Consider the following 278,926-nt stretch of genomic DNA (forward strand, 5'->3'; position numbering starts at 1 on the left):
CACTGAGTTTACTTGTTCCAGGTCTGAGTTCTAATCATAGATGTCCCTGTTAATTTTCTATCTTGTTGATCCGTCGAATATTAACGATGTGGTGTCAAAGTCTCCCGCTATTATTGTGCGGGAGTCCAAGTCTCTTTATAAGTCATTAAGAACTTGTCTTATGTATCTGGGTGCTCCTATATTGGGTGCATATACATTTATGATCATTGACTCCTGTTGTTGCATTGATTCTTTTACCATTATGTAATGTCCTTCTTTGTTTCTTTTAGTCTTTGTTACTATTAAAGTCTGTTTTGTCAGAGACAAAACTTACAACTCCTGTGTTTGTTTTGTTTTGTTTTGTTTTGCTCTCCATTTGATTGGTGAGTCTTCCACCAACCCTTTGTTTTGAGTGTTTGTGTGTCCTTACTTATGAGATGGATCTGCATACAGCCTACCAATGGGTTTTGACCTTTTATTCCATTTTCCTTTCTGTGTCTTTGATTGGGGCATTTAATCTACCTAAATTTAGGATTAATATTGATATTTGTGAGTTTAATATTGTCATTTAATGCTAGCTGGCTATTTTGCCCACTAGTTGATATAGATTCTTCATTTTTATGGAGATACTCTTTACCTTTTGGTAAGTTTTTGGGATGACTGATACTGATTGTTCCTTTCTGTGTATAGTGCTTCTTTCAGAAGCTCTTGTAAAGCAGGCCTGGTGGTGATGAAATCTCTGAGTGCTTGCTTGCTCATGAAAAGTTTTATTTTTCCTTCATTTATGAAGCTTAGTTTGGCTGGATATGAGATTCTGGGTTGAAAATTCTTTTCTTTAAGGCCAGGCACAGTGGCTCACACCTGTAAACCCAGCACTTTAGGAGGCCGAAGCAGGTGGATCACGAGGTCAAGAGATCGAGACCATCCTGGTCAACATGGTAAAACCCCGTCTCTACTAAAAATACAAAAAATTAGCTGGGCATGTTGACGTGTGCCTGTAATCCCAGCTACTCAGGAGGCTGAGGCAGGAGAATTGCCTGAACCCAGGAGGCGGAGGTTGTGGTGAGCAGAGATTGCGCCATTGCACTCCAGCCTGGGAAACGAGAGCGAAACGCTGTCTCCAAAAAAAAAAAAAGGAAAGAAAGAAAATTCTTTTCTTTGAGGATATTGAATATTGACCCCCACTCTCTTCTGGCTTACAGGGTTTCTGCTGAGAGATCTGCTGTGAGTCTGATAGGCTTCCCTTTATGGGTAACCTGACCTTTCTCTCTAGCTGCCCTTAGAATTTTCTCCTTTATTTCAACCCTGGTGATTCTAACTATTATGTGTCTTGGGGTTGCTGTACTTGAGGAATATCTTTGTGGTGTTCTCTGTATTACCTGGAGTTGAGTATTGTCCTGCCTTACTAGGTTAGGAAAGTTTTCCTGAATAATATCCTGAAGAATATTTTCCAACTTGGATTCATTCTCTTCATGGCATTCAGGTACACCCATCAAACGTAATTAGTTCTTTTCACATAGTCCCATATTTCTTGGAGACTTTGCTCATTCCTTTTTACTCTTTCTTCTCTAAACTTGTCTTCCGTTTCATTTCATTAAGCTGGTCTTCGACCTCTGATATCCTTTCTTCTGCTTGATCAATTTGACTGTTAAAACCTGTGCATACTTCACGAAGTTCTCATATTGTATTCTTCAGTTCCATTAATTCACTTATATTCCTCTCCACATTGTCTATTCTTGTTAGGATTTCATCAAACCTTTTTTCAAAGTTCTTGGTTTCTTTGCATTGGGTTAGAACATGTTCTTTTAACTCACAGAAGTTTCTTATCATCCACCTTCTGAAGCCTAATTCTGTTATTGGAACACATTCATTCTCCATCAGGCCTTGTTCCGTTGCTGATGAGGAACTGTGATCCCCTGTAGAGGGAGAGGCGTTCTGATTTTGGGTATTCTCAGCCTTTTTAGACTGGTTTCTTTCCATCATTATAAATTTACCCATCTGTTGTGTTTGTAATTACTGACTTTCTAATTAGGTCTCTGAGTGGACGTCCAGCTTGTTGATTCCCAGCACTGGAATCTGAGCAAGCCACTGCGCCGGCTAAAACAGCGACGTTAAGATTTGTGGTGCTTTTCCGCCCGGGAATCTCCGGTCTGGCTTGAGTCTCTTTTTCAATCAGCTGAATAGGTGACTTTGCTTCCCTGAGCTCCAAACATCAGCCAAAAGGGGACCCAGTCCCGTTTACTCTGCACCAAGAACCGCCACACCAAGGCACCAGCAAAACCGCTGCACCAGCCACTAGAGTCGCACTGGTGACCCGTGGGGCTCCTCCGCTGGGAATCCCCTGGTCCATGAGCAACAAAAATTCGTCTGAAAGTGTGGCATCCTCTCGTTCTCCGCGCTTTCACTGGGAGCTACAGTCCAAGCTGCTAGTGATCAGCCATTTTGGATCCCCACTAATTAAAAAAAAAATTTTTTAGAGAGATGGAGTCTTGCTATGTTGCTCAGACTGGTTTCAAACTTCTAGGCTCGAGCCATCCTCCTACCTCGTCCTCTGAAAGTGCTGGTGTTACAGGCCTGAGCCAAAGTGCCAGCCATGATGAGCTTTGTCTCAGAAACTGCTGGGGCTAAGCACTTTCTTATTGGCATTGCCAAAAAACAAAAACAGAAAAACCAGAGCTCAGAGAGAAGTTGAGACTTGGCTGTAGTTGATGAGGCAGAAACTGAGGACCTAGGGTAACTGGACAAGGCCACAGACAGTTGCTAAGAGCCAGGTTCTGAGTCACCTGAAGTCCTGTCCTGGTCTGCAGTGGTGAGGGCATTCACTCCTGGCATGAGAGTGACTTATGGAACCGTGGAACCTCAGCCAAACATTTCTCCCTCTCTCTCTCTCTTTTTCTTTCTTTCTTTCTTTTCTTTCTTTCTCTCTCTTTCTTTCTTTTCTTTCTTTCTCTCTCTTTCTCTCTTTCTTTCTTTTCTGTCTCTCTTTCTCTCTCTCTTTCTCTTTCTTTCTTTCTTTTTTTTTTTTTTTTAGATGGAGTTTCGTTCTTGTTCCCCAGGCTGGAGTGCAATGGCGCGATCTTGGCTTACCACAACCTCCGCCTCCTGTATTCAGGCAATTCTCCCACCTCAGCCTCCCCACTAGCTGGGATTATAGGCACGCGCCACTGTGCCCAGCTAATTTTTTGTATTTTTAGTAGAGACAGGGTTTCACCATGTTGACCAGGATGGTCTCGATCTCTTGACCTCGTGATCCACCCGCCTTGGCCTCCCAAAGTGCTGGGATTACAGGCTTGAGCCACCGCACCCAGCCTCTTTCTTTCTTTCTTTCTTTCTTTCTTTCTTTACTTTCGACAGAGTCTTGCTCTGTTGCTCAGGATGGAGTGCAGTGGCACAATCTCAGCTCACTGCAACTTCTGCCTCTCAGGTTCACGCAATTCTCCTGCCTCTGCCTCCCAAATAGCTGGGATTACAGGTGTGCACCACCACATCAGGCTAATTTTTGTATTTTTAGTAGAGATGAGGTTTCACCATTTTGGCCAGGCTGGTCTCGAACTCCTGACCTCAAGTGATCTGCCCACCTTGGCCTCCTAAAACGCTGGGACTACAGGCGTGAACCACCAAGCTGGGTCCAAACATTTCTTCTTGACAGAATCCCAAGGTCAATGTCAGCGGTCGGTGCTTCCTTCCTTCCTACTCTATGCTTTTTCTTACTGTTCAACATAGATTCTGGACAAAAGGGGTTCAGAGGACATAGCAATCAGTTACAAATGTCCAATTGTGGATTGAATCCTAGTTCGGACAAATTAAACATAAGAGACATTTCTGGAACAATGGGAATAAATTGATTGTGTACTGAGGTATTGGGTAATATTAAAGAATAGCGATTCATTTTAAGGTGGTATGTTATTTCAGCCATGTTCTTAAATTTTCAGCGCTACAAACAAGTCAACAAAAACAATTTATTTATTTATATTTGGGCCAAAGTCTCACTCTGTCACCCAGGCTGGAGTGCAGTGGCACAATCTCAGCTCACTGCAACCTCTGCCTCCTGGGATCAAGCAATTCTTATGCCTCAGCCTCCTGAGCAGCTGGGTCTGGGACTACAGGCATGTTCCACCACGCCTGGCTAATTTTTATGTTTTTAGTAGAGGCAGGGTTTCTCCATGTCGGCCAGAGTTGTCTTGAACTCCTGACCTCAAGTGATCTGCCCACCTCAGCCTCTCAAAGTGCTTGGATTACAGGCGTAAGCCACTGTGCCTGGCCAAAATATTTATTACTTTATTTATTTATGTTAAGGTGAAAGCAAGTTTATTAAGGAAGTAAAGAAATAAAGAACGGCTACTCCAAGAGCAGAGCAGCCCCCAAAAATGTATTTTTAAGCAACATTTTGAAATTCTAAAAAGTTCATTTATGTTTAATAGAGACAGGGTCTCGCTATGTTGCCCAAACACAACACAGTGACTTGGTCTCAAACTCCTAGCTTAAATGAGCTTCCCACCTAAGACTCCCAAAGTGTTGGGATTATAGGCATAAGCCACTGTGCCCAGGCTCTAAAATGTTCTAAAAGCAAAATTGTTACCAACAGTGATTATTGGTGAGTGAGACAGAGAAGAGGAAATTTTTACTTTCTACTTTACACACAGAGGAAAATACATATATACATATGTATGTGTATATATATATGTGTGTGTGTGTGTATATATGTGTGTGTGTGTGTGTGTATAAAACTCTCTACTCAAGAAACACTCGACAAACCCAGATTAAGAGACGTTCTACAAGACAAAATGACTGACTTTTATACTTCAAAATGATAAGGTCATGGAAGGCTGAGACGAGGACTATTTCAGTTAATGGAGACTAACTTGGCATGACAACACAAGGAACAAGTCTGCATTACATCCTGGCTTGAAAAAAAAGTAAACATTTTTGCTACAAAGGACATCATTGGCAAACTATAAAGTCTGTTGATCAGAAGATAGTATGATATCAATGCCAACTTGGCGAGTTTTGTTACGGTGCTGTAGTTATGCGAGTGAACATCCTCCTTCGTAGGAAAAACATACACTAAAATATTTAAGGGCAAAGGCCATCATGTCTGCAATGTATATTTTGGATACATACAAAATGTATACAAAATACTGCATCTGGGAGATACATGTACTCATGAGTATTATGAGAAAGAGAAAGAGAAAATATGAGAAAAAAATGTGAGGGGGAAAAAGCAACATGATAAAATGTGGTAAAATAGTTACAACTGCGGAATATAAGTAAAGAGTTCTTTCTACTGTTCTTGCAATTTTCTTTCTTTCTTTCTTTTTCTTTGTTTCTTTTTTCTTTCTTTCCTTCCTTCCTTTCTTTCTTGTTCTCTCTCTCTCTCTTTCTTTCTCTTCTCAGACAGGGTCTTACTCTGTCACTCGGGCTGGAGTGCAGTGGCATGATCATAGCTCACTGCAGCCTCAACCTCCCAGGGTCAAGTGATCCTCCTGCCTCAGCCTCCGAAGTGCTAGGATTATTGATAAGAGCCACCACGTCTGGCCTCTTGAAAGTTTCTATAATAAAAAGTTACCCTCCAACATCCCTTCTCTATCTTTTGAAGAGAATCAGAAAGTTGTTTCCTTATCTGCAAAATAGAAATAAAGGCTGGGCATGGTGGCTCATTCCTGTAACCCTAACACTTTGGGAAACAGGCAAGAGGATCGTCTGAGCCCAGGAGTTTGAGACCAGCCTGGGCAATATAGTAAGACCCCCATCTCTACCCCTAACAAGAAATTAAAAATTAGCTGAGCATGGTGGTGTGTGCCTGAGTCCCAGGAACTCTGGAGGCTGCGGTGTGAGGGTTGCTTGAGCGCAGGAGGCAGAGGTTGCAGTGAAACCTGATGGCACCACTGCACACCAACCTGAGCAACAGAGTGAGACCTTGTTTTTTTTTAAAGAAATAAACAACAGTAATCATCTCACGGTCTTACTAAATTAACGTAGCCAAAGGACTTGGCATGTTACAAGATAAATTGAATTGGTCAAGTTTCAAATAGTTGAAAACAGAATCCTTTCTCATTAGTTTAAGTGGAAAGGCCTTTACTGAGAGGACTGAAGAACTCACAGAACTTTCAGGAGGGGCGAAAACCTAGACTCACAAAACAAAGCCACAACAATTAAAAAACTGGCCTGCCAAGAGAGCTGCTACCCCTGGCACAACTAGGAAGTTAAGGACTACGGAAACCACAGCCACAGCTGGTGTCTGACTGTGCCGTCTTTGCCATCATTGGCGCCAGCCAAGAGATGACTCATAGCCTGCCACTCTCTCCAGAATTTTCATTGCAAATTAAAATTTCATGTGAGTTCTTCTAATCAGGGAAGCCTAAAATACCTCTAACCCTTAGCAGCAGAGGATCCTAGGAATGTAGGTTTCAGTTTTCCAGGCTTTGCCATGCAGAGAGCCATGCCAGCAGTGGTTGGAATAAACACGGAGACAGTCGGCATCTGCAACAGTTCACACCTGTAGCTACTCAACCTCTGAGTCTTCTTTCTATACTTAAATTTCTTTTATTTTGGCTGGCTGTTGTGGCTCACACCTAAAATCTCAGCACTTTGGGAGGCCGAGTGCTGAGGGTGGATCACTTGAGATCAGAAGTTTGAGACCAGCCTGGCCAACATGGTCAAACCCCATCTCTACTAAAAATACAAAAAAGTAGCTGGGCATGGTGGCACATGCCTGTAATCCCAGCTATTTGGGAGGGTGAGGCAGGAGAATTGCTGAACCTGGGAGGGGGAGGTTGCGGTGAGTCAAGGTTGCATCACTGCACTCCAGCCTGGGCAACAGAGTGAGACTCTGTCTCAAAAAAGAACATTTTTTTTCTTTTTCTTTCTTTCTTTTTTTTTTTTTAGATGGAGTCTCACTCTTGTCATCCAGGCTGGAGTGCAGTGCTGCGATCTTGGCTCATGGTAACCTCCACCTCCTGGGTTCAAGCAATTCTCCAGCCTCAGCCTCCCAAGTAGCTGGGATTATAGGTGTGCACTAGCTTGCCAAGCTAATTTTTTTATTTTTAGGAGAGAGGGGGTTTCACCATGTTGGTCAGGCTTGTCTGGATCTCCTGATCTCAAGTGATCCACCCACCTCGGCCTCCCAAAGTGCTGGGATTACAGGCATGATCCAATGTGCCTGGTCATATACTTAAATTTCTGAACAGCAAAACACTTGTTTTGCATAAAGTAACTATCTTCTGTATAAACAAAACCTCTCTCATTCTCTTTAAGATAATAAGCCCGAAGTCACAGGAGTTCCTGGGACTCCCCTGGGAGACTTTCAATCCTTCTAGATTAGTCAAATTTTGTCTTTATATCCTGCAACTTGTGGACTAAATTGAAAATTAACAAACCAACACATACAAAATAGTAAGGGAAAAAAGGAAATGGAGGTGGAAAGAGAAAAATTCATGTTTATACATAAAAAATATATAACTAACAGAATTAATAGGTATAGATATTGGCTGAATGCTTAGTGGCCAAGTGTTAATGTTAAAATCGATTCTTTTGCCGGGCGCAGTGGCTCAAGCCTGTAATCCCAGCACTTTGGGAGGCTGAGGCAGGTGGATCACGAAGTCAAGAAGTCGAGACCATCCTGGTGAACATGCTGAATGCACTCCAGCCTGGGCAACGGGAGCGAAACTCCGCCTCAAAAATAAATAAATAAATAAATAAAATAAAAATAAAATCAATTCTTTTTTCTCCCCCCCACTTTTTTTTTTTGAGACAGAGTCTCGCTCTGTCTCCAAGGCTGGAGTGCAATGGTGCAATCTCAGCTTACTGCAACCACGACCTCCCAGGTTCAAGCTATTCTCCTGCCTCAGCTTCCCAAGCAGCTGGGACTGCAAGTGCCCGACACCACACCCAGCTAATTTTTGTATGTTTTTAGTAGAGTTGGGCTTTCACCATGTTGGCTAGGTTGGTCTTGAACTCCTGATCTCAAGTGATCCACCCACCTGGGCCTCCCAAGGTGCTGGGATTACAGGTTTGAGCGCCGTGCTTGGCTAAAATCAATTCTCTGACAAACACAAGATCAAGGCTAAGTATCACTAACATAAAATGAATTTCTGAAATAGAGGAATAAAGCTGGCATTTTATCACAATGTCTCAGTAATTGTCATAAATGTATTATGATAGATTTGGTGGTCTATTTTAAACGTGGATCTAGCAAAGAACCACGTTGGCTGGGCGTGGTGGTTCACACCTGTAATCCCAGCACTTTGGGAGGCCGAGGTGGGTGGATCACGAGGTCAAGAGATCGAGACCATCCTGGTCAACATGGTGAAACCCCGTCTCTACTAAAAATACAAAAAATTAGCCGGGCATGGTGGCGCGTGCCTGTAATCCCAGCTACTCGGGAGGCTGAGGCAGGAGAATTGGCTGAACCCAGGAGGCGGAGGTTGCGGTGAGCCGAGATCGCGCCATTGCACTCCAGCCTGGGTAACAAGAGCGAAACTCCGCCTCAAAAAAAAAAAAAAAAAAAAAAAAAAAGAACCACGTTGTCAGCCCCTGGATCGCATTTGTCGTCACTACACAAACCGTGCCTACGTAATGTCACTAAATCGTCAGGTTCCTATGACGTTGGAAGAGGATGAGACTTTTTTCCTAGCACCGCCAATGGAGTCTTTGGCTGGTGGGGATGTCACCACTGCACTGTTCAGTTTACTTCCACTCTCATCAGAACTGACTCACTACGGACTTACTTTCAACCCCTGGCCTTGAAGATAAGCAGGTCGTGATAATGCGGTTTCATTGAACCGATCTCACAAACAGAAGCTCTGTTGGGGTCAATAAATAAGCATTCCAGATGCTTGCAGCTTCCCGCATCCAGGAGATGCTGTGGTCCCTGTGACGCAGCTGGAACCCGAGCAGCAGAGAGTTTCAGGAGGTTCCCCACTCGGCCGGAGGAATAGCCATAGCGGGGATGCTTCAAATGTTTGTATGAATTATTTGTCATCCTATCCTTTTCCTTCAAAACAAAAATTAGAGGATTATTTTAATACTTTGGATTCTTCCCCCTATTTTGAGAAATAAACTTTTTTAATGAAAAGCCTGCAGCCTGAAAATAAATAAATAAATAAATAAATAATACATACATAAATAGCAGCTCTGTGAACCACTTGAAAGTGCTTCTGCACCTTTTCAGAAGCCGACTTGAGACCGTTGCAGGAATGTTTGCTCTTCTGTTTCTAATATTTTTGTATGCGCATGCAGCTTCACACAATTGCTTTGAGAAAACATTGTCCTTAAACCTTGGGAATAGAAATTTGTTTCAACGAACAGTATAATTCATTGGACTTGTAAGGATAAAATGTGTTTTGAATACTTCATTTTCTCCACCACTTTCTTCTCTTCTTTATGCTTTTTCTGCTCCATTTGATTGTCATGCTCCATGTGACTTTGGAGGTTTTCTTGCTTGTAAAAAATTCTGAGGAGATAGAGTTGATATTGTACTTTAAAATTAAAATTTGGCCTCACAAAATATAAATAAATCTCTGTTAGAACTTTAAAAAATAAACCCATGCGTATAAACCTAATTGAATACAAAAAAATTATGTAAATTGTAAAAGAAACACATTTGCCTCCCATTATGCCTCAGCTCATCACAGGAGAAGAAGATGAGAAAGCAGGAGTAAAGACCATGAGGAGGGTGAGGCAGTGGCCCACACCTGTAATCCCAGCTACTCGGGAGGCTGAGACAAGAGGATCTCGTGAGCCCAGGAATTCCAGGCTGTAGTGAGCTATGATCCCACCACAGCACTCCAGCTTGGGCAGCAGAGCCAGACCATGTCTCTAGGATAAAAAAAAAAGGGCTGGCTGGGCGCAGTGGCTCATGCCTGTAATCCCAGCACTTGGGAGGCCGAGGCAGGTGGATCACTTGAGGTCAGGAATTCGAGACCAGCCTGGACAACATGGTGAAACCCCATCTCTACTAAAAAAAATACAAAAATTAGCTGGGCATGGTGGTGTGTGCCTGTAATCCCAGCTACTCAGGAGGCTGAGGCATGAGCATCACTTGAACCTGGGAGGGAGAGGCCGCAGTGAACTGAGATGGTACCACTGCCTTCAGCCTGAGTGACAAAGCAAGACTCTTTAAAAAAAAAAAAAAAAAGACAGTGAGAAGACAGAGACAAAGCATAAATTATAAGATAAAGTTTCAATGAATTGGACTTCATGAAAATTTAATACTTGCTTTTCAAAAGACACTGTTAAGACAATGAAAATGCAAACTACAGACTGAGAGATAATAGTCACAAAACACACACCTGATAAAGGATTTGTATCTAAAATATACCATGAACTCTTACTACTCAGCAATGCAAGACAAACAATCCAATAAAAAATTGGCAAATTATTTGAACAAGCACTTCACAAGAGATATATGCATGGCAAATAAGCACACACACACACAAAATGTTCAGCATCATTAGTCATTAGGAAAATGCAAATTAAAACCACAATCAAATAGAATTAAACACCCACTAGAATAGCTTGCAGTATACAGACTGATCATACCAAGTGTGGCAAGGCTATAGAGCAACTGAAACTCGTTTACTATGTTGGTAGGAATGTAAAATGAAACAACCACTTTGGAAAAGAGCTTGACAGTTTCTTAGAAGTTATACAAGGCCGGGGGTGGTGGCTCATGCCTGTAATCAGAGCACTTTGGAGGCCAAGGCGGGCAGATCACCAGAGGTCGGGAGTTCAAGACCGGCCTGACCAAAATGGTGAAACCCCGTCTTAAAAAAAAAGAAAAAAAAATTTTTTTAAGTTATACATATATATATATACCCTATGACACAGTCATTCCAATCCTAAGTATGTATTCAAGAGAAATGAATGCATATGTTCACCCAAAGACTTGTGCATAAATGTTATTAGCACTTTATATCTAATATCCCAAGTGTCCCTAACCTGGCGAATGGTTAAATAAATTGTGGTATATCCATATAATGGAACACTACCCAGCAACAGGAAAGAATGGTCTGACTGTGGCAGCTCACACCTGTAATCCTAGACTTTGGGAGGCCGAGGCAGGCAGGCGGCTCAAGTCCAGGAACTGCAGACCATGAGCAACGTGACGAAACCCATCTCTTCAAAAAGGAAAAAATAATTAGTTACTTGAGAGGCTGAGGAGGAGGGAGGATCACCTGAGCCTGGGGAAGTCAAGGCTGCAATGAGCCGTGATTGCACCACTGCACTCCAGCCTGGGGGCAACAGAGGGAGATCCTGACCCCCCCCCAAAAAAAGAATTGTTGTATATGCAACAACATGGATGAATCTCAAAATAGTTATAGTAGTTAAAAGAAGCAAGACAAAAAGAGCACATATTGTGTCACTCCATTCGTGTAAAATTCTAGAAAATACCATTCACGTATAGGGACAGAAGCAGGCCAATTTTGCAGGGTGTTTGGGAGGAAGTATGGCTCACAAAGGAACAAGGGGAATCATTTGAGCCGAATCCAAAATGTTCATTATCTTGATAGTGGCGTTGGTTTTACAAGTGTTTAAATATGCAAAAACAAATTATACAATTTAAATGTGTGCAACGTATTGCACATTACTTATGCCTCAGTAAAGCTGAGCAGTGGCTCCCAACGGTAATACTATCACTTTGGAGGCTGAGGTGGGCAGATCACCTGGGCCAGGAGTCTGAGACCAGCCTGGCCAGTACGGTCCATAGAGACCCTGTCTCTACTAACATGCAAAAGTTAGCCAGACAAGTGGGCATATCCCTGTAGACCCAGGTATTCAGGAGGCAGACGTTGCAGTGGGCTGAAACTATATCACTGCACTCCAGCTTCAGCGACGGATCAAGACTCCGTCTCAAAAAAGAAAAGCGAGGCCGGGCGCGGTGGCTCAAGCCTGTAATCCAGCACTTTGGGAGGCCGAGGCAGGTGGATCACGAGGTCAAGAGATCAAGACCATTCTGGTCAACAGGGTGAAACCCCGTCTCTACTAAAAATGCAAAAAATTAGCTGGACATGGTGGCGCGAGCCTGTAATCCCAGCTACTCGGGAGACTGAGGCAGGAGAATTGCCTGAACCCAGGAGGCGGAGGTTGCGGTGAGCTGAGATCGCGCCATTGCACTCCAGCCTGGGTAACAAGAGCGAAACTCCATCTCAAAAAAAAAGGCGATTGGGTAGTCTGTGTGTGCAAGTTTATTCCAAGTCTCGTTTTATTAAACAGTCTGGGAATATTCCTCTTGGAGAGGAATATTCACTGCTACTTGTACTTTGCCTATCCTGAGTTTATTAATATTTAAACAGTGAGTGTTCCTTTATTTACAAACTGCTTACTCACCAAAGTCATAATTTTACAAATGAGTTGTCTCCAAGCAAACACTAATTGCAAATCGTCAATTAAATTTTTGCAAGTCTAATATCTCAGAGTTCTTTAAATGTAGTAATTACTTTGAAAGCAAGCAAAATATTTATATATTTCAATGATGATAAAACTGATCAGAGGCCAGGCGTGGTGACTCATGCCTGTAATTCCAGAACTTTGGGAGGCCAAAGCAGGCAGATCACCTGAAGTCAGGAATTCAAGACCAGCCTGGCCAATATGGTGAAACCCTGTCTATCCTAAAAATACAAAAATTAGCTGAGTGTGGTGGCGGGCACCTGTAATCCCAGCTAACTCGGGAGGCTGAGGCAGGAGAATTGTTTGAACTCGGGAGGTGGAGGTTGTAGTGAACCGAGATCACACCACTGCACTCCAGCCTGGGCAACAAGAGCAAAACTCCATATCAAAGAAAAAGTAAATAAATAAAAACTGATCAGAATAATCATAATAAACAGATGACTAAGTATTAATACTATGATTTAATTTTTTTTTTCCAGACGAAGTCTCACTCTGTCACCCAGGCTGGAGTGCAGTGGCACCATCTCGGCTCACTACAACCTTCGCCTCCTGGGTTCAAGCGATTCTCCTCTATCAGCCTCCCAAATTAGCTGGGATTTCAGGCATGTGCCACTACACCTGGCTTTTTTTTTTTTTTTGAGACGGAGTTTCACTCTTGTTACCCAGACTGGAGTGCAATGGCATGATCTCGGCCCACCGCAACCTCTGCCTCCTGGGTTCAAGCAATCCTCCTGCCTCAGCCTCCTGAGTAGCTGGGATTACAGGCACGCACCACCACGCCCAGCTAATTTTTTTGTGTTTTTAGTAGAGACAGGGTTTCACCATGTTGACCAGGATGGTCTCGATCTCTTGACCTTGTGATCCACCCGCCTCGGCCTCCCAAAGTGCTGGGATTACAGGCTTGAGCCACCGCACCCGGCCTTAATTTTTTTTATTTTCAATAGAGATGGGGTTTGGCCATGTTGCCCAGGCTGGTCTTGAACTCCAGACTCAAGGGATCTGCCCAGCCTGGCCTCCCAAAGTGCTGGGATTAGGGGTGTAAGCCCCTGTGCCTGGCCTTCATCTATGTTTATTTATCCTTCTCCATATCTACCTCATGCTTTTTAATTTTTATTTCTTCCTAAGGGTCAGTTTTAATTATTCAAGCCAGAGAAGGAGTGTTTCTTTTCTGACAGGCCAGGGTTGTGGATTCGGGTTGAGCACTGACATTTCAGGACTGAGGACAGGATGCCTGAGGGGCCGGGCAGTGGGACTGTCTCAGTCTATCACCCAGCCAGTTAGGTCTTTATTATAGCCTGGTACATCAGGAAATTGACGGTGATTGGCCCTGACCAAAGAGAAAGCGTTTAATTTCTTCAACTCTAGTCTTTGTTCCTCGGAGCATTTGTCCTCAATGCCTTCTCTTCGGCGCATCCGAAACAGCCTATTTTGCAACTGGGACCTGATTTGGTTTGCTAAAATCTTAGTCAAGTTGTTCCACTAAAATGACAACTTTTCTTTTTCATCAACTCTTAAGACTTATAAAAATGACAGTGATGGCCAGTATCAGGAAGCCTGTTCTCTGGGGATCTTCCCTTTTTCCGGGAAGGGAACCTGGGGCTCCTGCCTGGATGTTATACCCAGCTGCTGGCGGGCGAGGAGCCGAGCCATCTCCCTAGCAGGCCACTGCTCCACGTGCAAACCCCTCCCTTTCAGTCTGGATCTTCACTCCTGCCCTCTCAAGAGCCCCGCAGCCCCGATTCAGAGCCTCTCCCCTTTCGATTTTTCTAGAAAATAGATTATACTTCCATACAGGAAGGGAAGGGGCAAAGTTGACTGGCAGGGTGGGTGTTGGAGACAGTGTGCACAGGCAACAGGTTTTTAACAAATTGCCAGTCCAAGATCAGGGTGCCGGCGTGACTGGGGCCTTGGTGAAGGCTCTCTTCCTGGTGCGCAGATAGCTGCCTTCTCACTGTCCCTTCCCTTGCTGGAAAGAGAGAGCGCTCTGGCCTCTTCCTCTTCTGTAAGGACACCAATCCGGTGGAGGTTCCACTGTCAGACCTCGTCTAAAGCTAATTACCTCCCAAAGACCCCATCTTCAAATTCCATTATACTGGGGATTAGGACTTCAACATATGAATGGGAGCAGGGTTGCCAGGGAGAAAAAAAGGTCTGTTCTATTCAAGACAAGCTGAAGGGCTATTCTAGCTTCAGAGCTCACCTGTAGGGTGAGCCGAGTCCCTTGTTGGGCCTGCATTATTTGCCTTTCAGTTCTCCCTCTACTCATCCTGCTTCCTTCTTTTTCCTTCCAGAAGCACTTATCCTAGGACTCCTTAATGAACCTGCTGGAGGCTAAATTCCTGAAAGTCTGTGCCCTAGGGGAACCACACTTAGAACAGTAACTGACAGCTGGTTTGTAATTTATGAGTAGCTTCTGGTATGTTCTATCATCTTTAACCCTCACAAACCACACTGGGAGGCATTAACTACTTTCCTGCTTTTAGGATAAGAAAACTGAGTGTCAAGAGGATATTTGCCCAGGATCATATATAGCTTGTTAGAAAAAAGACTGGGTTGGTTAAAGCCTGTAATCTCAGCTCTTTGGTAGACTGAGGCAGGTGGATCACTTGAGGCCAGGAATTCAAGACCAGTCTGGCCAACATGGTGAAACCCCACTTCTACCAAAAATACAAAACTTAGCTGGGTATGGTGGCACGTGCTTGTAATCCCAGCTACTCAGGAGGCTGAGGCAGGAGAATCACTTAAACCCAGGAGGCGGAAGTTGTGGTCAGCTGAGATTGCCCCACCGCATTCCAGCCTGGGTGACAAAGTGAGACTCTGACTCAAAAAAAAAAAAAAAAAAAAGAAAGAAAGAAAAGGAGAAAAGAAAAGGAAAAAGAAAGCTGGGATTTAATCTTGATCTCCTGACTCTGACAAAACGAAGGAAAGAAACAAACAGGCCCGAGCCATGAGCTGGGTCATAGAATTTGATACGCAGAAGCTGACTACTTACGCCTCTTTCCTGTAACAAGGCTGCTCTGTCATTTCTGAAAGTGTGCATTTAGATGCCAACATGTTCACCAGTTATACTCCAAGGCCAGAAACACTCAAAACATTAAGGAGACCAGCAAAATTTAAAAATGTTGACTGCCCTAATGAGTTTTCAGGTTTTCTCTCTATGAAAATAACAGGCAAGAGCTGCTGTAATTCTCTCCAAGCAATGGGGCACCTAGGACACAGAGATGCCAATAGTCTCCTTAGCAACCATCCAAAATCGAGTTGCTAGAAGATGAAACCCTGATCTATTCATGCAGCAGATCACATGGGGTCAGGTACTGTTTATCTCTCCAGCAGAAAGCACCAGTCACTGAGATTTTAATTGCATCCTTACGATTTCTTTAAGAAAAAGAAAAGAAGAAGTAAACAACAGAAAGGAGAGCAGTTACTAATGAGCACGCAGTGACATAAAATCTTCAGCTGGCTTCTTTAAAGCACGTATTTTATAAAGTGTGCTTCCGAAGCCATTGCTTATACACACACACACACTCACATACACACACACACATACACACACACATACACACACTCACACATACACAGACATACACACATACACACACTCACATACACACACACTCACACATACACAGACATACACACATACACACACACTCACATACACACACACTCACACACATACACAGACACACACATACATACACACACATACACACACAGACATACACACACATACACATACACACACTCACATACACACACTCACACACACATACACACACATACACACATACACACATACACATACACACACATACACACATACACACACTCACATACACATACACAGACATACACACATACACACACAGACATACACACACATACACATACACACACATACACACGCACTCACATACACATACACACACTCACACATACACAGACATACACACACATACACACATACACACATACACACACAGACATACACACACATACACATACACACACTCACACACACATACACAGACATACACACACTCACACACACATACACACTCACATACACATACACAGACACACACACACATAGACACATACACACACATACACATACACACGCACACACATACACACACTCACATACACACATACACACACACACATATACACACACTTTTTAGGGCTTCAGACACTGCCTCTTCTTCATTATAATTCAAAACTCGCAAACCGAGTTCATTAGGCGAATGTTCGGTTCAGGAGGATTTTGCAGTCACATAGCCATTTGACTGTGATGTGTTTGCCTCACCCACATTGCTTTTTAATGAGCTTGCCTCCTAAAAAACCATAATACTGAGCAGTCTTGGTGTCAAACTAGAACTAACAGATATAAATCAATGGCTTCATTAAAACAGCCTTGCTGAAGGAGCAGGTCATGACTGGTCACATAACCAACTGCTGAGCCCTTGACAGTTGTGGGTCTAAATTATATTTTCTTTCGCCTTTCAGAACACTATTTTATTAATTAATTTAACAAATATGTATTGATATGTTTTTGTTATGAATATGGAGGGGGCACTCATTAAGACTTAAAAGTACCAATACACAGTGTTATAATTAATTAACAAAATTTCTCTACCAACAAATAATCTAAACCGTGTCGTTTCATCCCGTTTCCGCAAATATTGAGGACTAGAGACGTTCCTGGCAGAATAGCGCCGTTTCTCATACACAGGAAGAAGGGTCATGCTATTTTCAAGGGTCGATAAAGGAGCAATTGCGTCAGATCAAGGGTCTTGTGTTACAAATCAATTTTTCCTTAAGCTTTTGAAAAGAGTCACTTTGAAAATCTAACAGCCGAAGGGAAAGGAATGACATTTTAAAATAATAGCTGTGGCTTTTCCTTTACTGGCTGCTAAATGGAGGCACCAGGCCGAAGGCCCGAGGTACCTGGCACCACCGGGTGGGAATGGAGTTTAGTCGTCTGGTCCTTCTTTCTTTTTTGCTTTATCTTCCATTTTATTTTTATTCTCCTCCCCATTTTCTTTTGTTCTGCCTAATGGCCTGTTAACGGAACTGAAAAAGGTTTCAGGTCCCAAGGCTGGTTGCCACCACCAGCCAGTTTGGGCTTTATAATGACAGCTGAACCTCCTCCGCCACTTTTTCCAGCATGCCCTGCGGGTTTGTTGTTAGAGAGACAACTGGGAAGACACCTCAGTAGATGCCTGACATGCTGTCAGAATCACGCTGTTTATAAAACACTGTGAAATTTCCCTTGATTTGTGGAGCAATTTTGAAAGTCAAGTCAGGGAACCTTAGACTCCTTATGGAGGGGGTTTGCAGCATGCTGGCAGCAGCGGTGGGCGTTTAATGCATGTGCTGGTTCTCTTACTCCAATTTTAAGTGGGTTTCCGATCCTGAGGGAGTGGTTTTTCCCTTTTTTCTCTGGCACCTGTCCTCTTATGCAAAATTGTGTCATGCTGCAAACTCTCATGAGATCAGGAGATGGGGCGGGGGTGGGGGGTGAAAGGCGGGAAAAAGAATTCTATCAAGGAATCAGATTAAAGATCTGTAACACTTTAGAGCTGGAAGAGGACTGAAAAATTGTCTTGTTCACTGTTCTACCCCAGAGCAATGAATATTCGATCAGTAATTACTGAAGGTGTAAATGAGTGAAGCATCGCTCTTTCCCATTTTGCAGATGGGAAATCTGGAGTCACAAAGATGGAAGATGTATCTAGAGGTTCGCAGGAAACGGGGAGCCAGAATTCTACACCAGGCTTCCCAGACTCTCACGTGCACAGGAATCACCTGGGGATGCTGTTAGAAGGCAAATTCTGCTTCAGTAGGTCAGAGATGGGCCTCTACATTCTACATTTCTTTTTGTTTTGTTTTGTTTTTTTTGAGACAGAGTCCCACTCTTGCCCAGGCTGGAGTGCAGTAGCACGATCTCAGCTCACTGCAACCTTTGCCTCCTGAGTTCAAGCTATTCTTCTGTCTCAGCCTCCCGAGTAGCTGGGATTACAGGCACGCGGCACCGTGCCCAGCTAATTTTTTGTATTTTTAGTAGTGACGGGGTTTCACCTTGTTGACCAGGATGGTCTTGATCTCTTGACTTCGTGATCCACATGCCTCGGCCTCCCAAAGTGCTGGGATTACAGGCTTGAGCCACCACGCCTGGCTCAAATTTCTCATAAGTATTCCCATGTTAATATACACGACTGGCTATACCAGTTGTATATTTTGTTTTACTCATTAAACTTGACACTTTAAACTTGGATTCTGTTGCAATCAGCCCTTGTTGCATCACAAATGAGTATGTGAAGATTGTAAACTAAATGGACTGACTTATCCGGTTGCCAAGGTCATGCAGGATTTTTCATAACCCCTTCGTCGGACTTGCAACAGGGGTGCCCCGTTTACTTGGCCTGCCACTCTCAACCCTTGCAGGAGGGAGAATGTGAGTGAGAAAGTGCAGGACCTGGATTGCTGCTTTGGGTGCTGGCAGGAGCAGGCTTGGTGCGAGCCCTGCAGCAGTGCCCAGGTGGGGGTGCCCGTGACCCCTGAAGCTCCGGAGGACGTGTTACAATGCTCTTTTAGCTCTGCCGTCTGTGGACAGCGGTGTGTGATCAGCTCAGTGAGCCCCTTGCTTCGTCGTGTGGGGGTGGCTGCCCTCTGCCAGCGAGTGTGAAGGGCCAGTGTGACAGCCTTTTTTGGGTACCCACACTCAGTGGGTCCCAAACTCTTGTCTGGTATCCAAGAAGAATGAGGTTGCCTGGACACTCGAAGGATGATGAAGGTGGAGAATTATATTAGGTGATGGGAAATGGCCGTCAGCAGAGAGGGGAGCCAGAGACAGGACAGGCAGGAAATCTTCCCCTGAAATCCAGCTGTCTCCAGCTGTCTCCAGCTGGCTCTTCTTTGTAGTCAAGCTGTCTCTGAAGCCCAGCCATCACTCTGAAGGCAAGTCATCTCTCTCCAGTCAAGCCACTTTTCTCCCTCTACCAACCGAGTCTGGGGTCTTTACAGGCACAGGATAGGGGCATGGGGTGAGCCGTAGTTAGTTTTGGAAAAGGGAACATTCAATCAGTGAAAAGACACTATTCGGAAAGAACCAATTGGAAGAGAGCCGGCAAACGGGGATAGAAGTTGGCACTTTGGAGGTGGGTTTCAGGGTTCTCGGCTCAAAGGTAGGGTTTCGCCAGGGACCCAATTCTGCCTGCCTAGAATTTCTCTGCCTCTATCGAAGGGGTATGGTTAAAAGGAGATTTTTTTTTTTTTTTTGAGATAAAAAAAGAGTCTTGCTCTGTTGCCCAGGCTGGAGTCCAGTGGCATGATCTTAGCTCACTACAACCTCTGCCTCCTGGGTTCAAGAGTTTCTCATGTTCCAGCCACCCAAGTATATGAGATTACAGGCACATGCCACTACACCCAGCTAATTTTTGTATTTTTATTAGAGATGGGGTTTCAGCATATTGGCTAGGCTCGTCCTGAACTCCTGACCTCAAATGATCCACCCACCTCAGCCTCCCAGAGTGCTGGGATTACAGGCATGAGCCACCCCATCCAGTCCTAGACCAAGGACCAAGGTTTTATCATGCAGATGAAGCCTCCCTGTAGCAAGCCTCAGAGTTCTTATCAGAGCTGAAAAGTGACAGACTCTTAATGAATTCTCTCCTAGATCAGGGAAAAGACTTGGAAAGGAAAGACTTGGAAAACAAAAGGGATTTTTTTTTTTTTAACCAAATGTAGATTTTCCCCACACGAGGCAGCTTTGCAGGGTCACTTCAAAATATGTCAAAGAAATACATTTTGGAATAAAATATTTTGATTTCTTTCAGGGCCTGCTATCTGTCAGGTGATGTTACAGGAAAGTTAGGCTGGAATTTGCCCGAATTTCAAAGGGAGGAGAGTAAAATAAGATGTCAGACAACCCCCTTCCAATCATGACATGAACTGGATTTTCAGGTTGACTTTGGAATGCCTTTGGCTGAGGCAGGGGGCAGGCATCAGTGGGCTGAGAGGCACGGGCTTTTATTTTTGGTTTACACAATCATGACAAAAAAAACAGAAGTTGGAGGACCCTGTTGGAGCAGGTTTTCAGTGGGTTCAAGCAAAAGGGAAAGCGTCTGTGCTTGTCCATGTCTCCTCACTCATTCCAGAGGAGTGAACCTTCTGGCTACTATTCTGACCCTCAGCAGCCTAGTTACTCAGGAGGCTGAGGCAGGAGAATTGCTTGAACCCGGGAGGTGGAGGTTGCAGTGAGCCGAGATTGGGCCACTATATTCCAGCCAGGGTGACAAAGCAAGACTCCATCTCAAAAAAAGAGAAAATTTTGGTCTCTACAACCTCATATTTTTTTTTTTTTTTTTTTTGAGAGGGTAGCAGCAAGATCACGGCTCAAGGCAGCCTCAACCTCTTGGGCTCAAGGGATCCTCTTACTTCAGCTTCCCAAGGAGCTAATAATTTTTTTATCTGTAGAGACGAGATCTTGCTTATGTCCAGGCTGGTCTAGAACTTCTGGCTGAAGCAATCCTCTTGCCTCAGCCTTCCAAAATGCTGGGATTACAAGCATGAGCCCCACACCTCGCCCCAGATATTCCTTTCTACTGAGTCCAGGTCTTTAGACAATAACTCTTTCAACCAATTTCCAATCAGAAAATCTTGGAATCCACCCATGACCCAGAATCCCCACTTCTAGTTATCCCACTTTTCTGGAACAAACCAGTGTAGATCTTATATGGATTTGTGGCGGGACTTTTCCTCAGTTCAGCTAAAGACAGGGTTCATTGTCCCATGGCCGTGAACGTTTAGGCTCACAGATGGTTTGAAGGGTGAATAAAACGGTTTTATTGGGTGAAAAGGAAAAAAAGGCGGGAACAGGGACTCTCGGCAAGGCCAGAGTTACTCTAGTGGGCTTCCCACCTTGAGGTCTGAATCCTAGGTGTGTGAAGAGGAGGGGTCAGGCTGGTTGGAGTTTTGCCAGGGGCCCCTCCCACTTGGCTGTCTCATATTGATTGATGTCTATGTCTTCCTAAAATATATAAAACCAAGATGTAGCCCAACCACTTTGGGCACATGTTGTCAGGACCTCTTGAAGCTGTGCACTAGGCATGTCCTTCACCTTGACTGAAACTCATCTCAGATACTTTTTGGTTTACAGTCGATTAGTTAAACTTAGAACTGTTTGTACCCCTGAAACCAGCTAACCACAGAGAACACCCTCTCCTCTTCAGATAACTGAGATTTCCCCGCTTGCAAAACAACCCAAACCATAAAAATCACCCCATCTGTAACTTATTTCCCCACTGAAAAAAAAAATAAATCTAAGGTAAAACCACCTTAAGACACTCTGGAGTGCAATAGCCAGAAAAAGATCATCTCCTTAGAGACACACACACACACACAGAGAGAGAGAGAGAGAGAGAGAGAGCGCACATGAGTGAGCACAAGCTATCCTTACGAGTGAGCACAAGCTATACTTATGACCTAGCTGTGGAAATCCTATAACATCATTTCACCACATTCTATTTCTTTGAAGTGAATCACCAGGGGTCTGGCCCACATCATGAGGGAGTGTCCTAGGCTGCACGTTTTCAAGAAAGGAGTGTCAGATGTATTGGGACACATTTTTAAGCCACGTGATGATCATATCCAGTGGCAGTAGAAAAAGTTGCCCAGGAAGATGGGCAGTAACTCGGGTCCAATAGCAGCTTGTTCTAGCATTCTCTCAGCATAACTAGTATTGTCCTCAGTTTTTTTGCTTGGTGGAATTAAAATAATATGGAGTTCATCTAAATTCAAATAGTACTATAGTAAATACAACATATTTACTCTAGTCTGCCTCCTCACACGAGAAGATATTGGTTACATCTCTCTGGATATACAGAGGATTTTTATCCTAGTATTCGTCTCTCTACCGTTTATCAATCCCACCACCACAAGCAATACAGAAAATCAGGCATGTTAGGTGCACACTTTGGAAAATCATCAGCGACACATGCTTTATGCAAAAAAAAAAATCATAGACAAAAGAGTGAGGGAGAGCTGTTTTCATCACAGAGGGAAGAGATTCTTGGAAGGAAGCCTCATGGAGTTAACCAAAATAATGAATAAGCTGAGTCTAAAGGGTTACAGCAATTATTTCATGTTAAAGACGTTAGGAGAAAACAAATCTACTGAAAACAATTTTGCATTAGAATTCAATTTAAAAGGCTCAATTATAACTCTCATAAGACTAATAATCATTTCTTTGGGTTCTTTGTGGGTATTGAATTTGTGATTTACAAAGAGGATGTTTGATCCCAGGGAAGCAATTAACATTCCTTTCACAAAACAGCATTCATTGCTCAAGGTCTCTGAAATCTAAAGAAATTGTAAAAGATCAATAATCAGTTTTGTTTTTCTTTTTAACGACAGGGTTTCCCATGTTGGTCAGGCTGGTCTTGAACTCCCAACCTCAGGTGATCCGCCCACCTTGGCCTCCAAAGTGCTTGGATTACAGGCATGAACCACCACGTCCAGCCAATAATCAGTTTTAAAATATGATTCACATAACGCTCTCTGGATTCAGGAAATGGGCAAATTCTGATTATTTTATTAATGAGGGGTACATAGGAACAAAAGAGTATAAAATGATAAGAAACTGCTAAGGGCTTTCTCCCTTGCCATGGTTGAATCTGAACCTCAAAGCCAGAAAAATAAATAGCAATGCAGCAGAAATATCACTAACTACTGTCTCGTCTCGGGAGTCAGTCCATCTTGATCAATTCTGTCTTCTAAGTGTAGCTTGAGTTTACTGGTGCTGAGACATTACAGAGATGTGTCCACCTTGGGCAACTAGCCACAGAACAAAGACTTGTGACCCAGGCCAAATCTTCTTCACTTGGTGGCCACCCACAAGGTGTTAACTGCCCACAAAGTTGAACACATATACAGGCAGACGAGTTACCTGGCACTCAGTTCTCCTAGTTTAACAATTTCAGAAGACCATACCTTCTTTTTGGATGCTTCACAGGCAAATGCTGTAGAAATCCATTATATCTAGGAATAAAAGCAAGCAGGAAATCAAGCAACTGTGAATTTCAGGGCTTCAATTTTAATGGGCCATAAAGGCTTTTTCTTCATGGGTGATCAGAAGATGTGGATAAAAATAAGACAAAAAAGACAATGGCTTTGAATTAGCTGGGTGCGGTGGCGCGTGCCTGCAATCCCAGCTACTCAGGGGGCTGAGGCAGGAGAATTGCTGGAACCCGGGAGGCAGAGGTTGCAGTGAGCCTAGGTCGCACCACTGTACTCCAGGCTGGGCAACAGAATGAGATGCCATCTCAAAAGACAATGGCTTTGGGGCGGAGGGGTAAAGAGGCCTGTGAGCATGGGAATCAGTATTGTAGGGGTTGAGTGACGATTTGTTTGGGGTACTCTTCCAGTGCTCAGGGTGCATGTTTTCTCTTTTTCTTTTTTCCCCTTAACATAACATAAGAAAAGATGTATTTTTCAATCCAAGCACTCGTTGACCAACTATTTGATGTTCACAGTATGAAAACTACACACTGCCTTTGTTTAGGTCTGTGCCAGAATCAACTTTTAATACCGTATTTAATAAAGAAATGAGACTGGGCGTGGTGGCTCACGCCTGTAATCCCAGCACTTTGGGAGGCCGAGGCGGGTGGATCACGAGGTCAAGAGATCGAGACCATCCTGGTCAACATGGTGAAACCCCGTCTCTACTAAAAATACAAAAAATTAGCTGGGCATGGTGGCGCGTGTCTGTAATCCCAGCTACTCAGGAGGCTGAGGCAGGAGAATTGCCTGAACCCAGAAGGCGGAGGTTGCGGTGAGCCGAGATCGCACCATTGCACTCCAGCCTGGGTAACAAAAGTGAAACTCCGTCTCAAAAAAAAAAAAAAAAGAGAAAATGATGAGGAAGTTTCTACAAAGAAAAAATGACAGAATTAGAATATCACCATTTCGCAGTCTCGAATGAATTACTGGGTTTAGGTAACAATCATTAATGGCTGCTAACCTCATAGAAAGAAGGAAAACTAGACATTGTATACCTCATGCTAGAAGTGCACAAGACCACTTAAATAGTCTTCCCCTCCACCAAAATCCAACCTGAATCTGATCATACCTTGAAATCTAACTACCACATTTAGAAAATACAAGGGAAAGGTGGGTGTGGTGACTCATGCCTGCAATCCCACCACTTTGGGAGGCCAAGGGGGCTGGATTACTTGAGGTCAGGAGTTCAAGACCAGCCTGGCCAACATGGTGAAACCTCTGTCTCTAATGAAAATATAAATCTTAGCTGGGTCTGGTGGTGTGTGCCTGTAGTCCCAGCCACTTGGTTGTGTCTTTGGGGAAAGGTGAGGTGACAGGACGGAGGAGGGGCAGCTGAGTGGTCTCTGGTCGGTAGCTGAGGCTCTGGACACTGGTGGCTTCAAGGTGCGACTTCTTCCTCAGGTGGACAAAGAGACCAACACCGAGACCCTGGCCCCATCCCCCACAGTGGGGCGACCCAAGGACCGGAGGGTGGGCACCCCGTCCCCAGGGCCATTTCTTCCAGGGAGCACCAACATCCACTCTAAGACCTTCTCCCCGGGACCCCAGAGCCAGGACGTGTGCCAGGTAAGTGAGGGTGCAGCCCCCTTCTCCTCCCCGCAGGGTAGCCGAGAGCCTCACACAGGGCTGGGTGCAAATCCCATTACTCTCAAGGTTTTGAGCGACTTTGGGCATGTTAAACACTTCAGAGCCTCAGTTTACTCAGGTGAAGTTCGCAGGCCTACTTCATAGGATTGTTTTAGATAAGCAATAGGAAAGGCTTTGTAGTTAGGACTCGGTCAGTGTTATTACAATTACAACCAACTCACTTCCTCCTTGTTCACACTCTGGCCTGCCCTCCTACAACCATGTGCTGAGATCAGAGGGGGACCCCTCAATATCCTCCAGACACGCAGGCATTTCTTTCCCACCGCCAGGGCAATTCTGATGCACAGCTTGAGGCACCTACAGAAAGGGTCCTTGAGCCCAACATTCCTTGGCTCCCCGCATTGATATTTATCTAGTATTTTCACCTACCCCTGGATGTGAAGACTATCCTCCTGACAGCTGTATATCTGGGTAGGAAGTCTGATCTATCAAAAAGGAAGCCCCTGGCTTTTGCTCTTAGTGGAAAGTGAACACAACTGCGCATTGGTGCTCAGCGCACGTGGCTTCCCTGGCTTTGAAATCTGAATATTAGTGAGATCCATCTGTTTAATATGGTGTTTTAGGGCTTATTCTTATTTCTGATTTTTATTTGGGCACTCTGATCAAGTATTTCAGTGCTGTTTCCTAACTATAATTTTATTTAATATATAAAATATGATATAAATGTTTTGTTAAATTACATATGCAAATAAATTGGATTTCATTACAGTAATGATTAATTAAATTTTCTCATGCTTTATTTAACACTTTATTCCCACAGCAATACCTAATGAGCTATTAAAGTGACTTACTGAGAGTGAAGGCTTCCCGCAGGCCACAGCAGCCATATGTCACCTTAGACATAAGGCACTGAACAGAAGCAACTCAGCGGAATCGTGTCACCCATCAGGCAAAATACATACAGAGTCTTTTTTTTTTTTTTTTTTTTTTTGAGACGGAGTTTCGCTCTTGTTACCCAGGCTGGAGGGCAATGGCGTGATCTCGGCTCACCGCAACCTCCACCTCCTGGGTTCAGGCAATTCTCCTGCCTCAGCCTCCCAAGTAGCTGGGACTACAGGCACGCGCCACCATGCCCAGATAATTTTTTTGTGTTTTTAGTAGAGACGGGGTTTCACCATGTTGACCAGGATGGTCTTGATCTCTTGACCTCGTGATCCACGCGCCTTGGCCTTCCAAAGTGCTGGGATTACAGGCATGAGTCACCGTGCCCGGCCGACGCAGAGTCTTATCTGATCTCCCAGAAGCAGCGACGCTGTGTGTGTGTTTTGTTTCATTTTCTCGTTCTGAGTGATCACTTGGTAGATGGTCCTGTTCCTATTTTGCTAGACAGCTAAGAATTACAAAGCCTTGTCAATTCAGCCTCCGAAATCTATCTCTGATATGTTTCAAACGGGTCCATTTCTTTCCATCTTCACTACCCCTTTCCTAATTGAAACCACGTCCTTTCCCACCTGGACTAGTAAAATAGTGTCTCAACTAGGCTCTCGTTTTTCATTCTAGTCTCCTCCAATCCATTGTTTCCACAGCAACTACAGGGATCCTTTGAAATTGTAAATGTAACTATTTTATATTCAAGCTTAAATTATCCTTCCAGTTTATATTTGCCTTGAACAAGGTCTGCAAGACCTCTTCAGCCAATGGCACTGCCTCAGTTTCACTACGGCCTGCCCACTGGCATCCTCTCTCTCCCACAAATACCAACACACCAGGGGCTTCCCTCCTCAGGGTTTGCAGATGCTACTTCGTTTTCCTAAAACACTGCTGAAGAAATAAATAATATTAAACCTAAAGGTAACAAAAACATAATACTCATCACTTCCTAATTATTTTTCTGTATTTCATTATTATCCATGCTCTTAAAGCTTGAATGTATCCATCTAGTAAAAATACTATATAATGTATTACAATAGTACGCAGCTTATTCATTTATTTACTATCTTTTTTTTTTTTCGAGACGGAGTTTCACTCTTGTTACCCAGGCTGGAGTGCAATGGCGCGATCTCGGCTCACTGCAACCTCCGCCTCCTGGGTTCAGGCAATTCTCCTGCCTCAGCCTCCGGAGTAGCTGGGATTACAGGCGTGAGCCACCATGCCCAGCTAATTTTTTGTATTTTTAGTAGAGACGGGGTTTCACCATGTTGACCGGGATGGTCTCGATCTCTTGACCTCATGATCCACCCGCCTCGGCCTCCCAAAGTGCTGGGATTACAGGCTTGAGCCACTGCGCCCGGCCAAGTCTGGCTTATTAGGAAAGACTTAGTGGTAACATTTTCTGCCCATATGAACTCTCCTGGAGGTAATACTTTCTCTTGCTAGAAAGTTTGAGTGAGTGTGAACAAAGAAAACCTCTGGCCTGGAGAGACCAGGCCCGTGTGAGACAGCCAACGACAAAATCCTCTCTGTTAAAGTCTAATTTCCTCAGCTCACTTGTCACACCTCGCCTAATGGCTTTGCTGCTTATACTCTCAAAAGCTCCCTGATACAGCTGTGGTGTTCTGAATTAACAAGGCGTGAGGGAATTCTAGCTGTAAGACTTTCTGGTAAACTTTTTCACATGCCTCAGACCTCGGAAACTGGCCCAGTTCTAATGATTAGGAAAATATCGATTAGGAAAACATTGATTAGGAAAATATCGATTAGAATTCTATCGATTAGAACACTATCTTTTAGAACAACGATTCTCAGATTTTGGTGTGCCTAAGAAACACTCTGGGGAGCTTGCTAAAAATGTCAATTTCCAGACTCATCTCCAGAAAGTCTAATTTTGTTTGCCTGGATTGGGGCTCAGGTGTCTGCATTTTAGAACACATTTCCCCCAGGGAATTCTAGTGCAACTTGGACAGGAACCAGAGGGTGAGAACACTCACTTACACTGAAGCATGTTTGGTGGTGGGTGTGGTGTTTGGGGTTCATTCCTGCTGCAGATGGTCTAGAAGACCCATAAAAAAGATTGCAGTTCTGCCTTTTAAGCAGGTTGGGGCCAGGCACAGTGGCTCATGCCTGTAATCCCAGCACTTAGGGAGGCTTAGGTGGGTGATTGCTTGAACCCAGGAGCTCAGGCCGTGTCCTCTTGGGCAACATGGTGAAACCCTGTCTCTACAAAAAAATAGCTGGGTGTGTTGGTGTGCACCTGTAGTCCCAGCCACTTGGAAGACTGAGGTGGGAAGATAGCTGGAGCCCGAAAGGTCGAGGCTGCAGTGAGCTGTAATCACGCCATCGCATACTCCAGCCTGAGTGACAGAGCAAGACTCTGTCAAAAAAAAAACAAAAAACAGTAAAGAAGGTTGGGTGGCCTTGAGGTCTGACCTAAATCTAAGCCCTAGATAAAGGTGGAGTTTCAAGTTGCCCGAAGCACTACTAGACTTTTTGGAAAAATTGCAGCCAGCAGAGTTCTTGGGCCAGAACTGCATTTACGCCTTACAAATTTTGATAATTACTTGACTAATCATCTGAGTGAGTACAACATTTTGGTGTAACCGTTTTTGGGGCACTGTCCTCTGCGTCTTATGCTCTGTGAGCCCCATCCTGGGATATGGTCTCAGATCCTGGATGTTGATATGTTTAATGACATATAGAGCTATATTAAGGAAAAGTATTATCTACTCTGGCACACTGTTACAAGGATTAAATGGGATAATACAGAAAACAACTAGCCGAGCATCTGGCATATAATAGGTGCTTAGGAAGGTGAGGGATCTGCCTGTAACATCTATCGCCCTAAGGGTCTCCTCAGTAAATCTGTGAATCTGGTTCACAGAGGCTGCGCCCTCCTTTTCTCTCACGGTTCTATAAACATCCCTCTTCAAGCTAGAAGGCCTTTGAAAAGGACAGACTGGAGAAGCTTGCTCTTTGTTCAATAGTGTATGAGGAAGAGGTTGCTCAATAAGTTGTTTTATTCTTTCTTCTATATAATCCTTTTTAAATCTCCACTTTTCCTTCTCTCTTTTTTTTTTTTTTTGAGATGGAGTCCCACTCTGTTGCAGACTGGAGTGCAGTGGCTTGGATCTTGGCTCACTGCAACCTCTGCCTCCCAGGTTCAAGCGATTCCCTGCCTCAGCCTCCTGAGTAGCTGGGACTACAGGCACACACCACTACTCCCAGGTAGTTTTCTGTATTTTAGTACAGATGGGGTTTCACCATGTTGGCCAGGATGGTCTCGATCTCCTGACTTCGTGATCCACCCGCCTCGGCTTCCCAAAGTGCTGGGATTACAGGCTTGAGCCACCGCGCCCAGCCTCTTTTCTTCTCTAGCCTTTTCATCAGCCATTTTTCTCTCCCAATCTGTGCACGCGCGCATACACACACACACACACACACACACACACACACACACACCATACATTTTAAAGCCTCCCATGACCCAGAGGCGAAGGCCAAGTTTCCAATCTTTAAAGTCCATTCCTGGGGTGCTCTAGGCTACCTTGCTGCTCTTCTCCCATGGTCTCATATTTCTTTTTGTTGTTGTTGTTGTTATTTGGTCTTTATTTCATAATCATAAACTTAACTCTGCAATCCAGCTAGGCATGGAAGGGAACAAGGAAAACGTGGAACCCAAAGGGAACTGCAGCGCACAGATTCTAGGACACTGCGAGCAAATGGGGTGGAGGGTGCTCTCCTGAGCTACAGAAGGAATGGTCTGGTGGTTCAGGTAAAATACAAGTCAAACTGACTAAAGTTGTCCACAGTCGGCAGTGGTGATCTTCTTGCTGGTCTTGCCATTCCTGGACCCACAGCGCTCCATGGCCTCCACAATATTCATGCCTCTTTCACCTTGCCGGAGACCACATGCTTGCCATCCAATCACTCAGTCTTGACAGTCAGATGAAAAACTGGGAACCGTTTGTGTTGGGTCCAGCATTTGCCATGGATAAGATGCCGGGACCTGTGTGCTTTAGGATGAAGTTGTCATTATCAAATTTCTCCCTGTAGATGGACTTGCCACCAGTGCCATTATGGCGTGTGAAGTCACCACCCTGACACATAAACCCTGGAATAATTCTGTGAAAGCAGGAACGCTTATAACCAAATCCTTTCTCTCCAGGGCTCAGAGCACGAAAGTTTTCTGCTGTCTTTGGAAACTTGTCTGCAAACAGCTCGAAGGAGACATGGCCCAAGGGCTCACGTAGACGGCAATGTGGAAGAACACGGTGGGGTTGACCATGGCTGATACTACAAGGCTCCAGGCGGTGGCGGGGTCTGCAAAGCCTCATATTTCAATTTATTCCTTCTACTTGATTAAAGCTTAGAGCAGTTCCTTTCACCCACTTACCCTTTATATGTTTTAGGCCCTTTCCCAAGTTGTTGCACAAGAAGAAATCTTCATTTTCTACTTAAATTTTTTTTCTTTTTCTTGTTTTTAGAGATGGGGGTCTTGCTATGTTGACCAGGCTGGTCTCGAACTCCTGACCTCGTGATCCACCCGCCTCGGCCTCCCAAAGTGCTTGGAATACAGGCATGAGCCACCACACATGGCCGAAACTTTCATTTTCAACACACTCCCAGTCTCTCCCATCTTTCCTATTAGTTTTGCTAGCTAATTGTAGAGTTCTGACAGCTTTTCCTGGCCCTATGCTGAACATACGTAAAATTTCCTCAATTTTGTTCATGGCTCTGATGTATGACTCAAAAAATTACTTGCCATTCTTAACAATACCTTATTGTTTCTCTTCAGCGAATGTTCTTTCAACCAAAGCCTACTGAAATCTGACGATGTATCAAACACTGTACTAGACATTGTGGAGATAAAATGAATAAAGCACTATTTTTTATTTGTCAATTATACCTCAATAAGGCTCTTTTTGCCTAGGACCAGTTCATAGTCTGGAAAGCAAAGGCAGACATGTAAACATACATATTACAGTGCAGAGTGCTAAGTATCACAGCGTGATGTGAAGAAAAACTAATTTCTTCCGGGGGAGTTGATAAAAGGTGTCACAGGAAGTGACATTTCCGTTGGTCTTGAACTACAAGTAGGAGTTTGGCAACCAGAGGACAGGGGTGGGAATGAGGGTAGGGGTAAAACAGGGCATCTGAGGGAAGGGAATCCAGTGTGCAGAGGCTCTGAAATGACCGAGGAAGATTCTGACGTGTTCAGGAAAGTCTGCTGGGTTTGGTGTGGTTGGGTGGGTGGTGGAGTGATGGGTGGTGGTGGAGGGCCCAGTTGAAGCAGAAGGGTTGAATTTTATTCCAGAGGCAAGAAGAGAAAGAGAACATCGTTTACGCAGGGGAGGAAACGACCAAGTTTGTCTCTTACTTGTTCATTTCTTCACAGACCTCCGGGTTTTGGAGTCTGAGGTGCTCTGCTCGCTTAATCAGAAGAGCTCAGGCAGCCTCCGAGCTGAAACACCGCTTTCTTTTCAGGTCTAGAAACGGCATGTGTTCAGTACCAGGGCTACCCAGTCTGATCCCAGTGCCCACCTGTGCTAATGACGTTGGCCAAGGACGCCCATTTGCTACCCAGATCCTGCCCTTCAAATACTGTCTCTCTCTCTCTCTCCTCTCTCTGGCTAGGACTGGACATGTTCTGACAGCTCTTGTCTCTTTGAACCCCATTTTTTCATTCTGATAATCTTTTTCTTCAGTTATGCTGACCTTGTCTTTAAATACATTGCTAACGTTTTGGCTCATCCCAACCAAGTTTCAATCCCTCTGATAGACATCGCTGACAGCCACGCCCACCCGAGAAATTGCCGACACAGGAAGTTTGTCCGCAACAGGGCGCCGTACTGACGTAGTAATACGCAGGCGCAATCCCAGCTCCCGGCGGCGTGTTCCCCTTTCCGCGGGTTTCCGGTGTCCGGGCCGGTGAGAAACGCCGGCTCTTCACCTCTCAGCGCGGCTTAGCGCTTTGCTCCGGACGTTCGCTCCGCAGCCCTCCGGCTCCTGGGGTCGCTGCTACAGCCCGCGCGCCTCCACCAGCGGCAGACCCATGGCCGAGCGCGGGGAACTCGATCTGACCGGCGCCAAACAGAACACGGGAGTGTGGCTTGTCAAGGTAACGTTCGCTGCGCGCTCCTCCCAACACGAGTATAGTTTAAGTAACTTGAACCCATCCGGCTGCGTGCGCCTCTTAAAGTTCTTTTACGGCTGTCTCGTTAGAGCTTCACGTACTTTGAGAGGCAGGAGGCATTGCTGTATGTTTGCAGATGAGGAAATCCGTTTAGGCGCGCCAGTTACGAGTCTGAATCCACCTGGACTCGTCTCTTCTTCTCACGGCTTTCCTGGAGCCTCGTCCTGATGTCCCCGGTTTGGACGGTGCATTTTATCTAGGACCGAAGAATTCCTTGTGTCTTCTCTTGGTGAAACTGCTTTTAGCCATGAGCCTGTGTGGGGTAGTTGAATGTCTGTTTTCTGTACATTTTTCTCGGCGAGAAAGTAGAACCGGTCCATGCGTACCCTTAAAGTGTTGTGTTAGGTTGATGGTCCTTAATGGAGCTCCGAAAAGAGGCGAGACAGCTCTCAACTCGCAGGAGACGTCATTGGACTGGGATATTCTTTGTTTTTTTTTTTTTTTTTTTTTTTTTTTTTGAGACAGAGTTTCACTCTTGTTACCCAGGCTGGCGTGCAATGGCGCGATCTCGGCTCACCGCAACCTCCGCCTCCTGGGTTCAAACAATTCTCCTGCCTCAGCCTCCTGAGTAGCTGGAATTACAGGCACGCGCCACCGTGCCCAGCTAATTTTTTGTATTTTTAGTAGAGACGGGGTTTCACCATGTTGACCAGGATGGTCTCGATCTCTTGACCTCGTGATCCACCCGCCTCGGCCTCCCAAAGTGCTGGGATTATAGGCGTGAGCCGCCGCGCCCGGCCTGGAATATTCTTTTAGAGCACAATTGGGTCTCGTGAAACTGACCATCAGTAAGTGTTTTACGTAAAGACAGCGATTTTGGTTAGCTCACAGTGGGCACTACTCGTGCTTCACTGTTTCATGTTGGGGAGTGTTGTCTCCTAGGGGAGGCTCATAATACTTAGGCATATTCGACATGTGATCCTGAAACTCATTGAAACTTAAAATGTAGGGACTTTTGGTTTCTTAATGCTTTCGCTTATTTTATCACATGGCTGAGTTCTCGTCAATTATATCTAAGCGGTCTTCCTTGTCGGTCTTCCTAAAAGAGCTCCCTTATGATCATTTGCTAACATGACATATCCATGTTACATTCCTCAAAGCACTTTTCACGGTGTAGAGTGATTTTGTGTTAATATGTGAAAAGTTGGTTACCTTCGTCTTTCCAACACAAAATTGCATTCCGTGAGAACAGGATCTTTGCCTGTTTACCCAGAATAGTGTTTGGCACATGGTAATTATTCAACAAACAGGTGATGAATAAATGCCTGACCTCTCACTCTTCAACCCTTGCCTTAGTCTGTGGCACTCATTTGACTTATTTCAAAGCTCAGTATGACTTAAAAGAATGGATTAAATAGGCCGGGCACGGTGGCTCAAGCCTGTAATCCCAGCAGTTTGGGAGGCCGAGGCGGGTGGATCACGAGGTCAAGAGATCGAGACCATCCTGGTCAACATGGTGAAACCCCGTCTCTACTAAAAAAAAAAATCAAAAAATTAGCTGGGCATGGTAGCGCGTGCCTGTAATCTCAGCTACTCAGGAGGCTGAGGCAGGAGAATTGCCTGAACCTAGGAGGTGGAGGTTGCGGTGAGCCGAGATCGCACCATTGCACTCCAGCCTGGGTAACAAGAGCGAAGCTCCGTCTCAAAAAAAAAAAAGAATGGATTAAATAGGCATTTCTCGCTCCAGCAGCATGTTAATTGGAGGAGAGTCACTAAGGAAGAGATGATCCTTGCAGACTGAAGGAAAAAGCTTGAAAACATAGTGTGACTGGAGATGGTGCCGTTGTCCTAGGAGCATGGTAAATGCTCAATGTTTGCCTTACATGATTTGGATGGGTAGACATGGTGTATACCATGGGGAGTGGAACAGAAATGCAAGACTCAAAATACGTAATCGTGGAAAACATGGCATGTTTTGGCATGTTGTGGAAAACAGACCCTAGAGCAGAAGATCTGTGTAAATAAAGGTTGGGCCCATATACTCAGACTGTCATGTCATGAAGTGGAAATGTTCTAACTTTAGTTTACAAGGAAGTAACAAACTTTTTGGAGGACTTGAGTGAGGTAGCGACGCCAGGTATTCAGAAAAAAAATGTTTGGCAGTGTGCAGTACGAATTAGAGAGGAGGGCAACCAGAGTCACAATTAGAAAATTATCACAGGATTGGGCTGGGCCTGGTGGCTCACGCCTATAATCCCAGCACTTTGGGAGGCTGAGGTGGGCAGATCACGAGGTCAGGAGTTTGAGACCAGCCTGGCCGATATGGTGAAACCTTGTCTCTACTAAAAATACAAAAATTAGCCAGACATAATGGCACATGCCTGTGGTCCTAGCTACTCGGGAGGCTGAGGCAGAAAAATCGCTTGAACCGTGGAGGTGAAGGTTGCAGTGAACCAAGATCGTGCCACTGCACTGTAGCTTGGGCGACAGAGAGATTCTGTCTCAAAAAAAAAAAAAAAAAAATCACAGGATGCTAGGTACATGATAATGAAGCTTAGGAGTTAGGGAAACTTTGAGTAAAATTGTCAGGATTTGCTGACTCACTCAGAAAAAGAACTCGAGCAAAGTAATTATAATGTTTTGATTACTTTTTGTTTGCAGCCTCATTGCTTCTCATACCAATTTGGCATGCAGTATTTCTTCTTTTTCTAATCTTACCTATCAAAGAAGTGAAGAAACATGCAAATGCATCTTTTTAGGGTGTGAAGAGGGTGTGGTAGATCTTGTGCCCAAACAACCTTATCTCTGGAGGATGAGAATTACTAGCAAATACTTTTTTTTTTCCTTTTTAAGACAGGATCTTACTCTGTTTTCCAGGCTGGAATGCAGTGGTGCCATCACAGCTCACTGCAACCTCTGCCTCTGGGCTCAAGCGATCCTTCCACCTCAGCCTCCTGACTACCTGGGCTTACAGGTGCACACCACCACACCTGGCTAATTTTTTTTTGCTATGTTTTGTAGAGACGGGGTTTTGCCATGTTGCTCAGCTAGGCTGGTCTTTTTTTTTTTTGAGACAGAGTCTCACTCTGTCGCCAGGTGCCAGGCTGGAGTGCAGTGGCACAATCTCAGCTCACTGCAACCTCCACCTCCTGCGTTCAAGCAGTTCTCCTGCCTCAGCCTCCTGAGTAGCTGGGACTACAGGCACATGCCACCACATCCAGCTAATTTTTGTATTTTTAGTAGAGACGGGGTTTCACCATGTTGGCCAGGATGGTCTTGATCTCTTGACCTCATGATCTGCCTGCCTCGGCCTCCCAAAGTGCTGGGATTACAGGCATGAGCCACTGAACTTGGCTAGTGAATACCTTTTGTTCTAAAATCTATTCATGTTACCCCTTTACTTGACAACATTTATCTGTGTTCTAAAGTAGTACTAATAGGCAATGGGGTTTGGTATACACACCTGTCAGATAGTTTGAACTTGCTACATTTGCACTGGGGTTAGCATTCAGTGTGATTTCCATGCCTGTATCTTCAGTGTACTTGGATTTTCATTTCTGAATTATAGGAATATATTATATGAAACAGTACATCAAATTGTGTTAGTCTACTTCATTTTCAGCATGTGTGTGATATTAAAGTGTAACTTGAGCCGTGCGTGGTGGCTCATGCCTGCAATCCTAGCACTTTGGGAGGCTGAGGCAGGTGGATCACCTGAGGTCGGGAGTTAGAGACCAGCCTGGCCAACATGGTGAAACCCCATCTCTACTAAAAATACAAAAATTCGCTGGCCATAATTGTGGGCACCTGTAATCTCAGCAACTCGGGAGGATTGTTTGAACCCAGGAGGCAGAGGTTGCAGTGAGCTGAGATTGTGGCATTGAGCTACAGCCTAGGCAACAGAGCAAAAACTGTGTCTCAAAAAATAAAAATAGAAATGAAGTGTAACTCATTGCCTACAAAGTGTATCTTAATTCTCATCTAATCAGAATTTGAATTGAACTACATATTGATTTCAAGTTTTTTCTCTTTACATTAATATTTTCTGTTATAAATAATACTTTGTGCTTTGTGTTCTGATCTTTGTTGCTAAGTAATGTTTCTTCCTAGGATATCTCAAAAGTTTATAGGTCATCTTGTACATATTTAATTATATCACTAGACAGGTATAGAACTCTGAATACAGTAAGGACTTACATACAAGATCTCTGAGAGGTTTGAGCAGGAAAAAAGTTTATGCTTCGCTAGAACTGGGAAGACGTCATAGAGAAGGTGACATTTAAGAAAAGCCTGGGGGGTGGGGAGTTGGGGAGAGATCGCATGGGGAGAAATGCCAGATATAGGTGAAGGGGAGGAAGGCAGCAAATCACACTGCCATGTGTGTACCTATACAACAATCTTGCATGTTCTTCACATGTACCCCAAAACCTAAAATGCAAAAAAAAAAAAAAAAAAAAAAAAAGCCTATCTGGAGCTTGCAGCAAGTCAAGAATGTGCCATTGCACTCCAGCCTGGGCGACAGAGTGACACGCTGTTTCAAAAAAAAAAGGCCGGGCGCGGTGGCTCAAGCCTGTAATCCCAGCACTTTGGGAGGCCGAGGTGGGTGGATCACGAGGTCAAGAGATCTAGACCATCCTGGGCAACACGGTGAAACCCTGTCTCTACTAAACATAGAAAAAATTAGCTGGGCATGGTGGCGCATGCCTGTAATCCCAGCTACTCGGGAGGCTGAGGCAGGAGAATTGCCTGAACCCAGGAGGCGGAGGTTGCGGTGAGCTGAGAACGCGCCATTGCACTCCAGACTGGGTAACGAGCGAAACTCCGTCTTAAAAAAAAAAAAATTGGATGTGACAGTGATCTGGCTGAGACATCCATCATCCCATTGATCACCAGGGTTGATTCGGCTAATCTGACTGACGAGGCAGATGTCCCCTTCCTCCCTCACTGCTCCACAGGTGTCCGTCCCGAAGCTGTGCGCTTGGTCAAAGATGAGCATCCCGGTAGAGGGGACTGGTCTTCAGTCAAGGGTATATGTGTGGCTGCACTCCCCTGCTAGAACCTCTAAACAGGCTTTCAAGAAGAGCCTATGGAAGGCTGAATGCAGTGGCTCATGCCTGTAATCCCAGAACTTTGGGAGGATGAGGCAGGGAAATTGGTTGAACCAAGGAGTTTGAGACCAGTCTGGGCAACATAGCAGAACCGTTATTTACAAAAACAATAAAAAATTAGCTGGGCATGGTGGCACACACTTGTAGTCCCAGCTACTTGGGAGGTTGAGGTGGGAGGATCACTTGAGCCCAGGAGGTTGAGGCTGCTGTAAGCTGAGATCACAGCCCTGTACTCCAGGCTGGATAACAGAGTGAAATCCTATCTGAAAAGAAAAACAAAAACCTTCCTGGCAGACTTGGGATAAGTAGTGTGTTTAGGGAAAAGCAAATATAGTAGGAGATTGTTTACCAAAATAACAAAATATCCAGGACCTGTACTGTTCTGGCCTAATGAAGTGCTATTTCTGGAATTTTGAATATCTTTTTTTTGGGGAGGGCACAGGGGACTTTATTGATGGCACGTAGGTGGGGCTCCCTAGACCTCTCCCTCTTCAGGAGGTCTGCATGGAAGCTATGAGGAGGGGAGATTCTCAGTGTGGTGGGTACTGAGTGTGGCAGGGACTCCCCATCAGTGAGGGCCTCTCTCTTCCTCTTGTGCTGTCTCCAGTCCTGGTGGTCCGGGGGTCTTACTCCTTAGAGGTCATGTGGGCGATGAGGTCTACCACCCTTTTGCTGTAGCGAAATTCATCGTCATACCAGGAAGTGAGCTTGACAAAGTGGTCGTTGAGGGCAGTGCCAGCCCCAGCATCAAAGGTGGAAGTGAGCTGAGATCATGCCCTGTACTCCAGGCTGAGTGACACCTTCTTGATGTCATATCTGGCAGGTTTTTCTAGATGGCAGGTCAGGTTCATGACTGACACATTGGTAGTGGGGACCATGCCAGTGAGCTTCCCATTCAGCTCAGGGATGGCATTGCCCATGGCCTTGGCAGTGCCAGTAGAGCCAGGGATGATGTTCTGGAGAGCCCTGTGGCTGTCACGTCACAGTTTCCTGGAGCGGCCATCCACAGTCTTCTGGGTGACAGTGATGGTCCTTCCACAATACCAAAGTTGTCATGGACGACCTTGGCCAGGGGCACTTCATGCGGGAGGCATTGCTGACTATCTTGAGGCTGTTGGCATACTCGTGGTTCACACTCATCACGAACATGGGGGTGTCAGTAGAGGGGGCAGAGATGATGACCCTTTTGGCTCCTCCCTGCAAGTGAGCCCCAGCCTTCCCTATGGTGGTGAAGATACTGGTGGACTCCACGATGTTCTCAGCACCAGCGTCGCCCCACTTGATTTTGGAGGAGTCTCGCTCCTGGAAGATGGTGATGGGATCTCCATTGATGACAGGTCTCCTGTTCTCAGCCTTGCTAGTGCCAGGGAATTTGCCATGGGTGGAATCATACCGGAACGTGTAGACCATGTATTTGAGGTCAAGGAAGGGGTCGTTGGTGGCGACAATATCCACTTTACCAGAGTTAAAAGCAGCCCTGATGGCCAAGGGCCCAGTATGACCCAGTCTGTTGACTGTGACCTTCACCTCAGGGATGTGGCTGGCTGTTGAACGGGAGGAGCGGAGAGCCAGTTTGAATATCTTAAGTCTGCAAAAGAATGATGGTCCAAACACATTTTGATAGACATTGCACATGAATGAATTTAATACTTTCCAGTAGCTGTCACCTGCCAAAACGTGTAATTAGCTCTACCTTTTACCTTGTCACAGAGCTAGTCTTTTTAGTTTGCACTACGCTTTTTATACTGCTCAGTTTATGCTACTGTTACGTTACCTACTGGGTACACTACTACTGTGCACCCTACACTAAGTTATGATTTAAAAATCAGATGATGTGCTGGACACAGTGGCTCACGCCCATAATCCCAGGTTTTTCAGAGGCTGAGGCAGGCGGATCACCTGGGGTCAGGAGATCGAGACCAGCCTGGCCAATATGGGGAAACCTTATTTCTACTAAAAATACAAAAATTAGCTGGGTGTGGTAGTGGGCACCTGTGTAATTCCAGCTACTCTGAAGGCTGAGGCAGGAGAATCGGTTGAACCTGGGAGGCAGAGGTTGCTGTGAATCTAGATCGCACGACTGCACACCAGCCTGGGCAACATGGTGAGACGCTGATGTTTAAAAATATTTTAGCAGAGTTCTTTTATCTTACATTTTTAAATATCGTTTTAAAGAATACAGATGGGCTCTCACTATGTAGACCAGGCTGGTTTCAAATTCCTGTTCTCAAGCAATCCCCCCATTTTGGCCTCCCAAAGTGTTGGGGTTACAGGTGTGAGCCACTGTGCCTGGCCGATTTTAGACAGTTGTCTTTTGGCTTCTAATATTTAGACTTCTGGAAAACCATTTTCTCTAGTTATGATTGCCCTAACCCTAACCCTAACCCTAACCCTGACCTCGTGATCCACCCACCTTGGACTCCCAAAGTGATGGGATTACAGGCATGAGCTACCACGCCTGGCCAAAGCTCTGTATCTAGAAATTCAAGGAAACATGGGAGTAAATGCTGCATGCCATAGATTGGGTTCCCTGGGCAGCTGATTTTGAGATGTAGACAGGTATTTATTAGCGAGTGCCCTTGGGATCAGCACCTGTGGAAGGAAAATGATTTAAGCAAAGTTGGGTAGCGCGTGTGAGGCAGTCTCAATGAAAAGCAAGGACAGTTCCACAGAGAGCCTCCCAGAGCTGTCCTCCAGTCTCAGCCAGTCATTGGACATGGTTTGCCCCAGTAAGAGGGCATGACCTTGCAAGGGGTCTCTCTTTAGTGGAGGTAGTTTCCAAGAGGCCTAACCGCTGAGAGCTGTCTGCTGGCCACACTCGGCAGCTGTGGGAATAATGCCCTCAGTGCTAAAAGGGGAATCTGGGTGTTATATTATGGTGTCCACTTCAGTGCTTTTAATTTTCTGGGAGAAACAGGGCTTTAGAGGCTAGCAGTTGGGGAACTAGGTATTTGATGAAGAAAAGTTGGCAAAGAAGCACCTTGGCTTCAAAGGCAAGAACGACTTTCTTACTCTGCCCAGATTGATTCATCCCACAAGCTTTCAGTGATTGCTAGTCACTGCGAGGCTCTGAGTATGTCACAGTGAACAAAATGGACGTGGCATATGCTCTGTGAACTAGGACTTACAGCCCAGTGTAGGAGACAGACCTCAGTCTGAAACAAGAAATACTGTTCTGTGCATGTGAATAACAAGGGGACTTGACCTGGTCTAGGAAGTCAAGGCAGGTTTCCCTGAGGAAATAATGCTTTAGTGAGTTACTTTCTGTCCCTTTTTCTGGTATTGGGAAATCTAAGCAACAATACCCTGTTCTTATTACCTTGTCTACATCACATCTTCAGTAATGAGTGAGAGAGTGGAAATAACATGGATACTTCATAAGTGATATGTTGACAATGGTGTTTTAGAGTCTTGAAACCATATATACTGTCATTTTTTCTTCCTCTCCCTCCCTCTTTTCAGACTTAATAGGCTGGGACTTCTGGGAAGCCAATTTCTGTAAGTTCTTGGTGTAGAGATAATTAAAATGCTATCTTTATTTTGTTTTTTTTTTTACTTCAAGGGTATAGTATTTTAGGAACCTCTGAATTAAGTAAGCTGGCGGGCTTACCTGGGAACCTACAGTTTTATTGTAATAATGAAGACAGTGCAATATGAGCTGCAAACTTGGTCTTGTTCATTGACTTCTGCAACACAATCTGCTTTTTTTTTTTGAGACAGGGTCTTACTCTGTCACCCAGGCTGATAGGATGGTCTTTAAGGAGAGACATAAAGGAATTTATGGGCTTGCCCTTGCAGATACCCCTGGGAAGAGTGTTCTGGACAGAAATAACAGCAAATGGGCCTTTAGATGGGACAGCACTGCAAATGTTCACAGGTCTGTGTGGTTTGAGTAAGATGAGGGAGAGTAGGAGTTGAAGATATGGGATAGGATCGTCTAGAGGACTGGACTATCTAAGACCTTATTAGAACTTTTATTCTGAGTGAGATGGGAAGCCATGGAGTAGCCATGGAGAGGCAGCATGGCATGGTGACTAAAATTGTGGACTATGGAGTCAACTGCTTAGGTTAGAATCCTAGCATCACCACTAGTGATTGTGAGACCTTGGGCAAATCAGCTTTTTGGTGCTTCAGTTTCTTCAGCTGCAAAATAGAATGATGATAATGCTGTTATAGGATTAAATGAAGTAATAAACACATAATAAGCACTGTGTAGATGTCTGTTAAATGGAAAGGTTTTGAGCAGAACTGTATCATTGACCTAGGTTGTAAGACGACTGTTCGGGCTGCTTTGTTGAGAATAAACTACATGGGCAAAAGTGGAAGAAGGACATCAGTTAGGAGGCTGTTAACAGTAATGGTACAGATGGTAGTGGCTTGGGCTAGGGTAGTAACTTGAGTTGGGGAGCCAAGGCTGGAGTCTGGATAGAATCTGAAGATGTTGAAGGATGTATCAGTTGTTTGGATGTGGGGGATAAGAAAAAAGATACTCAGGATGACTCCAAGGTTTCAGCCTGAGTGCTTGGAAGAATGGAGGTGCCTTTTACTAAGATATGGAAAATTGCAGCCGGAGCAAGGTTTATGGGGGAGAAATGAGTTCTAGCATGGAGATTTTAGGTTTGAAATGCTTATTGAATATTAAGATGGAGAGTTTGAATAGGCTGTTGGATGTATAAATTGAGACTTGGGGGAGAACCTGAGCTTGTTCTAGTTTGAGAGTTGTCATTATACAGGTGCTATTTAAACCCACATGACTGGATGAAGTTACATAAGATTGAGAGTATACAAGAAGAGGGAGGCTCCAAGGACTGAATCCAGTGCCCGCTGAAGTTAAGAGGCCAGGAAGATGAGAATCTAGATGTGGGGACCAAAACAGGTGGAGAAGTAGAGGGAAAATCGAGAGGATGTGATTACTCAGATGCCAGGTGAATAAAGGGTTTGGAGGAATAGGAAATCATTAGTTCTCAAATATAGTTGCTAACTATGAGAGATGAGGACTAAACACTGACTTGGCAATTTGGAGATCTTAATAACCCTGTGATGAGTTTCAGTGGCGTGGTAGGGAGGAAAGCCTGTCTAGAGCAAGTTCAAAGCAAAGTGCCAGAGGAGCAAGTGTAGATAGCTGACGTGGAAAACTCTCTCAAGGAGTTTTGCCATAAAGAGAGGCAGAGGACCAGGCGCAGTGGTTCATGCCTATAATCCCAGCACCTTGGGGTCCCTTGAGCTCAGGAGTTTGTGACCAGCCTGGACAATGTGGTAAGACCTTGTCTCCACAAAAACATTCAAAAATGAGCTGGGCCTGGTGGTGTACACCTGTAGTTCAGCTCCTTGGGAGGCTGAGGTGGGAGGACCTCTGGAGCTCGGGAGGTGGAGGTTGCCGTGAGCCAAAATTTTGAATCCAGCCTGGGTGACAGAATGAGACCCTATCTCAGAAAAATAAAAATAAAAAAAATTAGACACTGGGTGGAAAGGATTATTAAGTCTGCCCTTACCAAGGTGCATGATATTAAGCTCCTGGCTAATGTATATAACCTATGACCACGGACTTAGTAGTTGAAAACAACATGCATTTATTATTTCACAGTTTCTGTGGGCAGGGACTCCTGGCATGGCTTAGTTGGCTCCTCTGCCTCTTCAGCCAGTATCCATTTACTCTGATATTGTTGTAGAACCTCGATTGTGCTTGTGGAAACCACTGCTTCCCCTTTTCAATCTGTGTGATTTTAATGGTGTTGACTACCCTTCCTCAAAGATGTCATTGACTCAGGCTGGCCAGAGAGCTATCTCATCTCTGGGCACAGCAATAGGTCCAGGGAAGGGCACACACCCTCGTCAGCTTCATGAAAGACAGATTTTCGCTAGGGACTTCTGGGAAGGAGACTTGTGCTCTTCAGAAGCTGCCTCTGCCATTTTGCTACCTAAGGGGAGGGTCTGCCAAATACCTGAGTTAACATGGGGGAGAGATGGATAAGAAATAGTGAGAGAGGCTGGGGACCTCATTTGAGCCCTTAATGAAACCACCGTTAAGCTACCTCTGGAATTTTTTGTTATTTGGCACATTAGTCCTCTTTAAGTGGGTTTTCTGTCACCTGTAATCAGAGGAGACCGAATGGGTAGATAGTTATCCTAAGGAGTTTGCCAAATCCTCTAAGCTTGTTTGGATGAATGGAGTATAGTGTAGTGGAAGTTTGCTAAGATGCGGAGTCTTCGGAATCCTCTTTTCCTTAGACCTGTTACATACTCTTCTTTAGCACATAGACCCTGGTGAGAGGCAGTATGGTCTAGTGAAGAGAACAGAAGACCAGTGTGGTGTTGAGTCTTGAATCTGATCCTGGCTGCCTGAGTTATTCCAACCCTTTGAACCTCAGTTTTCTCATCTGCAGGAAGAGGAGAATGATTGCGGTTTGGCAGGGTGACTGGAAGGATGAGATGGGATAGTGGTGGTTTAGCATGGTACTGGACTGACTAGTATGTTGTCTAACTCTTTTCTTTTTAAGACAGTCTCTCTGTCGCCGAGGCTGGAGTGCCGTAGTGTGATCTTAGCTCACTGCAACCTCCACCTCCTGGGTTCAGGCAATTCTGCCTCAGCCTCTGGAGTAGCTGGGATTACAGGCACGCGCCACCATGCCCAGCTAATTTTTTGTATTTTTAGTAGAGACGGGGTTTCACCATGTTGACCAGGATGGTCTCGATCTCTTGACCTTGTGATCCACCAGCCTTGGCCTCCCAAAGTGCTGGGATTACAGGCTTGAGGCACCGCGCCCGGCCTCTGGTCAAGTGATTTTTTTTTTGCACATGAAGTAATTGCTAGGTAGAATTAGTTTTCTTCTCAGCTCTGGCAGCTGGATTATTCCAATTTTTTTATGAAAAATAATGACATCTGACACGTATTGAGTACTTGGCTTTGTGTAAGGCATTATGCTTCATACTTGGTGTATCTCACTCCTAATCATAGGATAGCTTTCAAGGTATGGACTGATTCCAGAGTCCAAATTACTTTATAGAAGAAATGAGATAAGGTGTGTAATAGAGATTCAGCATATGTCACCCCCTCTCCATTTTGAGAATTAAAGTCCTTCTGATTGCATGTACTCAGTTCCAGATGCAACATAGTGTATTGGTTAAGAACGCAGACCCTGGAGGCAGCCTGCGTGGGTTTGCGTCCTGGCTGCATCTTTACTAATTATATAACCTTGAGTAAATTGTATAGTCCCTGGGTGCTTCAGATTCATCGTGTGTAAAATGGGGGTCATAGTACCTGTTCTATGGAGATGTGAGGACTGCCTGTGTTAATCTGTATAAAGTGCTTGCCGCAGTGTCAGGAAGGCAGGATTATATAATGTTAGCTATGCTGTTTAATATTCCTTTTGTATTAGCAGCTTCTTGACAGTATTCAATGTCACAGTTTTCTACATAATAAAACTTGACTTTTGAAATCATCTTCAGCCCAGTGGTGTTTCTAAATAATGCTGTTACTGTAGTCAGTGCTGTTTTTCTCTGAGAAGCGCCTTTCTCTTCTGTGACCTTTGGTTGAACTTACTTGGGAAGATAGGTTAGTGCTTTATTACTGGCAGGTTATTTGAACCATGTTAGTTCTGTGTGACCACCGAGGTTATATTGAAGCTCTTTGAGAGCTGAAATCATTTTTTACGTGCTTTAGTATTTCAGGTAGCACAAAACATGCCGTGATAACTTGATGATGGTGCCTCATAGAAGCAGTATATTATTTTACGTTTGAAGAGATCTGTTGGCACCTACAATAGTCTTACTAGTGTTTTCCTTTGCCTTAGGTTCCTAAATATTTGTCACAGCAATGGGCTAAAGCCCCTGGAAGAGGTGAAGTTGGGAAACTGCGGATTGCCAAGTAAGTTATTTATATATTCTTGACATTTAAAAGTTATTTTTGAAATTTTTATAAATGTTTTTAAATGTGATTTTCACTCCTGATCAGAGAGTTTGTTTACAAAATGACGAATAATGAACATGTCCAGGCTTGTCAAGAGACAGCTGCCCTGTAAGGAGACATCTTTGCACATACACATACATCCCCACACACATCCCCACACACACCCCTAGTGACGGGGGTATAAATATAACATCAAGTTTATTGGTTTGCCTTAATGGCAGAGAAGCAGCAGAGTATTAGTTCTTTCACCCCTCCATCCTGTCTGCATCCATGAGCAGATGTGCTTGGGTTGGGTATAATGGGATGCACCAAGGAAAGTAGGACTTTGCCACTATACCACCATGCCTACTTATACGAGCTTTGGAAGTAGGTAGGAAGTATCTGGCAAACAGTGTAACAGTACAGTTTTCTGGTTAAGGAAATGGCCCTGTTAGAAAGGAAAGCCTCTAAAGCTCAGCTAGTATCAGCTGGAGGCCTTGTGTTCTATTCTTTCCATCCATTCATTCTTAACCAACTCTGGTCAGATTCCTATGCCCATGACTCCATTGAAACAGCTCTTCTGTGTTACTGGTATCTGCCTCTTTATCACTTAGCTTTTGCTTCATAACACACCATCCCAAAACTTAGTGGCTTAGCACAAAAACCATTTTATTTGCTCATACTTCTATGGATCAATTCTGGTTGGAGCTGGCCTGGGTGGCTTTCCTGGACAGGGTGACCTCACTTGTGTGTGGTGGTTGGTTGGACATCAGCAGGGCCAATGGCTGTTTATTTCATCTCTAGCAAGCTCATTAACATGATGGGGAAAGCATTCTAGTAGCAAAAGAGAAAGGAAGCCCAGTGCACAAGCACTTTGAAAGCCGTGTGTGTGTCACATTTGCTAAAGTCCTTTTGACAAAGCAGCTCACACGGCCAAGCCCAGATTCAGTTGTGGGAAAACGGACTCCACCTGTTGATCGAAGTTGCTGCCAAAAAAATTTGTGTTCCTCATCTATTTTAAGATATGGAAGGCTTCACAGATTCGCCTGTCATCCTTGTGCAGGGGCCACGCTCATCCTCGCTGAATCATTCCAATTTTAGTATATGCTGTTGAGGTGAGCATGTGTTTCTTTTCTGTTATCTGCCACATCCACATTCCTAAATCCAACAGTCAGGTAGCAGCCCTCTTACTTGAACTTCAGTGGAATTTGAAAAAAGTTGATCACTTTTTTCCTGCAACTTTTTTTTTTCCCACTTCACTCTGGGACACATCTCTTCTCCTCTCCCCTCATCGGCTGTTTTTTCTCAGTTTCTTGCGAAGCCCCTTCTCATCTTCTATCTCTAAATGTTATATGACCGCAGGACTCAGTCCTTAGTACTTTCCTTTTCTCTCTTTTCACTTCCTTGGTGATCTCAGTCTCATAGCTTTAAGTACCAGGTGGTTAAATATACAGCTCAAGATGCTTTTGCCCTCCCTGGAGGCACCATGCTCAGGAAGGTCCTGATTTTCTTTGTGTTCTGTGCCCCGGCTGTGGCTTTCTCTACACTACCCCCGGAATCAACCACTGACCTACTAGAATTGATCACTCATCTAGAGTTAACTGCAGACCAAGATTTAACCATTCACCTAGACTTGACCACAGACCTAGAGTCAACCACAGAACATGGCAGGGTTTGGAATTCTCTGCTGACGTGCAATCACCCACCTCTAGCTTTGTGGCAGAAGCTGCTGACGCCACAGCTGATTATAATTCATTTCAGACAGAGTGCTTATGAGTGACGATTATGATGTGAGCGAAGATTATTATTATTTTTTAAGATAGTGTCTCACTCTGTTGCCCAGGTTGGAGTAACGTGGTGTGATCTTGGCTCACTGCAACCTCTGCCTTCTGGGTTCACATGATTCTCCTGCCTCAGCCTCCTGAGTAGCTGGAGTTACAGATGTGCGCCACTACGCCCGGCTAATTTTTGTATTTTTAGTAGAGATGGGGTTTCACCATGTTGGCCAAGCTGGTCTTGAACTCCTGACCTCAAGTGTTCTGCCCACCTTGGCCTCCTAAAGTGCTGGGATTACAGGCTGGAGCCACTGTCCCTGGCCTTGAGTGAAGAGTATTATGAATGTCATTTATTCCGAAGAGCCCATGAGTAGAGTGACAGACCAGTGTAGCAGCTTCACAGGAAGCGATGAGTCCATCTCAGTGTATGTTTAAAGCAAATTCTTCATTAGTTGTGACTATCACTGTTATCCACCACTTTCTAAGAAGATTCTGAGCTTTAAGACAAGCCTGTCACTACACTACAGGAGACTGCATAATGGTAGAAACCTAGTAAAATGTAGGATGTTCCTGGCTGAGGACAAACAGCAAGACATTGATCTTAGGCTGGGTGATGTGAATTGTGCATGGCTGGTGCAGGGGCATTTCTTAGCTGTGTCTCATTTAGTATGGGCTCAATACATGTTCATTGCAATAGAAAATAAATAAGTAAAAACCAAAAAGTATATTTACACACCTGTCTCTCCACATTCATAAATCTGACTGTGTCCAGGGTGTTTCAGAAGCGTCTCAAACTTGCTATTCTGTTCTTTCTCTCCAGAACACTCTTTTTAGATAATCCCCATGGCTTGCTCCCACATTTCTTTTCGGTCTCTTTTCACAGTGTCCGCTCATCGAGGTGTTTTCTGGCCACCGTATGTAAAATAGCACCCTGTGGGCTCTACCTCCCTGACTGTTATTATTCACTGTTCTGTTGTGTTGTTGGTATTTATTCCCCGTCTCCTATATCCGTCGGGCACACTGGATGTTTGTTTGTGTATTGCTCATATCATCTTCTAAAGCATAAAGTCTACCAGGTCAGGACTTTTGTCTTGATGATTACTGTATCTCCCTTGTCTAGAACAATGCTTGGCACAATAGACACCGTGTTCTAAAGTTAGGCAGGGACAAGTACAGTTGTCCTCAGTATCTGCAGGAAACTGGTATCTGGCATGTCCCATCCCCCATAACAAAATCTGTCATGCTCAAGTCCCTTATATAAAATGGCACAGTATTTGCATATAACCTACACACATCCTTTGTATGCTTTGAAGCATCTCTAGATTACTTATACCTAATACAATGTAAAAACTGTGTAAATAGTTGTTACTAGTTGTTTTCCTCCCTTTTTTGAAACTGGGTCTCACTCTGTTGCCCAGGACTATAGGCAAGTGCTGCCATGTCCAGCTAATTTTTATTTTTTGATTTTTTTTTTGTAAAGACAGGGTCTCCCTATGTTGCCTAGGTTGGTCTCACATTCCTGGGCTTAAGGGATCCTCCTTCCTCCGCCTCCCGAAGTTTGGGGATTACAGGCATGAGCCACCATTCCCAGACGATTTTGAAAATATTTTCGGTCTGCGATTGGTTGGCTCCACGAATATGGAACCCACAGATGTAGGGGCCAACTGTAATATCTCGTTTTCTCAAGGAACGATTGACTGTACGTCAGTGGTGGAGTCAGGCTTGTATTCTGGCCTTTTGTTGGTCAGAAAACTCTAGCAGCTCAGCCATTTCCTGTAAGTGAGGCTTTGTACAAGTCACTCAGTCTTCTGACTTCAGATTTCTTATCCTTAAAGTTGCTTGTTTGCAGGGCTTTATATGAATTCATTGAGATAATATGGAAATATTATTTACTTGTATATTTAAGTTTATAAGATGAACATATTCCTGAAAGCTGTAGATGTGTCACATTTTTCTGAGTTGTCATAGTTTTATTGAAAGAGAAAAATAATGTTGAAATCTGCGGAGTTTTTTTTCCCAATGTGAAGTTCTTTGTAATGCACATAATTAGCTACTGTTCTGTAACGAACTTCAGAATTTTTGTATTAGATTTTACTGAAATGGGAGCCACAACCAAGACAAAAATCTCAGGAATGTATGTCACTGAAGGCAGGCAGGCTAAAGGAGAAAGTACTTACATGACAAACCTCATGGTATTGTGGAGTGCCTTCACTATAGAGCTCAAGACGTGGCTTCTAGTCCTAAATGGCTGTTGATACTTGTTTGGCTTTGGGCCTTATACTTCTTGTTTGTAAAATGTGGATAATAATGCCTTTCCAATCCATAGGGTGTTTATAAAGCAAATGAAATAGCTTAGCGTTTCTTAAAATATTTATAAACTCAAATGTTCTCCTTCCATGTAATATTCATGTCCCACCATGAATATTACATTTCTGAAACTTCTATGTAAAGAAAATACCTGGTTGAGAAATATAATATTTCCTTTTGGTGTAGAGGAGGGGGAAATGATTACAAGAAAAACAGTAAAAGGAAACAAGGCTCAGAGAAACCCATGTGCATCTCAAGGAACAACTTTGATCGCTAAAGTAAAATATTAAAGATCGCATGCTAAATAAGCGGTTCTCCTGCCTCAGCCTCCTGAGGAGCTGGGATTACAGGCACTCGCCACCATGCCCAGCCAATTTTTTTGTATCCTTAATAGAGACGGGGTTTCACCATGTTGGCCAGGCTGGTCTCAAACTCCTGACCTCAAGTGATCCTCCCTCCTTGGCCTCCCAAAGTGCTGGGATTACAGGTGTGAGCCACTGCCCCAGCCCTAAGAGTTTCTTAAAAGGGAATCTAGTGGTTTCTATGTATACCAACATCAGAGACAAATAAGCAGATTGTGTATGTTTGTGTGTTCTATATATAGGCAACAGATCTAGCAGATTTTCTACCTAACATAACACATAATCATTCTTGTAGAAGATCTAGATGCTTTTACTGATGAGAATGGACTTAGAGTTATTAGTACTCTAAGACTGCTATGAAAATGCTTGAAAACAGCTTGTTCCCTAGTTGGTCTCCTGGCTGTATTCTCCAGGCTGTCTTGTTTACCTTCCTGATTTACTTAGCTTTCATATTAACTAAATTCACTGTTAAACAAATGTAGGAGGGGTGAGGAAAGGCTTACAGTGCATGTGACTAGGTTATCGGGATTTTAGTTGATTTTGAGCTTAATATGAGTCATCAAATTTATGAACTTATAAACAAAAGGCCCATTGATAGATGTTTGTTGTTTAGAATGAAGTGGAATGATAATCCTACTCCTTTCCTTGCCAGTCAGCTCACAGTGAAAACATTATGTTCAGTTCTTAGTGCTGTACTTAAAGAGAGGCATGGATGAATAAGATCATTCAGTGGAGTGGGACTAGGACAATCAGAAAGCTGAAAAAAAATGAATGTCTTATAAGGAATGTTTGAAAGTCTAGGGCTACTAAGAGAAGATACAGGACAGACCAGGCAAACTATCCTCACATATTTTAAGTGTAGAATCAACTATTGATTCTTAGAGGCAAATTAACCTCTAAGTTTGCAGGTTTATAGGTGATAGGTTACCTGGGGTTAAAAAGACATATATTTGGATAAAAAATGAAAACAACTAAGATTTGAGAAAGGCAGTGTGGCATACTGGTTATGAGTATGGACCTGGGAATCAGCCTGAGATTTAGTCCTTAGCCCTGTTGCTTACTAGCTATGTGACTTGGTAGGTTGTTTACACTCTTTCCTCATCTGAGGAGATGGTATTAATACCTCATAGGTTCAGATGCATGTAAAATATGTAGTTAATAAGAGTTCACCTGCTGGCGTAACCGTGCATAATACACAGTCTAGATGGTAGATACTGCATTGTGTCTAATGTGGAGTGGGAGGACCTCGCCTCTTTACCGGATCTCCTGAAGCTGAGCAGCAGCTTGCTGTGTGGTCCAGGCCAGAAGCTAGGAGATCTACGTGGCATGGCTGCTCATTCCAGTAGACAGGGCTCTGGGTGGAGAGATTGGGAGAGGTCGAGAGGAGGGAAAAGATGTGCAACTTGGAATGCAGCTCTTCCTGAATTTGGTTCTGTCTTAATACTCAAAAAGAGGAGAGTCCAGTATAAGATGAATAAGATGAGAGTAACAGCTTGTTCTGACAGTTGGTAACATTTGGGCCCTTTTTATCAAGCAATTTATATGATATTTCTAAACCAATATACCTGGATTATTTTTTGTATCTTTGGACATCTGATGCGTGCCACATTTTAATTAGTTCATAGTTTTGCTGGGCTGGGTGCTGTGGCTCACACCTGTAATCCTAATACTTTGGGAAGTGGGTAGATCGTCTGAGGTCGGGAGTTTGAGACCACCAGCCTGGCCAACATGGTGAAACCCCCATCTCTGCTAAAAATACAAAAATTAGCTAGACACGTTGGTGTGCACCTGTAATCCCGGCTACTCAGAAGACTGAGGCAGGAGAATCACTTGAACCTGGGGGATGGAGGTTTCAGTGGGCTGAGATTATACCGTGGCACTCCAGCCTGGGTAACAAGAGTGAAACTCTGTCTAAAAAAAAAAAAATTAGTTTATAGTTTTGCTTTAGCTTGTTTAATCTTAAAGGCAGCCTTTCTACATCACCATCCTACCTCAGAATACTTCAGTTTTCCAAATGTTTGATATATACAACATAGATCTTATTGATAATCACATAACTTGTGCTGATAATATGGCTTATCCCAGAGACTTTTCGTTTCTAGCTTTATTTCTAAACACATTTAACATTCCAGGTCATGTGGGGACCCGTTAATAATAAAAAGAATGGAAACGAAAAATTAACGAGACAATTTTTCTGTTAAAAACTGACTTAGTTTAGAACAGTGTTATGCTGATGATATGATGGGAGTTTAATTTGGTACAAACTTTCTGAAAGGCAGTCTGGCAAAACGTGTGTGTGTAACTTAAATAACATGCACACTTATTCCTACTCACAACAATGTATGTTTTCTGCCAGTTACCTCACAGCTCAGGCATTTTGTCCAGTCCTTGATGCCGCCATTACTTAGAGAGACAGACAGATAAGCTCATCCAGTAGATTGGGACTGGGATAATGAGGAAGCTAGAAAAATTAGTAACAAAATATTCACGCCTTTCATCCAGCAATTCCATAAATTTCTGTTTCTTTGTTTTTAATTCCATCAACTGCTGGGAATTTATCCCATGGAAGTAATAGGTAAGTGATGGAACGATTAATATGTAAGGATGAATTAATGATAACATATTCATGTCCTTCTGACATGTCTTCATCATTCTTTGAGCACCTCTTATTTTTTGACATAGAGAGATGTTTTAGACTCACCTTGTACATTTCTACCTGAGCCCTGGAGTTAGCCATTTCTCCCAGGAGTTGGCCATGGTTCCTTTTAGGGGAGAATGACATTTAGAAACTGAGATCTGGATGCCCCAAATGCTTATTGCTGCTTCCAGGCCTTCTCAGTGAATAGAACTAGGGGGCATATGTGTACACACACACACACACAGGCACAGACACACACACACACAGACACACACAGGCACACACACACACAGACACACACACAGACACGCACACACACAGACACACACACAGACACACGCACACAGACACACACACACACCATCATCCCTTTTTATATCTGTATTTCTATACTTACATATATTGAAATCACAAATTTGCACTAACATATCCAGTTCCAGTGTAATACCACATACTTAGTTCTAGTCTTCTTCCTTTTCTTTCTTGTTCCTCTTTTCCGAAAGGGAGAAAGTACAAAAGGTTCCTATTGTCCTCAGTGTATTTACTTACTTGTTCAGTCTGTTCCCTGCTCCCTATGCGAATACCCTACTTGCCCTGCTTGGGCTGTGGCTCCCGTCAGTGTGCTGCCCCTTACGCCGTCCTCCACTAGGACACCCTCCTCCCCCTGTTCAGGCTTCCACTGCTGTTCTGAGCCTTCCCCACTCCTCCATAGGCATGCCTCCTTACTCCACTGAGGCTCCAGCATCCTGTTTCAGGTTGTCCTCCTGTATGTGGCTGCTCTCACCTGCCAGGCTCTGACACATTTCTTACCGAGCCACTCCTTTATAGCAATGCCCTCCTTACCTGATTGGTCTCTGATACCTCACCCCGGCTTGCCTGCTTCACCCCATGACATCCTCTTCACCCCATTCGGACTATGACCATCCTACCCAACCCACTCCGAAGAAGATGCCTACCTTGCTTGGCTGCACCTAATGGTTTTTGAGCCCAATTTTTCAGTTAGGGGAAGTATAAATAGGACTTAAAAACAAAACAAGGCCTGGTGCAGTGGTTTATATCTGTAATCCCAGTACTTTGGGAGGCCGAGGCAGAAAGATCCCTTGAGTCCAGGAGTTCAACCAGCTGGTGCAACATAGCGAGACCTTGTCTCTACAAAAATAAATCAGACGTTAGCCCGATGTGGTAATGTGCGCCTGTGGTCCCAGCTACTCCAGAGGCTGAGATAGGAGGATCTTCAGCCCAAAAGGTCAAGGCTGCAGTGAGCCATCACCACACCACTGCGCTCCAGCCTGGGTGACAGGGCAAGACCCTGCCACAAAAATAAAAACAAAAACAAGAGGCCAGGAGTGGTGACTCACACCTGTAATTTCAGCACTTTGGGAGGCCAAGGCAGGTGGATCACGTGAGGTCAGGAGTTCAAGACCAGCCTGGCCAACATGGTGAAACCCTGTCTTTAAAAACAAAAACAAGAGCCATGAGCACAGTTGAGTATTGCTATTATCTGATTAGTTTTCTTAACCTGGAAAAGGTGCTGCTTATTGGCTGTTAGTGATAGTGAAAAGTCAGACCCCATTGGTATCAAATCCAGTAAGTATTTTAAAAGCGTCAGAAAAAGGAAAGACACGATTAATACAAATTAAGAAAGGCAAAAGCAATGAGGCTAGCCTAAAAAAGTAGCTGTGGGTATTGAGAAATGGACTCACAGCAGTAAAGGAGAAGATGCTCAGCCAGTGAGAAGCCAGTGAAAGCTGGCCAGATGTTTGCTTCCTTAGTTTCCCAAGATGGCACAGTAATGAGCATTGAAAATGTTGTGCACAGGTCATCATGCAAAGTGTATATTGTAGTTGTAATGTAGAATAAGAAAAGTTATATCTACTTCATATATTGACACACCAAGAAAAGGGAATATGCCGTTCTTTTAAAACAAGTTACTTTCCTAGAGAATATTAACTCATCTAGCGCTCATCAGTCTTATAACATTCCAGTTAAGGGGCTGTTATGAGGATAATGAAGTTGTCCTCTCCTGTGTTCCCTAATTGCATCTAGTTACCAAGCTGAAAATGTCAACATGATTTTTAATTCATCTTTTTTCCTATGCTGCCCACCTCCAGTCATTTCCTCTTCTCTTAGTTCTAACAATTCAGTGACCTGCTGTGTGTCTCTTCCTTGCATTCTACCACTGGCCGGTTCAAGCTTCCTTTATTTTCTGTGCGGGTGCTTGTGTTAGCCTCAGTTGAATTCTGTAAACATTATGGATGTGTCTTCTGCATTGTTTCCTTTGCTTGTCTGTAGCACCTCTGCCTTATAGGTAGCTAAATTAAAGGTAGTTATGTTCAATTGAGCTCTAAAAGCTAAATTTAGGAGTGTCAGAGAAGGGACTGTGGTGAATTTAGGGCCTGCCCCAAAATGCATGTTGAGGGTATTGTCATGCTGAATTGGGGGCCAATCTTTGCCATATCTTTACTTCTTGTAAGAGAAGCTGGAAACTCATATTTTTATGTGAAATCTTAAAATTTTCTCACCTTTTTAAGATACTTCATCAACAAAAAGGAGTCTGACATTGCATTTTAATGTATAAAAGACTGAGAAATCCTACATAAACAAATCTGGAAAAATCTGGATTCCTTAGTCTGTCCTAAGTGACTCTCCCATTTGACTCCAGGCTGCCATTCGCTAGTGTCAGAAGAATGTGCTAGATATTTTCTTTTTTTCACTAGGGCTATTCCCTTAGCCTGGAATTTCCCCATGTTTTCAGCCTCATCCCTCACTCACTTCTTTTCCTGGCTTTTTAGTTTGCATTTCCATAGCAGGTGCATTTATGATGTATACCTTTGCCATAAGGTTTTTATTGTTATGGCAAGATATAACTGTCTTATTTGTAGTTGTTCATGGATTGAACTTGTCTATTTTCATTAAACTGGGACTTCCTTGAGGAAGTCAGGACTTCGCTGTACCATGTACCTAAGCACAATGCATAGTGGATGTATAGTAGACTCTTTGTAATAGAATGGGTGATTAACTGAGCGAGTGAATGAAGGCAGGTTGGAAATAAACTGAATGTTATGGAGAAACAGTGCTTTTCTAATCTGTCTTCCTATCTCTAGTCACCCTTAGTCTATTCTGTATATATTTTCCAGTACAAGTTTCCTGTAGGAAATTTTCGTACTTGTTAGTCTTTTATTCAAACAATATCTGCAGATCTCCAGTGCCCAAAGAATAAAGTCTGTGCTTTGTACTGTGATATTTGAGAGCTTCCATGGTTGAGCTCCACTTCTGCTTTAGAGTTCATCTCCCACCCTTCCTTATTTTGCCTTTCCCTTCTAGCCAAATCGGATCACTCATTTGTGATCAGACCCTTTTGTGACTTTTCAACTCTCACTTCTGATATTATATTTCCCCACTTCAACTTATTGCGATCTTAGTACTCCTTAAAGCTCAGCTCAGAGTTCCCTCTTTGTTTAACCATTCCTTAACTCTTAAAATGGAAGAAATGGCGTCTTCCTGTCTGATCCTGGTGCATTGTGGCTCCCTTAGTCGAGTATTTAAATTTATCTCATTTTATAGTTTATGGATATGCTTTTTTTGTCTTCTGCTGGGTGGGACAGGGACCTTAAACTCGGTACTTTGCATATAGGAGGTATTTAGTACATGGTTTTTAAAAATTAAGTTCTTATATAGGATTTATACTGATTTTGTATTTGTAAAAAAATTTAAAATGGACGTTTTTAAAGTAATTCAAATATAGTATATAGAAAATAGTGTGGAAAGATACTGTACCAAGATGTTAACAGTGGAATTATGGCTATTTTAAAACTTACTTTTTGCTTGTCTGTTTTAAAAATATTTATATAAGGGGCATATATTGTTTTATAATGGAGAAAAATGCTCGTAATTTAAATTAATTGCTCATAATTTAAACATCAGTTACTTGATGTTTAAGATTTCATTAGTAAATGAAACCTCTTCAGCTAGGTAAAATGAATAGTAACATTTGATAAAGTACTATGTAGATCTGGTATTAAATATGTATTAACATGCTGCCGAATGCCAAAAATGCTTAGAAATAAAGATAAGAGTTGTAAGAAGGCTTGGCACAGTGGCTCACACCTGTAATCCCAGCACTTCGTGAGGCTGAGGCAGGTGGATTGGGGCCAGGAGTTCAAGACCAGCCTGGACAACATGGTGAGACCTTGTCTCTACAAAACATTACAAAAGTTAGCTGGGTGTGATGGAACGTACCTATAGACCCCGCTACTTAGGAGCCTGAGATGAGAGAATCAGTTGATCCTGGGAAGTCAAGACTGCAGTGAGCCATGATGGTGCCACTGTACTTTAGCCTGGGTGATAGAGGGATATCCTGTCTCAAAAAAAAAAAAAAGAAAAGAAAGAAATAGTAAAAGAAAAAAAGAAAGAATTGTAATAAGATCATTATTTGGACAAAATAGAACTAGCAGAGAGTATAATAGTGTTAAGTGACATACACTCATAATATGCAAAGTAATGATGTGTGATTAATGTGAGTTTATTTTTCCTATAAGATTATAAATAGGATGGTTATGGGGAGCCAAGGGTAAATATTTGTTTATCTCTGTAAATGTAATGTTTTATATAAAGACGATTTTTTTAAAACCTTTTAACTCACCTTTGAAAACAACTTGAAATCTAAATAATTAAAAAATTTTTTTTTCCTCTCCTCTAGGAATCAAGGAAGGACTGAGGTAAGATTATATGGAAATTACAGTTAAAACATAAGACTATCTTTTCATTAGTAACAGTGAAAAAAGAGCTTTTGAATTTTGGAAAACTCTACATCAGGTGATGGTTAGGAACATATAAAGGTATAAATGCCACCTTTGTGTGAATGAATGGACTCTTTTCTAGTTGTTCATTCTCAGAATTTTTCTTCTTTGACCTACATTTTCCCTCTCTTGGTACCATGAAAATTTCTATAACACTCTACTAATATATTAGTATTACTTCAGTGTGACAGAGGCATTTGATGTGGATTTTTGAGAATTTTGGATTTTGACCCATTGAGTCCAGTTTGTGATTTATAGTACTTATCATATAGTAGAGATATATTTAATAAATACTTTATCATCTTCCTAAGTGCTTAGGAGATGAGTAATTTTGTTTATGAGTCTGTTTAGTGTAAAAATGTGTTCTTTTGGGGAGATCTGGTATATAATAAAAAGCATTTTGAAAGAACACCTAGTATGTCTTTTTATTCTAACTTTATTATTGAGCTGTCCTTGTAACTGTTTAGTTGTATTTGTTAAAACATTCAAAAATAATACCATGTACTCATATGGTTGTCATTAAGACCTATAAAATAAATATATCCTCTGTTTATGGGAGTGTTTAAGCTTTTCAGAGTAAATAGTTAACTTCACCCCTCAACCTTAAGTACAATTGCTTTCTTAATATTATTAAAATACTCACTTATTCAGCAATATTATTTTCCTCCTATGCACTGTGCCCTCTGTCAGATCATAAGGATACAAAAGATAGTAAGACGTGATCCCTTGACCTCAGACCTCAGAGATTTTAGGAAAAAAATCGTCTTTTTTTTGAGATGGAGTCTTGTTCTGTCATGCCTGCCTGATTTTTGTATTTTTTGAGACCAGGCTGGTCTCAAACTCCTAACCTCAAGTGATCCACCAGCCTCAGCCTCCCAAGGTGCTGGGATTATAGGTGTGAGCCACCTCGCCTAGCTGGGAAAAATAATCTTACTTCTGTTTTGGAAAGAGTTCTCTAGCTACAGACCAGAGAAAACATGAAATCTGTCTTTTTTCATAATGGTAGATTAGCCCCATTATTCTTTTTGTTTTTGTTTTTTATTTCTGTGTTCCTTTTAGTAATTTTAATTTTATTTCAGGGATACATGTGTGGGTTTGTTACATGGGTGTATTGCATGATGCTGAGATTTGGGCTGATATTTATTCTGTCACCCAAATAATGAACATGGTAACCAATAGGTAGTTTTACAACCCTTTGTCCCCTCTCTTCCTCTCTTTTTGGAGTCCCCAGTGTCTGTTGTTTCCATCTTTAGGTCTGTGTATGCCCAATGTTTAGCTTCCACTTGTAAGTGAGAACATGTGGTATTTGGTTTTCTGTTTCTGTACTAATTCACATAGGATAATGGCTTCCAGCTGCATCGTTGCTGCAAAGGATGTGATTTTGGTGTTTTTCTTTCTTTTTTTTTTTTTTATTAGCCCCATTATTCTGACAGACAGGAATAGATTGTTTCTCTTTTGTTTTTTTTTAAGAGACAGGGTCTTGTTGTGTTGCCAAGGCTGGAGTGCAATGGCTATTCATTGTCAGCTATAGCCTATAACTCCTGGCCCAAGGAATCCTCTTGCCTCAGCCTCCCAAGTAGCTGGGATTATAGGTGTGCACTGCTGTGTCCTGTTTACATTCTCTTTTTATGATCAAGTATTAAGGAATTTGTTTGTTTGAGACGGAGTCTTGCTCTGTTGCCCAGGCCGGAGTGCAATGGCAGGATCTCGGATCACTGCAACCTCCGCCTCCCAGGTTCAAGCAATTCTCCTGCCTCAGCCTCCCAAATAGCTGGGATTACAGGCAAGTGCCACCACGCCCACGCCTGGCTAACTTTTGCATTTTTAGTAGAGATGGGGTTTCACCATGTTGGCCAGGCTGGTCTCGAACTCCTGACCTCTCGTGATCTGCCTATCTTGGCCTCCCAAAGTGCTGAGATTACAAGCGTGAGTCACCGCGCCTGGCCAAGTATTAAGGCTTTTTAAATAAAGTTCAAGTGTTTAATGATGACTGGAAAACACATTTTAAAAAATTTGATTTATAACTAAAATTTTTTTTTACATGTACTTTGAATATAAAAGTCTGTTATAATCTCTGGTTAATGTGTCTATTAGGTGTCATTTACTTTGAATGAGGACCTTGCAAATATTCACGATATTGGCGGAAAACCGGCTTCAGTCAGTGCTCCTAGAGAACATCCATTTGTCTTGCAAAGTGTCGGAGGACAAACGTTAACAGTATTTACTGAGAGCTCGTCAGGTAAGTGGGAATGGAATTATTTAATGTGATTCCCGTCCATGTTGTATAGATTTTCTGTCTCAACATACATTCCGTTTGCTTTTTTAAGGTCGTTACCAAGACTGTTCCATCTCTCATTTTGTCTGCCTCTGTTATTCATACCGTGCCGCTTCTCTGCTCTGTGTCTTTTCTTGTGATTCGTGAAATTTTGGCCACTACTTGAGAAGGGTTTAATTTCGATTTGGGATATGAAGATATAGAACAAAGCAGATGGAAGAATGTGGTTCATCAAGATGCATTCTAAGATTTGAAGAAACAGTATTCTGAATTTTGCCAAGATAAGGTCATCCTTGCTTGTTTTAGTAAATTGATATTCAGCAAGTATAAGTTGTAGTTAAAAAATAATGCTTGATATTAGGGAATATTTTAGTCTGAATTTTTCGTCTTGTATGCTTTATATATCAAGAGGCCCCTTTTACTGCATAGAGATTAACTTTTAATTGATATTGGCTTCCAAGAAGGTTCCACATAGAGTTTTAAGATTCTATGTGTTTGCAATGAGATATTTTAACAGTTCAGTAAATCAGAAGCAAATGTTTCCACTTGTGAACTAAATACAGAGGGAACTTTCTTGTGGCACACATTCAGCATGACTGTATTTTCCTCGTGGGATTTTTATCTTTCATTGAGTTTAGAATACTATTAAAGCAATAGGCCACCTCAGTTTAATGGAGCTAATTTTCTCATATCTCGTTCAAAAAGCTTATTGATAAAAGAAAATATTTGTGCTTTTGTTGCATTTCATCAAACATTTCAAAGAAATTATATAGTATGTTAAGAACATGATTGTTTAAAAAAAGGAACATCTTCCTAAATTTTTTTGTGGTATCTTGGATTACCAATGGCTACATAAAATGATCTAAAAAATTACTTTTTTTTCTTCTTGGATGTACAGTATAACAAAATGGTAAATTATAACTCTGCTTACATTGTTGAAGGTAGAAGGTTGGTTTCACTGCAGTGTTTTCATGCTGTAATAATTAGTGGTGTAGGAGTGTGGGAGGCAGAAGTTAAAGTAACGGTACCCTCAATACATCCATTTTATGCTAGAGAAGATTCAACCCTTCAGCAAATATCTATTGCATGCTACATTGTTCAGGGCATAGTATAGGCCTATCTAAAGAATCTGATATTTGTCTGAAATTAAAACCATATTTGAATGTATGTTAAGAGTTTTAGTTTTGGCTGGGCGTGGTGACTCATGCCTATAATCCCAGCACTTTGGGAGGCCGAGGCGGGTGGATCACGAGGTCAAGAGATCGAGACCATCCTGGTCAACATGGTGAAACCCCGTCTCTACTAAAAATACAAAAATTAGCTGGGCACAGTGGCGCGTGCCTGTAATCCCAGCTACTCAGGAGGCTGAGGCAGGAGAATTGCTTAAACCCAGAAGGTGGAGGTTGCAGTGAGCCGAGATCGTGCCATTGCACTCCAGCCTGGGTAACAAGAGCGAAACTCCATCTCAAAAAAAAAAAAAAAAATCGTTTTAGTTTTGGCCGGGTGTGGTGACTCATGCCTATAATCCCAGCGCTTTGGGAGGCTGAGGCGTGTGGATCACTTGAGGTCAGGAGTTCAAGACCAACGTGACCAATATGGTGAAACCCAATCTCTACTAAAAATTTAAAAATTAGCCTGGTGTGGTGGCAGGTGTCTGTAATCCCAGCTACTTGGGAGGCTGAGGCAGGAAAATCACTAGAACCCGGGAGGCAGAGGTTGAAGTGAGTCAAGATCGTTCCACTGCACTCCAGCCTGGATGAAGAGGGAGACTCCAGAGAGATCCAAGATGGCCGTCTAGCAGCAGCTCAGGGTTGCAGCTCCCAGTGAAGGCGCAGGGACTGAGTGGACGCCAGACTTCCAGACGAATTTTTGTTGCTTATGGACCAGGAGATTCCCAGGGGAGGAGCCCCACGGGTCGCCAGCACAACTCTTTTGGCCGGCGCGACTGTTTTGCTGGCAGCCTGGCCTGGCGGTTCTCAGTGCGGAGTATGCGGGACTGGGTGCCCTTTTAGTTGGTGTTTGGAGCTCCGAGAAGGCAGTAACCCATTCAGCTGATTGGGAGGGGGACTGAAGCCGGGAGCCACACTGGGAGATTCCTGGGCAGAAAAGTGCCATGCATCTCAGCACTGCTGTTTCAGCCGGCACGGTCGCCACCCGGGAAATGGCATAGATCCCGGCACCTTTTCGGCGGGAGACTGGGGCACCTGGGCGAGAATCAACCATTCCATTAGGAAAAGAAAAAAAGGGGGCTCTGAGGTGGGGAGCCAGGTGATCCGGTTCAGCTGTCCCACCCCCACAAAAAAACAGCAATTGGAAACACTGACTGTTGAGAGTTCCACAGCAAGCACAGCTGAACCCAGAAAGGTTCAGCTCTGTGGGGGAGGGAAGTCTGCTGAAGGAAAACAAAGAAACAGAAATAACACCACCACCAACAATCTGGACAGCAACTCAGAGACGCAATCTGAAAGTTAGCAATTACAAAGACGACAGGTGGATAAATCCACAAAGATGGGAAGAAACCAGTGTAAAAAGGCTGAAAACATCCTAAATCAGAATGCCCCTCCTCCTTCAGGGGATCGTAGCTCCTTATCAGCAAGGGAATAAGGCCTGATAGAGAATGAGTGTGATCAGTTGTCAGAATTAGGCTTCAGAAGGTGGATAATAAAAAACTTTTGTGAGCTAAAAGAATATGTTCTAACCCAATGCAAAGAAACTAAGAACTTTGAAAAAAGGTTTGATGAAATGCTAACGAGAATAGACAATATAGAGAGGAATATAAGTGAGTTAATGGAGCTGAAAAACATAACACGAGAACTTCGTGAAGTATGCACAAGTTTTAACAGTCGAATTGATCAAGCAGAAGAAAGGATATCAGAGGTCAAAGACCAACCGAATGAAATAAAATGAGAAGACAAGATTAGAGAAAAAAGGATAAAAAGGAATGAGCAAAGTCTCCAAGAAATATGGGACTATGTGAAAAGACCTAATTTACAGTTTGATAGGTGTACCTGAATGTGACGAAGAGAATGAATCCAAGCTGGAAAATACTTTTCAGGATATTATTCAGGAAAACTTTCCCAACCTAGCTAGGCAGGACAATATTCAACCCCAGGTAATACAGAGAACACCACAAAGATATTCCTCAAGAAGAGCAACCCCAAGGCACATAATTGTCAGATTCACCAGGGTTGAAATGAAGGAGAAAATGCTAAGGGCAGCCAGAGAGAAAGGTCAGGTTACCCACAAAGGGAAGCCTATCAATCTCACAGCTGATCTCTCAGCAGAAACCCTAAAAGCCAGAAGAGAGTGAGGGCCAATATTCAACATCCTTAAAGAAAAGAACTTTCAACCCAGAATTTCTTATTCAGCCAAACTAAGCTTCACAGGTGAAGGAAAAATAAACTCTTGTGAACAAGCAAGTACTCAGAGATTTCATCACCACCAGGCCTGCTTTACAAGAGCTGCTGAAAGCAGCATTACACATGGAAAGGAACAACCAGTATCAGCCTTTACAAAAATATACCAAAAAGTAAAGAGCATCAACATAATAAAGAATCTACATCAACTAATGGGCAAAACAGCCAGCTAGCATCAAATGGCAGTATTAAACTCACATGTATTATTACTAATCCTAAATTTAAATCGACTAAATCCCCCAATCAAAAGACACAGACAGGCAGATTGGATGGAAAGTCAAAACCCATCAGTATGCTGCATCCAGACCCATCTCACATGCAAGAATACACAAAAACTCAAAGGGATGGAGGAAGATTTACCAACCAAATGGAGAGCAAAAATAAATAAATAAAAAGCAGGAGTTGCAATTCTCGCCTCTGATAAAATAGACTTTAAAGCAACAAAGATCAAAAGAGGCAAAGAAGGACATTACATAATGGTAAAAGGATCAATGCAACAAGAAGAGCTAACGATCCTAAATATATACACACCCAATACAGGAGCACCCAGATACATAAGGCAAGTTCTTAATGACTTACAAAGAGACTTAGACTCCCACACAATAATAGTGGGAGACTTTAACATCACATTGTCAATATTAGACAGATCAACGAGACAGAAAATTAGCAAGGATATCCAGGACTTGAACTCAGACCCGGAATAAGTAAACTTAACAAACATTTATAGAATTCACCACCCCAAATACACAAAACATACATTCATGTCAGCACATCACACCTACTCTAAAAGTGACTATATACTGGGAAGTAAATCACTCCTTAGCAATTGCATAGCATTTCACAGGTTTAAATGAAATATTGGTTGGCTGCTTGTTTGTTATTTTCCTCCCTTATTCCTTCCTGTCTCCATTTAAGCACAATTATTGGCATAAAAGAGGTTTTCTTTTTTTTTTTTTTTTTTTTTTTGATATGGAGTTTTGCTCTTGTTACCCAGGCTGGAGGGCAATGGCGTGATCTCGGCTCACTGCAACCTCTGCCTCCTGGGTTCAGGCAATTCTCCTGTCTCAGCCTCCTGAGTAGCTGGGTAGGCGCGCACCACCATGCCCAGCTAATTTTTGTATTTTTAGTAGAGACGGTGTTTCACCATGTTGACCAGGATGGTCTTGATCTCTTGACCTCGTGATCCACCCACCTTGGCCTCCGCAAGTACTGGGATTACAGGTGTGAGCCACCGTGCCCGGCCCAAAAGAGGTTTTCAATACCCATTTTTAGACTGCATTGTAGCCTGGGCAATAAAGCAGCATTCCCATTCTCTCTCCCGCTTTCTCTTCCTCTTTCTTTCTCTTTCATTCTTTTTTTTTACTCTTTTTTTTCTTTCTCTTTCATTCTTTTTTTCCTCTCAAAAAAAAAAAAAAAAAGAAGAGGGAGACTCAGTACCCTCTTCCCACCAACAAGAGTTTTACAACTCTGTACCTTTTGATTGATGGGATTTAATAAGATCTGTTGAACCTGTGAGATTTTCTCTACTTTTGTGATTGTCCCTAGAATGGAAGAGGCATGGCACCAAGATAGTAAAAGGAAGGCATAGCCTTGATCAAAGTTTGAGTTAGAGAAACTTGGACTTTTTTTCGTAGAAAAAAGTACCCTATTTCAGATTTTTTACATTTTATTGACTAATTTTTTTAAAGCATGATTTATTCCTGGTACTTCTACGAAGACAGTGGTTTAGAAGGCTGATATTTGTTAGCCTCAAAATTCGTCTTCCATTTTACGTTTAAAAAATACTTCAGTGTTGTGATCTTTTCGGACATTTCACGTTCACATTTCTGGCTACAGGGTACTCTAAAGGGAATGTTGTTATATAAGGATTATCTTGGCAGGGATATGGACGAGAATTAAGATTGCCTTCCTGATTCTGGGGCTTGGACAGTATGTTCCTGCTTTGTAGAACTGTGATAGGGAAAGTGCAGTCCTAGGTTGCTATTGGTTATGATACACTGTAACAGTTTTTTGCTTCTTAACCTCATTATTTCTGTTTCAAGTCATTGTTCCTTGATTCTTTGCACCTTTCTGTGTCTTAATTTCCTCATTTATGAAATGAGGATAATAGTTTATTGACATTTATGTGTAAATATGAATACATTTAAACACTTAGAACAATGCTCAGTATTTAATGAACGAATGCTCAAATATTAGCTGTTGTTATTAATATTGTACCTTATTTTTAAACACTGAAAGTTTCAAGTTTATTTTAAGGCACTTGCATACGTTTTAGCTCAATCTGGATGTATATCACTTGATAAAATCCAGCCAATAGGGATTTTTATATTAAATGTTTCTCAGTTGCCTCCGTGACCAAGAAAAAAGCTCTGGAATTGTTAGTAGTTTATCTCCTCTGAGGAGTCTTATGTATTTGCTATTTCTAGTCATTAAAGCAGCAGTTCTGCAAGTGGGTTCCTTGGACCTCGTGGAAGTCATAAATAGAACAGCAGGGGCTGTGTGGCTGCTGCGCCATATTGAAATGTTAGATATTTGTTGTATATGTGTGTACTTTTCTATGGGACGGGACCAGAGCTTTCATCGGCCTCTCAGAGGAATCTCTGGCCCAGAAAAGCTACAGAACCAGTACCTTAGTGTTAACCTAGGTTGGTTATGAACTGCCAGAGTGAGTGACTAAGCCATTTTACGGGAAGTAAGCAGTTGATTTTATGTTGAAATATAAATGAGGTAGGCATTATTTTGAATATTTTTTACGTTTTTCTATCAAGCATAAAATTGTACCTGCTTTTCTAGGCTCTTCATTTCTTTTAAATAGTGCACAGGTCCATAAAAATGCAGTTAGTAAGGAAGCTTGAAACCACACTTGAGTTCAGTATGTTAGGAGTTTTAGTTTCAATAACTTTCCTCCTGTTAATGTGATTTTGCTGGTTTTTGAGAGGCTACCTTTGAGCCCATTTTCCCAATGACTGAATTTGGTACATTTGGGTATCTTTTCGGGAGAGGGAATTAGAGGGGACTGATGGTAAGTTTACAGTGTTTTCTCTTTAATTAAAGTAATCTGCATGTCATCAGCATTGTATGAACCCAGTTAACTTGTTTCTAGTCCAATATTCCTGTCGGAGAGAATATATTTTATTTGTATGTGCCATTTTGGGTTACCCCTTCTTCCCCCTCTGCTTGCCTTTGTGAAATTCAAAATGATCTTTTAATATTTCTCTTGTTATTTTTGTGGAACTCTCTCTTATCCATTACTCTTATCTCTGTGGAAATATCTCATGTATTTGGCCTTACGTTTCCCCACCTTGGGTCTTCATTTCAGTATTTTTATCTACTATTTCTTGGTAACTATAGATAATTTCTATTTTTTTCTGTCTTTGGCATCCCTACTTTTATTCAGAGTTAGATTTTCTTCTTTTTTCGTTGTTTCTTTGAGACAGTGTTTCACTATGTTACCTAGGCTGAACTTCTGGGCCCAAGTGACCCTCCCACCTCAGCCTCCTGAGTAGCTGGGACTACAGGCATGCACCGTCATATCTGGCTCTTAGATATTATTCTCTGTAACTGCCAATTCTAGACAAAAATGTTCATTCATCTGTTCAATAGATATTTTTGGTGCTAAGCTCTGTGCTAGAATAAGATTCGACTCCTGTCCAGTGCGGCAACTGGTATGTGAATAAATGCTCCAAGTGCTGTAATCGAGTTATGTTCAAAGAGGAGGAAAAGCGTGTGTACTTTGCCTGAGGAAACTGGCTTCAGAAGTGGAGACCATGTTTGAGCTGGACTTTGAAGTATATGAATAGGAAGAAAGATAGTGAGGATAAAATTTATCTCTCTAGCCTTCACGAATCTGATTCTTCACTTTATATTCTTTTACCTGTCATCCTCTGTCGTATCTATCTAAAAATTCATTAGAGCAAAAATGTTAGAGATGAACAAAGTTTGAACTCGTGCAATGGGAGTGGAAAAGATGGATTATATTCTAGGGATAATAGAGGTAATTTTCTTTTTTTAAACCTTTTTGCCATCAGGTAAGTCAACCAGAATTCGAGGTTATTTTGACAGCTTTTGGTGATGATTCAGCTATGGGGAATTGGAAGATCGAGAAGTCTAGAATGTTTCCAGGCTTTTTTTGGCTTAAGCATCTGGGTGGATAGAAAAGCCATTACTGACTTAGAAAATATTGAAAGAAATGGTCAGGGGTAGAGCTGATAACAGTGACTTTTTTTGCTTTCATTTTTTATTATCTTTGACTCCTTTGTAGCAGTTCATTAATGCAATAAATTAGTATTTGTGCCTGCTTTTTTCAGGCTCCCTTTTAGGCTTGGGATACTTTAGCAAGCAAAGGCTCAACCCTTGTGGTCTTACATTTTACTAAGAGGAGACAACAACAAACATAAGTAAATCATATCGTTGGCTAGAAGTTGGTCAGTTTTCTCAGAATAAAATGGGAAGTAGGCTCAGGAGCATCAGGTTGAGGGTGGGACCTGCAATTTAAATAGCATGGTCAGAGTGGGACCTCATTGAGAAGGTGAAAGACGTTGAACAGTCTTGCGGGAGGCAAAAGGGGTAGCCATGTGGAGTGAGTTAGCAAGCTAGGAGTTTTTAAGGTCAGAGAGCAGTAATGACGAATGCTCCAAGTTGAGAACAAGCCTGGCATGTTCATGGAGTGGCCAAGCGGTCAGTGTGGGTAAAGTGGGTGAGCAAGGGGAAGAGTAGTGGGCTGTGAGGCCAGGGAAGAAGGGTGGGTGTTGGCAGTGGCAGATCATGAGAAGATTTGTAAACCGTGAAAAGTATTTTGGATTTTGCTTTTAGGGAAGTCACTGGAGAGTTTTACGCAGAATAGTGATATAAATTCGATTTACATCTTAAAGACTTACTTACTCTCACTGGTAGGCTGAGAAGAGACCATGGGGCAGGGACAGGGCTGGGACCAGGAGGCTGTTACCGTAATCCAGGGGAGATAGGACAGAAGCTTGGATCAGAGCTTGCATTGGTAGCAGTAACAGAGGTCTACTCACTCACCTGATATCCAGCTTTATATCTTTAGTTATCTTAACAGATAGTCCACTTGGATTTGTTTTTTTTTGGTTGGATGCGGAGAGATGGGTCTCATCTTGTCACCGACTGGAGTGCAGTGGTGCAGTCTCAGCTCACTGCAACCTCTGCCTCCTGGGCTCAAGCAGTCCTCCCACCTCAGCTTCTTCCGTAGCTGGAACTACAGGCACATGCCACCATGCATGGCTAATTTTTAAAAAATTTTTTATAGAGACAGGGATTCACCATGTTGCCCAGGCTGGTCTTGAACTCCTGAGTGCAAAGCTGTCCACGTGCCTCGACCTCCCAAAGTGCTAGGATTACAGGCGTGAGCCACCATGCCCAGCCTGCCACTTGGATTTCTTATTACCTGAAACCAGGAGATAGAACATAAAATTCATTTCTCCATTTCTTTATTCTCCATATATCCATGTTTCTGCCAGTGATACATTATTCTTCTACTGTCTTGGCCATAATAATTCTTAGTCTCCTCTTATTCTCATATTTGGTCATTTTGTCATTTCTATAGTAGGAATCACATATACACATTTCTGGATACCACTTGATAGGGTTTGGCTGTGTCCCCACCCAAATCTTATCTTGAATTTTAGCTCCCATAATTCCTACATGTTGTGAGAGGTACCTGGTGGGAGATAATTGAATCATGGAGGCGGTTTCCCCCATACTGTTCTTGCAGTAGTGAAATAAGTCTCATGAGATCTGGTGGTTTGATAAGGGGTTTCCCCTTTCACTTGGCTCTCATTCTGTCTTGTCTACCACCATGTAAGACATGCCTTTTGCCTTCTGCCACGATTGTGAGGCCTCCCCAGCCATGTGGAACTGAGTCTGTTAATCCTCCTTTTCTTCATAAATTACCCGGTCTTATTATCTTTATCAGCAGTGTGAAAACAGACTACTATGCCACTTAATCCAAAGCAACCCTCTGAAAAGTCCACCAATCATCCTCAGCCCCTTTCCACCCCCATCTGTGGAATCTTACCTTTACTATACCTTCCTACACAGTGGCCTCTGCTTTTCCCCTTCTTTTTCCTCTGCCAGAGATTTGTCTTTTATAGTCATAATCAGCCTTCCCTTACTGATGGATCCTTTGTTGATTCTTCCTTTATCTGGACTCGTATGGCAGTAAGTTTCTATTCCTCATTTTGTCCCATTATTAAACCTTGTGGGCAGAGGACTGTATCTCATGCTTATGTCCATGGTACCCACTATAGCATTGAACACATCTGTGCAGAGTGCTGGGGTCATGAAAGCAGATGTGTTGAAATCATTCGTTTCCTCCTAGGAATTAATAGTACTCCAATGGTACTTTTTAGAATGGGTTTTAAGTGAGGTAGCTTGTTTTAGCGACTTACATGATGGCTAGTCTCCCTTCAGATATTCTTGCTTCAAAGCATTTTGTTTTGTTTTTGAGACAGAGGCTCACTTTGTCACCCAGGCTGGAGTGCAGTGGCATGATCTTGGCTCACCGCAACCTCCACCTCCTGGGTTCAAGCAATTCTCCTGCCTCAGCCTCCTGAGTATCTGGGACTACAGGCACACCCTAATTTTTATATTTTTAGTAGAGATAGAGTTTCACCATGTTGGCCTTGATGTGTTGGTCTCCTGACCTGTCTGCCCACCTTGGCCTCCCAAAATGCTGGGATTACAGGCATAAGCCACTGCACCTGGCCTCACAGTGTTTTTATTGAGACACTTGAGATTCAGAATCAAATATTAAGTACCTTTCTTCCTCACTTTATTTTTTGCTTATTATATTTTGGCACAGATGATTTTTTTTTCTTTTTCCCTGCAAACATCATCTTAGCCACAGATGATTTTTTTTGGGGGGTGGGCATAGTGTTTTATTTTTTAAGTGTCTGTGAGTGAAATTTTTTTTTAATTGCATTTTAAGTTTTGGGGTACATGTGAAGAACATGTAAGATGGTTGTGTAGGTACACACATGGCAGTGTGGTTTGCTGCCTTCCTCCCCATCACCTATATCTGGCATTTCTCCCCATGTTATCCCTCCCTAACTCCCCACCCCCCGCCGTCCCTCCTGTTTTTCCCCCTCACAGACCCCTGTGTGTGATACTCCCCTTCCTGTGTCTATGTGTTCTCATTGTTCAACACCCACCTATGAGCGAGAACATGCGGTGTTTGATTTTCTGGTCTTGTGTCAGTTTGCCGAGAATGATGGTTTCCAGGTTCATTCATGTCCCTACAGAGGACACAAACTCATCGTTTTTTAAGTCACAGATGATTTTTTAAACTTTCTCTTGGCTTATCAGATTAGCTCAATACTATGTTCTGTGACATTTGGTTAGCCACTCTATATATATATTATATTGTCATGAGACATAGTCCCCAGAAAAAGTAGCAGCTAAGATTATTGATGGTAGCCTGCCTTATTTACTTTCAAGGTTGAATTTGGTAACACATACCAATTCCAAATATGACTAAGAATATCTTCATTTGTATTTGAAGAACAAAGTACAGCAATGGAAATGCTCTTTGAAGATGCTGAATTACCAGTCCTTTTAAAAACTTAACTGAAACTGTAGAATTTATCATTTGTCCTGTATGGTACTATCCTGCAAGTGTAGTAAATGAAAAATAAAGGTAAGCGTTTTTTTTTTTTTTTTTTGAGACTGAGTCTCACTCTGTCACTGAGGCTGGAGGGCAGTGGCAGTGGTGTGATCTCGGCTCATTGTAACCTCCATGTCCCAGATTCAAGTGATTATCCTGCTCAGCCTCCTGAGTAGCTGGGACTACAGGCGTGGGCCACCACTCTTGGTTAATTTTTTGTATTTTTAAGTAGAGATGGGCTTTTGCCATGTTGGCCAGGCTGGTCTCCAACTCCTGACTACAGGTGTGAGCCACCACGCCTGGCCATGTTTTCATTTTTAAGTTGGATTGTTGGGTGCTTATGGGAAACATTAATTTGGTGCATTTCCTTATTTTTTGGGGAAACATTGTATCAGGTATATGATTTTGAGAGGTTTGAATTAAGCCTTTTGTATATGTGTGCTTATACGCATTCAAAGTACTTTTTCATTGAACTTTTTTTCTTGTTACTGGTTTAAAACATGAATTACACTCTGTTTCCTGAATTGTCGCCAGATGTATATTACTAATTGCCATGCAGTGGGACTTTCTGAGACTTTATTTACCTTATCTATCATAATTTAATTATTGTCATCACTTGAATGCAGCATTTCTTTCTTTTTTTTTTTTTTTAAAGACAGAGTTTCACCATGTTGGTCAGGCTGGTCTTGAACTCCCAACCTCAGGTGATCCGCCCGCCTTGGCCTTCAAAGTGCTTGGATTAGAGGCGTGAGCCACTACGCCCGGCCTAATGCAGCATTTCTTAAACTTTTTGGTCTCAGGGCTCTTTTATACATTACATACTAACATTTTTGTTTAAAAATCTATTTTCCAAAAAAAAAAAATAGTGAAGAGAGTGCCATTTTGCAGATATCATTAATGTCTGGCTTAAAAGACAAGCTGGATTTTCATCTTCATTTCTGTATTCCATCTGTAATGATTTGCTGTTTTGGATGAAGTATCTGAAGAAAGTCTACCTCTTATAAATACAGAGTTGGAAAGAGAGGAGTAATTAGTAGCGTTTTCACGTAGTTGTGGACATTCTTCTTTGCTACTACACTAAAACTCTGCAAGTGGTAGTTTCTTAAAGGTCACTTGCAATATAGAATCTGAAATTTGATCAGCAAACCTTTTATACTCTCTTACGTTAAATTCACTGGTCTGTCTTGGATTTGGAATGAATCTCTTACCCAGATACGATTTTGTAGCATCATATATCCATCATCTGGAGACTGTTGGTTCCTTGAATTATGCAGTTCTTTTGAATGTTGACACGTTTCATTATAGAATACCAAAAGTTCACATTCGTTAGCCTCACCCCTGATTTTATCAGAAAAGTCTTTAAGTACAGGGAGCTGTCAAGCTTATGGTGGTAGGTACAAGTTCTTCGGACTTTAATTTTCACTTAAAAGTTGAATTTTATTAATGACAAATTCTGTCAGCTGTTTTTTTTTATTTTAAAGGATGGGCTTTTTTCATTGATTTTTGAAAAAATATCTTTCAGATGCTTGAGTCTGAATAATTATGCTTTACCTGTCAGTCATTCTTTCAGGTAACAACGATCTTCCACAACAGAAGTAGCTACCTCAGTGCTCAAACAATTGCAGCTGTGCTTTTCTTTGAGGCAGTCATCTTATGTTTGTGTCCAGCAGAAGCATTTCATGTGTATTTGCCATTTGGTGTCACAGGATATTAAGGATGCATACTCAAGGGTTGAAGTTTAATAAAAACAGTTTTACTGCTCATCAGGGACATTCTGAAGCGAAACGGACTTTTTAAAAAATCGCCAGTGCTAGGTGGTAAAGAATACAGTGGTATAGTCTGGTTCCACTCCCTTGATTTGTGGTAGTACCGGTAGCTTTACCCATGGTTGCTTTTGCACTATCAGCAAATATCAGCACAGTGAAGAAGGTAATTAAATATTATAAGAAAATATTTTGACCTTGGGAACACACAGTCTTGAGGACCCCTAGGGATCTATACACTGTACTTTGAGAATGCTAATTTAGTGTGTTGCAGTGTGAAAAGATTGCAGGTTCCATTTAAAAATACCTGGTGAAGTGCTGATCCCTTTTTATTGAGGCGACCTGCCTAATACACACTCCTCCTCCCAGTGCTTCTTAGGGGAACCTCATTCATAACAATGAATTGCATGCCTATTTCAGTGTTTATTGCTGGTTTTAAGAACATAGGGGCCAGGTACATTGGCTCACGCCTGTAATCCCAGCACTTTGGGAGGCTGAGGCGGGCGGATCACCTGAGGTCAGAAGTTCAAGACCAGCCTGGCCAACATGGTGAAACCTTGTCTCTACTAAAAATACAAAAAATGAGCTGGGTGTGGTGGTGGGCTTCTGTAATCCCAGCTTCTCAGGAGGCTGAGGCACGAGAATCACTTGAACCCAGGGGCAGAGGTTGCAGTGAGCTATAAGATTGCGCCATTGCACTCCAGCCTGGGCAGCAAGAGTGAAACTCCATCTCAGAAAAAAAACAATACAGTACACATTTTTTAACCAGATTTGAACCACTTTTAAACTATTTATTTTAAGCATGTATTTGTTACACGTTACACTTATGTTGGTGGATAACCTGTCTTTGCCCTTACTGTCTTACTTAATTCTCCTCACAACTGCACAAGGGAGGGACTTGTAAAACATCTTCATTTTGCAGATGATATGACAGAAGCTCTAGGAGACTGTGTGACTAGTCCCTATTTCCTGATATTTAGAAATATATTGTTAAAATAGTCTCTTTAAGTAGATAATAGAAATCTTGCGAGGTCTGCCTGGATATATGCTCTGTGGTGACTCCAGGTTGTCCCTTTCCTCAGCTGCATGTCACAGGGCAGCTATCTTGAAGTGCCCTTCACGTGGGCAGCTAGTGGTTCTTTCCCACTCCTGGTAAAGGCCCTGCAGAGGAGTAAGGAAGCTGTACTTTGCTTACTCTTTTGATTAACAAACAGCCTTGCCGCTCAACGTTTGGAATCATAGCGGTTTCTAACAGTCTTACACTTGTGAGGAGGAACAAACAGGAACAAAAATGTAAGAGTTTGGTGTTTATGTCCTGAACTGCCACCAAGGTCGTGGCTGACTGCAGATACTTAGTTTTGCATTTTACTGCCAACTGCCCAAGCCACATCTACTCTCTGAAAAGTTAAACCTTATAGCAGAAAGTGTTCCTTTATTTAGTGGTTAGCAAGAGACTTGTAAAAGCCGTGTTTGCACTCTTTGTATTCAGGTGTTCATGCATAAGTATGTGGAGGCTTTAATAATCCTAGGAGGGGGTAGGAGGATTAAAGAACACACAGTGCAGGATAAGAGTAAGATTTGGATCATGAACTTGACGATTTACTCTCCAGTTCATATTTAATTATGAAATATTTCAAACCTACAGAGAAGTCTAGTGAATAGTATAAACTATGCCTAACAGCTATACTCTGTACTATGTTGACAATGTCATAGTAAAATATTGACATTGTATTTCTTTAAAGACATTGTATTTAAAGAAATAAAGACATTGTATTTCTTTAAAGCTAGAAAACCTTTTAGATTTCTTCTCCCCCCCAACCCTTACCTCACTCGCTAGAGGTGACTATTGTCTTGGAGTTGGCATGTACCATTGTCACTCTTTGTGACTAGTCTGCAGTTGCCAAAACAAAATCTTTGCAGTTTAACTGGTGAAAACCAATGAGGTTCCTTGGAGATGTGTTAGGCAGTGTGCTCCACATTTCTAGCAATTATGGAGTCCAGTGTTTAGTTTGAGTAGAGATTTTTTTTCCAGTGTAGGTTATATCTTGACAACCCTTTTTTTCTTCTGTTTCTATAGTATGTGAATTAAATGTTTTCTGGAATTTTAACGTAAAGTATTGTTTTTTTATTTTGGTACTGTAGATTTTTATTTTGGTAATGTAGTTTCTTCTTCTTCATCAGTATTGTGATAATTACACTGTTGTTGGTTTTTGAGACAAGGTCTCACTCTGTTGCCCAGGCTGGAGTACAGTGGCACCATTTCGGCTTACTGCAACTTCTGCCTCCCAGGTTCAAGCAATTCTTGTTCCTCAGCCGCCCGAGTAGCCGTAGCTGGGATTACAGGCATGTGCCACCATGCCTGGTTAATTTTTGTATTTTTAGTAGAGACAAGGTTTCACCATGTTGTCCAGGCTGGTCTCTATCTCCTGGCCTCAAGTGATTTGCCCACCTCAGCCTCCCAAAGTACTGGGATTACAGGAGTGAGCCACTGCGCCCAGCAACTGACAATGTTTTGAATATGAAATAGTATTTAGAGGATTCTTTCTCAGAAGACTTGATCTCTAATTTATGCAAAGAATATTGACACATTATTTTTTTCTTCCGTTTTATTTATTGCTATGAATGTATTAATGTGACGTAAACTTTTAGTTACAGTGTTCATGAATTCCACTTAAATTTTATGATCTCAAATTTATTGAAGTTTGGGTTGTGATTCTACTAAATAAATATCTTGATTTAGTATCTCTGTTTTCGGTATATCTTTGTTATGATTTTTATGGAGAATGTCAGAAAGCATCATCAGGTTTTTACTTTTATTGTATGTTGTATTTGCCTATTCCTAAAATTCTGTGATACTCAGCTTTGATCAAACCTGTCTATTGCATATTTGGTAAAACATTTGGGAAGAACTTAGGCAATTCTTGTCATATCTAGAGAAAGTGACAGACTATACAAATATATTTTTCTTCCTTTTGATTTTCTGTAGCTTTCAGTTTATAAAGTTGGTTCTTTGTTTTGATTTGTTGTATATTTAAAATCTTAGGAATAACTTGGTTTCTTTGCAAAATCAAACGTAACATAGTAAAATCAATTAAAAATGTAAATTATGCCGGGCGCGGTGGCTCACGCCTGTAATCCCAGCACTTTGGGAGGCTGAGGTGGGTGGATCATTAGGTCAAGAGATTGAGATCATCCTGGTCAACATGGTGAAACCCTGTCTCTACTTAAAATACAAAAAAATTAGATGGGCATGGTGGTGCGTGCCTGTAGTCCCAGCTACTTGGGAGGTTGAGGCAGGAGAGTTCTTTGAACCCAGGAAGCAGAGGTTGCGGTGAGCTGAGATTGTGCCATTGTACTCCAGCCTGGATAGCAAGAGTGAAACTCCGTCCCAAAAAAAAAAAAGAAAAAGAAGTGTAAATTACTTCAACATGGCCAACATAGTGAAACCCCTCTACTAAAAATACAAAAAAATTACCCAGGCGTGGTGGTGTGTGCCTGTACTCCCAGCTAATCTGAAGGCTGAGGCAGGAGAATCGCTTGAACCAGGAGGAGGAGGCTGCAGTGAGCCGCGATTGCACCACTGCACTCCAGTCTGGGTAGTAGAGGGAGAGTCCATCTCAAAAAAAAAAAAAGTTGAGGTATTAAAACTAAGTAATTGAAATAGTTTTTAATTTTAAAATATTTTAATTACAATAAACCCATTTTCTTTGACTTTTTCAAATAACGTTGTTAAAGACCCCATTCAAGACTTTTGTGGCACATAAGTATGATCTTTTCCCTAGTTCTTTGAGCATAAGATACCGTTATCCAAGTTTAAAATGTAAAAAATGCCATGTAACTGATTTTTCTCTCTGCAGTATAGCATTACATTATAAAAACAGAGACCGCTTATTTCATTGCCTTTGTATTTTTATCACTTAGAAATATCTGTTTGGGGCCAATTGTGGTGGCTCACACCTGTAATCCCAGCACTTTGGGAGGCTGAGGTGGGCAGATCACCTCAGGTCAGGAGTTTGAGATCAGCCTGGCCAGCATGGCAAAACCCTGTCTCTACTAAAAATACAAAAGTTAGCCCAGCATGGTGGTGAGCGTCTGTAATCCCAGCCAGAAGTTGCAGCCCAGCCTAGCCAACTTGGCGAAACCCCGTCTCAACTAAAAAGACAAAAATTAGCCCAGTGTGGTGGCAGACACCTGCAATCCCAGCTACTCAGGAGGCTGAGGTACAAGAATCACTTGAACCTGGGAGGTGGAAATTGCAGTGAGCCAGGATTGCTTCACTTCACTCCAGCTTGGGTGACAGAGAGAGACAGTCTCAAAAAAAAAAAAAAATTAAAAAAAATAAAAATTGAGAAAGAGAGAGAGAGGTAGTTTGTTGACATGGTGATAGAACTAGTATAGTAATTCCCTTGGAAAAAAAGAAGATAAGACTTTAAAACGGACCTATTTCTTTAAAAAGCAGTACATACTCTTTTTTTCCCCCCAAAAAACATATTGAGTACTTAAGGTTTTCAAGTAAAGAAGTAGCAGCCCTTGTGGCCAAGTGTAGTGGCTCATGCCTGTAATCCTAGCACTTTGGGAGGCCAGGGTGGGTGGATTGCTTGAGCCCAGAAGTTAGAGACCAGCCTGGACAAAAGGGTGAAACCCTGTCTCTACAAAAAACACAAAAAATTGGCTGGGTGTGATGGCATGCACCTCTAGTCTCAGCTATTTTGGAGGCTCAGGTGGGAGGATCACCTGAGACTGGGAAGTCGAAGCTACAGTGGGCTGTGATTGCACCACTGCATTCCAGTGTCAGTGACAGAGTGAGACCCTGTCTTTAAAAAACAAAATTACTAGTGCCACTTTTGGGGTACCCAATGCTGGTAAAAAGGCTATACAACAAAAAGTTGCATCACAGCAGAATAGGAAGTGTTACCAAAAAATGAATTAGAGACCTACACTTGAACTGTGTTCTTGATTACATTGGTTCTGATACAAAGTGCATGCTTAGTACCATTTATATTCTTACAGCTATTTTTTTTTGGAAGAATTGAAGGAAGTTTTAATTATGGCATATAAATACACAGTGTTTACACCTTTACTAAGCAAAGGTTTTATTTAGCTAAAGCAGCTTTATTAAGTGGACAGAAATAGGTAACCTGTTGGGCACTTACTTTGCTTACTATGGTGAGTACTTATACAAAATCAATTTGTGAGGTACTAGGCAACATAAGAAATAAAGAGGGCTGGGCGCAGTGGCTCACACGGGTAATTCTAAGCACTTTGAGAGGCCGAGGTGAGCAGATCACAAGGTCAGGAGTTTGAGACCAGCCTGGCCAATGTGGTGAAACCCCGTCTCTACTAAAAATACAAAAATTAGCCAGGTGTGGTGGCAGGTGCCTATAGTCCCAGATACTCAGGAGGCTGAGGCAGGAGAATTGCTTGAACCCGGGAGGCAGGTTGCATTGAGCCGAGATTGTGCCATTGCACTCCAGCCTGGGTGACAGACAGAGTGAGATTCCATTTCAAAAAAAAATAAGAAAAGAAATAAAGAGAAATATAAATGCAGATATATTTCTATATGTGGAATAGGAGAAATTGAATGAAAAAGTATGTATAATATATAGTATTATATGGGTGATATATTTTATATAAATATTTATAGATATATAAAAATATATATCTATAAATATATATAATGTATATAAATATATGTATAAAATGTATATATATATATAATATATAAAATGTGTGTGTGTGTGTATATATATTTTTTTTTTTGGAGACAGAGTCTTGCTCTATCACCCAGGCTGGAGTGCAGTAGTGTGATCTCAGCTCACTGTAACCTTTGCCTCTTGAGTTCAAGTGATTCTCATGCCTCAGCCTCCTGAGTAGCTGGGATTATAGGCATGCACCACCACGCCTGGGTAATTTTTGTGTTTTTAGTAGAGATGGAGTTTTGCTATGTTGGCCAGGCTGGTCTTGAACTCCTGGCCTCAAGTGATCTGCCCGCCTCAGCCTCCTAAAGTGCTGGGATTATAGGCGTGAGCCACCACGCCTGGCTAGTATTTGTTTTTATTTAGAACATTTCAAATATACACCGAATAGAGTAATAGAATAATATAACAAATTCTATGTACCCCCACCCAACTTTAGAAATTTATGGTAGATTTTTAAATGTGCTATCAGTGATTAACAGCAAATTACTTCTGTAAAAAGATATAATTTCATTTACATATATTTGCACTTCTCTGCCATCAATCTTGGTAAATTTTATCTCCTAAGGCTCTATGAGCCTATGTATCACTTGATAAAGTCAATATATCAAAGTGATATTTGATATTTTCATGGACAAGCTAATATAGCAAAGTGACATGTAGTTTCCTCACTTACTGTGGAGCTCAATTCATTTGTAAATTTTCTATTTGGTTTGCTCTGAAGAAACAAAAATGATCTATCTACTCATTATTTGCAAATTATCAGTATTTTTAACCTCCACTTTCTAGATGTATATTTGTGTGTTACTAGTGCAGTGGTATCTTCTGGCAACATCTGGAAACATTTTTGATTGTCACAGTGGGTACATGCTGCTGACATCTAGTGACCAGGCACGCCACTCATCATCCTGCAATGCACAGCACATTCCACAGCAAGGATCATCCAGCCCAAAATGTCAGTAGTGCTGAGGTATAGAAACCCTGGTCCAGTGTAAGTGAAACTATTTTCGTGGACAGGCTATTTTAGTGTTTTTTGTTTAGTTTTGTTTGTTTTTAAAAAAGGAAATTGAGATTGGTCTTGAGGATTTATCTTTACTGATTTAAAGAAAAAATTTATTCTTGGCTGCGCATGGTGATTCAGGCCCATAATCCCAGCACTTTGGGAGGCTGAGGTAGGCAAATCACTTCAGCTCAGAAGTTCAAAACCAGCCTGGGTAACATGGTGAAAGCCCATCTCTACAAAAATACAAATGTTAGGCTGGTGTGCTGGTGTGTTCCTGTAGTCCCAGCTACTCGGGAGGGCTGAAGTGGGAGGACCCCTTGAGCTGGGGAGGTTGAGGCGGCAGTAAACTGTAATCACACCACTCACTATACTCCAGCATTGGCAACAGGAGACCCTGATTCAAATAATAATAATGAGAAGAGTCATCTTAACCACTCTGTTTGTTCACTAGCTACTTTGCAGATTACTTCTTTAAAACAGTTTGGGGCATTTAACACTATTACAAAAGCATTTTTACTCTTTAGCAGCCCTGACTGAAGAAAATTCTAAGAGCAATACATATGGTGTTTTTTTAAATTTCCTTTTTTTTTTTTTTCAGTCTCCGTAGAGACTCAATAATTGCCATTGCCAACTATATTTCAAGTCGTCATGGTGAGGTGTTGGGAAAGGTTTTCAATCAGCAATTATCACACTTCGTATAAACCTGATTGGCTACGATACTGCCACTGCGCAAAGCTTACATATGGTGTTTTAAACATGACTTTTCACTGCTCTTTGAAAAATTCTTACATTTGGAAAGATGTCTTCTCTTCTACCTCGCCCAATTTAATTCAAGCTTAATTTAATTTTTTGATTTCAGGTTTAAAGATTCACCTACCATAAAGAGAAAAATGTAGTATGAATTTGATTTCAGGTTTAAAGATTCACCTACCGTAAAGAGAAAAATGTAGTATGAAATTGATTTCAGGTTTAAAGATTCACCTACCGTAAAGAGAAAAATGTAGTATGAAATTGATTTCAGGTTTAAAGATTCACCTACCGTAAAGAGAAAAATGTAGTATGAAATTGATTTCAGGTTTAAAGATTCACCTACCGTAAAGAGAAAAATGTAGTATGAATTTGATTTCAGGTTTAAAGATTCACCTACCGTAAAGAGAAAAATGTAGTATGAAATTGATTTCAGGTTTAAAGATTCACCTACCGTAAAGAGAAAAATGTAGTATGAAATTGAAGTGTGGCCCATTTCTCAGCTATAAGTAGAGAAGATTTACGTGTAGGATTTTTCATCATAAAGAAAGCTTATCAGAAAAGAAAATTAACTTTTCTTTCCACTGCCCACCATCCTCTCTAGCTTTTAACTTTTTCATTCTGGAAAATTTCAAAACATACACAAAAGTAGAGAAATAGTGAACTTCCATATACGTATCATTTATCTTCCAGTGCACAACAAGTAGTCATACTGAGGTATAGCTGAAACAAGAGTGACTTTGTGTACCTCACAGGATTATTTTAAAGAAAACCTCAGAGAGTGTACATTTTTCAGTACATTGTTTTTTTTTGTTTGTTTGTTTTGAGATGGAGTTTCAATCTTCTTGCCCAGGCTGGAGTGCACTGGTGTGATCTTGGCTCAGTGCAACTTCCGCCTCCTGGGTTCAAGCGATTCTCCCCGGGTAGCTGGCCTTATAGGCATCTGCCATCATGCCCGGCTAATTTTTGTATTTTTAGTAGATACTGGGTTTCAGCATGTTGGCCAGGCTGGTCTCCAACTCCTGACCTCAGGTGATCCACCCATCTCAGCCTCCCAAAGTGCCGGGATTACAGGTGTGAGCTACTGCACCTGGCTGCTTTAGTAGGTTCTTCATATAGATTCCTTTTTAGAAAAATATGTAACCGTAAGATCATTACGATACCTAAAATGATTAACAATAGTTCCAAAATATCACGTGGATCTAGTTACTAGGAACTATGTGATGCTTAAATTTCAGTGTTTTCTGATATTTTTTCTCTTTTAAATACATTGTTTTCTGCTTTATGGTCTAAGTCTATCAGAAGTCACCGTGGACTGCAGTTATATAGCTTATAGCATCCGCTGGAGAAGATATCTTCATCAGGTCATTCATATTACCATGAAGACATGATGCAGTCTTGCTGCAGAACTGTTTGAGGGATTTGGCTGATAAGGAAACGACAGAATAGAAAAGTATTTCCGGAACAGTACGGAGGCACTGATGTCACACTGGAGCCAGTGCTGGGGAAAGTACAAATGCTGTGTTCACTGAGCATCATATGGATTGTTTGCCGATTGCAGCAAGTTAAAGTTAACAAGCAGATAAGTTGAGAAAGAAAATCTTGTCGATGCAGTATGACCAAACTCTAGTGAGTTGGGGGCTTTAAAATAAAAGTTGAAGTAAAATAGTAGCAGGTGGTATGAGAATTCATATGATGAATGGAATAAAAAATGTTATTTAACTTCATAGAGTGAATATGAATAAGGACTATATTGCTATATCTCAGTGTAAATATTAGGGACATTATATACAAGTTGTATACAAGCCTCAATTTAGAGTGTGAATTTCTTCCCTGGAATATTGATCAATAATTGAAACCAATTTTGTTGTAAGTTGAATTTAAAATAAATCTCTTGCAAGTTAGGTCCGTTTATTTATCTTTAATGCAAAAATGACGAAACACGTTTCAGTTCTGAAAGAAAACCTTGTTCTTATACGTTCCCACCAGCTGTTAGACAGACAGCTGTGGCCTGCCCACGGGTGACACTCTGATAGTGGCCAGCATATGTTGAAGAACAAGAAATACAGCTGAAGTCCTTTTTTTTCCTTAAAGAACTTCACGTATGTGTATCAGTTCACAGATTCTTGCTTGTACAGACTGTATCATTAGCTGGTTTAAAAGAAGAAAGAGTAAAAAGCCCTGCAGACACACATACGTACTATTCTTTTTTTTGAGATGGAATCTTGCTCTGTTGCCCAGGCTGGAGTGCAGTGGCACGATCTCAGCTCACTGCAACGTCTACCTCTTGGGTTCAAGGAATTCTCCTGCCTCAGCCTCCCCAGTAACTGGAATTACAGGTGCCTGCCACCACGCCCTGCTACTTTTGTATTTTCAGTAGTGATGGGTTTCACCATGTTGGCCAGGCTGGTCTCAAACTCCTGACCTCAAGTGATCCTCCCACCTCAGGCCTCACAAGCTTCCCAGAGTGCTGGAATTACAGGCATGAGCCGTCACGCCCAGCCTCACTTTTTTCCCCCCTCCTCTGAAAGAGTCTTTCTTGAAAATATTTTACGGTTGAAAGTTGTGGCATTTTCTGCTCACAGAGGAAAAAAAAAGTACAGCATGCAGTGTTGTTTACCACTTCGGTTCTTTTATATACCATGCGGAACTGGGTGACTGATGATTTGACACATTTTGTTCCTTACTGTGTAACTTACGTGCCATACTTAAACCTTAGAAACACCTGGACTGTTCAGCACAGAAAAAAGTTGGGTTTAGAGCCCTTCTCGACCCTTTCTCTGCTGCTTCACGATGAAGGCTGATGTTTCTTAATTCACAAGTTGGGGACAGACTCCTGCAGATAAGGGGCTGTGGCATAGATGCCCCAGGTGCTGCTGGTGTTCACCGGTAGTCTCTTAAGACCTTGCCATTACTGTGCACACTAGCCAACTTCTGCATCTCAGCAACTTTGTCTCTTTTCTTGCTGCCAGCGATTCTCCCTGCCTGGAGGGCAGGCCAGGAATGCCAGGATATTAACACTTACTTAGGGGGTGGTGTTCAGCCAGTATCCGCCAGGAGTTGGTGGATAAACACCCAGCTCCTTTAACCCTCAGGTGGGATGACTAAGGCACATGTCCACACTGTTTTCTGGGTACTACAGCAGGACTAAGCACCAGTTTTCCTTGGTAGTATCCAGCTGGTACTGGTTTTCTACACTCATCACTTCAGAGGCTCCTTTCTTCTTCCTTTCTCTCTTTTTTTTTTTCTTCTTTTTTTGGGCGGGGAGGAAGGCAGGAAGGGAGGGAAGAAGGACGGTAGGGAAGAAGGAAGGGATGAAGGAAGGAAGGGAGGAAGCGGGGAGGGAGGGAGGGAGGGAGGGAAGGAAGCAAGGAAGTCAAGCAATGAGAGAGACATTGCCGACCTGGATCTAGAGGTTTATAAGTTGATTTCTTTTTTTTTTTGAGAGAAGAAAAGAAAAAAAAAAAATAAGTAAAGGAGAGGAAGAAAGAGGAAGAGAAAGAGGGAGAGTAAATGGAAATATTGCTTTATTTTGAAAAAAATTGGGTATTAATAATGGCCAATCAATGTTTCATTTAAACTTATGGGTAGGTGTGATGTGGTATTGACAAGAATGTATATTTTGTGTGTTTGAAGTGGAGAGCTCTATAAATATTTATTAAGTTTACTTGTTCCGGATCTGAGTTCGAGTCCTCGATATCCTTATTAATTTTCTGTCTCATTGAATCTAAGTCTCCTATCTGGGTGTTAGGATTGTTAGCTCTTGTTGTTGCATTGATCCTTTTACCACTATATCTTTGTTGCTTTAAAATCTATTTTATCCGATACGAGAATTGCAACTCCTGCTTTTTATTTATTTATTTTTGCTCTCCATTTGGTTGGTAAATCTTTCTCCATCCCTTTGTTTTGAGTCTTTGTGTATCCTTGCATGTGAAACAGGTCTGGATGTAACATGCCGTTGGGTTTTGGCTGTGTCTTTTGATTGGGAATTTAGTCAATTTAAATTTAGGGTTACTGCCATTTGATGTTGATTGGCTGTTTTATCCATTTGTTGGTGTAAATTCTTCTTTATGTTGGTGCTCTTTACTTTTTGGTGTATTTTTAGAAAGGCTAATACTGGTTGTTTCTTTCTGTGTGTAATGCTGCTTTCAGAAGCTCTTGTAAAGCAGGCCTGGTGGTAATAAAATCTCTGAGTCCTTGCTTGTTCATAAAAGATTTTGTTTTTCCTTCAGTTGTGAAGCTTAGTTTGGCTGGATATGAAATTCTGGGCTGAAGGTTCTGTTCTTTGAGGCTTGTAGAGTTTCTGCTGAGAGATCTGCTGTGAGTCTGATAGGCTTGCCTTTGTGGGTAATCTGACCTTTCTCTCTGGCTGCCCTTAGTATCTTCTCCTTCGTTTCAACCCTGGTGAATCTAACGATTATGTGCCTTGGGGTTGCTCTTCTTGAGGAATATCTTTGTGGTGTTCTCTGTATTACCTGGGGTTGAATGTTGACCTGCTTTGCTAGTTTAGGAAAATTTTCCTGAATGATATCCTGAAGGGTATTTTCCAGCTTGGATTCATTCTCTCTGTCGCATTCAGGTACACCTATCAGACGTAAATTTGGTCTTTTCACATAGTCCCACATTTCTTGGAGACTTTGCTCATTCCTTTTTATCCTTTTTTCTCTAATCTTTTCTTCACGTTTTATTTCATTAAGTTGGACTTTGACCTCTGATATCATTTCTTCTGCTTGAACAATTCGAGTGTTTAAACCTGTGCATACTTCTCGGAGTTCCTGTATTGTATTCATCAGTGCCATTAATTCACTCATACTCCTCTCTAAGTTGTCTATTCTCAATAGGATTTCATCAAACCTTTTTTCAAAGTTCCTAGTTTCTTTACCTTGGGCTACAACATGTTCTTTTAACTCACCGAAGTTTGTTATTACCCATTCCTTGAAGAGTGATTCTGTCATCAGGAGGCGCTCGTTCTCCGTCAAGCCTTGTTCCATTGTTGACGTGGAACTGTGATCATCTTTAGAGGGAGAGGCGTTCTGACTTTGAGTAATCTCAGCTTTTTTACGCTGGTTTCTTCCCGTCATTGTAAATTTATCCTCCTGTCGTCTTTGAAATTACCAACTTTCAGATTAGGTCTCTTGAGTGGGCGTCCAGGTTGTTAGTTCCCAGGGCCAGAGCAGCGGCGTTAAAACTGATGGTGCTTTTCTGCCCAGGATTCTCCTGTCCGGCTTCCTTCTTGTGTCCGTAGTAGGCGACTCTGCCTTCCCGGGGCTCCAAACCTCGGTCAGAAGGGGAACCGGTCCTGTTTACTCTGCGCCAAGCGCTGCCGCACCGAGGTGCCTTCACAGCCGCTGCGCGGGGCTCTGGTGTCGTGCTGGGGGCCCCTGTGGGTCCCCCAAACCTGTTTACTCTGCTCCGAGAGCTGCCGCGCCCAGGTGCTGGCGCGACCGCTGCGCTGGCGGAACCGCTGCGCCGGCCGGACCGCCGGCCATGAGAGTCACGCTGGCGACCCGTGTGTTTCCTCCACTGGGGGATCTTCTGCTCCGTGAGCGACCAGAATTTGTCTGAAAGTGTGGCGTCCTCTAGTTCTCCGCGCCTTCCCTGAGAGCTGCAATCCCTGGATGTTAGCGATCGGCCATCTTGGATCGTTCCCTTCCTTTCTCTCTTTTCCAGTTCTCAGTATTTTCTGACAAATAAAGTACTTGAACTTTATTTATTTATTTATTGAGACAGTGTTTTACTCTGTCACCCAGGCTGGAATGCAGTGGCGCGATCTCTGCTCACAGCACCCCAGCCTCGGAGGCTCTAGTGATTCTCCCACCTCAGCCTCCTGAGTAGCTGGGACTGCAAGTCTGTGCCACCATGGCCAGCTGGCTGGCCTCCCTCCTTCCCTCCTTCCCTCCCTCCCTCCCTCATTCCCTCCCTCCCTCCCTCCACCCCCCTCCCCCCGCCCCCGCTATCTCAGAATGTGACTGTTTGCAGATAAGACCTTTAAAGAGGTGATTAGTTAAAAAGAGGCAGTGACAGTGGGCCCTAATCCAGTTTGACTGGTGTCCTTCTAGAAGAGGACATTTGGACAGATAGGAGAGACAGACCGGGTGTGCACTTGCACAGAGGAATGACCATGTGAGGGGGCAGCAGTGAGGAGCCATCCGCAAGCCCAGGAGCTGAGCCTTAGAAGAAACCAAAGTTGTAGGCGCCTGGATCTTGGACTTGAGCCCCCAGAAACTGTGAGAACATGCCTTTCTGTGTTTAAGCCACCCAGACTGTGGAAATTTGTTAAGGCAGCCCTAGCAAACTGATATGTGTGATTTAAGTTTTTGAACTAAGAAGTCTAGTTGATGGATTTTTAGAAATTTCAATTTACTTTTTTCCTGTGTTTTGCCTTTTTGTTACTAAAATTTTAATTGAAAACCCAAATGCCCATCGATGATAGACTGAACAGGGAAAATGTGGCACATATACACCATGGAGTACTATGCAGTCATCAAAAACGATGCGTTTGTGTCCTTTGTAGGGACATGGATGAACCTGGAAACCATCATTCTCAGCAAACTGACACAAGAACAGAAAATCAAACACTGTATGTTCTCACTCATAGGCGGGTGGTGAACAATGAGAACACATGGACACAGGGAGGGGAGCATCACACACTGGGGTCTGTGGGGGGCAGAATAGGGGAGGAACAGCAGGGGTTGGGGAGTTGGGCAGAGACAGCATGGGGAGAAATGCCAGATGTAGGTGAAGGGGAGGAAGGCAGCAAATCACACTGCCACGTGTGTACCTATGCAACTATCCTGCATGTTCTTCACATGTGCCCCCAAACCTAAAATGCAATAAAAATAAATAAAAAATTTTAATTAAAACATAACCTACATTTAAGAAAACAGCACAAATCGTAAGTTTATAGTATTGATGAACCCTCACAAAGTGAACGCCTCCCTGTAGCCACCACCCGGGTAACAAAAGAACATTGTCAGCTATGCTTTGATTTTATTCATGGGTCCAGTGTCAGATTTTCTAGACTAACTTACGTATCTATCGTAACGTTTTCCCCTTCGAACATAGATTACTGTTTGTTTTTAACCTTCAAGCATAAGTTTTAAAGGACAAAACCAGTATTGTTTAGAAGCGTTGCAATATTAGAAATAAAATTAAGCTTCTTAAGAACTACGTTGTTAACACAAACCAACTAAACCAACCAGAGTTTTAGTTCCAACATTTATTTATCTTTTTTTTTTTTTTAAATAAGAGACTGGTTATTTATTTCTTTAGAGACAAGGTCTTGCTTTGTCACCCAGATTGCACTGCAGTGCCCTGATCTTCGTTCACTGCAGCCTCTAACTTCTGGGCTCAAGCGATCTTCCCACCTCAGCCTCCCAGTAACTGAGATTCCAGGCACACACTGCCGCACCCAGCTAATGTTTTAAAAAAGCTTTTCGTAGAGACCGGGTCTCACTGTGTTGCCCAGGCTGGTCTCAAAGTCCCTTGCCTTGGCCTCCCAAAGTGTTGGGATTATAGGTGTAAGCCACTGTGCCCAGCAGAGCAGAGCCTGGCTGTCTTTGTAAGACACAGTCTGGTAAAATTCATCATTACATAGGCTCCAATTAAGTTTTCTTTCTCCCACTTAACATCTTTTAAAATTTTTTTCTGACAAGACTTAGAAGGAAATAAAAGCTTTTGTGAAAAGTGAATGCCAGTTGAATCAGTGATGCAGGTAATTTATTTGAATTACTTTTCATGAGTTTTACAGTCTTGAAATCATTTCCAACAAATGACTTTTTTTTTTTCAGCTAGTGAGGTACTCTGTATGCAGAGTATTTTCCCCTTTCCCCTTGAAACTGTCTTTCTGAGTAAATTATATTCTAATGGAAAGGTTCTATGGCTTTGAAGTAGTTATTCCGGAAAGCTGGAAAATATAGAGAATCTGCATTCAAGAAAGACTAGGGGCTGCAGTCATAAAAAGGATCAGAGGTGGTAGAAAGAACCATCATGAGATCAGAAGAAGACTTCATGAAGGAATTGGAGAAGTCCAGTTGCAGAGAAAGGTCGGAATGAAAGGGATGTGGCTTCCAGCTGACTGAGGGGAGATTGTAATGAAAGCCCAGTGAAGGCAGTAGCAATGTGTCATACTGGGAGGGTAGCAGAGAGAGTGGAGGAAGATCGTGGTGGTCGGTTAGAATGGTAACAGGCAGTTGGCTGGGGCAGCAGCCGAAATTAAATAGGCAGGCAGCAATTTAGAAGAGAGAAAGCAACGTTGCTTGCGTGTGGTGACATAGCCGTGAGAAACGCTGGTGTCTAAAACCGTGTTTTTGTTTTTTTTTTTGAGACTCGCTCTGTCATCTAGGCTGCGGTGCAGTGGCACAATCTCAGCTCACTGCAACCTCCACCTCCCAGGTGTAAGTGATTCACCTGCCTCAGCCTCCTGAGTAGCCAAGACTATAGGTTCGTGCTACCAGGCCTGGCTAACTTTTGTGTTTTTTAGTAGAGACAGGGTTTCACCACGTTGGCCAGGCTGGTCTCAAACTCATGACCTCAGGTAATCTGCCCACCTTGGCCTTCCATGTAAGTGTTGGGATTACAGGCAGAAGCTGCTGCGCCCAGCCTAAAACCATATCTTGGTTTCAATTCAACTTTAAAAGAAACAGGTTTAAGTAACATGAAGATTCTGCACGACTGTTGACAAGCATTCTGATATCCATTTTGTACCTTTGCAATGAGTAAGAAGGATCCATATTGGAACACTATAGAGTTTCCTTTCCATCTGAAGTTAGAGAGGTAAACCTGATATTATTTAGTGGTATTATAAATGAAAAGGATTATTTACATTACCTTTAAAAAATTATAGCTTTATTGAGATGAAATTCACATACCGTACAGTTCACCCATTTAAAGTGTACAAGTCAATGGTTTTAGTACATCTGTCACCACAATTTTAGAACATTTTCATCACCTCAAAAGAAACTCATACCTATTTGTAGTCACCTGTTATTCTCACCCCAACCTCCGACACCATAGGTAACCTCCCACTCCATAGTCTAGTTTCTGGTTCTATACATTTATCTATTCTGGACAGTTTATATAAATGAAATTCTAAAATGCTTAGTCTTTTGTGACTGGTTTTTTGTTTTTTTTTTGCTTAGCATGATGCTTCCAGGGCTCATTCGTGTTGTAGCATGTATCAGTTCTTAATTCCGCTTTATTGCTGGACACTCTTCCATTGTCTGAGTATTTCATGGTCGGTTTGCCCGTTCATCGGTTGATGGGCGTGTAGATTGTTTCTTGTTTTTTTTGGCTATTGCGAATGATGCTGCAGTGAATATTTGTGTACAAGTTTTTGTGGGAACTTCAGTTTTTATTTCTCTTGTTTCTATACCTAGTAGTGGAATGTAGTGTGTGAGGGTTCCAATTTCACCACATCCCCACCAACACTTGTTATTGTCTGTCCCTTTGATTATAGCCAACCTAGTGGGTTTGCAGTGGCATTTCATTGTGGTTTTCATTTGCATTTCCCTGTGGTTTTGACTTGTGTTTTTCTGATGGCTGATGATTGATGTTGAACATCTTTTCATGTGCTTGTTAGCCATTTGTGTATCTCATTTGGACAAATATTTATTCCAGACCCTTTGTTGTTAAACTGGGTTGTTTATCTTTTTATTATGGAGTTGTAAGAGTTCGGTATATATACACAAATCCCTTAATCAGATATATGATTTGCAAATATTTTCTCTCACTCTGTAGGTTGTCTTTTTCACTTTTCTGATGGCATTCATTGGAGTACAAAACTTTTAATTTCGATAAAATCCAGTGTATCTATTTTGTATTTTTATAGTCTTAGCTCTTTGATTTAGGTTCTGATTCATTTTGAGTTAATTTTTTTATGGTATGAAATAGGAGGCCAACTTAGTTATTTTCCATGCAGCTATCCAGTTTTCCCAGCAATGTTTGTTAAAAAGGCTATTTTTTTCCCATTGAATTCTCTTGGCTTCTTTGTTTGAAAATTAGTTGATCGGGAATTATTTATGGGCTCTCAGTTCTATTCCATTGCTTAGTGTGTCTGTCCTCATGCCAGTACCACACAGTCTTGAGGACTATAGCTTTGTAGTAAGTTTCAAAATTGGAAAACAAGAACCCTCCACCTTCCTTTCTTTCTTTTCTTTTCTTTTTTTTTTCATGATTGTTGATCTATTCTGAGTCCCTCAAGTTTCCATGTGAATTTTAAGATCAGTTTGTTAATTTCTGCAAAAAGTCCAGCTGGGATTTTGGTAGGGATTGTATTGAATATTTACATAAATTTGAAGAGTATTGCAATCTTAACAATATTATTTGGTGGACATCATTACAAAATAGGCAATATAGAGATATACATAGATATAGAGAAAGGTGTACAGAGAGAAAAAAATTATGTGTTCAATTTTTCTAATTAAGCTTTTTATTTTGAGGAAATGTAGATTCACATGTAGTTGTAAAATATAATACAGAGAGATTGGATGTACCCTTTACTCAGTTTTCCTCCAGTGGTAACTTACAATTCATGGTACTATACCAACCACTGCCATTGATATAGTCCACTGATCCCATTCAGATTTCCCTAGTTTTACCTGTACTTACTTGTGTGTGTGTGTATGTATTGTTTAGTTTCGTGCAGTTTTTATCACGTGTGGTTTCACGTACCCATCACCACACTCGATGCAGAGCAATTCCATCACCACAAGAATCCCTCAGGTTACCCTTTGTAAGCAGGCCAGCTTCCTCCTAAACACCTTCACTTCCCACCCCTTTCCCCAACCCCATCTTAACCCCTGGAAACTACTCATCTATTCTGCATTTCTATACCTTTGTTGTTTAAAAAAAGTGTCATCTAACTGTTATGTAAATAAGTACTACATAAATGCTTTTTTCGCTCAGCATAAATTCTCTATAGAGATTCATCCAAGGTTTTACGTGAATCAGTAGTTGATTCCTTTCCATTGCTGAGTATTCCGTGGTATGGATGTACCAGAGTACATCTGACTAGTCTCTCATTGAAGAATATCTGTGTTGTTCCCAGTTTTTGGCTACTACACATAAAGCTGTTGTGAACATTTGTGTGTAGTCTTTGAAAATGTGACCACTGTCATATACAGAAAAGATGTATCAATATAAAACAGCTGAAATAGAACATGTTCAGCCCTTCAAAAGCTGCTGGGTATCGCTCCTTGATCACAGCTCACTCCTTCATCCGTAGAGAAAACCATCATTGATGTTTATGATAGTAACTTTTTCTTTTATAATTTTAGCATTTAAGCCTTTACTCCTCTGTAATGTGTTTTACTTTGCCTGTTTTTGAGTGTTATATAAATAGAATCAGTATGCACCGTTTTTTGGTATGAGTTTTTCATGGAGCACTGTTTTCTAAGACTGATCCGTTTTGTATATAACAGCAGTTCATTCTTTTCTTTGCTTCATCCCAGCGTATTTGTTTACTGCAGTTTACTCATTTTTACTGTTAGTGAATATTTGTGTTGTTTATTCTTTTTAGCTCGTTAACAATACTGCTGTAATTTCTAAGCGTGGATATATCCTGTGACTGAACAATTCAAGACAGATGTCTGTATCTATGTTCGACTCTAGTCGGTCAGGCCCGACTTTGTGTATCTTCCCATCACTAGTGTGTGTAAGTTCTTTTTGTTTAACTCCTCTCTAACGATATTACCATATTTATAAAAAAATGCTATGGTGAATGTGTAGTGATTTCTCTACACCTCCCTTTTTTCAGTGAAGTTAAGCCCATGTGTTTATTATACATTTGGATTTCTTATTTTGAGAGATGCTTGTTTAGATTTCTCGTCCATTTTTTATTGGTTGTCTTTCTTTTTGAGGTGTTGTTTTTATATATTCCAGATATAGCCCTTAGTTATGTGGGTTGGAAATATTTTTTATTCCGCAGCTTGCCTTTTACTCTCTTAAAGGCGTTTTTTGATGAACAGAAGTTACCTTTAATAGTCCAGTTTGTCAGTCTTGTCTTTGTGTCTTGTGCTTTTTGTGACTCTTTAAGAAATCAAGATCATAAAGTTATTTTCTTCTGTTATCTTCCATAAGCTTTTTTGTATTGTCTTTCCCATTTGGATCTGTGCTTTCTCTTTTTTTTGGGAGACAGAGTCACATTGCCCAGGCTGGAGTGCAGCGGCGCAGTCTCGGCTCACTGCAACCTCTGCCTCCTATGTTCGAGCGATTCTCCTGCCTCAGCCTTCTGAGTAGCTGGGATTATAGGTGCATTTTTTTTTTTTTTTTGTATTTTTAGTAGAGGCAGGGTTTCACCATGTTGGCCAGGCTGGTTTTGAACTGCTGACCTCAAGTGATCCACCCCACCTCAGCCTCTTAAAGTGCTAGGATTACAGGCATGAGCTACCATGCCCAGCCTGGAATTGTTTTTTCTGTAGGTGTGAGATAGGGGTCAAATTGTATTTTTCTTCCATATGAATGAGAATGATTATTTTTAAAATAAAGACCGTCTTTTTCCCTGTTGTACAGTGCCAGCTTTGCCATAAGTCAAGTATCTACTGAAGTACAGATCTGCTTTGAAACTCATTCGCTTTTCCAGTGTTCGATGTCATCTAACCTTATTTTGGTATCAAGGTTATGCAGTCACATCCCCATACCACCTCCTCTGCAGTTTCAGTTACTTGTGGTCCACTGAGGTCCAAAAAATATTAAATGGAAAATCCCAGAAATAATACAAAACTTTTAAACTGTGCTTTGTTCTGGGTAGAATGATGAGCTCTTGGGCCATGTGGCTTCATCCCACCTGGGATGTGAACCCGCCTTTTGCTCAGCATGCCCGTGCTGTATGTGCTACCTGCCCATGAGACACTTAGTAACTGTCTTGGTATCACAGTGTGTGTGTTCAAATGACCCTTACTTTACTTATTGATGGCCCCAAAGTACAAGAGTAGTGGTGCTGGCAACTCAGTTAAGCCAAAGAGAAACCTTAAAGTGCTTAGAAGTGAGAAGGGAAGAGTTCCTGACTTAATAAGGAAAGAAAAAAATATGTTGAGGTTGCTAAGATCTACAGTGAAAATGAATCTTTCATTCGTAACATTGTGAAGAAGGAAAAAGGGCCCAGAGTCCTGTTTTTTCCTGTGGAGAATTCTACTGTTAGTTTTATTGCTGATGCGTTAAGGCATCTTTTTATTTCCTGTGGCTATATAAAATTTTTTATCTTTGATTTTAATGTGATGTGTCTACGTGTAGATTTCTCTCTATTTAAGCTGCCTGGGATTCATTGAGCTTCTTGCGTCTATTGATTGCTGTCTTCCTTCATTTGTAGAAAACTTTCAGACACCTGCCCTTTAAATGTTACTTCTATTTTTTTCTCTCCTCCTGAGATTCTGATGAAACAAAAATTTTAAACATATGCCCAAGTGTTTCTTTATCTCTTCTGTGTCTCTCTAATGATTGTTCTGCCCTTTTTCTGCTTGTGCTGCGTTCTGGAAAATTTATTTTTCCTGTATACCAGCTCACTAATGGTTTCTCACTTGTGTCTAGTCTGATATTAAACTTGTCCAGTGAGGTTTAAATTATATTTATTGTGTTTTTTTTATTTCTAGATGTCTTATGTGTTTCTTTTTTGAATCTATGACAGTTTTCCCTGTAGATATTTCTGAGTTTGTCTTTTATTTTTTTAATCACAGTCCAGTTGTTTTATAGTCTGTATCCGAGAATTCCGATCTCTGAAGTCTTTTAGAGTCCCTTTATGTTGATGCTTTTGCTGGTACTCGTCAAGGAATCTAGTTTCAAAGCTTCATGTTTGACATTGTATTTATTTGTAGGAATAATGTGAGTTTCTTGAAAAAAATTTTTTTTCATTTTCTCCTTAAATTCCTTTTACCAAACATGTGACTTTAAATGAAAGTTATGTACCTATTCTCACCCAAGCACTACAGACCGCTATCAGTTCTGATCCACTGTTTCAGTAATTTGTAACAAATCTCCCCCAAACTGGGGTCTTAGAGCAACAATGACGTCATATTCCCGTGAATCTGAGAGTGGGCTGGCTTCAGCCGTGGGCTCCACTGTTCACATGACGTTGACTGGATTGACTCATGCATCTGCATTCAGCCGGGAGGTTGGCTAGGGCGCAGTGTCCAGGACTGCCTCACTTGTTGTCTGAGACTTGGTGCATGTGGGTTGGGGCACCTTTGTTCTGTTCTCTGTGGCCTCTCTTTAGTGCTCTTGTCATTTAGTTGGTCTAGCCCATGCTTCTTCACATGGTATCTCTTTTCCAAAAAAGCAAAAGCTGCTTGGTCTCCTCGGAGCTGGGCTCGGAACTGGTGGAGCATCACTTCAGCTGCAGTCTGTTGGAAACAGCAAGTCACAGGGCCCGCTCAGATTCAAAGCGCTAAAACAGACCACGCTTCTCGGTGAAACTAGCGGTGGGCAAGGACAGGGAAGGAAGGGATTGTTAGCAGCCATCTTCAGAGAGTGATTATCTACCATAATCACATTAACCACGCTCAAGGCTTGAGACTTCTTTCATGGGACAGTCCAGGGATTGAAACTGGGTGATCATTACAGTGCCCATGGAGCTTACCTGGTTACAAGGTGGAACAGTTTTAAGAGTAAGAAGGAGCACCATTTTTAAGCATGCTAAGACTTCGGGTGTACAACTAGACTGACTCTGGCAAACGAGGACTCTTGGTCACCTGGTTAGTTTATCAGGGGCTTTAAAAATTTCCCATTTATCACCACCATGAAGATACAGTCCTTTGGGAGTTTAGTTTTTTGTGGTTATGAACTCCTGTTAGACTTTGTACCTTGTATGGGCACTGGACGTGGATTTGTGTCGCCCATGCCTTGGGAGGCTACAACACAAGAGTCTCACGACCACAGGGAATCTCACTTTCCCTTGGTTTGGGGCTTGTCATTCCTTAATTATCTTGTGGTCTTTTTGATACTTTTAAGATTTTATTAAGCTTTTCAATTGTTCCCTGTGGGAGATTTTATCCAAATAAGTTAGCCCACCATTATAGAGAATAGGGACCAGCATAGTTAATTTACTTGAAATAACAGATGGAAAAGAGCTGAAGGAATTTCTTAACATCAAATAAATGCCCCTTTTTTTTTTTTTTACAAGAAATACAAGTTCGCAAGAGTTTCTTCTAAGTTGGGAGGTAGGGGTGTAGATGTGGGTGAGGAATTAAAGAATCAAAGTCATTATATTATCTTTAAAACAAAAACTGTTTTGACCTGGTGTGGTGGCTCACACTTGTAATCCCAGTACTTTGGGAGGCTAAGGTGGGCAAATCATGAGGTCAGAAATTTGAGACCAGCCTGTCTAATATGGTGAAACCCCGTTTTTACTACAAAATGCAAAAATTAGCCGGACGTGGTGGTGCACACCTGTTGTCCCAGCTACTTGGGAGGCTGAGGCAGGAGAATCACTTGAACCCAGGAGGCGGAGGTTGCAGTGAGCCAAGATTGTGCCACAGCACAGCAGCCTCAGCAAGAGTGAGACTCCATCTCAAAAACAAACAAACAAACAAAAAACTCCATGTTTCTGACAATCTGTTTTTTCTCTGTTATGAAAATTTTGAAAATTATAATCCTCAAAACAACTTCTCATTTTTGCTTAGTTGTATTATCACTTTGTCAGGGCTGTGAAGACTGACATTCCACAGCGAATTTCCTGCTGTTTAACCTTAGTATAAATTATGAATAAATTTGTACTTTCTTCTAGGCTTTTGATCATGCCATCTTATTCTTGACTTTATTTTTATTCTTTATTGTCTAGATTTCCATGTTAGATCTCTTTTCTAAAAAACACTTAGAGGTGAGCTTTACAAAATATGCATAGTTCCTTTTCAGGTCTATTGTAGAATTTTAGTCTATACAATAGATTCATTTGTATTTTGTGTATATATGTATACATATATACACACATACACACTAAAATATAAATATAAAAATATATATTGTATATATATATTCCTCAAAGCAGAGTTTCAGCTGATCAGCAAATGTTTAATGAGTGTTTTTGTCATAATTATAAACTCTGATCTAATTTGGTCCATATTGCTTATATCATATAGAGGAAAGATTACCCATCTTGTTTTTCTCAAATTTTGAGTGTTTGTAGCCAAATGAATTGTAGTTTTGTTTCTACATGTTTGTTATACTTCATGTCAGTCATCTAAGTTACCTTTGCTTTAATAAATTTTTATCCAATAAAATTGTATTTAATTTTTTATTTGACCTAATGTTTTCTTTAGAAGGGTGTCATTACACCCTTGACTTGAAGAAATAATGGATTTTTTTCTTTAGAAGAAGTATATTTTTGTATTGGTAAATTGGTAGTCTCTGATGGGGTCTTTGTGATATGTGGTTATGAAAAAACAAAAGTGAGCTAGGCAGTGGCTCACGCCTGTAATCCCAGCACTGTGGGAGGCCAAAGCAGGAGGGTCACTTAAGGCCGGGCGTTTCATACCAGCCTGGCCAACACAGTGAAAACCCGTCTCTACCAAAAAATGCAAAAATTAGCCGGACGCGGTGGCGTGTGCCTGTAGGGTAGTTCCAGCTACTCAAGAAGGTGGAGGTTGCAGTGAGCCGAGATCGCACCACTGCACTCCAGCCTGGGCAACAGAGTGAGACCCTGTCTCAAAAGACAGGAAAAGCCAGAAGTAATATCCAGGTATCATGGCATCAGTTCTCTTCGTGTACTGGCTACCTTAGGAAAGGAAAGGGTCGTACATTTCAACTAGCGGCACCTTAAATTTATTTTCTTTTTCACAGTAGTTTTAAGGACTGATTGTTTTGGGTGTAAAAGAATGAGTCAGAGTAAAAAAGCTCAGTCAAGAGAGATCCTTTAGGGAATCCTTTTAAGCGTGTCAGTTACTTGTACATGAACGATTCTCTCTGATGTTCTTAAAGACAGTTTTTAGGTCGTAAACAACAGCACCTTTACATTTTATCTTATAAAGCTGAATGATACAAAAATGGTGAGCATGTATTTAGAAGTAAATATAAAATCGAGTAGAAGGGAAGTTAAAACAGAAATAAATATAAAATCTATTAACTGTGAATAAGTGAGTGTTGCTTCTAAGTGATCTTCATATTTTGCTCTATAAGCCAGAAAAACTTACTTAGCATTGTCTTTTGGGTCACTAGTGAAAGCTAGAGGGAGAATTTAGGTTGAGAAAATGTCTCATCCAAAAGCATTGTCTTTCGGGTCACTTTCTGTCTGTCTAGACAGTTGTGAGCTTGAGCGTCAGTACCACATTGTGTTAGCCTAAGTGTACAAAAGCTGGCTGTGGCTTTTCTTGATGCTTCTGTTCATATGGTATTGGGGAAAATGCCTAATTGTTGGAATAGTCTGCCACAAGCTTTTTAATTTAGAAAACTAGAGCTAATGATGGTAGGTCCTCAGGTAACAAACGGCTGCCCTGCTGGCTGGAGCTTTAGACTCCTGCCTCCCTCTGGAGGTAGCTCCCTATGTAGCCCTTTCTTCCTTCACACCCTACTGTTTCTGAGAATTTGGCCTTGTCTCTTTCCCAGCTTCTACCAGTTTAGTTTTTTAGACTGTGTTTCACTTTCCTAGTGTTCTTTTTTTTTTGAAACAGAGTCTTGCTCTGTCACCCAGGCTGGAATGCAGTGGAACGATCTCGGCTTACCGCAGCCTCTGCTTCCCGGGTTCAAGTGATTCTCCTGCCTCAGCCTCCTGAGTAGATGGGATTACAGGCGCCCACTGCTATGCCTGGCTAACTTGTTACCTCAGGTGATCCACCCGCCTCGGCCCCCCAGAGTGCTGGGATTACAGGTGTGAACCACTGTGCCCAGCCGCTCTCCCAGTGTTCTTCACTCCTTCCCAGATGACTCTAAAAGAGCATTCAAGATAGCTTTGTGATCCTCAGTATCTTTTAAAATTGCATGGTACTGTGGGGAAACAGAAGTATGCCTTTTTCTCTCTACCTTTATACTCTCCATCTCCAGAGCAGGGCAGTACAAGAGTTTACTATATCTCAAAAACTTGTGAAATGGTTTCTTTGCTTAGTGTTATAAAAATAATCTCCCTCTTCGTATTTGCTTAAAGATATTCTACTTTTTTCTTAGGTGGTCTCCTGGAAGAATTTTCAGTTCATTTTTAGAAATCATTTGCTGGTTATTCCCTAATTGGTAGCTATTCTTCAGGTTTAATTCACTAATAATTCTGTACACGAGTGAAGAAAATATGCCAGGCTCACAGCGGGTTTCTTTCCTGGTGAGGTCTCACTTGCCAGTCACCCCTTTTCCTTTCTGTGGCTGTGGCCCCACAGGTGTCAGCAGTGGATTCTCTCTGCTGGTTCTTTTCTTACAGCACATTCACCAGGCAGGCTGGGTTCCCTTTGGGTTGACTGTGGCTTCTTCTGTTGTTTTAACTAGGTCTTGACCGAGACTAATGAATGAGTGGAGGCACCCCCTTTCTTCAGTCTTATTTTGCCCATTTTCCAGGTTTATGTCCTCTGTCGGGTGTCTCACTGAGTTCCAGGAGCTGGTCTGAAGCATCACAGGGTGGTTAAGAGCGTGGCACTTTGAAGGCTGCTTGCTTGCTGTGCAAATGCAGGCAAATTGCTTAACTCTGGGGATCTCTGTTTCTTCATCTATAAAATAATCGTTTTAATACCACCTACCTCTATCTGTTAGAATTAACTATGCTAATAAAATATCAGTGACTTCAGCACATTGTTTGCCCTTGTAAGGGAAGTTCCTAGATAAGAACTCCTTGTCTGCTATGGCATTTCCAAGGTAATTAGCAGGCCTCTGCCATTGTTTAACTGTGGCTTCCATCCTCGGGGGGCCCAGAGTGATTGCTGTAGTTTTTACTGTCATATCTACCTCTCAGGCATCAAAAGGGAGGCAAGAGGAGGAAGGTAAAGGGACTTTCTTTTCTTTTTTTTTTGTTTTTAATTGCATTTTAGGTTTTGGGGTACATGTGAAGAACATGCAAGATTGTTGCATAGGTACACACATGGCAGTGTGATTTGCTGCCTTCCTCCCCATCACCTATATCTGGCATTTCTCCCCATGCTATCTCTCTCCAACTCCCCAACCCCCGTTGTCCCTCCCCTGTTTCCCCTCCGACAGACCCCACTGTGTGATGCTCCCCTCCCTGTGTCCATGTGTTCTCATTGTTCACCACCCACCTATGAGTGCGAACACGCCGTGTTTGATTTTTCTGTTCTTGTGTCAGTTCACTGAGAATGTTGGTTTCCAGGTTCATCCATGTCCCTACGAAGGACACAAACCCATCGTTTTTGATGGCTGCATAATGTTCTATGATGTATATGTTTAAAGGGACTTTTAAATTCTTTGCAGGAGCATATCCGAATGTCACGCTCTGCTTACATTCCACTAGTCAGAACTTGATAACTTGGCCGCACCTTACAGCCACGGAACACTGGGAAATACAGGTTTAATTTGGGTACAGTTGCCACCCTTAATCAGGGTTCTGTTGCTGACAAGAAGGGAAGAATGGATACAGAAGTAACCAGCAATTTCTATCCCACCACCTCATGAGATCGTTATGCGCTGTGCACGTTTAAGCAGACTACCCGTGTCAATACTTAGTACCGTGGCTGATGCAAAGTAACACCTCCACAAATGCCAGACTGTTTTTTTATTTTGCCAAGATGTCAGAAAGAACCTTTATTACATTTTATGATTGCCTCTTGTGCCTTGTTGCCAGATGCCTTTGGAGCACGTGCTTCCTGGGCGGGAGCTTTCTGGAGCTTCTGAGCTTTGGAGCAGGTGCTGCCTCCTGGCCGGTGGCTTTCCGGGCTGGAGCCGTCTTACTTGCGGCGGTCATCTTTTTAGCTGGGACTGTAGCAACTGCTGCGGCAGTACCCTTAGCAGCAGGTGCATTTTTGGGAGAAGCTTTTAGGAGAGCTTCCTTGTGAGGCTTCTGAACTTCATTCTTGATTATTGTTCCTCATTTTCTTTGCGTTCATAGCTTTAAAACGATCAGACTCTGTCATCTGGGCTTTCCTTTCTCTAATATCAGACATTTTTACGATCTCTGTTACATATCTGCATTTACCACTTTTTTTCCTTATTTATTTATTTATTTATTTATTTTTGAGACGGAGTCTCTCGTGGTCACCCAGGCTGGAGTACGGGGGCACAATCTTGACTCACTGCAACCTCTTCCTCCCAGGCTCAAGCAATTGTCCTGCCTCAGCCTCCTGAGTAGATGGGATTATAAGTATGCGCCACCACCCCTGGCTAATTTTTGTATCTTTTTTAGTAGAGACCGGGTTTCACCATGTTGGCCAGGCTGGTCTTGAACTCCCAACAAGTGATCTGCCCTCCTTGGCCTCCCAAAGTGAGTCACCGTGCCTGGGCCTCTCATTCTTTTTGACTCATTCACATGCTTTTCCAGAGGAGTGACTTCTATAATATTGTAATACCAGAAACTTGTTTCTGTATAGAAACAACTATAGATGATTTCTTTGCAGTAAAGAGGTAGATAGGGGGTGGCTCTTCCCTTATTGGAGAAGATGTTTCTATAGAAGAAGTTTTAGCGTTTTCCTTCATTAGTAATTCATAACATTGGTGGAGTTGATTGGTGCATTCTTTTTTAACTTTATTTTTTCCCTTTTTATGAGACAGGGTCTTGCTCTGTCACCCAGGCTGGAGTACAGTGGCATGATTCTACCTTACTGCAGCCTCGAACTCTTGGGCTCAAGCAGTCTTCCCACCTCGACCTCCCCAAGTGCTGGTGTTACCATGTAAGCCAATGTAACCAGCCTTTTTTCCTTTTGTGAAATCCTCACCTGCATTTCTTTTCCACTGCCTTGAACCAACAAGCCACTGTTTGATGCATATTAATTTTTAAAAAGATGGAGCAAATTAAAATTCTACCTAAACTTTTCTCTTTTACATCCTTCAGTTAAATAGAAAGTCTTAGGAAAGATGTTACTTTATGCCCTCTGCCTCACTAAACACCTCAGTGTTAACTGCCAAGGTTGTATATATTTTATGCAAGCACAGAGTTGTTATTTTCTCTGTTTTTGACAGGGCCTCACTCTGTCACCCAGGAAGGAAGTGCAGTGGCGTAGTTACAGCTTACGGCTGCCAACCCCCTGGGCTCAAGCCGTCTTCCCACCTCACCCTCTTGAGTAGCTGTAACTATAGGTGTGCACCACCATGCCCAACTTTTTTTTTGTTTGTATTTTTTGTGGTGACAGGGTTTTGCCATGTTGCCTAGGCTGGTCTTGAACTCCTGGGCTCAAGTGATCCTCCAGCCTTGGCCTTTGAACGTGCCTGGATTATAGGTGTACCACCCTGCTTAGCCCATTGTTTTCTGTATACCTGTCACCTGGTGAATTTTGTAATGTACCTAACAATGCTGCATTCTGTAACAGCAAGAGATGTATCTGAAGCTCCTTTTTCTTGCCTCTTATTAAGGACAATCTGCCTGATAATCCAGATAATCCAAATTTTCCTTAAGACACAAAGGAGAGAAGAGGGAAATATAACTGGGAACAAAAATGATATTTTAATAGAGCCTGCTTCCAGTTTTCAAAGAAGCTGGATTTTATGTTCTAAATCTCAGTGTGTTAGTTTTTGGCTGTGTTGTAATAACACCGACTTATAATATGTTATAAACCTGTACACGTTGTAAACGTGTAGATTTATACGTGTTGTAAATGCCTGCGGTTGTGTTTGGTTTTTGTTTCGGTTTTGTGGTTTTAGAAATCCATCACCAACGACTTTTATCTATTGTACAACATAGTGAATATACAAATAACAATGTATTATATATGCAAAAATGTACATTAAGCACAGTATAATAAAATACAGAAATTCTAGTTTTATTTCAACCACTGCTTTAGAAAAAAATAATGTCTCATTCTTTAATATTTGATTCAGTATTTTTTTCTAAAATAATGGTTGAAATAAAACTAGAATTTCTGTATTTTATTATGCTATGCTTAATGTACATTTTCGCATTGTTAGAAAATACTTTTGAGTGTTCTTACCACAAAAATAAGTCTATAAGGTAATATATATGTTAATTTGTTTGATTAGCCATTCCATAGTGTATACATATTTCAAAACATGTTGTATACCATAAGCATATACAAATTTTATCAATTAAAAATAGTTTTTTGGTAAAGAAAAATGCACTCAAAATCAGTTATGAATTTTAGATCTTTCTGTTTGGTGTTTCTCTCCAGTTATCATCTCACCTTTACTAGTAATTATTGTCATGCCCAGCTATGCAGTCTTTCTTTCTCTTCCTAGAGGGATTTCTCTTAAAGTATCTTTGCATAATAGAAAAAGAATATGCAAAAATCAAAATAGTTTTGTTAGGATATAGGATTATGGTATCTGCACTGACACTTATTTTTAATGTGTTTTGTTGTTGTTGTTGTAGTTCTTGTTTTGAGACAGTCTCCTTCTGTAGCCCAGGCTGGAGTGCAGTGGTGCGATCTCAGCTCACTGCAACCTCTGCCTTCTGAGTTCAAATGATTCTTGTGCCTCAGCCTCCTGAGTAGCTGGGATTATAGGCATGACCCACCATGCCCAGCTAAATTTTGTATTTTTAGCAGAGATGAGTTTTTACCATGTTGGCCAGGCTGGTTTTGAACTGATCTCAAGGGATCCCCCCACCTCGACCTCCCAAAGTGCTGGGATTACAGGCGTGAGTGAGCCACAGTGCACAGCCTATTTTTAATGTTTTAAAAAATAAACAAAAATTTGTCAAATGCTGTGATACCTGATGTAAATGCCAAATGGTCTGGTTCTTTGTAAAATAACATTAAGTGATAGAAGATGGTCAAACCAAGCAACCACTGATAGCAAAATTAGTATCATTCAGCATTTCTTTAAGAACCTTAAAAATAGTTAATAAATATCTGTTTTAATGAGGCAGAAAACTAGTGTGTTGCAATGAAGAATTAGTAGACTTCCTCAGTTTTATATTCAGCAAATAAATATGTGCTAAACAGCCTAGAGGACAGTAATCAAAATTACTCTTGAAAAGTTGGGCCTGTTTTTAAAAAGGAATTTTCAAAAATTAAATGGTTTTTAAAATAAAATTACTATTAAAACTTGCTTTTAAATGTAACTGAATATTCTGGAATTATGGTTTTGGAAAAACCTGTTATGCTTTAAGGTTAAATGTCTTATATTTTATGATATGAAGCAGGATTTTAAAACATTTATAAAGGGATATGTTGGCCATGACTCATGTTTGTAATCCCAGCACTTTGGGAGGCTGAGGCAGGGTAATTGCTCAGCCCAGGAGTTTCAGACCAGCCTGGGCAGCAAAGTGAGATTCCATCTCTCTGAAAAAATATATATTTTTAAATTTATATTTAAAAAATTTAAAAGGGGTATGCTATAATTGTCTCATTCTTTAATACCCAATTCAGTATTTTTTTCTAAAAAGGGGTATGCTATAATTGTCTCATTCTTTAATACCCAATTCAGTATTTTTTTCTAAAAAGGGGTATGCTATAATTGTCTCATTCTTTAATACCCAATTCAGTATTTTTTTCTAAAATACTGGTTGAGGCTGGGCGTGGTGGCTCACGCCTGTAATCCAAGCACTTTGGAGGCCAAGGCCGGCGGATCATCTGAGGTTAGGAGTTCAAGACCAGCCTGACCAACATGGTGAAATCCCGTCTTGAAATAAATAAATAAATTTTTGTATTTTATTATGCTATGCTTAATGTACATTTTGCACTGTTAGAAAAGATTTATTAAATATAGTCATTTATAACAATTTGTAAGATACATGTTCATGCTTTTTGTTTGCTAGAAACTATTGAATCATTATGCATTTTTTTAAGAGAAGAAGTAGAAATACAGTCCACCTCTTCATAAATTTTTTTAGGCATAAAAATTTTTAGGCATAAAATTTTTTAGATTCATCTTAAATATTTCTCTTTGCTTATCCTGTTTTTCTTTATCACCACTCACTTCGTATTTGTTGATGGAAACAAATTAATCTTCACATTAGCTTAAGCAAAATATGATTAGGATGAGAAGTCTGCACAGAAGAAGCCATTGCATATTTCACAGCTAAATACAGATGATTTCTAAGTTGCATGCTGTTTTGGATAGTCCTTCATATTACATCTTTGCTTTATTAGCAATGATTAATTATGATTCTGACAAAAAAACAACAAAAACAAAAACAAACAAACGAAAATTATGATCTGTAATTTTAACCTTGACAGCATTGCAGTTTAAAATGTTCATAATTTATTAGATAGGCATATCTTTAAAATAGCATTATCACATATGTAACTCGTGACTGATTTTGTTTGTTTATTTGAGATGGAGTCTCTCTCTGTTGCTCAGGCTGGAGTGCAGTAGCACGATCTCAGCTTGCTGCAACCTCTACCTCCTGGATTCTAGTGATTCTTGTGCCTCAGCCTCCCAAGTAGCTCAGATTACAGGTGTTCACCACCACGCCTGACTAATTTTTGTATTTTTAGTAGAGACGAGGTTTCACCATGTTAATCATGCTGATCTTGAACTCCTGACCTCAAGTGATCTGCCCACCTGGGCCTCCCAAAGTGCTGGGATTATGGGTGTGAGCCACTGTGCCCGGCCTGATTTTAAATCGGTGATAAAACAGCTGCTATGATTATTTTGTTATTGTAGATTTTGACATGAAGCTAGAAAATAAAAGTCCCAAGAAACCTAATATGTATTTTAAATGAATAGAGTGAAAACCGTGTTTGCCTATAGCAGTTTAGAGTACAGTCTTGTGTTTTGTAGTAGTTCGTCACAGTTAAGCATGTGCTTGTTAAAAGTTCTCCATTCTGTTCATGTCTAAGTAGAAAGCCTAATCAATGTAAATGCACATTTTGGGGTGACCTATGCATGGTTATGTCATGAACATGCTTTTTACTGAACAAGATAATAATAAGTGCTTTATCAAAAGTCCGTGAAGGTGGGGTGCTTTACATACAATTTAGAATTTAATTTAAACCTTGCAAAAGCCATATCAAATAATCATTATTATCCCTATTTTACTGTGAGGATATTGAAATTTTATATAGTTAGGGATCTTGCTTGTAGTAATGTAAGCAAGTTAGTGGAAGTTAATAGAATTAGAACCCAAATCTGACTCCAGAGCCCATGTGTGTTTCACTGTGCCATTTTTTTCTCCTAATATGTCAGTTCTGTGGATTATACAGTCATTAAAAAGTTAGCCGATTTTTCAGCAAACTTGCTATATGAAAATCTTAGATTCACCAACAGACAAATTTGTGATATTCTTTACTGTTGTGAGTTGGATGATTCACCTGTTTTTAAAATGACATGACATTGAAAATATTACTGTTGTAAAGTTCAGATCTTCCCTCAACATGGTAGGAGTACTTGCATTGGAAGATTGTGTCAAGTGAGGCAAACCTGTATTTTGGTATACTGTATTCAACACCTACCTCATGAGTGCCTGTTTTCTGCCACGTTCTAGGTGTTAGGGATATAGGTGGCTTGCAAAATCAGACACTGTTTCTTTTGGCTCAGGTACTGGTATACCTGGGCTTCGAATCTCGGTTCCAACCCTTTATAACTATGTAATCCTAGGCAGGTTACTTAACCCCCTAAGTCTCCATTTCCTCATCAGTTAAAAGGAAAGAATAATAATACCTTTCTGAGAATTGTTTGAAGTTTAATTGAGAGAATGTATGTTTATAGCATGGTGTCTGGCATGTAGTAAAATGCTTAATAAATGTTACCTGTTATTACCACCCTAAAAGTAAGTAGCATTTGAACTATAAGTAGTTTTTTTTTTTTGAGATGGAGAGTCTTGCTCTATCACCCAGGCTGGAGTGCGGTGGTGCGATCTCGGCTCACTGCACCTTCTGTCTCCTGGTACAAGGGATCCTCCCGCCTCAGCTTCTCAAGTAGCTGAGATCACAGGTGTATGCCACAGTGCGTGGCTAATTGAAGTAATTTTCTTTAAAAACAGACAAACTGAATAAGCTGATTCAGTAATACCATCTTCAGTCTGGCGTGCTAGTCATCTTCCTTGAATTATTTGAAAATTATTTTTCATTTGTTCTGTATACCACTATATATACATTTAAAAAATACGGTAAAAGCCGTAAGCTTTTCACAGTTTAAGGATGGTGCTAGAGTCACTGCGTGGGATAATTCCAAATGTAAGAGATACATGTTTGGCTCATGGCAACTCTAGTAACCTACATTTTTATTACCTTTCTTTTGAAAAAGAGTTACTTTGTGATTTGTTTTTTGGAACAATATTTACTCATGAGAAAAATTTTGAGAAATTCTTCAGTGACTGCTAACAAAAATACTATGAAATCTTCACTCTGACTTATAATGAACATTTTTTATGATTTCTTGAATTTCTTGAATAGAAAGTATTTATAAATATGTTTAGAAAATACTAATAAAATATAGATATTTTCTATATACTTAGATCACAATATTTAGACACTTTTCAGTCTATAAATGCAAGTACAAGTAATTTGAAAGGTACATTTATAAAAAGTTACAAGGGTAGTCAGTCTAGTCAGATTTCCTTTTAGATTACTAAATTGTTTTAGAATATTGTGACTTATTAGAAGTGTGAGGAGGAATTAAATGTGTCCAGATATAATTTCTAAAAGATGCTACATAAAAATGAATCTGATATCTTTAATGGTTTCTGTCACTCTAATAAAGTGGTTAAATTCTACTTTTCGATTTGATGAAAAACCTTATTTGTAATGGTTCTAAGGAGATCTGTTCAGCTCTATCTCCTGTAAAAAGATATGTCAGCGTTATTTTATTCTCTGTAATGAATCTTGTTAGAGAAAATCTTGCTCTGACATTAAATCACTACCTTTTTTTCATTACCAAAGTCCAAATGCCAAGGAAAAGTCAACTCATAAGTTGGAGAGGCATATAAACAGTTCAATTATAGTGGCTATTAAAATAAACTTTACAATTCTTGTTTTTATAGTTTTGCTCAGTCTTGATTAAGCTGTTTTAAAGTATGTAAAAATTGTTTTAGGAGAAATCTGTTTTTCTTAGTATACATAAAAATATTGTGTAGCTGATGTGGAATTTGGTTTTTTAAATGTGATTTTTTTGAAGGAATTTTTTGTAGAATAGATTTCAAAAGGATTCTTTTAGTATATACAGCCAACTTTTACATTACATTAGACTTTGTAATTAGAAGTCAGTTATAGTTCTGGAAATGAATATTAGCTTTCCTTTATTGTAAGTTTTTATGAGTAATCAAACTTTTGGCATATATGTTAATTTCTGTAACCTCAGTCAAGAGTTTCAGATGTCTTCTTGAGACTTATTAAAATTAAGATTTAGTTACCAGATCTAATGGTTTAATTTTAAAGGAGCAAGTTTAAATGTAATTTGTTCTTAGAAGTCATGGAACAAATGAAATGATTTAGCTGTCCTTTGCAGGGGGGTGCACTCATTTAAAGTTAAGTTTGTAGATTACTTCATTGAAATGGCCATACATAAAACTTAATTTTTAAAAATAATTTTTTTGTTTGGTATGAAGTAATGTTAACTCATTGAGTCTGAGATTTAGCATCCAAAAAGGGAAAACAATCAAAATTCTTTCATAAGAATAATGTTTAGTGATGTTCATTTAATATTTTTGAGCTTGAAAAATAAACAGATACTTATAGTGATTGTGAAAATGAACTCCTTTATTATTCTAATAACACATACTCTGTGAGACCAAGTTACCAGTGCTTTGTGGGAACTTAGCCTGCAAAGAATCGAATTTGTTCTTGTCACTTCCAAGACCAGCCAGGGTTACTGTAGCTTGCCGGTTGACTACATCAATGCATAATTTTGTGCAAAATCATCCAGTGGTACTGTTTGCTTTTAAAGGGAGTTGTAACTTTTTATTATAATCATTAATACAATCAAAGAAAGTAGCAGTGCTTTTATTTACTTTTTATTGTCATCAAGCAGTTTTCTAGGAATTTTCAGCAAAATGTCAGTCCAGCTATAATTCTAGTATGAAACACAGGAACTGTGAATGTAAGCTTTTGGTGCCTGCTATGAAAAATCAAACCAGTAGCTTTAATGCCTTCTTACATCTCATTCTGTTTCACTACGGCTCTGTTTTGGCTAGATCTGCACATCTGTTGTGCTCCAGGTGGTTAATTTTACCAGCTCAGTTTCTTTGTAGATTTTTGCGATAGTAGAAAGGATTTTAAATCTTAATAGCCCCTTAAAATATTTTATTACCATTTCCTTAAATGAACAATCGATAATGTACATGCTTTGTTTTTTGTGCAAATACCCAAGACATTCTGATTTTAAGACAGCTTAGGGACAAACAAACAAACAAACAGCAAAAGCGTTCAGTCTTTATTTACAGTGTATAGAAGGTCACTGTTTTCATTTAGGTGAAAGAGGCTGATCAGCAGGAACACCCCAGAGGAAGGACATCGTTAGCGATAGATTTACATACCGTCAGCTCACGGTAACTGATTAGTACAGAGCCAGCTGGGCACGTTATTCGGGATGCCTTTGATGCTGTGGTTTTCCGGAGCTTGCTGGCTGCATGCTTGCTGCCTTTGTTCGTGACACAGGGAATTACTTGATAAAATGAAGTGCATCGCTGTGAACGATTGACCCTTTGGAACAATCCAGGCTGGTCAGCAGTCTAAAACCACACTTCAAAGCCATCATGATAGCCTCAAACTTAAGAGTTTCCAGGGTACAGACAAAGGTGTTGTCTTCCTTCAGTACAAGTCGAGTGCCATTTTCAGACTTTATGAAGTATTTAAATTGGATGATATTTGATGATATTGAAAACTCCTCTGGAAATCCATCCAGCCTGCTTTTGGACACTAGAACAATGCGAGACTTTATTTTTGAGATGAAATCAGGAGCATTACAGAAGATTCTCAGTCCTTGTGAACGATCGTGGTTATCTGTTATTTCCAAGAAAGTAGTCTCTCTGGGTGTTAGCTGTTCTTTCTCCCACCTGGATTTCACTTCCTCTGCCAGTCCCTTGAGCTGAAAGAATTCTGCTTCTTGTGCAAGAAGTTGGTTTTCTCGAAACCCTTCGGGCAATAGAAGTTCTCCATTTCGCAGGAAGTTTAGGACATGCCTGAAGAGGAGCCCATCCCTGTCGATGAAGTAATGACCATCAGCATCAAATGGGCAGAGGATTTTTCCGTTTACTATACCTTCAAGAAAAGTGTCTGGGTATTTGGTGAGTGTTTGCTTTTGAGTGATGTATAAATAGCCACCAACGTTGAGGGTCATCAGCGTGGATTTGCACTTCCTTCCTTGCCCGGCATCTTCCAGGCTGTTGTATTTCCCTTCATCCTCCTTTTCCTTTTCTCTTCTGTTTATTTTACGTTCCATTTTTTGAAGATACTATTTCAGCTTGTTCTTCTTGGCTTTGAGATTTTTTTCAAAAGAAACACTACCACACAAGCACGCCTTTATTCAGCCCCAGCCTGGTGATGGAATGGAGATGCTGGCAGCGTCGCCTGCGCTGTCAGCTCAGTTTTGCAGTAGGTGGCGTATCAGCCTATGTATGCAGGAGCGTTCTGGAGTAAGACAGAGAAGAGAATGTGCATTTAACTGTATCAGGGAAGGGGTTTGTTTTGAAAGGATTTTCATGTCTATCCTCTGAATAATAAGAGATACTCAGAGTAAATTGGATTTCCTCTTGTCAGTTAAACAGATCCAAATGTGGATCTTTTTCAGCCAAATGTGAATTTTTGACTATTCCTAACTGCCAAAGTTATTTTTTAATTAGGCAGACTTAATATTGAATAACATTGTCATCTTTCAGAAAATAATGCATATTGGTTTAGTGTCATCTTTTTAAAGTAGATATGAGTAGGAAACGTAGGACGAAAATTTTAGGTGTATAGAATTTTCTTTCCCGGGAAAAGTCACTCATTTCACAGCAGTGTAGTCATTTTTGAGACACAAGTAAGAATACCTAACGTGCTACTTGTGACACTGCACTTGAATTTAATCGCATTTGCGTGTGATTCTGATTTGGAGATCTTTGTTAAAGGATGTTAGGAAAATTTCTTAATTTTTTATTATTTATTTTATTTTTACCCTAAAAGTAAAAAGAAAAAAAAAATCAAATAGGCTTTACAGTAAGCACTTACTTTTCTTGGTTAAGATTTTATGTGGAACACGCATGAACTTGTTTCACTTGAAGCCTGCTTCTGCGCTGAACAAAGATAGGACAAGTGTAGAAAATACTGTAACTGAGTATATGCACGTGCACTTACGCTAAGTGTAGAAAATACTGTAACTGAGTATATGCACGTGCACTTACGCTAAGTGTAGAAAATACTGTAACTGAGTATATGCACGTGCACTTACGCTAAGTGTAGAAAATACTGTAACTGAGTATATGCACGTGCACTTACGCTAAGTGTAGAAAATACTGTAACTGAGTATATGCACGTGCACTTACGCTATAGGAGGATAGGAGAACAATGCAGACTCAGAATACCTGCTACAAAATAGTGTCACGGGTAAGTTAGTTTGTTCCACAGTGGGCAAAAGACATCACCAAGGCCTAACCTTGTCTTACAGCTTGGGAGCTGGAGCAGTGAGTGATGTCACCCTCTACTCCCCACGTCTTTTCCCTCTATCCCCTGTAACTTCCCTTCCAAAGCAGTTTAGGGTTCTGACTTTCACTTCTACCATTTAAAGGCTCAGTGGTAGGAAATGAGAACACTGTCCTCAGTACTGTTATTTGGTCTATCTGCTAAATTATTCTGAGGAACTACATTTTGTTTTTTGTTTTTGTTTTTTTAATATTTTTTGTAGAGACAAGTTTTTGTCATGTTGCCCAGACTGGTCTCAAACTGCTGGATTCAAGGGATCTGCCCACCTCAGCTTCCCAAAGCGCTGAAATTACAGGCACAAGCCGCTGTGCTGGGCCACGCTGTTAAAAGTTAGACTTTAGTTTATATTTCTCTTGCATTAAAAGTATTTTAAATTATTTAACTGTACGTTGACATAGAAGTATTGGAAGAGATTCTTCTAAAATGCATACTTTTTATTTTCTTAACAATATGAGATTTTCAGATATAAAAAATTATATTTTTAAAGTGATCTTGATGTTAACATTTATGTATTATCGAGATTATCAAAAGTTCATTGAAATCGAACTAGAAAACTAAGGCATCGTGTTTTTAGAGCTGTGTTTTTGCTTAGAGACTATGAAATTCAACTTACTCATTTCACCAAAGATGAAATTGCATTCCAGAGAAATTTTAGTGTTTTATCTAGGACTTTACAACAGAGCCAACGTTTTGACTAAAACTTCCTTTCAGTCCTGCAGCACTTACGACCTACCTACTCTTATATTTTGACAATCTCATGTATGTCTTGATTTTGCTTTTTTAGATTGTCATTTCTGTCAGTACAGCTTTTTAAGAAATACTGAATAGAGTTTGAGGGAAAAGGGATACAACTTTGGAAGTACATTCATGGAATTCTGACATTATCGTTACAGGTAGTCACTGCACGTGAGTAGCATCATATAATAGCAGAATCAAAAAGGCATAACAGTTTCATTTACAGGTATAGTTCTCTCTTTTTGAACTCTATAGGATACCAGAATTAGTGCAGTGTAACTGCAGTGTAGTGATGGAGACTGTGCTAGCACGTTCTTGCTTGTTTAAATCAGGTGACGTGGATGAATATTGTGTACTCTGGGTCTGCTTCCTTACACTCTGTTTGGCCTGTCTATAGATGTCGTCATGGGGAAAACCCAATACTACTACTGCTTTTGGAGGATGGGCTTCCATGGGGCGATGAGAGGGCAGGAGTGAGGCAGGACTGCTGGAAGTGGGACTGCTGACCTCTTCAGTCATCACTCCAGGGCCGCTTACACTCCTAACTCAGAGGAAGATTTTGTCTGCCTTTGCAGACAGAAAGATAAAACATTCTGAAAGGCTGGGGTCCTGTTTCCTAGTCAGTGTGTCTGGTTTCTGCTGCCAGCTTTTCAGAACCACTGATGAGTGCTCCTTGTTTCTGCAGGCTTGTCTGAACAGACCCTGAACCGTTCCATCGTGTGCCTCTTCTCCTTGATTGCTTTTTCTCACTCTGGACTTCACTCTGGTGTTCTTGGCTTTTCCAAAGTTGACATGTATGATTTCTTTGCCACCATGGCCTGGCAGCGGTAGTGTAACTGAAGCCTTGTCTTAGTGCCTGGCTAATACAAATCTATAGGACTTTTGTGTCCTCTTTGCCACAATTTGCAGACTTAAGAAAGAAAAATGGAGGCTGGGCATGTTGGCTCGTGACTGTAATCCCACCATTTTGGGAGGCTAAGGCGGGCAGGTTACTGGAGGCCAGGAGTTTGAGACCAGCCTGGCCAACATAGGGAAACCCCTTGTCTACCAAAAATTTTAAAAACAATTAGCTGGGTGCATTGCTGTATGCCTGTAGTGCCAGCTACTTGGGGGGCTGAGGCAGGAGAATCGCCTGAGCCTGGGAGGTGGAGGTTGCAATGAGTCCAGATAGCCCCGTTGCCCTTCAGCCTGGGCAACACAGTAAGACCCTGTTTCAAAAAAAAAAAAAATGGCATCCAGTAGGCCCCACCATATCCCTGTTACCCCATATTACCTCCAGTGAATCATGACTGCGGTTCATGGAAATGACAGGAGTTCGTTGATCTTTTCTGCCTGTGGTGATACACGTGCCCCTTGGGAGAAAGCCAGAGCACCTCTTTTTAGTCTAGTCTAAATTTGTATTTACTTGTATTCACTAGGGGGTGGGGAGTGGGTGTTGCTTGTCTGAGGTAGTCTCAGCAAGGTCTCCACAGCCCTAAAACGATTAAAAATGGTGTTTCAGAACCTGTACCAAGGGAGACATCCCTGAATCACGGGACTGTGTTTCTCTGCCTCATTGCAGATACAAACTAGAATTACTCAGTGGTTTCAACAGAAGGGTTTAAACCACACATGTCAAAAATTAGCTCTGCCTTTGCAGGCAAAATTTTTAAAAAATGTGAAAGATTGGGGTCCTGTTTCCTCCTCAGTACCTTGACTCTTTATCAGAGCTCGGTCACCTCTGTGTTGGACATCTGTAATCATACATAACTAACTTTGAGAATTAAAACTGGTCCTGGGTATGTGCATACTCTATAATTAATTGGGTCAAATGCCTAACTGAATCCTGGCAGAACCTTCCACTATGAGATAATGCTAATGTCCTACCATCTGCATAAGGCAGAACTCATTCCAGGCCAGTAGCAGGAATTCCCATCTTTTCTACCAACTCCTTTTGGGAAGTGACGTCTTTGTCATCTGTGATTGATGCAGGACATCATCGTAGTATACACTTCCTCCATTTATGTCAGAGATACTCCCGTGCCGTGGAAGAAAGGGGAATCTTACCAGGAGGGGTTCTCTCCTGATTCGAAGATACAAAAGGTGTGATAATTCTAGACTTAATAGGTTACTCCTCTGTAAAATTCAAACACTCTTCAAGGAAAAGGGAGGTCTTAGAAGCTGCTTTTGCGAAGAACAGGGAGCTTCTGTCTCCACATTCTCCCCTTCTATCAAATCTTGCTTGTTGTCAGCTGCATGCGTCTGTGCTTGTCTTCTAAAAGGATTTCGTTCGCATTACCCTAGAAAGAAAGTAAAAGCGAGAGAAGTTGCTGTCAGTTTTTCATTTAAACCTGACTCTGTGTCTCTGCCTTGAACTTCTCCACATTTTTTGGTTTATTGTGCTTTGACCTTCCTCTGCCTGTCACAAGCTGAGTTTCTTTAGCAGGTGCCTGCTTCTTCATAGCCTCCTGTCTGAATGTAACCACCATTCATTCTGATTCAGCTACGAATGTTTTGCGTTGGCTTCTTTTATGTGTTAAAAATAAGTGACACTGTCTAATGTATTGACGTATTTTAAGAATCAAGATTTTCTCATGTTAATATAATTCTTTTTAAATGTCCAAATTTTAGTTATGTTTCAAAATATTTAATTCATCTGCTTTAAATGTTGTCTGGGACTGGTATTGTCCTAATAAAAGGTCTGTGGCAGCCACTTTATGTCACTGATGGGACACAGCATCTCACAAACTGTGCAGAGCCGGAACCTTCTTAGGACCAATGGGACATGACCTCAGACCAGAAGGTCATGTGAACATGCAAAGGTCACTCCAGCGCAAAGAATACAGCTGTAAGCATTCTGCAGCGTTGAACTGTGTCTTCACGGAAACCCAGGAAAATTGTCTACATTGGCAAATGTTTTAGCCTCATCTGAGGAGTGTAGAAAAAAACAAGGCCCTGTGTGTTCAAAGGAGTGGAAATAAAAACAGCAGACCAGCGCAGAGGTTCAGGTGAAATTCCATCCCACATGTCTCTGATTTTCACCCAGAGGTCATCTTGGCAATTTGTGAATCACATTAATTCATGTTTTAAATGTACTTTGGGAAATGAGTATTTCAGGGAAACCTGTGTTTTATAATTTTGTAAACAGAAGTTATACCTTAAGTTTTTTAAAACGAAGCTTTTTTGAAATATGATCTATGCGTTATTATTTACTGGAAAATTATATTGTAACCAGATGAGCACAGCTCTTCTATAAGGCATCAAAATATTGTACAGAACTCATTTTTATAGTGCTGTTTGGCAAAATGCAACTTTACTTTCTCTTTGGGAAAAATATTTTAAGCTAATAACCATTATCTATAATCTCAAAATGAGGGGCATTACTTTGAAAACCCTCGTGAAGGTACTACAGTTATGGAGGAGGTGAATAAAGAGGGTCTCTGTTGCCGGAGGGAGCCTCTGCCACTTTCCTCCTGTTTCCTGCGCACTTCACACCCTCTGGTGTGTTCAGGGAGGAGAGAGAAGAGTAGGGAGGAGTTGAAAATTAGGGATGGAGAACTCTATCACATCACACATTTTTTTCATATTTACCATTTTTGTAACTGAGCTACATTTTAACATCATTAGCTCGTCAAACTTTAGTGACAGTATTTTGTCTTGGTGGCACACAAAATAATGGTTTATACTACAAATGATAGCATCTTTTTTTTTATTATTGAAACATCATCTTGCTCTATCACCAGGCTGAAGTGCAGTGGCGCGATCCCGGCTCACTGCAACTTGTTTTTTAGTTTCAAGCAATTCTCCTGCCTCAGCCTCCCGAGTAGCTGGGACAACAGGCATGCACCACCATGCCCGGCTAATTTTTTGTACTTCTAGTAGAGATGGGGTTTCACCATGTTGGCCAGGATGGTTTCGATCTCTTGACCTCGTGATCCACCCGCCTCGGCCTCCCAAAGTGCTGGGATTACAGGCTTGAGCCACCCTGCCCAGCGATGGCATCTTATAGTTGATAAAATATTGGAGTAGCTCTGTGAGTTATTCCCTCCGTATAACAAGAAAGTAAAATTAACAGACAGGGAGGAGGGAAAGAGTTTTGCAGGAAGATAAGAGAGGAGATAGAGGGAGAGACAAAAAAGTGTGACTGTTTGATATTAAGATTAGGCAAACTATTTTATAACTTTTATAAAATTAAATTTTATTTCTTGATACAGGGTCTTACTCTGCCTCCCAGGCTGGAGTGTAGTGATATTATCACAGCTCACTGCAGCCTCAACCTCCTGGGCTCAGGTGATCCTCCTGCCTTAGCCTCCCGTGTAGCCGGGGGCCACAGGCATGTGCCTCACACCTGACTACTTTTTTAATTTTTTTGTGGACACTGGGTCACTTTGTTGCCCAGGCTAGGCTCAAGCTATCCTCCTGTATCAGCCTCCCAGAGGGTTAGGATTACAGGCGTGAGCCATCATGCACAGCAGAATTCCTGAAGATCAAATAGAGATGGGAACATCACTTCACAATTTGAATAAAGACCAGCTTTTTAATGATACAGGGATAGAAAGTTTGCCTAACTGGTTTGTTAAGATGCTCGTGTCTTTTATTAATAGACCTCACCTGAGAACCACAGACAAACACACTTCTAGGAACATATTTTAAATGAGAAGAATAGAGACTACTAGGAATATTAAAAATGGTTTACCTTTTAAAGGTACCTGCTTCTTTAAAAGATTATTTCTTCAGTCTTTTCCCAGAGAGTGTCGACACAGATATGATATAATTAAGAGTTAGAAGAGTAACTTTGAAGTCTGGAGGATCAGCCTGAAGTGTTGGTCAGTAGTCCTCTGGTCTGTGCTTTTACAGGAGTTGGAAGTCCTCTTAAAGGCCTCCACATTCAGCTGGACCCAGAAGGTCTTTGGAGATGAGTGCGTGTTGACTTCCTGATGCCCGAGGCTTCCCGACACACCTGATTTCGTGGCTTACATTCCAGTGCTGACAAGCAGTGCCGCTGCAACTTGTTGAAACTGGGGATGCCTTTGTAAGAAGTGCCAGTGTCATTTGTCCTCGGTTCTTTGACAGTAGAGTACGTCGCAAGTTCAGAGACAGGCTAGTCCAGTCCAGCACGGGGCACAGGTTTAAATATTTTCAAGCCTTTGGCAGCTTCTTAACATTTTGTTGTTGTTCTTTTTTTACTCAAAGAAAATGTAATTATATCTATGTCTTTCGGAAAGTACTAGAGCAAACAAAATGAACCTTAATGAAATAAAGCAACCTCAGTTGGAGAGGAAGGCGTTTGTATTCAGGGAGAGAGACCTAGAAGAGATCTCAGGCATTCTAGTAATGTCATTATTTTAGATGCTGAGGCCCAGAGATATAAAATAACTTCTCCAGAGTAACACTGCTGTTTAGCAACAGAATCATAACCACAAGCCTTCAGTTCCTTTTATAGGATATGCTTTAATATACTCAACCTTTAAAATTTTCTCTCGAGTTTTTTCTGATTGTCGGTGGTGAGATATACATAAATAAATTACTGTCATCAACGATGTCTGTTCATACTCAGTTAGATTCTTTTGGTTGCAAGTAGCAGAAACCAGTTAACAAACCAATCTAGCCAATAAAGGGGTGTGGAGGAGAACTTAGAAAGGATCTCAGACTATTTCCCAGAATTCAAAGAAGAGCAAATGGCCAAAGATAAGAATTGAGCCATTCCTAAGCCTTTGGTAGGATGGGTTTGTGTGGCTTCTCTGCAGAGTACTGGCAAGACCATTTCCTTCTAGTAATTTGTAGTGCAAGCCCCTTAGTTGAACATTTCAAGCACAGGAGTGAGCAAGCACAGACACATACCAGAAGCCATTGCTAATGCCATTCCCACCACCTTCAGTGTCTTCCTTATCCCCACCCACCCCAGTGTAAATCCCCCCCATTTTTCAAGGTCCAGCACAATCATTTCTTTCTCTTCAAAACTTCTTGGCCGGGTGCTCACCCCTGTAAATCTAGCATTTTGGGAAGCCAAGGCAAGTGGATCACCTGAGGTCAGGAGTGTAAGACCAGCCTGGCCAACGTGGTGAAACCCTGTCTCCACTAAAAATACAAAACTTAGCCTGACGCAGTGGTATGTACCTGTAATCCCAGCTGCTCAGGAGGCTGAGGTAGGAGAATCACTTGAATCCAGGAGGTGGAGGTTGCAGTGAGCCAAGATTGTGCCACTGCACTTCAGCCTGGGCAGCAATGGAGGCTTAAAAAAAGAAAAAAAAAAAAAAACCACTTCTTGATCCCTAGCTCGACATAATCTCAGAGAGACAAACACACACACACACACTCTCTCTCTCTCTCTCTCTCTCTCTCTCTCTCTCTCTGTGTGTGTGTGTGTTTGTTTGTGTGTGTGTTTAATCCCAGTACTCTGTGTATGTCTTTGTTTTATAACATTTAACATATTCAACTTGACAGAAGAATCTCACAGCCATGGTGAAACCCCGACTGTACTAAAAATACAAAAATTAGCTGGGCATGGTGGTGTATGCCTGTAATCCCAGCTACTCAGGTGGCTGAGGCATGAGAATCGCTTGAACCCAGGAGGCGGAGGTTTTGGTGAGCCAAGATTGCACCACTGCCCTCCAGCCTGGGTGACAGAGTGAGACTTCGTCTCAGAAAATAAATAAAATAAATGTACATTTAGTTGCTGACATATATGTAGGACAAGGCCTTTGCTTTGAATATAGGATACTGACTGACCATCTGCTTTCTTTGTTTTTCAAAAATTAAACCCACCATTTAGTTTTCGAATTCTTTTTTGAGACAGTCTCCCTCTGTCGCCCAGGCAGGAATGCAGTGGTGTGATCTCAGTTCACTGCAACCGCAAGCTCCCATTTTCAGAGAAAGCCTCCCAGATAGCTAGAGCTGCAGCCATGCACCACCGTGCCCAGGTTTGTTTGTTTGTTTGTATTTTTAGTAGAGACAGAGTTTCCCTGTGTTGCCTGGGCTGGTCTGAAACTCCTGACCTCAAGTGATCTGCCCTCCTTGGCCTCCCAAAGTTCTGAGATAACAGGCGTGAGCCCCCACACCTGGCTCCATCATTTAGTTTAGATTTTCCATTTTGGTTTCTTTGAAAAGGAGCAAGAACTTAGACGCTGTGAAACTGTCTAAATGCAGACTCTTTCTAGACTTCTTTTCTTCCCTTCCAGTCTCCAGTTGCCTCACCTATGCCTAATCCAACAGTGTTGTGTCACAGCTTCCTTATTTATATCATCGCACCAAAGCATTCTCCGTAGTCTATAGAAATACCCCCCAAACTCCCTCCCATACTTGTAATTGGCTTATGTAATATATAATCAAATCACATAATTATTAAGACGAATGTAAACAAGTTCTAGCATAGTTTGAGCAGAAGGGTGTGGGAGTGCTAGGGATGAACCTGTTACCCACCAGTGTGTGGTGAGCCGTGGGCACCTGTGACTGTATAAACGGCAGGCACTTGAGGGCCTTTGTCAATCCAGACGTGAGTCAAGTAGAGGTGTTTCAGCAGTGCTTCTGATGTTGTACAATGATGGACATGCCTGTCTTACCATCCTCTCAGATGTGGTCTGGGAACCACTGTGCAGAGGGGTCCCCGAGATCCTTTCAAGGCATCAATGACGTCAAGACCGTTTTTATAATTATGCTAATGGCTGCTTCATTTTTTTCATTCTCATTCTCTAGAAATTTCTCAATTTTACTTTCTAATATGGTAGATATCGGCAGTTAAAATGTATAAACAGTTCTTTTGAGGTCGTCTATGCTTTTTTCCTTTTAAAAACATTTAAATTTAGGTTTTTAAAAATATTTATTTTTTAATTGACGAGTAAAATTTGTGCATATTTATGGTACATAATATGATGTTTTGATATATGGAGGTGTGTGGAATGGCTAAATCAAGCCATTCACATCTGTACTTTTTAACTAGTCTGTGGCACGGAACGTTTGAGGAAGTCTGCGCTCCCTGAGGATGGCAGCTGTTTCACTTGTGGTTCCTGATGTACTCTTGCATTATCTTTTACGTAGTAGGCACTCAGTAAATATTGAATAAACGTATGAAAATAAAAAATAATTTTTCAAGTATTTATGGTCTTTTAAACTGGGCCAACAAACTAGTTTTAAATAAAGGTTTCTGTATTAATGAATAGGATAAATAATTTACAGTAGTAATATGCAAGCGGGTGCTTTTAAATACTTTGAAAATAAAATTTAGTACCTTTCCTTTGAAATCTTAAGCAGTGTTTTAAAGAAGACAGAAAGTGTGGTTTAGTGGAAAGAATATGAAAATGTGTTTCTATGAGGCTTTAAAAAGAGAGCAGGCAAATCATGCCTGGGGGCTGCATCAGGAGTAAATTGCACTTTAAAAAATTTATTTAAGAAGAGAAGGGGAGAAAGGCGGTAAACAGAGATGTCAGGTTACTTAAAGAACATCCAGTGGGTGGGAAAATTCATTGCTGATGAAGACTTTTTTTTTTTTTCCACTTTGGGTACCATTTGAAAGCTATTTTAGGTTTGAAAAGGAAGATATGATAGGCAGAAAATTATGGTTTGAGCAAGCAAATGTTATTGCTCTGTGTGAGTGACCTTGATTGAAGAATAGTGAGGAGAGTGGTAGCCAAGTGGAAATGGGGAGTTGCTGTGGACCTAATTTCTACCCTTGAGCTGTCATATGGAGATGGTTGATAGCACAGACCTTTTACTGAAAATGAAATTCAGCTTGTCCACCCAGAGTAGGTACTGCTAAAGAAGTGAGGAGCGTTCCCTTATTCAAAGGTAGCTATAGGCTGTGTGCGGTGGGTCACGCCTGTAATCCCGGTACTTTGGTAGGCTGAGGCAGGTGAATCACCTGAGGTCAGGAGTTTGAAACCAGTCTGACCAGCATGGAGAAACCCAATCTCTACTAAAAATACAGAATTAGCCAGGTGTGGTTACACATGCCTGTAATCTCAGCTACTCGGGAGGCTGAGGCAGGAGAATTGCTTGAACCCAGGAGGCAGAGGTTGCAGTGAGCCGAGATCGCGCCCTTGTACTCGTTTGGGCAATGAGAACAAAACTCCCTCTCAAAAAAAAGTATAAAAAATTTTAAAAGGTAGATATATTAGTCAGTTTTCACACTGCCATAAAGAAATGCCTGAGATTGAGTGGTTTATAAAAGAAAGAGGTTTAGGGGTCCGCAGTGGCTCCGGCCAGATGTCATGGCGCTTGCGGAGGAGAGGCCATGAGTTCAAGGCCAACCTGAGCAACCTTACAAGCTCTCATTGAATGGCAAAAAAAAAAAAAAGAGGTTTAATTGATTCACAGTATTCCATACCTGAGGAGGCCTCAGGAAACTTGCATTCATGGTGGAAAGCAGAGGGGAAGCAGGCACCAAGGTGGCAGGAGGAAGAAGGGAGAGTGCAGGGAAAAGCTGCCAGTGGGAACTCACTCATTATCACGAGAACAACGTGGGAAACTGCCCCCATGATCCGGTCACCTCCCTCCCTTGAGACACGAGGGTTACAGTTTGAGATGAAATTCGGGTGGTGACACAGCCAGATCGTATCAGCCGCTCTTTTAGTTTCAATGCTGTGTGACTAAATCATTTATTGGCAGGGGTAGTAGTCTAGATTTTTATTTTTATTTATTTTTGTGGGTTTTTTTTTGAGATGGAGTCTTGCTCTGTCACCGGGCTGGAGTGCAGTGGCACGAGAAAGTCTACGCTCCTTGAAGATGGCAGCTGTTTCACTTGTGGTTCCTGATGTACTCTTGCATTATCTTTTACGTAGAAGGCACTCAGTAAATATTTAATGAATGTATGAAAATAACTGGAATAATTTTTCAAGTATGTATGGTCTTTTAAACTAGGCCAACAAACTGATTTTAAGTAAAGGTTTCTGTATTAATGAAGAGGATAAATAATTAACAGCAGTAATGTACAAATGAGTGCAAGTCACGGCAGCCTCCGCCTCCCGGGTTCAAGCAACTTCCCTGCCTCAGCCCCCTGAGCAGCTGGGACTACAGGTGCACGCTATGCCTGGCTAAGTTTTTGTATTTTAGAAGAGGTGAGGTTTCACCATGTTGACCAGGATGGTTTTGATCTCCTGACCTCTTGATCCGTCCGCCTCGGCTTCCCAAAGTGCTGAGATTACAGGCGTGAGCCACTGCGCCCGGCGATTTGTTTTTTTTTAATTGTCTTCCTTTATTGGACTTTCCTCAGGCATTTAAGACATTTGATACACCAGAATTTCCCAAAGCTTGCTATTGTTGTGATAATTGCAGAATTTTTCTTGATAGAACTTTTAGCTTCAGTAAGAGGCAGACTTGAATATAAGATTTTTTTGCTTTAAGAAAATTCACATTTTAATTTTATTAGATAAATTAATGAGAGGAAATTATTTTTAGAATTTAAACTTTAGTATAAAACAATTACAGCTTTTAAGAGATTTTCTTCCTGCCATATTTTGGTGTAAGGTAGTCATGCTTCTCATCATTGCATTTTCTGCATCTACTTGAGATTTGTTGGGAATGCTGCATTAACGGACCCCAGGGACATTGATTGTATACAGTGTATTTGTAATTAGTACGTGCAGAGTCCCCTAGATTTTGGAGACATCCAAAAAGATCACTAGAAAAAGATGTTTTAGTATAAATCATGTAGACATGGTTCTGTATACATTCTACATTTTGATCAGTCTGTCAGTCTCCCCCAGTGAACTGTATGCTTCTTGAAAACAGTACTGTGTCTTAATCATCTTGATTCCACAATGCCTAGATGGGGCCTTTTGCGTAGCAGACATTTTGCTAATGTTAGTGGAATGAATGAAGTAATTCTCTCTGAAAAGATGAATCATAAATATACTACTGATGAGCCAGGGAATTTCCTGAGTCTCTTCTTAAAACCCAGGTGAATTCTTGTGGAAATATGACTGAATCTTAACTGTTTCTAACCACAGTCATATACTTCCAGGGTATAATAAAGCTGATACCATCATGAGACATTTATATGAGTATCACATAATACGGTACAGTCCGTCAAGCGACCACACCACAGTGCTTCCTGGCTAATAGGCACACAGTAGATGATAGCCTTTGTTTCCTCCTTCTGATTGTCGTAGGTTTTATGTCAGGGTCACTATCAGAATTACTAAAGATAGGGAAATTGCATTTCTGTTTGGACAAATATAGCAGTTAAAGATTCTGTTTTGATGTGCCCAGGTTTATAATTCTGTAGGAAAACGGAAGTCAGAGCAGCTGGCAGGCTGAACTGGTCTGCAGTATAACCCAGACAGTGGACTGCCCAGTGTCACTGTATTTTCTGGGCGGGCTGTTCTGGTCACAAGGTATTTGAGAACTTTATTTACACACAAACAGTCTTTGATTTAGTGGTTTAGACTAGCGGTGTTTCAGAAGTGACTTCTTTGTCAAAGACAATAGCCTTTATACTCTTTAATTTGATTTTATGCCCTTTGAAGCCACCTTATTTAGAAGGAGGTCAATGTGTAAAGCTCTTGCTGGCAAAGGGCTGCAAGCAGCCTAATAAACATATCTGACAGGAACCCAGTTTGTTACTAGGCCAAGAATAAGGTTTCTGTCTATTCTGACCAGTGAGATTTGTAAAACTTAACTATTTTTTCTTGATTTTTGTTATTAACTATATTTGATTGTCATATTACTGTGTTTAGCGTGTCAATACAGTCTTGAAAGTGATGTGTTATCTCTGAATACGTTTTTTTTCCCATTTAAGATAAGCTGTCATTGGAAGGAATAGTGGTACAGAGAGCTGAATGCCGACCAGCTGCCAGTGAAAACTACATGCGACTGAAAAGGTTGGTGTTTTCTAACTCCAAGATGACACCTGTTATGTTTCTCTTTGGGGACTGAGACACGTGTGTTGTATCGCCCGGTTAACTGCATGAAAACTGTGGTTATTGCCGAGTGTTTGCTTCTAAAGCTGTTTGGTTTTAAAAGCAAATAAGGGTTTCTTTGGCACTAAAGAACTTTCAGTATCTGGGCTGTTTATTTGAGATATTTTAAGCTCCTTTGTTCATATATCCTGGAATCAAAGTTTTTTAAACTATATTTTCTAGTTGTCTTTAGAAATTTTGATTATGTAAAGACATGTAATAAGATCGTTGTACTATTTTATTTTTCTGGGTATCATTTTTCTATAATAAATATGTATCCAAAATACTGTAACTGGGCCAGGCATGGTGGCACATGGCTGTAATCCCAGCATTTTGAGAGGCTGAGGTAGACGAATTGTTCAAGCCCAGGAGTTCAAGAACAACCTGGGCAACCTGGCGATACCCTATCTCTACAAAAAGAGAAAAATTAGCCTGGTGTGGCTGAGATGTGAGGATCGCTTGGGCCTGGGAAGTGAAGGCTGCATGAGCTGAGATCATGCCACTGCACTCCAGCCTGAGTGACCCAGTGAGACCTTGTCTCAAAAAAAAAAAAAAAAAAAAAAAAAATTATATTGTATAAAGCAAGCATAGTTGCCGGAATATCATCCTATTCTCTTCATCTTTAGAGAAATTTTTATAAACTTTATTAGATAAGAGAGTTTGTTTTAGAATCTGCCCCTGCCCCCTACATTTTTTATGTGGTTAATATTTTGTAATTAGTATTTGAAGTTACTGATTACAAATTCTTGATACTCCAAATTTTATGACATTCAAAGAATCAGCAATTTTTTAAACCCCGAAGAAATGTGTTATACCTGTTTCATAGTTTATTTTTAATGTGATTTAGCTCCATGTGATTTAGGATTATACTTTTTTCGTTTATTCATTCAGTTCTTACTATCTGCCAGGTGCTTTTTTAGGAGTGAGAGAAATAGCAGTAAACAAAGCAGACACAAATCTCTACACAGCTTCCGCTGTAGCACATGGAGGTGCACTGAGTCGGAGTGGAGAAGACACTGCCGAAGCAGTGGTAGCGGCCCCCTGGGTATCAGCATCCTCATCTAGAAAAGGGGCCAGTTGAGCTGCATCATCTCTGCATTTTGCGGCATCTTTAAAAGTTTCCCTCTTTTGTCAATTAGACTCTAGCTCCTGAGAATGACATAGACTTGCTCTCTTGTCAAATAATTTCTCTAATTTAAATGCTTCCTTGGGGCAAATAAAAGAATGACAAACAAAATGAAAAGTATTTGTCACAGAAAATGGCTTTGGAAAACAGGCAGAAGATGTTTCTTTTATTGTTTTTAGTTTATACAATTCATTATATAATAAATTTTTGAAGTCTTTTTGAAAATTTATCTCTTCAGATAACTACTGAAATTGAAAAATGCAAAATTTGGTTACCAAGCTGCTTACCAAGATCTTTTTCTATGGCCCTAATTTTCTTTAAAGGGTCCTAAAGATTTCTGATGATGAGATCAGACAGGTCACCTTCTGTGTTTATAAAACGGTGCTGCTATTTTCCTACCAAAAAAAGTGAAAATTGTTTAGCCTTTTAAATGTGCTGAAAAATCAGCTGTTATGTAGTCATGCACTATGTAAGGACGTCTTGTGGTCTCATAAGATTATAATACTGTATTTTTTCTGTTCCTTTTCTGTGTTTAGATACACAAATACTTAAAATTGTGTTACAGTAAAGTTGCCTACGGTATTCATTACCGTAATGTGTAATGGTATACATACCGTAATGTGTATACCATCAAGGTTTGTGTAAGTACACTCTGTAATGTTTGCACAGCAATGGAATTGTCTAACAAGGCATTTCTCAAAAGGTATCTCCATTGTTAAGCCATGTATGGGAGGCTAAGGCTTGAGTCCAGGAGTTTGAGACCAGCCTGGGCAATATAGAGAAACCCCATTCATACAACAGCAACAATAACAACAACAATTAGCCAAGTATGGTGGTACACACTGAAGTGGGAGGATGGCTTGAGTCCGGAGGTGGAGGATGCAGTGAGCTGAGATTGCACCACTGCACTTCTGCCTGGGCAACAGAGCGAGACCCCGTCTAAAGAGAAAACAAAAAGTGCTCGAATAATTTTTTAAACCCAAAGGTTTTATATATATATATTTTATTTATATAAATATTTTATATATATAAAACCTTTGAGTTTTAAAATATATGTGTGTGTGTGTGTGTGTGTGTGTGTGTGTTTATATATATATATATATATATATATATATATATATATATATATCTCCTTCTTGTGAGCTCTCTGATATTTTCACTTTAAGAAAGGGGAAGCACAGGAGTTTTTTCAGTAGCTAAGTGTTGTCTTACCCTGAACATCTCTCGTTTTCTTTGGAATTCCCCGTCTCTTCTGCCTGTACTCTTGTGTTCCTTGATAGTGACTCTCCTGACATACCCAAATGTGTGATTTTTTAATATATGGGGCTGTAAGTCTTTTTTAATCAAAGGTATGTATGTGTGTGTGTGTTGAGAGGTGTCTTGCTGTGTTGCCCAAGCCGGAGTGTGGTGGCATTATCTCAGCTCACTGCAACCTCTGTGCCCCCGGGTTCAAGCTATTCTCCTGCCTCAGACTATAGAGTACCTGAGATTATAAGCATGTGCCACCACGCCTGGTAATTTTTTTGTATTTTTAGTAGAGACGGGATTGCTCCAAGTTGGCCAGGCTGGTCAAGTGATCCACCTGCCTCAGCCTCCCCAAGTCCAGGCTGGTCAGATGATCCACCTGCCTCAGCCTCCCCAAGTCCAGGCTGGTCAAGTGATCCACCTGCCTCAGCCTCCCACAAGTGCTGGGATTACACGCATGAACCACTGCATCAGACCAAAGTTTGTTTTTGTTTTTAAGACTTTAGAACAGGAAGTTCCTTGAGGGAGTCTGGCTCATCTTATTCTGCTGCCACTCTAACTCAAGTGTGCACCAGATCAAAGCCAGCCTTTCCCACTCTTCCCCAAGTGCATTAAGTGTTCCACGTCCCAAACGTCCGCGGTGCTCTTGGTTGCATTAAAATTCAGCTCAAATGGGAAATCTCCCTGACGGTTTATTCCACACAGCGTAAGTACCATGTCCACCAAACTCCTGCTACACTTTTTTTTAAAAATAAACCATTAATCACATTTCGCTTTTTATTTTACTCTTAATACTTTTGTTTATGTCTCTGCTAGATTGTGAGCTCCTTGAGGTCAGGGACTATGTCTTGTTCATCTTCATTCTGACAGCTTTATCTTCAGTTAACACTAGCAGAGCAACCAAAGATTAGCATTTTAAAGTTAAGGATTTATAGTCATACCTTGGTAATGAATCTCCAGAATTGATACTCTTTTTTAGCTGTGTTTAAAATTCAAATTATAAATCCTGAGAAGCAGTATTGGCATGTGGTGGTGTTTCTACAAAGCCTCACAGCTTTGCAGGATAAAAATACCTCAGCACACAGTTTCTCTTTGTTCATTCACAGTCGAAAATCAATAGGGCTAACCTGAGGCAAAATTGTGAAGTATGGAAAGTTTGTCTTTAGTATCCAGGCATTTCCTTGTTTCGCTTTTTCCCTTTAGCAATGTCTGTCTTTAGGCATCTACTTTTTATCTTGTTCTGATCTTTTCTAGCCTGTCCTTTTTGAATACATTTTAAGAATGAATGGGCATAAGTCAAACTGGGTATTTGGTTTTAAACCTTTTATTACTAAGTGTGGAATAAAAGCCATTACCTGTTGGAGGAATTTGAGTAGGCAGATCCCCCCCGCCATGGAAAAGAAACTTACTGAAGTTAAACCATGTATAGATTGGCCCCAAACACAAATTTAAGGAATCGTTTTAGTCTGCTGGAGCGTTTGTCACCAGGACAACCAACTCTGTTTCGTGGGCCAAATGGGCAGATCTGACCTAGCTGCATTTGTGGGAGATCTGTTCTGAGGATTTAAAATGAGTGCTGAAGGTGACCCACAAAAGTGGCCAAATTCCCTTAGGCAGGACCAGGACGGTCACTAACTAGTCCATATGGCATCTTTGTGCATATTAGAAAAAGGTGCTCCTTTCTCAAGTGTTTTATTTTTATCCGTCAGAAAATTGTGGTAATTTACAGATTTTGTTAAACAAGAAATTGCTGCCATCTGCCAGAAAGTTAACACTATAATTGCCGTCACTGCTGTGAATGCGCCCCTTTGACACATCATTGTGCAAAATCGGCCAATCTAAGAAGGGGCTGCACCCTCCAGTTTGCGGCAGGCCGTTGTGTCCTATTTTCTTACCAGTTTACTTAAAAATTTTTAAATAATGCAGTAATTGAGGACAACCCATATTAGGAAAAAAAAAAAAAGAAATTAAAACAAAATTTTTAAAAAATAAACTTGCCTGTCCTTACAGGCACTGGAATTTTCAATTCTTGGTCTTTGATTTTTCTGAAATATTTGAAGATGCAGGAAAGATACCACATGTTCTTTTCAAGAAAAGGGATCTCATTTAGGAAATTGGTGAGGTGCTGAATGGTCTGGGGTTGTTAAATACGGTTAATCAAGTTTAGGCTTTGGGATGATCAGGATTTAAATATCCTTAGTAGCTTATCATTGACAGTACAGGAACACCTGAATCCTAAGTGTGTTACATGCCATCTGTCTTGCTTGAGACTAGTGCAATTGCCATGGGGTGTATTGTAAAAAGACTTGAATTATTTAAGGAATCTTTGAGTTTCTAAGTAGAGAAATAGAAGATGTCAGTTTAAATAAATTAGTTACAGGCAGAATGGTTCAGCCTACATAGTGGGTTTCTCTATGTAGGCTTTTATATGGCTTCATATTATATGAATTAGAAGTTCTGCTTCAGCCTCCTGAGTAGCTGGGACTACAGGCATGTGCCACCACGCCTGGCTTATTTTTGTTTTTTTGTTTTGTTTTGTTTTGTTTTTGAGACAGAGTTTCGCTGTTGTTACCCAGGCTGGAGTGCAATGGCACCATCTTGGCTCACCGTAACCTCCACCTCCCGGGTTCAGGCAATTCTCCTGCCTCAGCCTCCTGAGTAGCTGGGATTACAGGCATGCGCCACCATGCCCAGCTAATTTTTGTATTTTTAGTAGAGACGGGGTTTCACCATGCTGACCAGGATGGTCTCGATCTCTTAACCTCGTGATCCACCCGCCTCGGCCTCCCAAAGTATTTTTGTACTTTTAGTAGAGACGGGGGTTCACCATACTAACTAGGCTGGTCTTGAACTCCTGACCTCGTGATCCATCCACCTTAGTCCCCCAAATTGCTGGGATTACAGGCATGAGCCACTGCACCCAGCCATGACTATTCTTTAAAAAAAAAAAAAAAAAAATCTCATTTTCATTCTCACAAAAAAGAAAATTGAATCACAGAAAAGTTGTGATTTGCCCAAGGTCATGATTTGTAAATGGCAAAGCTGGAATTTGAACCCACATCTGACTGATTCCAAGGGAATCAGATGACAAGCTGCCTCTTTCAGCTTTCAGTTACGAAAGGTTGCCTGGGTTATTCATAGGAAAAGAGAAGGGAGCTGGTACTCCCTCTCTCCTCCCTCTTACTGAATGGCCTTCAAAGCCCCACAGCTAAAACCAACATTGTTAGCACCATGGTTCTGTTACATTATAAAACAAATATAAGACTCATGTAAGATATAAAACTGTCTCATTGTTTTAGTTTGGAATTTTTATCTAATTTCTTATTTTATAATTAAAAAATGAACTCTGATAGCATGATTGAATTAAATTTCAAAGCTCCATATTTCTGCTGGAGAGGTAGGACATTAAATGATTTTATGAGTCTGTGAAGTTTATTTTACCTTTCTGAAGTTTGTGTGAAATCTCTAATGCTGTGGGTAGTTTTGATGAACTAGTAGTTGTGCTGTTTTGAAAATCTGCTCCATAATGTACCCCAGATATTTCAATTGTCATATACTGCACACTTTCATTTTTATGACTTGAAAAATCAAAATGTCTAAAACCTTTTTTAATGTGTTATATATTTGAGGAAATCCCAAAGGAAGGAATTAGTAATATTCATGCACAAACTTTTCAAGCTGAAAAATAGGACATGTCATAAAACAGGAAAGAGTGACATATATGGGCTTACTGAGGTTATAGAAAACAAAATATGCCAACGAATGGTATTCCCAGTAGAATGCAGCTCAATGAGGGCAAGACCTTTTTTGTCTGATTCATTTGTGGGTGTGTGTCTGATGAACAGAAGAGCCTGGCACCTAGTAGGTGTGTGATAAAGGAAGGAATGAAAAGTACGTGATTTGGCTTTATGTGTGTGCGTCCTGCAGGATGCCCTGGGGTTGAGCACAGTGAGTCATCCTTTTAGGCTATTGCATGCCAAGTTGATTTACCTGCTTTGTTACTTCCTGTGTTCTGTAGCTTCAGAGTGCCATTTATTACTTATTTGTTTAACAGATGTTTCCGGAGCATCTAGTGTATACTGAGCAGTGTAACATTAAAAAGCAACCAGAGCTTATGTTTCTTGGAAAATTGATCATACTAATTTAATTTAACTAATGATTTAGGGTATTATTTTATGCCGTGTGAAAAGTTTGCACAGGCAGTAAATACTAGATTTCAGAAGTCAAACTTCATCCCATAAATATTTCCATACTTATATGACCATGTAAGTATCAATAGACTTTGACTAGATAAAGAGTGGAAGGAGGGCTCCCAGACAAGACTGGCACAGCTGAACCAGGGAAGGGATAAAGCAAAAGCAGTGTTCTAGGAGGCTTAGTGGAGATCATCCTGGTAAAGCAGAGATGGACAGTTAAAGGAATATGTAAAATTACCTAGTAGGTTGGGTTGATGGTAGAGAATTTTGTGCCAGATGGAACAGGCTAGACTTGATCTAGTAAGAGTCACCGATTGAGTGTATTTTATTCCAAGGGGGCTTCCTAGGTCTCCTTTAGGGCTCTGTCCTTGGTATAGTCTCCTCTGGTTACTGACCTTAGTCATCTTTGTAGGCTCCTACTTTTTGCCTGAACTTTTTATCTCTTACATTATCTTGGGAAGTGATCCCATCCACTTAAAGTGTGTGTGTGTGTGTGTGTGTGTGTGTGTGTGTGTAGAGGAAGAAAAAAAACTCCCCAAATTTTGTATCTCTAGACCCCTCCAGACCTCTCTCCGGAGCCTCATACTTGTATACGCCATTCCCCTTGATAGCTCCACTTGGATGTCTCCTAGATGTTTCAACTTCACATGTGTAAAATACAATTTTTGGTTGTTAGCCCACCTCTAATGCAGTATCCTCCCTGCCTCCAGTCTTACCCATTTTTACCTAGTTACTGATGTACAAAATCTGGGAGTTATCCATGATTCCTCCTTTCTTGACAAGACACATCTAGTCAATGACTAAGTCCTGTTGGTTGTACCAACACAATAGACCCAGAATCCTACTACACTGTTCTTTTTTTGTTTTTTGTTTGGAGACGGAGTTTCGCTCTTGTTGCCCAGGCTGGAGTGCAATGGCGCGATCTCGGCTCACCGCAACCTCCTCCTCCTGGGTTCAGGCAATTCTCCTGCCTCAGCCTCCTGAGTAGCTGGGATTACAGGCGTCCACCACCGTGCCCAGCTAATTTTTTGTATTTTTAGTAGAGATGGGGTTTCACCATGTTGACCAGGTTGGTCTCTGTCTCTTGACCTCGCGATCCACCCGCCTTGGCCTCCCAAAGTGCTGGGATTACAGGCGTGAGCCACTGCGCCCGGCCCTACCACACTATTCTAAGCTGCCATTTTTGCTGCAGAATATAGGTTCCGGACTGACCATATAATCTGCAGGACCTAGTGCAAAATGTAAATACAGGGCCCCTTGTTCTTACATTATTAAAAATTTCAAAACAACCACCACCGAAGAACTTATCCATGTAACCCAAAACCAACTGTACCCGCCAAGGCGGGTGGATCACAAGGTCAAGAGATCGAGACCATCCTGGTTAACATGGTGAAACCCCGTCTCTACTAAAAATACAAAAAATTAGCTGGGCATGGTGGCGCGTGCCTGTAATCCCAGCTACTAAGGAGGCTGAGGCAGGAGAATTGCCTGAACCCAGGAGGCGGAGGCTGTACCCAAACCTATTGAAGTTTTTTTAAAAAATTCAGAACAGTGACAATGGAGCATTAGATCAAGCTCAGGGCTCTTCCAAGTGGGGGCCAGTATGATCGCACAGGCTCCCTGTCCATGAAGCTGGCCCTGCCTCCATTACTGCAGTAACTTCCTGAGTAGTGGCTCCTTCCTTCCCCCTATGGACCATCCCTCACAGATCAGTCAGACTCATTAGTGTAGATTAGTCATACCCATTCCCTGCTTATTGCAGTTAAAATAAAATGTACAAATCCTGCATCATCTGGCCTTCAAAACTTTGATCTGATCCTGAAGCTTTTTCAACCTCTTCTTCCACACACACCTCATTCATTAGATAGCAGCCATAGTTGCCTCCTTTTGTCCATCAAAAACAACAAGAATAGTCCCATCTCAGGGCCATTCTTTCTGCCTAAGCACAAATCTTTCACCAGATCTTCCATTGGTAGCCTCCTTCCCACCAGGCAGTTCTCTCAGTTTCAGTGGAACCTCCACAGATGGGCCTCTCCTGACCACTGCTAGGTGAAAAGTATGTAGTCTTCTTAGCACCACCACCGCATTATGTGCTGTGACATTACGCAGGTTTATTGACCCCTGTGTGACTGCCCTAATTAACTAATTATGACGTATTGACTGTATCTCCACCACCTAGCACAGTGCCTCATACATGATAGTGCTCAATAAATATTCCTGGCATGAATGTTTATCAGAACCTTTTTAGCCTCTTTCATTTTTTGGAGATTTAACTGAAGCTAACAGAGTGTTTTTCTGTTAACAGAACCCCAAAGGCCTTTGTTAAAATCTCAAGTAAATTTAACAAAATCCCAAAGGAATTTGTTAAATTTGTTAAATTCCTTTGGGATTTTGTTAAATTTATTTGGGAATTTAACAAGGGCCCTGTCCTTGTTAAGATTTTTATTTGTTGAATCCTCATAAAATTGAATTGACTTTTATTTAATGTATTCCAAGTTAATTTTAGAATCTCAGCGAAAGAAGCCCCCTTCTCTTTAAAATGGCATGCCTTTGGTATGGCATATCATGATATATAAATGTACCTTAGCTTGGATAAGGAATTAAAGATATTATTACCTGTTAAAGTTAATATTATAGGATGAGCAGAGTTTTTTTTTTTTCTCAGAATCAATATTGTATACTGTAATACCAAGGGTTTTACAGCCAAGCTTCAGAAATGCATGTAAACCCATTCAGTAAACCTTGAACATCTATTATATACCAGACACTCAGAAATGAAAAGATAAATGACTTTTTTCCTGCCCTTGAGTTGTTCACTGTAGATAATTGTTCTTTGATATGCAACATCCTGTGTGGTTTCAAAAAGATAAATACTAAACCTGCTTCATGAACTATGGCTACATCTTTGAGCTTTTCAGACTTCCTTTTGGCTGGGCACTGTGGCTTACGCCTGTAATCCCAGGCCTTTGGAAGACCAGAGCGGGAGGATTGCTTGAGCTCAGGAGTTCGAGACCGTCCTGGGCCGTGTAGTGAGACTTCATCTGTATAAAAGCCTTAAAAAATCAACTGAGGGTGGTGTGCACCTATAGTCCCAGCTATGCCTGTAGTTGCAGCTACTCCAGAGGCTGAGGCGGGCGAATCACTTGAGACCAGGAGGCACAGGAGATTACAGTGAGCCGAGATGGAGCCACTCTGCTCCAGCCTAGGCACAGAGGGAGGGAGACCTGGTCTCAATAAAAAAAAAAAGCTTATTTTTGTAATCCAAAATGATGCAGCTGTATAGGAGAAACTCAATCCCGTGCCCATGCATGCATGCCTTATGAGGCTAACATGAGCAAGAAATATTTACAATTAATTCACAAATCTGCCGTTTACCGGTCCTGTCTGGTATGCACACCAATTTTGGACGGAGTGGGTGTGATGACGGCCAAATGCTATTGTTCACACAATTTTCAATTCTTGTTACATAATTACGTTGAATGCCATATGGTGTTTTATTGTAGTTAATTAAATTACTAGCGGTTTATATTTCTATTTGTGTTACCAACGCATTTCAGTAGCCCATTTTTTAAATACAAAACTTTAGATATTCCTTTTTCATTAAAAAAATGACTCTTCAAGATGAAAATAACTGATAGAATATAGCACCCATGGCTTTTCTGGAAGTAATCTCCCACGTCAGCTCCAAATGGTGAATAAATGGCAGTGCCTGTGCTATGTAGCCCTCCTAAGAACTGTTGCTAAGCGCGTAAACAAAGAAGTAACTGAAAATTGTAAAGGACGTTTTGTCTTGAAAACTATCTCTGTTGGTTTGGTACATTAATACCATTTTTCCTTCCTGAAACTCTAGAGAACAAGTTCTTTCTAGTAGCTGAGTTTTCAAAATAGTTATTAAACTCCTTTAAAAGTTTATAACTTAGACATTTTAATTTGCTTTAATGAATTAAAATCTTTCTAAACTGTATTACATATTAACTGTATCCACACTTCATAAAGAGTTTATTGAGAACATAGTTTAGCCTTCTCTGTAACTTAGTTTTTCATATGAATACCCATTTTTTGATTATGTGGCCAGTGCCTTCACGCACCGTCAAGAATAGTAGGATTATTCACCCCTTATGAGACGTGGCTCCAGAATATTCAGCTTTGCAAGTTCTTTTAGGGTTCTGTGTAGTTCTTACCAGTTGTCATTTTGTCATGTTGATTGTGTTACTGTCTGTTGCGGCTGCTCTCTTCCTTCTGATTTAGTGTTTTTAATTTCCTGTGAGCAAAGAATAAAAATTCTGTTAGTATGAATAGTGTGTGTCAAAGAAGACTGAATAGGCTGAGTAAAGGTCTGGTGGGCTTGCCTGAGTCAATTGCCCAGAGCTGTCGTGTTTAGCCTTGTGACATCTGTTTTAGTTGCTGAGATACCCTTTGTTGCCTTCTTCTTTTCTGATTCTAGTTAGGGCAGATGTCATTGTATTTAATAAAACACAAAGTAGAAAATATATAGAATGTCTCATTTTAGTCGGAGCACTTCCTTCGGGTCACGTGGTCTTTGTTGTTCATGTGACAGACTTGTACCATCTATCTGAAACTCCGATAATTAAATTCCCGGACATCTTTCCTCGTGTTTTGCCACAAAAGTCAATCATGCAAGTAAATGAACTCTATTAAGCTGTTAATTGCCAAAGCTTGTTTCCTGATTTTTACTCAAATCTCTATGAGGATGAAGCATGCAGTTTCAAAATCAGTTCAGTGTTGACAACATACCAGGATATTCTGCAGTCAGTCCCAATGTACGTTCATTAAGCCTCCAGCATATTTTGTGGGATACCTTCTTTGTCAGCATTGTGCTAAGAAGCACTGTCCCTGTGGTGAATAAGAAAGACAGGATTTCTGTATTTATGGGGCTAACATAGTACCCAGTTCTCAAACTTTCATGTTTGTGTGGCCTTCACCGCACTGCAGATTCCATGGCCTGGCCCCCAGAGGTTTTGACTCAATAGGTCTGAGTTGGAACTAGAAATATGCATTGCTAATAGCCTGACAATTCTGATGTAGGTAGTCCTTAGAACATATTTTGAAAAATATATTCTATAGTCTGGCAGATAAAGAATTCTTAATAAGGAGGTACAACTTCCAGATAATATGTGGACAAGAACAATAAAATGTTATATCCAGCCTGATTGCTATTTCATCTGTAATTTAAACTATCTCAAAAGTCTGTTTTTGAAATCAGTCACGTAATGTTTTTTCTTATGACCCTCATGTTGAGATAAAATTACTAAATACTTTGGTTGTCTTGAAGAATAATGTTGCCCTACTAGGCATGGGGCATGTGCCGGTAAGTCCTAGCTACTCAGAGGCTGAGGCAGGAGAATCACTTGAGCGCGGGAGGTGGAGATTGCAGTGAGCCCAGATAGCGCCATTGCACTCCAACCTGTGCAACAGGAGTGAAACTCTGTCTCCAAAAAAAAAAGAAGAAGAAGAAGAAGAAGAATAGCATTGGCCTCTGACAAGCTGTCTCCCAAAGACAACTGATTAGAGAGCAGAGCAAAGACAGAATATTTTCACCCAAGTACTTCTTTACCATGTCTTCAAATGCATTTAAGAAATTTCCCAGCTGTATCTTGATGTTTTGCTACAATGGTTTATTGTCATTTAACTCTTAATATTGAGATAGTGGTGCCTGTTTTACTTGTTTTGAGAAGTTTTATTTCCTCATTGTTACAGGAAGTTCAATTTGAATTTCTTCATCAGCATTATAACCAATCTTATTGTAATTAACTCAACAAGTATGAAGGAATTGACAGATTCTGTTGCAATTTGGAAAAACGCATGTTTTCTTCCTTTTATGGGCTCTGATAGTAAAATAAATGGTGATTATGTCAGGAAAAAAAGAAGAAATGTCATGGAATATATCTTGACGTGTGCACCAGAATTTGGCCCAGTGGTTGCCCCCAAAGAAAAGGTCTGGGTGGGTAGGGGAGACTTACTTACAATCATGTGTCCTTGTGTACCGTATGAATTCAGTACCACGTGACTGTGTTACCAAGAGGAAATTTGACGCTGTATTATCAGGTCGTAACTGTAGCTCTAAACTTATGCTATTGGTTGTTAATTTGTGGAGCTGTCTCTTAACTTTCCTTTCTTTTTGGTAACTTTCTGCATTAGCATATCTTAGAGGGTAGACCCTTTCCTCTTGTAGGCATTTTATTTGAATATTTTTCTTCAGTGATTTCGGAGGTTTGAGATCGCACTTTAAAAGCCTCATTCTTAGACATCATAGGGTCTGTTTCTAAGCAGTCTTTTCCATAATACCATTCCAATCTTATATCAGAAACATGCTATTTTGATTATTGTGGCTTAATATATTTTAATGCCTGGAATATTGTCTCCATTACTGATCTATTTAAATGTTTTTGTTAATTCTTCTTACCTGTTTGGTCTTCCATGTACACATTTTAGAATGGTTTTTTCCTGAGTTCAGAAATCTCCAGTAAGAGTTTTTTGCTCTAACTCCATGGAATCAGCTGGGAAGAATTCAATTCTTACACTGTTTAATCCTCCCATTTAACATAGCTGCCTATTCATACCTTACTTTGTATCTTTCAGTTACAGTGTATAGTTTTCATCTAAGAGAGCTGAACCTTTTTTTGACAAGAGTTGTGTATTTATAGTTTTGTTGCTATTGTAAATCTGTTTCTTTAAAAAATATAAGCCTGGGCAACATGGTGAGACCCTGTCTTTACAAAAAATTTAAAAATAAGCTGGTCATGGTGGTGCACACCTATAGTCCCAGCTGCTGGTGGCAGACGGGAGGCTGAGGTGAGAGATCGCTGGAACCTGGAAGGTCAAGGCTGCAGTGAGCTGTGATCATGCCACTACACTCCAGCCTGGGCAACAGAGTGAGACTGTCTCAAAAATAAAAAATATTATCTAGCTGGAATATAGAAAAATTATTTGTGTATATTTATATTATTTCATTTTTCAGTTTTTTCTCTTTAACGTATATAATTATATTGCCTGCAAATATGCTAACATTCTGAGGGTTTTTATTAACATATGAAATTTAGAAGAGCATATTGTTGCGTTTTATATAAATATATATTTTCATATTCAATTAAAAATATAAGATAAAATTTCAGGTTATTGATCAGAGAGATAGTAACTTAAATATATATTCCACTTCAATTTATCCATCCACAGGGAAAACAAAATTCAGCACTGAAGAACCTAGGTTATAAGACTGGACACTTTTTCTAAAACAAATAGCAAATGATGTGAAAACATCAAACTGTACACTTCTGCAGCTTCTTATATGCCACTTATACCTCAGTAAAACTTTTTAAAAAACAAATATTGCAAAACTTTTGCATGAGTCAGGTTTCTCTCTGATAGTCTTGCCTTTATTTGCTTTCATTGAAGATTTCTTTTAAAGATTTTGCTAATGTATTTTAAAAGGAATATGGATCCTTAGTCCCTGACACAGTCGCTGACTGGTGACAGACACTCTGAATGTTTTATACAGAATGTAATTAAATGACATTGGGTTATTTTGCCTTCTTTAAGCTCACTTTTTAGGAGGCTGTGGGAATCCTGAGTCCTCTGCAGTAGAGAGATGAGTAGAATGCATGGGGAAATGGCACAAATGCCCAGGGAGTAAGGGAAAATTTTTCTGGGGGGATGATGGCCCAAGGGATGAGTTTGCCATGCAAAGAAGGGGGACTGAAGGCTAGAAATCAAGGTGACAAATTCTAGGAATTACCAATGAAGAATCCTTTGACGTTCCAGCTCTTACATTTGGATGCTAGTCTGTCTTGCCCACCCCTCCAGTAGGTTGTAGCTTTTTCCTTTTGATTTCTCGAGCAGTACTTGACACGGGGTCAGATTTCTGTTAGGCCCCCAGAAACCTTGAGATCAGTGGCATTTGTCCGCTTACCGTGCTAACCCACACCATCTTGCCTTTATCCCACGGGCGCTGAGCAGCTTCTCCTCACCCCTTGGGTACTGTTCTCTTTAAACACCAGTCTCTGTTTATCCCGCTTCATTTCCCTTATTGCTGCCAGAGTTAATCCTCATTTTTAAATGAAGCCTTTACTGTAGCTCTCCCATTTTAACAGCTGACTCCTAATGGTTTATCTTGGCATACATAAGCTTCTTCAGCTTACTTACAAGCTTATTCCTTTTTTTAAGTTTTTTTTATTTTTTGCCAACTCAGTGAGCATTAAAGTCTTATTTCTACCCATTCCTCCTCTCTTTCCTCTTTTATTCCTTGTCTCTCTCCCTTTCTTTCTTTTTTCTTTTCTTTCCTTTTCTCTCTTTCTTTTCCTTTCTTTCTTTCACAGAGTTTTGCTCTGTTACCCAGCTGGAGAGCAATGGCATGATCTCAGCTCACTGTAACCTCCCCCCGGGTTCAAGCAATTCTCCTGCCTCAGCTTCCTGAGTAGCTGGGATTACAGGTGCCTGCCACCACGCCCGGCTAATTTTTGTAGTTTTTAGTAGAGATAGGTTTCACCATGTTGGCCAGGCTGGTCTCAGACTCCTGACCTCAGGTGATCTGCCTGCTTTGGCCTCCCAAAGTGCTGGGATTACAGGTGTGAGCCACCACACCTGGCTCCTTCCTTCCTCCCTTCCTCCCTTCCTCCCTTCCTTCCTCCTTCCTTCCTTCCCTCCCTCCCTCGCCATTGCTCTCTATTTTTTTCCCTCACTCTCTCTTCCTGAGGTTCTGTGGATTCCACACCCTTCCTGAAATGTACCACCCTTTTTTCTGCCCCTTATTCCCCGCCCCCCCCCCCCACCTCCCATTACTGCCTTCTTTGTACAGCAAATTTCTAGCAAGGCTATCACCTCCGGAAAAGCCTCCCTATCCTCCCCCAGGCGCTGCCCCCTCTTCCCATGTGCTTCACTCATCTCTCCATGGCAGCTCTTCCTACACACTGTGATTATACTTATCTCTTTAGGCTGTTGGGAGGTGGTAGAGATGTGATATCAGTTTGAAATTAGAGGCTTTTGTTGGGGATAGAAGGAGGCTCATGAGAAGATAGTATAAATAAGTATTAATATTTAATAGAAATTGGAGAGGTTGTTTAGAATCCAGTGTCAACATCCTGGTCAACAAGGTGAAACCCCCATCTCTAGTACAAATACAAAAAATTAGCTGGGCATGGTGGCGCGTGCCTGTAATCCCAGCTACTCAGGAGGCTGAGGCAGGAGAATTGCCTGAACCCAGGAGGCGGAGGTTGCGGTGAGCCGAGATCGCGCCATTGCACTCCAGCCTGGGTAACAAGAGCGAAACTCCGTCTCAAAAAAAAAAAAAAAAAATCCAGTGTGAAGAAAAATGATGGGATCAGAAAGAGGGTGAAGGCCAGGTGTTAGAGTGCTGTCGACAGAAAGGAAACCTGCTCAGAAGAACAAATGTAGTGATGTAAGGAATGCATTTTGTCATCTCTTACCTTTTTTTTGAGAAATATTCAGAACACAGGGCTAAGAGATACAGGTTGCACCCTCCTCTTTTCTCCTGTTTCCCCACCCTCATACCGTCAGTTTAACAGCGAAGGTAGAATAAGTATGGAAGAAATTAGAGTAAAAAGTTTAATAATGGCAATCTCTGTGTGGATAGTACTTAATTAAGTATGGTAGGAAAGGCCTGGCACGGTGGCTCACGCCTGTAATCGCCAGCACTTTGGGTGACTGAGGCAGACGGAACACTTGAGGCAGGAGTTTGAGACCAGCCTGGCCAACATAGTGAAATCTCTACTAAAAATACACAACATAGTGAATCTACTAAAAATACAGAAATTAGCTGGGTATAGTGGTACCCTCCTGTAATCCCAGCTACTCTGGAGACTGAGGAAGGAGAGTAGCTTGAACCCAGGAAGCAGAGGTTGCAGTGAACCAAGATGGCACCACTGCACTCCAGCCAGCCAGGGCAGCAGAGCAAGACTCCATCTCAAAAAAAAAAAAAGATGGTAGGAGAGGTAACTCCAGTGCTAACGGGTATGTCTTAGGAATGCTGAGAAGAAAGCCATTCAGATAGAAAGTACTGGAAAGGCAGAGAGATGGATGGTTGGGAGGAGAATGTTTTGTGTGGCGGTGTATACATGTTTTTGGGATGAAGAAGAGAGGACTACAAGGACTTTAGTAGGAGAACTATGGGAGGATACATTGAGCTATTTGGTAAGTGTGGCTTTTCCTCAAGGTTACACATATAAAAGGGACAAAAACAAGCATGGCATTGTCTTGTATTTACTAGAAGTCAAAAAGTTGAGTCTATTGCCCATCTTTTTTTTAATAGTCTGGTAGTTTTGTGAAAAGCCTAGGACTCGTACTGCTAATATATTGTCCATTTTTTAAATTCCTTCTGACATATTCTATCATACACGATATTGTCCACTTTGAGGTACAATTGTGCACAGTGATATGTTATGCATAAGTAGCTACATGTCATGTAATTATAACTTTACTTTGAACTAGGGTTTTTATTTATGTGGCATTGCAGCATCAAAAGATCACATGCCACTACCGTCTACTAATATATAAGAATATCTTTTGTTAGTTCCTTTAAGGTGTCAGCTAAAAGTTCTTGGTGACAATGTAAATTCATAAGGATAAGGCAGAAGCGTTCAGATTAGGGTTTTTTTAGTTTGCAGGTTTTGTTTTTTGTAAGATTGGAGTAGAAGTATGTAGAAGGCTAGATTACTTTGCTTCTTCAGGGTAAGTTCAGTTCTAGTATTAATGGTTTGTCATTGTATCACAGAAGTTAGTATTGAGCTTTTATTTTCATTTTTGAATTTAAAGCTAAATTCCTCAAAGTCGAAACGTACAGAAATTCTCTCACTTCTGTTCATCCTCTTAATGGAGAGAGAGAGAGACCGTGTGGCCTGAAACCAGGTCCACAGAGCAATGAATCAACAGGGAACCCTCCTTTCCTGTTACGCAGCCCTGAGTGCTACCCCCACTCTTTACTCTGTACCACAGCTGGTCCTAAATGAAGGTCTCTTCCTTGAAAGGTTGACCACTCTTCCTCTCATTTATATTCTGGCTTGATTTGGCTCTAGTTAGCACAAGAATCCCTCTTCTTAATTTTCAAGTGGCGTATTAAAAACTACCTTCTCTTTTCAGAATTTTCCTCTGAATCCCAGCCCACATTGGTAGCCACATAGTGCCAGATATTTCCCATCTATTTTTCTAGCATTTAAAGTTTCATGGAGTCGCTAATGAAGTAGCCATTTGCTGTAGTCGCCTAGTCACCATAGCAACATCGTCTTGGTTAGCTTGTCTAGGAAGCCTGGGTAGCCTCCTGCAATTTGACACGATACGCAGCTCGCAATTCTGATTTCCACCCAGGGGCAACAGGAGTTTTGCAGAGTAGTATTTTTAAATTTGCTGAATAGAGGTTGTTTGATCCCACTGTTGTATTATGTTGGTACTTATCACATAGTAATAGGATCATAGAAGTTTTAATTTGAAAAAATGATTCATACTTGTATATGTGAAAGCAGCTGGCTAGAGAAACATGGCTTCCATCATCATACGCAGTGTATTTAATTTCCAGCCTAAACACTTTTAGGAGTTAAAGAAACTGATGATCAGGGGTTAGAAATTAAGATTGCTTAATAATCTTGGGTGCTTAGCTTTAAATAACTTCAAATTATTCTTGTTGTAAGCCTTCAAGTTTTAGTATAATGTGAAAATTGAAAATACTTTTTAGCTGAGCATGGTTGCTCACGCCTGTAATTCCAACACTTTGGGAGGCTGAGGCAGGAGGATCATTTGAGCCCAGGAATTCAAGACCAGCCTGGTCAACACAGTGAGACATTGTCTTCACTAAAAATAAAAATTTTTAAAAATTAGCTGAGTGTGGTGGCATGTGCCTGTAGTCCCAGCTACTCAGGAGGCTGAGGCGGGAGGATCACTTGAGCCCAGGAGATTGAGGCTGCAGTGAGCTACGGGTGTGCCACTGAATTCCAGCCTGGGTGATGAGCAAGACCCTGTCTCAGAAAAAAAAAAGAAAGAAAGAAAAATACATCTCATTAAAGTAATTTTTCCAGTCTTTGTTGTGTAATTTCTGTTAGGTCAACCTTCTTAAACTATATTACCTCATTCCCTTCTACACACCCACCATAAATTCCTTTAGTCATTACTAACAGTTACATAAATATATTTTTACTTTTTAAATGTGTCTTCAGATTTCGCATAGTGTAAGTGTGTACTTTGCAGAAAATATATTTTATTTGAGAGACATTATTTGGAGAAGATAGTGTAGCCTGTTCACGGTTATAGTGTTTACAGTTTCAAGAATCTGATGTAATCTTAAATGATGTAAAGATTATTGCTTTACCATCTGTGATAAAATTTTGTAAAGGCTCACTTTAAACTACCAAGTTCATTATATATCTGAACTGCTTTTATGAAATATACTCCATATTTTAAGCTCTACCTGTTTTAAATCCACAGAGCTGGGTACCGTGGTACATGCCTGTAGTCCCAGCTACTCAGGATGCCAAGGCTTGAGCTCAGAAGTTTGAGGCTGTAATATGCTGTGATTGTGCCTGTCAAAAGCCACTGCACTCTAGCCTGGGCAGCATAGTGAGACCCCATCTCTGCAATATCGAAAAAATGTAAATAAGAACGAATTAAATGCACAGAAATGCACTTCCGTTTAAACATCTATATTCTCATTTTGATCTGTATAAAAGCACAGCAAGCGCAAATTCTTGTTAATTTCTTGGCTGTAAATATTGAACCAGAAGAAACACGGGCGCGGGTTCATTCAGATATGTATGTTGTTTCATTTGTTTCTGCCTAAGTCAGCTGTTGGATGGATATTACTAGGAAACCAAGGCTGTAGGTTCAGTTGCCACTTGAATATATTACCATAGACTGCTATGGACACAGATTTTGCCCTTGCCTTCCGCTAGCAACACTGTGAATGAACCTTTGGCCAGTCATAGAGGAAAAAGGAGAAAACGACTTAGGAAAACACAATCACTGGCCTGTCATGATGGCATACACCTATAATCCCTCACTTTGGGAGGCCAATGCAGGTGGATTCCTTGAGTCTGGGAGCTTGAGACCAGCCTGGGCAACACGGCAAACCCCATCTCTACAAAATATAGAAAAGTCAGCTGGGTGTGGTGTGGTGCACCTGTAGTCCCAGCTACTCAGGAGCCTGAGGTGGGAGGGTCACTTGAGCACAAGAAGCCAGGGTTGCACCGAGATCAGCCTGGGCAACAGAGCCAGTCTCTGTCTCACAAACAAATGAAAAACAAAACCGTTGCCACAGCTGGAAAAAAATAATATAGGAGTTTCTGCTTTCTTACTGGTGACTCAACCTCGTCATCTCCCAGAATAAAGATGCCTTCCAAAGCAACATTTGCAAAGATGGATATAGGGAACCCAGATCATAGTATTAACAGCTTGGAAAAGTAAAACAGATTTTGCCCATGACTTCTGGAGCATGCGTCACGGCTTTAATAGCCTGGATTGTAATTCTTACCATCCGTGCACGTTGGTGATGCAGAAACATTTTTATACATTTGTTTTGGTCCCATAATAATAGTCGTTTTGTGACTAACCAGAGCTATGTGAAGAATAGCCTGGTATCCGTACGTTTTGTAGTTGTTATAGGCTCTAAAATAAGTGACTGAAATATAAAGCTGTTTGTAAACAGAGCTGGCAATGCACATAAAGTAATATGCAGAGTCCAGATTTGTAAACCGTCAGCTGTTTTCACAAGCATCTTGTTTGCAGATCTTTTTCTATATGCTAAGTTTCATTGCCTGTGTACTAAGACTAGCTTTTTAACAAAATCTGTTTGGAATCAGATATTTTATAGATTTAGAAAAAAACTAGCTTAAATATTTTTATAGTACCTTTTTCCTACTAATAACAAAAATATTTTGTTAAAGTTACAAAATGATATATTAAGTTCTTAATAAATCTATCCATGGGTTCAGTATAAAAGAAGAATTTGCATATTGGCCAGGTAACTTAATGTCAGGGTTGGATAAATCCTTATCGAGCTGTGCCAGACCACAAGCCTGTACATCAGTTAGTAAATAGGCACTTTGGGCTCTTCACAAAAACGATGGTCTGAGCTGAATGTTTATTGAGAGGGCCAGTAACATGAACTGACAAAACTGGAAATAGAAAATCTTAGAGTAATAATTATCGTCAGCACTGTGTCAATATGGTAAACTTACAAACATTAGTGTTTCTGTTATGAAACTGAATTAATTTTATTATATTACTGGTCATTTCCAGCAGTTTCTCCTTTAATTTTTAAACAATTTTAAAGTTATTTTAAATTTGTAAGACTAAATTCTCAAAACCAAGCTTCAACCTTAAAGTAATGAGTACATTTTAATTCTTAATGAAAAGGAAAAGCTGTTTCATTATCTGACAAGTAATGCATTGTAGTTCATCATTTTGGCACGGGCTTAACTTGAGTCTTCTTCTTGACCTCTTATGGACAAATGGAGGAGGAGGGAAGGCACCTGTCTTTATTTTTGTTTCTAATGTTCGATTAGCAGTTTGAAATGCTAAGGAAATGAGCAAATTAAATGGAGATTTCGTGAAGTAAAATTTGAAATGTTTATATACTTTCTTTTCTTTTTTTCTGAGATGTAGTCCCACTCTATTGCCCAGGCTGCAGTGCAGTGGCTCGATTTCAGCTCATTGCAACCTCCCCCTCCCAGGTTCAAGTGATTCTCATGCCTCAGCCTCCTAAGTAGCTGGGATTAGAGGCATCCACTATCTTGCCTGGCTAATTTGGTTTTTGGGTTTTTTTTTTTTTTTTTTTTTTGTAATTTTAGTAGAGATGGGGTTTCACCGTGTTGACTAGGCTGGTCTTGAACTCCTGACCTCAGGTAATCTGCCTGCTTCAGCTTCCCAAAGTGCTGGGATTACATGCATGAGCCACCGTGCCCAGCCACACGCTTATGTTCTATGTTAGCCTTTGCTGTAAGACTTTACTGTTTACCACAAAAAAGTGCAAAAACTAATTACAAAAATAGAAAAGAGGGTTTAAAAGGAAGTCTTAGTGTAGTAGTCTTGTGCCTGATGCCACTATCTAGATTGCATTTAATTGTTTTCTAGAGAAAAAAATTATTTCCCAAGTATTTCTAATCAAAATGTGTGTGATGTGACTTGAGAATATTCAAGGGCTTGGCAGTCTTGAATACATGGCTCTGAACTGGCCACTGTCTGTGGCCTGCAGTTCCTTACACTGGCCATTCCTCTGAGTCATACATACCATCATGGGACTCTGTGGACTCTTACTGTAGATGGGGAGTCAGCAAAGAAGCAAAAGGTACACGTGAATTACTTATCTAGATGGAGAATTTAAGCAGTAGGAGGCCCAAGAATTAGAACTTAAGCAAAACTCACTTTATGTTTATGAAAATAATCTGAAATCTCCTGAGTTGTGAATAGTGAAATGATGGTGTCAAGAAGATTGCAAGGTGCTCTCTAAATTGACTCCTCCCTGCCCCAGACACATAAGTTTATGAGGCTCGGTGTAGATGAGTGTGGAGTATAAAAATCTAATGTTTTGGCTTTATGGCAGGAAAGGTGCCTCCGTGTTATTATTTAGTGTTCCCTAAAACCATTAGCCTGTTTGGCTGTAGAGGTAAAATGATGCGTGTGAAATAATCTAGCACTGTATAGACGATCAGCCAAAAGGGTCGGGGAAGTGAAAAATGGGGACACTGATCTAAGTGAAATAGGGTGACTGTGATAAAGAGCAAGGGAGAAATAAAACAATTGCTTTTTATTCGCTTGTATCCTGAAAGTGCCCCTGTCTCCTGTGAAGAAAATGATAGAACCTTCTTGAGCCATATTTTAATATGAGGAATATTGAGAAAAATAATTTTTGAAACTAGTTTAAAAAATGGCTATCATGAGTAATCTGTATAATTTCAGGAGATGTTCCAGTGAAATGATTTTTTCTACTTTTGTTAAACACAGACATACACATTCCATTCAATAATGGTTGAAAGTCATATGTGGAATTGATTTGAGTACCCTGAGAGATTAAATCTAAAATATGTTATATCTAAAGATTGTGAATTCTTTGAATCATATGTATAAGAAATTACCCAAAACTGTAAGCTGCCATATTTGTATGTTTTTCAGTGTTGTGATTAAATTATAATTGGTTCTAATTAGCACTTTCATGAACATTACATGTTTTACCTGCAGCTGAATGACATTTAGGAAGTTTTATTTTTTGTTGTTGTTGTTGCCCAGGCTGGAGTGCAATGGTGCCATCTCAGCTCACTGACACCTCTGCCTCCCAGGTTCAAGCGATTCTCCTGCCTCAGCCTCCCAAGAAGCTGGGATTATAGGCATGTGCCACTACAGCCAGCCAATACTATATTTTTAGTAGAGATGGGGTTTCTCCGTGTTGGTCAGGCCGGTCTCAAACTCCTGACCCCAGGTGATCCACCCACCTCGTCCTCCAAAAGTGCTAGGATTACAGGCATGAGCCACCGTGCCTGGCCCCCACCATTTTTTTTTTTTTTTTTTTTTTTTAATTTCTTTGAGACAGAGTCTCACTCTGTCCCCCAGGCTGGAATGCAATGGCACAATCTTGGTTCACCGCAACCTCCACCTCCCAGGTTCAAGTAATTCTCCTCCCTCAGCCTCCCAAGTACCTGAGATTACAGGTGACCTCCACGATGCCTGGCTAATTTCTGAATTTTTAGTAAAGACAGGGTTTTACTGTTTTTGCCAGGCTGGTCTCAAACTCCTGACCTCAAGTGATATACCCGCCTCGGCTTCCCAATGTGCTGTGATTACAGGCGTGAGTCACCACACCTGGCCCAGGAAGAAACTTTTTTTCATCTTTGAAAACATCAGAAGAGATAAAGTGCTTTTTGATTTAATATAGCTAAATATCCTCTATCAGAATAAAGGATGAACACAGATTTTATAAGTCTTGGTTCCAGAATCCAATATGTAAACTAAATAGATATTAAAAGTTGGTGCTTATTCAAACAACTCCCATACACTTCTGTATGGGTACTGGAGTGGTAATAAGATGTACAACAATAGCTAAAATATACTGAATACATACTGTGTAACAGGCTATTTACCAAATGTTTTATAAAGGTTATCTCACTTACTTCTGTTATAATTCTCGTGTTTTCCATGAGAGCACCGAAGGGTTAAAGAAGTTAACTAAGTTGACCAAGGTCACACCTGGGGACGAAACTGGGACCTAAAACCAGAGACTGGTTTCAGACCTGCCATACCACGGGACATTCTTTTACTCTACGTATTTTTTAAGGCTATGGGCTATTCTGTGTGCCCTAAGATTGCTTTAGTCTCTGGTTTCTAATGCGAAATTACTGGCATGAATCTGAAAACAAAAGATACTTCATTTTTGCTCTCTTTAATACTGAGTTATGCATATTACCGGTTCTTCTGATTGAAAAGCTTTTATCCCCGCCCCTGGGAACCATATCAAATTATTTAGGCATTTTATTTGGAGTTGGAGTTTGAAAAGCTTTTAAAGAATGAAACTCATTGGAATTTAAGCTGCTTTTATTTTTAGCAAACAGTAGCCACTTGGTCGTGTATTGAGGGGTAATAAATGGTCCCTGATCAGCTCAGTGTTTTTTCCCCTTATATTTCTGCTTTATGCCTGTACTGAAATAGAATCTAGAGTGTTGGTAAACAGGAAAAGCCTTAGCAGTAAAGAGTTTCTTCCATCACATGCGGTCCCTCCTTCTGCCTCCCCGCCCTCTTCCTACTCCCTCCTTCCCTTTCCCTGACACACACATTTATTTTGAAATCCAAACTTTCCAAGATGAAAAGCAGTTTGCTTTCATGAAATAGCATGATAAATTATCCCTGACTTGAAAAAATATATTACAGTGAATAATAAAGAAAATAATAAAGAAAAAAATATATTACAGTGAATAAATTGAAAGTAACCAAAATGTATAATTATTTGGACAAAATCTTCAGGCAGTGCAGTCTTAGGTATCTTGTTGCTCACAGATTCATGAGAAGCACTTAGGTGAGCTGCCCGCCTCCCCTGTCCCTCCCCAGTTTGGGCATCTCTGTGCTGGCCTGCAACCAGAGTGCTGGCGACTTAGAAGTAATGCCACTGCTTAGGGCAAAGGTATGCACTGAACATACCTTCAAGTTCAAGATGATGAACAGATTTCAAAAGGAAAGAATCTAAGAGATAAGGAAACTTATGTAAGATCACAGAAATACTCTGATCATAAGGTAAGATATTTCTATTTTGGACTGGTTACTGGAGATCTTGTGTTGCCTAGCTAACAGGGGTAAGTAATATAGCAACTCTCTGGAATGCTGCTGGTATACTCTTCTAGAGAAGTGAAAATTAGGCAGTGGATTGGCAGTCTTCCAGTGTTTCCTTGAAAAATAGAAATTAGGCAGTAATTTTTAATAATAAAAACAAGACACATACAATAAAAATCTCCCATAGTTCATCATCTGTTTGACCTTACTCAACCCATACCAAAAACTTGTGGGTTCTTGCTGTTTCTAACAGAAGTCTTGGAGAAAACAAAGTCCACTGTGAATCATCATTCCTTTACTGGGCATAGGCCCCTTCTGAACACGTTCGAATCAGGTATGTAAGAAATGACCCAAAACTTTAATCTGCCATATTTTTATGGCATGTAATAGACATAGTGTGGGCATTATGTATTTTCTTAAAATAGCTATAAATATTTTAAATTGGGATAGTATATATTTAATAGGCTTAAAAAGATGCCTGCATTCCTTCATTATATCTAAGATGCAATTATGATACAGGTGATAAACACTGAACAGGGAATTTTGAATTTTTTCCCCCACTCTGCCCCTCACACACTTTATTACGGTTATGGGCATGTCACAGTTCTACTGGGACTTAATTAGGGATTTGAATTATATTCTCATATGGAAGAATTCAACTCAGTATTGAGTCTTTCACTGAGAGGGAGCTAGTAAGTTAACTCCTGTGAAGATGCTGGTTTTATATGCCAAAAATGATTCCATTTCTGTGATATGTAGAGGGAGATTTTTTTTTATTCTTAGCCTGAACACCAACTGCCATGTGTTCTCCTAAGAACGATCTAGGAGAGCCCATCTACCAACTCATGGATTCACCTTAGGATGGGAGCGTGGGGATGGAGCGCAGGGGAATTGCTGTTCCTTTTGTAAGACTGTAGTCTCGGTGCAGCGGTTGTTATTTCCCGCTCGTGTTATGACTGCTGCTTCTGGTAATAACTCTTTCCTGCTGCTTTGTTTAAAACGAAAAACCCCTGAAATACAGATATATGTAGATGAGGACAGCCAGGTAGTGGCCTGGGATAGCTAGAGTATGTCTTTTGGTTTTGAAAGGGTTTTCTCTTTGGTTGGTTTGGTATGGGAGAGTTGCCCATTTTAAAAATTGAATTAGTTAGCAATGTTTGTTAAGTGATTTCACGGAAAATGGATAATTACCGGCCTGGTGCACAGGCTCACACCTGTAATCCCAGCGCTTTGGGAGGCCAGGGTGGGCGGATCACCTGAGGTCGGGAGTTCAAGACCAGCCTGGCCAACATGGTGAAACCCTGTCTCTACTAAAAATACAAAAATTAGTCAGGTATGGTGGTGGGTGCCTGTAATCCCAGCTATTCAGGAGGCTGAGGCAGGAGAATTGCTTGAACCCGGGAAGCAGAGGTTGCAGTGAGCTGAGATCACAACATTGCCCTCCAGCCTGGGTGACAAGAACAAAACTCTGTCTCAAAAAAATAAAAGTAAAGAAAAGAAAATTATAATTCTTGACTGAGCATGGTGGCTCATACCTGTAATCCCAGCACTTTGGGAGGCTGAGGTGGGCGGATCATTTCAGCTTAGAAGTTTGAGACCAGCCTGAGCAGCATAGCAAAACCCTGTTTATACCAAAAAAAAAAAGAAAGAAAAATTCAAAAAATTAGTCGGGCGTGGTGGCATCCCACCAAAGTGCTGGGATTATAGGCATGAGCCACTGCGCCTTACTGGTCCCTGTTTTCATGAAGTTTGCAGATAATTAATATTTGTAAGAGATACTTACCTGAGTGATTGAATATTTACTATCTGTAATTCCTTCAGTAGCCCTGCCAGGTAAGGATATAATACACTTACTTGTTAATTTCAAGCCCTAAAATTTCCTCATTACTACTCAGATCCACATTCTAATAGATTGACATATACATACTTTGCAGTCCTCTGAAAAGCGTTGTCTTACTCCCAAAACGTTGAAACTTTCTATAAAGGTACTGTTTTAAAGTCAGGCCTCTTCAGAACCTTTTCACATTAGTAAATCAGCTCAGCCCTCACCCTGACTATTACCTCCCCTGGCCTTTCTCCCGCCCTTCTGTCTGCCTTCTTCCAAGCTGCGCCTTCTGCTGGAAACTTCCTTTTTTTGTTACCTTTGGGCCAAGTGTGTGTCCTCTCACGCACGGACAGTCCTGGCACCCTACTGCTCCTGTTGCTTCTTGCCATGAAAACTTTTTTTCTTCTTTCACCCTGCAAATGCAAATGTCAGCCTCCATCTGCCCCTTTCAAAAATGAAATACAAATGTTTAGAAAACACACACATTTTTTTTTTTTTCGAGATGGAGTCTCGCTCGGTAGCCCAGGCTTGAGTGCACTGGCGTTATCTCGGCTCATTGCACCATCCGCCTCCCGGGTCCCACGTCCTGGTTCAGGCAATTCTCCTACCTCAGCCTCCCAAGTAGCTGGAATTACAGGCACGAGCCACCATGCCCAGCTGATTTTTGTATTTTTTAGTAGAGACGGGCTTTCACCATGTTGGCCAGTCTGGTCTTGAACTCCTGACCTGGGAAAATGCACATTCTTTTATAAAACCTATCCTTTAAAAAGTAACAGATTGTAATCAAATGCACAAAAGATAGCTGAATCCTGCTGAAGTGATGTGTTTATGTTATGAAATGACTTTTGCATTGACAGTTGCTCGTGGAAGCTGTTGTTGTTTAGTAGGGTTTTGTGGTTCAATTCTGTTGATAATGAGGTTAGCTCGGCAGTATTAGGGCCTTTTGCTTAGGCGTGAAAATCGTCCACATGTATAAAATTAGGCAGAATTATGGTGTTTGTTAATATGGGACTTAGCCTTTTTCTTTGTAATCTAATTGTCTAACAAAGACATCATTTATTCATTTGCTTAAAGAATATTTATGAGTTGCTATCATGTGAGAAACGCTGTACCTACAAATGAGATACGTGGAGGATTTATTGACTAAAACTTACCCATTTCTCTTCTCAAGTCGGCCAGCAGTTTAGAATGAGAGTTTGGCATTTTTTTGGTTTTGTTAGGTCTTACTAGGATTCATCCTTTAAAATATTCGGGGGATGTATATGCTACTATTATTTTTTATTACCTGAATTTTATATTTTCAGAATATAAAGCATAATTTGCAAATTAAGTTCTGAGTATAGTACATAAATTCTCATGAAGTGTAATAATGAAGCACAGTTGTTTCTCAGCATCCACAGGGGATTGGTTCAAGGACCCCCTCAGATACCAAAATTCTCAGATGCTCAAGTCCCATATCTAAAACGGTGTTGTATTTACATATAACCTACATGCATCCTTCTGTATACTTTAAATCAGGGGTCTGCAACGCCGAGGCCATATACTGGTCCATGGCCTGTTACGAACCAGGCCACGCAGCAGGAGTGAGCAGAGGGCAAGCATTACTGCCTGAGCTCTGCCTCCTGTCTGATCAGCGGTGGCATTAGACTCTCAAAGGAGCTTGAACCCTATTGTAAAATGTACATGCAAGAGATCTAGGTTGCATGCTCCTTATGGGAATCTAACCAATGTCTGATGATCTGGGATGGAACAATTTCATCCCGAAACCATCTACCACACCTTCTCCATGCTGTCAGTGGAAAAACTGCCTCCTATAAAACCAGTCCCTGATGCCAAAAAGGGTGGCCACTGATATGTTAAATCGTGTCTTGATTACTTAACAATACCTAACACAATGTAAATGCTGTGTAAGTAGTGGTTATACATCATGCCTGGCTAATCTTTTGCATTTGTAGTAGAGACAGGGTTTCATCATGTTGGCCAGGCTGGGTTCGAGCTCCTGACCTCAAGTGATCTCCTTGCCTTGTCCTCCCAAAGTGCTGGGATTACAGGCATGAGCCACCATACCCAGCCAGTCATTATTTCTTGTCCAGAGAAAGGAGTTACTCTTGAAGCTTTCTACATCAGATGTTTTTATCTATTTTAATTCATATTGTTTTATTGTTGTTTTTTGAGGTGGAATCTCACTGTGTTGCCCAGGCTGGAGTGCAGTGGGACGGTCTTGGCTCACTGCAGCCTCCACCTCCCAGGTTCAAGTGATTCTCCTGCCTCAGCCTCCCAAGTAGCTGGGATTACAGGCACCCACCACCACACCCAGCTTATTTTGATATTTCTAGTAGAGACATGGTTTCACCTTATTGTCCAGGCTGGTCTCAAACTCCCGACCTCAAGTGATCTGCCCACCTTGGGCTCCCAAAGTGCTGGGATTACAGGCATGAGCCACTGCACCCAGCTAATTTTTTTTTTTTTTTTTAAACAAATCTTTTCTATCCACAGTTGGTTAAATCTGCAAGTGCCTAACACACAGATAAAGTGGCCCAACTGTAATTTTGACAAGGGTGGTTATGAACCGTGGTTATGTCCCAATGACTATAACATTGACTTCTAGGAATCTTTTTTCAGTTGTAAAGTAGAATGTGCTCGTTCTCTGTGTGTATAGAGTTGTATTAGTGTTAGGGAGGCTGATGACTGTTAAGGAGAAATTACTTAACCAAGTTCCACGAGATTTTAATTAGAGATTTTATTCTGTTAGGTGGCCTTTTATGGGACCATATAGACTGATGACTAATCGCATGAACCCTAAATTGAAGAAAGAAAAATCCGATTTTGTTTTCTTTTTCCTTACTGTGAGGAAAAAATGATACTGAGATGATACAGAAGTTCTTACCACAGTTGCCAGCACATAGTAACTGTTCTTTAAATGTCTTATTTTTGGCCAGGCACAATGATTCACGCCTGTAATCCCAGCACTTTGGGAGGTTGAGGTGGGCGGATCACCTGAGGTCAGGAATTTGATACCAGCCTGGCCAACATGGTAAAACCCTGCCTCTACTAAAGATATACAAATTAGCCAGGTGTGGTGGCACACGCCTATAATCCCAGCTACTGGGGAGGCTGAGGCAAGAGAATTGTTTGAACCTGGAAGGCAGATGTTGCAGTGAGTTGAGATCACACCATTGCACTCCAGCCTGCATGACAGAGCAAGGCTCCGTCTCAAAAAAAAAAAAAAAAGACCTGTTTGTCTTATTTTGTTACAGTTATTTCTGTGCTAGGTAGCCCTTGAGCTTTCTTTTTTCGGTGGGGAAAAATATAAGCTAAAACTTAATCTTTAGATAGTAATACTAGAAAGATTAGTAATTAAAGAAGTTGATCTTGACCGTTTCCTTATAATAGTAACAAAGCTATTTAATTTTATATGGCCAAGAGTGCAGTGGCACAATCTCGGTTCACAGCAACCTCCACCTCCCCAGTTCAAGCGATTCTTCTGCTTCAGCCTCCTCAGTAGCTGAGATTACAGATGTGCTCCATCATGCCTGGCTAATTTTTTGTGTTTTTAGTAGAGAAGGGGCTTCATCATGTTGGCCAGGCTGCTCCCGAGCTCCTGACCCCAAGTGGTCTGCCTGCCTTGGCCTCCCAAAGTGCTAGGATTACAGGTATGAGCCACCACACCCAGCCAGCCGTTATTTCTTGTTTGGAGAAATGAGTTACTCTTGAAATTTTCTACATCAGATGTTTGTATCTATTTTAATGTAAGTGTGTAGCATAAAGAAAAACTGATATTTTTATATAAAACATTAAGAATTCAAAATAGAAGGTGGTAATTTTTCTTCTCTTTTCAACTGGAATAGTTTCTCTACATCTGAACGTGGAGCGTGTAATTTACAGACTTTCTAGTAAAATGTGGTGAATCCCATACAAACAGTTTTACAGAGATACAGTCTGTCTGCCCTGCTTAGGTTATAGTTGCTGAAGCCAGAAATCGGAGTCTAGTTTTTTTTTGTTTTTTTGTTTTTTTTTTTAATTTTTAGTAGGTTTTTGGGGGAACAAGTAGTGTTTGTTTACATGGATAATTTATTTAGCGGTGATTTCTGAGATTTTGGTGCACCCATCACCCAAACAGTGTACCCTGTACCCAATGTGTAGTCTTTTATGCCTCACTCCCACTTCCTCACCTCCCCCACCACCTCACCCCCAAAGGCCACTGTGTCATTCTTATGCATTTGCATCCGCATCGCTTAGCTCCCACTTACAAGTGAGAACGTATGATGTTTGGTTTTCCATTCTTGAGTTACTTCACTTAGGATAATGGTCTCCATCTCCCCCCAGGTGGCTGCAAATGTCATTGTTTCGTGCCTTTACGGCTGAGTAGTATTCCATGGTACACATACACACACCACATTTTCGTTATCCACTCTTTGACTGATAGGCATTTCAGCTGGTTCCATATTTTTGCAGTTGTGAATTGTGCCACTCTAAACATATGCGTGCAAGTGTCTTTTTCATATAATGACTTATTTTCCTTTGGGTAGATACTCAGTAGTGGGATCGCTGGATCAAATGGTAGACCTACTTTTAGTTCTTTAAGGAATCTCCATATGTTTTCCATGGTGGCTGTACTGGTCTACGTTCCCACCAGCAGTGTAGAAGTGTTCCTTTTTTATTTTTTTACCACATCCACAACAATAGCTGTTATTTTTTAAATTATGGCCATTCTTGAAGTAGTAAGGTGGCATCAAATTGTTTGAGCCCCATTATTCTTGATGCCTTTATTTCTCCTATCTTAATTAGTTAGGCACCACTTCCTGTGGAATCTATTTTCAGAATCTTTCCTACATTTGTTTAACTTGAGTCCCACTCCTTTGCCGTCACCTGTTCCAAGTGAATTCTGTCTTTCTTCTGGATTGGTGCAGTAGTTTTCCTATACAATGATGTCCATTTTTGCCCTATTCTGTTCTGCAAATAGTAGCCAGAGGAGTATTTTTAAAACACAAATTTTATTACTTCCGTGTTTAAAAATATCTGATTTTTCATTAATCTTAGGATTTAAAATACTTGAAACAGCCCGTATTTTTCTTACTTGCCTTCCTAGATTTTACTCTATATAAGTTCACTTTAAAATTAAGCTTCTTGGCCAGGCACAGTGGCTGACACCTGTAATCCCAGCTCTTTGAGAGGCTGAGGCAGGCAGATCACTTGAGGATGGGAATTCAAGACCAGCCTGGCCAACATGACGAAACCCTGTCTCTACTAAAAATACAAAAAAAAAAAAATTAGCCAGGCGTGCTGGCGCATGCCTGTAATCCCGAGAATCACTTGAACCCAGGAGACAGAGGTTGCAGTGAGCTGAGTTCACGGCACTGCACTCCAGCCTGGGTGACAGAGAGAGACTCTGTCTCAACAAAAAAAGTAAATTAAATTAAGCTTCCTGAGTAAAAGCTATTCTGTTAGACAGCTACCTGCATTTTATTTTTTTCCCAAATATTTTAGTGTTTTTGATGTTATAACTCAGGTAAATAATTTAGGGACTACTTTCAAACTTCACCAACTCGAATTTCCAAGAATACCATTCTAAGTTACCCAAAATTAAAATGGTCGATTTTTTTTTTTTTTTTTTTGAGATGGAGTCTCACTCTATTTCCCAGGCTGGAGTGCAGTGGCAAGAGCTCAGCTCACTGCAACTCAGCCTCCTGGGTTCAAGTGATTCTCCTGCCTCAGCATCCCCAGTAGCTAGGACTACTGGTGTGTGCTACCACACCTGGCTAATTTTTGTATTTTTTAATAGAGATGGGGTTTCACTATGTTGGCCAGGCTGGTCTCAAACTCCTGACCTCCTGATCCTCCCACCTCAGCCTCCCGAAGTGCTGGGATTACAGGCTTGAGCCACCATGCCCGGCCTGATTTATTAAATAGAGTTTTATTTTATTAGAATGAATACTAGTTCAAGCCTGACTAAATTTGTTACTTGATACTTAATAGTAGTCTTACATTGTGACACATAGTTATGTGATTTATGACTACCGTAGCAATTATTTTATAAATGTACTGTATGTTTCCAAGCACTTTCTGCATGTCTGTGGGGAATACCAGAAGACATGGTTAGTCCTGGCATTTGAAGAATATGTATTTATATTCTGAATTAGCACCAATTATGTTTTTAATGATTTATAAAACAAAGTAAAATGTAGCCTGGCTGTATCTAAGTGATCAGACATTATTTTTCTATTTCTGTTTCTTGAAAACACTGTATTTTTTTTTTCTCTCTTCAGGCATTCTGCATCCAAGATCAAAGAAACACTGAATGTTCTGAAAAAATAGAGACTCATTTTTTAAAATGGTCAGGGCAGCCTTTTAGCTTGCTCCCAGGTCAGCTAATACCTCTCTATGTAGTTTGTTATTCTGCTTTACAAAGCACATATTTCCAAATTATATTATTTTGTACAAACCTAGACAAACCTTACCTTGACTTTGAAAGCATGTCGAGGTCAGTAATGTTTAATTTAGTACATTGTTCAGTGATCAAATAGAGTTGTAAATTGTTCTTTGACACTTCATGAGATAATGTTAAATGAATTATTTAGTGTTAAGTGAAGAACCTTGCTAAATTATTTTAAACTATTCAAAGTGCATTAAAGTACTTTAAGATTTAGTTCCTTAAAGATGTTATATTTTCAGTTCATGCTTTAACATTGTTAGTTTTGAATTACAAGATGTCCTCTTTTAATTAAAACCCTTGTGGTTGCCTTTTAAATGCGTAATAGAACAGTTACATTTAAAAAATTTTTTAAGTCAATGTTTTACTTTATATAAAGGGTTAAATGCTTTAAGGATAAAACAACATGACACTGTATGAGTGATGAAACTGGCTTTTAGAATTGTTGGATTAAAATGGAAAGGAAAGTATGCACACGAACCTGAGTCAGGATGCAGTGGCTACTAATAAATTCAAGTGTAAGAGTGTGACAAGAATAAGCTTCCATTTATAAAGAAGCACTTCACTAAACAAACTGAAACCCTGAGGAATTTTCAAATTATGAAGTAATAGGAACAATCATTTAATACAGAAGGAGGGAGCTAGTCCATGCCTCCTTCCTTGACTGTCTCATAAGATCAAATCGTGGAGATGACTGAAACTGGGAAGGTGATTTCGTGGCAACATAACAGATTACCATTTAGAAAGGCCAAACCCCTGAGAGCTGACTGCATTAGAGGAGGATGGGGCTAAGATTAGAACACAGTTGTGTTCAGAAATAGCCTGACACTTAGTTGGCTTCCCACCCAGTCCCTCTCCCCAACCACGTTAACACATCTCTCTCCTGACACTTTGTAAACATTCTTATATCTGTCTTCAATCATCCTTCTCTCTCTAAAGGTTCATCTCTTAGTAGCTTTGACACAGCTTTCCTTTGACACAGTTTTTGCGGTAACTCTCTTTTTTTTTTTCTTAAACGGTGTTAGAATGCTTGTTCCCAGGTACTGCAAGAAAAAGTTAGCATTCAGACAAAAAGTTTTCTCAGCAAGGCAATTTTATTTTCTGCAGAAAGGGTGCTCGTGTCAGCCATCTCGCCATGAGAGTACAATGAACAAAGGAAAGGCCGGCATATTTATTCCTTACGCATTGGGTTATTACTGCTGTGTCCAGTCTCCACTGATTAGAGCCAGACCTCACAATCTAAACTAAAACTGATTGGCTAACAACTTAGAACTTTTCTAAATAGGTAAAGGCAATGGAGAACAAAGGAAAAGAGGAAGTCCAAATAAGGAAGGGGCATAGGCTGTGAGCTGTGACATGCCTGTGAGCACGTCCTGAACAAATATCTTGGTTAAAGTACAAGGACATAGAATATACCATGTGCCTGTGAGCATGTCTAACAGCTACTACATAGGATAGGACTTAACAAAGAGCTATTAGCAAAAAACAAGAAGCCTTTGAAGAAAGTGAGTCTTTAAAGCAAACTATTATTTCTAACGTTTATTGTTATTATTCCTTAACAAGAAGGGAAACTTTGAAGCGGAACTTTCTACTTTATACACAGGGTCTTGCTCTGTTGCCCAGGCTGGAGTGCAGTGGCATGATCTTGGCTCACTGCAACCTCAACCTTTTGGGTTCAAATGATTCTCTTGCCTCATCCTCCCAAGTATCTGGGATTACAGGCATGCACCACCATGCCCAGCTAATTTTTTTTTGTTAATAGAGACAGGGTTTCACTATGTTGCCCAAGCTGATCTTGGACTCCTGACCTCAAGTAGTCTGCTGCCTCCACCTCCCAAAGTACTAGGATTACAGACGTGAGCCACCATGCCCAGCCTGCGTGTTATCTCTTATAAGCATGAGCAGTTCTGCTCCAGCTTACCTTCAGAATGCACACCCTGGGATTAATCTTCTTATCAGTATGCAGTCAGATGTCCTGCCATCACTCCATCACCATTGTTCATCGTCAGGACTGCAGTTAATTACAGTATTAAATGCTTGTCTTCCAGTAGAGCAGTTCCTTAATGCTGTGTCTCCAGCCTCTAACCCAGTGCCTGGCAGAAGTGGGGACCCAGTAAACACTTGCTGAATGATTGACAGCAAGAGGCTCCTTCCGAGTCTGGCTGTGCCACAGCCGCAGCCTGAGGCAGATATGGGAGAATGGCAGGGAGAACTGGAGAGATATGCAGGGACTGGATCCCAGAGGCTTAAAGTCATGTGAAGGAACTTGTACTGCACCCCAAGAATAGTAAGAGGCCGTCGAAGCGTCATAAATCTAAATCCATCCTTGCATTGGACATCTCCCTTCTAGACTCTAACTAGTGATTTCTCAGACTTAGTAAGAAAATTTTAATCCATGTTCGTAGAAACTCTTATGTGGCACATAAGAAAGAAAGTATAATTGTAAGTATTATTTATGGTTACATATTCAGTAAATTTCTAGATACTTCCAGAGAACTTTTTGTACTTTATAAAGTAAATAATCTTACATATTTAAATAATAAGTTTGGATTTATAAATAACTGGACTAATTTAAATATTTACATTTCCATTCAGAAATGAGTATACTGAATTTTGGGATCATGGTAAAAACACACCCTATGGTATTTTTAGATTTCAAATTGAAAAGGCAATTTCTTAAATCTTCTCAGTAATTTTATGGTATATACCTAAAAATAAGCAGAAGTAAAAAGAGAATTATCTTCACCCAAGGAATTAAATAAAAAGTATGTTATAAAAACAAGCACCTTTTGTACTTAATTCTGCTTTTGAAGGAATTTACATTGGAAATTATTTTTAGTTTCTATTTTATTGGACCAAAGAAGTTAAAGCCTCATGCAAATACAATACTATGTAATGTTAAACTCGTATTATTTTTAAATAGCCAGCATTTTTGTGGTTTTCAAGTGTGCCTTCCAAGAAATTACAGGATTTCTTCTCTTTTTAAGAACGTGTACTTCTTCTGTTTGTAAACGTAATAGATGGTTATTGCAAAACATTTAGAAAACAAACTTAAAATGCATCGGTTCTGACCTCTTCCTTCCTATCTTTCATGTCAGTTTCACCATTTAAAAAAAAACTGCCTTCTTTTTGTTTTTATTAAAGGCAATTTTCTAACATGGTTTTCAACTTATTTGCATCTCACTGGTTCCTATTGGATTCATTTTCCTTCTTACTGAAATAAATTCTTGAGTAGTTTCTCAATGAGGATCTATAAATGATAAACATAAGCTTTTGGCTAGAAATGCTTATTTTTTACACTTTTCAATTGTAATTTAGCTACATATGTGAGGCGATTTTCTTAAATATATTACATTCTTATATTTTTATATCTCGCTGATGAGGCTAAAAGGTACAGTGATAACTTCTGCATCATTAAAAATATTTGTCTTAGAAAGCTGTACTTTTTCTTCCTTAAAATAATTTCCTTTCATTTACTGTGCTAATATATAATTTTTTAAATAAGTAAATGGTTATGAGTCATGCTATGCTTACTATAAAATATGTTAAGATTGCTACTTAAATATACATGTACTAGTGAACTGTTACGTTGTATAATAAACTGTACATGGTGGCATGTATTTCCAAAAGCAGTGTTTTGAGTCATATTTTATTTTCTGAGGCACAGTCTCACTCTTGCCCAGGCTGGAGTGCCGTGGCATCATTAGAGCTCACTGCGGCCTCCACCTCCCAAGCTCGAGTGATCCTGCCACCTCAGCCTCCTGAGTAGCTAGGGCTACTGGTTACTTCTTTTTCCTTAGTGTTTTTGTAGAGACAGGATCAAGTTAGATGGTGTCCTGCAGTAGTTCTTCTGGAGCAGTTCTATCCAGTAGAGGTTTCTGTGATGATAGAAACGTTCTCTGTGTTGTCCAGTAAACTAGCTGCTAGCTCTAGACCTTGAGTATTGACATGTTCTCTTTTTATTTACGTTTATCTTTTATCAGCTGAGTAGACATTTTGAATTAATAGCTTGATTGATTTTAGACTGTGTAATTTAAAATTATGTATTTTTACATGGAGATTTTTTTCCCGCCCGGAAATTCAAGGCTGATTAGTTTCTTGGTTTTAGTGGTTACGAATCGCCTATACAATAAGGTGATGAAAAGTACATTGTGGCATTGTAATGAGTGAGTTTGTATGTTTAGCCTGTGTATATTCTACATTATAGTCATATATTCAGTGCATTTTTAAAATATTAAGGTTAGCATATCCTGAGGTTATCTTTTTATATATTAGTTGTCATTGAGTAAGAGGAATTTTAGAAATAATAGCTCTTCATATTTCACCCTGCTGAACAAGAGCGTTAATAATGCGTTATGTTTTTTTCAGATTGCAAATAGAAGAGTCTTCCAAACCTGTGAGGCTGTCACAGCAACTGGACAAGGTTGTGACAACCAATTACAAACCTGTTGCTAATCATCAATACAATGTAAGTCTTCTGCTGTATCTCGTCATGCTTTTATATTTTTATTCTTTTCTGTATCAGAGAGTCTTAGGTTTTCTTTTGTTTTTTGAAATGGAGCGTCACTCTGTCAGCTAGGCTGGAGCACGGTGGTGCAATCTCAGCTCACTGCAACTTCGCCTCCCAGGTTCAAGCGATTCTCCTGTCAGCCTCTCGAGTAGCTGGGACAACAGGCACCCACCACCGCATCTGGCTAACTTTTGTATTTTTAGTAGAGACGGGGTTTCACCATATTGGCTAGGCTGGTCTAAAACTCCTAACCTTGTGATTCGCCAGCCTCGGCCTCCCAAAGTGCTGGGATTATAGGCGCGAGGGACCACAGCTGGCAGAGTCTTAGGTTTTCAAAGTAACTAAGCGATTATGCACCTTGCCCTCAGGTGCTTGAATTACAGTACCTGATCTGAACTTAGTAAGGAATATGACAATTTGCTAAAAGTGTACAAAAGATGTTTAATCTGCATTCCAAGTTATATAATGGCAAAAAGAAGGCAACTTTCAAACTACCCTAGATAAAATTTGTTTTTCGTTTTGTTTTGTCTTTTTCTGAGACAGAGTTTCACTCTGTCACCCAAGCTGAAGTGCAGTGGCATGATCTTGGCCCATTGTAACCTCCACCCCCTGGTTTCAAGCAATTCTCCTGCCTCATCCTCTTGAGTAAGCTAGAATTATAGTCACTTGCCACCACACCTGGCTAATTTTTTGTGTGTTTTTAGTAGAGATGAGGTTTCACCATGTTGGCCAGACTGGTCTTGAACTCGTGATTTCAGGTGACCCACCCGCCTCAGCCTCCCAAAGTGCTGGGATTACAGGCTTGAGCCACCGCACCTGGTTACCCTTGATAAGTTTTTACAAAGAAACAAAACACTTCAATTCTCAATGTTGCTAATGTATAAATAGTAGTTTTAGTATTTAAAAAAATTTTTCTAGGCCAGGCATGGTCTATTTTGAAAGAGAGAGAGAGAGAGAGAGAGAGAGAGAGAGACAGAGACCACATTCACAGATTGTTATTACAGTATATTGTTATGGTTATTCTGTTTTATTATGGGTTATTGTTAATCTCTTACTGTGCCTAATTTATAAGTTAAACTTTATCATAGGTATGTATGTATGTTAAAAACCATAATATATAGAGTTTGGTACTATCCACAATTTCAGGCACCAAGTAGGGCAGGGAGGTGTCTTGCAACATATCTCCTGCCAATAAGGGGAAAATACTGTATATTGTATTTTAAGACATTTTTTATTGTTGTGCATCTTATATGTACTATATGTATTATACAATATACACATTTATTGAATACATATTATATACACTTTGTGCCAGGTATTGGTCTGAGTGCTTCATAAGTAATGACATTTAATTTTCATACCAACCCTGTGAAGAAACTACAATAGTTGAGGGAACTGAGGCAGAGAGATTAGCTTACCTGAGGTGGCGCATCAAGTAATTGATCGGTCTAGGTGTTGAACTCAGGCAGTCTGACTTAGGAGCTATACTGTTAACCACAGTGTATGTTGCTGCTGGACATTAGCAGTTCTAATAGGGCTAAGGATTTGGGGTTTTGAAATATCTGTGATGTAGGCTGAGTGCTGTGGCTCATGCCTGTAATCTTAACACTTTGGGAGGCCGAGGCAGGTGGATCATGAGGTCAGGAGTTCAAGATCAGCCTGGCCAAGATGGTGAAACCCTATCTCTACTAAAAATACAAAAAAAAAAAAATTAGCCAAGCATGGTGGCAGAAGCCTGTAATCCCAGCTACTCAGGAGGCTAAGGCAGGAGAATCACTTGAACCAGGGCAGTAGAGGTTGCGGTGAGCCAGGCTGCACTCCAGCCTGGCTGACGGAGTAAGACTCCATCTTTTAAAAAAAAAAAAGAAAAGAAAGGCCAGGCATGGTGGTGTATACGTGTAATCCCAGCTACTCAGGAGGCTGAGGCAGGAGAATCACTTGAACCTGGGAGGTGGAGGTTGCATTGAGCTGAGGTCAGGCCATTGTACTCCAACCTGGGCAACAGAGTGAGACTCCATCTCATTAAAAAAAAAAAAAAGGCATGGACTGTTGTGCCACACACCCCGTGATCCATCCAAAAACAAGGACTGCATCCTAAATTCCAAATACCAGAGACTGAACTTTTCAGCCTTGCTAAGGGAGCACCTTGATGTTTGAACGTTTCTGGTTTGTACAGGGCATTCTCTGTACTCGTTTGTTGTGGTTATAAAACCATTAGCAAAATAGCCTACATTTGTATTTATTTTCTATTCCACATTTCTGCGCCACGTTGTTTTCTCTCAAAATCCATTCCTTTAAAAAATAAATGTTGGAGATGTGGAAAAAAAAAAAAAGAAATACCTGTAATGTAGTAAGTGTGCAGGTTTCCTGAAAATAAAACACCTAAGTCAAGTCAGATGGCAATTAACAGTGAGACTTTGCATCCCACTTTACTGTTTGAGATTACCTTTGATACTGAGTTTAGGAAGGAAACTCTCTTTAAGACCTGCCTTAAGTATCAACATTTGTCAAGTGACACAGGATAGGATCTACCAAACTAGTACTTCATGATATTTGAATGGTAATTTTATATGAAAGGTAGCAAATGCAGATGCCGGCTAAGCAGACATCTTACAGGAGCGGGACAATGAAATGTAAGAAAGTAAATGTTAGGGACTGTGTGAACTGGAGTGCACGTGACCCTTATGAATACAGTCACATTTTGAAATTGTTACACTGTGTGGGTCCGACAAACCACATGAAAAGTTCAAGTGCATCCAGCCCGTTTCACAGCCTCTGCTTATGCTTCAGGGGGAAACAAACTACAGAAGAGGGCAGGTCAGGTGTCACGATTCCGTTGTTTCTGACTTAGACAGACAGATAAAAGCCCACGTCTCTGTCCTCTTCCATTCTGGTCTTTTCTACTCTTGGGTGGGAATACATACAGTTTTCTGGAGCTACATGTAAACGGAGACTCTACTCTATTTTGCCAAACGGTATAGATCTTAGTTGCTTTTGCCGTTCTTCCTCATCGGTGTGCAGCTTTCTGTAGCTCCTGACTGAGCTTTTTTCTCCTTTTATAGGCCACACTTCTGTGTGGTTTCTACCCTCGTGTGTGTTTTTATTACAGTGAGTACAAGAAAGACCACACTTTCTTAGGCTGTGAAGAGTTACTACCTTTCAGGAGGAAGTTTGGTAATTTATGTCAAATGTACTATAAAAGGATATATCCTTCGACCTAGAAGTTTTGTGTCTAGGAATTTATTATAGTGAGGCCAGTGCCCAATGATATATATAAAATAATGTTTCTTTCTGTTGTTTAAGATAGGAAAAGATTGGAAACAAATGTCCCAAATTTGGGATTGATTAATATTTTAAGTCATTATATTCAATGGTAGGATCTAGAGTGATTTAATTCTAATTTTCTTTTTTATAAAATATTTTCCAGCAGCTGGAATTGTCACAGTGAGCACATATCATCTGAGTTGTTGCAGTAAGGAATACAGTTATGCTGGGAAGGAAAAAGCCAGGGAATAGCTAGCCATGGGAGCACCTACCACTGTTATCTAAGACTTACGTTCTTTAAACAGCAGGTGCTTTTGACCTGAGATACATACCCGTGGTGAATAACGCAAACACATTCTATTCCAGACTCCTTAGTGTATAAAGCCGCAGCATTCTCTATAAAGATAATCAGCAGTAAGTGACATTGTAGTTCCAGATCTCAACCTTAGTTAAGGTTGCCATAGTGAAAATGAGTCATTATAGTAATGAGTCTTTGATTAAGATTTTGTCTACATACAAACAGATTGGCTCTAATCTACCACACTGTATTTGAATGTTTAATTTTCATTTCTTTTGGGAGTAAACCAGGATGGGCACCTGCATAGCTTTAAAAGGCATATTTAGTATTGTAGTGTAATACCAACTATAGAAAGAGTATAACATTTTTGTTATTCGTTAGAAGAGGACATTGATTTTTAAGACTGAGAAACATAAACACAGGTCAGCAAGAATGATTTAGAGGAAACATAATAAAGACTTTTAATTAAAAAAATTTTAACTCAATATAGTGTTAAAATGTTTTCCAAGTCTTGCCAGATGAAGCTATATAAACATGGAGCTCAGTGTTTCATTTCAACAGCTGAGCTTCTTTGAATGCAATTTTCAGAATAAAACTATAAAAAAATGTTTTGTACAAAAAAATGAAAGAGGGACTGGGAAATTACATATGTATATGCAAAACGATGTTCCCACATTTGGTCAGAAAGAAACTACCTTGGACTTACCAGCAGCTTTTTCACCCACCCATGTCACCTAGATGAATTTACCTGTATGTATGTAGAGAAAATACCCAGTTTTGTTCTTGGGGATATTCTAAAAATTAAATTCAGATTCATCTTTTTAATTCACGAACTATCTGGGTATAATGTCTGTCACACTTGTCATTCCGAAACCGTTTACTGGGCCAAAAGGAATTACATGATTGACACCATATCTTAAAATGCTCCTTCATCGAAATCACACCCCTAAAAACCATCCTCTTACTAGGGTATGACGTGTCAGTTCTTTTTCCCTAAGTGGCGTTTCCTGTGCCTTAAATCTCCATTAAGTGTCTGAACTTGAATCAGTTCGTGTAGGTCAGTATTTTCCAGGTGAATTTTTTGTGACAGTAACTTGGTGAGACAGAGTCCCCCTGTAGGGGAAGTCGTGTCAAAAGGGTTCTGTGTTTAAAGAACCTGTAGATCTGAGTCCATCCCCCTCTTAAATAGATACTTCACTTTAATGTACTCAAGACTGCGAAGCTTTAGAAATTTGTTTAATGCTGCATTTACAAACATTTGAACGTCAAGTTTCTCCCATTCTTTGAAGTAGTGAAAACAGACATTGGGGAAATTACGGAGATGTCAAAGTAGGGTTTGCAAGAGGCCCCTGGGCGAGGGGGAAATTATTATAACGTATTTATCCTGTTTCGCACCTAATAAACGAAAGGAACTCAGCGTTAGAGACACTATGTAGATTGACCCTGGCACCCTTTTGCAGCCCCTCTGTTAGTCATTTTTCTTTCTTTTTTTTTTTTTTTTTTTGAGACAGAGTTTCGCTCGTTACCCAGGCTGGAGTGCAATGGCGCGATCTCGGCTCACCGCAACCTCCGCCTCCTGGGTTCAGGCAATTCTCCTGCCTCAGCCTCCCCAGTAGCTGGGATTACAGGCACGCGCCACCATGCCCAGCTAATTTTTTGTATTTTTCGTAGAGACGGGGTTTCACCATGTTGACCAGGATGGTCTCGATCTCTGGACCTCGTGATCCACCCGCCTCGGCCTCCCAAAGTGCTGAGATTACAGGAGTCAGCCACCGCTCCTGGCCCCTCGTCGGTTCTTTTTCGGCACAAGAGTAGAAATGGCACAGGGCAGAGGGGTGGAGCAGTGTGCCCCATGTTTCATTTGTCTTCAGCTTTTTAGCATTGGTGCTCAATTCAGAGATTTACTGATTATAGTATCGTATCTATTATTAGCCAAACTCAATCTCAACAAATGAACAAATGGCTTTAAAAGATTTCTGCAGAGAAACTGTCAATTCAAGATAATACTAATGAAGCAAATGTGAACAAAAAAGTGAAAAAACTGAACTTCTCTTGCTTCTAAAAACAGTCTATCAGTCAGTCTTTGAGGTGACAGACAGCGATGATGTAATCAGATCTGAAGAGAACATGGCCCTTTCAAAAAGGAAGTTATCAGTATCATTTTAAATATGGCTTGTCATGCCCTGGCTTTAATGGTGACTCAGTTAGTGTCTGCGGTGGAATCAAAAACAACCGCAGAGTCCAAGCAGAAAAGAATATCATGTAGGGAGCTGGTTACACGAGCTGGAGTTACAAAGGGAGAAGAGATCAGGAAGCTGCTGCAGAGGCAGAAAAGAAGGATCTCCCTCCCACTTTCACTCTCCTGTTGGCAGAACCCCAGCCAGAAGCCAGCTAGCAAGGGAATCTTGGAAATGGAGCCTACAGACCTCTTGCCACCCAGGCTAGAGCTGAAGGCTTGTTGCAGAATAACTGACAAAGTGACCCTTGACCTTTGTGAATATTGTGCCTTGTTATATTAGGTATTGCTGATACAAAGCTGTCATGGCGTGCAATACGTTTAAAAACTAAGCATACAGAACAGGGAGACAAATCACGATATTTTGAGAGCAAAACAAAAGGCATTTTGTAGTTTTGACAAATTAAAACTTACTCTAAAAATCATGTATTTTATTTCATCCCTCTAACATTTTTTATTTTGTATATGCTTAAAATATCTATACATAAATACAGTAATACATTTGTCCAGTTTATGAAGAGATACATGCATAGTTCACGCTTTAAATGTTTTGCTTATGGAGGTGTGTAATCAAAATGTAGAGTCAGCTGATGTGTGAGGTTCTTTCCAACTCCCTTCAGCTTTGAATTCCAGTAAGGGTGCTTCTGTGCGTGTGAACGTCATTATCTAGCCTATGTAAATTTCATAGTATTCTTCTGTGTATTCCATGGTATCTTACAACCTTTCTCATAAGAAATTCCTTTTCTTCTTGTGAGGAGTATCCTCTGCGGTCTATACATTTGTTTTCAGTGTTGCTGTATACTAGAATCTCCTGGGAAGTTTTTCAAAAAGAAAAATAGGCCGAGTGTGGCTCATGCCTGTAATCCCAGCACTTTGGGAGGCCGAGGCAGGTTGATCACCTAAGGTCAGAAGTTCAAGACCAGACTGACCAACATGGTGAAACCCATCTCTGCTAAAAATAAAAAATTAGCTGGATGTGATGGCGCATGCCTGTAATCCCAGCTACTTGGGAGGCTGAGGCAGGACAATTGCTTGATCCCAGGAGGCAGAGGTTGCAGTGAGCTGAAATTGTGCCACTGTACTCTAGCCTGGGCAACAAGAGCAAAACTGTCTCAAAAAAGAAAAGAAAAGAAAAATACCCTCAGAAATTGATTCGATTAATCTAATGGGGATGCCAGCCATCTTAAGTTTTTAAACTTCTCAGGTAATTCTAGTATGCAGCCACTGATCCAAAGAGGTGGGAACTTTTCATAGTTCTGCCATCTCCTGTTGGAGGTGGTACTTGGGAGGAAGTCTCTTTCTACCAAACCTAGAACTTTTAAAAAGAGTTAATATTTTCTTATTACTGTTAGAATTTCTGCTCTGCAGTTTGAAAAAAAATATCTTTTTTTCTTTATTATTATTTCTGGTAAAAGCACTTGGCCAGAAAGAACTCAGAAACCTTAACTATGCTCAGAAGGGTAAGATAGAAAAAAGAAAAGCTTAGCCAGTGAACTGATTGTTGAGATAAACCCCCAGGAACTAGAGAGGAAATCATTTTTATGCATATATACTCTGGCCTTCAATGTGGCAGCTGACCATTAGTCTGCAGAAATAAGATTTTGGGTTTGAGTGATTGCTCTTTTAAAGTTATATGCATAAACTTGAATTTCACTAAATAAAAAGGATGTTTGTAGGACTATGTCATGAGGGCTTTTCAGTAATATTTGCCCGTCATATGCAGTATAAGTATACTACATGCTTTGTCTATTGGAATTTGCACATTAAGGACTGACCTATTGTAAAGAATTCATTTCCTCCCAAGAGATAATGACACATTAGGCAGAAATAGAAGCATTAGTTGAGGGTAGGGGGAGTAAGCTTTCACAAGAATTTAACATGCAAAACCATGATATTCATCACTGTCACGCTCACTTCCAAAGTTAAAAGCCTTTACAAAGACTGAAGTATTTCTGCAAACAACAATCTAGAAATTTATAGATGTATTACAAATTTTAATTGGTAGTGGGTGGCATTTATAATTTTAGTCAGTGATTATGATTTCAGTAATGACAATGGAACATCTGTATATCGCATCCACAAAGGATTTTCAACATTGGGTTGAATTTGAGTCAAGAATAGGCTGGGCGCAGTGGCTCACGCCTATAGTCTTAGCACTTTGGGAGACCTGAGGTCAGGGGTTGGAGACCAGTTTGACCAACATGGTAAAACTCTCTCTCTACTAAAAATACGAAAATTAGCCAGGCGTGCACGCGCCTGTGGCCCCAGCTTCTCAGGAGGCTGAGAATTGCTCGGATGTGGGAGGCAGAGGCTGCAGTGAGATTGCACCGCTGCACTCCAGCCCAGGTGACAGTGCCAGACCCTGTCTCAAAAAAAAGAAGAAGAAGAATTTGTGTAATTGTATATGATCGATTTTTTGGTAAAAATTTGTAACTGAAGACTAAATTTAAAGTGCTTTCTGGGCCGGGTGCAGTGGCTCACGCCTATAATCCCGGCACTTTAGGAGGCCGAGATGGGTGGATCTTGAGGTCAAGAGATCCAGACCATCCTGTCCAACATGGTGAAACCCTGTCTCTACTAAAATACAAAAAAAAATTAGCTGGTTCAGTAGCACTAGTCCTAGAAGAAAATTTAAAAATACACTTTTTTAATGAAAAAATAAAAATTAGCTGAGTGTGGTGGCGTACGCCTGTAGTCGCACCTACTCAGGAGGCTGAGGCTGGAGAATTGCTTGAACCTGGGAGGCAAAGGTTGGAACGAGCTGAGATCATGCCACTGCATTCCAGCCTGGTGCCTGGTGACAGAGCGAGGCTCTGTCCCTCCCCCCCAAAAAAAGTGCTTTCTAAATTGACATTTATTTCTATGTAGTCAGTTGTGCAGTGATCTGTGGTCATTGGCGGACAGATAGAAAACTGATAATTATAATTCACACAATATAAAAATCGTTTCTACTCCAGTCTTACGAAGATTTGTAGTGGCTGACAAGTTAGATATCGGACTGCTTGAATACCATTTCCTTACAGTGCGTGTGCTCTAGTGAGAACCAGAATGCCCAAAGGGCAAAGAGCTAAAAAAAGAAGAAATAACATTATCTCAAAAGTATAAACTTCTCCTAAATAGAATATTTCATATCGTTGGTAGTTTATTTGTACAGTTAATTTAATTTGTAGTGTCAAGTTGTGAATATAATATTAAGATTATCATTTCTGCCCTGTTGAGTTTTAAAAAGTTACCTCAGTGACCTTGGTTTTGTCCTGACTATAAGTTTAAGTATTAATAACTTAATGGCCATGGAAATCATTTTGATAATTACACAGGCACTAGAACTACTTATCTGATACCACAGAGCAGAATTTGGATTATGACCCTGTCTTAGACATTATCAAAAAAAAAAAAAGATTTAGGGGAGGTGGAAGAGCTAAAATAAAAAAAAAAAAAAAAATTTAACTGGCTGGGCACAGTGGCTCATGCCTGTAATTCCAGCACTTTAGGAGGTCAGGGCAGAAGATCACTTGAGGCCAGGAGTTTGAGATCAGCCTGGGCAGTATAGCCAGACCTCATCTCTTCAAAAAAAATTTAAAAATTGGCTAGGTATGGTGGCATGCACCTGTAGTTCCAGCTACTTGGGAGGCTAAAGCAGGAGGATAATTTGATCCCAGGAGGTTGAGGCTGCAGTAAGCTGTGATCACACCACTGCACTCTAGCCTGGGTGACAGAGGGAGACCCTGTCTCTAAAACTAATTAGTTAACTACTTAAAATAGAACAATGCTGTTTTTTAGTACAGCATTAGTTAAATCTTTATTTTATTTTTGAGATGGGGTCTCACTCTGTTGCCCAGGCTGGAGTGCACTGGTGCGTTCTGAGCTCGCTGCAGCCCCTGCCTCCTGGGCTCAAGCAATCCTCCCACCTCAGCCTCCCAAGGGCTGGGACTACAGGTGGGTGCTACCATGCCTGGCTAGTTTTGGTATTTGTTGTAGAGACTGGGTTTTGCCATGTTGCCCAGGCTGGTCTTGAACTCCTGAGCTCAAGTGATCCAGCAACCCCAGCCTCTCAAAGTGCTGGGATTACAGGTGTGAGTCACTGTGCCTTGCCTAATCTTTATTTTGTTATTTATTTATTTTTTTAGAGACAGAATCTCACTCTGTCGCCTAGGCTGGAGTGCAGTGGCATGATCCTAGTAGAATTTTGTAATTGTCTTACTACCCATTAACGTTACTAATTACAATTAACACTACTAATTACTAATTATTCTGACCCTTACTCTTTTTTTTTTTTTTGAGATGGAGTTTCGCTCTTGTAACCCAGGCTGGAGTGCAATGGCGCGATCTCGGCTCAACCTCCACTTCCTGGGTTCAGGCAATTCTCCTGCCTCAACCTCCTGAGTAGCTGGGATTACAGGCATGCGCCACCATGCCCAGCTAATTTTTTGTATTTTTAGTAGAGACGGGGTTTCACCATGTTGACCAGGATGGTCTCAATCTCTTGACCTCGTGATCCACCTGCCTCGGCCTCCCAAAGTGCTGGGATTACAGGCTTGAGCCACCGCGCCCAGCCTTCTGACCCTTACTCTTATCCCTAGTATTGATTTTAAAGTTCTTTTCTAATTTATTCTTAATTTTTTCAGGTCCACTTGCATCTGACCCATGGCTCTGGGGTTGGGACAACTTAATAACAACAACTAAAAATTTTTCTCTCCACAGCCAACTAGAATGTCCCCCATAAAGTAGGACAGCTGGCTTTACCAGTAGGCTTATTTAAAAAGAATTTTCCTGTTAAACTTTCTAGCTTCTCCAATCATTTTACACAGGAAAGAGCCTACTGAAGGTAGAAACTGAATATACCATCACTTCTCTTTGCTGTTTCCTGAATTTGACTTTTTCTGTCTTCTTTCAGTGTAAATTAAAGCTGGAAGAGGAAGCCAGACAGAGTATTATGCAGCCATGGCTTCATATGGAAAGTACACAAGCATAGCCTGGGCTTTTGCTAGGTACTCACGCCTTTGACAGTCACTTTTGAAGAATAGCCTTCGGCTATAAATGAAATCACCCACCCACTCAACCCTGCGGGAAAGGAACGGCTTTCTCTACCTCCCCTTAGATTCTGTTTTCTTCTATTTTCTAGACCCCAAGTTAAGTTTCTTTTATCCCATACTTGACCAGAGTAAATGATTATAATATTCTCATCTACGGGTCCATGTTTTTTCCTGCATTTTTTTTTTTTTTTTTTTTTTTGGAGACGAAGTCTAACTCTGTCACCAGGCTGGACTGCAGTGGCACGATCTCAGCTCACTGCAACCTCTGATTCTCAGGTTCAAGCGATTCTCCTGCCTCAGCCTCCCGAGTAGTTGGGATTACAGGCACGTACCACCATGCCCAGCTAATTTTTGTATTTTTAGTAGAGATGGGATTTCACCAGGTTAGCCAGCATGGTCTTGATCTCCTGACCTAGTGATCTGCCCCCCTCAGCCTCCCAAAGTACTGGGATTACAGGCGTGAGCACTGTGCCCAGCTTCATCTCTTTTTTCTTAGTTGTCTCTATAGCTTGCTTCCCTGTTGAATTGGGGCAGACTTTACACTTCTGCCTTTGTCCTCAAGTGTATTTTTTTTTGTCTATTTTTCCATCTTCCTTACATTGAAAAAAACTCCTTGGTCATAGGTTCTCTGGTCTCTCCCCTCTCCAGTCTTGCTTCTAGCTCTTGAAGTCACTCTGCTCTTCTCAGAATCTTTTTTTTTTTTTGAGATGGAGTTTCGCTCTTGTTACCCAGGCTGGAGTGCAATGGTGCGATCTCGGCTCACCGCAATCTCCGCCTCCTGGGTTCAGGCAATTCTCCTGCCTCAGCCTCCCGAGTAGCTGGGATTACAGGCACGCGCCACCGTGCCCAGCTAATTTTTTGTATTTTTAGTAGAGACGGGGTTTCACCATGTTGACCAGGATGGTCTCAATCTCTTGACCTCGTGATCCACCCTCCTCGGCCTCCCAAAGTGCTGGGATTACAGGCTTGAGCCACCACGCCCTGCCAGTTATTCCCTTTCATGCCCTTTTCACCCATAATATCTTGGAACTGCCTGGATTTCAGTGTCTCCAGTACAGTCTATGTCATTTATTTGCATTTTTTGGCATCAGGATCTTGTCCTAGGTGGCTCTTTGTCTATTACTGTATTTAAAATGCACAAGCCCTCTCTAACAGTTTTAATCCATTTAAAGCCATAAGAAGGGGATAACCTTTAGAAAGAGAAGGCTGCCTTACTCGCCCCATATCTGAGCGCAACGCCTAGCATGCAGTCATGCTTCCTAGGAGATCAGTGGAGTTTGAGCTTCACCACCAGGTTGTACGTATCAAAAAATGAAGATGATCGAGTCCTTTCCCTTTGTCTCACTCCTAACGCTATTTAACTGAAAAGTAGATTCTCAGGGTTGTCAGAGTTACCTTTCGCCACTAATTTGACAGTCTAAGATATATTTTTAGTTTTAATGTCCATAAATCAATAGAAACTAAATTTTATCCTTTTATAACAAATGTTTATTGTTGAAATAGGGAGAGTAAGCCTAACTACCTGAGGCTGAAATTTGTGCAGTAATTTAGTTTGTAAATTTTGAAATGTAGTTCACGGTTTTTGAAGCTAGTCCCCAGATTGTTCTTATTCCAGGGGCAGTTTCCATCGAGCCTGCTGGTGCTTCCTCGCCAGGTGGGGTCCTCCAGCAAGTTTCAAATGGTTGATACAAGTGAAGTGTTCCCGAAGCAAGCAAGCGTCTCGGTTAACTGAGTTACTGAACAGAACTTGCATGTTTTCAGTAAAAAGGGTGATGTTTGACAAACGGACGGTCCGAGGATGGCACCAGTGGGAGGGAACTCCTGCGGTCTCAGTGCCACTGCTTCTTCAGCTGGCACGCATGGAGATACAGAACTTGACACGCAGTCCTAAAGTGTCATTGTTATTTGAACAGGAGATACTCTGGTTTTTTTTTTTTTTATTTCCATGTTAAAAATAAAGATGTATTATATAGGTGAATTTAGAGGTCACGTGAAGTTTTAAATGGGAATTTCAGAAAAATTGTTTGCTTGTGTCTGAGTGTTAAGTATATATTTCCCCTTTGTCTTGTTAAACTAACTTCATTTTATAGGAGAAGAAGCAGGTTTAAGGAGGTTGCACAGGGTCAGGATGAGGAAAGGTCCATGTCCTCCTTTTGCCAATGCTTCCCAAACTGTTTTCACACCGTGAAGAACCGGTTCTATGATCTGCCTGCCTCCAAGAACCCCACGTTTGAAAGATGTTACCTGCCAAACTGTATCTGTTAAACTGTTTTAATGTTAATCAGAAACAAAAGAACTGCAGGTTAGAGTTTTTGATCAACACAAGCTAACCAGTTAACCACACGGAATGGATATAATTTTGGCAAAAGGCCTTTATGGGGGAAATGGACATATTACATAAAACTTTAGGGAATAATGAGAGTGACTAGAATTATTACTCACTTAGAGCCTTAAAGATACGGGGAGCCCTGGGAGCAACAGGTCCCAGGTTCTGAACTACTCTTCAGAGGCCTGCTGCCTCGAAACTTACAGTCTGGCTGTTTTTGGATGACTCAGAAGAGAATGCCTAGTAGGTGCAGTGGCTCATGCCTGTCATCTCAACACTTTGGGAGGCCGAGGCAGGTGGATCACCTGAGATAAAGAGCTCCAGGCCAGCCTGGCCAACATGGCAAAACCCTGTCTCTACTAAAAATAGAAAAAATTAGCCATGTGTAGTGGCACGTGCCTGTAATCCCAGCTACTTGGGTGGCTGAGGCAGGAGAATCTCTTGAACTCAGGAGGTGGAGGCTGGAGTGAGATCATCCCCCTGCACTCCATCCTGGGCACCAAAAGCAAAACTGTCTTCAAAAAAAAAAGAGAGAGAGAATGCCTGTGTTTCCTAGTGGACATGTTGAACTGTCTCTCTCTATCTCTCTCTCTCTCTTTTTTTTTTTTGTGAACTGATGCTTCTATTTCTTTTCCTGTTTGCATGTAGATTGAGTATGAAAGGAAAAAGAAAGAAGACGGAAAGCGAGCTCGAGCTGATAAACAACACGTTTTAGACATGCTGTTTTCAGCCTTTGAGAAACACCAGTACTATAATCTTAAGGACTTGGTGGACATCACAAAACAACCTGTGGTATGTATATATTCATATTAACCCTTTGAATGTGCCCTCCTTATTAACATGGCATTACTGAAAGTGTGTCACTCATGAATTAGTTCACATTTATCTAGGCTAATGACAAATTGAGACAACACGGAAAAGATGTCTTAATGCAGCCATTTTTTGGGAACATCAGCTTTGTAATTTCAGATTTCAGTACCTTTAACATCAACAATTCTTATGAAGAGAAGAAATTATCCTCATTTATATTTATTCTTGACATTAAGCCTGAAATCTGTTGATACCATTTCTGGCCTTTATTTTGTTTCCCTGTCTTCCTCTGAAAGAGCTTAGCTCTTTCCCTTTTTTTGGAAAACGTGCCTTATGGAAGAATCACATCCTTTAAAGAATTATACTGTTTTGTCATTGTGGGAGGGTTTATCCCTGGCTTGTGGATTGTTATCTGTGGATTTTTTTGTTTTAATTAGAATCTACCTAGGTTGTTTTAAACTTGAGCTGAACTGCGCTTTGAAATTATGCAGAGATTGCGATTAGCTTGTCCTAGTCCCCATTTTTTAAGGACAAATTTAACAAATTGGTGTTTTAGAAAGTTTATCTTTGTTTTATATATATATAGAGATTGCGATTAGCTTGTCCTAGTCCCCATTTTTTAAGGACAAATTTAACAAATTGGTGTTTTAGAAAGTTTATCTTTGTTTTATAGTCATTTTTATCTCAACTCTAGGCCTTTGTGCATTTACTAGTGATGGTAACAATAAGAAATCCAAATTCTTTCTCTAATCTTTGAGTCACATTGTTTTCCATTTAGCTTTCTTCACTGAATGTCACCAAAGTGTCAAGAGTGTTTAATTATAGTTTTAAGAAAATTGAATGGAAACCCTTTTATCTCATTTTCTTTACGATTTTGTTCACTCTGTCAATATACTCAATAATACGTTGATTCTTGCCGCTCCATCTATTTGATTCAGAATATGTAACAAAATAACCAATTTTTAAAAACATTTTAACATAACCAAATAATCTATTTGTGAAAGGACTTGATTTTTTTATTATATAAAGCTTTAGTAAATGACATATGAAACTTTATTATTCATTATACAGTTCCTTCTGCAGAGATTTCTTTACTATTATACATCAACCTTTCACTCTTTGTTAAGAAATTAATTTAAATTCCAGAAGATTTCTTTTTAATAAGAAGAAAGTGCTCATGGTGCAGTATTATCAATTCATCCCATGACTTCACTCCCTTTGGCATCAGAGCCTTAGAAACAGCATTCTGTGCTATATTAAATTTTTTTTTGAAATAGAATACTTCATTAGCTAAGCTGTGTTTTTTTCTGGTTTGAATGAAATTTATCTTTGTATTTGCACATATAAATATATCTATGAAAAGGCCATTCCAGAAACTCTGAAAACAGGTAAGAGAGTCTCATGGAATTAAACACAACAAATTAAATATGGAAAATAATCACTTGTAGGGACATTCAGATGATACCAGGGAAAACAGTTTCTTTGCCTTTACATGGGATATAAGGTTTATTCATTTTGCATCAGAGAAAAGGATTACTAGTATGTCTTTTGGTTTTGGTTCTTAAGATTTTTTATGTGTTAGTACTCAGTGAATCTCTTACAGCAGAGCGTCTTAATTCCTAATCAGTGGATGGGCTTTAGGGGATCCATTAACTGCCTGAATGTGTGGGAAAATGTATGGTTTTTCTGGAGAACAGATCCATAGTTTGTATCAGATTCTCAGGGAAGTCACTGATCTTGAAACTTATTTTTTAATAATCGTTTTATTATTTGGAGACTAAAGTGCCTCAATAAGCACGAGATTTTTGAAGGCAGAGTTGTATGTTATTCCTGTCTCTAAATATTCATATACCCCATAGTGTAAAACGTGGTAAAAAAAATTCAGTAAATATCTAATGAATTGATTTGAAAAAAGAAAATCCTCAATCTCCAAGGGCATATTTCTTCAGGTGGATTTTGGCAGGCCTCTCGTGTCATTTATAGTGAGAGTGGGGGCAAAGAGCCAGTGCCAAGGAAGTGTGGAGTGCCTTCACCAGGCTGGGGTAGGCCAGAGGTAGAGTTACCTCCACCTAGAGGAGAGGGCAGGAAGTGGTCAGCATGGATTCCAGTCCTGCTGTCTACCTCAGTGGGATCCGGAGAGGTCACTTCTGCTCCTCAAATTGAGGGAATTGGACGAGATTATCTCTGTGATCCCTTTCAGCTCTAAATCTGTGATATTCTCTCTCCTATTTCATCTCCTTTCCACCTTCCTAGTGAGAAAGTCCATTGACTGAGACAGAAAATTGCCAAAGCCTAGCTTTCCCCCAGGTAGGAATTATCCCCCTTTAAAAGGGTCCCAGGACAAAAGGGGATCTGTACTCATTGTTATCAGTACCAGGAGACTTGAGGAATCGATTCTAGCATGACGATCAATGATCCAGGAAAGGGGCTCCTGGTGTAATAGAAAGTACCCTGATTTGGAGTATGAGATTTCAGTTCAAGTCCCAGCTCTACCGTTTAGCCAAATAGTCCTGGACAAGTTACTTAAATACATTTAATACATTACTTATGTATTTAATATTTAGCTCACTTGACCTGTGTAATACTTAATATAAAATTTACCAATATGTTCAGTTTATAATGGTTTTTGGTTTTGTTTTTGTTTTTGGAGACAGAGTTTTGCTCTTGTCACCCAGGCTGGAGTGCAGTGGCATAGTCTCCACTCACTGCAGCCTCCACCTCCCGGGTTCAATCGATTCTCCTGCCTCAGCGTCCTGAGTAGCTGGGATTACAGGCGTCCGCCACCACCTGTGGCTAATTTTTGTATTTTTAGTAGAGATGGGGTTTCACCATGTTGGCCAGGCTGGTCTCAAACTCCTGACCTCAGGTGATCCACACGCCTCAGCCTCCAAAGTGCTGGGATTACAGGTGTCAGCTGCCATTCCCAGCCAAAACCTTTATTTCTACAAGCAAAATTATTGGTTAGAGAAACTGTCCTTAGGGCCCGTCTTTTTCTCGTTTGCCAGTATGTGACTTACATAAGCAAGTAGAAAGGGTGGAAGTCACCCATCTAGGAGGCCGCGCTTTGGCAAGTGGTGTAAGGTCAGAACATAGCACCCTTTTAAAGAGGTATCATCTTAGACGGTTTTTTGTTGCTCATAACAGGATACCTGAAGCCAGGCAATTTTTAAAGCAAAAGAATTTGTTTCTTAAAATTTTCGAGTCTGAGAAGTCCAAGGTCAAAGGGCCACATCTGCTAAGTGGCTGTTTCTGGTGGGGACTCCGCAGAGTCCTGAGGCAGATCAGGACGTCAGGTAGTGAGGAGGCTGAGCATGCTAGCTCAGGTCTCTCTTCCTCCTCCTCCTTTTATAAAGCCACCAATCCTACTCCCATGGTAACCCGTTAATCTGTGAATGAGCAGAGCTCCCATGACCCAGTCACCTCCCAGAGGCCCACTTCTTACTGCTCCCACACTGGGAATTAAGTTTCACATGAGTATTAGAAGGGACAGGTATACAACCCGTAGCAGGTGTTTTTATACGGTTTAACTTTTGGATTGTTTTCCCACCCGAAAATAGAAGATCATAAGAGGCCTATTATTTCTCCCTGGTACTCTTTGATTTTTAACCTTGCATGAGTTATGTCTGGCTTTTTTCATATTTTGTTGTATCTGTCAAATAGAAGCAAATACATGCAGCATTTCTTTTGAAGATACAAACCATTAAAAACTTTATCTAAATGATCCCTTTGAAACACCAAACTGCCAGTACCGCTCCGAGTTTCAACACTGTTCTCTAACAACATTCATTCACCAGTATTCCTCCACAGCACACTGCCGTTAAAACGCGCACTGAAAACCAGCCCTGATTATAACTGAACCTCCAGTTTCAGGTCAGGATTCAGAGAAGTTTATTTTTATTTTTTGAGATAGAGTCTTGCTCTGTCGCCCAGGCTGGAGTGCAGTGGTGCAATCTCGGATCACTGTAACCTCCGCCTCCTGGTTCAAGCATTTCTCCTGCCTCAGCCTCCCACGTAGCTGGGATTACAGGTGCCACCACCACGTCCAACTAATTTTTTTTTTTTTTTTTTTGCGACAGAGTCTTGCTCTGTCTCCAGACTCGAGTGCAGTGGAACAATCTCAGCTCACTGTACCCTCTGCCTCCCGGATTCAAGAAATTCTCCTGCCTCAGCCTCATGAGTAGCTGGGACTACAGGCCTGGGCCACCATGCCTGGCTAATATTTGTATTTTCAGTAGAGACAGGGTTTTGCAATGTTGGCCAGGCTGGTCTCAAACTCTTGACCTCAGGTGATCCTAGGCAGGCTGCTTTCTAATTTCTATATCATTAAGAATCATCATCATTAATCCTAAGCTAGGTATATAGAGAGTAGAATTTAAGCTTTGTCTTAGTTCATTTAGTTTCTACTGCAAGAGGAAAAAAAAACAGAGTATTTTTAATGTTTGAAATTTATTCCCAGATTTACTGCTACGTAATGACTGCTGTTTTTATATAATGTTTGCACAGATACAGACTCTCCCTGTTTTCACTTGGCTCCTTTTTTCTTCTTTTCATTTTTCCTGTAACTGGAAATTTTTATTTTTAAATGGTAGTACTAAAAAGATAATTTCCCAACAGAGCATATTAATTAATGACAGCCCTTTTAAGACTTCGGTTTCAAGAGATAATTATTTGCTAACTTAAAAGTAGAGCCCTAATTAAAAGTTTTAGAACATGAAATGTGATATAAAATAAAGTATTAACTGTTGACTATAAGTGGGTTTTGAAAAACGATTCTAACAGAAGGACTAATGATCCACCTGCTTTATTACGGAGCAGCAGCATTTTCCCTTCTCACTTCTTACATGGTTTTGTTTCGGCTTTTTCCTTTTTTTTTTAAGAAACAGGGTCTGGACAGGCGTAGTGGTTCATGGGAGTACTCCCAGCACTTTGGGAGGCCAAGGTGAGAGGATTGCTTGAGCTCAGGGGTTCAAGCCCAGCCTGGACAACCTGGTGAAACCCCAACTCTACAAAAAAATACAAAACTTACCTGGGGGAATGGTGGTGCACACCTGGAGTCCCAACTGCTCTGGAGACTGAGGTTGGGAGGATTGCTTGAACCCGGGAGGCGGAGGTTGCAGTAAGCCAAGACTGTGTCACTCTACTCCAGCCTGGGTGACAGAGGGAGACCCTGTCTCGAAATAAATCATAAAGAGACAGAGTCTCGCTCTGTCACCCAGGCTGCAGTGCTCATAGCTCTGTAGCCCATAGCATGATCATTGCTCACTGTCACTCTGACCTTCTGGGTCCAAGCAGTTCTCCCACTTCAGCCTCTCCAGTAGTTAGGACAGGCATGCCCCACCACACCTGGCTAATTTTTAAACATTTTTTTTTGTGGAGACAGGGTCTTACTTTGTTGCTTACTATGATATGGAAATCCTGGCCTCAAGTCCTCCTGATTCAGCCTCCACAGGTGCTAGGATTGCAAGCATGAACCACAGCATCTGGCCCTTTTTGTTTTTTATCTCATTCTGAATGAGGTGAAATTTGGGGTAAATTTAGTAATATAACCAATTGAGTCTGAATTTTATGTAAGGAATTACATGGATAGAGCAATATCTGGGATAGGTACCCAGTAAACAAAATTTCGTATTTCCTCATGTATAGAATTTACATTGAATTTCTAATTAAGCAGTAGGCCACAAAAATTATATTTTCTGAAAAATCCCCTTACCAATAAAATCTCCATTTTATCCTTCCATTCGCACTTGATTTTTAAGAGTGGTAAAATAAATGTTTAAGCTTATCAACTGTCTGCTTCTGGTTTCTTTATTTAGTTCCTGAACAAGCTAGAAAGACATGGTTTTATTTAGGCTTGCCATCTCTATGGAAATAATTTCTCTCAGGAAAGAAATCATTTTCTTGGTGTTGGGCTCTGCATTCAAGGAAGCATTCTGTGGTTTTGAATCCGTGTTCGAAGCCTCCCATCTCTCTCTGAGCAGGTGGATTCAAATACCAGAGGATAAACCAACTGGCAGAGGACCTTGTAGTGCCAGCAGTGCCCTTCTTCAGTTCTGCCGTTTCTTCTTTTTAGTGTGTCCCAAGACAGCTAATTCAATTATAGAGTAACATACAGAGCCAGCCACTGTTTATTGGATATGTTACTTTACCCAGATAACTGAACAATAAAAATAGTCATCGAAATTTGTTGTTGTGAGCCGAAGTGGCCTCCCTTTTTCCTCTCAATTTAAAACCTTTTATTTTTAGTATAAATTATTTCTCTTTTTTTTTGAAATGGAGTCATACTCGATTGCCCAGGCCGGAGTGCAGTGGCCTGAGCCACCATCCCTGGCCAAATTATACTTTCTTAAAAGTAGATAGTTCAGGCTGGATGTGTTGGCTCATACCTGTAATCCCAGCACTTTGGGAGGCTGGGCAAGCAAATCACTTGAGTCCAGGAGTTCAAGACTTGCCTGGGCAGCATGGCAAAATCCTGTCTCCACAAAAAATAAAATAACTAGCTGGGCATGGTGGTGTGTGCCTGTAGTTCCCAGCTATTTGGGAGGCAGAGGTTGCAGTGAGCCCAGATCGTGCCACTGTACTCCAGCCTGGATGACAGCGAGAGACCCTTTCTCCAAAAAATTTTTTTAAATGTATAGTTCAGTGGAGTTTAGTATATTCAGAAAATTGTGCAACCAATACCATAATCAATTTTAGAACATTTCCATCACCCTAAAAAGAGACATCATGCCCATTACTAGTCACTCCTGTCTTTTCCCCATTTCCATCCTCTCCCTCGCAGGGAACCACTAATGTTACTTTCTGTCTATAGATTTTCTCTGGATATTAACATATATGGATATGTGATCTCTTATACCTGGCTTCTTTAACTTAGACATAATGTTTTTATGTTTCATACATGTTGTGGCACATATCAGAACAGCCATGCCTCAGTATTCTTGAGAGATTGGCTCCGGAACCTTTTACAGATACCAAAATCCAAGGATGATCAAATTCGGGATATGAAATGGCGGGTTGTTTTTTATTTTAATAGATAACCTACATGCATGCTCCAGGATACTTTAAATCTTTAGATTACTTATATAATATAGTGTAAATGCTATGTAAATAATTGTTATACTATATCGCTTAAGGGATAGTGACCAAAACAGTATGTATATGTTCAGTACAGCTGCATTAAGAAAGAATCAAATATTTTTGATTTGCCATTGGTTAAATTCATGGATGTGTAACCCAAGAATGTGGAAGACTGACTGTACTTCATTTCTCTTTATTTGCAAATGTATATCACAGTGTGTATATACCATATTTTGTTTATACATTGGTCCATTTGGGTTAGACGTTTCTGCTTTGGGGCTGTTAGGCATAAGGCTGCAATCAGCGTTTGTGTACAAACTTTTCTCTTGGGAGTGGAATTGCTGGGTCACATGGTAACTTCGTTTAGCCTTCTGAAGAACTGCTAGACGTTTTTTTTTTTTTCGAGACAGAGTCTCGTTCTTGTCACCCATCCTGGAGTGCAATCGCGTGATCTCGGCTCACTGCAACCTCCGCCTCCCGAGTTCAAGTGATTTTCCTGCCTCAGCTCCCAAGTAGCTGGGATGACAGATGCCTGTCACCACGCCTGGAAAATGTTTTGTATTTTTTTAGTAGAGATGGGGTTTTGCCACTTTGGCCAGGCTAGTCTTGAATGCCTGACCTCAGGTGATCCAAAGTGCTGGGATTACAGGCCTGAGCCCCCACACCCAGCCTAATACAGTTGAGAAGCATGTGTTGTTGTTACTGTTATTGTTTTCTGAGGCGGAGTTTCACTCTTGTTACCCAGCCTGGAGTGCAGTGACGCCACCTGGTTCACCGCAACCTCTGCCTTCCAGGTTCCAGCAATTTTCCTGCCTCAGCCTCCTGAGTAGTTGGGGTTACAGGCATGCGCTACCACACCTGGCTCATTTTGTATTTTTAGTAGAGACGGGGTTCCACCATGTTGGTCAGACTGGTCTCAAACCCCTGACCTCCGGTGATCTGCCCACCTCAGTCTCCCAGAGTGCTAGGATTACGGGCGTGAGCCACTGTGCCCAGCCAGAAGCATGTCTTTAAACAAAGTTAAAGTTTGGGCCTAAAGAAAGTAAACTTGTTTACCTGAAATATTCAAATATGCTATCATTTGTCAGTGCCAGAGGAGGTGTTACTAAAGTGAGATAATTTACCAACACACAAATATTAACGTAATAATTGCTTTTTCAAGATTTGGATTAAGTGGTGAAGGAGGGCTGGGGGAGGGTGGAGTAGGCTTTGCACCTTGACCATTTCATCCGCCATCTGTGTGCTGCTTAGAGTTTTTAAAGAGAGGAATGGAGACAGTGGGAGATAGGAGGGGGGATCTAGTGGGGAAGAGGAACCCAGGAGAAAAGGAGAAGAAAAATAAAGAAATGGTCTGCGTTTCAGAGAAGTCTGCTAACATCACCTTCCCTCTCCTTTTCACAGCTTTCTATATCTAAATGAGTGAAAGTATCTGTTGCATTTGCGGTATTAGGCCATTCTTGCATTGCAATAACAAAATACCTGAGACTGGGTAATTTATAAGGAAAAGAGATTAATTGGCTCATGACTCTGGAAGCTGTATGGGAATTATGATGCTGGCATCTGCTCAGCTTCCAGGGAGACCACAGGAAACCCACAGTCATTGGCGGGAGCACATCCCATGGCAAAAGCAGGCATGAGAGAGCGAGGCAAGACATGCTACACGCTTTTAACTGACCAGACCTCAGGAGAACTCCCTCACTATCCAGAAGGCAGTACCCAGAGGGGCGGAGCTAACTCATGAGAGATCCACCACCTCTCACTAGGCCCCACCTCCAACACTGGGAATTACATTTCAGTATGAGATTTCGGTGAGGCCTCACATCCAAACTATATCACATTTGATCACAGTTTCTCCCTATTGTGTAGTTTATGTATTAACAGGAGAATTCTGTGCCTTGAAGTCACTAACATCTTCATCAGTAAGTTTTCATTCTGTTGATATCTCTTACAGGAGTTGCAGTCGTTCACGCAGAAATCATGTAAAGATGAAATGATACTTTGGAATTATCACAGAACCGATAATCTCCTGCTCGTGGATCACTTTATAGAAAGCATATAGTGTATCTCCCCTTGTTGGCTGCGTTAATCAGTGCCATGTCAGGGTAAATTTGCATATTGCAGATTCAGTCTCACTGTTGTGAGAAGGTTTTGTAACTAGAGGCCTTGGGTGTCATCTTGTTAACTTAAAGCATTGTAGTTGGCGATCAGCTGCATGTTTTTAATGAACATCTGTGAATTTAGGCAGAATTGATTTATTATTATTCTTATCACTGAAATGCCTGATGAGGTGAAATCCAGAGTGAGTCCTCCGTTTGTTTGACAGAGCAGGAGAGGAAAAGATGATATGAGAAATGGTAGGTGGTGGCGGGAGGGAAGAAAGGAGCAAAAGACTAAAATAGTAGGCCACCGTGCCGTATGACAGTTTGTCTCCGTCTTGGGGGCCAATTAGGAAGTTGATCCATGGATTTCTGGCTTTTTGCCCACTGTAGTTTTAACTTGACCCACAAATGCAAACAAACATCCTAATGACTTGACCTCTTTGGTCATTTCCTTCCAAGAAAGCTGTGATGTTCTGTCACTTCTCTGCATTCGGACTAGCTGTAAATCCTCTCCCACATCCTTTGGATGAAGAATTGCTGGACGACCTGAGCCAGCTTATTTCTGTCTTGGGCTGCAGCACGGCACATAGTCCGTAATGAGACGTATACCCAATCCTATGTGACATAAAGACGATCTACTCAGTTCCAGAATCCTTTGTTTAAAATACAGGTGGTTAGAGCAAAGATTTAATTGGAAGGAGTAAGTCATAGGAGGGGAACTCCTTTCTCCAGATCTGTACTCAGAATTGCTGTTCAAATCAAATGTTCAAACATCTTGATGCAGGCTGTGTTAGGTGTCCCTTCCCAGTGGTCTCATCATACTCTGTACACATGCCTCTAACTCGATTTTCTAATTACCTGCTAATATGCCTTTCTCTTTTTCCGTTTTTTTTCTTTTGAGATGGAGTTTTGTGCTGTTTCTGTTGCCCAGGCTGGAATGCAGTGGTGCAATCTCAGCTCACTGCAACCTCCGCCTCGCGGGTTCAATTGATTATCGTGGCTCAGCCTCCTGAATAGCTGGGACTACAGGCGCATGCCACCATGCCCGGCTAATTTTTGTATTTTTAGTAGAGACAAGATTTCTCTGTGTTGGCCAGCTGGTCTCAAACTCCTGACCTCAGGTGATCCACCCGCCTCCGCCTCCCAAAATGCTGGGATTACAGGTGTGAGCCACCGCGTCCGGCCTAATATGCCTTATTCTTGGCCCCCATCCCATGCACTAATCTTAAACCATGGACTCTGGGAAGAAGACTGACTGTCTATCATTCTACCCGGCACATTGTCGGTGCTGGAGTAAATATTTGAATGAATATAGATACAGGAATTTCAAAAAGAGAAATAAGATTACCAAATAATTTTCAATCCTGGTAGAACCTTTAAAACCTCTGCTTCAATTGGCTTTGTCACCAGCAACATTTTAGCACTAAAATGCAGATTTTAATAGTAAATGCCGTTCAGATTCAGGTTGTAACAGTTAAGTCAGTAAACTTTCGTTTCTCAAACTAGGTCACTGCTTGAGTTTTAAAAATAAACTGGAATTGAGTGGTCTGTTTTTATGGACCTTCTTAGTGGTATTCTCCACCACCCCGCATCCTCTTAGCTGCCTTGTTAGTCGTAAGCACACCCTGTTCACTCCGCATGAGTACGCTGAGTCTCTGTGACGTGCACACAGGCACTGCAACAGGAGCATGTGGGTTAGATGAAGAGCAAGGCATGTAAATAACGGATTATAATATAGTAAGAGCTACCATGGAAGAATGTGCAGTGTGAAATGTGAATCCGAGGTAAGGCTGTTAGAGAAAGTCACGTTTGAGCCTAGTCTTAAAGCATGAGGAAAGGAGATAAACATTACAAGGAAGGGAAATAGCATATGGAAAAACCCAGAAGCAGGTACGGAAATGGGAAGTGTGTGTAAGGGGGAGTGCTGGAAGATGAGGCCCAGGGAAGAAGGCCGACCTGAGTGGATGCCTGCGAAGGCGTTTGGAATTCAATGTGCAGGCCAAAGGGGGAAGTCACTGAAACATTTTAGACAGAGGAAGGACATGCTGTCTCTGTTTGCTGTCCATGTCTTCTTCCCTTTAGAGATTTTTTTTCTTGTTTTTCCCTATCATCACTACTGCTTTCTCTGCTAATGCTTTGTACCTGCTTCCCTGCCAAGATAATTTATTTATTTGATTACAGTAAAATGGTCTTGGCCGGGTGTGGTGGCTCAGGCCGATAATCCCAGCACTTTGGGAGGCTAGATGGGTGGATTGCCTAAGGTCGGTAGTTTGAGACCAGCCTGGCCAACATGGTAAAACCTCGTCTCTACTAAAAATACAAAAATTAGCCAGGTGTGGTGGCACATGCCTGTAATCCTAGGTACTGGGGAGGCTGAGGCAGGAGAATCCCTGGAACCCAGGAGGCAGAGGTTGCAATGAGCTGAGATCGCACCACTGCACTCCCCCCTGGGCAATAACAGCAAAACGCTGTCTCAAAAAAAAGAAAAAGGTCTTAGATTGCAGTTTAGAACATCCTACAAATCAGGAAGTTTGTGTGTCCCCTACCCCCTAGTCACAGTAGATTGTGACCGTGATTGCATTTTGTTGCTTGAAAAATTGACAGACCAGGATTATCTCATTCCATTTTTACTGTTACACGGAAAAAAGAATGACACCTTCTTGTATAAAAATAATTCCTTATATTCTACCAGTTTACCAGAATGAGCGTGAACATGAGAGCAACTGAATTTGTACTCTTAATACGTTCTCAGTATTCTGTGTTTAACCCTTTTTAGGCTTTTCATTTTCTGGGCCTAGATTATAAATGGGCCCTCGAGACTTGAAGTCAGGAGAGGTCTTCTCTGTGGGGCTACCACAGTGCTCCTGGAGGTGGCTTTTCGCTTTTGACCCTGTGCATCCACAGTGTGTGGCTGGTTGTGCGGCACCGTCTTAGCCAGTCTCACAATAAAACATTCTTTGGAATTTTACAAAGATGTCCTTCTTGGCACCTAAACAGAGAATCATTTGTCTCCAACCGATCATTTTCCATTTGTAAACCCTGCTCAATTAGAAAATCGTTTATGAATAGTGTCCTGTTTTTTAAATGTAATTTGAAAAACTGCTGTTGCCGGTGGCAGACTTGCATTTTATATTACCTGGATGTTTCAAGCCTTTATGCTTACTCATTCACACGGGTCTGCTAGTGAAGCCAACCGCAGGTGTGGGAGGCAGGCAAGCCTCAGGGGAACCCAGGGCTCCTTTGGTCCATTGCTGCCACCTGCTGGGGCCGGCTGATGGAATGGGAAGGCTGCCCAACAGCGAGCTAAGCCATCCTGAATGAACCTCAACCTCTGTGTAGTTCCAGTACTAGCCAGCTTTTGTGTTTCTAGGTGACAGTCTACCCCTGACTTCCAGTACTTTCTAGGTGACAGTCTACCCCTGACTTCCAGTACTTTCTAGGTGACAGTCTACCCCTGACTTCCAGTACTTTCTAGGTGACAGTCTACCCCTGACCAAAAGGACACTGTGAACTCTAGAGCGTTATGTCAGTCACTGTAAAGTGGTGTCACATTATGTTGGTGACACCTCATCTCCAGCAGTGATGAGGCCCTGAGAATGAAAACACACTAAGGACTCAAAGATCCTAGAGTTTCAGAGCTGGAAGAACCGTAAACCAGATGCAGTATGTAGTCACATGAGTCACCTAGGCACTTGTTAAAATGCAGGTTCCTGGGCCTAGCCCCAAAGACTTTGATTCGGTAGACCCAACATGTGTCTTATTTAACTGGCTTCCCACAAGGTTCTGATACAGGTCGTCTAGCATCACTGCAGAAGAGAAGAAAACTCCTGAGATATCCAGGCAAGAGCTTCTCAGCCGTTGTTCTTATTAATGCCTCGTTTCAATCAATAAGAAAAGTTATCTTTCATCAATGGGATGAGTCATCACCATACTGCAGCTGGTTCTTTGAAGCAGACGCACACAAAATAATTAACTTTCCTTCCTTCTCTAAGAAGGAAATCTGTACTTTGTATTGGGCAGCTTATTGTGGAATGCTTTTTGGCCTTGAGCATTGGCAAGCAAAGGTGGAGTTTCATATTACACTTAACATAGCCATTATTTCCATGACTGCATTAATCATTTAGTAAATGTTTGTTGAATTTTTAGGGACCTAAAACACCATCATACAGATTCTTTTCTTTGTAGAAGTAAAACACAAAGCTGCATCCCCGATAGTTTTTGAAGATGTCTTACTATCCCTTCTTTGTTGTCGTTGTTGAAATAGAGTTTGGTTCTTGTTGCCCAGGCTGGAGTGCAGTCTGGCTGACTGCACCCTCTGCATCCTGGATTCAAGCGATTCTCCTGCCTCAGCCTCCCTAGTAGTGGAGACAGGGTTTCACCATGTTGGCCAGGCTGGTCTCAAACTCCTGACCTCAGGTGATCCGCCCACCTCGGCCTCCCAAAGTGCTGGGATCACAGGCATGAGCCACCGTGCCCAACCTGATTATCACTTCTTGTTCCCTTCTCTGTGTGGCAAGCTTGGCTAAAGTACAAATAGCAGTAAATACAAATGACAAAAAATAAGTGGCCTAATAACAAATTTGAGAACTCACCTTAGAACTGAGGTTTCTGAATACCTGTCGTATGCCTGCTTGATAGAATATTCTCAGAAATGTTAGTCATTTTTTATGTATGCTGTTGCTCCCTGAAACTGCTGGTTTCAATCTGACTGTAAACTGAGTCCTTGAGGCTGCTGAGCTCAACGGCAGATTACACTTGGTGTACTGTGTCACACTGAGTGAGGACCAGTAATATTTTCATGTGTTTCAGCTAATGTTTTTTGTGTTTGTTTTAGCTTTTAAGTCATTGGCATTCAGGACTTTTATCCCCTTTAATGCAAATGATTATATAGTTAGTGCAGTGATCATATCACACATGTGGAATCAAAAGGCAGTTTACTTATAGATCAATCTTGCTGAGCTTTTAGGAGCATTTTTTTTTTTGAGATAGAGTCTCGCTCTGTCTCCAGGCACCAGGCTGCAGTGCAGTGGCGCGATCTCGGCTCACTGCAACCTCCGCCTCCCAGATTCAAGCAGTTCTCCTGCCTCAGCCTCCCGAGTAGCTGGGAGCATAGTTTTTATGACTTGCATACGTGCTTTGGCATAGCATCTTATTTTAAGTTTTGTTTGCTGCCTTTATAATCTCATTTATTAGGGTTTTTTTGTTTCTGCTTTAGGTGTACCTGAAGGAAATCTTAAAAGAAATTGGAGTTCAGAATGTAAAAGGGATCCACAAAAACACGTGGGAGCTGAAGCCAGAGTACAGACACTATCAAGGAGAAGAAAAGAGTGACTGAGGTGCCTCCCGGCCTGCATGCCAGTGAGACCACTAGCAGTATGCTGAGCAAAAGGCGCTTGAACACCGTATGTTAACAGGGGTGAAGCGACGACCCTACTTTCATTTCTCTCAGTAAATTTTTTAAACCTGTAATTCTTGTAAAGTTTCTTAACTGGTTTCTTTTATTTTGTTTTGTTTTGAGAAGAAAGAACAAATTTATTTATAGACTTCACTTGTATTAAACCAGATTATTCACAATGGGAATAGGGGTTAGAGGATTAAGAGGGTTTTTCTTAAGTATTAGCTTTTAAACATGTACAGTTAGGAAATGTTTTTTAAATGAGGGCTCTCTAACCTTCCTGTTATCTTTGAGGAGCTGAGGTAATGCAGATCCAAGGAGGATTGTATAGCAAAAAAGAAAAAGGCAGTCAGCTGTAGAAACTCATAGAAGGAATAAAAAGCCAAAGTTCCTTACTTAAAAATTGTCAAAGAACGACGCGGTGTTTTTCTTGTAAACAGGTGGTCGTGTTTCGTGTTCGTACTCAGTGTTAATAAAAGGAGAGCATGTAAGCTTGTAGTGAAATGGCAGTTTTCATGATTAGCCTGTTTTACCGTAGTGATACTGAAATGAGAAATATGCAGAATCGTGGTCAGTTGATGTTTCTTTTATTTGCTTTTAAGAAAATTAGAAATTAGGCTGGCTCATGCCTGTAATCCCAGCACTTTGGGAGGCCGAGGAGGGCAGATCACCTGAGGTCAGGAGTTTGAGACCAGCCTGGCTAGCATGGTGAAACCCCATCCCTGCTAAAAATACAAAAACCAGCCAAGTATAGTGGTGGGCTCCTGTAATCCCAGTTACTCAGGAGGCTGAGGCAGTAGGATCACTTGAATCTGGGAGGCAGAGGTTGCAGTGAGCCAAGATTACGCCATTGCACTCCAGCCGGGGTGACAGAGTGAGAGTCCATTTCAAAAAAAAAAAAAGAAAATTAGAAATTAAATATCTTTCCATAGTTTCAAGATATGTCTACCCCAGTCAGATTATAAGCTTCTCAAAACTGGTTTGCCCCCAGAATTTCACTACTCACCCAGCAGACATGTATTGACCATCACATGGCAAATGATATCAGCAGATAAGAGGGGCACAGGGGTATAGCTGAGACAGAAAAGGCTGGTTCCAATTCCTGGGTCATTTAATTGTTTCTTTTTTCTTTAATTAATTTTTAAATGAAAACAATACGTGTATATGTTAGAAGTTTTTTCTAGCACAACACATTATGTATTAGGCAATCCAAACTCATACCATCAAGACCACTAGACAAAAAAAGAAGCTTTAGTAAACTAAGCACAGGGAAAAGCTGTTTTTTTGTCAGCTGCTTCTGGATGCTTCCAACCAAGAGGTAGCAAGTGCCCAAGTTGCCATAGTGTTTGCAGGGGGAAAAAATGAGGGAAAAACAATCAAAATAAGTAGCAAGTGCTAAAAATTGAAGAAAATGTTACATAATTAAAACAAAGCAAGGAAATACCTATCCATTAAGAAAAACAACTTTTATATGATTTGCTTTTAGCAGCAAAACATTAGAATTCTGAGATTGTTAACAGCACTTATGTACATGCTGTAAAGTAAAATTCTGAGTAAGGAGGGTGTTCTCATTCCCATCCCACCCCAACCTGTCTTATGTATAGGAACCAAATGTGGTCTGCCCGTCACCTTCTGGTGCCTGATGACTGGAACCTCAGGGTCAGGAAGCCCGTGGATAAGGGTCTGATGAATCTATATGCAACTGAGAATTCTGGGTACCTGCCACGTGTTTGTTCGCAGCATGTGTCTTTCCCCAAACCTTGTTTTTCATATATGTGGTACTGCCCTGAAACAGACTTGTGTCTCCTTTGCTGAGGTCTTTTGTTTTTGTGACAGTGCCTGCCAGATTGAATGAGATGGCTGTGCCAGAAGAGACTCCAGGGCAGAGCTGTATCTTACTTGAAGCTTGGCTTTTTGTAACTGGTTTATTTAGCTTCTTTCAGACACCTGATTGCATCAGCCTGGGTCTCTTAACCCTTGTCTCTTCAGTAGGGTAAGTAATCTAGGTGCTAGACTGGTACTGTTTCTGATTTGTTTTTAATTGCCTTTTTTTTTTCCTTTGAGACAGAGTCTCTCTTTGTTGCCCAGGCTGGAGTGCAGTGGCATGATCTCAGCTCACTGCCACCTCCACCTCCCAGGTTCAGGTGATTCTCCTGTCTCAGACTCCCAAGCAGCTGGGATTATAGGTGCACACGACCACACTCAGCTAATTTTTGTATTTTTAGTAGAGACGGGGTTTCACCATGTTGGCCAGACTGGTCTCGAACTCCTGACCTTAAGTGATCCACCTGCCTCAGCCTCCCAAAGTGCTGAGATTACAGTTGTGAGCCACCACACCTGGCCTAAATTGCTTTCTTATTTAATATTAAAATATGGCTGCTGGCCATGAAGGAGATTTTTCCCTTCCACCCAGGTTCCCTTATTCTTCTATTTCAGGGCTGTTACTCTAACAAACAGCCTTTTGACAAAGATCAAAAAGTAGGTATCCTAAACCCTTATAAACTATGAGAGTGAGAGGAAGACAGATAAAGGAGACGAACACCTCTGGAAAGATGTCACATCATAAGAAGACAGAAGGCCATATTTAATACTCAGGGGATGCTTTAACTGACAGAATGTAATAAGATTATAGTTGCTGGGCAGGCAGATCACCTGAGGTCAGGAGTTCAAGACCGGCCTGGCCAACATGGTGAAACCCCATCTCTACTAAAAATATAAAAATCAGCTAGGCATGGTGGTGCGTGCCTGTAATCCTAGCTACTCAGGAGGCTGAGGCAGTAGAATCACTTGAATCTGGGAGGTGGAGGTTGCAATGAGCCGAGATGGCACTACTGCACTCCAGCCTGGGTGACAGAGCAAAACTCCATCTCAAATAAATAATAAAAATGATAGATCTTGGCCGGGCGTGGTGGCTGACGCCTATAATCCAAGCACGCGGATCACCTGAGGTCGGTGACCAGCCTGACCAACATGGTGAAACCCTGTCTTTAAAAAAAAAAAAGAAAAGAAAAGATAGATCTTTAAAAAGAGAACAGATTTCGCTCTTTTGTATCTTGGGCAACTCCTACGGATTTTTGCACAAGTGCAGCTGTTTCTAATGGTCTGCGAGCAAATTGTTTTGGAAGCTTCTTTTCATCATTGTTGGTACGTATCAGTGAAATAACAGTAAACACTTACCAAGCTCTATGAGCCTAACAGTATGCTAAGTGTGTAAAATAATATTTAATCCTCCCAAACAGTGCTGAGTGGTGAGCAGTGTCCATTTTATGGAACCATTTCCTGCCTAGCATACCATCGTGAGTACTGGTCCTTCTTTGGAGGAATTGTAGCCGTGGCCAAACTCAGAGTGTACCTTCACAGAGTTCTTCTCTCCTGACCCCATCTCACCTCCGAACCAAGAAAATGGAGCTGACCCCAGCAAAGCTGTGAAGGAATGGGAGTTGTCTTTGGCACCCCTCCTTGAATCCTGACACCCAGACTCCTCCTATGCACGGGATGAAGACTAAACTTCCACCTTTAAAGTCAAGATCCTTTTGCTAAAAATGTGATCCCTGTGACACTTAAGTACGTTGTAGAGAGTGGACGGTATGATTGAGGCTCCCAGGGCAGTGTGTCGGGAAGGGGAGCTGCCCAGACATGCTTGCTGCAGACAACCTTTCTTACCACACACCATTTTCCCCAGCATTTGTGAGAGAGTCCAGAGATGATAAGCTGGCTCTCTTTTATTGTTTGATCTCTCTCCCTTTTTATTTTTTTATTTTCTGAGACCGCCTTTTGCTCTTGTCACCCAGGCTAGAGTGCAGGGATGCAATCTCGGCTCACTGCAGCCTCCATCTCCTGAGTTCAAGCAATTCTCCTGCCTTGGCCTCCCAAATAGCTGGAATTACAGGTGCCCACCACCACACCCGACTAATTTTTGTCTGTTTAGAAGAGACAGCGTTTCACCATGTTGGCTGAACTCCTAACCTCGGCTGATCTGCCTGCCTCAGCCTCCCACAGTGCCGGGATTATAGGCATGAGCCCGTGATCATTTCTCTGACATAAGTCCAGAGAAAGTTCCTGAGCCTAATATCATTTTCTTTTTAAAGAGATGGCGTCTTGCTGTGTCATGCAGGCTGGAGCACAGTGGCACAATCCTGTCTCACTGCAGCCTCAAAGCATCCTATCATCTCAGCCTCCCGGGTGGTTGGGACTACAGGCATGCACTGCCATCCCTGGCTACTTTTGTTAAAACGTTGTTTATAGAGATGGGGTCTCACTATGTTAGCCAGGTTGGTCTCGAACTCCTGGGCTCAACCGATTCTCCCACCAGAGCATGGGATTATTATCCTCCCAGAGTGCTACGATTACAGGCATGAGCCACCATACCCAGCCTAATGTTATGTTTATGATGTGTAAGAGGGAGAACAAGAGGTCACTTTTTTTTTTTGAGAGGGAGTCTTGCCCTGTTGCCCAGGATGGAGTGCAGTGGCATGATCTCGGCTCACTGCAACCTCCACCTCCCGGGTTCAAGCAGTTCTCCTGCCTCAGCTTCCTGAGTAGCTGGGATTACAGGCATGTGCTACCACGCCCAGCTAATTTTTTGTATCTTTAGTAGAGACTGGGTTTCACCATGTTGACCAGCTGGTCTCAAACTCCTGACCTCGTGATCCGCCCACCTAGGCCTCCCAAAGTGCTGGGATTACGGGCATGAGCCACCGCGCCAGCCCAGAGGTCACTTTTAACCTCACTTTTCTTAACATTTCTCATCCTTTTTTCTTCCTACCCTCCTTTCCTTGGAGCAGGGCACCACCATACAGAATATAATAGTGTGATGAGCCATCTGGCAGATAGACCAGCAGTATAAGCCTTTACTAATTAAAAGAAAAGCAGGGGCTTTTATCTGATTGTGTTAGAAATTGTGTAAGTTTTCTTGGTTTGGTGGTGAGATGGGGTGGGGAAGGAGAAGGCGTTTTCAGATGCATTAGCTTTCAGTTGAACTGGATTCTGTTAAGCCATGTAGTCTAAAATGTTAGGGCTTTCAAGAATGGTTTTCTTGTGGACCATATTTTTAAGTGTTGAAACTTATATTTAAGTGATCTCAAGGTTATAAGTTTCTTTTACTGTGTTATAGAATTGAAAGTATGTTTCTGGACTAAAAACTGTAATCTGATTTGGTCATGAAACACAATGGCTGTTTGGTAAGTATTTACTAAGCATGACTATATCTCAGGCACTGGAGATACAAAAGCACTAGACATAAGCATTCATAGTCTAGCGGGAAATGTAGCTGTGGACGGGTAGCAATACCAGGTAGGTACAGGGGCTGAAGAGTGTTGCTGTACCTGAGAATACTCCAGGTAATTCACTGTTGCCACTTGTGCCCTTCATGGATTGCCAGTGTTTCGAGCATTTGAATGAGGTAACTTAACTTTAAAACTTCATTGAATATAATTTAATCATCCATAATTCTTAAGGCACAAAAGGATTTATATAATGCCTCAGACTGATTATTATGAAAACATAGTGGATGTCTGTAATACAGTGATCTCCACGGAAAGCTGAATTAAGAGCTTACTGGGCTGGGCCTCTTGACATTTAAGCTTTACTTCTGATTACTGTTCCAGTGTATTTCCTTGAACAAAAGCCTGTCAACCACTTCACCATTTATTTATTCAGTGAAAAACCATTGCTGCCCACTGTGTGCCAAGCACCAGAGGAAGAGGTGACACGTATTTGTGATAATGGACCTTACATACCACCAGTTCTCTGCCTGTTCTGCTAAATAAGCGGGACGAATAATAGCTCATGTTTCTTGTATCCTTACTGCGTGCCCAGCACCATGCTAAGCATTTGACTCATATGGCTCATTTATTCCTCCCAGCCACCCTGTAATCTGGGTTCTCCTGTTATCCGTGTTCAAACGATGTGAGTCAGAGGCACTATGAGGTTTAAGAACCTGCCCTGGGTCATACAGTAGGATACGCAGTAGAACCTGCCCCAGGTCTAGCCGAGGGCACAGCCAGGTCAGATCCCAGAATGGCACTCTGGAACGCAGGCTCCTGGCCACTGTGTGCTAGATAACGGGTCCTCCACTCCTCGCTGCTCACAGCTATCATTCACTTGCCTAGGTTCAGTGACTCCTCACTAAATACTGGGGGCAAAGTCTCAGGAGTTACCTTTCCTGAATCACAAATAATTGCTTCTAAATTCTGCCTCAGTTGCTTTGCCTTTAGAAACTGGGTTTCCAGTATTTATTTAGTTTGTAGGGTTTCTTATTTTGGAATGATGTTCCTTTTTTGCTGTAGATTCAAATGGGGAGATATTTCCCTTTAATGACTACAAATGGCCAGTGTATTTGACTTATTTCCATCCAAGGACTTTTCAGTGCTAGGCTCGTGAGAAAATTGCTAGCTCGGGTGGTCACAGCTGGGGGTCTTTGCCATGACCCAGTGAGCACAAAGGAAGTCCATCCCTATTACTTGAGACCCCCCAGGTAACAGGGATACAGAGATGAACAAATAAGACAGGTCCTTCATTTAGGGAGCTGTGGTGTTGAAGAAGACTGGGAAGCAAATGAAGAGTGTCATAGTGTCTTAGGTGCAGCAGTACAGATACATGAGGGAATTGTGTTGTTTTGTTTGAGGCAGAGTCATACACTGTCACCCAGGCTGGAGTGCAGTGGCGCGATCTTGGCTCACTGCAGCCTCCACCTCCTGTGATCAAGTGATTCTCCTGCCTCAGCTTCCTGAGTAGCCGGGATTATGGGTGCCTGCCACCACACCCAGCTAATTTTTTTTGTTGTTTTGAAACAGAGTCTCCCTCTGTCGCCAGGCTAGAGTGCAGTGGTGCGATCTCGGCTCACTGCAACTTCCACCTCCTGGGTTCAAATGATTCTCCTGCCTCAGCCTCCAAATAGCTGGGACTACAGGTGCTCACCACCAGGCCCAACTATTTTTGTATTTTCGGTTGAGATGTGGTTTCATATGTTGGCCAGGACGGTCTCAATCTCTTGACCTTGCAATGTGCCTGCCTCGGCCTCCCAAAATGCTGGGACTACAGGTGTGAGCCACCTCGCCTGGCCCTAATTTTTGTATTTTTAGTAGAGATGGGATTTCACTATGTTGGCCAGTCTCGAACTCCTGACCTCAGGTGATCCATCCGCCTCAGCCCCCCAAAGTGCTGGGATTACAGGCGTGAGCCACTGCATCTGGCCTGGAGAATTTTTTTTGTTTTGTTTCGTTTTGTTTATTTATTTATTTCATTTTTTTGAGATGGAGTCTCACTCTGTCTCCCAGGCTGGAGTGCAGTGACATGATTTGGCTCATTGCAACCTCCGATTCCCGGGTTCAAGTAATTCTCCTGCCTCAGCCTCCCAAGTAGCTGGTACTACAGGCGCATGCTACCACACTCAGCTAATTTTTGTATTTTTAGTAGAGACGGGGTTTCACCTTGGTAGCCAGGATGGTCTCAATCTCCTGACCTCAGGATTCACCCCCTCAGCCTCTCAAAGTGCTGGGATTACAGCAGGCGTGAGCCAGTGCGCCCGGTGGGAGAATGTGTTTTGTTTGTTTGTTTTTATTATTATTTTTACATTTAACATCAAGAAGTCAGAAGGCTACAGGGAGAATGTTTTCAAGAGCTACCTGGATTCAAAGCCTGTGACTTTGAGTAAGTTGCCTACCCTCTGTGCCTGTTTCCTTGTCTGTGAAATAGGAATGTTAAGAGCATCTACTTCAGCGGAGGGTGGGGGGGTGGCAAAAAAAAAGTGCACCTCATAGAATTGTGATGAAGATTATGTGTCGATTTAATGCTCATATATGGAACACTGCATGGCACATAAAAAGTACTTTGTCAGGGTTAGCTGTTATATAAAATATGGGGCAGTGCAGAGAGTGAAACAACGGTTACATTTTTGGGGAGTCAGGAGAGCTTCTTAGCAGTTGGGATCTGAACTGTGTTTTAAAGGAGTCAGTCGAAGAGCAGGAAATGCGGAAAGAGCAGGTGCAAGAGAATTCGGGCAGCCTAAGCGCTCACGGTGGTTTGAATGAGAGCTGCACACACTGTCAGTGTACTTGCAGACACAGCAGATTGTAAAGGATTGTGACTAGACAAGCTGAGTGCATTCTCAGTCTGATAGAGCAACCTGGAAACAGGTCGTCTCACCCTGGGCCCAGGTGGAATGGGTGAGGAGTTAGGCAGCGCTTGGCTCCTTCACCTGTGCACACAGGTACAAACTGATGCCAACAACTCAAACACTCCTTTATTTGCAGTAGTTTTTTTCCTTTTGATTCATCCCTGAAAACATTTCTTTAGGGCAGGGTGCGGTGGCTGAAGCCTGTAAATCCCAGCACTTTGGGAGGCTGAGGCGGGTGGATCACGAGGTCAAGAGATCGAGACCATCCTGGTCAACAAGGTGAAACCCCGTCTCTACTAAAAATACAAAAATTAGCTGGGCGTGGTGGCACGCGCCTGTAATCCCAGCTACTTGGGAAGCTGAGGCAGAATTGCCTGAACCCAGGAGGCGGAGGTCGCGGTGAGCCGAGATCGCGCCATTGCACTCCAGCCTGCGTAACGAGCGAAATTCTGTCTCAAAAAAAAAAAAAAAATCTTTAATGTGGTCTAATTAGAGTAGCCGTCCAAAACAACCTGAGAGAATTATTGTTAGAGGTTTGAGGTCCCAGTCACTTACTCTCCATCACTGCAAGCTGTAACCAATAACGATAAATAAGGAGCAGGAGCTAAATGCGGTCAAATGATTCACTGTCTTGGTAGAGGCCCAGTAACTTCTAGCTGGACTAGAGAACCTAGCTAAGAGCCGAGGCCACAATGGAGAGTCTCCTTCTCTTTTTCCTCAGGTAGAGATGACTAGTCACCAACGGGAGTGGGCCTGACTTCCCACTTGCAGCTGAAAACTGGAGTAGTCGTCTTCCCAGAGGTATCACAGCCTAGTGCGCGCCCTGTGGGAGTGGACACGGGTTCAAGACACGGTAGACACAGTGGGAAAGGGGGAACCTAACCATGTCAGAATTCTCTGATACACTGTTGAGGAATGTCTGTTACTAGTGGACATAGAAAAGATGGGCTTTTGAAAAGGCACAAATGATTGAATGGTAGCAGGTTAGCAAATGAGCTATGACCCAAGTCCCTCCTTGATGCCTGCCTGCTGCCCCAGCTTCCCCTCTGGACTACCAGTTACTGCCACCCCTACCCCAGGAACGCAGCCGAAACAGTTGTGAGCACTCTCAGAAATATGTTCAGACAAGATTTGTCAGATTTGACCTCGAAGAGACACGACTGTGGCATGAAACTGGCAGTTAGCACCTGAGAAGTAATGTTCTCTCACCATGGCGCTAAAGGGAGGCTTCATGTAAAGGAGATCGCACTCGTGAAGCGTGTAAAGGATTTGTGTCCAGGCCGTGTAACGATCTCTTAAAACTTTCATAATAAAATAATACAACAGTTTCCTTTTAAAACAGGGAATAATATCCAGGCCAGGTAGAAAAAAGAAAAATTATAAAAATTTAAAACAAAATGAGCAAGGCGGGGCATGGTGGCTCACACCTGTAATCCCAGCACTTTGAGAGGCCGAGGCAGGCGGATCAGGTGGTCAGGAGATCGAGATCATCCTGGCCAACATGGTGAAACCCCATCTCTACTAAAAATACAAAAATTAGCTGGGCATGGTGGCACATGTCTGTAGTCACAGCTACTTGGGAGGCTGAGGCCGGAGAATCGCTTGAACCTAGGAGGCAGAGGTTGCAGTGAGCCAAGATCGCGCCATTGCACTCCAGCCTGCCGACAGAGCAAGACTCCTTCTCAAAGTAAATAAATAAAATGAACAATAAATGTGCACATACATTTCATCGAGAAGGTACAGATGAACAATAAGCACATGAAAAGCTGAGAGAAATGCAAATTAAAACTACAAGACTGCTTTTGCACCAACTTAAAAAAGTACAAGAGAATGCTGCATACTTACCAAAATAGCTAAACCTTCATTTTGGGGGGGAAGGGGGGATTTGTTTCATTTTGTTTTGTTTTTGAGATGGAGTATTGCTCTGTCACCCAGGCTGGAGTGCAGTGACACAATCTTGGCTCACTGCAACTTCTGTCTCCTGGGTTCAAGTGATTCTCCTGCCCCAGCCTCCTGAGTAGCTGGGATTACGGGTGTACACCACCACACCCAACTGACTTTTGTATTTTTAGTAGAGATGGATTTTTTTTTTTTTTTCTCTTCTGGCCAGGCTGATCTCGAACCTCTGGCCTCAGGTGATCCACCCATCTTGGCCTCCCAAAGTGCTGGGATTACAGGCATGAGCCCGTAATAGAATGTCTTGTACATGGATTGGCATGTACAGTACGGGCACGCCCAGCCAGAATAGCTAAAACTTTAGAAACCCGACAGTGTCAAGTGCTAATGAGCATGCAGAGCAAGCGGAATGCAAACGGATACAGGTTCTTTGGAAAACGATTTGGCAGTTTCTTGTAAATTTAAACAAACTACCATATACAACCCAGCATTCCACTTCTAGGAGTTTACCCAGGAGAAATGAAGACATATGTGCACACAAAAGCCTGTGCAGAAGGATTTATAGCAGCTTTAATTTTTTTTTTTTTTAATACGGAGTTTCGCTCTTGTCGCCCAGGCTGGAGTGCAATGGCACAATCTCAGCTCACTGCAACTTCCACCTCCCAGGTTCAAGTTATTCTCCAGAATTGCCTCCCGAGGTGCTGGGATTACAGACATGCACCACCACTCTAAGCTAATTTTGCATTTTTAGTAGAGACAGGATCTTGCCATGTTGGCCAGGCTGGTCTTGAACTCCTGACCTCAGGTGATCCACCTGCCTGTGCTGGGATTATAGGAGTGAGCCACCATGTCTAGTTTATAGCAGCTTTAATTCTAATCACCAAAAACTGGAAACCACCCAAATGTCCACCAGCTTGTAACTAGATAAAACAAACTGTGGTATAGTCATGTAATGGAATACTACTCACCAGTGAAAATGAAGGACCTATGCAATAACTGGGTTCAGTCTCCAATGCATTCTGCTAGGTTTGAAGAAGCCAGAGTCTTAGTGGTATGTACGGTGTCCGTGTCCTTCCATGTGTATGGCATTCTGGAAAAGGCAAAACCAGAGGGATGAAAACACAGGACGGTATTTGCCTGAGGTTTACTACAAAGAAAGACAAGGACACTTTGCAGGTAAAGGAAAACCTGATTGTGGTGGCAGCTACAAGACACTGCATGTGTTAAAACTTTCACATTGTGACTTTTACTGCACAAAAGTGTTAACTAAGAAAGTACCCAGATGTGGTGGCTCACATCTATAATCCCAGCACTTTGGGAGACCAAGGTGGGAGGATCACCGAGGTCAGGAGTTTGAGACCAGCCTGGCCAACATGGCGAAACCCCGTCTCTACTAAAAACACAAAAATTAACTGGGTGTGGGGACACGTACATGTAATGTCAGCTACTTGGGAGATTGAGGCAGGAGAATCACTTGAACACAGGAGGCAGAGGCTGCAGTGAGCCAAGATGGCATCACTGCAGTCCAGCCTGGGTGACGGAGACTCTGTCTCATAAAAAGAAAAAAGGAGGGGAGGGAAATGCATTTATTTGGGAAATAAAGATTTGCAATTTGTGTACACTGAAGCAAGGCAGTCCTGAGTCGTAGCCCCTAAGGCAAGCTCAGTAGAGGACATTTATAGGGAGTTTCCACAAAACGCTGTTTGCAGAGGCAGTTCATTGGCTGGGCAGAAATCCTGTTCTGATTGGTTCGTTGACGAGGGTATTCCCAGCTGAAGGATGGTGAAGGCTGCGGTGTTTACCCAGGTCTACTGGAACAGTCCTTGGTCTGCCCTTCAGCAGGTGCGAACACAGTCCTCGGGACTTCATTTTCTTTCACAAAAGTGTATCTCAGTAATAAAACTGACTCTAGAAAATTAAATAGAAGGGAAACTGGAAATGAATGTAGATGAACAGGGAAAGGTTAAATGAACGATGACTCATCTGTGTCATGGAATGTCTGCAGCAGTTAAAAAGGCGCATCCGTGTATCTGACATGGAAAGTTTCACTTGTTAAAGTGTAGACAGCCCCCCCTTTAAATTAATAAAAAGAAAACAATATCTGTTGCTACATGAGCTTGTATATGTACAAACACACAGGAAACAGAAAGCATAGCAGACTCACAACAGTGCCACCTCTGAAGAGGAGACTAGAACACGAAGCAAGACGGGCGTTTTCCTTATACGTGTATTGTTACAGTGAGAATACATCTGTTAATGATCTGGGTACTTTCATCTGTATATGAAAATCAAGCCCAGAAGAAGAGCATGCCTTTTTGTGGGGGAGCAGGGGGACGGAGTCTTGCTCTGTTGCCCAGGCTAGAGTGCAGTAGCTTGATCTCGGCTCACTGCAACTTCCACCTCCCAGGTTCAAGGGATTCTCCTGCCTCAGTCTCCTCGGTAGATAGGCCTCTGCAACCACGCCCGGCTAATTTTTTTTTTTTTTTTTTTGTATTTTTAGTAGAGACAGAATTTCACCATGTTGGTCAGGCTGGTCTCAAACTCCTGACCTCGTGATCCACCCACCTCAGCCTCCCAAAATGCTGGGATTACAGGCATGAGCCACTGCCCCCAGTCAAGCATGCCTTTTATAAAGTCAACTAAAGGCCACTCCAAGAAATACATAATGCTCTGTTTGTACCCCCATTGGGCTTTTGGGTTCGAACACACCTGAAATTCTGATGAAGGAGGAACCGTTTCCCTAGAGGACTAAAGGTGGGAGAAGAGGATAGATGTGATTGGACAGAAATTTATTGAATTTCACGCTTTGCTGTGTCCTCCACAACCCAGGAGTCTGCAGGTGGCTCCAGTCAGGGAAAGCAGGGAGAGAAGCAGGTTGGGGTCGCTTACAATGTTGGAAGCCTTGCAGATTCTGCCTGGATCAGCAGAGGTAAGTTCCCTCTCGCAATGGAAGAAAGTGCCTGGTCTGTACAGTGAGGGAGGCTGTGAATTAAGTCCACTGGAAGAAGATCCACTCATGCATGGAGTGAGGCACATGTATGCCTGTGGTCAACTTGGGCAGTGAGTGTCACTGAGGAAGGAGAAGCCATTTCTGCTTCGATGGTTCACCAAATGTTTGAGAAAGCAGTTTTGAGTAACTGTTTCCTACTGAAGGAGGGAAGGTAAGAGATACACTGTTTTAAAAGCAGAGAAAACCAAGGTTAAGTTCTTGACCATGCCATGGTGCGACTATGAAAAAATGAAGGCTGGAATTCAGGTCAGCTTGAGCCAAAGCTTTTGCTAAATTATTAGCCCCACAGCGTCTCCTTTCTTATATCTGATGGAGTCATGGATCTGAAAGGAGGGTGGGTGCCCAATTTCCCTTCCCATGCAGCACTCGTGGCCTGGGTCAGCCACGTCGGCTCAGGGTCTTGTGCTTGGAAAACAGCAGCACCAACAGCTGCTAGAGGCCTTTCCGTTCAAGCACAGCTCATGGAGGTAGTGAATCCTTATTACTCACCACGCTTCCTGTCTGCTTGGAAAATACGACTCTTAATCACCTTCAGGCAGCATCACACGTGAAACCTTAACAACGTGAAACACTCAGCTTTGATCACATTCTGTTACCCACCCACACAAAGATTCATCCCAAGCTCCACAAACCTTAGCCTGCAAGCTGAATAAATTGAAGCACCTGGGCATGTTCACGTCTCAAGCTGTATTTTAACTGATGTTGCACATGGATACCAAGTTATCAATTGGGAAAGGACAGAAAAGAAAAACAGTATTATTTTAATTAACAGAAAAGGGCCGGGCGCGGTGGCTCACGCCTATAATCCCAGCACTTTGGGAGGCCGAGGCGGGTGGATCACGAGGTCAAGAGCTTGAGACCATGCTGGTCAACATGGTGAAACTCCGTCTCTACTAAAAATACAAAAATTAGCTGGGCGTGGTGGTGCATGACTGTAATCCCAGCTACTCAGGAGGCTGAGGCAGGAGAATTGCTTGAACCCAGGAGGCGGAGGTTGAGGTGAGCCGGAATCACGCCATTGCATTCCAGCCTGGGTAACGAGTGAAACTCCAGCTCAAAACAACCAACCAACCAAAATAATTAAAAGAAAAAATATTTTCCATGTGGCTCAACTGGTTGATTACCACATGAAAAAAAAAACTGAATGTGTCCATCCAGACTGGGGCATCGCGTGTACTAGAGAAGCCAGGAAGTTGGAGCTGGGGTTGCAAGCTCACCATCACACGTGATGTTTATTTTTGCTGAGTGTTTGTAGACCGCTGCTGTCATCCGTAACTGGGGATGGAGGAACTTGTCCTGGATTGGGGAAAGTGGTTGAGGTGAGGCTGATATCTTTGTACTGGGCAGGAGATTTGTGGAAATGATCTTTAATGTGGCTATGGTTTGAAGATTCTGTCAGCCTCCGTCAGCCTAAGCTGGGGAGGGGTTTGCTACCTGTATGGTCCTTCTCACCCAGAGGCCCTGGGCACCGCAGAGGCTCAGCTACAACTGAGTCACCACAGACATCCCGCTGTGGACAGGAGGCAGGACCGGTCAGTGTGTGGGTTGTCAGAAAAGACCATTCCTTACACGGCTTCACAGCAGTCTCACCTACCCCCTGCTGTGGTCCCACCTGCTTCTACGTACACTCCTGCATGCACCCAAAAATGCTTATCTCTATCACTTGATCCTTCCCTCCTACGCATGGCCCTGTTAGTTGTAAGAAAGAGCTTATTCGTGGCTGGGCACGGTGCCTCATGCCTATAATCCCAGCATTTTTGGGATGCTGAAGCAGGAGAATCACTTGACCGCAGGAGTTCAAGACCAGCCTGGGCGATATAGTGAGACCCTGTCTCTACAAAAGAAGTAAAAAACTAGCTGGGTGTGGTGGCACACACCTGTAGTCCCAGCTACTCTGGAGGCTGAGGTGGAAGGATCGCTTGAGCCCAGGAGTTGGAGATTACAGTGAACTGTGATTGCACTGTACTCTATCCTGGCTGACAGAGCAAGACCATGACTCTAAAAAAGTCCAGCCAGGCATGGTGGATCACTTGAGGCCGGGAGTTACCAGTCTGGCCAACATGGGGAAATGCCATCTCTACTAAAAATACAAAAAATCAGCTGGGTGTAGTGGCGTGCCTATAATTCCAGTTACTCGCGAGGCTGAGGCACGAGAACTGCTTGAACCCAGGAGGTGGAGGTTGCAGGGAGCTGAGATTGCACCACAGAACTCTAACCTAGGTGGCTGAGTGAGACCCTGTCTTAAACAACACCCAAGTGTAAAAAGTCCATTCCAGGTGGCTCAAAGGTAGGAGGCACAGTCCTCACTGAGACTGGCCCTCCCTTTCTCGGAACACAGGGTCTTTGCTGGTGGCCTGCCTCTCTCTGCGGCATCCTGCTCTCTGCAGATGGGCTTCCCTGGGTCTGCACAGTTCAAGTTCTCCCATAACTTGGCGTGCACTGTGCTTTGTCTTGATATGGTGCCACCTCTGGCTCCAATTTTACATGATTTCTCGGCTTGGCTTCCCATAGCAGGCTGACTCATTCTAAGTACCATTTCCAGATTTCCCAGACCAATCTGATTGCTCCCCGTTTTGAGTCAGGTCAGCGGGGCTAGAGAGAAAAGCAGGAGGGCATATGTGTGTTCACAGCCCGTAGGAGCTGTTGTTGTGGGGCTGGCTGATTCCCAAGGAAGGGTTCTTGTCTAGCTGGGCACTCCAGAAAAAGACCATGGTATCCTTGTACGGAGTCAGCTACTCTGGAATGCTCTTCTAAGAATACGAGCCCTGAGGTTCCATCGTACTCCCCTCGGGTGAGAACCTGTGCCTAGGTCTGACTTCCACAACTAAAGAGACCCCTGAAAAAAAGGTTCATCAGTGAATGTCAAGATAACGGTGACAATTATGAGGGAAAGGCCCTTCCAGTTTTGCAATTCCTGATTCCTGTGTAAAGCTAAAAGAACTTTATTCTTCAACCTACAGAAGAATAAAGGAGTGTGTGTTTATGCACAAATACGGCCATATAAATGTCTTAGCTATTGGATGCCTAACAGGAGAAGAAATCAGCTGCAGTGAAGGCAACCGGAATCCACCATTTTACACTATTAGCAACAGTTTAAAAATATGATCCCAGGCCAGGCGCAGTGGCTTACCCCTGTAATGCCAGCACTTTGGGAGGCTGAGGTCGGGAGTTCAAGACCAGCCTGACCAACCTGGAGAAACCCCGTCTATACTAAAAATACAAAATTAGCTGGGCATGGTGGTGCATGCCTATAATCTCAGCTACTCTTGAGGCTGAAGCATGAGAATCGCTTGAACCCAGGAGGCGAAGGTTTTGGTGAGCTGAGATCATGCCATTGCACTCCAGCCAGGCAGCAGGAGAAAACTCCGTCTCAGGAAAAAAAAAAAGGTATGAGACAAGATATTAGTACTTAAGTGTTGCTAATGTGCACTGATAAAGCGCTTTTAGCATTTCAAATAATTTAGCAGCTGTTTCTACCCCACTGTACAGACAGATAAAATGTTTACACCGTGCTGCCCTCCAGTCTGGGCGACAGAGCGAGATTTCATCGCAAAAGGAAAAAAGAAACCACCTAATGGGTTGGAAATGGAGGTCCCCTGGTTCCTTCTCTTACAGTGTCTGCTCTGACTTCCTTGCCCTTCGTGGTCTGACTTCTGAGGCTGTAACAGCACTGGGAGTAGCCGGAGCAAGTGCCTCTTCGTGGGGCTCCCGGGAAGGCAGGCACCTCAGTCACTGTCAGGTGTGCCTTAGGGTGCATACTGGCAACCAAATAAAGGTAGATCGTGCTCAGGGTTCTCACTGGTGTTGTGCCTTAGTATTTGTGACACACAAGGAGAAGCCTCTGAACTGGCAGCTCCTCACTTTGTAGGATAATGAGAAATCCGGCACATGTTCGTTTCGGTGCAGCAGCTGCTGTCTCAGCCCATTTGAGCTGCTTTTACAAAATGCCATAGACTGAGCAGTTGATAAACAAATTTGTCTCCCAGTTCCAGAGGCTGGCAGTCAGTGCTGGTGAAGGTCCCCTTCTGGGTCACACACTGCCTTTTCATGGTGTCTACTTGGAAAGAGGACGAGAGAGCTGTCTGGGGTCCTTTTTATAAGGCAGTAATCCTCTTCCTGAGGGCTCCACCCTTACGATGAATCACCTCCCAAATCCCCACCTCCTGATGCCGTCACCTTGGGGATGGGGATTTCAGCATGATTTGAAAGGGGACACAAACATTCCCCCAGTAACGGTTGGTTAGTCAGAGCTCGAACAAGCTTGATATGAGAATGTATTCCCTTTTTTTATTTTTGAGTCAGGGTCTTGCCCTGTATCATTTTTTTTTTTAAATAATGAATAAACCTTATTTTGAAAACAACTATTTGCTGCCTTCCTTCCTCAGCTGAAATGAGTGCACAACTCTGTTATTTTCCAAAGTGGAGGCTCCACCTACACAGGATCTACTTTTGGGCTTGCAGAGGGTGGTTGATGCCACAGCACATGCAGACTGTTGCCAAATCAATTTAAATTGGGCCGAATACAATCGCAGCGGGTGAGCTGAAGTCACTGACTGACCCCAGGAGCTTGGATGGTGACAATTAGCATTACATGCAGTTGAGAGCAAGCAGCGGGGTCAGCTGGGCGCTGTCTTCCTAAGCATCTTTCTCTGGGATCTGGCAAAAGGAATGTAGAAACTGTGTCAGTCACATCTGCAGGGGACTAATTTTGTTTTTCTGACAGCTGACACTGTCCCTTCACTTGGCTTCAGGGAGACTTGATAATGGGCGAAGCAACAGCTCCTCCCTTAGATTTGGGGGAGAGGGAAGAATGGATGGCTGGGCTGATATTTAGTGGTTACTGTAAGGTTTTTGACTGTGTAAAGGGAAGTAGGCCCTGATAATTTTTCTCACAAAATTATTGTCTTTTTCAGGGCCCAATGTCAGTGGTTTGAAAGAAATTAAAAATGATCTTAAAAAAGAGAGACTAGAAATAATTTAATGAAAACATAACTAGTTCTAATCACTCTACTTCTGTTTATCATGTATAAACAATGTGAACCACATCTATTCTCAGAAAAAAAATTGAGATTACTTAAAACTTCCTATGCAGATGAAAGGACTTCTAAGAAAAAGGGCATAGGCTTTGGAGCAAGAAAACTGGCTCAAATGTCAGCTGTTTGGGAACAGCTTCTGTCTCTGAGTTTTGTTTCTTCCTTATAAAGCGTACAGCCAAAGTACCAACTGTACATAGATATTGTAAGGGCAAACCTGTTGTTACTTACTTTTATTAGTGTGGGTCCCTCGAGTTGCAAATGATGGAAACTCAGACTGGCCTAAGCAAAAAATAGAAGAAATCTGCCCCATGGACCTTATTATCAGGGACAGATAGTGCAAAGACGTAGTATATAGGCCCATTTGTCGACTATTGATTCTATTACATTATAACTTAATGAAGGCTTGTCAGTAGGAACTGAGCTTATGCTTCCAGAACAGCACATCTTGAGACTGACTTTTTTTTTTTTTGAGACGGAATCGCCTTCTGTCACCCAGGCTGGAGTGCAGTGACACAATCTCAGCTCCCTGCAACCTCTGCCTGCTGGGTTCAAGCAATTCTCTTGTCCCCGCCTCCAGAGTAGCTGGGATTCCAGGCACCTGCTACCACACCTGGCTAAATTTCGTATTTTTAGTGGAGATGGGGTTTCACCATGTCAGCCAGGTTGGTTTCAAATTCCTGACCTCAAGTGATCAAACTCCAGCCTCAGCCTCCCAAAGTGCTGGGATTGCAGTGTGAGCCACTGTGCCCAGCCATTCTCACTGATTTGATGCGAGCACTGAGCTTAGAGGACTTGCGGGCCTGGTGACAGCATGTCTCCTACGCGGTCTTTCTCCAGTCTCAGCATCCTCCCTGCTTCAGCAGCCCTGCCTCCTCCGTGGTGTCAGTCTGCTAGCAAACATGCTCTGTAGGAAGGAGACTCATGAGAATTTTTCTTGTGGATATTTTAAATTTTCTTCTTTAGGAAATGGCACTAGAGTAACAGGTTATGGGGAAATGTGAGAATTATGAAATAGTGGCACTGCCTAGAGACTCGGGCCTGTCCTTGCAGGTCAGCAGAGGCGCAGGGGCGGGAACATGGAGGGGAGACACTGAGCTGCCCCGTGGGGAGGGCCATTAAACTGTGAGCTCCTCCTGCCGAGGTAGAGCTTGGAATTAGTGTCTGTCCCCTGTAGGTAACACAGCGATTGGCACACAAGAGACGCTTGATAAATGCTTGCTAAATGAATACGCTTGTAACAGTGTTGTGAACTAGGGTGGAAATAGACAGGAAGGGTAGAACGAAGAGGTTGTGAAGGAAGAAGTGGCCAGAGTTAATAATGCATATGTGGGAGAGAAGAAAGATCCCACATGAAATGATTGTCTATTTCCAGTGGACTGATGCAGGGAAGCACTGATGGTTTCCATATGGACACACGAGTTTAAACTGAAGTCCAGTCACTAAAGTTGAAGACATGGGACTAGAGGTCTGGACTTAGTCAGCAATGGAGACGACAAGAGTTCTTGAAACTGGGGAGAGGGGCCAGAAGAGTGAGATTGGCAGTAAACAGAAACCATCAAACATGTTGGTTCTTGGTGATGATGATGTTGTTATTTATTTTATTGGTTTTTTTGGAGGCAAGGCCTCCTCACTCTGTGTCCCAGGCTGGAGTGCAGTGACACAATCTCAGCTCACTGCAGCCTCCGCCTCCTGGGCTCAGGTGATCCTCCCACCTTAGCCTCCCCAGTCACTGGGATTACAGGCACGTGCCACCATGCCCTGCTAATATATTTTTTTTATTTTTAGTAGAGATGGGGTTTCACCATGTTGGTCAGGCTGGTCTCAAACTTCTGACCTCAAACGATCCACCCCCAAAGTGCTGGATTACAAGAATGAGCCACTGCACCTGGCCAGCCCTACCGTTGTTAGCAGCCATCACAGGATTTATGTTCTCCTAATACACATTTAGGCTGTTTCCAGACTTGAGTTTTGTTCTGTTCTTCACTTTATAACAGGGCAGCACGGAACACCTCTGCCGATAGATCCCTGTGCCTGTATGGCCACGCCCATTTTAGGAGGCCCTGAGGAAGGGGCCAGCATCACCAGACAGTCTCAGTCTTGGCGTGTTTAGGCCACGGGTCTATCCTGATTCTACTCAAGCTTTAGGAGCAAAGGTGTTTGCAGGTCTGCTGTGAACATCCCTGAGGAGCCAAGTTTCTGTAAACAGTGGAGATTACTAACCCCTTGGACCTCTGCTGTGAACATCCCTGAGGAGTGAAGTTTCTGTAAACAGTGGAGATTACTAACCCCTTGGACCTCTGCTGTGAACATCCCTGAGGAGCCAAGTTTCTGTAAACAGTGGAGATTACTAACCCCTTGGACCTCTGCTGTGAACATCCCTGAGGAGCCAAGTTTCTGTAAACAGTGGAGATTACTAACCCCTTGGACCTCTGCTGTGAACATCCCTGAGGAGCCAAGTTTCTGTAAACAGTGGAGATTACTAACCCCTTGGACCTCTGCTGTGAACATCCCTGAGGAGTGAAGTTTCTGTAAACAGTGGAGATTACTAACCTCTTGGACCTCTGCTGTGAACATCCCTGAGGAGCCAAGTTTCTGTAAACAGTGGAGATTACTAACCCCTTGGACCTCTGCTGTGAACATCCCTGAGGAGTGAAGTTTCTGTAAACAGTGGAGATTACTAACCCCTTGGACCTCTGCTGTGAACATCCCTGAGGAGCCAAGTTTCTGTAAACAGTGGAGATTACTAACCCCTTGGACCTCTGCTGTGAACATCCCTGAGGAGCCAAGTTTCTGTAAACAGTGGAGATTACTAACCCCTTGGACCTCTGCTGTGAACATCCCTGAGGAGTGAAGTTTCTGTAAACAGTGGAGATTACTAACCCCTTGGACCTCTGCTGTGAACATCCCTGAGGAGCCAAGTTTCTGTAAACAGTGGAGATTACTAACCCCTTGGACCTCTGCTGTGAACATCCCTGAGGAGTGAAGTTTCTGTAAACAGTGGAGATTACTAACCCCTTGGACCTCTGCTGTGAACATCCCTGAGGAGCCAAGTTTCTGTAAACAGTGGAGATTACTAACCCCTTGGACCTCTGCTGTGAACATCCCTGAGGAGTGAAGTTTCTGTAAACAGTGGAGATTACTAACCCCTTGGACCTCTGCTGTGAACATCCCTGAGGAGTGAAGTTTCTGTAAACAGTGGAGATTACTAACCCCTTGGACCTCTGCTGTGAACATCCCTGAGGAGTGAAGTTTCTGTAAACAGTGGAGACTACTAACCCCTTGGACCTCTGCTGTGAACATCCCTGAGGAGCCAAGTTTCTGTAAACAGTGGAGATTACTAACCCCTTGGACCTCTGCTGTGAACATCCCTGAGGAGCCAAGTTTCTGTAAACAGTGGAGATTACTAACCCCTTGGACCTCTGCTGTGAACATCCCTGAGGAGCCAAGTTTCTGTAAACAGTGGAGATTACTAACCCCTTGGACCTCTGCTGTGAACATCCCTGAGGAGCCAAGTTTCTGTAAACAGTGGAGATTACTAACCCCTTGGACCTCTGCTGTGAACATCCCTGAGGAGCCAAGTTTCTGTAAACAGTGGAGATTACTAACCTCTTGGACCTCTGCTGTGAACATCCCTGAGGAGTGAAGTTTCTGTAAACAGTGGAGATTACTAACTAACCCCTTGGACCTCTGCTGTGAACATCCCTGAGGAGCCAAGTTTCTGTAAACAGTGGAGATTACTAACCCCTTGGACCTCGGTGTAACCAGTTTTCACCTCTGATACCTATGCCGTGAACTTTCTTTACCCTTAGGGAAAATTTTCTGACACCAAACAGGTTTATTTCTACCTATTCAAGGTCAGACCTTTAGTTTTTGTAGATAATTTTAGGCTGGGCACAGTCTGACCCCACCCCCACTGTCTCTGAGAAGGTACAAGAAGGAAAAGGGCATGGTGGCGCATGCCTGTTGCTCTAGCCACTCTGGAGGCTGAGGCACGAGAATCGCCTGCACCTGGGAGGTGAAGGTGGCAGCGAGCTGAGATTGTAACAGTGCACTCCAGCCTGGGTGACAGAGCGAGACCTCGTCGCAAAAAAACAAGGTGTTTTTATTTTCTATTTCTGGAGATGGAGGGTCTTGCTATGTTGCTTGGGCTGGTCACGAACTTCTGGGCTCAAGCAGTCGTCCCACCTCAGCCTCCCAATGTGCTGGGATTACAGGCGTGAGCCAGCACGCCAAACCAGATGTTTACTTTTTAAATAAGTTTTCTTCTCTCAGAGTTTAAATGTGCTCAAAGTCTCTCTGTTTGTTTTTTATATTTTTTCTTCACAGTTTTGCTCTAGAACCAACTTCTGCATGAGAGAATTAGCTGCTGCTTATTTCTTCCTCATTCTTTTTTTTTTTTTTCCTGAGACAAGGTCTTGCTCTGTCACCCAGATTGCAGTGCAGTGGCATGATCATAGCTTACTGCAACTTGTGCCTCCCAGGCTCAAGTAATTCTCCCACCTCAGCCTTGCACGTAGGTTGGACTACAGGTGCCTGCTAGAAACAAAACTTTTTGTTTTGTTTTTGAGATGGAGTCTTGCTCTGTTGCCCAGGCTGGAGTGCAGTAGCAAGATCTCAGCTCATGGCAACCTCCGCCTCCCAGGTTCAAGTGATTTTCCTGCCTCAGGCTCCTGAGTAGCTGGTATTACAGGCATGTGCCACCATGCCCAGCTACTTTTTATATTTTTAGTAGAAATGGGGTTTTGCTCTCTTGGCCAGTAATGTTTGTTCTTTTATTCTTTTATAGCATCACATTTGTTACATAAAACATGAAAATTATGTTCTTTTATAGCCTCGGGGTTGCTCGGTTGTGGATTTCTCTGGAATGCTAACTCGCGCCTTGCTGTTTACTCCTCTGTATCCTCCATTGTATCTGTTTTCTATTCGTTCATCTTGGTCTTTCGTGCCGAAGGCTCTGTTGGTGATTCCTGCCTCCTTGTTCACACTTTTTAGATGAGGAAATGAAAGGTTTGATTAGGAGTTCTCTGTGTGGGCAGGAACTGTCACCAACAGACTTTGCTTTGGGTGAGCAGGTGGGAAGCCGGCCATGATTCTGGGAATCCTGAAATGCCAGCATGTGGGGGACCTAAATTTGGGACATCACACATTCTCAGTTCCCTGATTTTCCCCAGAGAGTTTATTCAGTTTTCTAAAGAGAAAAATACTATGGAATGTCAGTGTTTTACGTTATCTCGCCTGGAAGAAACAGCTGACTGTAGACGCCCTTCCCACATCACTGTGGTGCCATGTTCCTTCCTCTCCCCCTTCCATAACGGCCTCCAAATAGTGACCACCCTAGTAGGGTCAGGAACTATAATGGGCACTCTGCGTACATCACCTCCCAAGTAACCAGGAAGGTACGTGCTAGTATTGCTATATTCCACGGGGGTGAATCGAGCCTTGGAGAGGTTAAATAAAACATCCAGGCTCACACAGCCAAGGAGAAGGAAGGGAGAATTTAAACTCAAATCTCTCTAATTCTAAAAGCCATCTGAATCCCAGCTACTCGGGAGGCTGAGGCAAGAAGATCGCTTGATGCCTGGGCACTGGCTCTGCTGTGGACAGAAATGGAGGGAGGCTGCTGAGTGAGCGTGAGAACCCTTCTCTCAACTTTCTGATGTCCTCCAGGCTCACTCAGCAGGTTAGAACTTTGAGTTCTCAACCATTTTCCAGTTCTCAGGTTGCTTCAAAGCTTTCTGCCTTGGAGCTGTTACTTCTGAAAAAAAGAATCATCACAGTTCCCTTTCAGAGCTGGCTAGTGTCAGGTCATATAGGAAAAGGGCTTGGGATTGTTCATCTTAAAACAAAGTGAGCCAGTAACTCCCTGATGACTTTTATTGATTTTTATTGTTTAATGTAACTTGCCACTTGCTAGCAAGTCTGTTTGCAGAAAGAAATGAAAACATTCCCGACCGGAAGGTGGCAAACTTCTCCTTAACACATACATTTTACAGTTGTGAGAGAGAGAGATGTTTAACAACACACATATATTATTAAAGATAGGACATTCTCCCCATCCCCAACATACACCTCTTGAGAAATTACTTCTGATGTACAGAAGAGGGAGCAATTTGTACTCATAGGAAAATAAACTTCTGGTATGCATTTAAAAAGTGGTCGTGTATGCATTCTTAGGAATGATTACATTAAAAAAGGTAAATTGGGCCAGGCGCGGTGGCTCACGCCTGTAATCTCAGCACTGTGGGAGGCTGAGGCGGGCAGCTTACTTGAGGCCAGGAGTTCAAGACCAGCCTGGCCAACATGGCGGAATACTGTCTCTATTGAGAATATAAAAATTAGCTGGGCGTGGTGGCAGATACCTGTAATGCCAACTACTCGGGATGCTGAGGCAGGAGAATCACCTGCACCTGGGAGGTGGAGGTTGTGGTGAGCTGAGATCGTGCCACGGCACTCCGGCCCGGCAACAAAGTGAGACTCCATCCCAAGACATAGGTAAGGTAAACTCTACCTGTAAAAGAAGGCTTAAATATGCATTCGGAAAACAAGGTGAGTGACAGCCAGCTTCCAGAAGGGTGTCCTATATCCCCAGCACGTGGTATTCATGCCTTTGGGTAGTCAGTCCCCTCCCACCTTGAGGAGGGCGGACCATGCAACCGTTAGGTCATTGAGGAAATGATGTGCAGCTTCCCAAACTAGATGGTAAACCATACTGTGGCTTCCACCGTATTTCTGTGGGAGTTCTCACTCTGGAGGAAGCAGCTACCACATCATGGGGGAGACCGAACCAGGGGTGAGGAGTGAGGCCTCCTTCCAGCCACCATGCGAGTGAACATCCTGGAAGTGGATACTCCAGCCCAGTCAGGTGTTCAGCTGACTGCAGACGGCAGACGCAGCCAGCATGGCACAGTAGCCTCCTGAAGGAGACCCCGCCTTGTGCCATCTAACCAAGAGGCTTTGCATTCTTCACCTACAGAAACTTTGAGGTAATATGTATTTATTGTTTTAAAATACTATGTTTGGGGTTATTTGTAACGGCAGTAGATAATTGATTCAGTGACTCAGTAAACAAGGTGAAAGAGATTCAGATGTGGATTTAAAAATAGATGGGCGCAGTGGCTCATGCCTGTAATCCCAGCACTTTGGGAGGCCGAGGCGGGCGAATCATCTGAGGTCGGGAGTTTGAGACCAGCCTGACCAACAGGGAGAAACCCCGTGTCTATTAAAAATTCAAAATTAGCCGGGTATGGTGGTGCATGCCTGTAATCCCAGCTACTTGGGAGGCTGGGGCAGGAGAACTGCTTGAACCTGGGAGGCGGAGGTTGCAGTGAGCCGAGATCGCACCATTGCACTCCAGCCTGGTGACAGAGCGAAACTCTGTCTCAAAAAAGAAGAAGAAAAAAGGGAGTCCCAGTACTGAGAATTTTTAACCTTGAGAACATGACAAAGTTCTGTTGATTAGGTACAATTCAGTAATGGTTCTCTGTGGATGTACACATCCCCCTCATCCATACCGCTCTATGCACTGGGCTGTAATTACACTATTCCAGGGGCTGTCATTGCACAGGATCATAAAAATGCTGAGGGAGGGAGACAAGCTGAGAGCGGGGAGAGGGACCTTCCTACTAAGCAGCCCCAAACTGAAAACAAGGCCAAGACTTGGAATCTGAAAGTAAGCATTAGCCTAGCCATCGTGCAGTTCATACCCGTGGGACGGAAGTTATCAGCCCTGTGTTTCCACAAGGCTTTCCAGCCACGGGACCTCCAGGTGTTGAAACCGTGCTGGGCTGAGTGCCACAGTCGTTTGAACTGCAAATTGTCCTGGGGCTCTGTGGGAAGCAAACTTGGGCGCCCTCTAGTGACCACCTGATGAACTACAGCACCCAAACACGACCGCGCCCTTTATTTTAGATAGGTTAGACATATATGGGTTAAATTATTGGGGTCCCTTTTCTGTACGTACCGGTACATGCAGCAGCTGGTTTCCGAAAAGAAACGCTGTGCCCACAAACTTCTTGGCCAGTTGCAGATTTTTTTTAAATTGATTTATTGTATGAGTTTTTTTTTTTTTTTTTTTTTTTTTTTTACAGAGATGGGGGTCTCGCGGTGTTGCACAGGCCTGTCCGAACTTCTGGGCTCAAGCGATCCGCCCAGCTTGGCGTCTCAAAGTGTTGGGATAGCAGCGAGCCACTGCCCCTTTACCGCATTTATTTTCTCTATACCTTAGCAGGGTGCAACTAATGGGTTGAGGTTATGGATTCATTGTACACATTTTAACAGAATCATTACAATTTCGTCGCCCAGTCTAATTTTGGGAAGCGTTAGAGAAGTGGCTGCAAAATTGGTTAAAGTTCGCTTGAGAGCTCTAATCAATGCTTGACCCAACTCCTGTTTTCATGTTTGCTGGTTTCAGAAGCCCCTGGGGCAAGATTTCAGGTAGGACCTATCAGTTGTTCACCGTCCTCCCCACCCCAGCACCCACTATTTCATGCTCTTCCCTGCCTTTTGGGTAGGAGAGGGCAGTCATAGGGCAAAGTAGTCACAAGAAGATACAAAAGGGCGGCTGCGGACGTATAGATGAGGAACTTTAAGACAATTCCGTGGCGACGCCCAGGTGTTCTGCACATGACGTCCTTAACTGCATAAACACGTGCTAATCACTTAGGCCGTGTTAGAAGCCTGCGCGATCGCAGCCGCAGACCTCATGGACCAGCGGCGCACGTCCCCCCAGCGGCATGTTCGTTCTCTCTCTGCACTGGCCGCTTTGGAAGCAGCCTCTCCCCGCTTTGCTAGCAGGTTTCCATGATGAGACGCGGCGGCCTCCACTGACTGCGGCACCTGCCTGTCATTCCAAGTGTTCATCCTGACGGTTTTAGTAGCACTTTGGCTTCCGTCGCTAAGCAACGTGCGGGGCTCGTGCTAGACCACAGCTGTGTAAACGTCCGCCTCATTCTAGCTCTGAAAACCGACTGTTCCCCGAAGGTGCCCCGGTGGTTGCTCCCTGCTTCCTCCTCTCGGAACCGCTCCCAGAAGGCAGGTTGGCGCTTCGGTGCGTCTCGGAGCCGCGGGCGCCCCCTCCCGGCCGCACCTCCCAGCGGAGCGCGGGGGCAGCAAACCACAAAGGGTCTTTTTCTTTCTTTTTTTGGGGGGGTTAGGGGGTCATTTTTATGTTCCCAGGGCAAAGCGAGCCGCCCTTCGCTCTATAAAACAGCTGCGCCTGCAGCGGCCCACCCTGTCCCGGTCCCCGGAAGACACGGTTGGGGAGGAAATGGGAGACGCCGATGGTTACCTTGTTTAAATCTGGGCGTGGGGCCGGGCGCGGTGGCTCAGGCCTGTAATCCCAGCACTCTGGGAGGCCGAGGCGGGTGGATCACGAGGTCACGAGATCGAGACCATCCTGGTCAACATGGTGAAACCCCGTCTCTACTAAAAATATAAAAAATTAGCTGGGCATGGTGGCGCGTGCCTGTAATCCCAGCTACTCAGGAGGCTGAGGCAGGAGAATTGCCTGAACCCAGGAGGCGGAGGTTGCGGTGAGCCGAGATCGCGCCATTGCACTCCAGCCTGGGTAACAAGAGAGAAACTCCGTCTCAAAAAAAAAAAAATTGGGGCATGTTTGGGAACGTTCTGCTCTGTACGGCGGTGGCGGAGAAGCTGGGAAGAAGCCGAACCGTATGGGCCCGGAGCGAGCCGCGGTCCTCGGGCGAGGCCAGGCCCGGCGGAGCAACCTCAGCGCCTGGGGAGCGCTCGGTCTTTGGGTTCCTGTTGCCAAACCGCGGCCCCGCAGAGGGGGCGCAGGGGCGAGTCCTGGGCGGGAAGGGTGGCCGCGCCCGCCGGAGACAGAGGCCGGGGGTCTCTGGCCGCCAGGTCCTCACACAGGAACCTCTTCGGGCTCTGAACGGTGATGCTTGAATTTTCTCCGGGGTGATCCGCAGAGGGGCCAAGCCACAAGTCCTACCCCGCCTCCAAAATTCGGAGTGTGTGCACTGCATGTTTACCAGGAGGTTTGACACTACCCCAAAAAGCACACGGATGAACACCTTTGAAGGGTCACCGTGGTAACGGTTATCTTTCCAGCCAAACGTCTTGAAATGAGTGACTCCTAGCGGCTAGCAGCAATGGGGTGGCCCCCAGGGACCTTCTACCCTGCTGAGAACATTGGGGGCGCGGTGGCTCACGCCTGTAGTCCCAGCACTTTGGGAGGCCGAGGTGGGGGTGGGGATCACCCGAGGTCAGGAGTTCAAGACCAGCCTGTGCAACATGATGACTTGAGATCAGATGTTTGAGACCAGCTTGGCCAACATACCCAAAACCTGTCTCTGAAAACACACGTAAAAAACTAGCTGGGCAAGCCGGGCGCAGTGGCTCACGCCTGTAATCCCAGCACTTTGGGAGGCCGAGGCGGGTGGATCACGAAGTCAAGAGATCGAGACCATCCTGGTCAACATGGTGAAACCCCGTCTCTAAAAAAAAGAAAAAAAAACTAAAAAACTAGCTGGGCATGGTACCACCTACCCAGCACTTTGGGATGCTGAGGCGGGAGGATCACTTGAACCTGGGAGGCAGAAGCTGTAGTGAGCCGAGATCGTGCCACTGCACTCCAGCCTGGGCGACAGAGACCCATCTCAAACAACAGCAGAAACAACAATCTCCTACAGAAGTGTGGATTTGCGGATTTTAGGCCTTTCCCCACGATTTCTTTTTTATTTTTGAGACAGTCTCACTCTCCCAGGCTGGAGTGCAGTGGCATGATCTCGGCTCACTACAACCTCCACCTCCTGGGTTCAAGCAATTCTCCTGAGTCTCCCCAGTAGCTGGGAGTAGCTGGGATTACAGGCGTGCGCCACCATGCCCCGCTAATTTTTTAATTTTTTAGAATATTTTTAGTTGAGGCCGGGCGCGGTGGCTCACACCTATAATCCCAGCACTTTGGGAGGCCAAGGCGGGTCGATCACGAGATCAAGAGATCGAGACCTTCCTGGTCAACATGGTGAAACCCCGTCTCTACTAAAAATACAAAAAATTAGCTGGACATGGTGGCGCGTGCCTGTAATCCCAGCTACTCAGGAGGCTGAGGCAGGAGAATTGCCTGAACCCAGGAGGTGGAGGTTGCGGTGAGCCGAGGTCGCGCCATTGCACTCCAGCTTGGGAAACAAGAGGGAAACTCTGTCTCAAAAAAAATTTTAGTTGAGACGAGGGTTTCACCACGTTGGCCAGGCTGGTCTCAAACTCCTGATCTCAAGTGATCTGCCACCTTGGCCTCCCAAAGTGCTGGGATTATAGGCATGAACCACACCACCCGGCCACACTCAGAGTCTCTTATTTTCAGATGAATCGTTTTGCTTGATGTCAACATTCTGGTTAGTTTTTTGTATGTTTTTTTGTTTTTGAGACAGGGTCTTGCTTTATCACCCATGCTGGGGTGCAGTGGCGTGATCTCGACTCACTGCAGCCTCCACCTCCCAGGTTCAAGAGATCCTCTCACCCCAGCCTCCTTAGTAGTTGGGACTACAGACAACGGCCACCATGTCCAGTTGTTTTTGTTGTTGTTTGTGTTTTTGGTGGAGATGGGATTTCACCATGTTGCCCAGGCTGCTGAGAAACTCCGGGCTCAAGTGATCCGCCACCTTGGCCTCCCAAAGTGCTGGGATCACAAATACAGGCAGGGAGCCCAGGTTTTCTACGGCCGGAGCTGATGCCACTGGAGAGGCCCTGTTTAAAGAAATGAGCCTAAAATAATGAATCCAAAGTGAGGTGCGAGAATGAACATTTAAAGGAGCCCTAATCCAGGGTCCACGTGCCTGGCACCGGGAGACGGGCACCACTCTGGGCCAGGGCATATGCGCTCCTTCGTGCCAGTCTCTCCCCCGCTGCTCGGCCTGTGGGCACCTGGAGCTGTTTGAAGTTTGCAGCCCTGCAGCCCATGCCGCCGGAGTGTGGCCTGCTGAACTCCAGCCAAAGGCCAAAGTGCCTGTAAATGAAGGTTGTTCAGCCCTGACCGAGGTTAGAGTAGACAAAAAAGATTAGCCCAAATCGTTAATCTGCCAAAAATCTACCACCTTAATTTAAGTTGGAATATTATATGAAAATATAACATCAAGGCTGGGCGTGGTGACTCACGCCTATAATCCCAGCACTCTGGGAGGCCGAGGCAGGAGGATCACTTGAGATCAGGAGTTCAGCCTAGCCAACATGGTGAAACCCTGTCTCTATTAAAAATACAAAAAACTAGCCAGGCATGGTGGCATGTGTCTGTAGTCCCAGCTACTCGGGAAGCTGAGGCAGGAGACTGAACCCGGGAGGCAGAGGTTGAGATCAAGACACTGCCCTCTAGCCTGGGCAACAGAGTGAGACTTCGTCTCAAAAAAAAAAAAAAAAAGAAGAAGAAAAGAAAAAATGTAACGTAAGGGGCTAAGTATATAGAAAGAGCAGTAGAATCACAGAGCTCTTTGTGGGGAGTGTGAATTCTGATGGAGGGGGAGGAGATGGAAGAAGATGGAGAGAAGGGGGAGGAGGAGAGGGAAGAAGATGGAGAGAAGGGGGAGGAGGAGAGGGAAGAAGATGGAGAGAAGTGGGAGGAGGAGGACACTCACGGAGGAAGCAGCATTAATCTGGATTGGTAACATAGCAGGTTCTGCCAGGTGGAGGATGGCAGAGGGGGCATTCCAGCACACAAAATGGCAGCAGCAGCAAGGGGATGGGTGCCAGGAAGTGGAGGGGATGTTGGGGCTGTAGGGCTCAGGGAGAGAGGAGCTGGAGAGGTGAGCGGAAGGGTGAAAGGCAGGGCTGCGGGAAGCAGGCATTTCACTGACACTTGGAAACCATCACAGACTAAAATGTTAATGATTAATCATCTGTTACTATATTAACCCACTGTGAGGGCCAACATTTTTTAAAAAGGCCCTTTGGAGTCTGCAAGACTCGGCTGAGGGGCAGTCTGTTTTATTTTTTTAATTTTAACTTTTCTAATTGTGGAAGATTTCAAGAATGTAATGAACCTGTGCGCCCATCCTCCCCCCTCAGTGTTATCAACCAGGGCCAGTTTGGTGTCCTCTGTCTCACTATCACTTTCTCTCTTATTTCAAACAAATCTCAAAAGACAATCTTTTCAAAAAATCAAGACTTTAGAGCAGAAAAAATAACGATTGAGCACTAGGCTAAAACGTGGGTGACACAAAGCCCCGTGACACAAGTTTACATATATACAAACCTGCACATGTGCCCTTAACCTAAAATAAAAGTTAAAAAAAAAAAAAAAGAAAAGAAAGGTAAAAAAGATTAGAAAAGATAACTGTAATATCCTCGATGTCTTACATTTCTTTTTTCATAGTTTGTTTCAATCAGGATCCAAATGTTAGAGGTGTTTGAACCAGAGCAACTCCATCTTGAATAGAGACTGGGTGAAATCAGGCTAAAACCTGCGGGGCTGCATTCCCAGGAGGTTAAGGCATTCTTAGTTCAGGATGAGATAGACAGGAGGTCAACAGGAGATACAGATGATGAAGACCTTGCTGATAAAACAGCTTGCAGTAAAGAAGCCAAAACCCACTAGGACCAAGATGGCAACGAGAGTGACCTCCAGTCATCCTCACTGCTGTACTCCCAGCAGCGCCATGACAGTCTGCAGACGCCATGTCACATCAGGAAGTTACCCTGTATGGTCTACAAAGGGGAAGCCTGAAGAATCCGCCCCTTGTTTAGCAAATAATCAAGAAATAACCATAAAATTGGGCAGCCAGCAGCCCTTGGGACTGCTCTGTGGAGTGGCCATTCCTCATTCCTTTCCTCATAAACTTGCATTCACTCTACAGACTGCCCTGCATTCTTCTGCGAGATGCATGGCCTCTCTCTTGGGGTCTGGATTGGGACCCCTTTCTGGTAACACAAATAAGGTCTAGACATTGTGGTTGGTTGATCTTTTAAATCTCTTATTAATCTAGAATATATTGGCGGGCACTCTGGGAGGCTGAGGTGGGTGGATCACCTGAGGTCAGATCAAGACCAGCCTGGCCAACATGGCGAAGCTCCATCTCTACTAAAAATACAAAAATTAGCCAGGTGTGGTGGTGCACACCTGTAATCCCAGCTACTTGGGAGGCCGAAGCAGAAGAATCGCTTGAACCCGGGAGGCAAAGGTTGCAGTGAGCTGAGATTGTGCCACTATACTCCATCCTGGGCAACAGAACGAGACTCTGTCTCAAAAAAAAAAAAAAAAAAAAAAAATTACCGAGTGCCTTATGCAAAGAACCGAACAAGGCAGGCCATGTGGGAGCCACCAAACTGAACTGGCTGCAGATCCTGTGATCAGAGATACTCAGGACCTACAAGAAGAGACAAGAACTCGACCAACATTAAAAGAGATTATCTCCAAAAGAATGGTGTGGCTTAGCTTGGTCATGATCCACTGAGGGGAAGAAAGAGGCCTTTGTGGTGATGGTCCTTGAACCAAGCTAATGTAGTGGAATGATCTGAAAACAGATGTTCTAAGCCAAAGGAATTCCATGAAGGGCAGGAGGCAGGAGATGCCAGGACATAGCTGAGAACAAGTAAATAGTTCCGTGTGGCTCAAAGGTGGGTCAGAAGAACAGTGGGAAACAGGTGGGAAAATGGGTTTGGAGTTAAACATATATGATGCAGCCCAGCCATTCTACGCCTAGGTGTTTACCCAAGAGAAATGAAACATTTCCATGCAAAGGCTTCTGTGTAAGTGCTCATGGCAGCTTCATTCACAAAAACCAGGAAACATCATCAGGACTCAACTGGAATATTTCACTGCAACACAGAGAAAAATTACTGAAATACCCAACGACGTGGCTCTCAAAATCATTAAAATGAATGAAAAGAAAATGAAAAACTAATCTGTAGTGACAAAAGCATTCTTTTTTTTGAGATGGAGTTTTGCTCTTGCCCAGGCTGGAGTGCAATGGCACGATCTCGGCTCACTGCAACCTCCACCTCCCAGGCATCAGCCTCCGGAGTAGCTGGGATTACAGGTGCCCACCGCCATGCCTGGCTAGTTTTTGTATTTTTAGTAGAGATGGGGTTCCACCATGTTAGCCAGGCTGGTCTTGAACCCCTGACCGCAGATAATCCAGCCTCCTAAAGTGCTGGGATTACAGGCATGAGCCATCACCTCCGGCCAACAAAAGCTTTCTAAGTGGTTGTACGTAGCTTAGAACTAGGGGCAGTAGGAACTTTTTGGCAATGCTGGAAATGCCCTGTGGCTTGACTGTGGTGGTGATTTCATGGGCATACAGAGCCATCAAAACTCATCAAAGTATACGATGTAAATGGGTGCAGTTTATTGTATATAAATTATACCACAATAATGGAGATTTTTATTATTTCTTTGTTTTTGAAAACTGGGTCTTCTGGCCAGGTGCAGTGGCTCATGCCTGTAATTCCAGCACTTTGGGAGGCCGAAGTGGGCTGGTAACCTGATGTCAGGAGTTCCAGACCAGCCTGGTCAACATGGAGGAATCCCCATCTGCATTAAAAACACAAAACAACCAGGTGTGGTGGTGCCTGTGGTCCCAGCTGCTCGGGAGGCTGAGGCAGGAGAATCGCTTGAACCTAGGAGGTGGAGATTGCAGTGAGCCGAGATCACACCACTGCACCTGGGCCTGGGCCACAGAGGGAGACCACGTCTCAAAAGAGAGAGAGAGAGAGGAAAAAAAAAACTGAGTTTTCTGATGATTTTTGAAAAGTCAATTTGGGGCATATAGTGGAGGTTTTGCAAGTCAGGTCAGGCCAGGTATGGTGGCTCATGCCTGTAATCCCAACACTTTGGGAGGCCAAGGTGGGCAGATCACCTGAGGTCAGGTGAAATACCATCTCTTCTAAAAAAAAATACAGGCTGAGCGCAGTGGCTCATGCTTGTAATCCCAGCACTTTGGGAGGCAGAGGCAGGTGGATTACCTGAGGTTGGGAGTTTGAGACCAGCCTGGCCAACATGGTGAAACACCTCCTTTTCTAAAAATACAAAAATTAGCGGGTTGTGGTGGCAGGTGCCTGTAATCCCAGCTACTCAGGAAGTTGACATAGGAGAATTGCTTGAACTTAGGAGGCTGAGGTTGCAGTGAGCTGAGATGGCCCCACTGTACTCTAGCCTGGGTGACAGAACAAGACTCTGTCTCAAAAGAAAAAAAAAAAAAATGGACCAGGCGCAGTGGCTCATGCCTATAATCCCAGCACTTTGGGAGGCCGAGGCGGGTGGATCACGAGGTCCAGAGATCGAGACCATCCTGGTCAACATGGTGAAACCCCGTCTCTACTAAAAATACAAAAAATTAGCTGGGCACGGTGGTGCATGCCTGTAATCCCAGCTACTCAGGAGGCTGAGGCAGGAGAATTGCCTGAACCCAGGAGGCGGAGGTTGCGGTGAGCCGAGATCGCGCCATTGCACTCCAGCCTGGGTAACAAGAGCGAAACTCCGCCTCAAAAAAAAAAAAAAAATGAAAGAAAGAAAACCAATCCTTTACCACAGATACTTTGGAGAGTCAGAAAATGCAAAGCAAAAGTTTTCTCTTACAGTTTAGGTTAGATTAGAGAGAGAGAGAGAGAGAGACAGAGAGAGAGAGAGAGAGACAGAGAGACAGAGACAGAGAGAGAGAGACAGAGAGAGAGAGAGAGACAGAGAGAGAGAGACAGAGAGAGACAGAGACAGAGAGAGAGACAGAGAGAGAGAGAGAGACAGAGAGAGAGAGAGACAGAGAGAGAGAGACAGAGACAGAGAGAGAGACAGAGACAGAGAGAGAGAGAGAGAGAGCATGCACATTAAGTAAGAGTTGATTGTTAAGAATCTGTAGTTTGCCCAGGGAGAGGAAGGGGCGTCAGCAGCCAGGGTGAGCAGATTTAAAGTGGCAATTGAGTGACATCACTATTGATTTCAGACTCCTGCAGTGTCCCCTGAACTTGTTCTATATTCAGATTAAAGTCTAGGTTGCTATTAAATAAATGAAGAACAAAATAGTAGGGGAAATTGAAGCTTTCTTCTTATGCTAACCTCCTGCTATAACCTGGCAGGATAGCTGCTTTCCAATATTTTAAGAAGTTATTTATATACAAGGGAAGCGTGTTTTAAAGAATTCTAAGAAAGAAAAGGAAAGTCTAATGTTACGAGACACTGCAGGGAAACGTCACTGTGTAATAACTCCCATCTGGGTTGGGCTTTGTGCCCGGCAGTGCATCACGTTATATAATAACACACACCCTCCTTCTGTGCCTCTTACAATCGCCGCGGTGCGTGAGCAGGGCAGGACTGCACCAAGAAATAGGAATGCAGACACATTCTGAAGACAAAAAGACAGGCTGGGCGAGGCGGCTCGCACCTGGAATCCCAGCACGTTGGGAGGCTGAGGTGGGCAGATCACTTGAGGTCAGGAGTTCAAGACCAGCCTGGCCAACATGGTGAAAGCCCATCTCTACTAAAAATGCAAAAATTAGCCAGATGTGGTTGTGGGCACCTGTAATCCCAGGTACTCGGAAGGCTGAGGTGGGAGAATTGCTTGAACACAGGAGGCAGAGGTTGCAGTGAGCTTAGATTATGCCACTGCACTCCAGCCTGTGCAGCAGAACAAGACTCCATCTAAAAAACAAAGGCGAAAAGATAGTCAGCGAGAACACAGTCCTTCTAATGTAGGGAGCAGGTTGTCTTCTCCACGTCTGGTAACCTAAGACTCAGGTCTCCCAGTCTGCCCAGGTCCAGACTCACTATTCTATGGAGGCAGCTAAGGAAGCTCTTCTGAGATTCTGATCCATGTTAAATGAAATAAATTAATATAAAAACGTATTTCTTTTTGGCGGGTTGGGGGATGGAGTCTTACTCTGTTGCCCAGGCTGGAGTGCAATGGCGTGATCACGGCTCACTGCAACCTCTGCCTCCCGGGTTCAAGTGATTCTCCTGCCTCAGCCTCCCTAGTAGCTGGGACTACAGGTGTGTGCCACCACACCCAGCTAAAAAAAAGAAAAGTAGCTTCTCAATAAACTGTTAGAGAGCTGTTTCACCAAGATGGAAAACGGGGATGTGGCATTCGGGTGAGAAATTGGCTCATAAAACTAAGGGTGCTAGGAGGTCTCATGATCTGGCATCTACAAGTTAGAGACCCAGAAAAGCTGGTGGTATAATTCAGTCCAAGTTCAGAGGCCTGGGAACTGGCGGCGGGGTCGGGGGGGCAATGGTATAAATCGCATTCCAAGGGCAGGAGAAGATCAATGTCCCAGCTCAGGCAGGTAGGCGGGCGGCAATAGGAGTGAGCTTCTCCTTCCTGTTTTTTGTTCTGTTCAGGCCCTCAATGGATTAGGTGATGTCCACTCACACTTGCCATCTACTTCACTGAGTCCACTGCCGGAAATGCTCATCTCATCTGGAAACACCCTCACGGACAGACCCAGAAACAGTATTGAACGTGGGCACCCTCTGGCGCAGTCAAGTCTACATAGAAAGTCAGCCGCTGAGGACTGAGCAGCGAGCAAAGCACAACAGAGACAAGCAGCCTTCTGGAAGCTTGCGTGGGACTGGGCTTCACACAGACGCCAAGTAAGTAAGTAAACACTTAGTATGTTTCATGGTCATAGGTGTCAGGGAGAAAAAATACACAAGAGCGTTGGGCATACCATGATGGGAAGGTAGCTTTAAATGTGGTGGTCGGCCGGGTGCGGTGGCTCATGCCTGTAATCCCAGCACTTTGGGAAGCTGAGGCGGGAGGATCACCTGAGGTCAGGAGTTTGAGACCAGCCTGGCCAACGTGGTGAAACCTCATCTGTACTAAAAGTACAAAGGTTGGCTGAGCGTGGTGATGTGCACCTGTAGTCTCACAGCTACTCAGGAGGCTGAGGCACAAGAATCACTTGAACCCAGAAGGTAGAGCTTGCAGTGAGCCGAGATCATGCCACTGTACTCCAGCCTGGGCGACAGAGCAAGACTCTGTCTCAAAAAATGAATGAATGAATGAATGAATGAATGGAGAAATGTGGTGGTCCAGGAAGGCCCTTTTTTTTTTTTTTTGAGACAGAGTCTCATTCTCTCTCCCAGGCTGGAGTGCAGTGGTGTGATCTCGGCTCACTGCAGCCTCTGCCTCCCGGTTCCAGTGATTCTCTGTGCTTCAGCCTCCCAAGTAGCTGGGATTACAGGCACATGCCACCATGCCTGGCTAATTTTTATATTTTAGTAGAGACGTGGTTTCGCCATGTTTGCCAGGCTGGTTTCAAACTCCTGACTTCATCTACCCTGGGCCTCACAGAGTGCTGGGATTACAGGTGTGAGTCACAGTCCCTGGCCAGGAAGATCTCTTGATATTGACAAGATATCATCTGAACAAAACTTAAAGGTGGTCAGAGAGTGGGCTCTGCAGCTCTCTGGGAAGAGGACTTGGGCAGATGCAGAGGCTGTGAAGTGGAAGATGCCTGGTTACGGTTGCCAGGCAACATACGAGGTGCCCAATTAACTTGGAAACAAAAAAAATAAGAGGCTGCTGGAACAAGAGATGATGGGGGCTTGGGTCAGAGCAGTAGCCATAGAGTTGGTGAAAAGTGAGCAGATTCTGGATATATTTTGGAGGTAGAGCCCAATGGATTTGCTAAGAAAGTCGACATGGAATGTGAGAGAAAGAAATGATGAAGAAAGGTGCAAGGATTAGGCCGAGGCGCCTGGAAATGGAAAGTTCTCCATTTTGTCAAGACAGTAAAGGCTGTGGCTATAGGAGGAGTAAATTTTCGGGTGTTATCAAGAGCTTGGTTCTGATTATAGAAATGCTGGGGTGGTGGCTGGATACTTGGGTCTGGAATTCGAGGGAGGAGTCTTGGTTGGTGACGTAAATATGGGAGTCATCGTGACCCTAATTATCAGAACCATTCCTGTCTCCTGAAACAGTTACCTACTACCAGAATTGTGCTACATAAACCCACCCTGTGGGGAGGAGAAAAGTTCCTCTTCAAAGTTTCCTTTCTTGTTAAAGAATAAATCGTAAGTGTGCTAATAACTCTTTGTGAAGCCCTATCCTATGTAGCTGTTGGCCATGCCATGCTTGCAGGCACATACTACGTTCTGTGTCCTTGGACTTTAGCCGAGGTATCTGTGCTGGACGTGCTCACAGGCATGCCCCAGCTCTCCATTGCTTTTACCTGTTTAGAAAAGTTTTAAGTTGTTAGCCAGTCAGGTTTTAGTTTAGACTGTGAGGTCTGGCTCCAGCCAACGGAGATCAGACACAGCAGTGAGGACGACCCCACATGCGTGAGGGATAAATGTGTCCGCTTTTCCTTTGTTCCTTGTACTCTCTGGCAAAATGGCTAGCGAGGGTCCCCTTCCTGCTGTCCAGGAAGTAAAAACGATTGTCTGAGTGCTGACTTTTCCTTGCAGCACCGAGCATCTGTGTCCAACACACCCCAAAACCTAGTGGCTTAAAACAACCACCATTGATTTAGTATAAGATTTTGGGGATCAGCAATGGAGGCAGAGTTTAATTGGCTGGGGAGCTCTGGTCTTGGGTCACCTGGGGCAGGCTTTCTCGCGCCTCTGCTGTCAGCTGTCAGGGCAGCTGGCTGTTCTCGGGTGGCCTTAGCTGGAATGATCCATCCCCGCTTCACCCAGTGTCCCATTTCCAGCAGCCGGTCCAGGACTGTTCCCAGCAGAGGCAGGGTTTGGGGAGACAGAAGTGCTCGGGGCCTCTTGAAGCCTAGACCTGGAACCACCACATCAACACTTCTGTCACAGTCTCACAGAAGCTGTCACAGAAGCTGGTGGTGAAGGAGGGGGAAGTCGATTTCCCCCTTGGAGGGAGTAGCTGCAGAGCCGCATTGCAAAGGGCAGGGATACGAGGAGACGGTTTGGGCCATCAGTGCCACCAGTTTATTGCATGTCTCACAACTGAAACATTTTCAACCTGGCTATATTGAAGTTTAACGAACCATCTTTTCTCTCTAAAAAGACATGTAGCCGGGAGGGGTTACTTGTGCCTGTAATCCCAGCACCTCGGGAGGACAAAGTGAGTGGATCACTTGAGCTCAGGACTTCAAGACCAGCCTGGGCAACATGGCAAAACCCTGTCTCTACAAAAAAAAAAAAAAAAAAGAAAGAAAGAAAGAAATTAGCTGGGCCTGATGGTGCATACCTGTAGTCCCAGTTACTGGGGGGTCTGAGGTGGGAGGGTCACTTGAGCCCAGGAGGTCGAGGCTGCAGTGAGCTGAGATTGCACCACTGAACACCAGCCTGAGTAACAAAGAGAGACTCTGTCTGAAAAATGGTCGCTGGGTGTGGTGGCGGCTCACACCTGTAGTCCCAGCTGCTCAGGAGGCTGAGGCAGAGAACGGCTTGAACCCGGGAGGCGGAGGGTGCAGCGAGCCGAGATTGTGCCACTGCACTCCAGTCTGGGCGACAGAGTGAGACTCCGTCACAAAACAAAACGAAACTGCTTGTTAAGCCTGAAGAAGAATCTAGAGTAGCTCAGATGATAATTTTTTTTTTTTTGAGACGAAGTCTTGCTCTGTTGCCTAGGCTGGAATTCAGTGGTGCAATCTGGGCTCACTACAACCTCTGCCTCCCAGATTCAAGCAATTCTCTTGTCTCAGGCCCCAAGTACCTGGAATGACAGGCGTGCACCACTACGCCCAGCTAATTTTTGTATTTTTAGTAGAGACGGGGTTTCACTGCCATGTTGTCCAGGCTGCTCTTGAACTCCTGACCTCAAGCGATCCACCCACCTCAGCCTCCCAAACTGCTGGGATTACAGGCATGAGCCGCCGCACTCAGCCGCATAGGAGTCTTTTGGTTTTTGTTTGACACGGAGTCTCGCGCTGTAGCCCAGGCTGGAGTGCAGTGGCATGATCTTGGCTCATTGCAACCTGCGCCTCCTGGGTCCTAGTTCAAGCCATTCTCTCACTTCAGCCTCCCAAGTAACTGGGATTACGGGCACTTGCGACAACACCCGGCTGATTTCAGACGGGGTTTCACCATGTTGGCCAGGTTGGTCTGGAGCTCCTGACCTCAAGTGATGTGCCCACCTTGGCCTCCCAAAGTGTTGAGATTACAGGTGTGAGCCATTGTGCCTGGCCTAAAACATATTTTTATTATTTTTTTCCACCCAAAATGTCAAAAGACATAGGGTTAAAATCTAAACCTTTTTCCTTTATCCTTTTTTTTTTTGAGATGGAGTTCCACTCTTATTGCCCAGGCTGGAGTGCAATGGCGCGATCTAGGCTCACTGCAACCTCTGCCTCAGGGTTCAAGTGATTCTCTTGCCTCAGCCTCCAGAGTAGCTGGGATTACAGGCAGATGCCACCACGCCCAGCTATTTTTTTTTTTTTTTTTTTTTTTTAAGTAGAGATGGAGCTTCTCCATGTTGGTCAGTTTGGTCTCGAACTGACCCCAGGTGATCCGCCCACCTCAGCCTCCCACAGTGCTGGGATTACAGGCATGAGCCACCACGTCCTGCCCTAAAACATATGCTTGATGCAGTTTCCCAAGGCTACACAAAAGTCAGAGAAGGTGAATGTGTATTTTCCACTGATTCACAGCAGAGACCAATACTGTAAGAATTTCCCACGGCAAAGGCACTCCTGTCATGGCCCCTACTTACCCAATCAGTCAATGAGGTAAGTCTGAGTATGTTTTCTAGACGGAGATACTGAGGTTTAGAGCAGTTGAGACGCTGCGGTTCTCACCACCAGCTAGCACGTGCTGGGGTTTTTATTAGAACCCAGATTTGAAACCACCACCACTGCATGGTACTAACTCCACACGCTGAAACAGAAGGAATTGCCTTTTTTCTTGTAAGTCTGCCACATTGATGCAAATGGTTTTCATCCTTCATCTGTTTTAGCTGAGCTAAAACAGAATTTTAGAAAATTAGGAAGGAAAATAAAGTACAAGTCGGATGCTGAGACATCTGGTTTGCAAAATGAGAAAAAGGTATCACAGTACAAGTTCCTGTGTGTGACTCCAAAATCCGACTGCACCGGTGTGAACGGGGCAGACCTGGTTTCAGCAGCAAGCAGGAAGACAAGTGTTAGCTGGCAGAAGCTCAAGACAAGTCTCCTGTCTGATACTACCCAGAAAAAGCAAACGTCAGTTTAGGCTGCATTAAAATGCGGTTGCATTAACAGGGCACGTGGAATGCAGGGCATTTTCGGCACTGTGGTTAAGACGGACATAAGTCAAGGGCCCTGAGCACTGGACAGGCGCTTCAGGTTCCTTTCCACTCTGGCGCTTTGTGTGTTACTTTAGCGAGAAGGCAGAAACCACGAGCCAGCTGCCTGGGCTGCTTTCCTTTATCTCATGAGCTCGTTTCCTTCCCATGGTTCCTGCTACAATAGTGGTTTCTCCACCCTCGGCAGGGAGCTGAAATCTCAGAGGGGCTTTTAAAATGCTGGATATTCTGGCCGAGAGCTGTGGCTCATGCCTGTAATCCCAGCACTTTGGGAGGCCAAGGCAGACAGATCACTTGAGGCCAGGAGTTCAAGACCAGGCTGGGCAACATGGTGAAACCCCACGTCTACTAAAAATACAAAAACAGTGGCTGGGCACGGTGGCTCACACCTGTAATCCCAGCACTTTGGGAGGCCGAGGCGGGTGGATCACCTGAGGTCAAGAGTTTGAGACCAGCCTGGCCAACATGGCAAAACCCCATCTCTACTAAAAATACAAAGATTAGCAGGGCACATGGTGGCAGGTGCCTGTGATCCCAGCTACCTGGGAAGCTGAGGAAGGAGAATTGCGTGAACCTGGGAGGTGGAGGTTGCAGTGAGCTGAGATTGCCTCATTGCACTCCAGTCTGAGAGACAAGAGTGAAACTCCACCTCAAAAAAAAAAAAAAAAAAGCATAAAAGCAGCCAGGCATGGTAGCGGGCACCTGTAATCCCAGCTACTCAGGAGGCGGAGGCAGGAGAATCGCTTGAACCAGCAGGCAGAGGTTGTAGTGAGCTGAGATTTCAGCACTGCACTCTAGCCTGGGTGACAGAGGGAGACTCTATTTAAAAAATGAGCAAACAAGACCGGGCACTGTGGCTCTTGCCTGTAATCCCAGCACTTTGGGAGGCTGAGGCGGGTGGATCATGAGGTCAGGCATTTGAGACCAGCCTGGCCAACATGATGCAACCTGTCTCTACTAAAAATACAAAAAAATTAGCCAGGTGTGGTGGTGCGTGCCTGTAATTCCAGCTACTCAGGAGTCTTAGGAAAGAGAATTGCTTGAACCCGGGAGGTGGAGGTTGCACAGAGCCGAGATTGTGCCATTGCACCCCAGCCTGGGTGAGAGAGCGAGACTCCATCTCAAAAACAAAAACTAACAGACAAACACCCCCAAAAGTTAAATGCTGGATATTCTGACTCAATAGGTGCGGTATAGGCTTGGCACAGTGGCCCAGGCCTGCAATCCTAACACTTTGGGAGGCTGAGGTGGGAGGATCTCTTGAGCATAGGAGTTTCAGACTATAGTGAATTATGATCACACCACTGCACTTCAGCCTGGGCAACACAGTGAGACCCTATCTCAAATAAATAAATAACTCTCATTTGAGAGGTACCCCCCATATACCCAGGGGAAGTAAGTATTCTCATCTCTGAAGACAGAGACACAGGAGGCTCCGAACAGGCAGGCCTTGCTAAGCTCCCCCAGCTTACCATTAGCTTGTGCCCGTTGCCCGGTGCTTCTGCACAGCTCTCCACTCTTCATGAAACCAAAACATGAAATACACAAGCTCACCGGTTTCTTCGGGTTCTCATTTCCCTATGAAGGCTCCCAAGTCAAAGAAAACGTATTTTAAAAATGTGTACGCTTTGCTTTTGTCGATCTGTCTTTTGTTATGGGGCCTCGGTCATGAATGTGGTGATGGGTGTGGAAAGCAATCTTTCCTCCCCTACAGGAAAGTCTCTGGCTCTCACACCCAGTCCTCCTCCTCCTCCTCCTCCTCCTCCTCCTCCTCCCTGGTCTATGGAACAGAGAGGAACAGGTTGCACATTACTTAACCAAATTTCAGCTTAGTCACTTTTACTTTTAATAGATGCCAGCAGTTGGTGTTACCACCATGCTGATATAATGGCAGTCACCAAGGGTTCTCACACACAGCCTGCATTCCATCTGACAAAACCCACAGCTGTGGATTGGGTCCCTTCAAGCTAATACAGTGGGAGAGGCACAGAAGAAGAGTGCGGGAACACAGTGAAGAAAAGGTTACGGTGCATCATGCCAGGATCTGGGTTTGCTGATTTTATACTTGCCATCTGCTGATGCACGTCCTTCCACCTTAGTTCAGTAGTCAAGAGGTATTCGTTTTTTCCTTTTAATCTCATTAAATTCAGCAGTGATTTTCCTCTAACCGCTGGTCCCCTACCACCCCAGGTTGAATACTAGTTTCAGTGTTTGACTTACGTGATAAATTGGTAGTTCATAAGGACAACTCCCAAATGTACTCGAGGAAAAGAAAATCACAGGTATAGCTGTTCTGAATAGATGTCCAGAAAATACCAACTTTCTCTGTGACTTGTCAAATTTCTACCAATTTGATAACCCTGTGCTCTAGATGAGGTCATGGGCAAGCTTTCATTTGACAATAAAGTAGGGCTTATCTGCTTTCTTTACACATTGAGAAAATCAACAAGTATATAAGTAGGTTTTTTTTTTTTTTTCTATTTTTTATAGATACGGGGTTTCACCATGTTGCCCAGGCTAATCTCAAACTCCTGAGCTCAAGTGGTCTGCCCACCTCGGCCTCCCAAAGTGCTGGGATTACAGGCATGAGCCACCGCACCTGGCCCACTGCACTCCCCGTGTGCACACACACATATCCTTAAGGATGCTTTCTTATCAGTGTTTTTTCAAGTTGGTGGGATTTAGTCTTGTAGTTTTACCATAATCATCACCCATTTGGTTTGCAGTAAGTTCCTGACAATCCCTGTAGTTCAGAATATAGAATTTACATCAACACAAATCTAAGTGACTTAAGTAGATTCTGAAACTCCCGATGATCCAAGTAATTCACACATAATAAAAACCATGAACCTGTATTATGTTTCATGCCTGTGACGTCAAGCCTCCCTGTTGACTATCCTCCTTCCTGAAACTTTTTCCACCTGACCTCTGGAAGGCCCTCCCTTGGTTACCTCAGGGGCAGTTCCAAACTTTTATTCTTGAGATAGTGTTTTGCTGTTACCCAGGCTGGAGTGCAGTGGTGTGATCACAGCTCACTGCAGCCTCAACCTCTTGGGCTCAAGCCATCCTCTCAGCTCAGTCTCCTGAGTAGCTGGGACTACAGATGCCTAAATTTTTTTTTAGGTATTGCTACATTGCCCACACTGGTCTCAAACTCCTAAGCTCAAGTGATCCTCTCTTCTCAGCCTCCCAAAGTGCTGGGATTACAGGCATGAGCCCGGTGCCTGGCCACATTTTAGAGACTGGGTCTCCCTATGATGCCCAGGTTAGCCTCAAATAGTCCTCCTGCCTTAGCCTTCTGAGTACAAGTGCAGCGGTGACAGGGGGAGCTCCTCCTGGTTACCTTTGTTGGCTTCTCCTTGCCAACCAATCTCCTGTTGGAGCGCAGTCTATCCTCTCTCCAAATGACCTCATCCAGTATCACAGCTTCTCCTGTCATCTGTGGAGATCTTCCCACTGTCTATAGAGTTCTCCAGCTTAGACTTCTCTGAAGAATCAGCATCTCAAATTTAACCAAATTCTTGACTTCCCATCTCAGTGCCAACTCCTTTCAGATGCTCAGACCAAGATATTTGACATTAAATCCATCCTCACTCAACCCCTCAGTCTACCATGCTAGACTAAGCCACTATCATCTTTGCCTTAACACTGTATTATACACAACTCTATGCTTTTACCCTGCTACCTGAAAGCCAGTGAGCCTTGTAAATGTTAAGTCGTATCATGTATCTCTTCCGCTCAGGTTTTCTTCAGGTCTGGTCTTTCTCCTTTGTGCGCTCACTCTGCTCTACAACCCTTACATCTTCTTGGGTTAGCAAAAGGGCCACTTTGTTCCCAGAATGTATCACATTCCCAGACTGCTGTCTTGGCCTGGAATGGAGTTCTGATACCCACATGGCCTACTTCCACACCTTCATTTGTTTTGAAATGTCACATTACAAGGACCTCCTCTTGCCCCACTCAATTGTTCTCCACACGTTAACAAACCCCAGGGCCGACAGGCTAAAACATGCTTGTTATTACACTTTAGCATCAAAGATAAAATGTTATGAGCTTTCTCATGTGCACATCCTTATTCCTGCCCAAACATCTTGACTCTAGGAATAACCAGAAAAAGTTATGAGACAGTCTTCGAAGTCCTATTTGGAGTCTTGAGTGGTTTATCATGAGGTAAGCAGCTGGAGTTCATCACTTCTGGCTTAAACAGACATGACAAAACGCTAGCCCAACCTTGGTTGGATGTGGATGTTGGGAAAACAGCTAAGAGCACTTCGAGGACAACTAGGAAAATAGGGGCTCTTCTGCAGAACTGACCATTTTCAAAACAAGCTGGAGCAAAGGAGCCCACAAAGCCTCTGAACTGCTGTCTGCTGTTTCAGACTTCCGTGGCCAGTTCACCAATCAGCCTCCATTATCCTGCTTTGCCCAGCTTCGACCACTGCCTGAAAATTACCTTCGTGCTAGTGTTTCAGAGGACAAAAGGCCCTGTAGCTCAGACTCATACTTTTCTCACTAAAATGTCCAAAACCAGAATGCTGAGCCAGGTGCAAAGGCTCACACCTGTAACCCCAACACTTTGGAAGGCTGAAGCTGGAGGATCATGAGGTCAGGAGTTTGAGACCAGCCTGAGCAACATGGCATGACTGTCTACAAAACTATCAGAATACTTAAAATTGTTAACAAGTTTGAAGTTCCCAACATGTATTTCAAATCACGGGGGTTTGGGGGATGTTCAGTGTGTCTGGCTCAGATTTTGGACACTGGGGCAAACTCCAGATTGCCCAATCACTAGATTCACATGTTCAAGCAGACCAGAGCCACTGGCTTGCTTCTAACCTTTAACAAATGTAATCAATGAGTTAAGAGTGGTAGGGACTATTTCTCCTCCCAGGTTGGGCTTGCACTTTAGGAGGCCGAGGTGGGCAGATCTGGAGCTCAGGAGTGGAGACCAGGTCTCTACAAAAATTAGGTGGGCACAGGGGTGTGTGCCAGTAGTCCCAGCAACTAGTGAGGCTGAGGCTGGAAGATGGCTTGAGCCCCGGAGGCAGATGCAGTGAGCCGCTGGTGCCACTGCACTCCAAGCCTGGTGACCAAGCTGTCTCAGGTATTCTCTTCCTGTTTTACCCTGTATTCCTGTATTCAATCTCAGCTGCCACAATCAGACAGACGGAAAGCGCAAGGACTGTTTCTCTTGCATCTGTAGCGGAAACCTTAGCAGCAGACAGTGACTGCTCCAGGTCTGTCAAGTAGATGCATTTCCATATTCATTCTGACAAGTCTTTTCAGACAACATAAAGAGCACTTTTACCCTCTGCCCACCAGCCAGCCCACATTCTGTGTACCTTCATTCTGTTAATGTAAATCAGGGGCTGGCAACCTCGCAGGCCCCAGTGTCAGACACAACTCTGCTCATGCAGCGAAAACAGCCATGTTCCAATAAAACTGGACACAAACTTAGATTCCATCCCACAAAGTATTTTCCCCCGAACTGTTTAAAAATGCAACCACCTTTAAGTGTACAAAACAGGTGGCTGGACAGGCTACTAGTTCCCAGGGAGTTTCACATTCATCCCAAGAGACTTGGCTCTTTATGTTAAATAAGCTGACACAAAGTTGCTTCCAACTGGGTTAGTCTCTCTATTCTCTTGGCGATCTCCTCCAGTTACTACTTCCGCTGCAGATGGTGGAATGGGTACGGCTCCACTTCAGGTGTTGGCGCTGCCATGAGCATGGTCTTTCCCTTTACTGCAACTGACAATCAAAACCTTTGATTCTTTTTTTATATTCCAGTCCCAGAAGTAGTTTCCACTGTAGAAGTTAACTGATGCGTCTTATCCTTTCTAGCAGTAGCTTACCACCAGGCTCTAGCTTCTCCACGAACACTACAGGATGAATTTAGTTTAAATATGTATTAAACTAAAAGGCATTCTCTCAAAATGAGTTTAAATGCATTTTATTTTTAGAGAACCTACATGACATGTTTTTCTTAAAAACAATGCCTCCACTCCAAATAAATCACGGTCAAAATAAATGAAGAGCTCAAGATCACATCAGTCCCATTTGTCTTAAGTCCTGGTGTGTGGATGACAAGCAGAAGCCAGTTATGACGACAGGCGATAGATCCAAAGTAATTGTCAAATTTGTTACTGTAAAAACAAAAATTACGTCACCATTCTTCAAACACTACGTAACACAAATTACATTACCGTAAACATTTCTAGGCTACAGATGTATTCCCCAATTCAATCTGGGCCGCCACAAAGACAGACAGAAAGCGTGGGGATTTCTTTCTTTTGCACCCTAGTGCAAACCAGAAGAACAACAGCCAATTGTTCAAGGTCTATCAGTGGATGCAGAGACCCTTACCACATCAGCAGTAGCTCATTTTCCAGAAGCCTGTGGCATGTGCTACCCACACCCGGCTCTACCAACAAAAACCTCAGATACCACCTGAATAACCCTTTTGGTAAGTCATCTTACACAGTTCTAAGTATTTCTGTCTCTTGTTGACTCTAATCTCGCGTGTTCAGTATAGACTCATGTTTACCTTCTTCCTCATTTACACAGAAGTCTATGAAAGCTAGAATAATGAATGCCTCGGTTTCTGTACAGCTTCCCGAAGTTCCCTGCAGAGCGGACATTCAGTTCTTTACAGTTACTAACACAATTTCCATACCAGTTCAGCAGTCAGCACTATTTACTAAAAGCTGGCACTGGCAGTAGCCTTTCAATAATCAGCTGCCAATTATCAGTAAACCAAAGTAAAAAAACACTGATGCGAATTAATCCGTATGTACATAGCAAAACATGATGAAGTGAAAGTAAGGCCTACCTTTGAGGTCTACCTAGAGGACAATCAATGGTGTTCTCCATCTTCCTCAGCATCTAAACTATTTCTTGCAGATAGACCCTCATTCTGTCGCCCAGGCTCCCGTGCAGTGGTGGGATCTCAGCTCACTGCAACCCTCCCAAGTTCTCCTGCCTCAGCCTCCCGACTGGCTGGGATTACAGATGCCTGCCACCATGCGTGGCTAATTTTTTTGTTTTTCTGGTCTCAACTCCTGACCTTGGTGATCCACTCACCTTGGCCTCCCAAAGTGCTGGGATTACAGGTGTGAGCTACCAAGCCCTGCCTACACTGTGCTTTATAATGCCCCATCTGCACGCAAGTATTTCCACAAATAAGATTCTAAGCCTTTTTATACCCTAAGAATCTTTTTACACATGAAACGTTCTATCCCAGTGGCACAAAACTGGAATCACATCTAAAATATCTTTTTTACATTACTGATTTTAACCCACTCCTTTGTACTTACACATTTTTCCATTTCTAAACCATCCTTAAAGAAAATCATATATGGGGTCACACCATCCTCACGGTAGTCCAATAGAGCAACCATGCCATCTGGATTCATGTTTTCACCAATAAAGAACTTGGGAAGCAAACAAAACACCTAGAATTAGACCATTACATAGAAATACATGCCATTCAAAACTAACTACAATACAAAATCAGGAGAATTCCAGTACCCAAAAGCTCTGATACCCACTTACCATAATCATTTGTTCACTCAATCAGGCACCTTACTAGTGACCTTTTAAGTAAGAGTACAGAGCAATACAGCAACACTAGGCTTTACGGAAACCTTTACTTTCTCAGACCCTGAAGTGCGCTGATACAGTCAAGCACAATTGCAACACAAGGCTGACAGTGACAGAACGTATCATACAGTTTGGAAGTATCTTATGGCCAGGGATACATGAAGTTGGATAAACGAAAGCCACGGACATTTTCCAGTAGAACAAGTTCAGATACATCAGGAGGACCAGTAGCAATAAGACACATTAGAACTGTAAACAGAAAGCTGAACACAGGAGGTTAAGCAATTTTCAAGAAGAAAAACTGAAGAAATGTCATCTGGCAAAGAAGTTTTCCATCGGAACGCAGAATTTGAAAACACTTAAGAGCTGAGAAAGCTACTTTCTACACCTGGAATACTAGTATAGAATTGAAGATTAATGAACTTAATTTTTGCTCTTGCAGTGAAAATTGTACAATCCTTTGATCCAAACACTTAAGGCATTTACCTGGTAGTTTTTGAAATTAGCAAGGATGTGCTTGATTTGTTCGGCAGCCCCCGTCATAAAAGGTTTTACTCTTTCTGGTCTCTGTTCTTCAAGTTTGCCTTTGATTCTAAAACGACATTTCATTAACTGGTTAAACTATTGAATTTTCAATTAAATCAATTTTTAAAGTAAAAAAATACCCAAGCTTAAAAAAAATAAAAACATTGAAAAAGGCAACCAGCTGTTAAGAAATTACTAATTCAGCTGGGCGCGGTGGCTCAAGCCTGTAATCCCAGCACCTGTTCCCATAAGTCATCTTTCCAGAATGTTCACATTTCTGACATTTCTTCTTGTTTATTTTCAAAGTACTATTCTAACTCTAAACGGAGCCAGACTGCAGGCTTCAGTATGCTCACAGAGAAAAGCAACCACTCTTGTCAGTGAACTCATTAATAAAAGAGGCAAGTATATTCCCTGCTCAAAAGAACCTCAAAAGTTACCACATCTTTAAATCCCTTAAGATTCTAGACATCAGCTAGGTGCTGCCTTACGATTTCATGTAATCTTTGATGTACTTCTTGTAGGCTTCTTTTGTGAAACTTGTTTCCTGCAGGTGATGGTTCATGACAATATCGACACCAGTGACTACTGTGCTTTCGGTACCTTCGCCCTCGGGGCCTTCGGCGGAGGCATTTCCACCGATGAGCGAGTCATCAATGTTACCTTCTGTCCTACTGACCATCTGCATTAACAAAAAGCAGTACAGTTGCAAAAGAAAACAAACGCATCTTCAAAGCACCTTCCACGCCAATAGTCAGACACATTCTTGGTTTTTGATGAAAATCAAAAAAGCAGCATTTCGGGAATCAAGTTGTGACCTGTGGATTTCCCGAAACGACCTAACTTGAAAGAGTTGTCCGTTGTTGGCCAGAACAAAATGGGATCATTAAAAAGTTGTTTCCAGCTGCTGGCATCAGGGGCCTCGGGTTGGTAAGGAGGGGCGGGGTAAACACCAAAGGGACTGGGCTCCTAAACCGGAGACAGCGTGTCCCGGACAACCCCGGGAGGAGGATGGGCGCCGAGGCGGCGGGCCTATTTCCAGGCTCAGCTCCGCCTCCAGTTTTCTAGAAAAACCCGAGCCCGGAAAGAGCGTCTCCTCCGCCAGGAGGCGGCGGGGAGGATTGCACAACCTCAGGCGGGGGAGCGGCGGAAACCCGAGCCTGCCCGGGCGGCCCGCCCCGACCTCCCCCACGCGCAGGCCCGACCGACTCACCTTCCCCTCCACCTCCAGGCACAGCCCGTCCGCGATCTCCCGGATCTTGTAGATGTCAGAGAACATCTCATCGTCTGCCGAATACACAGAGCCGCCCGTCACCGCAGGCCCCGAGCCGGCGCCGCCATTTCCCGCATTTCCCGCGCCGGCGGCCGCACGCGGCGTCCGTCCCTCGCGAGGGCTCCAGAGCCGAGCGCGAGCCCCGGTACCGATCCCTGCGCACTCGGTTAAGGTCGCAGGCATCCCCTGGGCCCGGACGGCTGCGCTTTCCCCACCCCCCACCCGCACCCCAGGACCCCGTGTGCGGCAGTAAGGGTAGTGCAGTGAGGACTCACGGCTGATGAGATCCCGGTAGATAATCATGATGGCGGCTGACGGGAGAGGACGGCGGCGCTAGCTTAGCAGGAGCCCGACGCTCGGAACGAGCGCTGTGCAGCCGAAGCGGCGCGAGGGGGGAGGGGGGAACGGGCGGAAAAGGCCGACTCAGCCGCTCCCCAACCTCATATAGAGGGCACGTCTCTTACGTCATCGTTCGCTGCGCCTCCGGAAGCGACGCAGCGGTGACGTGGCACGCAGAGCCGCGCGGGGGCGGGGCCACAGCGGAAGCGAGTCGGGGAAGCGAGCATCCGGGGACTTGAGGTGGAGGCACCAGACTGTTCCACTGGGCACGCGAGGTGCTGGTGGGTGGGGGGGGGGGAATGGGGGCGGGGAGGTGCGCGCGCAGCCGGGGAGGAGGTAAGTTCTCGGGGCACTCCCGAGCCCTGGGTGGGCGGAGCAGGGGAAGCGGGGTCTGATAGGCCCTGCCCCTCCCCACGCACGGGCCCACCCGGAGCGGTGCTGGGGTCTGGGTGGGGCTCGGGTGAAATCTCTCTAAACTTTCTCCCTCGCGTCGTTGAGCTCAGGTTCCACCGTTTTCTGGGAACGTTTCATTTAGGGAGGGTTGTGCTCTCTGGCCTGGGGGAGACCTCGGAGCTGCCCAGGGCCTCTGAGAACTTTGCAGCGTCCGCCCGGGGCTGCCCCAGCTGGAGTTTTCGGACGCCTTTGTGGGGCACAGCTGAGTCCGGGTGGTGGGCCCCAAGTCATCCCGCTGGGGCCCTGGGGATACTTGTGGAGGCGCAGGGTCTGTGGGGGGGGACCCGGGAGAAGGGAAGCTGTCACGGGAGTGTGCACAAGGTTTCCGCGTGTTCCGGTTTTGCCCCGCAGCTGAAAGCTGGGGCGTTCTGTGGCGGACAGCTGCGGAGCTGGCTCTCCCTTCGCTGCTTCGCAGTTGGGCTTGGAAAAGTACGTTGTCACTTTAAGATGAAGTTGAAATTTTATCCCTGGTGCCAGAGGGTCAAACAAAGGGAGCTTCTCACCTGCCCCACCTTTCTTCGCAGGAGTTGACACCCAGTCACTAAGTATTAAAACAGGCCCAGCATGGTAGCTCATGCCTGTAACAGCACTTTGGGAGGCGACTACTGAAACCCTGTCTCTACACAGGAACCAACTTTTTAAATGGACTGGGTGCGGTGGTGCCTGCCTGTAATACCAGCTATTAGGGAGGCTGGAGCCCGGGAGTCGGAGGTTACACTGAGCTGTGATTGCGCCACCGCGCTCCAGCCTCGGTGATAGAGCAAGACTGGCTCGAAAACAAAACATTGCTTCCGTATTCAGTCGCATCCTCACGTCTTTGGCATAAGGCACAGATGTATGCCCGTACGAAGCGTGAAAGCTTGTTCCATTTCGCAGGTATGGCCTCTGTATCCCTTAGAACCAGGATTTGCACGGAGGTCCCAATTGTGAACAAGTTTGATCCAGTCTTACGCTCATAAAAGTGTTCATTCTAGTAAACTCAGAGCATCAGACAATTATAGTACATGGACAGTTGTTCATAAAGCCAATAATAGAGCATTTAGCTGAGTAAGAATGCAACCCGTGGGAAAGAGCGGGACACAGGACGGCGATTGGAATGATGGAGAAGTCCAATGGAAGAGCCAAGAAATGGACCTCCTTAGGATAGGGATCGTGGATGGAAAACTCCAGAGGACATGGGCAACTGGGAGGAAGCTAAAGATGGGATCTGAAAATAAATGGATATCTTCTGACACGTGGTCAGTGAGGGCTCCCTGAAACCTCATTTCTGGAATGAATGAGATGATTGTCACACATTAACATTGTGTGAACGTATCTTTTTCCTGATGTAGCACAGTATAATTATTTTCCTCCGTTTTTTTTTTTTTTGAGACGGAGTTTCGCTGTTGTTACCCAGACTGGAGTGCAATGGCGCGATCTCAGCTCACCGCAACCTCCACCTCCTGAGTTCGGGCAATTCTCCTGCCTCAGCCTCCTGAGTAGCTGGGATTACAGGCAGGCGCCACCATGCCCAGCTAATTTTTTGTATTTTTAGTAGATTTCACCAGGATGGTCTCGATTTCTTGACCTCGTGATCCACCCGCCTTGGCCTCCCAAAGTGCTGGGATTATAGGCGTGAGCCACCGCGTCCGGCCCATTTTCCTCAGTTTTCATATTTCCAAACTCTTCAGAATACTGTCATTGATCCATGCAGTACCCTCAAACATTACTCTCAACTATCCAGTCTCATATTCAGGTCAAAACATTTCTTCAAGTTTTTTTTTCCAAGCCAAACTGTATCCAGCTTTATTAAAGATGCTTTCCATAAACAATCATGGTATTTCAGGCAGGGCATGGGCAGACAATTGTTAACAGTATACAACAACTTTCAAACTCCCTTCTTTGATGGACTACCCAAAATCAGAAAGCCACTATGAAACCCCACTGAAGTCTTCATCTGATGCTCTGAACAGGGAAAGTTTAGAGGGAGGGTTGACAGTTCACATTTAGCATGCTGTTTAACAACTTTTCACGAGCCGACCCTGACTTTCAGGAAGTGAAATGAAAACGGCAGAATTTATCTGAAGATCCACAATCTAGAGATGGAATCACTGCTCTTTTGACAGGTGCCAGCTCAGTGGCATCACTGCCAAGTCCAGATTGCCCGACACACAGGTAACCAATGACTGGGGTCAGGTCCCGGGAGATGTCTGGGCTTAAGGGAGTTAAGTCTATGCGGAAAGACGGAAAGGGAGAAGAGGACATAAAAAGGAATTTGTTTTTCCATACCACAGGCTTTTGTGTGCCACGGTGGCCATGTGTGTCAAAGTCAGGGAATCCTTCCTCCTGGGAGCCCAGAGGAAGTCTCTCAAAACTAGAAGGGAAAGGCGTTTCCCCACATCAATCCAGCTTTGGAGACATTCTGTCAGTGACATCTGCCCCTTCCCCCAAAACAATGAAGCGTTCTGTGTGCTAACAACATAGCTAAAAAAAAAAAAAGTAAAACAAAATTCTGCATTTTTATAAAACTTGATAAAAAATAGTATTTCAAACTGTACAGTGACCAGAAGTACAGTTATCAAAACGCTCACACTTCACTCGGCGTCTCCAGTGCCTTCGGCTTCCTGCGCTGTCTGTTTGGGCATCTCCCTTTCCTGCAGGGTTATTCCCTTTCTGCCAGCATCAGCTTTTCCCTCTTTCCCTTTGGGTACCTTCTCTCCCTTCTTCGCAGGGGCCTCTTTAGGCGTGGGCTCTGGCTTTGGAGGAGCAGGTTTAGCGGACAGCCTCGCAGACCTTCTCTGTGGTTCGTCCTTCACCCTGGCTTCATCTCCTTTAGTGTCCCCTTCAGCCTTTCTCTTGGGCATGGTGGTGACGGTGGCGGGACGTAGGTGCTGGGCGCGGGGTGCAGTGGCGCGTGGGCTTCGGTCGGTCCGGGGGACGTTCTCACCTCTTCTTCTTCACACTGCTCCCAAGTTTTATAAAAATATAGTTGTGGTGAAAAACTGTACTGAAGTTAGAGTCAAGGCACCTTAGATTAAAATCTTGCCTTTGGCCAGGAGCGGTGGTTCACACCTGTAATCCCAGCACTTTGGGAGGCCGAGGCAGGAGTTCAGGAGATCAGGAGTTCAAGACCAGCCTGGCCAACACAGTGAAACTTCATCTCTGCTAAAAATACATAAATTAGCCGAGCCTGGTGGCAGGCACCTGTAATCCCAGCTACTCGGGAGGCTAAGGCAGGAGAATCACTTAAACCCCGTAGGCGGAGGGTGCAGTGAACCGAGATCACACCACAGCACTCCTGCTTGGGCAAGGGAGCGAGACTCTGTCTCAAACGACAACAGCAACAACAACTTTATTGCTAAGATTGCAGGCTCTGGAAATAAAAGATCTTGAACGCCCACCCATAAGAATAAACAGACAGTTGAGACATAGTTTAGTGAACAGCGAAGAACTTTATTTAAAATGAAATAAACTAGAATACAAAAGAAAAATCACATATAAAGGTGAGTCACAGTAAAGGTGAGTATTATTTTGTGAAACTTGTTTTATTATTATTTTTTATTTTTTGAGACTGAGTCTCACTCTGTTGCCCAGGCTGACGTGCAGTGCGGCCATCTTGGCTCACTGCAACCTCCACCTCCCAGGGAAGCAATTCTCCTGCCTCAGCCTCCCGAGTAGCTGGGATTACAGGTGCCTGCCACCAGCCTTGGCTAATTTTTGTATTTTTAGCAGAGATGAAGTTTCACTGTGTTGCCCGGGTAATTTTTTTTGTATTTTTACTAGAGACGGTGTTTCACCAGGTTGGCCAGACTGGTCTTGAATTCCTGACCTCGGGCAATTCGCCTGCCTTGGCCTCCCAAAGTGCTGGGCACCACCAGCCTGGGTGACAGAGTGAGACTTGTCTCAAAAAGAAAAAACGGGCCAGGCATGGTGGTTCACGCCTGTAATCCCAGCACTTTGGGAGGCCGAGGTGGGCAGATCACGAAATCAGGAGTTCAAGACCAGTCTGACCAATATGGTAAAACCCCGTCTCTACTAAAAATACGAAAATTAGCCGGGCATGGTGGCACGTGCCTGCTGAGGCAGGAGAATCGCTTGAACCTGGGAGGTGAAGGTTGCAGTGAACCAAGATTGCACCACTGCATTCCAGCCTGGGTGACAGAGTGAGACTCTGTCTCAAAAAAAGGGAAAAAAGAAACAGTGCCTAGTAGACAGCCAGTCAATAGTTGCCAAATGGATGAACTGCAGACCAGGACTGATGATAGTAACTGGGGTTTGTTTGCACCATGTTCCAACACAGCAACACTCTGAGTTAGTCAAGCGTGTGTAATCAGATTTTCTGACTTTTTTTTGCAGTACCATTGACTGAAAAATAAAGATGGATGAACAGTAGCTAGTGGCCAGAGACGCTGTTTGGTAAGTTAACATAGAAAAGAGGCCGAGTGTGGTGGCTCACACCTGCAATCCCAGCACTTTGGGAGGCCAAGGTGGGAGGATCACCTGAGGTCAGGAGTTTGAGACCAGCCTGGCTAACATGGTGAAACCCTGTCTCTACTAAAAATACAAAAATTAGCTAGATGTAGTGGCATGCATCTGTAGTCCCAGCTACTCAGGAGGCTGAGGCAGGAGATTTGCTTGAACCCAGGAAGTGGAGGTTGCAGTGAGCTGGCATCATGCAGTGGAGGCCACTGCACTCCAGCCTAGATGACAGAGTGAGTCTTCGTCTCAAAAACAAAACACACCAAAACCCAAAAAACAAACAAACATAGAAAAGAACTCTCTCTTCCCTGGGAGGAGGAAAAGTGGCCTAAGACATCGTTAAATCAAAAAGGAAGTTATAGAACTGCACAACATGTACAGCACTCTTACCTATCGCGCAGATACCCACGAGAAAAAACAACATACTGCTCTACATATGTGCATTACTTACAAAAGCAGACATGAGAATCTAGAAGGTTACGTATCAAACTCACAACAGTGGCTAATTCTGGGAGGAGGCTGGGGAAGAGAGTGGCCGAGGGGAACTGCAGCATCAATTGCGATGCTCGCGCATTTGCCCCAATAGTGTTTCACATTTAATATCCAAAATGTTCTTTTCTCATAGATACCAAACGTAATAATGCAAATAAAGTATGGGGAAGTATTTATATTATATATAGACAATATATGAGAAAAATGCACTGAAGAAATAAGCATATATACCCGAAACAAGCAAAGGGTGGGCCACGTCTAAATTGGCCCAGCACCATGGCTCAGGCCTGTAATCCCAGCACGTTGGGAGGCTGAGGCCAGAGGATAGCTTGAGCCCAGGGTTTCAAGAATGTAGCAAGACCCACCTCTACTTTTTTTTTTCTTGAGAGAGAGTCTTGTTCTGTCGCCCAGGCTGGAGTGCAGTGGTGTGATCTCAGCTCACTGCAGCCTCCACCTCCCCAGTTCAAGCAATTCTTCTGCTTCAGCCTCCCAGGTAGTTGGGATTACAGGTGCATGCCACCACGCATGGCTAATTTTTTAATTTGTATTTGTATTTTTTATTATTATTATTTTTTGAGACAGAGTCTCACTCTGTCGCCAGGCGCCAGGCTGGAGTGCAGTGGCACAATCTTGGCTCACTGCAACCTCCGCCTCCAGAGTCAGCCACCCAAGTAGCTGGGACTACAGGCATGTGCCACTACGCCCAGCTAATTTTTGTATTTTTAGTAGAGACAGGGTTTCACCATGTTGGCCAGGATGGTCTCGATCTCTTGCCCTCGTGATCCGCCCACCTCGGCCTCCCAAAGTGCTGGGATTACAGGCTTAAGCCACCGCGCCTGGCCTTTTTATTTTTTTTGAGATGGAGTTTTGCTCTGTTGCCCAGGTTGAAGTGCAGTGGCGCAATCTCAGCTCACTGCAACCTCTGCCTTCTGGGTTGAAATGATTCTCCTGCCTCAGCCTCCCAAGTAGCTGGGACTACAGGTATGCACTACCACGCCCAGCTAATTTTTGTATTTTTAGTAGAGATGGGATTTCACCATCTTGACCAGGATGATCTCAATCTCCTGACCTCATGATCGGCCCACCTCAGCCTCCCAAAGTGTTGGGATTACAGGTGTGAGCCACCGAGCCCAGCCTAATTTTTGTACTTTTGGGCCGGGAGCGGTGGCTCCCGCCTGTAATCCCAGCACTTTGGGAGGCTGAGGCGGGTGGATCATGAGGTCAAGAGATCAGGATCATCCTGGTCAACATGGTGAAACCCCGTCTCTACTAAAAACACAAAAAAATTAGCTGGGCATGGTGGCACGTGCCTGTAATCCCAGCTACTTGGGAGGCTGAGGCAGGAGAATTGCCTGAACCCAGGAGGCGGAGGTTGCGGTGAGCTGAGATCGCGCCATTGCACTCCAGCCTGAGTAACAAGAGCGAAACTCCATCTCAAAAAAAAAAAAAAATTTTTGTACTTCTAGTAGAGATGGGGTTTCACCATGTTGGCCAGGCTGGTTTTGAACTCCTGACTTCAAGTGATCTACCTGCCTTGGCCTCCCAAAGTGTTTTGGGATTACAGGCGTGAGCCACCACACCTGGCCAAGGCTTGTTCCTTAAATCCATCTAGTTTCCGCGTCTAGGGCTTTATGAACAGGGCAGCTTTTGTTTTTAGTTGGAAAGTTGTCGCCAAATATTGGAGGAAATTATGAGAATTAAGGAACCAGCCTAGTCTACAGGTAGATAACAAAAACTTAAAAACAATGCACAGGGTTATAGTTAATGATTGGTGTGTTAGAGTTTTTCCTTAGAAACAACTTTTTCTCTCTACAGTGCTCATATAGGAATCTGATTTAAAAACATGTTGAGGCTAGGAAGCCAAACCAAGACAGCTTTTTTTCTGAGACATGGTCTCACTCTGTTGCCCAGGCCACAGTGCAGTGGGACTGCAGCCTTAACTGCTAGGCTGACGCCGTCCTCCCACCTCAGCCTCCCAAGTAGCTGGGACTACAGGAGGGTGCCACGCCACCTAATTAAATTAATTAATTAATTAATTATATTTATTATTATTTTTCTGAGATGGAGTCTCACTTTGTCGCCCAGCCTGGAGTGCAGTGGTGCGATCTCAGCTCACTACAACCTCTGCCTCCTGGGTTCAAGGGATTTTCCTGCCTCAGCCTCCCAAGTAGCTGGACTTACAGGTGCACACCACCACACCCAGCTAATTTTTGTATTTTTTAGTAGAGATGGGATTTCACCATGTTGGTCAGGCTGATCTCGAACTGGTGACCTCAGGTAATCTACCCTCCTTGGCCTCCCAAAGTGCTGGGATTACAGGCATGAGCCGCTGTGCCCAGCTTATTTATTTTTCATTTATTTTGAGATAAAGTCTCACTCCTGTTGCCCAGGCTGGACTGCAATGGCGTGATCTCAGCTCACTGCAACCTCTGCCTCCTGGGTTCAAGTGATTCTTTTGCCTCAGCCTCTCGAGTAGCTGGGACTAGAGGCATGGGCCACCACACCCCACCAATTTTTGTATTTTTAGTAGAGAGATGGGGTTTCACCATGTTGGTCAGGCTGATCTCGATCTCCTGACCTCAGATGATACACCCACCTTGGCCTCTAAAGTGCTGGGGTTACAGGAGTGAGCCACCACGCCTGGCCTATTTTTAAAATAAAATGAAAATTGAGTTGGGAGTCTGGCTCTGTTGCCCAGGATGGTCTTGTGCTCTTGGCCTCATCCTCCGCACTCCACCCACCAAAGCACAGGGTTACAGGTGGAGCCACCATATCTGATCCTTCTGGTGCATTTTGAAGGTAGAGACTGTAGGCCAGATTTGCTGATGGATTAATGTGGGGCATGTGGCAAGTTAACCACTCCCTTTTCTTCCCTTCCCTTCCCCTCCCCTTTCCCTTCCCCTTCTCTCTCCTCCTCCCTGTCCCCCTTTCCTCCCCTTCGTTTTGTATTTTGAGATAGACTCTTACTCTGTCACCCAGGCTGTAGGACAGTGGTACAATCTCAGCTCACTGCAACCTCCACCTCTTGGGTTCAAGTGATTCTCCTGCCTCAGCCTCCCGGGTAGTTGGGATTACAGGTATATACCACCATGATTGGCTAATTTTTGTTTGTTTTTTTTTTTAGTAGAGATGGGGTTTTGCCATGTTGGTCAGGCTAGTCTTGAACTCCTGGCCTCAAATGATCCACCAGCCTTGGCCTCCCGAAGTGCTGGGATTACAGGCGTGAGCTCCTGTGCCTGGGCCACACTCTTTTGCTTAAGGCACTTTCTTCTTCCTTTGAAAATACATCCTGTGGTTTCCGTCCTCCCTCACTGGCCTCTTCTCTCAGACTCTTCTGCCAGCTCTACTCCAGGCGCCTTGAAATGCCCCAGACCTCTGCGTGGGGAGTCTTTTATGCCACACCCTTCCTAGGTGACGTCATCTGGCCCTAGGTTTTCAGGGTGAGTCACTGTGCCGGTGACGCCCAGATTCCTACCTCCAGCCCTGGTTTCTTCCAAGTGCTCCAGATTCACATACTTAACCTGCTTTCTTGATGTCCCTTCGTGGATGTCAAACAGGCATCTCAAAAGTCAACTCTTGATCCTCTCCCCTGCTCCAATCTTCCCCATCTCAGTAAATGCATTCTATTCCTCTGGTTGCATAGGCTTCAAACCTAGGAGTCATCGTCGAATAGACCCTCTTTCTTGGCTCCTCGGCTGAGCTTTCAGCAAGTCCTGTCACTGAGCCCATCCGCACATACTTAAAATCCATCCTCCTCTTGCCGGCTCGGCTGCACCTTCTGACTGAAGTTGTCAGCACTGTTCTCTGGACCTCTGCTCTAACAGCTCTTCCTGTTTCTGCTCCTGCTCTAGAGTCCATCCTCCTCCTCCCTCTGGAGAGAGGCTTCTCTGACCACCCCCTGCTATTACAGGCTGGCATGCTCTTGTAGGTTTGCTTGTCTATTTCTCTCTTTTCCGCCTCCACCAGAAGGCAGAGGTTCTGGCTGTCTGGTTCCGTGCTGCATTTTCAGAGCCTAGAACAGTGCCTGGCACACGGCACGTGATGAGGAAATGAGAGCAAAGCAGAGTCAGAATCTGAGAACGTTCTCTGTCTGCCTCGGGGCTAGAGGAACTCTTCCCTTTTATTTTACCTCCATGCTTCTGCTCCGCTGTCCTTCCTGTTTCTTGGCTTCCTCAGTGTTTGCTTTGCCATGGCGCCATCTTGGTCCCATGTCTCGTGTTCCGCTCAGCTCAAAGCAGTCCACGGGCTCAACTCTCCATGTCCCAGGAAGGGAAAACCCACTTTGCTTGGGTCAAGTGTCCATTTTCCATCCCTCCGTCCCCACCCCTAGCAAAGGCTGGGGGCTATGGGGAGAAGGAAGCCAAAAGTGTCCCTGGCCACCAGCAGAAGGGGGCTCTCCAGAGGCAAGCCCATCCCGCGCTCCTTTGAGTAAGTGCCAATCACAGAGGTGGACCCTGACTTGCAAAGCTGAGGACCAGCTTCCTGTCAGTGGTAACCCTGAGCAGCCAGCAGCAGCTTCTGTCTGCAACATCTCCACATGGGCACTTCCTAACTTCCAAAAGATAAGCGCTCGTCCTTCCGAGGAGGTCCTGATGTCAGGAGTAGCCAAGAGGGCAGTCTTGGTCTGTGAGGAGGTGGCCCTTCCACTCCATACAGCCCTTCCCAGGGTGTTCCTGTATCCTGGGGTCTGCTCGTGGCGCCAGCAAGCAGGGATTCCTCGGGAGCCCCCTCAGCCCTCCCGCCCACTGCTGTCCTCTCTCCCTGCCCCTCTGATTTGTTCACGTGGTAAGCCGTGTGTGTCGCGGTGTCTGTCAGATCTGCCCCTTTTCTCGGGAGCCCCCTCAGCCCTCCCGCCCACTGCTGTCCTCTCTCCCTGCCCCTCTGATTTGTTCACGTGGTAAGCCGTGTGTGTCGCGGTGTCTGTCAGATCTGCCCCTTTTCTCGGGAGCCCCCTCAGCCCTCCCGCCCACTGCTGTCCTCTCTCCCTGCCCCTCTGATTTGTTCACGTGGTAAGCCGTGTATGTCGCGGTGTCTGTCAGATCTGCCCCTATTCTCTGAGTCCTTTCAGGACTTTGCCGTTGACATTCCGTGATTCACAGTATTTTGCGTAGATGTCAGTTTTTCCTCATCTCTCCCCTGCCGCCCCTGTGGGTTCTCTCAGCCTGACGTCTTTCATCTCTAATTCTGGAAACTAACCTCCATTCTGTCTTTGAATATCACCTTCCCTCCATATTTCCCCTTTCCTTTTTCAGCTCCTATTACCTGGATATTAACACTTCTGTGTCTGTCCTTCATGATTCTAACTTTTCAAAATATTTCTTTTCTTTTTTCATCCTTTCCTCCCTATCAAAATGTCTCAAACTGATCTTTCATTTTTGCTAATTCTTTTCTTGGCTGAGTCAGTGTACTCCAGGAATTCTGTTGTGTGTGTCAATCTTACATTTTTTATCCTGATCTTTCCACTTGAGTCTTCTGTTTGCTCTGTTGTTTCACTCGTTCCAAACCTCTGGCCTCCCCAGAGACTCTACATCCTCTTCTCCATCTGTTCTCTCTCTAGATGCTCTGGGTGATTCGGAGGGGGAAGCCCGGAGCCCTGAGCTAGTCTGGCATGGAGGGAGGAATGGGAAGCAGTGTCCCATTTGAGGAGGCAGGTTTACAGCCGGCTTCTGTAATCTAGCTGTTTTTTTTGTTTGCTAAATCTCTGATAGTTGAAGTGTGGTTTGTCCGCCAGTGATCTCAGCACCACCACGGAGCTTGTTAGAAATGCGGCATCCCAGCCCCATCGCAGCCCTCCTGAGTCAGACGCTGCTGCCTCACCAGGCCCCCAGCGGAGTCACATGTTCATGCAAGTTTCAGGAGCCCAATTCTACAATGAAATATGCTTTTATGGCCGGGCGCGGTGACTCACATCTGTAATCCCAGCACTTTGAGAAGCTGAGGTGAGCGGATCACCTGATATTGGGAGTTCAAGATCAGCCTGACCAATATGGAGAAACCTCATCTCTACTAAAAATAAAAAAAAATTAGCTGGACATAGTATCGCATGCCTGTAATCCCAGCTACTCGGGAAGCTGAGGCAGGAGAATTGCTTGAACCTGGGAGGTGGAGGTTGCAGTGAGCTGAGGTTGTGCCACTGCATTCCAGCCTGGGCAACAAGAGCAAAACTCCATCTCAAAAATAAATAAAATAAAATACAATTTTATAATTAGGAAAAGGATAGTTTCTTTGAAATAGTAGGACTTCCCCAATGAGTCAGCTACCTGTATTTCTGGTTTGTTGGGCTGGACGCCAGAGACCATTCTGCATAGAATTGTACCTCCTTGACCTGGGCGTTAGGGTGAGGATTCCTCTTCCCTTCTCCCCACCTTAGAGACAAAATCCTCTTAAACATACCCGGCAGCAGGCCGGGCGCGGCAGCTCACCCTTGTAATCCCAGCACTTTGGGAGGCTGAGGCAGGTAGCTCACTGGAGGTCAGGAGTTCGACAGCAACCTGGCCAACATGGTGAAACCCCATCTTTACTAAAAATACAAAAGTTAGCTGTGGGTAGGAGCGTGTGCCTGTAATTCCAGCTATTCGGGAGGCTTAGGCAGGAGAATTGCTTGAACCCAGGAGGCAGAGGTTGTTGAGCCGAGATCGTGTCACTACACTCCAGCCTGAGCTAAAGAGTGAGAATCTGTCTCAGAAAACAGCCTGAGCAACAAGAGCAAAACTCCACCTAAAAAACAAACAAGTAAAAAAACCAAAAAGTTAACCTAGCATGGTGGCAGGTGCCTGTAATTCCAGCTACTCAGGAGGCTGAGGGAGAGAATTGCTTGAACCTGGATGGCAGAGGTTGCAATGAGCCTAGATCGCGCCACTGCACGCCAGCCTGGGTGACAGAGTAAGACGCTGTCTCAAAAAAAAAAAAAAAAAATGTAGCCAGGTGTGCTGGCTCATACCTGTAGTGACAGCTACCTGAGAGTCTGATGTGAAAGGATCACCTGAGCCGGGAGGTCGAGACCGCATGAGCCTGCAGTGATCCGTGATGACTCAACAGGGTGAGTGAGCTCGTGTGCAGATGCCCAGAAGCCTTTGAGAGAGGGAGGCCACTCAGGAGGGGTGGGGGGAGCTCAGGCATTGTAGTCATATTCTTATTCTCATTTCCTGCTGTGGTTTTTTTAAATCTCTCTCTGCCGTTTCCCTTGATTTCGCCCATCTCTTCTCTTTCTACCGTATTGTCTACCCCCCCCCCGCCAAAGCATTGTGATTTCAGCAATCATTTATCTCTATAATCCCATGATAATAAAATGTCCTCATTAATTAATATGCTGATTTAAACTTTTTTCTCTCACATCTCTTTTGAGTGCTTGAAAATTGCTGCCAGATATGTTGTTTGTTTGTTTATTTTTATTTATTTATTTTGAGGTGCAGTCTTGCTCTGTCGCCCAGGCTGGAGTGCTGTGGCACAATCTTGGCTCACTGCAACCTCCACCTCCTGGGTTCAAGCAATTCTCCTGCCTCAGCCTCCCGAGTAGCTGGGACTACAGGTGCCTGTCACCATGCGTGGCTGATTTTTGTATTTTTAGTAGAAACGGGGTTTCACCATGCTGGCCAGGCTGATCTTGAACTCCTAACCTCACGATCCACCTGCCTCAGTCTCCCAAAGTGCTTACAGGTGTGAGCCACCACGCCCAGGCACCTGCCACCTGCCACCCGCCACCTGCTAGTGTAGAGAAATGAGTAGACTTAGACAAGCACATGGGCTTCCTCTATAGCAGCCTAGACGTTGACACTGAGACTCCACGAGTCTGGGCCACTTCCTCCCTCAAGTGTGAAAGGAAAATAAATCATGGGACCCCAAAATCACTAAGCCAAGGGAGAAGGCAAGCTGAGAACTTTCAGGCAAACCTGCCTCCCATTTTATCTCCTAAATAAGATAGCTACAAAGAACTTTAAAAAGCAGCCAGGCACGGTGGCTCATGCCTGTAATCTCAGCACTTTGGGAGGCTGAAGCGGGTGGATCACCTGAAGTTGGGAGTTCGAGACCAGCCTGACCAACATGGAGAAACTCCGTCTCTATTAAAAATACAAAATTAGCTGGGCGTGGTGGCACATGCATGTAATCCCAGCTACTGGGAGGCTGAGGCAGGAGAATTGCTTGAACCCAGGCGGTGGAGGTTGTGGTGAGCCAAGATCGCGCCACTGCACTCCAGCCTGGCAACAAGACTGAAGCTCTGTCTCAAAAAAAGAAAAAAAAAAAGCCACTTAACTTTCTCATAATTTGCCCACAAGGAAATTCCTAATTCTACAAGGGAGGGCTAATCAGAGGCTTGAAAGAATGCAATTGTTAGATCTTATCCACCTGTGAGCTGGAAGGTCGCGTTGTCTCACCTTTCTGGACTGAACCAGTGTTCATCGTACACATACTGATTGATGCCTTGTGTCTCCCTAAAATGTATAAAACCAACTGTGCCCTCACCACTTAGTGCACAGGTCGTCAGAACTTCCTGAGGCTGTGTCACCGGCACACGTCCTCAACCCTGGCAAAACCAACTTTCTAAATTGGTTGAGACCTGTCTCAGATACTTTGGGTTCACATAAGGAAACAGGAAGCAGGAATCTGGTGTCTCTCTCTTTAAGCACAGTTTAAGTTTTACTGAGTGTAAGAACTCAGTAAGCACAGTTCTAGGCTGCGTTTGTCCTGTGAATCCTTCCCTTCTGGGTCCCCGCAGGTACTGCCACTCTCTCCTCTCTCTCCTGCCTTCTCTTCCTTTATTTTTCCTTTTTTTTTTTTTTGAGACACAGTCCCACTCTGTCACCCAGGCTGGAGTGCAGTGGCACAATCTTGGCTCACTTCAACCTTCACCTCCTGGCTTGAAGCAATTCTTCTGCCTCAGCCTGCTGAGTAACTGGGACTACAGGCACATGCCACCATGCCTGGCTAATTTTTGTATTTTTAGTAGAGATGGGGTTTCACCATATTGGCCAGGCTGGTCTTGAACTCCTGACCTCGTGATCCACCTGCCTTGGCCTTGGCCTCCCAAAGTGCTGAGATTACAGGCGTGAGCTACCGCACCTGGCTCCTACCTTTCCTTTCTAGATCCACCCTCCCAGTCTTGGCGTTCCTTAGGGTTTGGTTCTTGGGACTCTTCTCTGTTTATGTGTTCTCCCTAGATAGTATCATCTATAAGTGACTTAAATAGCACTCATAATGCTAAAAAAAATACATTTCCATTTCTAGCCTAGTTGTCTCTGAATTTCAGAATAAGGTAAATGAAGAATTCACCTTTTTACACCTTAAGTTTGAAATGCCGGTGATTTATTGTTGGAAATAGATGCCTGGTGCCGCAAAGAAAAATTAGTACTAAGACTTTAAAGGATCTTTCAGCAACGCAACTTTTACTTCCTGGACTGCAGGAAGGGTACCCTCGCCAGCCATCGTGCCACAAGAGAACAATGAACAAAAGAAAACACACAAACGTATCCCTTACACATTTGGGGTCATCCTTACTGCTGTGTCTGATCTCCATTGGCTGGAGCCAGACCTCACAATCTAAGCTAAAACCCAACTGGCTAACAGCTTAAAACTTTTCTAAACAGGTAAAAGCAGTGGAGAGCTGGGGCATGCCTGTGAGCACGTCCAGCACAGATATCCTGGTGAAAGTAAAGGAACACAGAATGTACCACGTGCCTGTAGGCACGGCGTGTCTAACAGCGACATAGGATAGGGCTTCACAAAGATAACAAGAAAGGAAACTTTAAGAAGGAACTTTTCTACTCCCCACATTTATCCAGCAGCCCTCCTGGTTTTTCACTTGGCTGTATCAGCATCTCATTTAACTCAATGTTCTACTCACTCTCCTCAACTTGCTCCCTGCTCCATCTCAGCCAGTGGTGCCACCAGAACCCAGTTTCCTGAGCTAAGTGCCTTCCTTGACACCTTCCTCTCCCACACTGCCTCACCTGACCTGTTACCAGTCCTGTCACGTATGGTTTTTTTTTTTTTTTTGAGACAGAGTCTTGCTCTGTTGCCCAGCCTGGAGTGCAGTGGTGCAATCTCGGCTCACCACAACCTCTGCCTCTCGGGTTCAAGCGATTCTCCTGCCTCAGCCTCCCAAGTAGTTGGGATTACAGGTGTGCACCACCATGCTAGCTAATTTTTGTATTTTCAGTAGAGACGGGGTTTCACCATATTGGCCAGGCTGGTCTCAAACTCCTGACCTTGTGATCCGCCCGCCTCAGCTTCCCAAGATGCTGGGATTACAGGCCTCAGCCACTGCCCGGCCTTGTGACCTACTATCTACCAGAACTTCTGGCAAATACTCACTGTGTCTCAATTGTCTCATCTATAAAATTCAATGAATGACACTATTACCTACTTCTCAGACCAGATGGGAGAATGCCTGTGAAGCAGGTGGGTGGTGCCTGTCACACCCAGGTGTTTATTGCCCACCCCTGCCTCCTCAACCCCGCCACAGTTCACACCCGCCACTCCTGAGCTCCACACACCGCCTTCCTCCCAGGCCCTCACGAAGGCCTGGGAGGAACTCATGAAGCCACTCATGAAGAACTCATGAAGCCACCCGGAATCCCTCTGCTTTGCCTGGCTCATTCCATCTCAATTTCAGATCTTTGCTTCAGGTCAGCTCCAAGGAGGCTATCCTTGCCCATCTTCCTAAAATAGAGCTCTCAAAACCTAGCTCTTTTCCTTCACGGTGCTGGCCTCCAATTGTAAGTAGGTATTTATCTGTTTACACGTGTCTCTATCGCTATAAACTTCGGAAGGGGAGAATTTCTTGTTTTGGTTCACTGACAAAAAAAAAGAATGCTCGGTATTTACTAAGCATTCAATAAATAGTTGTTGAGGGAGAAAAGAATGAGTGAATGAATAGGTGAAGTGTGGGAAGCTCCTGAGGAAGCAGCTCTCTACCTAGCGGCCAAAGCCACTGAGTAAACAGCGTGCGTACCCATCTGTTTTGCCCTCTGTGTGTTTTGCTAGTATGCAGTGTTCTAACTAGAAGTAAATTCTTGTTCGCTCATTAACATAATTTATTTTTTGGAGTCAGTCTGACTGTTACCTAGGCTGGAGTGCCGGGGCGCAATCTTGGCTCATTGCAGCCTCTGCCTCCCAGGTTCAAGCAATTCTCCTGCCTCAGCCTCTGGAATAGCTGGGATTACAGGCACCTGCCACCATGTCCGGCTAACTTTTTGTATTTTTAGTAGAGACAGAGTTGCATCCTGTTGCCCAAGCTGGCTGGTCTTGAACTTCTGACCTCAAGTGATCCACCCACCTCGGCCTCCTAAAGTGCTGGGATTACAGGTGTGCCTGTGCCCGGCCTTTTATGATTAATTAATTAATTAATTTTTTAAAGATGGGGTTTCCCCATGATGGCCAGGCTGGTCTTGAACTGCTGACCTTAGGTGATCCACCCACCTTGGCCTCCCAAAGTGCTAGGATTACAGGCTTGAGCCACCACGCGCGGCCTATTATTATTTATTTTTTAAGGTGTGTGCTTTTATTCAGCTGGTCTCAAGTCGGTGTACTGGTAAGCCCTGGCTGCTTCCACGCACTCCCAGGGAGACCAAAAGCCTTCATACATCTCAAGTTTGGGGGGAAAAAAGGGAGGGGGGCACGAAGGCTGATCATTCAAAATAACAAAAAGTATTCAGGTGAAGATTTAAAAATTTTGCATTACATAATTTACGCGAAAGCAATGCTATCACCTGCCCTGCATTTTTTTTTTTTTTTTTTTAGTGTTTATCTACAAGATAGAGACAGGGATCTCACTATGTTGCCCAGGCTGGTCTCAAACTGGGGCTCCAGGGATCCTCCCGCGTGGGCTTCCCAGCATGAGCCACGGCACCCGGCCCGGCCCATTAATAGAATCGGATGGCCTTGCACTTTCTCAGTCGGGGGTATTTAGTACTCACCTCCACATCGCGGTGGGGGAGCTGCATTGCATTCTCCCGAGTGACAAAGGGGGCTGGGGAGCAGGGCCTGACGCCCCTACACTCCCCGCAGAGGGGATTGCTGCAGTTGTGGTTTCTCCAAGTGTCCGGCAGAGGGCGCTGCGGACACGCGGCTGCAGCCGCCGGCCAGGGGAGAGCGGGTGACGTTCCCATGACCGCAGTGAGAGGCACAGCGCATTACTAGGACGCTTTCCAGCGGCTGGGTGACTTCAGAGCCCGGTAAAGTGCATGGTTTCCAAGTCCCCGCGAGTATGGGGATCTGGAGAGCTTTTGAGAAACACGGATTTCTGGGCGGCACTCTCCAATATTCTGGTTCAATAGGAATTGGGCGAGCCCTGGACCCTCTTGATGTTTCCCGTTGACTTTGATGACCAGGAGGTTTGGGGCGCATTGGTGGGAACTCCTCAAGGCCACTGGGAGCCGAAGGAGAGAGGAGGACACAAACCTGCTTTCCACTCCTAACCCTGTTGCTTTTTAGCTGCGCGATCTTTCTGTATACTACCCCCACCACAACTTGTAAAATGGAGCTAATGATAAAGATGGAGCTAGGTCAGGCCCTGTGGCTCAGGCCTATAATCCCACCATTTTGGGAGGCCGAGGCAGGAGGATCAGCTGAGGCCGTGAGTTCAAGACCAGCCTGGCCAACATGGTGAAACCCTGTCCCTATTGAAAATACAGAAATTGGCCATGAGTGTGATGCACCTGTAATCCCAGCTGCTCCGGAGGCCATGACACGAGAAACGCTTGAGCTTGGGAGGTAGAGGCTGCAGTGAGCTGAGATCAAGCCACTGCACTCCAGCCTGAGTAACAGAGTCCAATCCCGTCTCTCAAAAAAAAAAAGAAAGAAAGAAAATTTGGAATTATCACTGGCTAATTGATTAACTATTGTTTTACAGTGATCTGTGATCCTAGGATCTAGGCACAGTGGATACAGCAGTGAGCAAACGTGCATTCTGCTGGAGAGATACCGACCATCACAGTCACACAAACACACAAGATAATTTCCCGTAGAGTTAAGAGCTTTGGGGAAACCAGAATGCAGGAATGTGATAGAAAGTGGCTGGGAACAGGGAATTGAGGTTGGTGGGCCCGACGTCCTCTCCAAGGAGGTGACATTTGAGCAGTGATTTGGACAGTGAAAAAGCTCTGACCACACCAAACTCTGGGAGGAAGGCTTCTTGGACACAGGAAACACAAGCCATCAACAGCCCCAAGGAGTGAGTTTGGTGTGTTCAGAGAGCTGGAAGGAGGGAATGCCATGAAAGAGAGGCCAGTAGCATGTGCTGGGCAGAGAGGGAGCCGGCCCCTTGGCCCGTGGAGAGAGAAAGCAGAAACCAAAGCCAGCACCCACTGGAAAGGCTGCATCTGGAGACAGCAGCTACAGGTTGGTCGAGCTGCTGTCAGGCCCTGCCTAGGCCTTGCTGAACACAGGGAGCTACTTTCCCTGTCTTTGGGACAAATGTCAGAGGCAGAGAGGACTGGAAGATGGGGGATATAGAAAATAGTTGCATAACTTTAAGAGATGGGTGCCATTTAACTCATTTCACACAGGAGGCACTGAGCAAGGGCAGGCTGAATGATTTCCCCCATCTCGATTTCCTTCCAGCCCTGCTCCTCCCTTGCCTGCATCCATGCCACTCACTTTCCCACATCTGTGCCCCCCCAGCTCTCCTGCATCCGTGTCTCCCAGCTTTCCCGCATCTGTGCCCCCCAGCTTTCCTGCATCCGTGCCTCCCATCTCTCCCGTATCTGTGCCCCCCCAGCTCTCCCACATTCGTGCCCCTCAGCTTTCCTGCATCTGTGCCCCTCCAGCTTTCCCACATCTGTGCCTCCCAGCTTTCCCACATCTGTGCCTCCCAGCGTTCCTGCATCTGTGTCACCCAGCTCTCCTGCATCCGTGCCCCTCCAGCTTTCCCACATCTGTGCCTCCCAGCTTTCCTGCATCCGTGCCCCCCCAGCTTTCCCGCATCCGTGCCCCCCCAGCTTTCCCGCATCCATGCCTCCCAGCTGTCCCTCATTCGTGCCCCCCCAGCTTTCCTGCATTCGTGCCCCCCACCTTTCCTGCACGCGTGCCCCCCCAGCATTCCCACATCCATCTCCCCCACTTTTCCCGCACGTGTGTCCCCCCAGCTTTCCTGCATCCATGCCCCCCCACCTTTCCCGCACGCATGCCCCCCCCCAGCTTTCCCGTATCCATGCCTCCAAGCTTTCCCGAATCCAGGCCCCCCACTCCCAGCTAGTTGGGAGGCTGAGGTGGGAGGATCTCTTGAGCCTGGGAGGTCGAGTCTGCAGTGAGCCGTGATGGCATCACTGCACTCCAGCCTGGATGACAGAGTGAGATCCTGTCTCAAAAAAGATCACTGACAGGAATCTTGATTGTAGAAGCTTTGTCTGAACCACAAAACAGTTGTTCAGTTGGTGTAATGGAGGAGGATGGCCTCACAGACCAGAAAATAACTAAAGAAGGGAATATCCCAAGTCAGGATGTTGAAATCCGCAGGCCATCCCCACCGGCAGAACCTCTGTGGTCGGTTTCTCCTTCCCACCGTCCCCCAACCTCAGAAGTGTCGCTCCAGCTGCTCCTCCCCTTTTTTTTCTCTGAGTGGAGCCCTCCTAGTTTTCTAGAAATCATGATCTACTTCTTCTTTTCTTGTTTATTTATTTATTTTTGAGATGGAGTCTTGCTCTGTAGCGCAGGCTTGAGTGCAGTGGTGAGATCACTGCAACCTCTGCTTCCTGGGTTCAAGCAATTCTCCTGCCTTAGCCTCCCAAGTAGCTGGGATCACAGACACCCACCACCATGCCCAGCTAATTTTTATTTTTTGTAGAGACAGGGTTTCACCATGTTGGCCAGGCTAGTCTTGAACTCCTGACATCGTGATCTGCCCGCCTCAGCCTGCCAAAGTGCTGGGATTACAGGCGTGAGCCACCGCACCCGGCCTCTTGTTCTGTTTTTCCAACTTGTAGCCGCTAGGCTTTTCTTCAGAATCAAATAGGCTATACAGGTGTTTGGCTAGACATCTCCTTCCCCAGGGAATTCTGCCAACAGCTTTTAAATTTCTTTTTTCTACCAATACATATCTGTTCTGGCCAGGGCAACAGGACACCGTACACGTACCTCCTACATTTTATAGTTGCTCTTACAATGGGCGTATGTTTCTCAATCCACCCCTGTCAGTTTGGGGGTCTGTCTGTGACCATATGAGTGACTAATTGTTTGGACATTTTGTTTGCATCCACCATTGTCGAAAATTCAGTTTCGTCGGGTACAGTGGCTCATGCCTGTAATCCCAGCAGTTTGGGAGGCCAAAGTGGGCGGATCACAAGGTCAGGAGTTCAAGACCAGCTTGACCAACATGGTGAAGCCCCGTCTCTACTAAAATACAGAAATTAAATTAGCTGGGTGTGGTGGTGCGTGCCTGTAATCCCAGCTCCTCAGGAGGCTGAGGCAGAAGAATTGCTTGAATCTGGGTGGCAGAGGTTGTGGTGAGCCGAGATCGTGCCACTGCACTCCAGCCTGGGGGACAGAGCGAGACTTCATCTCAAAAAAAAAAAAAGAAAGAAAGAAAAGTGAGTTTCATGTGGAGAACACGAGTCTCCTCAGGCTGCCATAACGAAATAACTGAACTGGGTTCAGCCACTGACTGAGTGGCTCCAACAACTGACATTTATTTCTTACTGGAAAGTCGAGGCTGAAGGTGCAGCAGATGTGGTTTCTGGTGAGGATGCTCTAACTTGTCTTGCAGATGGCAGCTTCCTGCTATGTCCTCACACTGCAGAGAGAGACAGAGAGAAAGGATGGGGGGAAGGCAGGAAAGGGGGAGAGAGAACTCTGGTCTCCTTTCCTCTTGGTGTAAAGCCACTAATTCCATCTCTCTTGACCTTATCTTTAATCACTTCCCAAAGCCCCCGTGCCCTGCAACTCCAAATCCCAATGCACTGGGGATCAGGGCTTTGCCCTGTACATTTTGGAGGAACACAATTCGGTCCATAGCAGGTAGCAATAAAAAATACAAGCGGTGCTCTGCACTTGTGGCAGCTGAAGAACCTGAACGCTTGTGCCTGAAGCCTCCTTTCTGCTTCTCTGGCCTTGCCGGCTTCAGGACCAGGGGCTCACGCTGGGCCCAGATCGTCCCTCACAGGGCAGTCAGGAATGTACTTGAAAAGAAGGCTGCAAACACTGTCGTGGAGAAGCAATGATCCAAAGACAACTTTGGGACCCGCTGGCTCAGGGAGACCAGCTCCATGTGGCCATGTGTGCCCAGAGGTGGGAGGTGTGTGTGATGTTCACCGTGTGTGCTTCTGTCAGAGCTGACCTCGAATTTGCCATCTCATTTTTGGAGACTCACAGTTGAATATTTGCGTATCTCTGGAATGGTGTCTTAGTCTGTTTTATGCTACTTTAACAGAAGACCGCAGACTAATTTTTTTTTTTTTTTTTGAGGCAGAGTTTCCCTCTGTTGGCAGGCTGGAGTGCAGTGGTGAGACCTTGGTTCACTGCAACCTCCACCTCCCGGTACAAGTGGTTTTCCTGCCTCAGCCTCCCAAGTTAGCTGGGATTACAGGCACGCACCATCACACCCAGCTAATTTTTGTATTTGTAGTAGAGACAGAGTTTCACCATGTTGGCTGGGATGGTCTCGATCTCTTGATCTCATGATCTGCCCACCTTGGCTTCCCAAAGTGCTGGGATTACGGCATGGGTCACCATGCCCGGCCCGACTGAGTAACTTAGAATGAGCAGAAAACGTATTTGGCTCGTGGAGCAGCCCACTATTAGTTCTGAGCCAGGCAGATGGAAAGTTGCCGAGGTAGAAACATCACGGCCGAATCAGTCGCACATGCACTTCCCTAGTGGACTCACTGAAAACCAGACCTTCAGAGCCACCCTGGGTGGCAGGGGCTGCTGGAAGTGGCTTCTGAAGAGACCCTATTCTGCACCTCCCACTCCTCCATCCACCAAGGGCCTGCTTGGGGAAGTGCGCCCTGCAGTGCCCTCAGAAAGACCCTCTGAAACTGCAGGCATTCCCTTTCTGCACTGCCGTTTGGTTCATGAAGACATATGACTGGGAGGAATCGAGTACCTGTGTCACCTTCTAGTCCCACAACTGTACGGAGGCTGAGCATGGGCAGGCCTGGTGCCAGGTGATGGGGATGCACACGGCAGCAGAGCTGGCCCTAGTAAAAACACAAAAAGTAAGCAAAGCGTGGTGGCAGGTGCCTGTAATCGGAGCTAATTGGGAGGCTGAGGCATGAGACTTGCTTGAACTCCTCTGGAGGTAGAGGTGGCAGTGAGCCAAGATCATGCCACTGCACCCAGCCTGGGTGACAGAGCGATACTTTGTCTAAAAAAAAAATATGGGCACACTAAAATAATTTTAAACTGAGAGAGCAAAGGATGGCATTAGGGAAGGATATAAAAATGGTACCTGAGCTTCTCCCACCACTCCAGTTCCAGACACATTGGCCTCCTTGCGGCTTCTCAAATCTTGTTTTTTCTTTTTTTTGGAGGCAGACTCTCACTCTGTCACCCAGGCTGGAGTGCAGTGGCTTGATCTCAGCTGACTGCAACCTCTGCCTCCCAGGTTCAAGTGATTCTTGTGCCTCAGCCTTCTGAGTAGCTGGGACCACAGGCGTGTGCCACCACACCCAGTTAATATTTGATTTTTAGTAGAGACAGGATTTCACCATGTTGGCTAGGCTGGTCTCAAACTCCTGACCTCAAGTTGTCCAGTCACCTTGGCCTCCGAAAGTGTTGAGATTACAGGCATGAGCCACTGTACTCGGCCTACGGCTCCTCCAATGTAAGCACAGTTGCCTCAGGGCTGTCGTGTTTCCTGGTGCCCATGGCTCAATCCTTAGGTCTCTTTGGACTTATCCCAGATGTATACAAGCTTGTGCTCTCATTCATTCAGTTGCCTCTCAGACATGCCTTTCTCTGCTCACTCCAGCCAGCATGGCACCACCCCGGCCAGCATGGTGGTACCCCAGCCAACATGGCACCACCCCGGCCAGCATGGCACCACCTCAGCCAGCATGGTGGTACCCCAGAAAAGATGGCACCACCCCAGCCAGCATGGCACCACCCCAGCCAGCATGGCGGTACCCCAGAAAAGATGGCACCACCCCAGCCAACATGGCACCACCCCAGCCAGCATGGCAGTACCCCAGAAAAGATGGCACCACCCCAGCCAGCATGGCACCACCCCAGCCAGCATGGCGGTACCCCAGAAAAGATGGCACCACCCCAGTCAACATGGCACCACCCCAGCCAGCATGGCACCACCCCAGCCAGCATGGTGGTACCCCAGAAAATATGACACCACTCCAGTCAACATGGCACCACCCTAGCCTCAGGTGTTCCTTTATAGCAACACGAATGGACTAAGACACTGGCATAGCAATAAAATTAATAAATATATATTGACTGAATGAAAGAACAAACACATTCTTTCTGAAAAGATACATTTTTTATGACACAATGAAATCAATGCCCTCGAAGTCGGCTGTCATCATGATTCTCCCCCCGTGTTCTACATATTTAAATTGGCTAAATCAAGAATAAGATTTTTTTTGAGAGTAAATTATAGAGAAAATGAGATCTGGACAACTGGGTAATCTGCTGATCTGCATTCAGGTTCTTTCTGGTGCTTAGTGAATTTCCTGTAAGTCTTAAAATTGGGTCATAAAGGAGATTATGTATGATATCGATTTCGTGCATTAAGCTCTAATTTCTAATCAGAAACCATGAAAAGTTATTGTCTCAGGGCCAGTTGGCCCCTGCCAGCAGTAACGGAGAAAAAGATTGGGTAAAATAAACAGCCTCGCCAGATAAAATCAGGGGATCTGATGTCCACATTGATGGAATTCTCTAGGTAATTGCCAAATCTTTGTTTTATGTGGTGATGACGAGAGACAACGTAATTCTCAGAGGTTTCATTTATTCAAACAATGAGAGCATGAGACAGAATGTTTGTTCAAATTAACTGTGAATTATGTGGTAAACCTAGCCTTTCATTTTTACATAAGTGCCTGATACTCTCTATGGTAGAAACCTACCCCGGAGAACTCTTTGAGAGATAACTGGATCATTACACTTGTGAATGTGTGGGTGCAGAAAGACTATATGGGCTGTGGGAGGCTGGCTCATGGCCCCAAATATGCCCAGGTGCTAGTGCCTGGGACCTGTGAGTGTTAACCCATATAGTGAAAGACACTTCACAGATGAAATTAAGTAAAGGACCTTGAGATGAGGAGGTTACCCTGGATTACATGGGTAGGCTGCAAATGTCATCACGAGAGTCCCTAGGAGAGGCAGGCAGAGGGAGGTTTAGCTGTGGAAGAGGACATGACAGTGTGACAGTGGAGGCAGAGATCGGAGTGACGTACTTTGAAAATGGAAGGAGCCACAGCCAAGGAACAGGGACGTCACCAGAAGCTGAAAAAGATAAAGAAACGGATTCTCCTCTCAGAGCCTCCGGAAGGAACCAGCCCTGCCAGCACCTTGCTTGTGGCTCAGAGAAACTGATTTCAGACTTCTGACCTCCCGAGCGGGAAGAGAGTAAACTGTGTTGTTGTTGTTTATTTGTTTGTTTGAGATGGAGTCTCGCCCTGTTGCCCAGGCTGGATGCAGCGGCGCAATCTTGGCTCACTGCAACCTCCGCCTCCTGGGTTCAAGTGATTCTCCTGCCTCAGCCTCCTGAGTATCTGGAACTACAGGTGCACGCTACCGCACCTGGCTAATTTTTGTATTTTTAGTAGAAACGGGATTTCACCATATTGGCCAGGCTGGTCTGGAACTCCTGACCTCATGACCTGCCTGCCTCAGCCTCCCAAAGTGCTGGGAATACAGGTGTGAGGCACTGGGTCCGGCCACTTGTGCTGTTTTAAGCCACTAAGTTTGCGACAACTTGTTACAGTGGCCACAGAAAACGAATGCATGTCCTTTCTGGGATTTCTTGGCTTCTGAGGAGGGGAAGCGAAGCATCTGAATTAGAGGCAAAGCATGTCGGCTGCTGCCCTGGCCTTGTCTTCTGGGAAGCAGGACCTGAGGCAAAGGTTAGGACCTGAACAACTGGATTTAGAGGTGCAAGTCAGGGATGGAGAGGGTGAGAGAAAAGAAATGAAGCAGAGAAAGATGCTGAATTCACTGTGAGGATGCTGCCTGGCCACGGCTGTGCCGTGAGCTATGAAGAGACGCAGTGCGCTCCTCAGCAGGCATCCACCCACAGAGAGGGCTGCAGGGAGGGCAGAGCAGTCCACGAGCCAGCAAGGAGGGAAAGCATCTGTCTGGGTCCCACCTGTTTCCCGCTCCTGACTGTCAAGGTTCACTATGGGTGGTGAATGCCCCGGGACCTCTGGTTTATTCTATCCAGCCCCTCCTCAGAGGCTGCCCGGCAGGTCATATCCCAAACCTCATGTTATGTCATTTTATTTATATCCAAAAATGAAGTTCTAGTTGACACAGTAATTGGATAAGGGTCTGAGATCCAGTAGTCACTGGGGGCCTCTTGAGGCGCAGGCTCAGAACGTACTTCCAGCACATTCTATTGGCCAAAGCAAATCCCAGGCCAGTCCAGATTTGGCAGATGTGATGACAGACTCCATGTCTTGATGACGGAAGCTGCAGAGGCACCTCACAAAGGGGCCTGGATGCAGAGAGGGGAATAATTGGGACGATTTTTACAAGCAATCTAGGAAGGAGTTAACCAGAATGATTGTCCTCTCCAAACCTCTTGTGAAATGTAATCCCCAGTGTTGGGGGCGGGGCCCGATGGGAGGTCTTGGCTCATGGGGATGGACCCCTCGTGAATGGCTCAGCACCACCCCCTGGTGATGATGAGTGAGTCCATGGGAGGTCTGTGTGCTTTGTTTAAGGTGTCTGGCACCTCCCACCTCTCTCTCTTGTTTCCGCTCTCCCCAGGTCAGATTGCCTGCTCTCCCTTTGCCTTCCGCCGTGATTGTAAACTTCCTGAGGCTCTCACCAGACACACATGCGGGAGCCCTCCTTGTGCAGCCTGAAGAACTAGGAGCCAAACAAACCTCTTTCTTTTTTTTTTTTCTTCTTTGAGACAGAGTTTTGCTTTGTTGCCCAGGCTGTAGTGCAGTGGCGTGATCTTGGCTCACTGCAACCTCCACCTCACTGATTCAAGCAATTCCCCTGCCGCAGCCTCCTGAGTAGCTGGGATTATAAGTACACACCACCATGCCCGGCTGATTTTTGTATTTTAGTAGAGACAGAGTTTTGCCATGTTGGCCAGGCTAGTCTTGAACTCCTGACCTTAAGTGATTAGCTGCCTCGGCCTCCCATAGTGTTGTGATTACAGGTGTAAGTCACCATGCCCGGCCACAAATCTCTTTCTTAATAAATTACTCAGTCTCAGGGTTATGTTTTTTTTTATGAGACACAGTTTCACTGTTGTTGCCCAGGCTGAAGTTCAGTGGCATGATCTCAGCTCACTGCAACCTCCGCCTCTTGGGTTCAAGCGACTCTCCTGCCTCAGCCTTCTGAGAAGATGGGATTACAGGCATGAACCACCACACCCAGCTAATTTTGTGTATTTTTTTAGTAGAGATGGGGTTTCATCATGTTGGCCAGGCTGGTCTCAAACTCCTGCTCTCAGATGATCCACCCACCTCGTCCTCCCAAAATGCTGGAATTGCAGGTATGAGCCACTGTGCCTGGCCCAGGTATGTTTTTTTTAATAGCAATGCCAGAATGACCTAACACAAGGCCTGCTCAAAGGACATGTGTGCAGAAGGTATTGCGGAGGGAAATGCTAGTACTTGCGGATGGAGGTGAGGGAGACGGTGGGTTAAAGATGACGCCGGAACTCTGGCTTGGATGACATAAGAAGCAGGATCAAAAAAAAGATGATGGGCTGAGGAATGGAGTTTGTGGTCAACAGCAAAGGAAAGGGAGTGAAGAGTAAGGTACTCAGAGAGGTGAGATGTCCACGCTGCCTGCGTGACCGAAAGACGCCCTTCTTGTTCAGTTTAACACCAGGACTGTTACCAGAAGTTTGTTATCCTGAATCACTTAACAGAAGCAGAGGCAGTAATCAGTGTCATTGCCGGCCCTCGAAGATCATGATTCGGTGCCCTCCATGCTCTCAAGCACAGTCCAGGTTCAACGTGTGTTCAGGTGCTTCCCCCAGGCCTGCTGCCCTTTGCCTGCAGAGGCGGGACAGAGTGGGAGTCGGGGCCCTGGTGCTACCATGTCGTGCCTTGTAAACTGGATTGATGAAACTATTCCAGAAACTTCCTCAGACCAGCCTTACGAGAATCTGTTATATAAAAATTCAGAATACTACTTTCTTGATATTCAATGACTAATACAGAACAGATGGGAAACCTGTATTCGCTGCTCAGAGCATCCTTTCCCAGTAAGCAAAGCTGCACAGGTCATTGCATTGTCATCAGGGTGCTTGTTAAATCTATATCCTGAGCCTCAATTTCCATGTCTGGAAAATAGGGATAATTCCTACCTCCCGTGGTTTGTTACAGGATAAAACAAAATAAAGTATTGTGAAAGGAGAGTAAGCCCATGGGGCCCCAATTCACTATGACAAAAGGAAAAAATTAAGTGAAAAACTGCATCATGCAAGAAGCTACCTTTCAGGCCAGGCTCGACGGCTCATGCTTTAATCCAGCACTTTAGGAGGTTGAGGTGAGCAGGTCACTAGAGCCCAGGAGTTCAAGACCAGCCTGGGCAACAGGAGGAAAACTCATCTCTACTAAAAAAAAATACCAAACTTAGATGGGCGTGGTGGTACACACCTGTGAGCTGAAATCACGCCACTGCATGGTTATATGTAGATTTTTGGTGCCACAAAAGAAGTAGCACTTGAATATAAATTTTCTCGGCAAGGCAATTGACTTCTATGGAAGGGTGCATCTCATGGGTGGAGCAATGGCAAACGCATACCTGGACAAGGGAGGGGAAGGAGTTCTTATTCCTGATGGAGGTCGCCCCTCCTGCTGTGTCATTCCCCTACTGGCTAGGGTAGACCACACAGTCTAAGCTAATTTCGATTAGCTATTTTAAAGAGAGCAGGGGTACAAGCTGGAGTGGTGGGGTGGGCATTTGGCAGGAAGGATGGTTACGGAACAGGTCAGGTGACCAGGGGTGACTCAGGTCAAAGCAGGTGACCAGGGGAACAGATGTGAACTACTGATTAGAACAGGTGAGAAAGTTGTTTGCTGAAACTAGAGGTAAGGGGATGTAGAGAACCAGGAGGTTAAACTTTAAAATGAAGAATACGAGAGCTGAATGTACTGACATACTGATTCTTTGACGAGAAACAGAGTTTACTATATCTAATAGCACTCTAGCCTGGGCATCACAGTGAGACCTTGTCTCAAAAAAAAAAAAAAAAAAAAGGTGGGGGATCCGGGCATGGTGGCTCACACCTGTAATCCCAGCACTTTGGGAGGCCAAGGCAGGTGGATCACCTGAGGTGGAGAGTTTGAGACAAGCCTGACCAACATGGTGAAACCCCATTTCTACTAAAAATATAAAATTAGCCGGGTGTGGTGGTGCATGCCTGCAATCCCAGCTACATGGGAGGCTGAGGCAAGAGAATCACTTGAACCTGGGAGGTGGAGGTTGCGGTGAGCCGAGATCGTGCCGTTGTACTCCAGCCTGGGCAACAAGAGTGAAACTCCATCACTGTACTCCAGCCTGGGTGACAGAATGAGACTTTGCCTCAAAAAAAAAAAAAAAAGAAAAAAAATTTAATTTTTAACAGAGCAGCTCTGAGCTCTCCAAAATAAGGTCATTTGCTTTCATTGTCTGGTCAGAAAAGGTCTCCGTTATGCTGAAACCTGGCATGACATGTAGGATCGAGGTCAGGAACAAGCTTGGGGCACGTAATGAAAAGCCGGGAGCTGAGTGGGAATGCCGCTGCTCTGAACCCAGCCCCTCTGCAGTATTGAGATCAGTAACTATGGGACCTGTGTCAGCGACATCACCTCCCAGACACCCTGGGTTTCAACTGAGGGAGTCAGTGGCTCTGCTGAGCTGGGATGGCTCTTCCTGTTACAGCCAGGATGCCAGGAGCTGCAGGGTGCTGTAGGGGTGGGAGACTCAACCTAACCTACAAGCCTTGGAGGAGATTGATTTGAATGATAATCCATCTCCCACGTGGTGTGATCCTCTAGGGGTGGGAGACCTCGTCCCACTGAACTGCCTTTGCAAAAATTGAAACTGAGGATATCATGACAGTGAAACATCTGACCAAACTGACTCCATCTTGCTTCTGACCTCCAAGCTGTCCTTGTTCATTGCTGGTCAAACCAACTTTGGGAGGAACCTAGTTTATACTTTGACTTTGAAGCAAAGGTGATAACAGCCCTTTCCCCAAACAGACTCCCTTCTAGCCTAGGGACCAGTCAACTTTTGTAGGACTAACAAATTAGCTACAGGATCAGAAATTATGGTTTAGCTGGGCATGGTGGCTCACGCCTGTAATTCCAGCACTTGGGGAGGCTGAGGCGGGCGGATCACCTGAGGTCGGGAGTTCAAGACCAATCTGACCAACATGGAGAAACCCCGTCTCTACTAAAAAATACAACATCAGCTGGGCATAGTGGCACATGCCTGTAATCCCAGCTATTCGGGAGTCTGAGGCAGGAGATCACGGGAACCTGGGAGGCGGAGGTTGCAGTAAGCCAAGATCATGCCATTACACTCCAGCTTGGGCAGTAAGAGTGAAACTCCATCTCAAAAAGAAAAAAAAAAGAAATTGTGGTTTAGAGGCCAGGCATGATAGCTCACATCTATAATTCCAGCAGTTTGGAAGGCCAAGGTACTCAGGAGTTTGAGACCAGCATGACCAATATAGCGAAACCCAGTCTCTACTAAAAATACAAAAATTAGTTGGGTGTGGTCGTGGGCACCTGTAATCCCAGCTACTCTGGAGGCTTAGGCAGGAGAATTGCCTGAACCCGAGAGGCGGAGGTTTCAGTGAGCAGAGATCACGCCACTGCACTTTAGCCTGGGTGACAAGCAAGACTGTCTCAAAAAAAAAAAAAAAGAAAAGAAATTATAGTTTAGGAGTCATGCATCCTGATTCTGAACCTCCCCAAATTGCTTCTAGGAATAACATCAGTGTTGTCAAACTTAAGATCAGTGCTTGAGATATTTTGCAGACCCTTTATTCCGATGTACCAGTGACACCACCCATATCTGTAATGGGGCTCATCTGGTCTTGTGGCTCCCACGCAGGAACTGACTCAGCGTAAGAGGACAGCTTTGACTCCCTTCCTGTGAGTTCATCTCCCACCCAACCAGTCAGGACTCCCCACTCCCTGGTCCCTCACCTGCCAAGTTATCCTTAAAAACCCAACCCCAGAGTTTTCAGGGAGACTGAGTTGAATAATAATAAAACCCAGATCTCCCATACCGCTGGCTCTGAGTGAATTAATCTCTTTCTGCAGTGTGATTCCCCTGTCGTAATAAACCAGATCCGTCTAGGCAGCCGGTAAGGAGAATCTACTGGGCAATTACAGCACCCACCCTGCACCTGATAGGATTCGGTTCTCTGGGGCTCAGTAGGACTCACCTTGGCTTTGAGAAGGCTGGTGGAGAGAGGGCCAGTGAAACCACCTTTATAAAGTTGTATCAGTGAGATTATTTATTTATTTGTATTTATTTATTCTTTTTTTTGGACAGAGTTTCACTCTTGTTGCCCAGGCTGGAATGCAATGGCGCAATCTTGGCTCACTGCAACCTCCGCCTCCTGGGTTCAAGCAATTGCCTTAATCTCCCGAGAATGTGGAATTACAGGTGCCTGCCACCACACCTGGCTAATTTTTTGTATTTTTAGTAGAGATAAGGTTTCACCATGTTGGCCAGGCTGGTCTCAAACTCCTGACCTCATGATCCACCCGCCTCAGCCTCCCAACGTGCCGGGATTACGGGTGTGAGCCACCGCGCCCGGCCCTGTCTCTTCTTCATCATAAGGACCCCGTCCCCAGGATCTAATTACCTCCAATCTTTGTCCCCGCTGCTATAACGGAATACCACAAACTGGGTAATATAGAAATGACAGAAATTTATTTCTCACAGCTTTGGAGACTGGGGGCTCCAAGATCAAGGTGCTGGCAGGTTTTGTGTCTGGCGAGGGCTGCTCTCTGCTTCCAAGATGGCGCCTTTTTGCCTCAGACTCCCGAGGGAACAAACACTGTGTCCTCACTTGGTGGAAAATATGGAAGGGCAAAAAGAATTAGGGTGCTCCTTTTAACTTCTTTTATAAGAGCACTAATCCCATTGATGGGGCAGAACACTGATGACTTAATAACATTCCCAAAGACCCCACCTCGTGCTACTGCTGCATTGGAGATTGGGCTCCTACCTAAGAACTTCAGAAGAATGCATACATTCAAACCACAGCACCTCCCAAAGGTCCTGCCTCCTCTTACATTACATTAGGGATTAGGAACTCCACACGGAAGTTTGGGGAGCTGGGGACACAAGCATTCAGTCCACAGCAGTCCTTTGGGCTTGTGGTATGCTGACCACTCTCTCCTGGGCTTTGGAGAACCTGCTCTCCCAGCTGTCTGGCGCACGCCCCCCATGCTGGCACGTCCTAATGCAGCTCCCCACCTAACGTGGCCACCTAACGTGGCCTCTGACAGCCCCTGGGAGGCCTCAGCCAGAGCCACAGATGGAGCTACTCCTGGCACAGCTTAAGCGACTCTGCGTTTCTCTCCAGCTCACAGCTCAGACCCAGCACGTGGAAAATTGACTCCTATACTCTTACACTAAAAGACTCTTGCACATCTTAGACCAACATCTCTCAAACAGAACCATCACCTGGACTTCTAAATAGCCCTTGTTCCGTTGGTCTCTGTTCTGTGAGACGTACTACCAGACACCTTTGCCAGAAGCCAGGAGCCCAGATGTTTGCCTCGATACTTCTCCACCGTCAGAGCAGATCAGTCAAGTTCTGTGGATTTTGCCTCCTTAATCTCTCTGGTAGCTGTTCTCCCCATTCTCACCGTTGTAATTTAGCTTTTCCCACTGGGAAACCTACGTTAATGCTGCAACACTTGGTCGACTCGAGGGTCAACTTAACCAAGCATGCTGGGTTACACCTGTGATGCCAGCACTTTGGGAAGCCGAGGCGGGAGGATTGCTTGGGGCCAGGAGTTTAAGACCACCTGGCAAATATATTGAGGCCCTGTCTCTATTTTTTTCTTTTTTTTTTAAGACAGAGTCTCACTGTCACCCAGGCTGGAGTTCAGTGGTATGATAACGGTTCACTGCAACCTCTGCCTCCCAGGTTCAAGCAATTCTCATGCCTCAGCCTCCCGAGTAGCTGGGACTACAGGTGCCCATCACCACCCCTGGCTATTTTATGTATTTTTAGTAGAGACGGCATTTCCCTGTGTTGGCCAGGCTGGTCTCAAACTCCTGACCTCAGGTGATCTGTCTGCCTCGGCCTCCCAAAGTGCTGGGATTACAGGCGTGAGCCACCTCGCCCAGCCTTCTTTTCTTTTTAGTATAAACAGAAAGAAGACGATGAATGCCACATACAACTGCTTTGTTAAACCATCCTTAGTTTTTGTTTTCCAGCGAACTTTGATGAAAGGAAACGTATGTGGGGAAAGAGTCATTCTGCTTTTTCATGTGGACATTGTATTACATCCGGGAAATAGACCAACATCAAAGTACAGAGGGCACTCTCTCACCTGGATCTACAAGCCCTAGCCAAGGTCTAGTCACCCCTTTTTACGTAAGTAGGCGAAAGGGCGATGGTGCTAAATTCTGTGGATTAAATTATATAATGGCCTGGACAGGTTCTTAGAAGTCTTCCTGGGAGAGATGACACTTTAAAAAAAAAAAAATAGGGTCAGGCGTAGTGGCTCATACCTGTGAGTACTTGCATCTCCGGCTGTAGAATTTTTCCTAGGCTGCTGGAAAGTCTAAATTAAGGCTAAGACTTCCTGATCATGTAGAGACCTCTAGCCTTTGAAAACCCTTGTGGGGGTTTCAAGTTTGGCATTTGTCCACTGTAAGAGGAATGCATGTCTTGTAACTGGAACCATCAACTGAGAGCTGGCCTTGACCTGTGGGGAAGGACACGATGAGAGAAACCCAGCAGGACATTGTTATCGGCTCCCGCGTAAGCACAAGGTTGGAATGCACCTGCTTGAGCTGCCCTTCTGCAGGGGAATTTGCTAGTTAAACAGCACTGGTTGAGTGTCTGTTCCATTTAGAGCTCCTGTTAAGCTAAGCATCAGCTCTTTGGGTCATAAATACATTGAGCATTTTGGGAAGACATTTAATATGTGTGTGGCCATGTATTTCTCTAACAACCGTCCCCTAATTTTTTTTATATGATGCATGATGTCCATATTAGATTCTGAATAAGGGCCTTTTCTTTCTTTCTTACTTTTTTTTTTAAAGATGGGGGAGTACAGTGGCGTGATCTCAGCTCACTGTAACCTCAACTGAAGTGCTCCTTTTACTTCAGTTTCCAGAGTAGCTGAGACCACAGGTGTGTGCCACCATGCCCAGCAAATTTTTGTTTTTGTTTTTGCAGAGACAGGGTTTCACCATGTTGCCCAGGCTGGTCTCAAACTCCTGGGCTCAAGTGATCCACCTGCCTTGGCCCCCCCAAGGTGCTAGGATTACAGGTTTACGGGTATGAGCCACTGTGCCCAGCCTTTCTTTTCTTTAACTTACAATGCTTTAATTTTTTGACAGTTTGATTGAGGTATAACTGATATACAAAAAATGCACATATTTAAATGTGCACAAATTGATGACTTTAATAATAATGCACATATACCTGTGACACCATTGCCACGAGGTAACAAATATATTCATCATCTCCAAAAGTTTCATTGTGCCCCATTGTCTGCCTTTGTGTGTGTGTATGGGAGGAAGAACACTTAACATGAAATCTACCCTTTTTTTTGAGCTGGAGTCTCGCTCTTGTTGCCCAGGCTGGAGCGCACTGGCGCGATCTCCGCTCACCGCAACCTCCGCCTCCCAAGTTCAAGCAATTCTCCTGCCTCAGCTTCCTGAGTAGCTGGGATTACAGGCAATGCATGAGCCACCAGGCCTGGCTAGCTTTGTATTTTTAGCAGAGATGGAGTTTCTCCACGTTGACCAGGCTGGTCTGGAACCCCCGACCTCAGGTGATCCACCCGCCCTGGCCTCCCAAAGTGCTGGGATTACAGGTGTGAGCCACCATGCCCGGTCTCCACTTAACAAATTTTTAGGTGCACAGCGTGGTATATTGTTACAGTAGGCACCGTGTTATACAGCAGATACCAAGATCTTAATCATCTTGAATAACTGTAGCTTCATAGCCATTGAAGAGCTCCCCATTTCCTCCATCCTCTGGCAGCCTCCATTGTATTTTCTGCTTCTCTAAGTTTGATTATTTTAAAGGCCTGATGTAAGCGACATCATGCAGTATTTGACCCTCTGTGACGTGACTCGTTTCACATAGCATAATGTGCTTTAGGTCCATCTGTATTGTCACAAATCATCCCCTAACAGTTTTATGCCAGGTCGCCTTTGTTCTATGGTAGCTCCCTTCCACATGAGCAATGACAAAGTGTGCTTCATTGTGTGGGAATCAGCTTTTAAAAAATTTTTTTTATTTTTGGGCCAGGCACGGTGGCTCACACCTGTAATCCCAGCACTTTGGGAGGCCGAGGCGGGTGGATCACGAGGTCAAGAGATCGAGACCATCCTGGTCAACATGGTGAAACCCCGTCTCTACTAAAAATACAAAAAATTAGCTGGGCACGGTGGCGCGTGCCTGTAATCCCAGCTACTCGGGAGGCTGAGGCAGGAGAATTGCCTGAACCCAGGAGGCGGAGGTTGCGGTGAGCCGAGATCGCGCCATTGCACTCCAGCCTGGGTAACAAGGGCGAAACTCCGTCTCAAAAAAAAAAAAATTTTTTTTTAAATGTTTTCCCAGCTAAATCCCTTTGAAGGAATCAGGTTTTTATACTCGTACTGCATGAAACCATCCACCACAACCCACATGAGTAGTGTCTGCGTAAGAGGAGGCACAGTCAAACAGAAAATGTTCTCTTTCCAGCATGTCTGCAGAGCTTAGGCACTGGCATATGCAGAGAGGCCCTCACAGGACTCTCCTTAAAACCTAAAGTGATTTTAAAACTTGTGGCCAGGTGTGGTGGCTCATGCCTGTAATCCTAGTACTTTGGGAGGCTGAGGCAGGTGGATCACTTGAGGTCAGGAGCTCGAGACCAGCCTGGCCAACACGGCGAAACTCTGTCTCTACTAAAAATACAAAAATTAGCCGGGTGTGATGGCGCATGCCTGTAGTCCCAGCTACTCGGGAGGCTGAGGCAGGAGAATTGCTTGAACCTGGGAGGCAGAGGTTGCAGTGAACCGAGATCACACCACTGCATTGCAGCCCGGGCAGCAGAGACTCTGTCTAAAAAAAAATTTAATTTAATTTAATTTAAAAACCACCAAAATACCCTCCTTGAGGTTGTACAAGAAATAGTCATAGTGACTGAATCCTGCTGTAAAATCAGTAACATGTGACTTGCCTATAAGTTTACTTAAATAAGTTATACATCTATGACACATTTTTTTTTCCTGTTTCCCAGGCTGGAGTGCATTGGCGTGATCTTGGCTCACTGCAACCTCTGCCCCCTGGGTTCAAGCGAGTCTCCTGCCTCAGCCTCCCAAGTAGCTGGGATTACAGGCACTCCACACCATACCTGGCTAATTTTATACTTTTAGTAGAGAGAGGGTTTTGCCATAATGGTCAGGCTGGTCTTGAACTCCTGAACTCAGGTGATCCACCCACCTTGGCCTCTCAAAGTGCAAGGATTGTAGGCATGAGCCACCACGCCTGGCTTTTTTTTTTTTTTTTTTTTTTCAATTAAAAATATTGAGGTGATAGGCCAGGTGTGGTGGCTCATGCCTGTAATCTCAGCACTTTGGGAAGCTGAGGCTGGCAGTTGGCCTGAGACCAGGAGTTCTAGACCAGCCTGGCCAACATTGTAAAATCTGTTTCTACTAAAAATACAAAAAATTAGCCAGTGTGGTGGCACGTGCCTGTAATCCCAGCTACTCAAGAGGGTGACGTAGGAGATCGCACCACTGCACTCCAATCTGGGTGACAGAGCGAGACTCTGTCTCAAAAAAAAAAGTATATATACATAAATATTATATATATATATATATAGAGAGAGAGAGAGAGAGAGAGAGAGAGAGGGAGAGAGGGAGGGGGAGGGAGAGAGAGAGAGGGAGAGAGGGAGGGGGAGGGAGAGAGAGAGAGGGAGAGAGGGAGGGGAGGGGGAGAGAGAGAGAGGGAGGGAGGGAGGGGAGGGGGAGAGAGAGAGAGGGAGGGAGAGAGGGAGGGGGAGGGAGAGAGAGAGAGAGGGAGAGAGGGAGGGGGAGGGAGAGGGAGAGAGGGAGGGGGAGGGAGAGAGAGAGAGAGGGAGAGAGGCAGGGGGAGGGGGAGAGAGAGAGGGAGAGAGGGAGGGGGAGGGAGAGAGAGAGAGGGAGACAGGGAGGGGGAGGGAGAGAGAGAGAGAGGGAGAGAGGGAGGGGGAGAGAGAGAGAGGGAGAGAGGGAGAGAGGGAGGGGGAGGGGGAGAGAGAGAGAGAGGTGAAATCTGCATAACATTTAACTGTTTTGTTTTGTTGAGACAGGCTCTGGCTCTGTCACTCAGGCTGGGTGGTGCCATCACAGCTCACTGCAGCACGGACCTCCTACCTCAGCCTCTGGAGTAGCTGGGACTACAGGCGTGTGCCACCATGCTCGGCTAATTTTTGTATTTTTCTGTAGAGACGGGGTTTTGCTATGTTGCCCAGGCTGGTCTCCAGTTCCTGAGCTCAAGCGATCTGCTCACCATGGCCTCCCAAAGTATTGGAATTACAGGCGTGAGCCACTGTGCCCAACCTATTTACCTGTTTTAGTGTGCAACTTGGTGACGTTACAGGGCTGAGCCACTACACCCAACCCATTTATGGGTTTTAAAGTGTACAACTTGGTGACATTTAGTGTGTTTACAATGTTGTGCAATATTACCTGGTTCCAAAGTTATGTTTTTGAACAAGTGTGCATGAGCGTTGGGCATGACCTTGGCTCCTGTATTGAAAGACTGTCGATGTTGCCGGTCAGACTGGTCCCAGGTGCCATAGGGTTATGGGCCTAAACGTCTTTTTATTTTTTTTGAGCCAGAGTCTCTCTCTGTCACCCAGGCTGGAGTGCAGTGGCATGATCTTGGCTCACTGCAACCTTTGCCTCCCATGTTCAAGCGATTCTCCTGCCTCAGCCCCCTAAGCAGCTGGGACGCCTGGCTAATTTTTGTCTTTTTAGTACAGACTGGAGTTTCACCACATTGATCAGGCTTGTCTTGAACTCCTGACCTGGTGATTCACCCGCCTTGGCCTCCCGAAGTGCTGGGACTACAGGCGTGAGCCACTGTGCCCAGCCTCTCAGTATGTTTTTTCAAACTGGATTTTCAATTAAGTGAGTTGTGAACAGTATGAACGAAAAATAAAAAAGAATGGAATAAGAAGGAATATGGTGCATTGCAGCACTGCAGACACAATAAGTATTCCTTCCAGAAATGTTTGTCTCAGTGGGATGTGTGTGTTTTCTGGGTTATGATGTGAAATGTGTTTCTTAACGTGGGTTATAGTTTAACAAGTCTGAACACCATGGACATAAATGGCTGTGGCCCTGTCAAAATAGCTCAGACTTTTCTTTCACCAGCCTGGGGCCTCAGCCAGCTTTCCTGACCCTTCCACTGTTACCAGATGGAAATGTCATGGTTGTGTCCTTGTGCTAAACTCATGTGTGCTCTTTATCAGGGGCAAAAATGGAGCATGACAGTCTGTTCTTAGGGCAGGTTCCAAGAACTGAGAACACAGCCCTCACGGGGTCACACAACTTTCAATTTTCCAGTTCCTAACCCAGGGTCAGTCTGACTTTGCTCTCCCCAGTTATTCTGTGAATGTACTTGATCGTTCTAGGGAGTTTCTGCAGCCGCAGGCCGGGGCACTGTCCTCGCTGACAGCTGAAGAGCCGCACTGCAGAACATTCGGCTAAAATTACCCCGGGAGCCACCTGTTTAGTTCCCTTTACACTGGAACCTCTTAGCAGGAAGTGCCCCAGATCACTTACTGTTTTCCAAACTCTTTTTCATGGAAAGAGCCATTTATTCCATCTGTTGGAGGTCGAAATTTGCCCTTTACATTTTGCCTGTGGTAAACTTAAGTCTGACAGTTGGCTTTGGCAATATCTATGTGAAAGAAACTCAGAAAGTTAGGGAGTGAAATTTTTAGCCAAATTATGGGCTAAAAAAATAATGCAGGCAATTCCAGTTAGGGCTCAGATTGAACCTTTTTGTTTTTTGACAGAGGGTGTCATTCTGTTGCCCAAGCTGGGGTACAGTGGCACAATACCACTCGTTGCAGCCTCCACCCTCCTGGGCCCACATGATCCTCCCACTTCGGCCCCTCGAGTAGCTAGGACTACAGGCGTCTGCAACCACACCTGGCCTTGATTTTTTTTTTTTAAGCCTATAGCACCCGGTATTCCCAGGAGGTCTCCCATCCAAATACTAACCAGGCCCGACCCTGCTTAGCTTCCAAGATCACATGAGCTCGTGATTTTTTTTTTTTAACATGCTGAATTGATTTTTTTTTAAGTTTCCTATAGATATACCTGGCCATAATAATTAATAAGTAGCCAAAAAAATTAATAAGTAGCCATTTAGGTTGCTATTGTATTTTTGAAATTGTATTCTTCAATACAAATTAATTGAAAGTACTGAGTATGAACGTCAGGACAAAACTACTTAGAAATATGAAAGGTTTTA

The 278,926-nt window shown here is 43.4% G+C and overlaps 3 protein-coding genes, 1 long non-coding RNA gene, 4 other non-coding genes and 1 pseudogene across 8 annotated transcripts; 2 read left to right on the forward strand and 7 right to left on the reverse strand.

Moving 5' to 3' along the window:
* Window positions 1–27,416: 27,416 nt before the first annotated feature.
* LOC118153958 (peptidyl-prolyl cis-trans isomerase A pseudogene) lies at window positions 27,417–31,898 on the reverse strand (annotated as a pseudogene).
* Window positions 31,861–189,145, forward strand: GTF2F2 (general transcription factor IIF subunit 2). Its single transcript, XM_002749026.7, has 8 exons — window positions 31,861–32,071; window positions 44,985–45,058; window positions 56,861–56,879; window positions 59,055–59,199; window positions 122,508–122,589; window positions 160,125–160,224; window positions 174,072–174,215; window positions 188,622–189,145. The coding sequence occupies exons 1-8, from the start codon at window positions 32,006–32,008 to the stop codon at window positions 188,739–188,741; spliced, it is 750 nt and encodes a 249-aa protein (XP_002749072.1). The 5' UTR covers window positions 31,861–32,005; the 3' UTR covers window positions 188,742–189,145.
* LOC118154260 (U6 spliceosomal RNA) lies at window positions 46,098–46,200 on the reverse strand. Its single transcript, XR_004744144.3, has one exon. It is a non-coding gene; the product is annotated as a U6 spliceosomal RNA (small nuclear RNA).
* On the reverse strand, window positions 79,333–79,471 carry LOC118154163 (U4 spliceosomal RNA). Its single transcript, XR_004744061.1, has one exon. It is a non-coding gene; the product is annotated as a U4 spliceosomal RNA (small nuclear RNA).
* Window positions 107,371–108,932, reverse strand: KCTD4 (potassium channel tetramerization domain containing 4). Its single transcript, XM_002749027.6, has one exon. The coding sequence runs from the start codon at window positions 108,822–108,824 to the stop codon at window positions 108,045–108,047; it is 780 nt and encodes a 259-aa protein (XP_002749073.1). The 5' UTR covers window positions 108,825–108,932; the 3' UTR covers window positions 107,371–108,044.
* A 45,975-nt stretch (window positions 189,146–235,120) lies between the features above and the next one.
* On the reverse strand, window positions 235,121–235,253 carry LOC118154353 (small nucleolar RNA SNORA31). The gene has a single exon (XR_004744220.1). It is a non-coding gene; the product is annotated as a small nucleolar RNA SNORA31 (small nucleolar RNA).
* Window positions 235,254–235,934: 681 nt separating this feature from the next.
* Window positions 235,935–239,814, reverse strand: TPT1 (tumor protein, translationally-controlled 1). Its single transcript, XM_002749028.5, has 6 exons — window positions 239,673–239,814; window positions 239,338–239,411; window positions 238,616–238,806; window positions 238,086–238,191; window positions 237,314–237,430; window positions 235,935–236,143 (listed from the first exon to the last, which is right to left on the reverse strand). The coding sequence occupies exons 1-6, from the start codon at window positions 239,698–239,700 to the stop codon at window positions 236,141–236,143; spliced, it is 519 nt and encodes a 172-aa protein (XP_002749074.1). The 5' UTR covers window positions 239,701–239,814; the 3' UTR covers window positions 235,935–236,140.
* Window positions 236,224–236,353, reverse strand: LOC118154352 (small nucleolar RNA SNORA31). Its single transcript, XR_004744219.1, has one exon. It is a non-coding gene; the product is annotated as a small nucleolar RNA SNORA31 (small nucleolar RNA).
* A 229-nt stretch (window positions 239,815–240,043) lies between the features above and the next one.
* On the forward strand, window positions 240,044–259,098 carry LOC103793552 (uncharacterized). The gene is made up of 3 exons (XR_008481836.2): window positions 240,044–242,343; window positions 244,525–244,584; window positions 250,848–259,098. It is a non-coding gene; the product is annotated as an uncharacterized LOC103793552 (long non-coding RNA).
* The last annotated feature ends 19,828 nt before the right edge of the window (window positions 259,099–278,926 follow it).

The sequence above is a fragment of the Callithrix jacchus genome, chromosome 5 (genome assembly GCF_049354715.1).
Source record: "Callithrix jacchus isolate 240 chromosome 5, calJac240_pri, whole genome shotgun sequence".
In the NCBI taxonomy this organism is placed as follows: Eukaryota; Metazoa; Chordata; class Mammalia; order Primates; family Cebidae; genus Callithrix; species Callithrix jacchus.

What these genes read in the sequence shown, in the direction of transcription:
- TPT1 (XM_002749028.5), bottom strand. Translation starts at nt 239,700, where the DNA reads ATGATTATCTACCGGGATCTCATCAGCC. An exon ending in GCCTGGAGGTGGAGGGGAAG is followed by an intron (nt 238,807 to 239,337) that starts GTGAGTCGGTCG and finishes TTGTTAATGCAG; the next exon opens with ATGGTCAGTAGGACAGAAGG. An exon ending in CTAATTTCAAAAACTACCAG is followed by an intron (nt 237,431 to 238,085) that starts GTAAATGCCTTA and finishes TTGCTTCCCAAG; the next exon opens with TTCTTTATTGGTGAAAACAT.
- KCTD4 (XM_002749027.6), bottom strand. Translation starts at nt 108,824, where the DNA reads ATGGAACGTAAAATAAACAGAAGAGAAAAGGAAAAGGAGGATGAAGGG.
- GTF2F2 (XM_002749026.7), top strand. Translation starts at nt 32,006, where the DNA reads ATGGCCGAGCGCGGGGAACTCGATCTGACCGGCGCCAAACAGAACACG. An exon ending in ATTTACTGAGAGCTCGTCAG is followed by an intron (nt 59,200 to 122,507) that starts GTAAGTGGGAAT and finishes TTCCCATTTAAG; the next exon opens with ATAAGCTGTCATTGGAAGGA. An exon ending in AACTACATGCGACTGAAAAG is followed by an intron (nt 122,590 to 160,124) that starts GTTGGTGTTTTC and finishes TGTTTTTTTCAG; the next exon opens with ATTGCAAATAGAAGAGTCTT.